Source organism: Mauremys reevesii, linkage group 2, assembly GCF_016161935.1.
Source record: "Mauremys reevesii isolate NIE-2019 linkage group 2, ASM1616193v1, whole genome shotgun sequence".
NCBI classification, from domain to species: domain Eukaryota; kingdom Metazoa; phylum Chordata; order Testudines; family Geoemydidae; genus Mauremys; species Mauremys reevesii.
The window spans coordinates 261,648,427-261,886,698 of NC_052624.1; the positions used below are offsets into that span (position 1 = coordinate 261,648,427).

Genomic DNA, 238,272 nt, shown 5'->3' on the forward strand with positions numbered 1-238,272 from the left:
AGACAAGCTGTTGTTAATTTACAGCCTTAATTTTCAGACACACTTCTTGAGTCAAAAGTACTTCCTGTTTTATAATTCCTGTAGGGACACAGGTGGCCCAGATCATAGTATACATATACTGTACATTAAAATCTATGTCGGACTTTGCTTAAACATTTCTGAAATCTCAAGTTTATGTCTAGACTATTTTAATCAGCTAAATGTCATAATAAGCCATATGCTGGTCTTGATCGGTTACATACACCAGCCCTGCTCATAAAGTATCAAAAGGTGTTTTTAAAAAGGAGTCTGTGTTTGCTTTACCAGAAAAAATGGTGCTTTTAGTCTGTCATATCAAACATGCTGGCAAAGTGAAAGGGACCTGACGTAACTACTGGGAAAATGACTGTTGTGAAGCTGGGAGATTGTTTGCTCTGAGCCCCTGTTAAATGTCAGGTGTGTGCAGCAAGTAGCTGGTTTCTGCCTGTGACTCCTCCTTCTCACTGATCTATGGAGGTAGAAGCTTTCCCCATTGCAGAATGATTTGCAGAGGAGGTTTCCTGCACTCTCAGTTACTTATTTTCACTACTGCAGAATGCCTGTCTTAAGCAGATGGTTCTTTTCCCCTGGAAGCCAGAATATAAGGCTCAAGAGTCTGATCTTTTGAAATAAGGCGCATGTGTCTTTGAATGCTCCTCAACTCTAAGGCTTCTTAAGTTACTGAGCGTTTGTCTACACAGTGAGTTGGTGCACGGCAAGCCAGGGTGTAAATCTACAGTGCGTAAATCTAGCTTACTGTGCACAAATATACCATGTAGAACCTGCTACGGCACAACAAAAGTTCTGGACTACTATATATTCTGTGGCCCCTCTGACCTCTGGCAGCAAAGCTTGTTCCCTTGCCATGCTGCCATTAGCTTCTCAATGACAGACCCTCATGTGCATCTCCCCCAATGGGGCTGTGTGTTCAGAGACCAAGTAGCTCTGATTGCCGTGGTAATGCAGAGGGATTAAACCTCAAGGGCCAGCATGTGCTCCCGGGTACCCCAGAGTACCCACCCTTGCTCCTAACAAATCTCCAGGTCAGAGGACAAAAGAAACCCTTGTTGTATCCTCATTCTGCGGAGAATCTACTAGAGCACACTGCAAAATGTGACATGCAGTGCAGAGACAAAACCTCTCTCTGCCTTCAGGGAAGAAAACAGGCTTTTTTAATATATAGCGTTGTCAATGTCTTCACTACAGAACACAAATCACTGGTGATACTTGTGAAATCGTTACCTGATCTCCTTCCAGGAGCCCCTTTTTGCCAGCAGTAAATACATCAGAGTTGTTTTTATTTCCACAGGCATCTACTGCAGAGCAAGTATAGTAATTGTCAAGCCATGCAAACACCCAGAGCCATCAAAAAAACCCAAACCCATCCCTTTAATATCCTTGCTGAGCAGAGAGAGGAAGTAAAAGTCACGACTCTCTTTGGATGCTCAGAATGAAACTCCAGATTTTAACTGTTTCCCTAGCTGTGCATAGTAATGTAATTGTGTCTGCATTCTGCCTAAACCCTCCAGCTCATCTGGACATAGAAATCTAGTTTGAAATGCCAGCTAGTTTTTTCACTTTTTCCCTGATCATCTGTGGTCAGATACTTTAGAGTAGAACCGTCATTTTCAATTACTGTGAGCCAGAAACAGCTGGTGTAAATCAATGTAGCTTCATTGAAGCTGCTGTGCTGATTTACACCACCTAAGGATATGATCCCTGGTATTTTCAGCTTTGGCCCCAAAATATCATTAATAATTCTCCTGGCTCACAGTCATGTTTCTTCAAATAGCCACAAATGGTCACTTGTCTGTTAAGAAACCTCTCTCCCCTCTAGTTTCCTTTTCACATCCCTTGAGCTTCAAATTCACACAGACCAATGGGCCATATATCACTGCAGCATCCGTTAATCCAGTATCTTCCATTCCAGTATTACGTGTTATTGTCTGAATCAGCCACCACGGCTCTCCCTGCTACCAACCAATTCTTGCCTTCACATTTGCTACTGAGAGAAAGCAGGAAGGATTGGTCTCTAGATAGATTCATGGAGGATAGGACCATCAATGGCTATTAGCCAGGATGGACAGGGATGGTCCCTGTTTGCCAGAAGCTGGGAATGGCCGACGGGATGGATCACTTGATGATAACCTGTTCTGTTCATTCCCTCTGGGGCACCTTCATTGGCCACTGTCAGAAGACAGGATACTGGGCTAGATGGACCTTTGGTCTGACCCAGTGTGGCCATTCTTATGTTCAGCAACTGGGTAGTAGTGTCAGCTGACTCCTACTGGGTGAGATGCAGACAGGATTAGTGGGTGGCAGATCTTGGGGTCCAACTAATTGGAGAAGTGAAAGTAAGTGGCAAAGGACTGTAACACCAATGCAAATGTAGAGTCATTATAGTTGGCAGAATTACTGGCTATTTATACTGCAATGAGGGAGGAAAAAACTTGATTCAGTAACTCCTGAGTTTTAATCCCAGCTCTAACACTGATGCCCCTTCTGGCCCTAGACCTCATCTTCCCCACTGGTGAAGCGGGGACTGTACTACTTGCATAGTGGGATTGTTGTGAAGATTAGTAAGTTCTCATGAGGAAAAGCCACTTTGAAAATGAAAGGGGTTTGATAACACTACCATCTTCCATGAGAGGAGAGACTAAAAAGATGAGGGTTGTTCGGCTTAGAAAAGAGACCACTAAGGGGGGATGTGAGAGGTATGACAGGATAGAGGTCTATCAAATCATGAAAAAGTGAATAGACTAATGTTATTTAACTTTTCCCACAATACAAAAACCAGAGGTCACCCAATGAAATTAACAGGCAAAAGGTTTAATACAAACAAAGGGAAGTATTTTTTTCCACAAAATGCACAATTAACCTGTGGAACTCATTGCCATGGGATGTTGTGATGGTGAAAAGTGTAACTGGGTTCAGAAAAGAACTAGATAAGTTCATAGTGATAGGTCCATCAATGGCTATTAGCCATTGTTCAGGGCAACATTAAACCTCTGACTGCCAGAAGCCAGGAAGGGAAAATGGGGGGTGGATCACTCCAACTGTCCTGTTCTGTACACTTCCCCTGAAGATGTGGTACTGGGCGAGATGGACGATTGCTCTGAGCCACTATGGCCATTCTTGTGTCCTCTATCATCTAGGATCATTACGTTGGTCTGATCTTAGGTCAGCAGGAGTTGAGCACACACGACATCTTTGAGGATCAAACCCAAAGTTTTGCCATTCACATCAATGGGAGAAGGATCAAGCCAAAGGCTATAACTTGGTAGGTGCTTAGCACCTCTCAGCACTCAATCTAAAGGTTATGAACAGTGCAGGTCACAATTTTCATCACCACTATTTTTAACCCCAAAAAAATAGTAAATATTGTCATTTTTTGGTTTTAAAAAATTGGTTATGCTTTTCAAAATCTGAATTATCACCACTTTTAAACATCTGGTTTTCCTTAATGAAAATGTTTTTGAATACTTTTTTTCCTGTTTTAGTTTTGAACTGAACAAAAATTCATAAGTTTTTTTTTTAATTTTCCAGAAAATAATTGGCATTTTTGACCAGCTATAGTTATAAAAATATGGTACATTCCAGCAAAGATGGACAGCAGGAGGTGTGCAGATAATAGTACCCCTATGATTCATAGATACCGCTATAGGGAGAAGATTTCTGATACTACCAGGCTCTGTAATCTAGCAGACAAGGCTCTGACAAGATCCAATGGCTGGAAGTTGGAGTCAGCAAAGTTCAAACTGGAATAAGGTGCACATTTTTTAGCAGTGAGGAAAATCAACCCATGGAACAGCCTGCCAATGGATGTGGTAGATTGTACATCACCTGGAGCCTGGATGTCTTTCTAAAAACCGTGCTCACGTTCAAACATCAGTTGTTGGGTTGGGTGCAATTTTCACTGGGTGAAACTTCAGTGAACACTCCCAAGGGCCTTGCTTGCTTTTGAAAATAGGACTCTGGTTCCTGAGTAATTTAACAGTTTTTGAAAATGTTACTGTAGATGATCAGAGTGGTCTTTCTTCTCTGGCCTTAACATCTATGAGTTTATGAATCATTATTTGCCCAATTCAGAAGTGAGTTGCTAATTATTAGCAAAATCTGAGTTTTGATGTCCATTACTCTGAGCTAAGTACTGGCAAAACTCTGATTGAAATAAAACATTGAGAGGGGGATGGAGCCCATTGGCATGAGGATGCTAGGAAGAGTAAACAAACATTAATATGTTGGTGAGAGGTACCAAATCCTTGCAAGTACAGCCACAATGTTTCCAGTTGCCAATACAGTATGGAGTTCTCTTAGTACTGAAGACTTAGAGATGAGATGTGAAATGAGGGACCAAAGCCAGAAAGTAGGAGAGACGTCATCCTGGAAGGTCTGAGGGCCATCAGCTTTGATGCTGGTGGAGGACAATTAGATCAATGTAAGAAACATTTGTAAAGTGTTCTGACCAACTAGAGCAGCTTGTTACGGTCTGGCACATTTCCAAGCATCTAACAACCAATGACCCAGAACAGAAACAATCAGGAATGCTTGCAGTACAGCCTCTACCCAATACAGTAATTTCATAGAAATATATAAAAAACCAACCTGGTCTTACCTGGATCAGCAGACTATGTTTATTCTGAACTCCCTGCACCAACAGCAAACATTTTAAATAACCAACTAATTTACAAAAAATATCATTTACAAAATCTGAAGACAACAGAGGGGGGAAATACATAGGGAGCATTTACAAACTGGGTGTAAGAGACAGACATTAGAGCTAGGTGAAAACTTTTGCACAGTTGATTCACCCAAAAATGCCATTTGGGCCAATCCTGAATTAATCATGAATTTGATGTAAATTCACCAAATAGTTTTTACCAAATAATGTTGATTTTTTTCCAGGATTTAGATGCTCTTCACAAAAGAAGAGGAGGATGTTGCAGGGGAGTGGTGGTGGTTCTTTGTATAGTTAATTTTAAAATGCGCCAAGGAGTAGCTAGAGCAGAGGTGGCCAAACTGTGGCTCGCGAGGCATACGCAGCTCTTTTGCCATTAAAGTGCGGCTTGCAAGCCACCCTGCCACTCTCCACCTACCAGACTGAGGAGTGCGGGGAGCTCAGGACCTCTGCCATGCAGTGGGATGGTGGGGTAGGCGCTTCTGTCCAACGGGGAGGGCGGTCTTGGGGCTTCAGCCCTGCAGGGCACACCTGCCAGGGCTTGGAGCTTTGGGGCTAAAACCCCAGCGGGTGTGCCCCAGCTCTTGAACTTCTGAAGATGGTCATATGCGGCTCAGATGGGCCAGTAAGTTTGGCCACCCCATATCTAGTGCAAAGGGAATGCATGTGTAAACTGAAAGTGACCCAACCCACCAACCATGAAACTCAAAAAGTGCAGATTAAAAAAGAGCAGTAAGGAATGCTACATATTCTCAAAAAATCACTGCAAGGTTTGTAACACACAAAACGCAACCAGTGATCACAGTACAATCATCTTGCCTCGTCTCTTTCCATATTTTGAAACAGCAGCAGCAATGTTTAAAATGCACTACACACCCTGAATGTTTTCACAGGTAGGATTGTGCTCAGGGGCAGAGTAGCCAGTTTATCGCTTTAGTCAAATACTAAGAAAACGAGACGTATTGACTCAAAAGAGCAGGTATTACAGACTATTGACCACGTTTGAAAAATTGCCTTGATTGAGCAGAATGAGCCTAAAAGCCCAATTCTGCATTCCTTGCACAGCCAGATTTACCTTTGAAGTCAATGGGAGTTTGCAGATCAGGCCTTAAATCAGTCAAGCTTATTTCTATACCTAACAAGAGGTGGTGGGTGGGTGTTTTAATTACTCCATCATGAGTTAATTTATTTATTATGTTATCAAACAGAAATGCACTGTAAATTCTTTGAGGCAGAGACTAGCTTTTACTCTATATTTGTACAAGGCCTAGCAGTTATATAATTAACAACAACAATGCTGCAAAGTCAAGAGGAGAATGGACAATGGAGACTGAGCTACCTTTATGGCTTTAACTAGGAATGCTCCCCTGTCAGGACTGCTGTGTATTGGAGGGACAGCATGCAGGAAACTTACTGGTGCTGTATCTCTCTGATAGCAAACTAGACAATTTCAGCGGCCAATGATGTCAGTCTGGTACCTTTCACTTGAAAACACACATTTTAAAAATAAAATAATATTGGAACAAATCTTTAGTGATTTAGCAACATCCTGAGTGTCACTATGCTGCACAATATGGCCACACAGAACTTCAAGGAGACAGCAGGGATAGAACTGAGACCAACTTGCTCCAGAAAAGCACAAACCTCTAGCGCTTGAATTAGAGGATCTCCGTTAATTCTTAGTAGCATGAGGACATAAAGAGTAGTTCTGATGCTATCCATTAGAGGGCAATAATACATACATACATTTGTCAGTCCATTGCAATATTTTATCATTCCACACTAAAAGCCTGCAGCTTATGTCCAAAGCTCAATAAATCACGGTTAAGGGTGTTACCTTGTCCTTTAACTCAAGATGCTGTGCAGTCTTATTTCTGCAATCTGATTAAGAAGGGAGTGTCACACTTGTAATTTCCTGCTTTCAGTTACTTTAAACCAGATTCATCATCATTTTAATATATTTTTAATTGAAATTAAAAACGTAGTTTAATGCTGAGTAACTATAAGTAACGGGTGCTGGAAAACTTCACATTTTTCACACAAAATGGTAAATGCACACAAATTAAAACCTTGGGTACAATGTCTGAGCTCATTTAGGGCACTACAAAGAAGTGTTTGCTAAATTTAAGCCTATATAGGGGTTTTAATTGATCATCCATATAGATAGATGTGTCTGGAGACTATTTACTAATAAACTCAGGTAACTGCAAAATATGTCATATAGGACTGTATAGAAAGAGAATTCCCACTTTGGTTGCATATCTGAATCAAAATGTTTGGGAGAGATTGTATGGTTTAAGGGACTAGTTATGGCACGTGGTTCCTTCAGCTTCTATAGTTCCAAAACAGTTCAGGTCTATAAGTAAGTAACAATCATCTAGTTTATGTGAAATGGGTCACTGGTGTCACTCCAGCTCCCACTGAAGTCAATGATAAGATCCCCAATGGTCTCAAAAGAGCTGGATCAATAGAAGAAGTATATCTACTTTATAAAAACCAGTAGCTGAATTTGGCACTCTTTAGCAGCAGACATGGGCAGAATTTGGATCCTAATTCAAATTTCTCCAAAAAGTTTGAAGAGGTTTGGATCTGATATTCTGCTTCGGGTCCCATCTATCAGCAATCTTAGCAAGTAAGCCAGGGACTAAACACTACTCTTCCAAGCACCTGCTAGGCATGGGTTGTGACACATTGGCAGGGTTGTCTGGGGAAGCTTGCACTGACAGATTCTATTCTGTGGGCAAAGAAAAGGTTCCACTTTCCAGTCCTGTCAATCCAATGCCTTTTCCAAGCACCAAACCATTCACACACAGAGAGAATGATCTCTGTGCTGGGGATGCTGCAGAGAAATGCTGGAGTATTTCCAGTAGAATAGAATGTTGTTTAATTATAGCTAGAAAACTGGAACCAGAGACAAGCAGCTAATCTAGTAATAAAATAAAAGGTGAAAGGACCGCATTATTTATATCTTCTACATCCTAACACTGCCAAAAAAAAGCATTACAAAAAACAATTTTTCACATGAACAGTTATTTTTGCAGAAACATCTAATTCACTACAAGCATTTTAAAATATTGCCATTCACTGCTGTAAATTATGAGGCATGCACATTTGGTTGATTGATATGCTTTATTTGTAAATCAGTCTTCTCTCTTTTAAAGAGAGTGCCAATCTGTGATTAGGAAGGTAACAATGTTGCTTTTCATAAAGGAAGAAGCCAGCATAGCATCATCATTCAGATGGAGAAACTTGGAATCCAGAGTTTTTAATACCCCTTTAAAGAAAAACTATGCTCGCTTTCAAGACATCAAACTACTAATGGGCTACCCGTTCCTCCTTATTTGGAGGTACCATCCAGAAGTGTCAGACAAGTTCTCAGAGCCAAGAAAGTCAGCTGGTAATCATGTGGGGTTATGGGGACAAAGGTATATAAACTTGCTTCAACATGGGACCTACAGTAGATCATATTGCACTGGGAGGAATGAAATAAAAATCCCAGCAGCCGAGTTTATTTGGAAATGTACCAAACTGTCTCACTATACCAACCAGGCACATTGTATGGAACAATATGACTATTTCCTACTGCAGTATATGGGGTGTTTTATAGATGTTAGAAAATGAGAGCGCTTTTAGTTTGACATTGTAAACACAATATACTGTAATATCATTGGAAGTCTACTTGTTAACTTGCTTCTCTTGAAATTAAGTGCAGAAATTAAAGTATACAGAACTACCCACGGTTTCCCCTGAACACAGACACTTAGGAAAATATCACTTACATACGATTTAGAAAGAAACAGAAAATGGTTCTGTAATGGCAGAAGCGTGTTTTGGCTAATTTATTGGTGTTTACATCTTTCCAGAAACCTTATAGTGCTGAAAAGAGACTTTTGAAAAATGGCACCTTCTTACTCTGCAGATCTGCTCCTTGCATGTAAATCTAGTGTGGTTTCTGCCTACTTCAGAGATTAAAGTATGTTTTTAACTGCATTTTACTCTTACTTACTTTAGTTCCGCAAGGCCAGAAGAACTAAAGCTGAATAACCTGGATGCTTGACCATCTTGCGTAGAATTGTTTACCAACATTAGATGAGTTAAACTTGAATAAATTCGTTGACAGCAATGGAGATGCACCAGGGGGTGGGTGTCTAGGATCAAACACAACCAGAAAATGTGTGTTAAAAGCTGCCTACTCTAGAGGCAATGCTGTAGCTGAAATCGTGTTAACACTGCCCACAATGTCAACCATGACCTTTGTCCTTGCAAAGACATGGCTACTAAGGGCAAGATTCCAGATAAGAGGATTGCACAGATGTAAGTAGTGACCTGAGAGTGTCATCAGGCCGATGCTTAAAATGTGTGGTCTTGAGTTACAGAGTCCACGGACACAACTACCACCACCAGATACTTGAATGGCACCTAAAAGAAGGTTGACCTGAGTGGCTGCCGGATTATGCCCTTACTTGGCCGCCACAAGCTTTATTACTGGTAATTATGCACAAAATGGAAATAATCGAGTTTGGCCAGGGTGAATACATAAGTTTGGCAAAATCGAGGTGGGGAGGGGGGAATCTTTTTCCTTGTAAACTGAATACATTTGCTATAGAATCACTGAAAACCAATGAGATTAGAGGCCCCAACTTGCAGTTCTTAGAGAATCAAAGGAGAACGGCACTTTAATATATTTCCCATGCTTAGATCACATGGGGATGTTGCCATGCCTATGCATTATGAATTGTATCCAGTGAATCATTCTTGCCATTGATATTTTATCCTGTAGCACATCTTACAGAGCACTGAGAGCCTGGCGGGAGGGAACATTTCAATCCCAGTGATAACAAAGGGCAATCATTAAAAGGTGTTGAAAACAAATTAATGAGATTTTACACAAACCACTTCCTGCTTATATTTGCTCTGGACTGTGAACCCCCTGGGTCACCATGGAGGAGGTTGAACCAAACCCAAAGGAAGGAAAACATTGCTAAAATGTTCAATACAATTTACAATGATTAAAAAATGGGCACACAGTAAAAGCGATGATATGTCCCTTTAAACCCACAATATTATTGTAATCTGAGAATCCCAGCTACTGGGTCCAGAGTGCTGGAGGAATGTAACAGAGCATCCCTTTAAGGCAGGGTTTCCTAAATGTTTGGAGCTGAAAAGCTAAGGAGAGACGGGGCTGTCAGAACTGGATAAGATTGCAATAGCACCACATACCTTATTGCCCAGAAAGGGTGGAGGGGGATGGGCTGGCATAGAGACAAAGAAGCATTTCAAAGGACAGTTCTAATGAAGCATGGATAAAGTGTGATCTTGGACAAATCACTTCACTGCTCTTTGCCTCAGTTTCTCCATCTGTAAGACAGAGGTGATAATAGTGACCATCTCCCAGGGTGCCACGATGTTCAATTGTTTGTGAAGCACTTTGAAGTTTTATTGCACTCATGCCTTCCTATTATCAATTGTGAGGCTAATATGAACAAGAACTGACCTCTCAATGGCTTCTCGGTCCATCGTGGTCTGAGTGCACAGATGCTTGCTTTCCTAAGTTATCACCAACTTCTATGGGCCACAGCACATTCTGCTTTGATCTCTGTCTTTTTTATTATAAACTCCTCAGATTGGAAAGCATGGGTAACGTTTTCACAATTCAGAGATTTTAGAGCCAGAATGGCCCTTTATGATCATCTAGTCTGACTCCTGCATAACACAGACCATAAAACCTCACCCAATGATCTCTGCATGAGCCCTTAATTTCTGTTTAAGCAATAGCATCTCTTTTAGAAAGACATCCAGTCCTGATTGAAAGGTTTCAAGACCCTAGCTCCGGGATCGGCAACCTTTGGCATGCAGCCCATCAGGGAAATCCACTGGTGGGCTGAGACAGTTTGTTTACCTGTAGCGTCCACAGGTTTGGCCAATCGTGGCTCCCACTGGCCATGGTTCGCTGTTCCAGGCCAATGGGGGCTGCAGGAAGCGGTGGCCAGCACATCCCCTGGCCCACACTGCTTCCCGCAGCCCCCATTGGCCTAGAACGGCGAACTGCGGCCAATGGGAGCTGCAATCAGCCGAACCTGTGGATGCTGTAAGTAAACAAACCGTCCCGGCCCGCCAGCGGATTTCCCTGACAGGCCGCATGCCAAAGGTTGCCCATCCCTGCCCTAGCTAAATTACCCCAATGGCTCATGGTTAAAATTGCCTAAGTGACTAGGCTAAGTCCCATTGTCCATAGTGTCTTAGGCACTTAGGATCAAGACTCATTGAAACAATTTAGGCTTTAATTGCTCAAGTCACTTCTGAAAATGGCACTTAGGTACTTATGAGACTTTTCCCTTCGGTCTTTCTTTTCTGGTACAGGTGAGCACACTGTTAGCATGTAACACATCATAAACAATCAGGACAAACACTCATTGGCTCAGTTCATTCAGTGAGGCACTGTTTTTAACAACTTCTGAAACCTGCCTTTTCCAGATTGATCCTTTCAGGTGTGCCACACAAACTGCAGCTATACACGTCAAAGCTTGTGTGACTGCTGGACTGCAGACACGAGCAGTGGCAGGTAATGTGTGTAGTGAAGGGTCACTCTCCCAAAGCTTACATTTGTACCTATTTATCCATCCCCAGAATGCACCACTCGTCAGCTGCTGTTTTACTTCAGATGAGTTGAAAGCTGATGCTGTTAGAGACAATGTCCGTAGCATAACTGTTACTACTTCCCTTTAATTTCATCATCTTCATTTGTGGAGTTTTTTCTGCTCCATGCTATGGTAGAGGGGCATAGTATCGATGAGAAGATTGGTGGTCTAAATCCAGGCATTAATTTTTCCAGTTACCAGATTATACAGGTTAGCCACTTCCCACTAGGTATTTAGAGGCACCCATGAGTAACACTGCATTTTTAAATTCCAGCTTCCCACTCTTCTACAGGCAGGTGTTTTGTGAAATTCCCGTGGTGCTTTAATGGGAGTCAGACTGCCAGCTTCAAAAACAAATTTCTGGAGTCGCCATCTGCACTGCAGCCTGTTTGTGAAGTGTTTCTGAGCAGAGCTGGGGTAAATAGAGATACATCAAATAGTAGTAAACTAGAGGAACTGACCCATGGGCACAGCTGGAAGAGGTATGTGGTCTCACTTAATAAAAACATTGGAGAAAATATTTGTAGTTATATTGGCCTTAAGAATATGGACAAGGTAGGTAGTGTGATATCATTTATGTGACCAACCAGCGTTTCTTTACTAGGATGGGTATATGCTATACTTAGGGTCTTATTTTCCAAAGGTCTGGCACACACATGCACGTGGACTGTCTAGCAGATGTAGGTGATAAGCATATTCATATGCAAAGCTGATCATCTGTCCACATCTGCAGGTGTAAATTGTATCACTGGCACATGTATGTGATGAGGTGATGAGACTCTCACCCACATGTGTAGGCAATGAGACAAAGAGCAGACAGGGTTGAGGGCCTCACTGAAAACAATGCTGTGCTGTCTTCTTTGAGAGACTGGGTGTTCTCATTGGGATAAACAACATTTTGTAAACGTGTGCTTGCATATATATGCGCATGAGCATGTGTATTGGAAATCTAGGAGTATGAGCATCAGTGCACTGTCTAGGGTTACAGGCAGGCAAGAAGGTATTTATGCAATATAAAATCATAGAATTGTGGGACTGGAAGGGACTTCAAGGGGTCTTCTAATCCAGTCATTGCACCAATGGCAAGACTAAATCTGATCTAGACCATCCCTGACAGGTTTGTCTAACCTGCCCTTTAAAATCTCCAGTGATGGCGATTCCACAACCTCCCTAGGCAATTTATTCCAGTGCGTAACCACCCTGACAATTAGGAAGTTTTTCCTAATGTCCAACCTAAACCTCCCTTGCTGCAATTTAACCCCATTGTTTCTTGTCCTATCATCAGAAGTTGAGAACAATTTTTCTCCCTCCTCCTTCAACCTTTTATGTACTTGAAAACTGTCATGGCCCCCCTCAGTTTTCTCTTCTCCAGACTAAACAAACCCAGTTTTTTCAATCTTCTCTCATAGGTCATGTTTTCTAGGCCTTTAATAACATTTTTTGCTCTTCTCTGGACTTTCTCCAATTTGTCCACATCTTTCCTGAAATGTGGCACCCAGAACTGGACACAATACTCCAGTTGAGGCCTAATCAGCGCAGAGTAGAGCAGAAGAATTTCTTCTCATGTCTTGCTTACAAAACACTCCTGGCTAATACATCCCAAAATGATATTTGCTTTTTTTGCAACAATGTTACACTGTTCACTCACATTTAGTTTGTGATCTACTCAGACCCCCAGATCCCTTTCTGCAGTACTCTATCATAGTGCATGGCAGTCATTTCCCATTTTGTACGTGCTTGTTCCTTCCTAAGTAGAGTACTTTGCATATGTCCTTATTGAATTTCATCCTATTTAGTTTAGACCATTTATCCAGTTTGTCCAGATCATTTTGAATTTAATCCTCCAAAGCACTTGCAACTCTCCCAGCTTGGTATCATCCGCAAACTTTATAAATGTAGTAGCACATCACACATCTATGTATCCAATAATTACTAGTTCTATAGGAAAACAAAAAAGACTACCCTATTTATTCCTTTGCTACGTCCAACATCACCACAGTATGATTCACTCAGGTGCCTGAAGTTTGACATCTAAAGTAAAAGTCACCTGATTTTCACTTCTACTGTCCACTGATTTTAAAGCAACACCCACTGGTTTGCAGAAGCAATGCTGGATCTAACAAATAGAGCAGTATGTAAGCACTGAACATGGTTATGAAATACATCTAAAGCCACATTTGTATATTGTCAATCATTTGTTTCCTTTAAGACAAAGACAGCAACCTCAACAGGTACCAACTGAGGTACTTGAGCTAACAGTCCTCTGGATACATTTTTAATGATTAATATGAAAGGGGTGGAGCCATCATTTCCATTGAGGGGTTCCCCTGCCTGTATAATATGATTTCTCACAGGTTTGCCAGGATTTTGACTGACAGATCATTCTGCAAGGCCTACCCCCTTGCTTTTCCTGAGGGCTATTGAAATGTAAATGGAAAAGGATGGTCTGCAGAGAGGGTAGGTTTGGGAATGAATTGGGAGCGTTTTATGCTTTGGATGCTGGCCGTCTGTTATTCTGTAGCTTGTACATGTGCCCAGAACATAAGATGGGCATGTGTCTATTAAGCTGAAATAAACAAAACATTTTGCATGGTGTTTGAAGGCTGCGAGTTTCCTTAAATTTAGTCTCTATTTAAGATGCAATGAATGCCTCATGTTAGTTGCCTATGGTACTGAGTGCCCTCAATTCCCATTAATTAAAACCAGCTGTAGAGGGTGCTCAGCACCTTAATGGTCAATTTTAATGCATAATGCACAAAAATAAGGGTGGTGATGGCTATGTAAATGACAAGGGCACAAGTTAAAGATGCCCTGGATAGGTCATTATTTCAATCCCAGCTCTTCGCTGCAACAGTGAGAGTTCCAGAACTGCTGTAGTCTCATTAGCAGCACTCTCTGAATGAAGTGCTTTCAATTTACTCCTTAATAGCAGTTCGTACACATTAGCTCAGATAATTACATATTAAAACTCAACCACACATGCTAACAAAATAGCAGAGTGATTTTTAAATATTTCTGCTGATCTAGTACAGTGTTCATTTGCAATGAGGCCTAAACACTGTCCTCATCCAAAGTGGGACTGTTATAAGGTGGTGTTAAGATAAAGCAAACCTTCAGACTCTCATACAGGACATGGTAAATGGGCTTATTTGTCTTTGTCAACAGTTTGACCAGAGAGGGCCTTCTGAAATCTCTATTTACAGCTCTCCAGCAGGGGAAAACACGGGTGATCATTAATGGGGCTCCTTTAACCCTGGATCAAGTCTTGTCTACCTTCAGCCTTATGTTCAGTAAACACTGCTCCTTCTCTACTCTGTTTCTGCACCCTCTCTTTCTGAGCACCACCACATCTCCCGCAACATTATCCAGCTACGCTTCACCATCAAACCGTTCCATGGCTTCCAATCCATTAATGTTCATGATGTTCCTGCCCACTCTCAGCTCACTCCATGCTGCTGTCTCCTCTGCTGAGTGATATAAAATCCACATCCGTTCTGGCCAAACCCAAGGGCCTTGACTCCATCTCCATCCTCTTTCAACACTCTTTGTTGACAGTGTTCATCACACCATCTGCCCTTCTTTGAATCTACTGTGCACATGGCTTTCACCACTCCATCCTCTTCTGCTACTTTTCTCACAACTTCTTCAGTCCCTCATTTGGTGGGCTCTGCTCCTCTCATTTTCCGTTCTGTCTCCTCTTCTCCCTTTCCACTCTCTCTCTAGGTAATCTCTGCACACAGTTTCAAATATCAGCTTCATGCTGAGGATTCAGATCTCCCCCCTTTCCACTTCTGACTGGTCTCCTTCCCTCGAATCCTTTATTTCAGTGCGTCTCCCTGACATCTCCTCAGCTTAAACATGGTCAAAATGCAACTGCCTCACTCTCCTCCAAAATGCTCCCTATGCCCTCCATTCCTGTCATTGTTGACAACATAATCTTCCTTGCTATGAAAACTCATACCTAGGAGTAGCCTTTGATGCCTCCCCTTTCTTGTCCCACACATAAAGCCCAAGATTTTCAGGTGACAATGTTTTGGGTGTCTTCATTTTGTGGAGGGTGCTCAGCATTTTTTGAAAACCAGGTATCTTTAAGTTGTCTTGAGATGGGCCCTGTGACGCTCACTGCATCTGTGCTGTGCAGCTTTGGTTCAGAGCCCTGACACCAGCAGTAGGCTCACAGCACAATGACCTCACCTCTGGCAGGCTGGTGACTCCTTGCAGCGGGACATCAACCCCTCATATTCATCAACCCCTGCTGCTTGAAAGACAGTACACAGCAATATTTAACCGGGGTGGACAAATTCTCCACTTCAATCAAAGCACTGAGTGGATTTATGGCAAAAGTAAAACAGGTTTATTAACAAAAGGACATAGGTTTAAGTGATACCAACTGCTAGGAATAAGGATAGAAATGGTTACAAACAAAAGTAAAAACACACTTCTGAGATTAAAATTCAACTTAAACTAGAGTCTTTTGTTCAAAGAAGGTTTTCCTCACCACAATCATTCTTCCAGCATGACTGGCCATTCTTCTGCCAGGATTCAACACAAGGAGCTCAAAGCCTTGCTATCTTGGACTCCTCAGGTAAAGGATAAATATGGGTTTCTCTCTCTTTTTTATAGTCTAATAAACCTTTGAAATGTAGTCTTTGAAAAGTAAGCCCAAAGTCTCTCTCTCCTGTTGGGATGTAGACAGCATGCTGTCTTCTTCCCAGCTTGTTAGGTAGATAGCTTTGTTTACCTTCTAAATAAATGTACCTTTCTTTGTCACTATCTGAGGACTAAGCTGGTCAGACAACCAAATATACATTCCTTTGTCTAGGACAGACATCGCATATGCCAGAGGTAGTCAATTATTTTTTGTCAAGGTCCAAATTTCTTGGTCAAGGTATAGTCAAGGTCCAGACTCAAGAGAAAATAATAATAAAAGTGATGATGATACTAAGTAAATAAAAAGATGTCAAAGTCCATTCAAAAGCATCTGGTGGTCCATATTTGGCCTGCGCTGCCCCCACCCATCCTTTTCACATTGGCCCCTCTTTTCCTCTTTTGATTTAGAGGTTGTCCCTCCTTTCCACTCGTCTGCCAGCCCTTCAGCCTAAGTCCATTTACAACTTACTTCCCTGAACACCCCACTTCTCCAGTCTTCTATATTCAGCAATGAAATGCTGACTACAACTGGATTTTCCAAAGCGATGGCTAACTGCACCGAAGAAAGGGGTGACCTAGCAGCAGTTTCAAGCATTTGTAATAGGAAACAAGAAAGCAGCTGGTGAGGCCAAAAATCTTCCTGCAATGCCCCTGAAAATTTCCTGATGACCTGATGCTAGCTAGCCAGTGGACACCTAGTGGAGCTCAGATTGGGAAAGGTGAGAGCGATCACCTTATAGACATGTGTAAGAGGTATATATTATCTGGAGACCCGCAGAATTCTTTCAAAGGGACAAATAAGGCCATGAATTATCATATCATAGCAGCAAAAGGACCATTACAAATGAAATAAGCAACTCTGTATGTAACGAGGTTGTAACCCTAGATTTGTCTCATCACCACACACAGGACTTCAAGGGTGTAGCTCCTATTAGCTATAATAGAATGTGCACAAGTAAAGCCCCACACACTGAGATGAGAATAGAGTCACTAGAATCAGTGATGGGCAAGCTTCAAAAAGGTTCAAATGTTCAGCTCAGCATCCCAAAATGGGGATGCTCATTTGAAGATAAGCTGAACCTACTCTATCCTGCAGCTTCATCCTCTCTCCCTCTTCTCCCAACTTGCTAATGAATTCTCTTGAGGATTGGTATGTGTGTGTCTGGCCTCACACCTAGTCTGTCTTTTCAGATGAGATGCCCCCTCGCCCCCAACCCTTCCTGTGTCAGGTCTATTCTTCAGAGGGTAGGCATGTCTCTAAAGATGGATTCAGAAAATCCCTTCATTTGACCCACTGCTTTCAAACTTAATAGTAGTCAGACTTCCCCACAACAACCCCAGAGTGCACTGCCAGAAAATGCAACAATATCCCATCTCTTTCTTCTGGCATGTTGCGTTGGGTGGAAAACAGAGACAGAGGACCAACCTCTGCTCTCAGCTACACCATCAAAAGTCCATAGACACAGTGTGTTACTCTGGGATGACACCAGTATGACAGAGTACAAAGAGACTGTTGTTCTTATCACCTGTAAAAAACTCCAGAGAGCTTATGAAAAAAGACAAAACAGCACTGAGTTACTCTGAATCAACAAGAGGACAAAATGTAGCTTGATGCATACAAAAAGCAAAGCAAGCAACCTCAGCCTTTTGAATTAGGGATGTGTCACTGGCAGACAAGAGCACAGCATGCTGGATGACTAAGGCCTGGTCTACACTATGATTTTAGGTCGAATTTAGCAGCGTTACCTCGATTTAAGCTTGGACCCGTCCACACGACAAAGCCCTTTTTTTCGACTTAAAGGGCTCTTTAAATCGATTTCTTTACTCCACCTCCGACGAGGGGATTTGCGCTGAAATCGGCCTTGCCGGGTCGAATTTGGGGTAGTGTGGACGCAATTCGACGGTATTGGCCTCTAGGAGCTATCCCAGAGTGCTCCATTGTGACCGCTCTGGACAGCGCTCTCAACTCAGATGCACTGGCCAGGTAGACAGGAAAAAGCCCACCAACTTTTGAATTTCATTGTCTGTTTGGCCAGCGTGGCGAGCTGATCAGCATAGGTGACCATGCAGAGCTCACGCAGAGCTCATCAGCATGATGTGCACATTGCCCAGCCCATACTTTGTGAGAAGTCTACGTCCATGTCTATGTCCTCGTCACTCTCGTCACTGCACTGCCGTTGCCTCCTCGCCTGGTTTTGCTTTTGCAGGTTCTGGTTCTGCGCTGAAAAAAGGCGCGAAACAATTGTCTGCCGTTGCTCTGACAGAGGGAGGGGTGACTGACGACATGGCTTACAGGGAATTAAAATCAACAAAAGGGGTGGCTTTGCATCAAGAAGAAACACAAACAACTGTCACACAGAATGGCCCCTCAAGGATTGAACTCAAAACCCTGGGTTTCGCAGGCCGTTTATTTCACAAAACAAATCAGGTCAATTTCTTGTTTTGATCCACTCCATCTATCTTTTACATCTTAGGTTGGCAGCAGATGGTGCAGTACGACTGCAAGCCATCATCATCTCCTGGGTGCTCAGTAGAAGATGGGAATGACCTGGCTGAGTCACTCCCATGTCTGCCCAGGTGCCCCTGACTGACCTCACTGAGGTCGGCTAAAAGTGCACCCAGGAGTACAACGATGATGGCTACCAATCATAATGCATCATCTGCTGCCAAAAGGCAATGAGCTACTGTGTAACAATGCAGTCCCACGTCTGCCAGCACCCAGGAGACATACGGTGATGGTGAGCTGAGCGGGCTCCATGCTTGCTGTGGTATAGCATCTGCTCAGGTAACCCAGGAAAAAAAGACGTGAAACGATTGTCTGCCATTGCTTTCATGGTGAGGGGGGGAAGCTGACAACAGGTACCCAGAACCACTCGTGGCACTGTTTTTGCCCCATCAGGCATTGGGATCTCAACCCAGAATTCCAGTGGGCAGCAGAGGCTGTGGGAACTGTGGGATAGCTACCCACACCTACCCATAGTGCAACACTCTGGAAATTGATGCTAGCCTCGGTACTGTGGATGCAGTCCGCCAACTTAATGCACTTGGAGCATTTTGTGCGGGGACACACACAATCGACTGTATAAAAACAATTTCTAAAAAACTGACTTCTATAAATTCGACCTAATTTTGTAATGTAGACATACCTAAGTGTACACTGGATGCTTCTTGTTTAGCTCCTATTCAAATAGCAGCACCCAGGTTATCATCAGTTTTTAAAGGGCAGCAGTTCTTACAATGTTGTCTTGTTTTTCGGCAAACGGCTCCAAGTCAATATTTTTTGAAGAGCTTTTCTGACAGTCAATGGCAGCAGCTACTCAGACTTCAATAATGCAACAGCAAATGTAGGGGATAAAGAAATAAATTGCAGAGTTTGCAAGTGGGAGTACAATCATAAAACATTAACTGTTAATAGAACTTAACATAATATCTAATGCTCTCCCAAGAATTATCATTTTTCAGATATATGTAGCATTCAGAAAAATGAAATTGAGCTCTCCATCACACAAAATTTCTTTCCACAGTATTAGAAATATAATTCTTATGAAACAGAAAGCCATGGGGGACTTGTGTATTCTTAATATATTTAAAGATTTTTAAAAAAGTTACAGTGAGATTAACCGGAACCAACAAATGTGTGGAGTTTCAGAGTTAAGACTAACACTCACTTTGCCTAGTCCTTTGGCATTGCCATGCTTGTGTTAACATAGATCAAATAGATTTCAGTTGTGCAAAGTCCAATAACATAGGTGTGAAATCATGTTCAGTTGGAAGTCGGAAGGAGTTTTGCCTATGACTTCAATGGCAGCAGTTTTAGATCCTAGAACCTGAATGTTCATAGAAATGAAAGATGAGGAAGACCTATTAGGAAATCTAATCCAGCCTCTGCCAGCACAGGAATATCTTCTACAAGATCAAGGTTATTAAAGGCAGTGCAGGTAGCACTACTTATTTTTATGGTTGCCTATTGCAAGATTCTTACAGTTGCTTGTCACTTCACCGATCTCTAACCATTCAGGCTGAAATTTCCCATGCCAGGTGCTCGCTTAAGGCTGATATTTATTTATTTATGGGAAGTTTCAACTCATATGATTCAGCCATTTCCAAGTGTGAGATTAAAGACAAACACATTGCTTTGCCTATGATACAAATTCTTTCAACGGTTTCACTGGGAAGCTTTAGAGCTTCCATGTTTTGGAGCAAAGGCTTGAAATTTGGCAGGGAGATCACCCAGGTCTCAGGAATGTTTCTTTTGCTGTTCCTGTGAAAAGCTGCCTGCCTTTGTCCAATTTATGAGCCTCTGAATAATCTCAGTTTGCGCATGTCAGCAGAGTATTGTTAGAGTTTGGCAGCTAAATTCTCTGAAGATTCTGGCTGTGCTAAGCATGCTCAGGAGTGCACAGGCACTATCTCAGGGCACAGCAGGACTTTTCCAGTAATTGTTCCTCCAAGCTTCTGGGAGCCATTGTTGCATAAGGGACTAGATATGAAAGCAAGGAAACTATTTTTAATGTGCTCTCAATGCTCCCCACTGCTGGTGCCCAGGCAGCACGGAGGAGACTGAAGATGCAGCCTGACTGGAAGGCAAAGGGGTGAGTGGTTGAGGGGGAAATAGATGCAGGGCAGGGGGAAAAGGGCAGAAGCAATTGGAAGTTAGAGTGAAAGGGATTGGGACAAGGAGCTTGGAGGGAGGCAGAAGACATGAGGGGTATCGGAACAAGACAGGAAGAGATCGTAGGAGTGGGAGGGAGGAGAGAGATGTGCAGGAGTCAGGGAAGAGAGAGAAGCAGAGGGCGACAGACATTCCCCCTATAGAACCAGGAATTAAACCCATTATTCCTGAGACGCGACATTCCTTTGCTGTCTGGCAAATAGCTGAGAAACCCACTGAGTAAAGTGATGCCAGCCACTTCTAGTGGCAGGTGCTTATACTGCTTCCAGTTCCTCCAACCCGATTGATGAGCAATGTGGGAGTCTACATGGCTGCGCTTGATGAACTTTTTGGTTTTTCATTTTAAGTTTTTTTAAAAAAACTTAGGAAATTACACCCCAAAATTGTGTTCAGAGAACATTAAGGTTTCAAAGTCAAACACTGAAAAAAATTAGGAAATGCCAGAATTAAAGTTGCTTGTGCAATTTTAATTTGTCCTTCCTGTGCATATGCATTACTAGACAAGTCTTTAATTATATAATCACATAGTATTTTTTCCCCTCACAGGATCTCTGCCTGATCATTTATGACAATAATGCCTAAAGCCTCCAAATGATATCGAGGCTGCATTGTGCTATGTACATTCACAGAGTAAGAGAGAGTCCCTACCCCAAAGATCTTAAATAGACAAAAGTATTATTCTGCTTGTACAACGGGAGGAATTGAGAGATTAAGTGACTTGCCCAGGTCCACACAATGAATGTGGCAGAGCAGGAAATTATACCCAGCTCTGAATCCCATCCCAATCCTTTACTGTGATGCCTACCCTCTGTCTATAAGACCTAGATGTATCACAAAGAGATTTAGATGGGATAAGCATCAACTTTTACTAGCTGTGAATTGCTGAATAATTCCCAGGCTTCTTGTGGATGAAATGTTCCCCCATGTCTACCTATGTTAGCTTGTTTGGTGCTTTTGGGAATATGAACAGGTGCCTTTTCAAACCTGATCCACATGCCACACCAAGTGCAAACTGAAGAGTTTTGGCTGAAGGGACAAAGTGTGAAAATGTAGCTCCAACAGAAAAGAGCAATTCTTTTGCCGACATTTTAGTCTCTCCATTCAGAAAACTCAGACATTCTCTGCTCTCTTTCTACAAGAAGAACATCAAAATATATCGAAATGCAGTATGTGCTTATTCTGCTAGACAAAAATGTTTCTATTCAGGATGGGGCTTAAAGAACCACTGAAGCCTCAGGAAAACCTGTTTGGACTGGTCAGGGAACAAGTGATGATTTTTCATTTCTAGGTCTCTGCTCTATTCCAGTCTGTTATTTACCCTGTAATGGGTGTTCAGCAGTTTCCAGTGGATAGTTGTCTATATTACAAAAAGTCTCCCACCAGAATATTCAGTTGTTGATATTCACTTGCCTGTGCTGAGGCTATTTGTGTTAATAACAATACAAGGTTCCCCCCCCCTCTACAAACTGCAAGGAAGTGTTTGTTTCTAGCTCAAGAATGCTTGTCTTTACTTTGAAAGCTAGCGCCTCTTCAGATATGACCTTGAGGACTCATGCTAATGACCAGGGCATTAAACATGACTTTACAGTCAGTGTAAACAGGGATAAATTGCTGACGTGATTGAAAATGGCAGTAGGGTGACCAGATAGCAAATGTGAAAAATCAGGACAGAGGGTGGGGGGTAATAGGAGCCTATATAAGAAAAAGACCCCAAAATTGGGACTGTCCCTATAAAATCGGGACATGTGGTCACCTTAGATGGCAGTCAGGGACTCGCTCCTATCCACACTGGTTGCAGTTATGTTTAACATCACATTAGTTAACCCAACCTCATTTTGTGAGGACAGGCCCAGGAAAGAACTTGGTATGCAAATTAGAAACTGGTCTCAAACAGGAATGGCTAGATGAAGTTCCAGGCCCTGTATTATGCAAGGGCTAAATGATCAGAATGGTCCTTCCAGCCTTAAAAATCTACAAATCTTTCAAAACCAGTGATAGTCCCACATGCACGCAGTGAAAGCTTCAATTTCAAGTATATTATCACAGTGTTTTGAGACAGGCAAGGCAACTGCCACTGCTATCTTCCCATTACTTAACATGTTTTCCAGTTTTAAATGCACATATGTAAAACTAAAATTTCTATATGCTGCTTTGTCAACATTTAAGTAGCTTTGTAACAAGCTATCAGGGTGGGATGGTGAGAGAAAGTCAACTGTGACAAACAAGAACTGCAGTCAGATCCTACAACAACTTGCTTTCGATTGTCTTAATATATGCAGATATGCAAACTTCTGTGATGTGGGCCTTGAGTCTTTCAAAAAGCCTTCAAAGTACTAACTCGATTTACAGCTTGCTGGAAATGAAACTCTCTCCATCACTTTTATTGAGGTATTGAAGATGAAATCACTCCCACAGAATGTTGAAAGTAATGTGCACTCTGGTAGAACACTAAATCACATTGCTCAAATATAGAAGAAATATTCGGTCAAAGGCCTAGTGTGTCACACTATATTTAAGGGATACCACCGTAGATGGGATTGGGATGGATTAGTAAATTGAAGAACTTGATGCAAGGGACATAATTTAAAACAGAGTGAAAATTCTTATTGCAGACATTCTTTTCAGGTTATGAATTATGGGGTTTTGTACTCTTCAACTGTATTTTTGTGGGATAAATACAATTCAGATCTTCAGTGTTTATTTTACTGATGCCCTGATGCTATTTAGGATCATTGTAAAAAATGATTTGATCATTTTCAGGTTTAAATATTTTCTTTAATAGCCTTTACTAGAAATAAGGCATTAACTTTTCTATCACTAAGGACCCCACTGCCAAATCTGTGTTTTTAGAAGACATCCTTTCAAGCTCTGTAGAATTTGCCACTGCTTAGTATACGATGAGTTGTGTCAACAGCAATCTGTGCAGTCAATTAAAAGATCAAAAAATAAAACAGAACCAGCTTTGTATAAACCTCTTTCCAATTGTAAAGTTGGTATGAAATGCTATCGAATCACATGCTTTGGACTGGTACCAACTCTCTACTGACTTCTAGGCGATGCCAGAACACTCAGTCTCCTAACTAGGGATGATGAGAGATGTGAATGAGCCAACCCTAGTAGCATATCTAACTCCTGGATTATGGAGACTTTCATCACATTAAATGCCCTATTTACAAAATGTAAGCCTACTGTCCAGATACAGACTTGGGGTATGTCTACACTTTGAGCTGGAGGGGTAATTTCCTTCTTGAGGAGACATAGCCACACTAGCTCTGAATAGGCTAGCATGCTAAAAACAGAAGAGTAGTTGTAGTATTGCAAGCAGCAGGAGGGTCTAGCCACCCTGAGTACATACCTAGGGTCTCAGACAAGATCATACCTGGGACAGCTAGTCCCTCACGTCACCATGGCTATACATCTATTTTTAGCGTGTTAGCTTGGGTATGTCTCTTCAAGCTGGAAAGGACACCTCCAAGCCCAGTGTAAACATACCCAGGCTGTCCAAAAGAATTCAGGGTAAAGTAAGGCACCTAGCTGTTACTGCATACAATCTTTAAGAGAAATAATATTGTTTTTAAGTAAAAGGAAATAAAAGACATCGGCAAAATCTGAAACCAAATTAAAAGTGAACATGAAAGTTTGGAGAAGAAGGTGAACAAGGCGTGAAAGACTGTGGGGGAGCATATATCTTCCTCCCCAGTGATAGTACACTTGAAAGAAGAACAGCTATACAGACTACTTCAATTTCTCTGACTGCATACATTCAGGCTGGAGATGTGATTTGCATCACCAACTTCTAATGACTTTTCGGCAAAGCTCCAAGAATTCAGTGGCAAATCATAACTATTAAATAGAAAGATAGTCATCTGTGATTTGTCACATCAGGGGTTCATCAAAATGCAAAATCCAACAGACACAGGCCAGTAAGATGATGAATGAATTTCTGTGCACTCAAACTCCCCAAGCACAAACAGGAATGCTTTGAATAGCACAAGTGCAAATTAAGAGATTCATAGATTCCAAGCCCAGAAGGGACCATTGTGATCATGTAGTTAGTTTGCCCTCCTGTACAACACAGGCCATAGAACTTCCCCCAAAATAATTCCTAGAGCAGATCTTTTAGAAAAAAATCCAAAGATATCAGTTGTTCTTTACCAATTGGTTTAGCTGCCTCTACCTGCATAATCATTAACTTGTCTTCAGAAACAAACCAGGACCATCTACAACTTAGATGGCCTGATTTTCCACTGCTATGCACTTTATGTGGTCATTTGGCAGCATTCTGCACCCACCCTGCATTCAACTTTGCTCAAGGGTGCAGAGGACTACACAAGTTGCAGGGCAGTGGAGATTCAAGCTCTGAGAGCGAGGAAGAGATGGGGGATGTACAATGATAGTTATGAAGCACCCCAACAAGCACCTAATCCCCTCCTGGATTTCTATCTGATCAGCGGGCTGCACAATGAACACTTGCAGAAGATTCCATCTGGAGAGTAGCTCTGAAAATGCCAAGAACTGCATCAAGTACCAGTTCATATCTTGGATGAGACATGGACATATCAAATGAGAACTTATTTGATTGCAGAAGAAATTCTTTCCCATTTGGTCTTGTTTCTTTTAACTGTTCCTTTTAATTAAAGATTGACGACAACCAAGGCAAGTTCAACCATGACTGGCAATTTGAAAGTCATTCTGTTGCCAAGCTCATGCAATTAATAGGCCCAAGACTCATCACGAGGCCATCTTCTACTGCTTCTTTCAAGGAGCTTTGCTGTGTCAACCCCAGGAAATAGAAAGGCAGTTCCATGCCAAGGACAGAGGTGAGGGGAACAGGTGAACACAACTGGTGTGTTTGTGTGGAGAGGGAGTTGGTGGAAGAGGAGATAGAAGTTTCCTCTTAAACAGAAGGCTATGGGGGAAGGAACTGGTGATGTGAGCAAGTCAAGGCTATAATTAAGGGGAGGGAAGACATTCTGATTCCTGAGGGGGGCTCAAATTAATCAGCACAAAGTAGCTTTTATACCACACTACCTTGCATTGATTGGAGCACGAGTAGTGAACATCACACTAGAATTCAAACTGTACTTCATGAGGTGGGGCACATCAGCGAGGGTGGTTGCAGCTCAGGTCCGAATCAACCAGTGGAAATTTAATTTCTGATCTACCAGAACCTATTTACAACAGTTCTTTCCTCAGCAACAGAACTATCACACCAATCCTTTGCTCCCCTCCCCCAAACCAAACCTTACAGTAATGGACCTTGCAAGATCTGCTCTGAATAACTTCACAAAAGGAGCTGAGCGCACAAAGCAGGGCTGAGTTCCAAAGAAGTATTTTCTTTGCTGCAGTGCTTCTAAATAAAGGTGTCTCCTGCAGTGAAACTACACACTAGCACCTTTTGTTTTTAAATACACACAAACATGCAGATGCGGAACACACTTGGTAAGTCTGAACATTTAGGTATGAGACCTTCTGTTAACATAGTTTTGAGTTTTGTGTAACGCATAGCAAAATATTCTTTCAACATTTCCCTGGACTGTTGCACACTTACAGCTCATTTCAGTTATGCTACAGTGTGCAGTCTGGAAGTCAAAATTGTCAGTTGCAATTCCTCTGTTTCTCATTAGGAGTCTGTTCTTCCTGCGAGGCGCACACACACAGAACTCATTAAAAATGATGGGAGCTGCACAATTCAAAGGGGGGAAAAAAACCAGATCTGTTAGTATCTCAAGCTCACTAATGATGCTAGTAGGATCTATCATCTTTGCCCTGCCAGACCGGAGAATTCTGAAACACTGAGAAGCAGGATTAGTTACTTCAACAAGTCGATGTAACCTTCAAAGTCTTAGCCCAAATCCTGGCCCCTGTTCACATGATAATTCATAAGTCAATTGAAACACATTCTGACTTCTTTCCAGGTACAATTTAAGGACTCCTTTAATGTCCCAAGCATGCTGGAAGGGCTTTGTCATTTGAGAAATGACAAAAAAAAAAGTAAATATTAAATCTTCTGATTAAAGAGTGACTGAGAACATCTTATGGAGAATGAGCTGCCAGCTCACTGACCTTACTAGCCTGACTTATGGCAACAAGGAACAGAACACCAAGCAAAGGCAGCCCTGGGAACATGGAGCACAAGTGGAGGCTGGCTGCAAGCTCTAAGTGGGCATGGTGTGCAGACACTGCTTGATTTCTCCGGGTGTGTAAATAAACTACCATGTTGCTACTCATTTGTAGATCAATGGCCTTAGTGACTCCTCCCTGACCATTCACTCTCTCGGGCTTCAGTTAACTTCCTGTCTCAGAAAACCAAAGAGCTTTTCTTCTGACTGAGACAGAGAACTCATCCTTTATCTTGTCTCTCAACTCAGGACTCATTTATCTCCATTGTCTAACCTTGGCCCTCAACTGTCTTCTCTTCTGACATTTCCCAAGCATGCCTTCTCCACGGCTAGTGTTACGCCACCTTTGTTGAAATCTGCCATCTGTCTTCATATTATTACCTTGCTGCAAATCCCTTTTATCCATATAAAATCCACTAAACTCAAACTTTAAGTCCAACATAGGAGAATGTTACTGCTCATCTTTCACATTTACATCCCCCCATCCACAAGAACTCCACTGGTTCCTCATTCATTTTAGATGTGTGTTCGAAATGGACGTCTTGTTCTTAAAACCCTCTAATGTAGCTTTTGCTAACAGCTACCTTGTAGGCCTTCTTTATTCATTCCCTTCTATGCTACATCTGCTTGCTCAGCATTAGCATGCCAGTCAGTCACACAGTTGAGTCACTATAGGTATAAGCTTTCTTCTCTATTTCCAGACACCTAGAAGATACTACTCTCCTCCTCAAGTCTTCAGCTTATTCCAGTTCTTTATTCCCTTCACTCTTGCACCTTAGTTTTTCCTCCCATGCTGGAATTATTTAACTCGAGGTCTTTGTATAGTAAACAGTACTCAGAATAATGTGGTACTGAAACAGGATACTTCATCAGATCTTTGATTTTAGATTAGTTTATACAACAAACAGTTAATGCAAGGTGCCCAAACTTTGCATCAAGAAAGGCTGCATAGGCAGTTTGCCAGGTGCCTGAGTACATAATTTGCATATAAATGTTTATATTATAACTACTATAGTTAAGGCTAAAAAAAGGTTTCCATTCTAACAATGAATTTTCATATGCTCTTAACTTTCCAAAACATTCTCCTTTTGGGCTGACATTTTTCATGTTTGATCTCTATTTGAAGGTGAATTGTTCTGAAAAGTTTCAGCTAAATCTGTTTACCCTTTTAAGTTTTCTGCGTATAAACCCCACCTACTATTCCTGTTGTATAAAAAAAATACTGAGCACACATTGTGCTCCTATAAGGAAAACAACAGCTGAACTCAAACTTCAGACTTGCTTGTTAAAGCACACCGAGATCCCAAATACATGCTTAGCTAAATTGGAGGGACGGGGGTGGAAGGTTTAAGAGTAACCATGTTTGAAAAATATAGGATTGATTAAATAGAAGCTTCTGCTAAGCTGTTGGCTGTGAACACTCATGTGTGCACAGGTAGCTATTTGGTTACAGGATTTTAAAAGATCAGCTGCTGAAGCAGGATAATGTCAGCTTGATTAACTGAAAGGATTTGGACCACAGGATGGAGGAGCTTTTAAGAGCAGCCAGTTTGCTTAGGTCTGGAATAAGTTGCTTATTTACAGCACCTTTGTAGCGCCAAAAGCAGATTAGATCCAGTAGCAGAATCAGACAAGGAGCCATTGTAGGTTATCATCTGGACTGCAGAGGGAGTTGAACGTAGTGTAGTGAGTCAGGATAGGGTATAAAACATGCCAGATGATTAGCTCTGCTCTAAAGTTGTGTATTTGTTCAATTTATACACTATCAAAAACTTCCCCATGGCACATGTCACTGTTACAAGACTAGCTGCATCTGTCTCTTTTGTGGTCCTGTTTGAGTGCACCCCCTCAGGTGTCAGGACTCGTGCTTTTATCTATCCTGGGGTGGAATTCCACAGTTCTCGCACTCTTAGACTGAGCCCTGAGCTACAGCACCCTGTCGTTCTCCTACACACAGGGCTGAATGAATTCTGGCACCTGTGGTTTTCCCCTTCAGGAGCTTGTGACCAGTATTATACACTGACACAACAGCCCTCTTCAAACCAAAGTACTGGTTGTTTTGCAATGGGAACAAAGCATTTTGAGAAAATGGATTTTAAAACAGTCTATACAAGTCTATCTTAAGAAAAGACTGATGGTAAACTAAGCAAGTCTAACTTCTTCAGACACCTTCAGAGGAGTGTTTTGTATCTCAGCCTAGTTCTTCCAAACAACTCCTGTCTTTGTTGAGAAAGGCCTGGTCTACACTACGCGTTTATACCGAATTTAGCAGTGTTAAACCGATTTTACGCTGCACCCGTCCACACAACGAAGCCCTTTATATCGATATAAAGGGCTCTTAAAACCGATATCTGTACTCTTCCCCGACGAGGGGAATAGCGTTCAAATTGGGATTGCCATGTCGGATTAGGGTTAGTGTGGCCGCAATTCGACGGTATTGGCCTCCGGGAGCTATCCCACAGTGCACCATTGTGACCACTCTGGAAAGCCATCTGAACTCGGATGCACTAGCCAGGTAGATAGGAAAAGCCCCGCGAACTTTTGAATTTCATATCCTATTTGGCCAGCGTGGAGAGCTCACCAGCACAGGTGACCACGCACAGCTCATCAGCACAGGTAACAATGCAGTCTCCTGAGAATCGAAAAAGAGCTCCAGCATGGACCGCATGGGAGGTACTGGATCTGATCGCTGTATGGGGAGAGGATTCCGTGCTAACAGAACTCCGTTCCAAAAGACTAAATGAAAAAACACTTGAAAAAATTTCCAAGGCCATGATGCAGAGAGGCTACACCAAGGACTCAGTACAGTGCCGTATGAAAGTTAAGGAGCTCAGACAAGCCTACCAGAAAACCAAAGAAGCAAACGGAAAGTCCGGGACAGGGCCAAAAACATGCTGCTTCTACGTTGAGCTGCATGCAATTCTAGGAAGGTCTGCCACCACTACCCCACCCCTGTCCGTGGATTCCGAGGTGGGGGTGGTAATCGCAGCCATGGCTGAGGATTCTGTGGACGGGGAAGATGAAGAGGAGGACGAGCTAGCAGAGAGCACACAGCACTCCGTTCTCCCCAACAGCCAGGAGCTTTTTCTCACCCTGATGGAATCACCCTCCCAAGCAACTATCCCACACAATGAAGCCATGGAAGGGACCTCTTGTGAGTGTACCTTGTAAATATAAGACATGGTTTAAAAGCAAGCGTTTTTTAATTATTAATTTGCCCTGAGGACTTAGGATGCATTCGCGGCCAGTACAGTTACTGGAAAAGTCTGTTAACATGTCTGGGGATGGAGCGGAAATCCTCCAGGGACATCTCCATGAAGCTCTCCTGGAGGTACTCCAAACGCCTTTGCAGAAGGTTTCTGGGCAGCACTGCTTTATTCCGTCCTCCATGGTAGGACACTTGACCACGCCATGCATGTAGCAAGTAATCTGGTATCATTGCATGACAAAGCCTAGCTGCGTATGGTCCCGGTGAATGCTGGCATTCAAGAAACATCCGTTCTTTATCTCGCTGTGTTATCGTCAGGAGAGTGATATCATTCATGGTAACTTGGTTGAAATTCAGGAATTTAAGTAAGGAGACAGAGATGGCCATTCCTACTGGGCTGTTTGCCTGTTGCTTAAAAGAAATCCTTCCCTGCAGGTAGCCAAGCAGGGGGAAGGAGGGGGCGCGAGTGGCGCTGAGCTTTTCCGCGTTTGGCTAGCAGGGATCTTTCCTGCCACCAACCACGCGGTTGGGGGGGGGAAGAAATGGGGGTGTTTAGCAGTGATCTTCCATCATGCCAGCCACGGGGTGGTTTCTGCTGCTGCACGTTAACAGGAAAGAATCAGCACTCAACGGTAACACCAAAGCTGTAGGCACTCAATATTAAGATGCAAAATGCGACCTTGTAGTGAAGACACATGTACTATGTAAGGTGAATAGTGTTGTTCACCGTGAAAGTGTATGACCATTGTTCTCTAAAATGTATCTTTTTAAATACTTCTCTCCCTTTTTCCCTCCCTCATGCAGCTGCAAATTTTTCAAGCCTCCCTACTCCGTCCCGAAGGCTATCTCAGATAAGGCAGCGGAAAAAAAAGACGCGAGAAGAAATGTTTTCGGAAATCATGGAAGTGACCCGCAATGAAAGAACTCATCTGAATGAGTGGAAGGACGTGGTAGCAAAGTACAGGAAAGATGCCAGTGACCGTGAGGACAGGAGGGACCAACGTGAGGACAGGAGAAACGCTCGAGATGAGAGGAGAGATGCTCGAGATGAGAGGTGGCAGCAGGAAGATCAGCGGTGGCGGGATGCAACTCTGGGGCTGCTGCGTGATCAAACTGACATGCTCCGGCGTATGGTGGAGCTTCAGGAACGGCAGCAGGATCACAGAGTGCCGCTGCAGCCCCTATATAACCACCCTCCCCCCTCACCATGTTCCTTAGCCTCCTCACCTGCCAGACGAGTAAGAACTCATGGGGGTAGGCTCTGTACACCCGTCCACTCCACCCCAGTGGACAGCCCAACCAAAAGGCTCTCATTATTATGAAAATTTTTAGTGGCCTTTTCCTTCCCTACTATTCTCCTCCCAAACCCCACCCGGGCTACCTTGTCAGTTCTCTCCCTCTTTTTATAATTAAGTAATAAAGAATACATGATTTTTAAACGAGAGTGACTTTATTTCCTTAGAAAGCAAGCTGTAATCGAAGGGAGGGGGGTGGGTGGCTTACAGGGAATGAGTCAATCAAGGGGGGGGGGTTTCATCAAGGAGAAACAAACACAACAGTCAGACTGTACCCTGGCCAGTGATGAAACTGGTTTTCAAAGCTTCTTTAATGCGCACCGCTTCCTGGTGTGCTCTTCTAATCGCCCTGGTGTCTGGCTGTGCGTAATCAGCGGCCAGGTGATTTGCCTCAGCCTCCCACCCCGCCATAAAGGTCTCCCCTTTACTCTCACAGAGATTGTGGAGCACACAGCAAGCAGCAATAACAATGGGGACATTGGTTTGGCTGAGGTCTGAGCGAGTCAGTAATGTGCGCCAGCGCGCCTTTAAAAACGGCCAAATGCACATTCTACCACCATTCTGCACTTGCTCAGCCTGTAGTTGAACAGCTCCTGACCACTGTCCAGGCTGCCTGTGTATGGCTTCATGAGCCATGGCATCAAGGGGTAGGCTGGGTCCCCCAGGATAACTACAGGCATTTCAACATCCCCAACTGTTATTTTCTGGTCTGGGAAGTAATTCCCTTGCTGCAGCCGTTTAAACAGAGTAGTGTTCCTGAAGACGCGAGCGTCATGAACCCTTCTCGGCCATCCCACGTGGATGTTGGTGAAATGTCCCTTGTGATCCACCAGTGCTTGCAGCACCATGGAAAAGTACTCCTTGCGGTTTATGTAGTGGGTGCCCTGGTGCTCCGCTACCAAGATAGGGATATGGGTTCCATCTATCGCCCCACCACAGTTAGGGAATCCCATTGCAGCAAAGCCATCCACTATGACCTGCACATTTCCCAGAGTCACAACCTTTCGTAGCAGCAGCTTAGTGATTGCTTTGGCTACTTGCATCACAGCAGCCCCCACAGTAGATTTGCCCACTCCAAAATTGATTCCCGACTGACCGGTAGCTGTCTGGCGTTGCAAGCTTCCACAGGGCTATCGCCACTCACTTCTCAACTGTGAGGGCTGCTCCCATCTTTGTATTCTGGCACTTCAAGGCAGGGGAATGCAAGTCACAAAGTTCCATGAAAGTGCCCTTACGCATGCGAAAGTTTTGCAGCCACTGGGAATCGTCCCACACCTGCAGCACTATGCAGTCCCACTAGTTTGTGCTTGTTTCCCGGGCCCAAACTTGGTGTTCAATGGCTAGAACCTGCCCCATTACCAGCAGGATCTCCAAAGCGCAGGGGCCCGCAGTTTGACAGAATTCTGTGTCCATGTCCTCATCACTCTTGTCGCCGCGCTGCCGTAGCCGCCGCCTCCTCGCCTGGATTTGCAGGTCCCGGTTCAGCATTGACTGCACGAGAATGCGCGAGGTGTTTAAAACGTCCATGATTGCTGTCTTGAGCTCAGCAGCGTCCATGCTTGCCGTGGAATGGCGTCTGCACAGTTCACCCAGGAAAAAAGGCGTGAAACGGTTGGCTGCTGCTGCTTTCATGGAGGGAGGGGTGAGGCTGTACCCAGAAGCACCCGCGACAATGTTTTTTGCCCCATCAGGCACTGGGATCTCAACCCAGCATTCCAATGGATGGGGGAGACTGCAGGAACTATGGGATAGCTACCCACAGTGCAACGCTCAGGAAATCGACGCTAGCCTCGGTACATGGACGCACACCGCCGAATTAATGTGCTTAGTGTGGCCGCGTGCACTCGACTTTATACAATCTGTTTTAAAAAACTGGTTTCTGTAAAATCGGAATAATCTCGTAGTATAGACGTACCCAAAGAGAGCATGCCTTTTTTAAACTCCCATAGCTTTTTTTAGTCTTCTACATTCCGGGCCTTTAGCTGTTCTAGACAAAATTAGTTTTGCAGAGAAGATAAAAGTTTTCAAAGGTAACAGTTTGGGCATTATCCCTTAACAAGTGTGAAGTGTTTGCTCTGGGATGATTTTTCTTGAGCCATTCTTCATTTCCTGATTGTTTTTCTAAACAGCTCTATGTTAAACTAAAACAATATATTCATACAGTAAACATCCCAGTAACTAGGTCAACATGCAGCATTTGTTATTACCAACCAGCTCCAAATCCATCAACATGTATGACAAACTCCACAGAACTGAAATCCTCTATGGTTCTTTTTCTGCACAGCTTAAATCTAGCCAAACTGCAGGAAGCGCTTCACACCTCTGTGTAACAATTTGGATTAATCAGTGTTCAGATAATTGAGGTTTAACTACGATGCATTACAAGAAATTTATATATTCTGCTGCTGAAGCCTATGACATTTTTTGTGCCATGTAAGCTAAAGGTGGTACTAGAAAGTCCAGAGAAGTTAAATGCAAAAAACTACTAATAATGCAACATTATGATTGTAAATTCAAGCACTCAAGTCAGGAAATTCAAAAGGCTAAGAGTTTTTCTGCAAAGTTAACTCACTCAGCCATGTTGCACATATGAGGTATTTTTTATTCCTAGTTTCCAAGTTAAATACATGTATTATTGTTTGGTACAAATGAACATAGTAGGGCACACAACATGAGTTAATTAATTTTGAGTGTTAAAACCTTGAGGGAACAGCATGGAAAATTCCAGTCTAATCTGGCCAACAAATAAGGAAATGCCAAACAAAAGTGTTAAAATTTGCTTTTATTTTTCTTTAGAAGAGAATTCTAGGCAAACCTGTGTGCCTTGGTTTCACAAGATATTTTTCCAATACACAGTGTTTTTAAAAGTGTTGTCAGAAGTATAAACTGAGAGTCAGGGCATCTCCTTTTGTTGGAGATTATATCAAATACCACATTTTTTCTCTTTAGTTATTGTGCTCTTGAAGAGCCTCCGCCATGAAGAGTTTGCCCAGGTTCTGTGCAGTAAACTCCTTGATATTCTGGCAATAGGTATTAATCTGACCTGTCAACAGGATAAAAACAAAAAACTCTGATTATAATTTAAAAATTCAAAGAGCATTTATTATTAAAACATATAATTTATATAAGGTAGAGCAGCCTCCTGCACAATTTGACTGCTCCTTTGCTTAGGGATTTGAAAGAGTTTTTAAATACACAAATAGAGTTAGGAAGAAGAGTAAATCAAATAAGCAGAATGGATAAGTTAGTGTGCATTAAAATGAATTATCACTACTGTAAGCAGAATCCAATTTTAATTCCAAAAAAGTTGCATCACATGCAACTTCTGAAAAGACAGCTGAACGATATAAACGATAAACAATTCATGGTGCTGTGCCGGATGCTTAACCACATCAATTAACTGAATTTAGAAGCCCTAAAAACACCGCAAGGCTAAATTTCAGTTTTATTCTTACCCATTTGCTGTCCCAGTTAAAAAGGAATCATCATATATGTTACACTATTAGTTTGAAAACTCTCCCATCTGACATTTAGTTGGCCGTGTTTTCACCAAATATTTCACTTTATTAGCAATTTCAAAAATCCTCAGGCTATGAAGACTTGTCAGTGCTATACAGATCAAACATCTCCATAAAACCATTTTTATACAAGTGCTCCTACAAGTTATTTATCCTGTTAGTCGGGAATAGCAAAACAAAGCCAGTTTAATCAAAATTAAGACTGTCTAGCAGACCAATAAACTTTCAATTTAATGCTCTATTTAAAAGTTTTTAAATGCCTCAGAGACAAAACAGTTAAGTTTTATTCTTTATCTCCAAACTTAACTCTATATGAATTAAAGAAGTGGATGCTTTCAGTTCTTTCCCAACTATGCTAACGAGAACAAATGGAGAAAGTGTTTTGGCTGAAGGCTGTTTTTGCTTTGGAGTATAATTGTTTGCACTTTCCCTTCTTGTAGAAGACTGAGCCATAACCCACCATAATAAAAGCATGCACACAATTTCTCTGTTACATTTCGTAAAACTATGTTAGCATGTATTTTTCAAGTAGCACTGTGCTGCTAAGATTCATTATCCAAGACAAATTGTACCAGGACAACACTCAGAATTCTGAGACCTCAGAAGGATTAATAAACCAGGGCACTTATTGTTTTAGAACTATACTAAAAAAGTGACTCACTGAAGTTTGTTTTTTCCCCTCATTTGAATTGTTTCAAGCAACAAGGCTAAGGGCCAATTCTTTTAATTTTGTATTTGTGTGATCGGTTCGTTGCTCATTCCTTCCACTGCACCAGACTACACAGGGCTTTATTTTATTTTATTCTCTCTCTTGCTCTCTGTATATGGTGTGCGTAAAAACCTTCCAAATTACTTTCAAATGGCGTGAGAATGCAAAATATTAGGGAGCTAATATATCTGAGTGTCTTTCAAGTGAATGCCATCCAATTTGTGGCAACAGTCAACTGGCTCAACAAACAGAAGAAACTCAAATATAAACCTCATCCTAAAATTAAGCAATTCTCTTTCTCATCATGTCTCCCACCCTAGGGCTCTTTTGGGGGAGGCGGGGAAGGGTGGAGAAGGCAGCTTGGGTTCTATGTTTCTGCTCCTGTGCTGCATCTCTGGTATCTGTCTTGCACGTCCTACCAAGCACAGGAAATGGGAGATGAGCCGGAGTCAGATGTGGCAATCAGTGGCTGCACAAGAGGGGAGGCTGAATGTGTAGGGGGAGCCCATACTCTGTTTCCACTCACTTCTTCAGTACCTTGGGGCTGGGAGAGAAAATGAAACTATTCTTCACCTAGAGCTCCACCTGGCCAGATTTAATTCTCCCAGCTGTGAGAGAACTAGATATGAAGAGGAGATAAAAGTGCATGATCCCCACAGCCACACAAATTTAAAGTTCTCCCGTACAAACTAGCTTTATGTCTCTATTTCAGTTTAATATTGTGGTTACCTTTAAACTTAGGCTACACAATTTTTCATCAGCATTTCTTAGGTATTTCCCTAGAGAGACTAAGCAAAGGGAAACAGTGAAAACGCTGAGATATCACATGACATCATAGGTAAAGTGAAAGCAGGATATTAAGGGTAACAACTATATTTTTCCTGTGGCTATGAAATGAGAAAGATCGCCAGAGCCATTACCTGCAATAAGCAGTGAATCCATTCTGGCAGGGGGCTGTGGCGGTTTGAACAGTTTGCTCATGTCCTCTTCAGGAAGTGGAGGCTCTCCTCGACTCTGTCGCTGTAAGTTTTCTTGCTGACGTCTCTGCTGGTACTGGAAACAATGCAACAAACACAGATTGTGGTAGGATTCTTAACACAAGTATAGCTGACTAAAGAGAAGCTTCTCAAGTGCAGCCAACAAAGAAATTAAAGGCGTTACTTCACCCATGTGTGGATTTTATTTAATAAAACCTGTCCAATCCCCCAAAAGTACAAACTGAAATTAACTACACTCAACATGCCTATATATCAATAGGGGTTTCATAAAAAAATGTTTAACTTTACTTTTGAGTTGGGACTTTTGTAAGCAGAAAGATGCACTGTAACATTCTGTATTGGAAGGGGGTTAAAATCCATTGTTACTGAAGCTAAGTCAGCAGTATATTTGATAGAAAGATCAGCAGGGTGCAAAAGACTCAATTTTCTCAAACATAGTCAACTGAGTGGCCAGAATTTAAGAGTATACAAGAAGTCAATTCCTTAAGTAATTTTGCAGCAGAAAAAATAAATAAATACAAATTTAAAAATTCCTAAATCCTATGTCAACACAATGTTGTTGCTATATGGCAGGGGGAAAAGACCCCTTGATAATGTTCTCTTCAGCTGAAGAGTGAAAACCACAAATTAACGATACAGAGTTGGTTAAAACAAGTTATTGTCCATCAGTACATCTCAAGCTTTATTAGTTCTTTTATCCATTACAAGTGCTTGGGTCTGATGTTGCCACTTAGAAGTCAGTACTGTATGGGCCACTAGAAGGAAGAATTTAAGTAATTTGACTAGTTTATAAAAGGTGTTTACAGCCTGCTCTTATAGTTCTTTCCTTTTCAATTCTATTTTTACAATATTTTTAAATTAAGTGATGACCATTTTTTCATCCTTTAGCTGAATATTTATGTTTTTACAAAAATGGTGCTTAAACTAAACCATTAAGAAATGTTACATTTATGTTTAAAAAGATGTAAAAATTTTAGAAGCCATTTAATGTATTTTGTATGGTACCATACATATAAAAATGTATGTTGGGATTTGCTAGATATATGCAGATAGTAAAAGGCATAAACTTTAATCTGTATCTTGCTCACTTAAACTCATAGCAAATATATTTAAATCTGAAGGCAAAAAGACACACAGGATATTTTAATTATCAGTTTGCTACATCAGCGCAGAGGTACCTGAATGCATTTCAGTATGCTATCAGGTACGAAATGTTGTCAATCAACAATTTTTCAGCAGCAATGACAAATGTGGTCTTCAGGCCACATTAATGAAGAAAAGGTTAAACATTCATATATCTGTATGTGAGAGAGTTACATTACATTGTACCATCCACTTCTCAGCAGCTGGTTTCTTGTTTCTTATCAAAATTGCTTGCTCTTAATCACAATTGCTCCGTTTTTTAAATGAATCCACTACTAAAGCAATTAAAGTTAGTTAAGAAGTGAGGCACAACACCCTGGAAGCTACTTCACTCGGATTTTCCAAATAAATGCCTCTTTGCATTATTCACATAACCTTGGCAATACAAAGTGAATACAGAGTGTCATCTGATGTTACCATCTCTCTGTTTTAAGTAGGCAGATGTTTGTGGCAAAGAGTTTCAAATAATGCACAGAGAGTTAGCTTTCTGAACAAACCTCTATATGTAGCAGCTGATATGCAGGGAGCTTCTAAAGTGTAGTTTGAATGGTATTAAATGTAGCCTTATATGATGCTTCACCCTCATTTTGTGGGGAAAAAAGCTCTGATTCAGCTTCTCTCAGCTACCAACCTGGTGTTTCTGCTGCTGCTGCTTGCTTGTGTTCCTCAGATAAGTGTTGTATTTAACTATATCCTGGCTCATTTCATCCACTCTGTCCATCAGCAATTGCAGGGTCTTCCCCAAGTGATTACTGAAATACAAACGTAATTTCTTACTGGTAAAGTTAACCATGACAATATTTTAAAATTCAAATGCATTACAAAAAAGTCACTTGACCACTGTTCTTGCCCAGTAGTACAGCTAGTTAGTTTCCTTCTATAAATTCATAGTAACATGGTATGCATTTATTGAAAACCATGTATTGTTTAAGGACAGTTCTACTAAAATATCTGCCACTTACCACCCAATGTGTTTCAACATTTTTCTTAAAAAAAAAAAAAAAATTGGAGAGAGAAAGTTACTGCTAGTGAAAGTCCAGGCCCGGTATAACCATATATCTATCTAGGTAGTTGGCTTCCATCACCATAATATCTAAGTGTCCATGGTCTTAGCTTTCTGAACATCTACACTTAGCACCTAATAGGGAGCTTCAGAGGGAGTAGTGGTTTCAGTTAGGTACAGTGTGCAAGCAGAAAGAAGGTGTGGGAAGACTCCCTTACTTAGCTCCATAAAGCCACTTCCTAACCTCAATCACCTGCAATTTCCAGATCCAGGCCAAATGTATCCAAAACAGTGCGACGGATTTGTGATGTGCACCCCTAAACAGTTCAAATACAATGGCTATGTTCCATATCCTTGGTTTAAAGTCACTGTTAGCCCTATGCAATCTTCCTGGGTCTCTTGATGGATCAGTTAAATAAATATTCTTCAAGGCTTCATAAAATTAACTAGGCTACCAAGCCATACTTGGAAGATATCACTTGCCCTTTAGTCATTGGCAGACGGAGTTGCTTCCAGCCAGGCCAATTCAACATTCCATACTGCAGGCCATATGGAAACAGCAAGGCTGCATGAGTCCAATTTACGTTAGATGATCAGCAAGCTTGTCCAGACAAATGCAGTCTGTTTAACAATTTTTATTACCACTTTTTTTTTCCTGGCAAAGTATGTTCAATATTTTACAGGAAAGTTGAATTTTCAAGATATCACAGTAGGGCAAGATGGTTTTCACCCAAGAGTTCAGGAACTCAAATATGAAATTGTAGGACTACTAACTGTAATTTGAAACCTACTGCTGAAACAAACCTCTATACCTGATAACTGGAAGGAAATTAATGTAACAACAGTTTTTAAACAGGACTCCAGAGGTCATCCTAGCAATTACAGTACAGTATGCCTAACTTCATTGCTGGGCAAACTGGTAGAAACTATAGTAAAGAACAGAATGATTAGACGCATAGATGAATGTAACACATTGGGGGAAGAGTCAACATGACATGTAAAAGGAAATCATGCCTCACCAATGCATCAGAATTCTTTGAGGGTGTCAACGAGAAGGTGGATAAGCATGACCCAGCTGACAGAGTACTTGGATTTCCAGAAAGCCTTGACAAAGGTCCCTCACCAACTCTTAAGGGAACTAAGTAGTCATAGGATAACAGGGAAGATTCTCTCATGGATCAGTAACTAGCTAAAAAGACAGAAAAACCAACGGTAGGAATAAGTGGTCAGTTTTTCACAATGGAGAGAGGTAAACAGTGGGATCCCCCAAGGATACGTACTTTGACCTGTGCTGTTCAACATACTCAAATGATCTGGATAGTTTCAAGATTGTAGTCTGCTTTGGACTTAAGTAAGATTTACAGGCAGATCTCACAAAACTGGGTCACTGGGCAACAGTGACAGATGAAATTCAACCTTGACAGGTCAAAGTAATGCACACTGGAAAAAATAAGCTCAATTACACACATTGTGTGTAGTTCTCAATTAGTTGTTACTTGTCCGAGACAAAAGCAGGTTCGAGTAAGTATTTAATTGAGAGAGGAAAATCAAAAAGTGACAGACTGAAATTTCAAACCACGTGGCCGTTTATTAACAAGGGATAAATTACAACTTGGGCCGGGGGGAGGTAATTTATGAACTAGAAATACTATCAAGATAAACCACACACAACTTGAAAACAGTCTATTTGCATCTAACAACAAGAACTAAACGACCTATGATCAACTGCTTACTAAAATCCAAAATAGACACGCAAACTGAGTAAACTGTGCACGCATTAACCGAATGTTGTGAAATACACCAACTAACCACAACAGTAATCAATACAATTTGATTCTCCTATACTGTATACACAACTTTGCACCAAATAAGGGAGAAAGAAGAAAGAAAATAAAGGAAGAGGCTAAGCAAACAAAGTGTTCACAGAAATTAAAATGCACATACCACACTCCAGGCGCAGCTGACCAGCAGTACAGACACAGAGTGCATGACGAATTGAGAGGAAGTAATCCTAACATGACACTACACAAGCCGGCAAAATCCGGAGGAGACCCTGGCTGAAAGGGTGATCAGGCCTCCCAGCTAACACGCGGGCACTCCTGCTGTTTTTGGCACGAGATACAGTTTTATTCGAAGACTCTTACTCGTGCCAGCGTCTAATTGGTCCCTAGCTCCTTCGCCCTCCAGGTTCCGAGCTGGAGCCCTCTACGTCAACAGGAGCTGCACCCGGCACACTACTCTTTTGCAAACAACACGCTGGTATTGTAGCACACGGCACCAACTTGACCCACAATTGACCAGATAGAAGGTTTGGGAATAGGCACACGGCACTATAATGTTGCACACCGCACTACGGTGTTGCACACGGTACCAATGTGACCTTTTGACCGACAACTGGCCATACAGATGCCATGTTTGAGCATGAGTTTAGGGCTGTGACATTACTATTCAAGAAAGATCGAGGAGTCATTGTGGACAGTTCTCTAAAAACTTCAGTCAATGCACAGCAATGGTCAACAAAGCTAATAGAATGTTATTAGGAAAGGGATAAAAAAATGTAGAAAACATAATATGACTATGTAAATACATGGCGCAGCCACACAATGTATTTAATATTGTGTCCATTTCTGTTCACCCCATCTCAAAAAACAGAATTGGAAAGGTTCAGAGAAGGGCAATGAAGGTGATCAAGGGTATGGTATGGCTTCCAAATGAGGATACTAAAAATATTAGGGTTGTTCAGATGAGAAAAGAGACAATTAAGGAGGGATATGACAGGTCTATAAAATCATGAATGTTGTGGAAAAAGTGAATACAGAAGTGTTATTTAACTTTTCCCACAATACAAAAAATAGTGGTCACCAGATTAAATTAATAGGCAGCAGGTTTAATATCAGTAAGAGGAGGCACTTTTTCACACAACACATAATTAACTTGTAGAACTCATTACCATGGAATATTGTGATGGCTGATAGTATAGTTGGATTCAAAGAAGAATTAGATAAGTTCATGGAGGCCTATTAGCCAAGATGGTCAGGGATGCAACTCCATGCTCTGGGTGTCCCTGAACCTCTGACTGCCAGAAGCCAGGAGGGGAAGACTGGGGTAGATCTCTCCAAAACTGCTATGTTCTGTATACTCCCCCTGAAGCTCTGGTACTGGCCACTGTTGGAGACAAGATATGAGGCTAGATGGACCAGTATGGCCATTCTTATGTTCTTAAGCAAATTAACTTTTTTCACAAAACTTTTAGTATGGTATTTATGGTGACAACATTCGTACCAAACAGGAGTGTGGGGGAAGGGATATCGTTGCACTGTATTTTACCTCTTTGACTGATTGGAAGCAGGGCTTGCTGGCTTCAGAGTGAGCAGTGCTCAGCCATACTTGGCTCCAGGCCAGTTAGTCACACAGACATCATTTTTCTTTTCTCTACTGAAATACATTACTACTAGTTTTTAGTTAGCTACTCTGTTTTGTGTACTTCTACATCAGAATCATATAGCCACTACTCATCTGGACTGTCCATATGATTATTTCCCTCGATCTTTTACAATGCATTCTCTCTACACTCTTCACTTTTCTAAAGGTTCTTGATGTGCTGTATGTACTCCAACTGGAAACAACCAGCAGATAGGACAGTGGCATAAATATAAGGGAATAGTATAGAGTTTACCCCCGCATCCCTCTCAACACACAAACGTAGCCTTTAAAAGTGTAAATTGCTCCTACAAAAGCCAGGAAATACAGATTTCAGAGTAGCAGCCGTGTTAGTCTGTATCCGCAAAAAAAACAGCAGTACTTGTGGCACCTTAAAGACTAACAAATTTATTTAAGCATGAGCTTTCGTGAGCTACAGCTCACTTCTTCTATGCATCCGAAGAAGTGAGCTGTAGCTCACGAAAGCTCATGCTTAAATAAATTTGTTAGTCTTTAAGGTGCCACAAGTACTCCTGTTTTTTTTGCGGAAATACAGAGTTACAGCTTAAAGCAGCTTGTGCACCAAGCACAGCATGGTATATGCTTAGAAAGTAGCTAAGGGAGCTCATCATTGTCTCTAAGTATTGGACCTGCTATTTGACAATTCACTCTAAGCAGAGTCTCCTGTTCACCCCACTGTTTATTTTCTACTCAAGTTGTAAAATCTCTTGGGGGAGAGGGGCGGGAAGAGGGGATAAAAGCTTCAACTACACAGCAGCAAGAAAAGTGTTTCTATAATTATTTTTGAACTTCCTGCTTTGTTTTGGGGTTTGTTTTTTGAGCATTTTAACTGTATGATATTAGAACTGTGGAATACTGCCATGACCATGGGTGTGTGTATTTTCCACTTTTTATTGAGTTTATATTACCCAGAGTGTTCGCCCTGGATATTATCAGAAGCAAGTGCCTATGTGTACACGCACACTAATGGCCTTGCAGGGCATGTGGGTATCACAAATACATAATTATTATACAGATAGCGTCCACATGAAATATAGCTAGTTACAGAGAATGATTTTATGTGAATCTCTCTGGGGCCAGTTCAGTTTAGCAGAATACTGAAACAGGGAGTTATTGTTAGAAGTTGTAGTAATATGGTGTTTGCTTTCATTGCCAGGGAAACTAAAAGCTGAAAACCGATAACTTAAACAGATGTGAACTGAGACATGAAGTGATAAGTATGCTCCAACTACAGGACCAATTTTTCCATAGTTATCTCACACGTCTTACGCCAATTCTTGCTCCTACCTCCTTTAAAAAAAAAAAGGACCAACAAGAACTGATTTTTGAGAGAGTAAATGTACATACACACACATCTATGAAGCATGTCTATGAAGCAAATTAAATAAAAGCTTGTTGTACAAAGCCTGACAGGAATCCATATTTAATAAAATACCAATATAACACTTGGTTAAACAAAATTAGTGACATTGTTTTAGTCACCCTCTACAACCAAAGAATGTATAGCTCCATGTCACTCAGCTGGTATGGTGCAGTAAATCCATGCAGGTAAACACCTAAGTTTATTAAACACCTAAAACTTATTTGTCAGGTCCAAATGCCAGGCAAAGGAGACATATCTAAGGAAAGACATCTGTGGAAGAGGCTCACTTTTGCATAAAAATTTAGCCTTCTGCACAGTCTCAATCTCTGCAGAGAAAATGTAGTAATAAAGACACTTATTTAGAAGATGTTATTCCCTTCCATAGGACAAAAAGCTATAACAATCCATTGCATTCAGCTCTACATAAAAGATGATATCTCACTGAATGGCTTGCCCAATTAATTTTTTCCCCTTCAAATAAAGATCAGGGACAGAGTGGCAAGAGTGTGTATAAGAAAAATTATGTGGCAGTTGCACTGTTTGGGAAGAGTCAACCAGTCTCTCTGCAGCCTCACTAAGGAACTACGTCCCCTTCAACAACATTCCCCTCTTCCTGTGGTGGATAACTCTGTGTGATCAAGATGGTGATGGAAAACCCTGTTACTGTACTTTGATTTGGGGGTTGGAGGTGCCGAGAGAGCACTTTTACAGATTGATGTGGTAACAGCCTTTAAAAAGGGCATAGGACTAGGAGTCAGGAGATTTGAGTTCTATATTCTCAGTTCTGTGCCTTTGGACAACAAACTTACGTACTCTCTGCCTTGGTTTCCCCAGTCCTATATTTCTATGATTCTATAAGGAAGATCTGATCCACCACTTACCCAACAGAGACTATTTGTGAATATCAGTCACAGACTGATTGCGTGTCCAACTGTATTTTGACCCTACTAAGTACAGGGCAACCAGAAGCATATTGTGGGACAGACCCTCCCACCCCCAACTCCTACAGCTGCAAGGCATCCTGACATTGGAGGTAATGCTTAGCACATCCCTGTGTGTTTATACAAAATATGGTGGCCTGATTGTCTTTACAAGTTGGGTCGCCTTTTGGGACTCTTAATATTTTCAGAAGAGCCTTAATATTTTCAGAACCACACTCCTCCAGAACATGAATATGCGAGGGAAGGTTTTACGAGGAAAGACCAAGTTCCTTGGGTGTGAAATCCCTTGGCAGAGGCTCTTGACTCCAAGCTAGACATAACTGCCATCATTACAGTTTGGATGGAACGTGGTTGGAAAGCCATGACTACTGCCAAGCATTTCACAAAGAGACACAGTAGATGCCAAATCAAAAAACAACACATGAAATTGGAAATGCTATTTCCCCATGACAAACACAAGAGATTTCTTATAGGCACTGGAAATATCCCTATGTGCATGTTAATGTCCAAAAGGATCAGAGCACAGAGTCAGTTGCCTTCCTCTAAAAACATGTCTCCCACAGTAAATCTTTCCTTTATCTAACATACAAGAAATCAGATTAGATGGTCACAGTGGGCCATTCTGGCCTTATATACAAATCTATGAGTAATACTGATATAGGTCACTGATATCTAGGATGAGTCAGAGCTCTCTTGTCTTTCTGAATACCAAGTAGTTCTCTTCATAGTGTTAGAGGTTTGAAAGGTCTCTTTGCCAGGAGGACCTAGATTCCCTGAAGTATCTTTTCCTGATAAGGAACCCAACACCATTCTTTGCTGGGATGGGGTTTGCATGTGTACAGTCTGAGGGTTTTCTGAAACCTGTGCTTGTAGTCCCTCTAAACAAGGCTCAGGACTCGTGTCAGAGATGACCAAGGGCTACCTGGGTAAGAGTAGGAACACTTGGGGCCAAGAGAAGGTTCTGACAGCCTGAATACAAAGTAAACGCTGGCTTATGATGTGGTGATTTTTCCTTTTGGCTCTTGTGAAAGGGGTATTATGGGCAGGCACCTGGCAAAGAGAATTCAGGTATACCTTGACTTTCTGAATGCAATGAGGCCTCTACCAGCTCCCCAAAGAAATTCTCTCTGGTGTAAAGGCAAATCCTCAAGCTTTTCCTGCCCCACGACAGAAACCACAACATCGCCATTACAGAAGACTGGATAAGTCTGACCCTCAAGGAGTACATATTTCTTTTATGCAGATTAAGGCACGGGCAGCTGTGTAAAGCATATATTGTAACCTCCACCAGCTGGTTGAAAATAGTTGCAAAGGAATGGCAACCTTATTGGATGAGGCTTAGGTATCCATCATGCCACCTCTAGATTCCTGGACATGTTTCAACACAAGACCTGCTGCTTGGACAGTTTCTGGAGAAATGTTAGATCTTCCCATGAGAAGTCATAATCTCATTCCACTGTAGTGAACGTATCTTATCTGAAAAGTAGTTTTCCAGCTCCTCCAACTCCAAACAATCCTTCATCCCCTTTACCTTCAGCTTGACCCTCCCCCAAATTATCTAGGCAAGGGCATCAATTCTGGGCTGCAAGTATCTCAAAAAATCCCTCCACTCCAAATGTGCTGAATGCGCCAATTACTCCCAGCATCAGGACAACCTTCAATGAAAATGGAAGAATGAGTGCCACGACAGGCAAAAGCATAGCTCCTACAGGCTTTTGCTGATCATGGTCAAGAGGGAACTCACTGGCAGGTTCAGGAGGCAGTGCTTCAGCTCAGATGGCAGCTAAACAACCAATATGGGTCTGGCTCACACACTGCCCTTATGGGCCAAAGAAACCTTTAAGAACTTGGAGCCAGTTTGGTATTGGGAAGCCCAGACCAGGAAGTGAGAATCCTGGCAGTTCATTGTGATGGAATGCAATTCTGTCACACTGGTCTCTACAGAAAAAGAAGGATTACATATTGAAACCATCACACAATAGTCAATACATCCCATCTTCTACACCACAAAATAATTCTTCATTTTCTTCATCAGCCCAGTAATCTAAACCTGTGATAAAATTATAATCAGCATTTCTTATACTATGGTCCAGGGATATTTTGCCAAAAAATAATATTTACGCAGATAAATGCTAGAAATCGTTAACTCATTTCTAACCTACCACAAAAATTACTAAATCAAAAAAATTATTTTTTAGACTCTATCGTATACTCTGTTAAAAAACCCTAGAGACTTTATTATAGGAACTTACGGATTCATTTTTAAATTTTAAACCAAATAAAATCAGAATTTTAAGACTTTTTAAACAATTGTACTGGAATCGGAAGGCTACTATATAATGGGAAATGAAACCCTAAGAGATCAAGAGAGAGGTGAAGCAAGGTTGTATAAGGTCACTGACGTTATTCAACATTTATAGTGACTGATGAAATTAATACCAACTTGTGTTTCTTTGATTACGAGAAATGGAAAATGAACAACTAACACTCACGATGAAGATGACAAAGCTATTGGATGATTCAGAAGAAGGTCTGAGGAAGTTAGTGGAGATTATATATGAATACAGCAAAGAAGATGGTCTAGAGTGGAATGTGGACAAGACAAAAACTACAGTGGTTTGCAGGGATCACAGGAAAACAGGCAAGATTTCAGTAAATGACACAGCCATTTTTCATTACAGAAAATAGAAAATTGGACATTGAAGTCAGCACCTGAATAGCAGAACAAACGATATTCTGGAAGATTAAACATCTGATGAGAAAGGACATGAATCTGAAGACTAAATTCCAACTCTGAAAAACAGACTTACAGGTGTGAAACATGGACATTCAAACAAATCGATAATAAAGAAACTGCAATCCTTCGAATTATGGTGTTATAAAAGAATTTAGAAAAAATATGGACAGATTGTGTAATCAACAAAAAAAGTATTGAAGATTATGGGAACTCGGTAAACACTAATTAGAGATCTTCTGAAAGAAAGATTCAATTTGCAGGGCACATTAGAGGTTCAGCAGGCAATGCATGTTTACAGACGCTGGAATGGAAAGTTGATGTCAGAAGACGACAAGGCAGAAAAAGATCATGGATCGATAATATGGTATCCTGGGTGGACGAAAAGGACTATTCATCCACAAAGAGATTAGCAGAGGATCATATGGAATGGGCTGCCATGGTTGCAAACTTTCAGTAATAGAGATGCCACAGAAGAGAGGAGACAACCTGACACCGGGCTCTCAAACTCTCAGCAAACCTAATGCTACTTTTTAGCAAAATGGATACCGTCAACACCAGGCTTAGTAAAGTCAATTGTAATTGAAATCTCTTTTCAAGCACTATATTCTTGTTTAGGAGTGTTTATCGTTTTTAACTGCATACTATTGGCTCAGCAGAACAGATGTGCTTTATTTTTTAATAAACTCATTCATATATTATATTTGACAAAAACAATGAAGCCAAAGATATTGTTCTATTTTGAGATCTGTTTGGCAAATTTTGTAGGCGCTGAGCATTAGGTGGATCTACAAAGTGAAGAAACACACACTAACTACAAAGTTTACTAGGTACACGTTGAGTATGTAAATTATTTATTCTCTGAATTTAAATACTGTGTTTTTAGCATGTAGTTTTTGCTTCACTCAAAGCAGGACAGGAGGGATAAAATCTTGGCTCCATTAGAGTCAATGGCAAATCTCCCATTGATTGTAACAAGGCTGGATTTCACGATGGTGTTAAAGTGCAGTTTGGGAACATGAATAAAGATACATCCATTATTTTAACAAGTACTTACCTGCCAGCCAGACTGAGCAATTCATGTTTATCTGCTACTGCCGATTTCTTTTCCAGCTCCCAAAGCATAACATTGATCAGGTACGAATTCTTAATTATAATGGGCACTTCTTCAAACATGTGCTCAAATGCAACATTTGCTTTTTTCAATCTGTGAAGCAAGTTTAGAAAGTTTATATACAACCGGGAACTTTGCTCCTTGAGGTTGCTATTCTTGTTCTAGCAACAGTCAGCTGGTGATTCCGTAGAGCCCTAGATTTCCAGAGCTCCATTGCCAAGCAACACTCAAGCCTCTTTGGTAAGAGAGGCATTTGCATGGAAAAACTTTACATTTATAAAGCCTTGTACAAACTAACCAAGTGAAAAAGCCCTCAAAAATAAAGCAGATGCTTTAATCCAGGCCTGCACAACTCGTAAAGCGACGAGGGCCATATTACTCCAAAGAAAACAGCTGAGGGCTGAACCCCACCCCGGCCCTGCCAACCCCCCCCCCCCCCAGTGCTGCCAAGCCCCCCGAAACACAACACCCCTCCAGCCCCCCTGAAATACTCCCTCCCCCAGCACCGCCCGCCCCGCGGAAACAAACCCTCCTTCCCTAGCACTGCCCCACCAAAACAGCAGTATTGAACCTTGGTAATATGTTATAGCGGGCCCCTAAGGTAGTAAAATTAAGGTAAAAGAAAAATGTCTTTTTGCTAGAAGTAGAATAAGATCTTCCCCCAATGTTGTAATCAATTGCCCTGTTGAATGAATGAGGTATGAATGAGGAAGGCATGGAAGGCAGGCATCTCCAGACAGCTGCAACCCTTGGAGAGGGGATGGGAGCCAGACCAGATCAGTAGAACAGGTCAGCCACTGATTCCTCGCTCGCCTCCTCAGTCCCCCACCCCACGGCTCGCCTACTCACCCCCCCCCGCCACTGCCCGCCCACTCACCTCAGCCCCCTACCCCCCCTGGCTCGCCTCCTCACCCCCCCCCACTGCCTACCCACCTCTTCAGCCCCCCTCCCTCACCCACTGCTTGCCTACTCACCCCCCACAGGCCACACAGTGAGCCCACCTACTCACCCCCCGCGGGCTGCATTTGGCCCCTGGGCCGCATGTTGTGCAGGCCTGCTTTAATCACTAAGATATTATTTACAAGAATAAACCTCCAGCAAAAGGCTACAATGGCAAGGTTAACTCTGCCCCACCAGAATATTTTACTGTTTTCCTTACCACCAGTTTCTCTTAACTAGAAGTGACTAGTCACCACACAGCTCTGCAATAAGTTCTAAGTTCACAACTACTGCGTTACAATGAAACACACTAATGCTTCTATGGAAAGCTGCATTCTCCAGTAACTGAACATATAACTTTAAATCACTGACATAATTAAAAAGAGGATGATGTCAGAACAGAATAGAATTTTCTTATTTTTATAACATTTTACCTTACCTTTATTACCCCTTACTTTTAATTTTTAAACAGACAAAATAGACACGGATACCTTTCATCAGACCAACAAATAAAGGTACAATACACAAGTTTGGAGGCACGTGCAGTATGCGTGGCTCCATTAAGGCTGGAAACTAAAACATTCACTTCCATTTTTTAGACTAAGCAGCAAACTAGTGGAAATGTTATCTTTAGACACTGAGCAGTGAAATGGTTCAGTTTTTCTAAATGAAAGCTTCGCGTGGGTTTGTTTTTTGATGCTGAGCACTGAGATGATTAGGGGAAAATGTCATGCTAGCAGCTGCTTCAATTATAAGTGGTTACTCAATGGCAGTGTCAAACAAGCAGCATTGTTGTAACCAATCAAACAACACAATTCACAAAACATATTCTTGCCACAAAAATAGTAAAACTTGTTATTTGATTAGCAAGTCTCAAGAACAGCTGTATTTTTAGAGGTCTCTTTATTTTTGGCCAAGAGATTGTTTATTATTATTGATAATGTGATAGTGCTAATAGGCCTCGTGCTAGGCAGCCTAGACTGAGAGGTCTGCTTTGGAAGCAAACTAATATCCTGGAATAAAAGTAATTTTATTCCAGAAGACAGTGCCCAAGGAATAGCTATAGCAAATAGTTATTCCAGAATACCCATGCTGATCAATTTCACCTATGTAGCCAAGGCCTTAAGAGATTGTTCCCTTTTTCTATCTCTTTGTGTATTTCTGCCCTTTTGGATCACCTCAGTGTATCTCTGCCTCTGTTCCCAGTTGCAGCTGTCTTCACAACACTCATCCCATGGCTGGAGTGATAGAATGCAGCACATTCTTTCAAAACATATGTTAGTGTTGCTCCCCCAAGCCAATAGTAGGAGTGCTTGGAGCAACATCTTCATCATTTCTTAGTCACTGCATTTGAGTACACAGCCATCACTGGAATTACATACCTGGTTTCCACAGAAATTGACATCACACCAGAATTTTTTGTTAAAAATCTCCTTTTAACCCTCCACCTCCTCCCCTCTCCCCTCCCTGTCTCCCATCCCCCCCATAAAAAGAAGGATCATGAAGAGAGATCCTTTTAAAATACTTACGCTTCTGGAGAGAAATCTTTCTCTTTACAAACTTCCATCAGTTTGGGAGTTAGTCTGTAAGCCTTTAGCGACAGAGATCCTTGGGCAGTCTTAATGGGATCTAAGACAAAGCATGGAGGAAGGACACAATTACAAAGTTGATTTAAAAAGAGTCTTCCTCTACTTGAATATTTTTTTGGACGGTTTACATTTTAAGAAAAATATTATATTCCATATTTATATTTAAAAACCAAAAAAAACAGCACAACAGGGACTGCGGTCCCCTGACTAGAAGTACAGTAATGAGATATAAAATAGAACGGAACTACATGTAATGCATCCATTTACCCATCTAATGTAACTGTGGGACTTAAAGTTATTTATATTTAAGAAAAGTGAAAAGTTCTAATTCCTGATTTCTTTTCCTTAGCACAAACTACCCAAACAATTCACATATGATGGCTGCCTCACTGAAATACAAAGTTTTCCCCCCTCACAAAAAGGCAGCTCTACCTACTATGTAGTAAAATAAAAATATTTACTAAACCATAATCACTTAATACCAAAGTGAGATTTAGGATTAGTGATAGGCTAATTCATATTAGGCAAACTGTCTAATTGCTTGGGACAAAAATATAATCGATGCATAAAAAGATTAGCTTCCTCTTGACATACTGTCTTGAGTTCAGTGGAATGTTTTCTAAACAAACTGTTAAATTCCTAGGACAGGGAAGCTTAACACTTGCAGCATGATAGCGGCTAAGGTATGCCAATATTAGAATAAAAACTGTTAACATTCATGTTGTCTGAAATTTAACACAGTCAAACTTCTAGCAATCGGTGATAAAATGAAAACCAAAATAGACTTGAACAAGTGGAAAATTCATCAAGGTCTGATGATGCAATGTTTCCAGCCAATATAAGTATACTTTAACAACTTGTTCTTTACTGTAATCCAATTGTTAACATACTGAAACAATTTTGAGGCAGCTCATAAGATTGATCGTATTCATTAGTATTTTTTCTGACAGATACTCAGGACGTTACATTTACTTCTCAGCTGGAAACTATATGCAAGTCTGCCAGATATGGCAAACTGTGAGTGTTTGGGGAGGGGGAGGCCATAAAGCTGTTAAATTGCCTACGGTTCTGATACAGCACAGAACATCTGGTCTGGAGAGCTTGAGGAAACACCATTAAATAGGCAGAAAATAAAAAAATCTTTGTGCTGAGAAACAGGCCAGGTTTTGTATGCTTCTGTCAGAGGTATAAAAAAATTTGGCAATTTGTGTTATGATTGGTCAGTCACGTACAGAGCCAGACACTCTAGCAATCGGGGGGTTTTAGACATCTGGTCTAGTTCCACCAGTCCCTTCAACGAGGGAGGGGAGATGGAGGAATAAAAATGAAGCAGCTACTCCAGCATTCCAAAACGTACACATCAGGGCTCTGATAGCAAGAAAAATAAACAGAAAGAAGGAAACCCTGTCTAGACTTAGCTGCTGCTGAGGCTGCTGTAGACACAGGGTTGGTATTTACTTGAAAAGGCCTGCCAGGCTACTCTTACAGGCAAAAGACAGAATACAAAAATAGTAGTAATAATATTAAGAGGGGAAAAGAATAATAAAGGAAACCTCATACTAACCGTAAATGAGAACTACAGACTCCTCAATTGCATGTTGGTAACTGAATTGGGAATCCAGGAGGGCACGAGTGACAAAAGAGCCATAGTAAGTAGATTGGTACCAGCCAACATGAAGATGATCAATGTTTACGTGGCGAAGGCTTCGCATCATTTCCATCTGGTATTGAACTAGATGAAATAAAAAATGTTAAAGCGTAAACTTCTAAAAACTATTTCTTGAGAACACCTACAATTAAACCTGAGCAAGTTACATTTTTCACAACTATAAAATCAGACTGGTTTATTTCAGTCACTACTCAGCACAGATAATATTAAAAATTGGAACTTGTCGTATAAAGTCAGAATAAAACTATTTTGGTTAATCAGAATACTTGTCTCATTTGGAGTTCACTGCTAAACTTATCAGTGAACTATTACATGGTTTATTGCATTCACTATCTTGTTCATTTGTGTAAAAAAAAATTCTGATATTGTGTGTCTCATAGCAAAAATAAATTTCTGTTCGACACGAACGTTCTGTTCAAGAGCAAAATTAGTGTAACTGAGTTCTTTAATAGTATCAAATATTGTAAGTCTTATTAGATAATTTTGAAAACTATTACATCAGAAAGCAGATTTATGGGAACCAAAAGAAAAAAAAAAGTTTATTTTAAATGTAAATATGAGATAATACTGAAACAATTGTACATTTGTAGGAATACACACAGTAATTGTGTCCCCCCCTTTTGGAGCCACCTACTGCAACTGTCAGGCAGTTCTTCACATTAATCTTTAATTTTTTACACTTCTTTTTTAATATGTTGCACATTACTTTAGAAGGTAGAGAAAACAGCCATTTTGTCAGGATTATTATATTAAGAAAAAAAACAGTTACCTTTTCCGTAACTGCTGATCTTCAAGATGTGTTGCTTATGTCTATTTCACAGTAGGTGTGTGTGCTCGCCACGTGAACCGGTGCCAGAAGTTTTTCCCCTAGCAGGACCCATAGGGGGAGTGCTCCCAGGACTCCTGGAGTGGCACCTGCCTGGCGCACTATAAGGGGAGATGCACACACCCCCCCACCCTCAGTTCCTTCTTGCCATACAACTTCGACAGAGGGGAAGGAGGGTGGGATGTGGAATAGATATGAGCAACACATCTCGAAGAACACCAGTTATGGAAAAGGTAACTGAGTGATTGCTCATGTGTATTCCACAATAGGTGATTCCAAGCTATATCTGTTGGAGGTGCATAGGAGTTCACAAGTTCCCAGAATGGAGGACAGCCTTGCCGAACCCGGTATCATCCCTGGTTTGGGGGACGATCGCATAGTGCAAGGTGAACGTGTGAACTGACCATGTGGCGGCCCTACAAATGTCCTGGATGGGGATGTGGGCCATGAAGGCAGCCGACGAGGCCTGTGCCCGGGTCGAGTGTGCCCTCGCAATGGGTGGCGGGGGGACACCCGCCAGCTTATAACAGGAATGGATGCACAAAGTGATCCAATTGGAAAGCCGCTGAGTGGAAATCGGCTGGCCTCTGGTGCGCTCATCCAAGGTGACAAACAGTTGTGAGGACTTTCTGAATGGCTTAGACCACTTGAGGTAGAAAGCCAGAGCCAGCCGCACGTCGAGCGTGTGGAGGCAGCGTTCCTCACTGGATGTGTGAGGCTTGGGGCAGAGGACCAGTAGAAAGGTGTCCTGACCCACGTGGTAGGCGGAGACCACCTTCGGGAAGAACACGGGGTGTGGGCGGAGCTGGATCTTGTCCTTATGAAAGACCGTGTATAGCGGTTCGGAGGTCAGGGCCCTGAGCTCCGAGACTCGCCTGGCTGACGTGATAGCAACCAGGAAGACCACCTTCCACAAAAGGTGAGACCAGGAGCACATGGCCAGTGGTTCAAACGGGGGCCCGGAGGGACGAGCCAACACCAGGTTTAGGTCCCACTGTAGAACCGGGGGACTAGAATATGGGAAAAGACAGTCCAGACCCTTAAGGAGCTGGCCAGTCATAGCATGGGAAAATACTGTGTGTCCTTGCACTGGCGGATGGAAGGCTGATATGGCCACCAGGTGCACCTTGATGGACGAGGGCACCAGGCCCTGGGCTCTCAGGTAGAGAAAGTAACCAAGGATAAGCTGGATTGGGGCAGTCACCAGGGAGACCCCCTGGTCTGCTGCCCACCTAGAAAACCGGGACCACTTCACCAAATAAGCACAGCGAGTGGAGGGTGGATGCACTTCCGAGGAGGATGTGCTGAACTTGCTCTGAGCACATCCTTTCCTCTCTACCTAACCACTGAGCAGTCATGCATTAAGGTGAAGAGCTGCTAGGTTGGGATGGAGGAGGCAGCCCTGGTCTTGTGAGAGCAGGTCCGAGCGGAGTGGCAACGGCCACGGCAGAGCTACTGCCAGGCCCGTGAGGGTCCCGTACCAATACTGCCTGGGCCACGCTGGGAAAATCAGGAGGACTCGGGCCTTGTCCGACTTTATCTTCTCCAGGACCCTGCTAATTAGAAGGAACAGGGGGAAGGTGTTGAGAAGCTGGCCTGACCAGGACTGGACAAAGGCATTGGAGATAGCGCCCCTTCCCAGGCCCCCCCTGGAGCAGAATTGGTTCTGCCGAGTCACGAATAGGTCCACTTGGGGAGTTCCCCACCTTTGGAAGAGCCAGTGGGCCACTTCCAGGTGGAGGAACCACTCGTGTTGCGAGGAAAGGTCCCTGTTCAAGCAATCTGCCCTCTCGTTGCAGGCACTGGGTAAGTGGAAGGCCTTCAGGTGGATGTCGTGGGCTATAAAGAAGTCCCACAGCCTGAGGGCTTCAAAGCAGAGGGCAGAGGATTGGGCCCCGCCTTGCCTGCTGATATAGAACATCAAGCCCCTGTTGTCCATTAGAACACCTTGCCCTCCAGGTGCGAGCGGAAGGTCATACACGCCAGCCACACTGCTCTGAGCTCTTTGATGTTTATGTGTAGGGTCAGGTCCTGAGCCGACCACAGACCTTGGGTCTGAAAGCTCCCCACATGGGCCCCCTAACCCAGGCCCAATGCATCGGACACCAGCTCCAGCGACAGGGCCCTGTCCCTGAATGGGACACCTTGGAACATGTTGTTTGGGGTGGACCACCATCGCAGGGAGGTAACCACAGCATCTGGCACGGTGAGGACCTTGTCCATCCTGTCTGTGGCCTGAGAGAAATTTGAGGCCAACCAGAGCTGGAGGGGCCTCATCCTGAGTCTGGCGTGATGGACCACGTACGTGCACGCCGACATATGACCCAAGAGCTGCAGGAAAACCCTGGCTGTTGTCACTGGGAACCTTGTGACCGAGTCGATGAGACCTTTCAGGGTCTTGAACCTGTCAGGTGGGAGAGAGGCCCTGGCTGACACTGAGTTCAGGAGCGCCCCGATAAACTCTATGCGCTGGACCAGGACTAACGTGGACTTGGTGTTGTTTACCAGTAGGCCCAAGGCGGTGCATGTGGACAGGAGGAGTGCCACGTGATCCCTCACCTGCGACCAGGAGGTGCCTTTGATGAGACAATAATCCAGATTGGTTACCCCCTGCCGTCTGAGGTAGGTCGCCACTCCTGACATGCATTTTGTAAACACTCTGGGGGCAGTGGACAGCCCAAATGGGAGGACCGTAAATTGGTAATGATTTTGTCCCACCACAAAACGGAGGAAGCGCCTGTGCGCCTCGAATATGTGGATATGGAAGTACGTGTCCTGTAGATTGAGATCAGTGTACCAGTCCCCAGGATCCAGGGAGGGGATGGAAGAGGCCAGGGAGACCAAGCGGAACTTGAGCTTCACCATGTGCTGGTTCAGACCCTGTAGGTCCAGTAACGGCCTGAAACCCCCTTTGGCCTTTGGGATAAGGAACTAACAGGAGTAGTACCCCTTGCCCATGAACTCCTCGGGCACCACCTCTATCGCTCCTAGTCCTAGGAGCCGCCCCACCTCCAGCTCAAGCAGCGCTTTGTGCGAGGGGTCCCCCAAGAGGGATGGGAGCGGGGGGTGGTTGGGCAGGGAGGAGGTAAACTGGAGGATGTAACCCCGGGAGATGGTGTTGAGGACCCATCGGTCTGAAGTGAGCTGAGACCATTCCGGGAGGAAAGCACACAAGAAAGGAAGCTTTATTGGGGTTGGATCCCTGACGAGGACTGGCGGGTTGCCCCCGAGCGTCCTGTCAAAATCGCCTTTTCCCCACCTGCTTGCCCTTGGAGGGTCCAGGCTGGGGGGCAGGACGAGATTGCCTGTGAGGGCGTATCTTATAGTCCCATTACTTCCTATGGGTGGCCTCGTACTTCGGGAGGGCGGCTGGGATTGTAGTCTGCTGCGGTCTGAACTTAGGTTTTGCTGGAGCCGGGACATAGAGACCCAGGGTCTGGAGGGTTGTGCAGGAATCCTTCATGCCATGCAAATTTGTATCTGTTTCCTCTGCGAACAGAGCTTTCCCATCAAATGGAAGATCCTGCATGGAGGATTGCGCCTCGCTGGAGAGCCCGCAGAACAGGAGTCATGATGCCCGCCTCATGGACACCACGGAGGCCACTGAACGTGCGGCCATGCCCACAGCATCCGAGGCAGCCTGCAGGGAAGCCCGAGCTGCCGTTGCCCCTTCCTCCACCAGAGACCTGAACTCCTTCTTTTCGTGCTCCTGGAGGGAGACCTCAAATTTAGGCAAGGAGCCCCGCAGATTAAATTAGTACCGACCCAAGAGGGCCTGATGGTTTGCCACTTGTAACTGGAAGCTCAAAGATGAATAAATTTTTCTTCCGAAAGAATCCAGTTTCTGAGAGTCTTCGTTCTTTGGGGTCAGGGCTGGCTGACCCTGTCGTTCCCTGTGGTTGACTGACTTGACCAACAGGGAGTTGGGCGCCGAGGGGTATATAGGTACTCATGCTCTTTAGTGGGTACAAAGTGCTTGCATTCTGCCTTTTTTGATATAGGGGCCAACGAGGCCGGTGTTTGCCATAGGGCATTTGAAATTTTAGCCACCCCTTCATGGAGCAGCAAGGCCACCCTACCCATTGCCGATGGGGACAACACGTTGAACAGGGAGTCCGAGGGTTCCTCCGTCTCATCTGCCTGGAGGTGGAGGCTTGCTGCCAACCTCTTTAAGAGCTCTTGGTGGGCCCTGAAGTCCTCCTGCGGGACGGAGGGAGGTGGGGCAAAGAGGCTGGTGCAGTGCTTTGGGTGTTGGCTGGCACCGGAGGATCCATCACCTGGTTGGATTCCGGGCGCGGTACCGAGGATGAGCATCCCACCGACTCTTGTCGGGGGTCTGGAGAGGGAGGCCGACAGTGCTTCCTAAGCTCCAGCCACCACGTGAGCTCCCACTGGGGGCTACGCCGGAGACCACGGTGCCCACGACACTCAGTACCACTGCACCTGCAGTGGGGCCGGCTGCCTGGGTTGACCGGTCTGGCCTGTCGAAGGACAGCTACGAATGGAGACTGGGATGGCGTAGGAGCCGCTGCTGTCTCTTGACTGGGAGAACGGCGGTGCCGGGATCTGCGACGGCCACCAGACTGCGATCTTGATGTGGAGGCAAATTCTTTAAAATTATGTTTGCGGGCTGTACAACTTGCAAAATTCAGTTTACTCCTGTTTCATTTTTTTTTTTAAACCAACAAACTCCTGTGCACATGCAGAAATATAACTGCCATAGCATAAGGTAGCTACATAATAAGCAAGAGTAGAGGATCACTTTCAAAATGTACCCCTAAGTCTTCAGACATAAGTTTCTGTCTGAAGGCAGGGAGGGAAATAAACCCATCCATGTTGGCTAAAGATATTAGCGCACATTTCTCAGGAGTGAACAAATATTCTTCCAACTTGCCAGACAGCACACAAACTGTAAATGCCAAAGCCTGCTTATAGTTGCCCTGTGGCCAAAAGATCATCTGCCACACCTTCCCACTCTTTGTAATTACCATATATACTTTAGAACCAAACTTCAAAGAGAAACTGCTGAGCTCCAGTTCATCTGCAAATTTGACACCATCAGCTCAGGATTAAACAAAGACTGTGAATGGCTTGCCAATTACAGAACCAGTTTCTCCTCCCTTGGTTTTCACACTTCAACTGCTAGAACAGGGCCTCATCCTCCCTGATTGATCTAACCTCGTTATCTCTAGCTTGCTTCTTGCCCCTGGAAATTTCCACTACTTGCATCCGAAGAAGTGGGTATTCACCCACGAAAGCTCATGCTCCAAAACGTCTGTTAGTCTATAAGGTGCCACAGGATTCTTTGCTGCTTTTACAGAACCAGACTAACACGGCTACCCCTCTGATACTTGACACCATGCAAGGCACTGCATTTAGCCGTATGGAGTGGAAATCCATCAACCTCATGAAGAAACTTGCACAAATACAGACGGATATCATCTTCCTTTCCAAATGTAAACGGATGGACATCATACCTAATGGACTAAAGGTAAAAAATCCACTGCTATCTACATACTACACAGACCACAGTGAGAGATTATGCCATACTCTATCAAAAAACTCAGGAACCACCTGATCAGCATCCTATACAGCAAACAGGAAAACATCAAAAAAGAGCTCTCCAACCTGGAGACTCTCATCAATAACCAAACTTCCATACAAACGGACTTCACTAAAATAAGACAGAAGATCTACATTACTCACTTCACCTCTCTACAAAGGAAAAAGGACTGTAAGCTGTCTAAAACTCCTACCTGCCACATGGGGCCACAACCGTGGTACCCCTAACCCACCCGGCAATATCGTCAATCTATCCAACCACACACTCAGCCCAGAAGAACAGTCTGTCCTATCTCGGGGATTCTCTTTCTGCCCTGCCACCCCCACCAACATGATACAGTTCTGCGGCGATCTGGAAGCCTACTTTCGCCGTCTCCGACTCAAAGAATACTTCCAGGACAACACTGAACAGCGCACTGATACACAGTTACCCTCCCACCAACAGCACAAGAAGAAGAACTCCACATGGACTCCTCCTGAGGGTCGAAATGACAGTCTGGACCTATACATTGAATGCTTCCGCCGACGTGCACAGGCAGAAATTGTGGAAAAACAACATTGCTTGCCTCACAATGTAAGTTGTGCAGAACACAATGCCATCCACAGCCTCAGAAACCATCCTGACATTATAATCAAAGAGGCTGATAAAGGAGGTGCTGTTGTCATCATGAACAGGTCTGACTACCAAAAGGAGGCCGCCAGACAACTCTCCAATACCAAATTCTACAGGCCACTTCCCTCAGATCCCACTGAGGAATACACTAAGAAACTGCACCATCTACTCAGGACACTCCCTACACTAACACCGGAACAAATCAACATCCCCCTAGAGCCCCGACCAGGGTTATTCTATCTACTACCCAAGATCCACAAACCCGGAAATCCTGGACGCCCCATCATCTTGGGCATTGGCACTCTCACTGAAGGACTGTCTGGATATGTAGACTCTCTACTCAGACCCTATGTTACCAGCACTCCCAACTATCTCCGTGACACCACTGATTTCCTGAGGAAACTACAATGCATTGGTGACCTTCCAGAAAACACCATCCTAGCCACCATGGATGTAGAGGCTCTCTACACAAACATCCCACACACAGATGGAATACAAGCTGTCAGGAACAGTATCCCTGATGATGCCACAGCACAACTGGTTGCTGAGCTCTGTGCCTTTATCCTCACACACAACTATTTCAAATTTAATGACAATATATATCTCCAGATCAGTGGCACCGCTATGGGCACCCACATGGCCCCACAATATGCCAATATTTTTATGGCCGACCTGGAACAACGCTTCCTCAGCTCCCGTCCACTCATGCCCCTTCTCTACCTACGCTACATTGATGACATCTTCATCATCTGGACCCATGGGAAGGAGACTCTGGAAAAATTCCACCACGATTTCAACAGCTTCCACCCCTCCATCAACCTCAGCCTGGACCAATCTACACGGGAGGTCCACTTCCTAGACACCACGGTGCAAATAAGTGATGGTCACATTAACATCACCCTATACCAAAAACCTACCGACCGCTATGCCTACCTTCATGCCTCCATCCCGGACACACCACAAGATCCATTGTCTACAGCCAAGCACTGAGGTACAACTGTATCTGGTCTAACCCCGCAGACAGAGACCAACACCTAGAAAATCTCCACCAAGCATTCTCAAGACTACAGTACCCAGACGAGGAAATAAGGAAACAGATCAGCAGAGCCAGACGTGTACCCAGAAGCCTCCTACTGCAAGACAAACCCAAGAAAGAAACCAACAGGACTCCACTGGCCATCACATACAGTCCCAAGCTAAAACCCCTCCAACGCATCATCAGGGATCTACAACCCATCCTGGACAATGATCCTTCACTTTCACAGGCCTTGGGTGGCAGGCCAGTCCTCGCCCACAACCTGCCAATCTGAAGCATATTCTCACCAGCAACTGCACACCACACCATAGTAACTCTAGCTCAGGAACCAATCCATGCAACAAACCTCGATGCCAACTCTGCCCACATATCTACACCAGCAACACCATCACAGGACCTAACCAGATCAGCCACACCATCACCGGTTCATTCACCTGCACGTCCACCAATGTAATATATGCCATCATATGCCAGCAATGCCCCTCTGCTATGTAAATCGGCCAAACTGGACAGTCTCTAAGGAAAAGGATAAATGGACACAAATCAGACATTAGGAATGGCAATATACAAAAAGCTGTAGGAGAACACTTCAACCTCCCTGGCCACACAATAGCAGATCTTAAGGTGGCCATCCTGCAGCAAAAAAACTTTAGAACCAGACTTCAAAGAGAAACTGCTGAGCTCCAGTTCATCTGCAAATTTGACACCATCAGCTCAGGATTAAACAAAGACTGTGAATGGCTTGCCAATTACAGAACCAGTTTCTCCTCCCTTGGTTTTCACACCTCAACTGCTAGAACAGGGCCTCATCCTCCCTGATTGATCTAACCTCGTTATCTCTAGCTTGCTTCTTGCTTGCTTATATATACCTGCCCCTGGAAATTTCCACTACTTGCATCCGAAGAAGTGGGTATTCACCCACGAAAGCTCATGCTGCAAAACGTCTGTTAGTCTATAAGGTGCCACAGGATTCTTTGCTGCATATATACTTGTTCATGAGCCAAATTTTTTTTAGTAAAAAAGGGAAGCATCAGAGAAGGGGGTCGGCTTATGAGTGGGTATAGAGAGGGAGAGGTGGGACACAGCTCCCCCTGCCCCCCAACAGAGGGAGCAAGGAGAGGCAGTACAAGGAGAGGCAGCAGAGCCAGAAGGGAAGAGGCGTGGCCAGAATCTCTCCGCTTCTGGCCCTTCACAAGCATGAGTAAAGATATCCCATACTCTTCAGTGCAAATCTGGAAGGTAATTGGTGATTCTGTGGAGAGACCAATGCTTCCAAGAGAAGTTCTCAAACTCTGCCTTTTTAGAAACAGCGGTCAGCAATGTGTACTTTGAAAAGAGGGATGTAAATAATGGCTTTTAGCAGACAGTAGGTGTGACAGATATGGCAATTTCCAGCAATAAACTTGTGAGACCTTACTGAATGAAGTTTAGGTATCTTTGGGGTCCATTGTACTGAATACAAAGTATGTTAATTATTGTGTGCCGGTATTGTGTGTAACCTCTCTAGGGGAGCGATGTGATGTGAGCTAGGGAGTTCAAAAGACTATAATGAAAATGTGCCAGACAAGAATGGACTTTTGGGACAATAAAAGTGTGTAATGGTTTTCCTGGGGAGTACCTAAGAAGAGATCATGCAAATTCCCCATCCCCTGTTATGCAAAAACCCTTTTTTGAAGCTATGCCCTGAGGAATAGGTCATTGTCTTCTGATTACCTAGTCTCAAAGACTGAAGATCAAACGCCTGAGCTATATAAAGAAACAGCTGAACTGCCCAATCAGGGTTCTGGTTCTGAGACAGTTATGAATTTGTAAACACAGGGAAAATCCAGTTCTGGGTTTTGAAAGACTGACACCTACCACAGAACCCAAATTAGGAGTTGGGGGGTGACCTCTTGTAGGCTTTTTAACATGCATGCAGCTTCTTTTATTGTGTTTAATATGTTTTCTCTAATGTTTTCACCATAAGAATAAATGTGCTTTCTCAGAAAGAGTTGTGTGGTAATTTATAACTGCAGGTAATACACTGGTCATAGCCTTGGGTGAGAAAGCAAAGTGCCGACGCTGGCCTTTTAATCTATCACAAAGCAGGCAGCTTTAGAGAACCCCCAATCAGTGAGAGTGAGTCTTCGCCCAAGAGTGGTGATAGCTAGGAGCTGGGAGCCTGTGGTGGGTGCCCTTGGTGGATCAGGGAGGAGGAAAACAGATACAGTTATCCTAAAACTGTGACAGTAGGAAAAGTAAAAGCATCCACTGACAGCTGTCCACATCTGCAAATCACCACTTCCCGATTTCACTATTTTTAGCAGATAAATAATAATGGAGGAAACATGTATGCTGCGTAGAAAAGTCTCAAAGGATCGATAAAGTATCCATAGCTAGCAACTCTGTCTCTGAAAAATAACTACATAAGTAAAAATCAATTACGGGGAAAGGTCCCTATCAGAAAGAAAAAGTAACTTTTTACCAAGCACAGACAAAGCATGTTTGAACATTTAGCAGCAGCTAGGGTTTCAACAACGTCAGGTTGCACAACTACATAATAAATAACCCCCAAATTGTCTGTGCTGGAATAATCAGCACTATTTCTTCACATTGTTTCCATCATTCTGTAAAGCATCACTTCCTTAACTGAGTTAACCATGGACCAACAAGCCCTCAGATCTGTTAAGAATCTGGGCAAGTCACTCAGCTGCACTGGTCAGGTGTTCATACTTTAGAACCAAATTATTTGGGTGTATGGACGGGGGGGAAGGAGGGTGTTCCACTGCTTCTCAAACCAGACTGCAAATATGCCCTTTATTTATAACCATATTATTAGCTTTAGAGTGAAAAGAGTTATCTGACTACTGAAATGTGACTTTTTGGGGTACAGACACAGACAACTGGATTAAGTTACCTGTTTCACTGAAACATAACGTACATATTGTTAAAGAAACTTAAATCAGTTAAGAAGCTTTGTCAACATGAAGTACACAAAAACTGACTGTTCGGTATGATTCTGTTTGTGCTGTACTGAAGTACTATGTGCTGGATTAAGAGTGTATGATCACTGTCTCCTGGGACCCTCACAAAAATGTGTATCTCATGAGGCGCTCTCAGTGAGCAAGATTTCAAACAGAAAGTCTGCTCTTGCTGAGTGATCAGGAACTAAAAACATTATTTATCAGCTTCTCTCCATCCTTTCACACACCCATCTTTTTCTAAAGTTCGTAAAAAGAAATTTCTTTAAGGAAGCAAGAAAAGGCAACTTACGTTGACCTAACTATATAAGTGTCTACACTAAAATTTCGCTCCTGCCCATGTAATTGCCGCGGGACGTCGACTTAACTCCACCTCCATGAGAGGCAGATTATTAATGCTGATGTAGTTAGGTCAACACAGTGTCAGTATAGACACTGCATTGCTTACATCGATTGCTACTGGCTTTCAGAAGCAATCCCACAATTCCTCACACTGACAGTACAGTTGATACTACCATTCTGGTTTGGACGCACATTGCTGACACAAACAGCAAAGTGTGGACGTGCAAAAGTGATTTAATTACTCTGGCAGCTGTATGCCAACATAACTTAGGTCAACAATTTTTTTTTGTACACATGCCCTAAATTGCATCATATCCCAATAAATAATTGAGATATGTACTATATCCTTATCTAAATCTGCTTGCCAGTGTTCAGGGTACTCTACGTGATGTGTGGTGTTTCAAAGTTTGAGGCAAGACTACTTTATCATGGACTTTTCATTCACTGATAAAGTTCGCTCTGGCAAATGCCCATCCAAAGCCAAATTTATCTAGTAGCATGGAGATGGACTGAAAAGGGAAGTTAGTTACCCTTTGTTCTTCGAGATATGTGATCCCTATCTGTGTTTCATTGTGGATATCCATGCAACTAAGACCAGAGAATTCTTGCAAGTAGTGTCTATGCCTGCACCCTCGCTCTTCTTGTACTCCACACAGAGGGGATAAGGGGTGGTTAGACCAACTGCCTCTCCAATTCCTTCTCTTCCTGTGAATCAGAAAGATCCAAAGCACAAGAAAAGAAGGCTGGGTAGTGGAATAGAGATAAGGACCACACATCTCAAAGAACTCCAGTTACAAAAGGTAACTAACTTCCCTTTCTTCATCGAGTGCTGGTCTCTATATGTATTCCACTGTCAGTGACAGACAAGCAGTACTCAGAAAGAAGGAAGGTAGGTGTGAGGACAGAAGTGGTATGGCGGCTTGTGGAACTGCTGTCCACAAAGGAGGCATCATCAATGGAGAAGGCTTGGACAAAGGCGTAATTTCTTGTGAATTGTGTGGATGGAACTCCACATTGCTGCCTTGCAAATATCAAGCAGTGGTACCTGTTGAAATAATGCTACTGATGCTGCTAGCTCTCACATAAGAGTGAGCCCTTATCCCTTGTGGGGAAGGAAAGTGTGTCAACTAAAAGCAGGGTACAGAGAGCCACTTACAGAGTCTCTGGGAAGAAACAGTTTGTCCTCTAACTTGTTCAGCTATGGCAACAAACAGTCCAGGTGACTTTCTAATCTGTTTTGTTCTCTGCAGTTAAAATACCAATGCTTGCATTGAGGGAATAAAGTCTGTTCTCTTTGCTGAAAGCATCATGCCTCAGGAAGAATACAGGTGAAACCTAGTTGATGAAATCTAAGTATACAACTCACAACCAATTTGGAGTTTTCACCCTGTTTCTTAACAGTCTGTCCTGAGGTTGGTACTCTCACTCTTGAGCCACTCCAGATAGCATGACACAGCAGATCCCGGTCCTTTGACTGGTGCGCAGTCCAAATATTGGGGAGCTTTGCTCCTATGAGCCTTTTTACCACAAAGCTTAGGACAGTCGAAGTCCTCGTAACATTGGCATGAAGTCTCACCCAACTTGGACAGAACTGGGGAGGGATCTGAGCTCGTCAGAGTGGATTTCAAAGGGGTTCTACTCTTGTGCTTATGAGAGTGACCCTTGTTTTCATGGTGGAAACCCAACAAAGAACCCGGAGTTACTGCTTCTGCCTCATACTGTATGCTAGAAGATGTGTATGATGGGTTGGGTCACAGAAGCCCCTTTGGGAACTGCCACCTGATGTGCCTAGACTACCTCTGAGGCCGTTTTCCCTGCCAGCTTGGGACTTCTGTACCTTGCCTTGTTTGAGCCAGACACGCTTGCCTGCTGCAAACACAGATCCAAATCTGAACCACGTCCCCCACAAGCTGCAGGCTTAACTGAAAACAGCTTAAGAAGTGCTCCTGTCTCCAGCACGCAGATACCCAGCTCCCAATGGGGACCAAACCCCAAATCCGTTTTACTCCATATAAAGCTTATACAGGGTAAAATCATAAATTATTGACCCTCTATAACACTGATAGAGAGATATGCACAGCTGTTTGCTCCTCCTCCGCCAGGTATCAATACATATTCTGGGTTAATTAAGTAAAAAGTGATTTTATTAAATACAAGAAGTAGGATTTAAGTGGTTCTAAGTAATAACAGACAGAACAAAGTAAATTACCAAACAAAATAAAACAAAACATGCAAGTCTAAGCCTAATACAGTAGGAAACAATGCAGGTAAGTCTCACTCTCAGAGGTGTTCCAAGAAGTTTCTTTGACAGACTAGCCTCCTTCTAGTCTGGGCCCAATCCTTTCCCCTGGTACAGTCCTTGTTCCAGCTCAGGTGGTAGCTAGGGGATTTCTCATGACCACTGCCCTCTTTGTTCTGTTCCACCCCTTTATATCTCTTTGGCACAAGGCGGGAATCCTTTGTCCCTCTCTGGGTTCCCACCCCTCCTTCTAAATGGAAAAGCACCAGGTTAAACATGGATTCCAGTTCAGGTGCCATGATCACGTCACTGTAAGACTTCATTATCCACTTGCGTCAGCACACACATATACAGGAAGACTTGCAAGTAAATAGAGCCATTTACAACCAACTGTCCTGGTTAATGGGAGCCATCAAGATTCCAAAACACCATTAATGGTCCACACTTTGCGTAACTACAATAGGACCTCAGAATTATATTTTATACTCCTAGTTTCAGATACAAGAATGACACATTAATACAAATATGATGAACACACTCAGTAGATCATAACCTTTGCAAAGATATGTTAACGGGAATGTTTTATGCTAGATGTGCCATGTATATCATATTTACACTCATAAGCATATTTCTATAAAGCATTATGCGGTGCATCGTCACAATGTGCTCTGTGATGACTCTGGCCAATATACAGGTCGTGGTGGGGGGTGTTTGTCCCAGGCCTGGGTCTGATTGGGGCCTCATTACTTTCTCCATTAGGTACTTCTTAAGTCAGAGTTCTCACACCTGACATATCTAGCTGGGAAAGGAACGACAGATATTACACTCAGCAGAGATATGAAATTCTCCAAGGCAGTACAGATAGCACTGGTGGTCATCATTGACTGAGAAGAAGCAGGGACAAGGGACAGTTTTTAAAGCCCCATAAATCTGCATAATCTAAGTCCCGTACTGGAGACGCTAGGGGGTGTGCCTATTACTAAGTATACTATTATAATTTTCCTTAACCAAAAGAAGGATAAGAGGAGATATGATTGCACTCTTTAAATATATCAGAGGGATAAATACCAGGGAAGGAGAGGAATTATTTCAGCTCAGTGCTAATGTGGACACGAGGACAAACGGATATAAATTGTCAGTCAGGAAATTTAGGCTTGAAATTAGACGAAGGTTTCTAACCATCAGAGGAGTGCAATTCTGGAACAGCCTTCTGAAGGAAACAGTGGGGGCGAAGGACCTCCATGACTTTAAGATTAAGCTGGATAAGTTTATGGAGGAGATAGTATGATAGGATAACTGGCTTAGTCAATAGGTCAATTAAGTGCCACACTGGTAATTAGTACAATGGGTTAATGATAGGATATTGTTAGCCTTTTTCCAGAGGGTATGGCTGGAGAGTCTTGCCCGCATGCTTGGGGTTCAGCTGACCGCCATATTTGGGGTCGGGAAGGAATTTTCCTCCAGGGTAGATTGGCAGTGGCCCTGGAGGTTTTTCGCCTTCCTCCGAAGCATGGGGCAGGGGTCGCTTGCTTAAGGAGTGGGTGGATCGGCTTATGTGGCCTGCATCTTGCAGGAGGTCAGACTAGATGATCATAATGGTCCCTTCTGATCTTGAATTCTATGATTCTATGATTCTATTAAAATTGCTAACACTGACTACATTGAAGAAAGAATAGCTGTATTAAACTTAGAAATATTTACAGAGTTGAAGACAAAGAGGGCAGAAGGAAAGGTTCTGGACACTGGAGATTCCAACTCAGGCCATGCAGCGGTAAGAATGAACTGGAGAGGCAGTACTGGTAGTTCTACACTGAAGCACGAAGAGGGGTTGGGCACAGCTGAAGGCAAACAGACACTACTTGCAAGAATTCTCCAGTCAGCTGCAAGGAGCGCATGCACCCACAGTGGAGTACATATACAGACCAGCACTCAAACAACAACTAAAGGTTCATGTTAACAAAAACAACTTGAACTTTAGTATTCTTTACAAGAAGGACAGACGTTTATTATATCAGGAGATGCAGGTGATGACAATTTTTGTGATGTCTCACTCATTTTATCAAATTCTCACAACTTGAATATGTTCTATTTTGGTCATCCTAGTGAAGCTATACTGAAAAATAGCTACAATATTTTATTTCCAACAGCAGTGTGAAAAGGAGTAGTATTTTAAGGTAATAGTTTAACCTCTTCTGAATTACTACCATGTGACAAGTGTATTAAAAAAATTCTATGAACTATAGAGGATTTGCCCCATCATTTAGCAGCACAAAACTCAGGTTTCTCCTATTTATCTATTAAATATTTACCAAACTATATTACATGTTTCAGACAATCTTCACTTAAAATTTAACAGATGCTTGTTCAAGGAAACTTCAAATGCATATGCTAAGAATTAAAAATGGATTTTTATTTAATAATGTGCAGACAATTACAAAGGCTACAGATTACCTGAAAACTGTCCTCCACACATAGTCTCCCATGTACTTAATATAAATCTGGACTACATCAATTCTCTTCTCCTATCTCACCTCATGCAAATTAAGTCTGAAAGAAGCAATCCCCATTATTCCAATTCTACTGATAAAAGTTCACCGCTTCTCACTGATACCCCCAATACAAGCGTAGAAACTTAGTAACTTGACAACTAGTCCATTCAAAGGACAGTAAATATTGCCCTATTCAATATTATTAACATACTACTCAGCACTTTCAAAACATGTTTACGAATGGGTACTACATTTTGTCCAAATAGGACTGAATTCTCTTTTGAAGTGTACAAAATTATTACTAACCTTTCATAACTGTTGATCTTTAAGATGTATTGCACATGTCCATTCCACTCTTTGCATGTATTTGCCAGATGCACAGTCGTTGGAAATTTTTCCCTCAGTGGTACCCATCAGAGCCCTCCGTTACCATGCACAACATAAAGGGCCCTCCATCCCATGAAGATCCTCAGTTCCTTCTTGCAGGACAACTCCAATGCAGAGGGCCAGGGAACAGACATGTGTAACACATCTTAAAGAACAACATGGCTACAAAAAGTTAGTTAACCACTTTTTCTTCTTCGAGTGATTGTGTTACCCGGGGTTCTTTCAAACCAAAGCTCTTGGTAACTTACTCTATGTGAGGTGGTGTCAGGAAATAAATTAGGGGAGACACGGAAGTCTGACTGACAGATGGCTGGCGCAAACGGGACAACACAAGAGTGCTTTCATTTAAAGCTAAACTTGAGTCTCAAGCACTTACACACGTCCACAACAGGTTAGTAAAACACCCCCAACCCTCAATAATTACCAAAACTGAGTGTGGCTCTCGAGTGGCACAGCGACAGACCATCTGCTAGTGGAGAACACAAGATGCATCCAGAGGGAGAGTCCAGTCCTAAAGAGTCCCACTACCTCAAACTTTTCCCCCTTATTTATAATACAATGACAGTTGTACAATACAATACAATTTCCCTTAAAGAAAACTTGTTAAGCAAGCAGTTCCAATGGTCAAGCAAGAGACTTCCTTCTGATTATAGATTAACCAGGTGTGAGTTTTTCCCAGAGTTTGCAGCCTTGAGGCCCCAATAGACATTCCTGGGGCATATCCTGCTCTTCTAAAATGCATGTATCAGCAACTTCAACACAATTCTTATCAGGAAGGACGTGGGGGTCAAGCTGCCCTTTCTGTGGCACCCAAAACCCCCTCCTCTCCTTCCTTGGTTAAGCTAAGCCTGCTGACTTGGCTGCTTTTAGCAACAAGCCATAGTGGTTTCAGGCACTTTACTGGTTTGCTGACATCTCCCCATACAATTGCACATCTGCATTCCACTCTTGGTGTTTCTAGCTGTAAAGGAGGAGAGATAGGAGTTCATGTAGACGCAGACCAGAGTACAGTTTGTCCAAATTTAGCATTGTCTCTGGAGTACTGACTAATGGACATGAATGTGTGAACTTAAGAACCAGGCTGCTGCTCTACAAATCTCCTAGATAGGAACTTGCACAAAGAATCTCACAAGGCTGCTTGCAATCTTGTGGAACATGCCATCGCTTTGCTAGGCAGGGAAATGCCTACCAGATCATAAACACAAATGCAGGAAGTTCCCGAGACCAAATTCTTTGAGAAGAGACCAGGAGACCCTTCATTTGTCAACTATGGCCATAAATAGTTAGAGTAACAAATGAAACTGTTTAGCCCTGTCTATGTAGAAAAGAAATGCCCTTCTAACATCAAAGGTGTGCAGATGTTACCCCTCTCTATTAGCATGTGGCCCCGCCCCCAGCCCAGATCCTGACAGCAGCTCCTAGGGTTGAGGTGGGTGCAACTTAAATAGTTTGGGGACCACTGGACTAGATGATCACAATGGTGCCTTCTGGCCTTGAAGTCTCAGTCTATAAATACAAACCTACAGATGTGTTACTGCAGCATTTTGGACCCCTTTTTACTGTTTTAAGACACTGAAAATCCAGACATCCATTTTAAAGTTACATTTGGAAGTTTGAATTATCAGCAGGTGCATTCAAATATCACTATTTCTTCACCGTCAACCATCTTCAAGTAACTATGAATAGATGTTAGCAACAATTTTCAATGTTTTCTGCTTTGATTTTCTGGCAAGTGTTTTAAAAAATAATTTTACTTGCCATTTACATAGATCTTTACATCTTCTGAGCACCTTACAAACATTAACCAAACATTAACTCTTATGGAGCAAGTAAGTACTATCCATATCTAGTGTTAGTATTTAATACTTGTTTGGCTTGCTACATTTTTTTTAAGTTTGGTTATAGATGGTTTGACACAATGTTAAGATCTTCACCAATAAAAATAGCTTCAGGCACCATAACCTGTTCATGGTATCAGTAAATGACTATACTAAAAATTGCCAGGTGACAATTCAGCATCTCCTTGTAAAATAAGTAGAAAATGATATCCCATTTCCCAATAAAACAGAGTGCCCAATGAAGAATCAAGGAAATGTCAGCTATGTTTTCTATTAAGCATGCATTCTTGCCAACTCCAAAACAGAGTGGATTGATGTAAATCAACGCTATATACATCATGTGGAAAGCCTCAATGTAAAAATTACCCACTTTAATCAACTTTTCCATTTGCACTTAAATTATTTTCTAAAGCAAGGTGCATTCTCATTGGTTGATATAACCATTAAAATACGTTGATTTACAACTCAAGAGAGAGACAGGGTAGGTGAGGTAATATCTTTTTATTGAACCAACTTCTACTGGTGAAAGAGACAAGGTTTCGAGCTTACACAGACAGAGCTCTTCTTCCCATCTGGGAAAGGTTATCAGAATCACAACTAAATACATGGTGGAACTGACTGTTAAGCATAAGGAGTTAACACATGTTGCAAGACACTGTTCAAAATGAAGTAGTAATAGCCTAACTCTCCTTCATCCTATGACTACAGAGGTGTCAATGTCTATACTACAGTTTATGTTGGCAGAATTTATGTCAGTTGGGGTGTAAATAAACCACTCCCGAGTGACATAAATTACACTGACATAAGTACTGGTGTGGACAGCGCTATGTTGGTGGGGGAGCTTCTCCGGCCAACATAGCTATTGCTGCTTGGAGAGGTGGTTTTATAATGCCTGTCGCCAGAGTGCATCTTCACCAGATATACTGCATGTGCATACTGGTCCTTAGATGCATGCACCGCTGTATGTGTAGACATAGTCTTAGTGGGTTACAGATTGTTGTAATCAGACATAAAATCAGTATCTCTATTGAGTCCATGATTTTTTGTGTCTAGCCGAGTTATGAATTTATGCTCCCAGGCGCGTCTTTTGAAGGTATAGTGCAGATTTCCTTTAAGGACAAGGACTGAGAGACCAGATATGGAGTGATCTTTTGTGAAAAGTGTTTGTCCATGGGTGATACAGTGTTTGTCTTATTTTTCTGAGAGTTTCTTCATTCAGGAATGTAGTGATTGTCTAATTTCACCCTTGTAGTAGTTGTTGGGGCAGCTGATGCACTGGATGAGGTACACTGCATGCTGTGATAGGCAAGTATAGGACCCATGGATTTTGAAAGGTGTATGTGGGGTGGGAGGAAACTATCATTGTAGCAGTGGCAATAAGGCCACAGGTTTTGTTACGGCAGGGTCTGGTACTGCTTTAACAGTTTCAGATTCTTATTAATTGTACATTTTTAGTATTTTAGAAAATGGTAAATTATATATTATGTCACTTTTTGGTCATGATTTGTGCAAGTTGCTGCATTAGGATGGTAACTGGAATTAAACAAAACAGCATATAAGGTTTTCATTAATAAAAATAATTTTAAAGTGTTTTAGAGACAAACTTCTCTTATCAAAACATGTTTCACATTTACATCTAAATAATTTATTAAAACAGAGGGATTAACTGTAGTAAGGAAATTAAACGAAAACTTTCCAGGCTCACCTGAAACAATTTACGTATGCCTAAGACTATGTCTACACTACAGTTTATGTCGACAAAACTTATGTCACTCGGGAGGTGTGAACAGTACACTCCTCCCCCCCCCCCCCCCCCCCCGAGCAACATAAATTACATTGACATAAGCACTCGTGCACAGCGCTATGTTGGCAGGTGAGCTTCTCCCACAGACACAGCTTCTCCGACTCATGGAGGCAAATTTTGACATTTCAGCATGACTACTGAGCATTTATTTTATTTTTGCTGGTTCAAATTTGGCAATATTTTTTATAAAAACAGGATGCTATATTTGTTACTTAAGTTCCATGTTAATAAAGCCAATAATTTGTCTACTCTCCACAAAACGTGTTTTCCTATATGTTGTAAATTATAAAAATTTCAATTAAATGTACAATAAAACGAGAATGTGTGGTAAAAGCCTTAATTCTTTCCCCCCATGAATATCAATCAGTCTAAGAATGGATATAATTAAATGTATTTTATATAAGTTTATAATATACAAATGTGCAATGTGCTTATTAAATTATCTGGAAAATATTTTTCTGGAAATATTTAAAAAGATGCACATACTAAAGTGTCATTTTCTCATAGTTCAGAGGGTTTAATTTTTATTTAATAATACAGATTATCATATTTTTACAATTTGGAAGCACAACAGTCAGAGCACAGACATACTGAAACAGAAAAGACCTAGCAATCTGCATGTTAAAAGCTCTGTGCCGCACATCACAGTCAATATCACAAATGAATCAGCCTCAGATTATTAATCACTTTTGTAGAAAGTAGAGAAAACTAACAATTCTTTCACGACAGATTATATTTTGCCAATTTTGATGTTTAATAAAGCCACCAACTGCAGAGTTCTTTTTCTTAAAAGGAAAAATCTTGTGTCATTCTCATTTATACTTTGAAAATCTTTGTGTCAGGACATTTCTAATGGTTTAAAAAAAGAAAAGAAAAAAACAGCCAAAGCATACATCTTATCTTACCATAACGTACCTGTTTTTCTGATGGTTTGATGGTCCACATATATGTCTGTTCTGAAAACTCTCTCACATTGGCCTTATGTTTCAAGTTTGCAAATGTGGTCCAAAAGCATTGAAACACATAGAAACAGTAGACTTTTCAGGGATTTTCTTTATTATAAATGAAGATGCATTAAATGAGAGTCATCTTTATAAATTCTTCCTTGCGCTAAAAATCAGGAGGCAGCCTGTTCTCTGCTTTTCAGCATGATAGCAAATGAATTTGGTGGCATACCTTAACCCCACACTCACCTCTGAACCAAAATTGCTCCAGCATCTCACTCTCAAGTGTGTTAATTGCACTAGGAGGAGCATAGGCACGCCTTCAGCGTTACACCTAGAACCTCCTTCCATAACAGAAGGGGCACTATTCCCACACAGCAAGATACATATTCCTGCCTATTGGTTTCCAAGGAAAATAGGATCACTGGTGTGCAAAGCTAGCTGTCCTTTGTTTTTAAAAAAGGAATGTATTTAGTCTACAAAACCTACCAGTGTTGTTTTATACAAGTGCTGTTTCACACCAATTAAACAACTCTGAGCCCTGGTCTACACTGGGGGGGGGAGGGAAGGGGGAGAAATCAATCTATGTTACACAACTTCAGCTACGTGAATAACGTAGCTGAAGTCGACGTACTTAAATCGACTTACTGTGGTGTCTTCACTGCGATGAGTCGACTGCTGCCGCTCCCCCGTCAACTCCGCCTGCGCCTCTCACCGAGCTGGAGTATAGTAGTTGACGGGAGAGCACTCGGGGGGTCGATTTATCGGGTCTAGACTAGACTCGATAAATCAATCCCCGCTGGATTGATCGCTGCCCGCTGATCTGGCGGGTAGTGAAGACATACCCTAAGGTTCCATACTAACCCACTTCTTCCACCAAATCCAGAGCAATGCATAATAAAAGCAGTAATTGAGAGAATTATAAAACACCTAGATTAACACAATATCACAAGGACACATGAATTTTTATAAAGCAGATCCGGTCAATGTCGCTCATTTCGCAAGTCGGTCGTACACTCCTACATAGCTGGCAAAACGCTATGCATTGTGGGGGACAGAGACAGAAAGCCCCAGAACCATAGAAATTTAGGGCTGGAAGGGACGTCAAGGGGTCAACAAATCCAGCCACGTGAGCTGAGGCATGGCCAACTAAACCTAGAATATCAGTTGTTTGCAAAAACATATTTAGAGGTGAAATTGGATATTGTGATAGTATTTTATTTTTGTATTTTTAGCATTTGTATTTTGGTAACAGGGAACTCTTCTTTACTGGTGGAGTACATGAGAGGGTTTGACAAAGCAGTATATGGGATACAATGCTTGGGGATGCAAGGAGTTGAAGACCTGACTGATAAGCTCCAACGAGGTCAAAATCTAATTTATTTAACAAACGTATCTTTCTCAAACACAAGCTTGAAGGCATAACATTACCACTTACAAAGGGACAGGACTTTGCTATTGAGCTTTTGCTTGTAGGTCACCAGTTTGAATCCAGTCTATTTCAGTAGGAACTAAAAGCTGTTCCCATCCAATGGATGTTTTATGGGTCTCAATTCCAACTCCCATATCACCAACTCACCACCATGATTTGCAGAATCAGCAGAGATGCCAAGAACTTGATGGACAGGAGACTGAACTACCCAGTACCTCTAGACCAAGTCGTTTTTCCCCTCCCTTCCCACCAGATAAGGGTTGAAGCAATCTTCATATGGCAACATTTGTGGGAAACTAGCCCTGATGCTGCTCTGTAGATAAACACAGGGTTTCATTCAACAGGGCCGCACCAGCACTAAAGCTAGGCAAACTTTTTAAAAGCTGAAGTTTATGGTTACAGGCAAATTAGTTGCAAATATACAAATACTGTCACTAAATAATCTGCATAAAATAGTACAGGTAGCTGCACAAAACTGAATTGTTCAGCTTTCACGTATGTCAATGAAATAACAGATAGAAGAGAAACAGTTTGACCTTGCAAAAAAGTCTTTGACAACCCCCTGAACAAGAGATTATTATGGAAACTAAGTAGTCATGAGATGACAAGTAAAGTAGCCAAAAGAAAAAAAAACACCAGTAGGAATAAGTAGTCAAATGTCAGAATTGCAAAAGGTTAGTAAGTAGGATGCCCCAAGGTTCTGCAATAGAACTGATGTCCAATAAACTTTTATTACTGTAGCCACAATGTACTAGATACTTTCCAAACATAAGAGAATCCCTACCCAAAACAGTTTCCTTTGTAAAGCATGCGCTCTACAGATGAAAAGTGCTATAAGAGCTAAAAATATAAAGGAGTTAGGAAAAAAAGGAGGTGAACACACAGGTGCTGGAAGTAGGAGTACTGGGGGTGCTGCCGTACCTTCTGGCTTGAAGTGTTTTCCATCATATATGGCGTTTACAGTTTGGGTCAATGGCTCTCAGCACCCCAGTATACAAATTGTTCCAGCAGCCCTGGGTGAACAGTGAAATGGCAAAATTTGCAGACAACACAAAATATAAGTAAGAACTTGAAATGACTAATGAAATTCAGAGGGACAAATTTGTTGACAAATTTAAAGTTACAAGAGTAATTTGGATTACTTTCACACATTGCTAGGCTCTAAATTGATAGTGACCACTCAGGAGATAGATTTGGCCATCACTGAGGATGTCAACAGAAACACTGGCTCAATCTGCAGTGGCAGTCATAAAAAGCAAACATGTTAGGATGTATTAAAGGCCCTAAATTGAGACTATTATGCCTATATAAGGAAGTAAGTGTGTGTGTGTGTGTGTGTGTGTGTGTGTGTGTCTGTCTGTCTGTCTGTCACTTTCTCACACTGGGATCAAATTCCAGTCCCGCTATCTATAAAGATATGACGAAGAAGTCCAGAGCTAGAAGACAAACACATGAAAAAATTCCCACTTGAAAAGGCAGTTTAAAAGATTGCATTTCTTTAGTTTAGAATGAAAACAAATCAGAAGGGGCATGACAAACAAATAAAACTGTGAAAGAAGATAAATCAGGAACTTCTATTTACCCTCTCTCAATACAAGGGAAAATTAAATTACAAAATAACTACTGAAAAAAGGGATTTTTTAAAAATATAGTTAACCTGTGGAACTCATAGCACAAGACATTATTGAAACCAAACTGCTTAGTGGGAACCATAATCCATTTACATGGATAAGAAGAATTAATGACTGTTGCGGTATACAAGATAAAAAAATCATGAAATATATATGCTCATGCTTCAAGAGCATAAGCCAACAAACAACTAACTGGGTTAGAAAGAAACTTTCCCTGTGGGCAGCTTATTGCTTAACTGTCTGCATTTTGCCTCTTCCTCTGAAACATCTGGCACTGGCCACTGTCAGAGCTAAGGGTCCTGGACTAAGTGGTCTATTCACCTAATCTGGTGCAGCAATTATGAATCTATGTTTCTGTATCTGTATTGTTGGTTCATGGAGGCAGGGATCCCTACTCCCACTATGTTTTGTACAACAGTGATCACATTATGAATGCTCAATAAAAGCAAAAGGCATATTTCTTAGCTAATTATGACTGCTTTCTTAAAAGGTCTGTTTAGTAATACTCCTGAACAGAGAGAGACATCAACAAAATGATCAGAGAGAAGAACAAAGAGAATTGAGAAAAGCAGGAGGTACAAAAGGTTCATGTTCTCTCTTCTGCCGCATTTTCTCTGAGGTCTGTTTGGTAATAAATTCTCTAAGCATCCTCACACCAAAAGCAAACATCTAATGTAAATGCACTTAAAATCACTAACTGCTGCTTAAATTTGTGTAGCTTCATTCACATAACCTGTGATTGAATCAGTTTAGCTTAATATGGTTTAAGTGCATCTACATTAGGAATCTGCATGAATTTAAACAGGTTGATTTGATGTCATTTTAAACCACTGCCGCTTTTCTAACATAGGCAGTATTATAGGGTTAGTAACATTAGGGTATGCAATAATCAAAAGTATTTCAATATACAAAAAAGCCACATCAGTTAAAAAAAAAAAAGACTTCAGCCTTGTAAAAATATGATATACAGAAAAACAGCCAAGTCTGGGAAAGGTAGGCCATTTGAGAAATCAAGCTATGTCAGATAGGATCAGGGTTAATTTCTCACTCTTCTAGGGATTGTAAACACCCATACGGCAGCTCTCAGTAAACCAAGACTAATAGTTTAGCAACATAACAGTTACTGATATTATAGCTAGATATGGCTCTCCCTTTTAAAGTACCCAAGAACTAAAATTCATACCTTGTTTAGCTAGGCAGAGAGTGCCCTGTGCCAGGGTGGAGAATGTATATTTGATTAGGTTCAGTACATGGGAATCTAAAACCTGCATAGCAACAGGCAGACATGTTAAATTGCAGCATATTGAAGCAAAAACCTCTATAACCCAATTCTCTGCAAACAGAGAAGCAGCATGGATTAATGCAGGGGTCGGCAACCTTTCAGAAGTGGTGTGTCGAGTCTTCATTTATTCACTCTAATTTAAGGTTTTGCGTGCCAGTAATACATTTTAACGCTTTAGAAGGTCTCTTTCTATAAGTCTATAATATATAACTAAACTACTGTTGTATGTAAAGTAAATAAGGTTTTTAAAATGTTTAAGAAGCTTCATTTAAAATTAAATTAAAATGCAGAGCCCCCTGGCCAGGTGGCCAGGACCCAGGTACTGTGAGTGCCACTGAAAATCAGCTCGTGTGCCGCCTTCGGCACACGTACCATAGGTTGCCTACCCCTGGTTTAATGGATAGGACACTAGACTATGAATCAGGATACCTGGGTTCTATTTCCAACTCAACCAATAACCTGTCTTCTGACCCTGGGCAAGTCACTTCCCCTTTCTACCTGTTTCTAGTTTCATCCTTTCATCTAGTTTCATATCTTAAAAGTATAAGCTCTTTGGGGCAGAGTACAACTCTTACTACCATTTGTACAGTACCTCGCACAACAGGGCCCTCGATCTTAGCTGAGACTTCAATTCATGCAGCTGCTACTGTAATACAGATATTAAGTCAGCCTCTCCTTGGGGTATTTCCAGATAAGCCTTTCCCTGAACTCTCTCCATGTTGTAAGGAATTCACTTTCTACTGATACGAGAGGGCGCTAAAACCAGAAAACATGTTGAAGTAGGCCAAGTTAAGCATATCATGACTCGTAACTTGACGTTTATAGCATGGATATTTTTACAGAGATCATTATATGTCTGAAATTAGTCTGTACATTTCTGAAATGTTATCATACATTTAATTTTTCCTTTAGGAAAGTGGTGTAAACAAGATAATATCAATGGAAAAAAGTTGGTAACAACTGTAATGAGAATTACCAAAGGTATGGGAAACTGCAGGGCTAACATCAGCTATCAGAAAATGGTCATTCACATTCATGACTGCAATAGATGCAGCCTTGTTTTTTCTAAAATGCCTTTGGGGACAGCTGGAATCTTTGGATAATCAGGGAGTTGATTTTTTTTTTTTTTTTGGAGGAGGAGGAGGAGAAGAACAATCTCAGAAGGCTAAGTCTGCACTCAAAGCCAGCTTCCCCAGTTACAAAGAGCTGGCCACACTCCATACATAAGTCTTTATCATCTGCTGAGAAGGTTTCGGGGGGAGGGCGGGGGGAAAGAGACTTAAAAGGCCCTAAAGTCCCACGATCAGGCATGCTTGAAGAAGATGGCTAAATAGCTGGAAAATTATCTAAAACCCTGATCTGAAATCCCCAGATATTTGAGATTCCAAGTGTGTTACAGACAACGTTCAACTGTATGCCAACAAGGAAAAATCAAAATTGCCTATAATTCAAGTTTGGGTTTTACGCATTGTAAGGGTGTGGACTCACCCAGTGGCACCTCCTGCTGGTCATCTGTGGGAATTAGCTCACAAGCCCTCTGGAGCACCCTCTGTCAGCCGGTGATCCGCTACCACTGGGCTCCCGTGTCTCTCCCAGGACCCCGGTGCCCCTTTAACTGGGTGCTGCCCCCCTGGCAGTTCCCCCACAGTTCAGCAGATGAGCAAAGCAGGAAGGAAACAGATGAGTACACAGCTATGAAAGAAGCAGCAAAGAATCCTGTGGCACCTTATAGACTAACAGATGTTTTGCAGCATGAGCTTTCGTGGGTGAATACCCACTTCTTCGGACTGCTTGCATCCGAAGAAGTGGGTATTCACCCACGAAAGCTCATGCTGCAAAACGTCTGTTAGTCTATTAGGTGCCACAGGATTCTTTGCTGCTTCTACAGAACCAGACTAACACGGCTACCCCTCTGATACTTGACAGCTATGAAAGTGACTGAGTAGAATGACATGATCTATTGTGCTAGAGACTGTACTGAGATTGAGAAGAATGACTAAAAAAGTTTTAGCCATCAGTAGCAATGAAAGCAAATACACTCTCTTGAGTAGCTATACTATGGGCTTGTCTACACTGGCACTTTACAGTGCAGCAGCTTTCTTGCTCAGGGGTGTGAAAAAACACCCCCCTGAGCGCTTCAAGTTTCAGCGTTTTAAAATGCTAGTGTAGACAGTGCATCGGCGCTGGGAGCTATGCTGGTAGCTATTCCAGATGTGGAGCTCTCCCTGCGCTGGTGCTGCAACTACACTGCCACGTTAAAGCACTGCCGCAGCAGCACTTTAACGTTGCTAGTGAAGACATGCCCTAGGGTCAGAAGGAAGCCAGATGGAAATTGGTCAAGGCTACTGCTGTGTACACAGTTATTAGAAAGAGAGATACTTTCTTAAGTAATCTGTTGAGAAAGGAAAATTTAGATACAGTGTAAATACATGCACACATCAAAGATAGTCAAAATGAAAAGATTTTTAAGAGGTGACTAGCGCTAAATTTGAGGGAGCTAGGCAGGCATAGTCAGTTATTTTTTGTCAAGGTCCAAATTTTGTGGTCAAGGTATAGTCAAGGCTCCTGCCCCCCTCTCCCAAGTTATGTGTCAGCCCCGGGCAGACGCAGCTTCCACTGTCAACACCATGGGGCTGGCGGGGCTCCATTTAGGGAAGGTGGTGGGGAAATACACCCCCCCCCAAGTTACGTGTCAGCCTCAGGTGGCCAGGGCTCCCGCTGTCAGCCCCACGCTCCTGCTGGGGTTTGCAGCCTCCCAACCCCTACCCCTCCCTCCCTAAATGGCGCCTCTGCTGTGACCCAGGGTCACACAAAGCACAGTTGCCACAGTTGGGCTAAACTGCGAGTGGGACTGAGCTTTAGTGGTGCCTTCTGAGTGCACTTGAGTGCACTATGCTATGGGAAGCAGGAAGTCCGTCACCTTTGCTCCTGTTGCTCCTCAGTCGCAGGCTGGTGGTGGCCGGAGGAGGTGGCAGCAGCGGAGTGAGTGTTGGTGCCAAGCTCCAGGTCCACAAGCCCAAGCACGTGGCCACTCACTCCTCTAACCACACGTGCCATGCCCCTGCACTAACTGCCCCCAGCCCCCCAGATTTTTGCAGTCTAGTTAAAAGCTCTTGGCCTTCCAGATTTGGCTCGCGGTCTACCCCGGGAGCTAGGGAAGGTGGTAGCATAATAAGACAGTAATAATATGCGTATTTTTTGCTTAACTTGAGTCATTACTGTAAGACAGAGCTCCTAACTCAAGGTGAAGAGACTATTTGTGTGGATTATGATCATTGAAACAAAACTAAACAGAGAATCCTGCAAACTTTTAAAAATGCTTTGTCCCGCCTCACAGCTAGCCGTTTATATGGTTCTCATCAACATAACCTCGTGCACTTACTTAAAAACTGCATTTTGTTTCTAACACTTCTCATATTTTAGTTAGTAGAGGAATAAGTTTACCTTTAAGGAAATACAAAATAAGTCCTTAGCCCAAGAGGGAGGAGGAAAAAATTAAACCCCAACTCTATTTAAGGGCAAAAATACACACACCAAAAAAAAAAAAAAAAAGAAAAGTTCAATACCACAGATCACTGACTATGCTGCAGTATTTAGTATGAAAATGAATGAAGATAAAACTTAAGAGGTTTTTCCTTCCACATTGTAACTAAAATGATTTGCTGTTTGGTAAAGGCACCTCAAAGACTCAATATTCTACAGGAAAGTTTCACAAACTTTTAATTCACAAGTCAAAAGAAATTGGAAGTGCCTTAAAGCCTATGTGTTCAAGATACATGGAGAGATTGGGGAGAAGGCTCCACTAGAGGTGGCATTAGCAGAATCCTCTGAGTGGCAGAACGGGCTAACTCAGTGGTTCTCAAACTTGGGCCGCCGGTTGTTCAGGGAAAGCCCCTGGTGGGACGGGCCAGTTTGTTTACCTGCCGCGTCCGCAGGTTCAACTGATCACGGCTACCACTGGTCACGGTTTGCCGCTCCAGGCCAATGGGGACTGCAGGAAGGGCGGCCAGCACGTCCCTCGGCCTGTGCCGCTTCCTGCAGCCCCCACTGGCCTGTAGTGGCGAACCACGGCCACTGGGAGCCGCAATTGGCTGAACCAGCGGGCGCAGCAGGTAAACAAACCGGCCTGGCCCGCAAGGGGCTTTCCCTGAACACCAGCAGCCCAAGTTTGAGAACCACTGGGATAACTGACAAACATGAAAATACAGCATACAGGGAAACAGGCCTTCCGAAACTCCATATCTGACAGCAAAGAAAGGAACCATAGGAAGTATAGGAGAAATGAAAGGCTACAATTCATATCTTCTTACTCTCAAACTGAACTTTAGTAGTTTCAGCTACAGCTGTTCAGTTCTGCATATGACAAACAAATACATTAAAACTAATTTTTTAGCAGACTCTCCTGACTTATCTTCATAATGCTGTTTGCCTACTACTGATTGGTACTGGGGAGGAGAATGAGAACCAAAAATCAGGACTATTATAGAACATCTCCTGAAGCTCAGAATTATAGTAGTGGCTAAAAATGCAAAGACTGATGCAAACAGATTAAAAAAAAAATCTGTAACTGTAATTTAGCATGAAAACACAACACAGCATTTTAGTACTTGCTTATAATCCAGTATCCTCTATCTGCTATAACTATCAACATTTTGTTTAATTTGAAAGCTTTTAAAATAGTCACATTACTACAAATGCAAAACAGTAATAAAGAATCTGTTCAGTTGTTTTAATTTACACATTGCTTTATTTCTTAACTTAATTTTCTTTACAAGTAATTTATTTTTAGTATGCATCAGATATTGTTGGAGTACAACTGGTTTTCCTTATATAATTCTACAGTGTTCTGTGAGATTTTAAGTTCAGTATCAGTTATAAAATAGAATTAAAATGTCTCATCACAAACAGTTTAAAACAAAAAATATTAGACACACAAAGTGGGTGAGGTAGTATCTTGTATTGGATCAACTTCTGCTGGTGAAGTTTGGATCCAATGAAAGATATTATCTCACTCACCTTGTCTCTCTAATATCCTGGGACCAACACAGCTATAACACACACAAAAAAAAGGAGGCCACAAAATTTATTAAGGTTATGAAAGGGTTTGTTTTTTTCCTTTATCTGTAAGCATTCATAACATGTTTAAAATATAGTCTGAATTCTGATTTCTCAGTGTTTGATATAAGAAACAAACCAGAAGGTTGCCCTAAAGATAAATGAAACATCTGGTGAAACATGTAATAAGCTTCAGGCTCACATCTGCTACTGAAGTTAGTATTCCTGGACCATAGCTGAAATCTTGCAAACCTCTAGAAGGATAACTGAGAGCAAGGAGGATTACGAGGAACACATTCCACAAGCTAAACTGATGTTTCCTTTTCCATCAGAATTGACATTGTGCATTCGTGCGAGATGTAAATTTACTAATATCCACTATTAATATAAATTTATATTTAGAACTTCTCATGTAAAGTCTATCATGTAATCTGACAAGAATTTAGATAGGGGCTGGTGTGCACAAAGCTATCTAGATACTTAAATGGCCATCACTGCAGTTTAAGCCTTTTAGATAGTAAGTATTCAAATTTTGAGCATTAGGTCCATCCACACAGTTACAAATTTAACAGACAAAACAAAATTGTAAACTGCAAGATTAGACAGTACAAGGCATACTTGTTATGATTATTTAAAAATGAAGCCATAAACACTTTTGAACATTGCAAACTAATACTGTAATCAAGATATGGACTGAAAAAAAATGCAAACTTGACAGTGCTGTTTTTATAAAAGAAGCGTGTTCAATAGTCTCTCACCTTTCACTCCTAAACTTTTAATTTTCTGCCATAAACTATAGAACAATGCTTAATACTTACACACATTACTTTGCATATGTGACATTTTTAAAAGGCCCTATTGTGCCATCAAGAGTTTAGAAACAGGCAGATATCTGCAAAGAGGGGAAAAAAACCCAGTTGCATTTTGCAACAGCTGTGAAAGATCAGTTTCCTCTGGAGTAACTGAAATCAACGGCAAACAAAAGTGTTTAGGAAATAAAATGTTTCCATCACCTCATACTCTCATCCACTTCCATTAGCACTGATGAAAGAGACACTGGATTTTACACAGTGTTATAAATGGTAGGAACATTACTAACAGTAGAAACAGAGCACAATCACTAAACAATTGTAACATCAAACCCAGGACAAAATCAAAAGTAGGGAATAAATACAATGCTGAGCAATTGGTGAGTCAGACTTAAGCTCAAGACATTATACTTACACACAAGTCTGTTATTCAGAGTACCAGTTATTCAGAGTACAAGTTATTTAGTACTATTAGATGAAATGAAAATGTTTAACATTTAATACAGGAATTCTTGAAATTTTCCATAGTGTAGACCACATATTAATAAAGAGACTGTGTTATGGACCACCACCCCTCCCACGCTTAAAATTGCAGATCACCTCTTCTGGAAAGTAGTATGGTTTTACCCGTATTTAATAATAGGTGGAAAGAAGCAGAAAGAGCCAGAGCCACGTGACCAGCAACGACAAACCAGTTTGGGACTCTATGATTCAATACATGTTTTAATCATCTCCAGTAGAAGATAAAAATCTGATTTAAAAAAAAAGCATCATTTTCTTATTTAAATCAGACTTTTGTCATTTAAATTATGAGTTTTTATTTTTTTAAATAAAACTGTTTAAAATGAAATCTGAATGTAATACAAAATATGTTAAGTCCTAAACTACTTATGTCTTAAAATGTTTAAATAAAAAAATAAATGTCCTGAATCCATGATTGAGCCTCTATCAGAAACTGTGAGCTCAAGGTTGCCATTGTCTAAAGAAAGAACTAGGGAAAAATCTAATGTTTGAGGTAAAGCGTTATAAATATGGCACAAAAGGTCATGTACTATATTAAGGGCTTGTTTCTGTGATGGACACAGGGGCTGTGCTACTGGGTGCAAGAGACTGGCAAAGTCATCACAAACGTTAGGACCCAGCCTCTGACTCCAGGAGACACCATCGTGTATCTCAGCAAGATCATCCACTGAGCACACCTGAGTGGCATCATACTCTTATTTTATAGCATCTCTCTACCTGAGCTCTGTTCGGCTCAGTTCTCAAATTATGACTATTTAAGCTCCATCCACCATGAAAACTTAACTCTGCAGCTCATGGGAAAACACTTCTTGCCCTTGCTTCTGGATGGTTCTGAGCACTTCAGGTAAATAGCCTTGCTCTGTCTCCCTGCATGTGCACACAGCCAGAGATACAAACAAACAGAAACCCATTTCTCAACAGCCTCCCTCTCTCTAAACAAATAAAATACAGCCGTGCAAAAGTCATGGTGGGTTACTTGAGCAGAAGTCTTGGAATATTTTTAGTTCTTTTGTTTTTCTGGGGGAGTGAGTGGGGTAGGAGAGTTATGTAACAAGGAGAAGGAGTGTGCACCCAGAAAGGAACAACACTGATGTTAAAGCAGGACACTGTGGGAAGAAGGGACAATCTTCTTCAGAGTGCAGCCTCTATTGTTGATTTCAACACTTGGAAAGTGGAGAAAAAACTGTCATGGCTACAGGTCGTAAACAAGACCCTATTTTGGAATATTTTAAGAAATTCCTGTACCTCTGAGTAAAAAGGAACCAAATGTAAACAGTGGAATGAACAGATGCAAGGCCTGGTTGTCAGCATGAAACAACAGTATGAAAATTGCTCCTCAAAAGGCAGTGACTTTGAAGATGATGATGGGGATATGCCTGAACAATCTGGATCAACTGATTAGTAAACTTATTTTTGCACCATTCTTATGGACTGCCTACCAGGCCTTACTATGCTGTTAAATGATAACTTGGATTACTGTCATACATTTGTGTTTTGCAGAGATTACTTATGAATTTCAGAATGTGTGCGTTCAAAATAGAATTGGTATGTTAGTTTGTTGTGGGAGTATATCAATTATATTTTAACTGTTACTGCTGGACTTCTCTTTTTTTATTATTCAGTATAATCAAATATTCTAAGTGAACATTTCCTGTTTAAAAGTAAAGTTTTATTAGGCATTTATGAATTTTAAAAAAAATTCAAGCAGTTTGGTATATTGCTAGAGATAAAGGTTTTAATTAATTTAGACAGTCCTTAAGATGTATTGTTTTCCCCTATAAAATTGGATTTAGAATTTATATAATTTAAACAGTGATTCAAACAGCTGCAGTAGGAGACATCTCATTAACAATCTTTTTTTAAAGCAGTGCACTCACGTTCAGTGAGTGAGTAACTTAATATTTTGTTTCAGGGTCCACCTTAGACATAAGAGGTTATGAAAGTCCATCATCTGAAATGTCTACAATTTCTGAGTCATCTTCTGGCACCAACAGCAGTGCTGCAACTAAACATGTATCAGACAGTAAATTACCTGTATTTAAGACTCTTCATCATCCAGTGTGGATGAGTTCATAATCAGGACCAGCCAATTCCAGCAAGACTCTATAGATGAAAAGATTGCTTTGCTCATGTATGCAACAAATTCTCCCTTTTTGTCTTGTTCAAAACAAACTTTTCATTGATGTGGTTCAATCATTACAACCAAGCTATAGTCTATGTGGCAGAGCAGACATTGCTGGAAGGTTGCTGAATACAGTATATGAGAAGGACATCGAACAATGTGCAAAAACATCGACGGGAAATTTGTTAACGAGAATCTTGATGCATGGAGCAATGTACACAATAATCCAGTAATACGTGCTTTTTTGACAACTGAAGATGAAGTTGTCTATCTTACAGAAACAACTGATACATCAGGAAATGCCCATACAGCAGAATTCTTAAAAGGAGCAGCAGTAAAAGCTATAACAAACTATGAACAAATTTGGGTGGGTAGTTTTGCCACAGACAATGCTGAAAATGTAGCAAAGATGAGAAGAAATCTAGAAGAAGACAATGAAGGGAACCTGAAACTTATGAGTGATGCACTTGATTTGATGCACCTTTCAGAGAAACAATTTACATAAAACTACAGGAATAAGAGAAAATGTTGTTGTAATTGCAAAATACTTCTGTAACAACCACTTTGTTCAGCTTCACTGAAGAAAGCACAGGGATCCAAAATTAATTCTCCCCCAAGATGTATAATGGAATTCAGTGGTTCATTGTTTTGAGCTATTTATTAAGAACTGGCCTAATCTGATAACCATTTGTGAAGAAATTCATGACAAAACAGATAGAGCTACCCCAACCAAAATCAACATCAGACTAACGAAAAATGTACATGATATGCTCTGTATACAGAAACCTATTTCCATAGCCTTGGACAAACTGTAGAAAGATCACTGCTGTACTGCTGATGCTGGAGAAATTTGGAAAGAACATCAAAAGCCACTGAAGAAAGAAATACGTAACATCAAAATTAAATTTCATGCAGTAAAGAAGTGGAGAGATCAAGCACTTACTCCACCTCATTTTCTTGCTAATATTGTCAACCCAAGGTATCAGGGTAGATACCTAACTGCTGAAGAAGATGCTGCTGTTATGACATGGGCATCTAATAATTACTCCTCAGTCATGCTAAACATAATACATTTCAGGACTGGAGAGGAATCATTCAGGCAGTACGAGTTTGCTGATATTTAAAAAAAATCAGACCACTGAACTGATGCAAGTCACTAGCTAAGCACCTGGAACCAGAGTTTCTGGAAATGCTAAAGCAGCTTTTGAAAGTGGTAACCTCTTCTACAGGCACAGAAAGAATATTTTCTTCATTTGGACTAATTCATTCAAAGTTCAGAAATCAACTGGGAGTTAAAAACTTGTCTCTCTCTTCCAGTCTGACTAAAAACGAGAAGGGAGGGAACGAGATCTATTAGTTTTAAAAGTCTGAAGGACAGTCTACATAACTTAGACTGTTGTCTCATTTTCAAGAAACGTAGGCAAGTAGGAACTTAAGCTCCCGTCACTATCACTTAGGCATATTTGAACATTTTCCCAGGTTAACCTGAAATAATCAGTTTAATTCATTGACTATACTTAATGCTTCTGTTCCTTGAATAAATCATTTAGTTGTAAATGGAAAAACAGGTTTTGACAAGAGAAGTTCATGTATCCATTTAAGGTTGCTTGTTTAATAAAAATAAATGTTATATGCTGTTTTGGGTGTTTAATTAAGTTCTAGTTATCCTAATGCAGCTTGACACAAATCATGAACAAAAAAAGTTATTATCTAGTAAATATGAAATATATCACTCACTATTTTCTAACATACTAAAATGTACAGTTAATAATATGAAAATATTAAGCTATGTAATTGCTTAAATAAATGTATATAGTTATAAATGTATGATCCCAGGTAGGACAAAGATGTACCAAATCTACTGTAAAGACTTTATTTAATGTTTTATTGGTTATATCAACCAGTGAGAATGCAATTTTCTTTAGAAAATAACTGAAGTACAAATGGAAAAGTTGATTAAAATGGGTGATTTAGATTGAGGCTTTCCGCTTGGTGATTAAAAACATGATTTAAATTACCTTGATTTAAATCAATTCACCCTGATTCAGGCTCTTAAAATAGACACAGTATGGATGTACAAAGCAGGTCTAGGGATACAATAACCTATATAGATTGTATTTTATAATGTCTCAAATCTAGGGTGACCAGATGTCCCGTTTTTAAAGCGATTGTCCCATTTTTGGGGATTTTTTCTTATATAGGAGCCTATTACCCCACACCTCTGTCCTGTTTTTTCACAGTTGCTATCTGGTAACCCTACTCAAATCTGAATGTCAGGCCTAATCCTGGATCCACTGAAATGGCATTTTGCCATTGAAGTCAATGGCAACAGTTTTATAATATCGTTCTCAGGATAACATTTACTTAACAGCTTTAAAGTGGAACCGCAACAGAATTTCCAAAGAGGGTAAGCCCTCACAGTATTAACAGACTCAACAGGAAAAGAAACCATCTATGTGTAGTCAATATTACTTATTCGAGAATAAGCTGAAACATCGATTAAAGTCATTTTGTGTGCAGCTCAAGTTTATTTGTTTTGGGGTAAGTCCGCTCTCTGAACTTGGCCCTAACATATGTTAACGAGAGGATGGGCACCCACATTATATTTAAGTTTATAAACTACAATTTGTTCTTGTTGAAAATACCCATTCTGATCAACACACAATTCTTTCCAACCCATGATATAAACCCTTCTATTGCCTACTTAATACTTGCCTTGAGTGACGTGTGAATGAGAGATCTTTGACAACAAATTTTACATCAACCAAGAGACTGCTGCAAGAGCATGTTAAATTTAAACACTACATACCACAGATGTCTCCATAACAGCCTTCACTTGCTTCAGAAACTGCTGTGGTATTAAGTCTAAACAGAAGATGGTCTGTCTGATCTTTTGGCAATCTGCACTCTAACAAGAGTTGTAACTCGCTCATTAGAAGGATCCTCATGACTACCAGGACTTTTATCAGTGATAATGCTTACAAGAAACTGACTTAAACCTGACAAATCTTTTTCAACCATCCCATCATTAACAAACATTTCATTTACCAAATAAAACCACATACTCAAAAACTGTATCTACTAGAAAGAGAAGCACTTAGTAATTAACTCTCAAACAAAGTTACAGTTAACTAGAAACTATATTCACTAAAGTTTATAAAATGGAATGGAAAATGGGGGAAAACCTTAATAAACCTAACTTTCATGCTTCGGGATTTATTTAATGAACTTATTGAAAAGGAGCTTCAGAATTTCCAAAGAGGATAAGTTTTAAAACATGGATGCCTTCAGATGTTTAAAAAGTTACCCTGAGTTAGCATTTATCAACTAAAACACTGGATTACTTGAATAAGTAGAGCTGAATAGTGTACTCCTACACAGAATGAGTCTCCACACCAGAATTTGAGAACTGCTGGATTCTCAGTAAACCCTAATCTAACTGCCCTTCTTTATACAATACATTATAATCACATATTGTATCTGATCTTATTTTCTCCCTTCCAAACTCCAACTAGGCCTCAAATATTTTCATAACTCTCCTCCTAACTTTCTCTATGTTGGACAAAATGATTGCAGTATTCAACATATGCACTATCAATTTCAATAACAGTATTATATAATGTAGCCATATTATTCTTTAGCCTACGAAGCATAACATTCAATTCACATTTTTCACCTGTTGTAGAATGTTGAGCAGCTGTCTAATCTCCTGCCACCCCCTTTCATAGGTTACAACCAATTCAGAACCCAGTATGGACAAGTAGTTTGTATTATTACTTCCTATGGGAATTAACCTTAAAATGAAATTTCATCTGCCATATGTTGCCCATTTTCCTCATTTTGTGAGGTCCCTCGGGATTTTCTTGCAATGTGACCTAGTCCTAAAGTATTTATATCAATAAGGTCACAACAGTTGCTTTTAGCTCATTTCTCTAGGCACTCAGGGCCAGATTTCCAAAGATGTCTAAGCACCCAAAGGTGCAGATAGGCATCTGGTAGTATTTTCAAAAGCTCCATAGCACCTAATTCCCACTGATTTTTATCTCAACCAGGGTGGATTGATTTAAATTAAGGCAATTTAAATCAGCCATTTGAATAGCGATTTAAATCACCAAATGGAAAGCCTTGATTTAAACTCAAATGACCACAAGGGCCACATGAGGACTAATACATTGGCCCAAGGGCCGCATTACTGACATCTTCCCCCCGCGCTGCCCTCGGACCCGCCCCAACTCTACTCCTTCCATGAGGCCCTGCCCCTGCCTCGCCTCTTCCCTACCCCCATTCCAACCCCTTCCCCAAAATCCCCACCCCAACTCCGCCCCCTCCCTGCCCCCAGGGGGTGTAGGAGGGGTGTGGGGTGTGGCAGGGGCTCAGGACAGGGAGTTGAGGTGTGGGGTGCAGGAGGGGTGCATCAGGGAGTCAGGGCAGGGGATCGGGGTGTGTCAGGGGGCTCAGGGCAGTGGGTTGGGGTGCAGGAGGGGTTCGGGGGGGCAGGCTCTGGCCCGGCGCACACCAGGGGCGGGGCAGATTCCCTGCCTGCCTGCCTGCTCCCTCACTGCTCCGGGAAGTGGTTGGAACATGGGGGAGCAGGGGCACAGGGGTGTGTGTGTGTGTTGCTGTTGCTTCAGGCACTGCCCCCAGCAGCTCCCATTGGCCGGGAACGGGGAATCGCGGCCAAGGGGAGCTGCTGGGGGCGGTGCCTGAAGCAACAGCGACACACACCCCTGCACCTCTCCTCCCCCAGGTTCTGTCCGCTTCCCGGAGCGGCGTGGGAGCAGGGCAGGCAGGCAGGGAGCCTGCCCTGCCCTGCCCCCGGTGTACGTTGGGCCAGAGCCGCTCTAGGTAAACGCTGGGGGGAGCGAGGGGCAGTGAGGAGCTCGCGGGCTGCAGAACATAACCTCGAGGGCCGCCTGCAGGCCATGTGTTTGAGACCCCTGATTTAAATGATCCATTTTAATCAACTTTTCCATTTGTACTTTATTTTCTAAAGAAAGGCACGTTCTCATTGGTTAAATAAACATTAAAGCATGTGGCTTTACAATGAAATAGAGCCTTTAACTAGATTTGGTACATCTGTTTATTACCTAGGATGGTACACTATAACTATATATATTTAAGCAATTATAGAGTTTAATATTTTCAGATACTTAATTGTACATTTTAGTATATTAGAAAACAGCAAATGATATATTTATTAACTTTTTGCTTATGATTTGTGCAAGCTGTTGCATTAGGATAGTAACTGGAATTTAATTAAACACACAAAACAGCATATAAACATTTTTATTAAACAAAGTAAGCCCTTAGTATATTTATGAAGCTTGACCTAAAAGAGATGGTTTTCCCCTGATTCTTTCTTTATATAGAAACACAGTCTTTGATTCTAAGTTTTTAACAGAGGATTATGGATTCAGCATATTTATTTTTTATTTAAATGCTATAAGAGAAAATGAGTTTAGGCCTTAACATATTTTGTATTAAACTAAATTTCATTTTAAACATGGTTTATTTTTAAAAAGAAAAACATCTTATAATTTAAATAAAATCAAAACAATCTGATTTTTTATTTTTTTAAAATCATTTATGTTTATCCACATTGATTACAACCAGTTTTTAAAATTCTTGAAGGTGTGCTACAGGGAACCAGGGGACTACTAATTTTCATATATAGGTCTTTTGTGACTTTTAATACAGTCTTTGAAAATCTAAAATTATACCCACATTTAGGCACCTTTTTTGTAATTTTTTCCCAGAGATTTTAACAGGTTGGAGACATAACCTTCCCTTAAAAGTGCAGTTATGGTGTAACCCCATTCAACATCTTCCGACTGATGTGTTGTCATAGTCTCTAATTATTTTCTCTCTGATCTTTCCTTGTGCTGAAGGAAGGATCATTGGTTTATTTTTCCTGGAATCACCCTTAACACATTTTCTTAAGAAGGTTACAATACTGGCAACCATTTTCCAGTGCTCTGGCATAGTAGCCGTTTTCAGTAATAAATACAAATTTTGTTAGCAGCTTAGCTACTTTTTCTTGTGTTCCTTTTTAACTTTCAATTAATGCCATCTGGTCCTAGTATTGCAATTTAATTGGTCTTCACCTGTAAACTGTTTTGTCCTACTATATCAAACTATCTGAACAGCTGGGCTTTTGCTTACATTCCTACCAAATCGACAGACTGACCGATCAAAAGTTAGATTAGATGCTTCCATGGACTCAGCTGCTCAAGCCTCATTCCCCAGTTATTTTTGCCTTTACAAGACAATGATGATACAAGAAAATTAAACATCCCCATCAAAACGTAAAAGAGTTATGTACTTGCAAATTATTCAAATGGTCTGAAGTATCTGTGTCACTCATCTGACTGTCATTAAAGGGATGTCTGTTGAAGAGTGACAATATTTTGTGGAAACAATTGCTTTTTATTTAAGATACTATACTCTTGTTGAGCAGAAACAAAGATGTCTTCCACTGTATATGACATGTCAGAGATGATCCATCTAGCTATAATGGATCCAATTCTTGTACCAATTTTAAGATCTACAAACAATACAAAACCAGGTGTCACTATTCCTGAAATACTTTATCCCGCCTAGGTAAAATTTAAAAGAACAGTAGGGAAAACTGGGAAGGATCAAAACAAAAATAAGAAGACAACTGATTTTTTAAACATACCTCAGTACCGCTTGGTAATAACTACTTTGTTAATGACGAATGTTAAGAAAAAAATCTTGCATGACAGTAACAATTTCCTGTATCTTTCTCAAAGTGGTAGATTAATGGGTAGATTAGTGGTAGATTAACCATAGCCAATGGGTTAAAGTGTGGGGACAGGACTGGAATGGATGAATAGAGGAAGGCATAATCATAGAAAACCTTTTACATGGAACACTTATCCTGAACATCTAAAGGGTATCCTACTTGAGCCTATAAGATGTTCTATAACAGACATCTGAATACTGAGGTTGTTTAAATGAATGAAAAATTGAGAGTTATGTAGGACATGACAGGACAATAAAATATGCCCATTTCCAATGATTTACACACAAATGTCCAACCTAAGGGTAAATGAATTTATTTTTGTGAGGTGCTCAGCTACTACCATATAAACTCGATCATAAGCCAGTTCATTTATAAGCCAACCCCCCCCAAGATGGATAAGTAAAAATGGATTTTTTTTTTTTATAACCCATTCATAAGCCAACCCTATAATTCAAGGGTCAGCAAACTATGGCGCCCGAGCCATCAGGATAAGCTGCTGGTGGGCCAAGATGGTTTGTTGACCTCGAGTGTCTGCAAGCACGGAGGTAAACCTAAGTAAACAAAGTGTCCCGGCACGCCAGCTGCTTTCCCTGATGGGCCGGGACAGCAACTGGTGGGGAATTTTTTGGGGGGGGGGGGGAGAGAAGCTGGGATTCAGGGGAGTAACTCCTGTAACCAGCCCCCATATGACCCCACCCCTAGCCCGGGACACACACTCCCCATCCCATCCCTTCCCACCTTATCTAGGGAGGGCCAGGGGAGGATGTCTCTAACCTGGCTGAAGCTGCTCCGCCAGGCTGGGCAGCGGGCCGCAGCCTGCTCTGGCGGGTCAGACTGTGCAGTGCGGCCGCAGCATGTTCCAGCGGGCTGGGCTGCATGGCATGGCTGCAGTGTGTGCCGGTGGCGTGGCCGCAGCCTGCTCTGGGGGGCGGGGCAGAGCGGCAGGGCTGCAGCCTGCCAGCCCTGGAGCTGCAGCTGCTTCAGAGGCTGGGGGGAGAGCAGTGTGGCCAGAAGCAGAGAGACTCTGGCCCCACCTCTTCCCTTCTGGCTGTGCTGCCTCTCCTTGCTCCCTCTGTTGGGGGGGGGGGGGGGGCTGTGTCCCAGCTCTCCCTCTCTATACCCGTTCATAAGCCGACCCCTTTCTCTGGTGCTTCCCTTTTTTACTAAAAAAAATTTGGCTTATGAACAAGTATATATGGTACATAAAAATGCAACACATGCAATTCTAGATTTTATTTATACAAAAGTCTTACTACAATGTCCCTCCTAAACACACTGTCTAGTTAAGAAAGTTGCTAACTAAAGCTGTTTATTCTAAAGAATTGCACTCATTTTTCATTGCACTCGTGGCCTATCAATTCACTCTAAATACCATTATTTTTGTTCAACTGGCCAAATGTTTCCATTTTCAAGAGTTAAAGGGTTTCAGATTTTTTCAATACTGAAAAAAAAAATCAGAAGGTTAAAGGAAAATCAGGAAAAAAGTTATGAAATTAGAAAGGACCCTCAAGCAATAAGACTAATAGTTTGCTTTTCCCACCTCCATTTCCATTATTAGCTTCCTTCTAATGACCCGAATAAAAACTCTCACCCAAGTAAAGGCAGTTTCTCAGCACATAAATGAAGTACTGAGGACCTTCCTCTTGTTCCCACCTGTGACTACTCTGACCTCTCAACCTGGACTGAATCTCTAGTCTAGGTTCCCCATATTCTCCGCAGTACAAGCTTTGCCTCTTCACCTTGTAGGAACACCATAATGTTGCTCCCTCACACTTTATATAGATCATCTCTCCCTGTGCTCCTGAAAGCACCACTCTCCACTTTATGCCCACCTCTTACTTTGTCTACTTACAAACCGCTACAAACATATGGAATACACTGTAAATTAATACTTACAAAGCTTTCTCCAAAAATACACGTTAAAAACAACCTTCTACAGGACACAGTTCAGATAAACAAAATCCACCAGTACATTTTCATATTTAAATTTCAACCTATAGTTGGCCCTATAGTGTAAGCCCCAGGGGGCAATAAAGCTGTTTGGCAAAATTCTGCCATACATCAGCTTGTACACGTGTGCTCTTTCTGTTGTCAAGTAACTGCTTAACATCATTGCTATTTACTTCAAGCCCTCCCATTGTTCCAAACCCTTAATTTTTATTCATTTTTATATTCCAATACAAAAATTGGTCTTATTAGTAAAATTATGAACGGTTGACTTCCACTGTGTACTAGTGAATATTCCTAATAAACCCCAAAGATTTTATTATTAAAAATTTAGATTAACAAATTTGATCTTCACATAAATATTAGAGTCACTGTGTGTCTGTTGCCTTACTCTGCTTGGGAATAAAATTTAATTAATTAGCATCAGAACTGACTAATTCGGTAAAGAAAATTCCTCCAGGGCTGAATCATTAAATACTCAAAGTTCATTTCCAGCCCAATGTGAAGTGAAATAACAAAAATGCCTTTCACATCCAGTCAAATGGGTATTAAAATTTTCTGTGAAGACAGTATAACTACATACCAGAGATTCGTTTTTCTGGGTTTGGTCATCTTCTGAAAACTGGAGCACAGCGAATAAATTTGACCTTCAAATCATCCCATAAAACAGGAATGCTATTATGAAAATTGTATTTTTTTTAATCAGTCTTTAGCTATTATACACATTTTTAAAATGTGCAGAAACGCACTTGGGCGCTATAAATCTAACCCCTGCTATCTAGCTATGATACTGTGGCTATACAATGATGTGTATTTGCCAGGTTCCTAAAAAAGCTTGACATTCAGGCCAGGGACAAAGAACAACCACTACCTTGCTGTCAGATAACAATTTAATAACTATATGGTATCCAAAGCAGCAGCATAGTATTCACACACATCAAATTTAATAAAATGACCCCAATAAAAGTTAATCAGAAGTGTCTGAATGTGTTGGCAGTAAAGCATATTTTATGGCCAGTAGAGTCAATCATCTTCTATGAATGTGACAAATTAACTGAGCACTGAAAATAGGAGATGAATCAGTAGCATTTCAACAATGAAAAATGAATTGAGTCAATCAGCAGAGCGAACCCAAGTGTTACTTCGCAAGTGGAATAAGCATATAAGCGAAAAGAAAAATCCTAGAGTCCTTCTGCACTAATTCAGGGTCAAAACGTTTAATTTTTTTTTTCTTGTGACAGTGATGTTAGTGTGCCGTGATCAGCCATGAAACAGCATTACAACATCGCTTGAAGATGCAAGCAATAGATACTCCACACTTTGAGACCCCTAACAATCAACTACATCCTGAACACAGGCAGTCTGACACTGCAGAGTATGTCCTGGTAAGCACTGAGCAAAACAAAGATGCCAGAGTTAACAGGTTGTAAGAATGAATAGGAGATAGGGGCCAAAATTCTGCAGTTACACTGATATAGACTGATATTTTCACCAGTGAAACCAACTGTGCTACTCTAGTGTAACAGAGCAGAATTTGGCCCCATTATAATTCAGAAATTTAGTTGGTCAACTAAAACAATCCCTGTACCATCTATAAAGCGTCTCATATTTTGGCCCCATTAACAATGGCAAGCTTTATACCTCTTTTAAAAGCTTTCCCTTTAAGAATCAGTTGGGTTAGGTTATTTACATTAAGATAAACAAGCTCTAGTTACTCTTATTTTAGAGAACAATTGTATAATAGATGCTAAATGAGATGCAGAATAGAAAAGCAGAACAATTAAACAGTAGGTCTGCATTGAAGGTATGTGTAAATTACAACTTTCTCTATCTTGAATACCTGACCTGATGATTTTGCTTTGCAGCATGATCTGCATCACTGCCTATTAAGAAGCACAAGGAGAACTCTCTCCTGCAAGGCAGAGGCAGCTGAAATGAAAGATTAAAACCAATTATCAGTCCTGTCAAGTCTGCAGGATCTTAAGGGAAGTCCTGTTTACTTTTTTCTTTTACTTAGCAGATGCCACAGGTCAAAAAATGTTTCACTTATTGTTTAGGTATATGGCTAATATCAACTTTCTTTCGCCACCTCTTTCTCTCAGTTCTTAAAAATAGAAGAAAGCCACCACTGACAAGGGATGGTATGTATAATAAGAAAACCACATTTCGAGAGTTTGGGGGTTCACAGAGTTCATTTATATTCAGGTTGCATAGTTCAAACTAAATATAAACTGTGGTGTTTTCAAACTTTTTTGAGACATTTCTATCTTATGAATGACTACTCTCAAATAGCCACCTTTCTACATACTTTAAATGGTACAGTATGTCACAAAGAGCACTCTTCCTGAAAGATAAGTTTAATTTTCATATTCCAGAATATATTTAGTCTGAATGCCTAGTTTTGTACTTTTTGAATATATTAAATACTGCTTTACACCCAGTATACACAGCAGATTTTAGATAAAGATGGTGACGGTAATGAACAGGGTAATTCTTCAGATCAATTTATTCTTATAGCTTTTCTCAAATTAATTTTTTGTTCAGTGAGCAAAATTACAGCTCACGAGTATGAATTGACTGATTCTGAGTAGCCCATCTACCTCCAACAGCAAAAAATTTTCTTTAAAGCTATGTCTTGATTGCTTAGTAGTATATATTTACATTGAGACAGTAACTGTGTAAAATCCTAATGGAGACACGCTAAAGGTGTTTTTACCTCAATGCATCTACACTATACCCTCCCACAAATCTGGTTGTCCAGTATGATATGCCTGGCACATCAAGGAAACCAGAAGGTATAACAGGGCCTTGTATGGAAACAATAAGAGTCACCTAAAGAGAAGCCTTTGACAAGCTGACTGGCCAAGAGAATCAATGGAGAGAAAGTAGAGAGCACTAGAATGTACAATCCTTGCACTATTCCAGAAAGGTGAAGCCAACACATAAGAGGTAGCAATGAAAGGGCACCAGGACCCTACCATGCTCTGGATTCTCATTCAAAATTACACTGAAGTGGGATTATCCAGACCGTCCCATAAAATGTCTCTCTTCTAGGGCTATACTCCAATGGACCAAAGAGAAAACTCTTAAATGACTATAGACAAAGAACAGATAATGTAGGCAGGAGTGGAGTTGTGGAATGGTCAGAAATGTATGTTGCGGCCAATGGAGGAATAAAAATTGGGGAAGGATTAGGAAGGGACGTGGTCAGAGTGGTATATGATTATCTTGATATCAGCATTTTGGATAAATTAGGTAACAGTGATGCTAGAAAGGAAGTGCTGGTGGAGGACATGAGAAATTACCAAAGTGTGTAGTAGTGTGGTAAGGGGAAAAACAGAAAAGGCCAAATTTTGGAAACGTTATTGAGGAAAAGACACTATTCAGTGAGGGTCCAGATATAACGGAAGAAAAAAAACAAGTAGTCTGTAAGCATGGGTGAACCATAATGACAAACTCAACACAGATGTGCTGGTGGGACATTCAAGAAAGAGATACAAGACAACACAGCATGATGCTCTAAGGTTAAACTAAAGAGCCTAATGTTCAGAGATTAGAGGACAGTGGTTAAATATATCCAAGTCCTGTGTCCACCACAGCTACAAAGTTAGTTAGTAAAAACAAATCCCTTTCTACTCTACCATTTCAATAGTGCTTTGTTTCATGCAGCTCTCTATGCTTGGAAGTCACACAAGAGGAACATAAGGCCCATTCCCACTCTTCTTCTGAGACTCACTTCTTCCACTAAGTCAACCAACTATAACATTGAAGAGAGGTTAAATATACAGTAACTCCTCGCTTAACGTTGTAGTTATGTTCCTGAAAAACGCGACTTTAAGCAAAATGATGTTAAGCAGAGTTAAATTACAAGCATTAAAAAAAAAACGAATGGGGCAAGCACTATCCCCAGCTCAATATTTCTTGCAAATATTCTCAATACTTGGTACCAGGGTCAAACCTTAACTGCTGAAGAAGAGGAGCTGGCTATGATATGGACATCCAGCAATCATCCCTCCATAATGCCAACTATAATAAACTTCAGAACTAACGGTGAACTATTCAAGAAATATATGTTTGCTGATGATGTTTTAAAGAAATTCACACCAGTGAACTACTGGAAGTCACTTAAGCACTTGGATTCAGAGACTATTGAAGTGATCTCACTTTTAACAGCAGTAGCTTCTTCTGCTGGTGTAGAAAGAATATTTTCTTCCTTTGGACTAATTCATTCTAAGTTGAGAAATCATTTGGGACCTGAAAAAGCAGGAAAGCTTGTTTTGTTTTTTCCAGATTATGAACCAACACGAAAATGAAGGTGAAGACGACTGAGTTAGCTGCAGACGCCAATATTTTAAGTTTCTCATGTTGACACAGTCTATTTAATTTGTTTTTGGTTTTTTTAAATTTCATTTAACTATTTTAGTTAAACAATTTTAACAAAAACAAACCTGATTTTAAAAAACTTGAATGTTAAATTAAATTAAAAAATTCATATGCTTGTTTTGTTAAAAATATTATATGTTTGCTGTTGGAAAAAAAATCCAGAAAACATAATGTTGTTTTAGTTAAATAGAACAATTTAAATGTCTGTCTGGTGATGTTCTCCTCCTAATACAGCAGGGCAAGAAAATCCTCCAAATATTAATGATTAACCTGTGGAACTGGAGATAGTTCACCTCCCAATGCCTTCATAAATAAATGAAATAACCAAACAATCATTCATTTTCTGATATAGCTGTAAAACTAATCTGAAAAGTTTTCAAAATAAATCACTTAAAAATGTATAGTGTGTACCTTCTAAAAATGAAACCTAAATCTATCTCCGAGTTGTGAAGAATATGTATTAAGGTTATAACAACCAACAAGATTCAGGGATTTCTACATAAAAGTGGATTAAATTGAGTCTCTCTCACTAGTGATTTAAACCATTTAAATCAAATCCACTCTGCTTGTCATAACAGTGAAAGTTGTTTTTGTGCATGCGCACAATGCACCACTCCCCCAGTAGTTTCTGGTAATTCTGCAAGTACACAGAAAACCCTCATCCAAATCAAAGGGCTAAAAGATGTATATGAAAATGAAAAACTGATGGATATAATTAGATTCTTGGGCTGACGGCCCCAAAAATTCAGCAGACTGGCATTTCACTAGTGGTGGGATGTTTGAAGTATTCCTAAGAGTAGTAAATGATACTATTTGCATACAGTTCACCACCAACTACAAGTCACTTTGTTAATTAATATACCTGGCATCTAAACACATACATGCTCACTCAACTAGGTTAAAGTACTATAAGACTAGGTGTATAAAACTTCCACAATATTAAAATTCCTGAAAGATATAGAGTACAGGAACTGCACATAAAAGTGTATTAGTGTTCCCCTTTTGGTGACTGAAAATGGAACAAATAGATCACTACTATTGCTTTATTTGTTTAGGAATATTTAAAAAGGAAAGACATAATGCTTTGATGTTGAGCTGCTTAGTTAAGTTTCTCTATGAATCTTTTTTCAATCTATATAAGATTCTTTGCAGCATGAGCTTTCGTGGGTGAATACCCACTTCTTCGGATGAAAGTGGGTATTCACCCACGAAAGCTCATGCTGCAAAACGTCTGTTAGTCTATAAGGTGCCACAGGATTCTTTGTTGCTTTTACAGATCCAGACTAACACGGCTACCCCTCTGATATAAGATTCTTGTAAATCCCTCTTACACACACAGGCTCTGTCTACATTAAGGATTACAACAGGTTTTCAAAGATAGCTACAGTTAGTAAAAGATCTACTACATTTACAGTCATACTGAACAGTTCATAACTAAGAAAGAATGGTACACCCTTGCTAGTATTCCCCAGTGATGTTTCTGCTAGGTTGGTTAGCTTAAGAATTCATGAAAATAGTACATTGAGACAGTGCTAGCTACAAGCATGTTGGGAAAAGTTATTAATCATGGTTTTACTAGAAGTGCAGTTGACAAAAGTTTAAAGATGCAGTTGCACATATGCAACTTCCACATCTCCTTTGGACAATGCTTTAAAGAGGATTAACTTGAACCTTGAAGCCTAGTTGACATGAAGCAACAGCATGAGGAAGATTTTCAGGGTGTGGTGAATTTTCAGTTATAAGATTTCCAAAAACAGAATGCAAGGGCAACACAATCTATTTTACATAATACACACACACTTCATAAAGTGTACATATAACAACAATAATTTCTATAACTACAATATTTCATATCAAGTTAAATTTGTCTAACTTGTACTCAACTGAAAAAATGAAAGCCAAACATTTATTAAGGGCACGTCTACATGGGGACATTTAGGAAAATTAATCTGAATTACTGAAAGGTGTGAATTTAAAGTGGATTCATTGAACTGAGTTACACTCTGGTGTAGACACACCCATTGAGAATTAACATGGCCTTAATTAAACTAAGCCAAATTAAGACCACTTTCACGCTTAATGAGTTTGTTCATACAGGGGTTTAACGCAGTTTAACTAATCCACTTTAAATTCACACCTTTCAATAATCAGATTATTTTTCCTAAGTGTCCCCACATAGACAAACCCTTAGTCTTTGGTTTATGGGTTAAACTAATTTGTCCTGGAAGGAAAAAGTGCACTAATTCAACATGTATTTCTATACACTTTTATCATACATATACCCATTAAATACATTTTCCTTCTTGATTTTGCTTTTAGTAATTTAAAGTACGTTTTAAAAGAAAAATGATAAATGCATAACTGGGCTATTCTTTTTTATATATAACAAATGGAAAGAATGAAAGTGGGTAAGTGGAGTAGAGAGCCATCAGTTTCATTCGTCAGTGGAATTATGAAACTTCAAGATCGGCTTTTTTTTAAAAAGCTCGTTTTCTTCCAGTTAGGAAGCTTCTACTTTTCTTAAATGACATTATCAAGTTGTGGCACTCTTTTTCACTCATAACTTTAGGCTTACCCTCTCTATTAATCAGTTTCATTAATGGAGCTTCCTGTACGTAATAAATACAGTGCCCAAAACAGATGATGTTCATTACGTATTACAAAATTAAGCAAAATGCCAAATAAAAAATTAGCAATGAAATGTTTAATCTGTGTATTATTCCAGTACTCTGGAACTATATTGTATATTGTTTGAGACAATTTCATGCAAACTTTTTTTAAGTGCCATAGGAGACAATATTTTCATAGACACACAGATTTTAAGGTCAGACGGAACTATCATGATCATTTAGTTTGACCTCCTGCATATTGCAGGCCACAGAACCTCACCCACCCCCTCCTGTAATAGGCCCCTTACCTTTGGCTGAGTTACTGAAGTCCTCAAATCATGATTTAAAGACTTCAAGTTAGAGAGAATCCACCATTTCCATTAGTTCAAACCTGCAAGTGACCCATATCCCATGCTGTAGAAGGCCACAAAACTTCCCCAGGGTCTCTGCCAATCTGACGTAGGAGGAAATTCTTTCCCGACCTCAAAGATGGCGCTCAGTTAGACCCTGAGCACGTACACAAGACCCACCAGCCAGACTGAAAGAATTCTCTGTAGAAACTTAGAGCCCTCCCTCATCTAGTGTCCCATTATCAGTCACTGGAAATATCTCTCCTAGCAGTTGCAGATCAGCTACATGCCATTGTAGGCAGTCTCATCGTATCATCCTCTCCATAAAGTTATCAAGCTCAGTCTTGAATCCAATTATGTTTTCCACTTCTCAGCTAGGAAGGCTGTTCCAGAACTTCACTCATCTGATGGTTAGAAACCTTCATCTAATTTCAAGCCTAAACTTGTTGAGGGACAGTTTATATCCATTTGTCCTTGTGTCCAGTTAAGTTAGCGCTTAACTTAAATAACTCATCTCCCTGCCTTGTATTTATCCCTCTCATGTCTTTAGACAGAGCAATCATATCTCCCCTCAGCCGTCCTTTAGTTAGGCTAAACGAGCCAAGCTCTTTGAGTCTCCTCTCATAAGGCAGATTTTCCATTCTTCAGATTATCTTAGTAGCCCCTCTCTGCACCTGTTCCAGTTTGAATTCATCTTTCTTAAACATGGGAAGCCAGAATTGCACACAGTATTCCAGATGAGGTCTCACCAGTGCCTGGTATAATGGTACTAACACTTCCCTGTCTTTACTAGAAATACCTCGCCTGATGCATCCTAGGAGTGCGTTAGCCTTTTTCACAGCCACACCACATTGGTGGCTCAGTCATCCTGCGATCAACCAATATACCCAGATCTTTCTTCTCGTTTGTGGCTTCCAACTGATACATCCCCACCAGCTTAGAGCAAAAATTCTTTTTAGTCCCTAAATGCATCACCTAGCACTTTGCACTATTAAATTTCATCCCACTTCTATTACTCCAGTTTACAAGGTCGTCCAGATCATCCTGTAGGATATTCTGGTCCTGCTCCAGATTGGCAATACCTACTAACTTTGAGTCATCCGCAAATTTTATTACCACACTCCCACTCTTTTTTGTCAAGGTCACTAATAAAAATGTTAAATAAGACTAGTCCCAAGACCGATCCCTGAGGAATTCCACTAGTAACCTCCCTCCAGCTTGACAGTTCATCTTTCAGTATGACCCGTTGTAGTCTCCCCTTTAACCAACTCCTTGTCCACCTTTCAATTCTCATATTAATCCCAGTCTTCTCCAATTTAACTAATAATTTCCCATGAACTGTATCCAATGCCTTGCTGAAATCCAGGTACATTAGATCTACTGCATTTCCTTGGTCTAAAAAAATCCATTATCTTCTCAAATAAAGAGACCAGGCTGGTCTGGCACAATCTACCTTTTGTAAAACCATGTTGTATTTTGTCCCAATTACCGTTCACCTCTATGTCCTTAACTACTTTGTCTTTCAAAATTTGTTCCAAGACCTTGCATGCATACACTTGAGTTAAAATTTACAAGCCTTTAGTTTCCTAGATCAGTTCCTATTTTTAAGAAAGGGAAAAAATGTGTATTAGAAATTCTCCAGTCATATGGTATGACATCCAAGTTTACAAATTCATTAGAAATCCCACTATTGGGCTTGCAATTTCACATGGCAGTTCCTTTAATATTCTTAGATGGAGATTATCTGGGGCCCCTTATTTTGTCCCATTAAGCTGTTTGAAATCTGACTTCCATCTTGGATGTGGTAATTTCTATCTCTATATCCTCATTCCCATTAGCTACCCTGCCACTACCTCTAAGCTCTTCCTTAACCTTATTCAAAACTGAGGCAAAGTATTTGTCTAGCTGTTGGGCCATGCCTAAATTATCTTTAATCTCCACCCCATCTTCAGTGTTTAGCGGTCCCACTTCGTTCCTTGTTTTCTTTTTATTTATATGGCCATAGAACCTTTTACTATTGGTTTTAATTCCCTTTGCAAGGTCCAACTGTGCTTGGCTTTTGGCTGTTCTCACATTTTTCCTCCAAGAGGTAGCTTTCCTTGCTGATCCATCCCAACTTCCATTCCTTATAGGCTTTCTGCTTTCTCTTAATCACCTGCTTGAGATACTTGTTCATTCAGGTTGGTCTGCAATCCTTCCCTACAAATGTTTCCCCTTGCTTGGGATGAAGCTTTGACAAAGTAATTCCAAACCTCCTCCACATTCAGATCCTTGAGTTGAGTTCTTCAGGCCTGTCCACTTACCTAATTAATTCCCTTAATTTTTTCAAGTTAACCCTTTGGAAATCAAGGACCCTAGTTGCAGATGTATTTTTGTTTATCCTTCCATTTAGTTTGAACTGAACTAGCTCATGATCACTCGAACGAAGGTTGTCCCCTACAACCAGTTCTTCTATGAGGTCCTCACTACTCACCAATACCAAATCTAAAATGGCATCAACAAAAGGTGATTCAACAGATGTCACGCTGCCCTCACAATAATTGCTGTACACGAAAAACTATAGACTTGACATTTAAGCGAAGAATATTTATGAAGATATTCTTATAAATGTGTAGAATTTTCTACAGAATATATTTTTATATACAAGTAATCAATGTAGGGATGAAATAAAATAGGGAACATTATAGAGGCCTAACAGTATAAAATGTTAATGACTACAGCAAAAAGACAAATTGAAATATAAAAATATCAGAAATGATGCTAGCCTGGTTAACAAAAAGTAGCTAATATTTTGATATCTAAGCAAATTGTTTTCTAAAGTGTAGTGCTGATTAACAGACCAACTCCATTTAAGAAAGCTAGTACTGCTAAAAAGCTACGCATCTAGCTTAAATGCTACCAGCAGCGTAAACGCAAAGCCACTATCAGGTAAGACAGTTCCCTCAGTCATACCAACCAACCGAAGGTACAGAACTTTGTAAATGATTATCTAGCCATTATGGACAGGGTGGCAAAACTTTCCTTTGTATAGACGGCCGTGTCAAAACAATTTTCTTGAAGGCAAGAGATAAACTGTATTCAAAAGTAACCCTGAACTTCACTGATCTGTTAGCAGGCACAGGTTCTCATTCATAGAAGGATCTCAGTGTTCTGACTTTTGTATTAGTGCTTCCTAAATATTTAACTAGAAACCAAATAGGAGCCAAAACACAGAAGGCTGAAAAGAAACACCAAGTCAGTTGAACTTGTCCATTAACTGCTGTAGTCACAAGCTAAAAGCTGTGTTTAACAGGTTTTCTTGTTTCAAGGTTAGCCTAGCCATTGAACTTGCACCTCTTCAGAATTTACTTTTGGCTAGAACAGGGTCTTCCTTTTTGTAATCCCTCTTTGAATTATATCGAAGTCTAAATCACAGAGATGACAAGGAACCTTAGCAATTTAAACAGACATGTCTTGAAATAATATTGTGATCAAAGCATCAAGCAGCCTAATAAAACCCAGGTGGCTCTGGCTTATCATATATGGTACTCATTACTTCAACTGCTCCATTTAATAGATTTCCTGGTGTCAACAAAAGAAGGTTTTGTTATTAAATCCTCCAGTTATGGCTCTACTTATGTTTCTGGAGCTTTCTGGTAAGACAACTTTGCCCAAAGAAAGTCTGAAGGAAAAAAACTATTTTAGAAGTCAAGTCTTTTGCCACTGTTAGCAAAACCATAGAAACCACTGTGGCTTTGTATTATTCATTATCTACATAAGGCTGCACTAATTACTAGGGAGGTACCAGATGACTCATGCTTGCCATAGTTTTGTGTGGGCTAATGTGTTTGTCCCAACAAGCTACAGAAGTCAAAACACAAAAACATGTAATGGCAACTTCGTTAGGAGACCTATGTCTGCAAGTTTTAGACATTTTAAGTAAAAGGTACCTTTGTCAATATTTTCTACCGCTTTCCTTATTCTAGGTTGAGTTTTGAATGAAGTTCAAGGTATGAAAGCAGGCATATAAAACAAGCATGATGACTTGACTTGGCATTTTTTATTATAATGATTTTTATACAGAACACATCTCTTTCAAATCCATTATTGTTCCACTTGAAACATCATAAAGAGGAAAGTGATTTGGAGGCTTCACTATGAGAAACATTTTGGATAAGTGACCTGTTCTCTGAAATGCCATTTTAAGAGAAAATGCAAATATTAGGATTGCTACATTTGTTTCTTACCTCTCTGTTCATACAAAAGTAGCATTTTGTCAAACATTCTTCTGCCCTCACTCTAGCCATGTTACCCTGCAGCCTGAGCACCTTCAATTAGCATCCCGTCCCCCACCCCCTTAAAAAGTTAATGTCCTGGCCCCCAACTTCAAGGCTCTGCGAGGAAGGGACTGTGGGTAAAGTTTTCAAAAGTGATAATAAGGCTTAAGTCTAAGAGCCTAGGTTCCATTTTTAAGAGATTAAGGCATTTAGACTCTTAAGTCTCATTGACTTTCAATGAAACAAAGGCAAAATGTCAAATGTCCTACATCCCATTTTCAAAATGACTTAGGCTCTTAAGTTCCTAAGTAATTTTGAAAATAGGATGCAGGACACTTGAAATTGTGTCCTTATGTCTCATTGAAAGTCAACTGCATTTAAGTCCCTAAATTCCTAAGTCACTTTTATAAATTTTACCGTGTTTATATCTATCTATATATGTATGTATGTTTGTACAGTGCCTACCTCAATGGGGCCCTGATTGGTGCCTCTAGGCACTACCATAGTAATATATATTGGTCTCTTGCCTCTTTGTTTAAAAACTATGTAGCTTTTAGGACAAATACATTAGCCTACAGAAAACAACTTTTTCCTACTTACATCTCAGCTCATCACTCCTACTCCCCATTTTTGTTAGCTACCCCTTTCTCCATTCTTCTCCCTTTGATGTTCTTTTTTCTTCTCATAGTCAGAACTTGGTGCCTCTTTTCATCATACCCCCCTTCCATCTGGAGCTCCCTATCCTGTGAGTTAACTGACCTCAGACTGTTCAATTTTAACTTCCTTCTTTTAGTTAATTTTCTACCAATGCTTTCTATTTCTGTCCTGGCACACAATACATATTATTTATAATTGGAACAAAAAACCATAGAGCACAGACCATTTATACACCTTGTATGACACTCTCCCAAAAGCAACATTTTCTTCTTGTTATTCACTTCCACTTTCCATTCCCCAAGAACATCATCTTTTATTGAGCTCTATAAAACCCTTAGGACAGTCATCTTTTCTTATCTGTGTGTACAGCACTATGCACAAGAATGAGAGCTAGTAACAGAACAATTGTTTAGAGACTTAGCCTTAAATTAGAAGTGAAGAAAGGGCTTGTCTTCATGTACAGTGCAACAGTGTCACAGCTGCACTGTTGTAGCGCTTTAGCGAGGACGCTACTACGCCAACAGGAGAGCTTCTCCCGTCAGCGCAGCTAATCCACTTCTCCAAGAGATGGTAGCTCTATTGACAGCACAAGCTCTCCCGCTGACAAAGCGATGTCTATACAGAGGGTTGGGTTAGTAGAAGTATGTCGCTCCAGGGTATGGATTTTTCACACCCCTGAGCAACCTAGTTATACCGATATAGGTCCATAGCGGAGACCTGGCTGAAACCAGAAAACACTAAAAAATGCCAGCCCTGATGACTTATTCACTCCTTCTGAGGTTTAGTGGTCTATGTTTTAACCATATGAACCATTACACCCAAAGGGCGCACGCTTCCAAAATTTTACAAGTAACAAAGACCTCCATTTTTAAGAGAGCTTGTTGTTTTGGATGTAAAAGAAATGCTCTTTAGCGACTCAAAATGTTCCAGGAGTGGCACCCAGCGTCTAAACAGATTCCTTACAACTTATTCATTTCCCCTCTCCGGCTGTCTTCTTTCATTCTGTACTGCCAGATCGCAGTCACAGCTGACTAGAAACATTATACAATACACTGTTTAACCATACCATGTACTCTACGGAGGACACTTAGTGGTAAGCTTCACATGCTGTGCTTTATCAACAGAGTACAGTTAAGTCATATTTTCAACTATTTAGCATGAAGAACTACCACTGATTCTGGTAAACCTTTGCATTTAAATCACGCAGCTATAGAATTTTTAATTCTGAATTAAACCAGTATCTGTGTAAACTACATTTTTGCAACTGTGTTCAATAACTTTGACAAAGCAACTACAATTTGATTAATTTCTGATCTACTATGTCAATGCTGTACTAGTCCAACCCAGTTTTATTTAATCCACTTTATCAAACAAAACATCTATAGAATTAGTAAGAAATATTTTGACATTGCAGCTGAGGTTTTTAAATCATCTAATATGGTTGACCAGGCCAGATGGTTAACACTCTCAGTGACAAGTCTAGTATATAAACAGTCTTTTTCTCTGAAACTTACTGGAGGGCTAGAATTTGTTTTTAAGTAGAATTCAGCAGCTGGAATGAGCTAAGGAAAAGCTTTATTTTTAACAAGTTCTCATTTCTACAGTTCTGTTTTTTACCACCTCAGCTATCTTTGATAGGCACAAATTGGATTAAGATAAAAAAATCAATAATTATGGGAACTTTCTACAGCTTCAGTGTTAAACAGCAATTACTCTATTAGTAAATAAGATTGTGGTATGGGGCAGTAGGAAGTTATTGCTTTTAGTAAGTCATCAGTGGTAATGGAGGAGCATTCTGAAAACTCTATTCCCTTTCATAGATGGAGATAATCCACAATTAAAGTGTAAGTATCTCTTGCGATAATTATAAAATATTTAGATAAACCTGTTTTCCTGTTTACTGAGGCATAACAAAACAAAAGTAGTTTCAATTATACTGCCACTTCTGAACAAGTTTTTATAAAAACAGATTTAAAAGCAAAAAGTTAATAATGCAACAGTAAATTTGAACTATCAAGCAATAAGAAGTCAGGAAGTTCCAAATGTCAGGGCTATGTCTGCAACCTTCACTCATCCATGTTATTAGTGTACACTATAAAAGTTGCAAGATGTACAATGTGGCTGAGTTTATATACAATAAACAGCGTGTTAACAGGCAGAAGCAACCAGAACCTGAATTCTCACTATTGCATTTATCTTTTTTCCCATTTAATGTATCTTTTTTTAAAAGGAAAAAAAAATGAAATCCAGACTTACTGAATTTGCAGAATTTACAACACATTTCATAGCAAACTCACATGGCTGATATGGCCACAAAAAAAGTTGTGTATTTTATGCCTATTTAGGCATTGTTTTACAAGACAGAAAAGTAGAACTGAAAAACTAGCAATCAAGAGTGACTGAATTCACATCGGGAAATTACCGTGAGCCATAGTGACGAAGTCAGAAACAACACGAGTGCTGAATAAACCATATTATGGTAATAACTACGCCAGCAATGGTTAAATTACACTTAGCAGATGTCCTCTGAGGTACATATTTAGGTTCTAAAGAGCATGTTCTGCCTTTTGTTTGTCTTTAAAACATCTCTCAGCTTCCATTACTACAAGAAAACAATGTAACATTATGGTCTACTTTTTCAAGTTTATGCTCCAAGAATTTAATCTTACTTTCAAAAATAAAACCTGATCTCCCTAAGAGTTAAAAGCATGTCTGTTTTAAGATTAGAAAAAATAAAAGCCTTACGCCAAAGAGTAAATAGCTGATCTCAATTTATGGATTTTCCAACTATATTAATTCAGCATGAATTCAAATAGTTTAATCTAGTAGAACAAAATAAGCCAGGCTGTTATGTGTATTCTGTGTTATTCCTCAGCAAGCAGTAAATTGACAGACGAGTATTCTGCATACTGTAGTGACATCCTCACACAACAAACTTCTCCACAATTTTAAAAGCCTTTGACAAATTTGTTCTCTTGGAAATTATTTCCCGCCCATCAAGTCTTGTCCATTATACAGCTTAAAATTAGTAAATAAATTTAGTACTTCATTCACTTCTATATATACATAGACCGGATTCCCTCTTTATATATTATCATGAGCACATTCCAATATAGCTTGAAAATAGTTCATACTTCTTTAAATTCTGCCAACTTTTTTGCTATGACATGTATCACCCTTAATAGACCACAGCAACGATCATGTCTGTAGTCTTTGACTGGAAAGCTATATCAGGACAATGTCTCAATATAGTCTTCACTACCCTTAGACTTAGCAATACCCATTTAGCTATTGCAGACAAAGTCATCCATCTTAGAATGAGGAGAGATTATGTGGAAAGTGGCAATTTTACAGATACACATTCTATATTCCTTCTGTCCTTATGGCTATGTTAGTGTGTTTTTTTGGTAACAACAAGGACTGGAGTCAGTACTCCTGAATTCCATTCCTAGCACCAAGACCAATTTTATTTGTAATCTTGGACCTGAAGCAATACATGCATCTCAAGTCTCTCCAGCTATAAAATGGGTATAAACACTACATAAATCACAGGTGTGGCTTGACACTAATTATACCGTGATTACTTTAGACAGAAGTTGCTATACAACTCAAAATGTTACTGTAGTTTTTTTTTTTTCTAGATTATGTATTTGTACAGAGGTCCAGTATAGCTTGTGGAATGCTTCAAATTCCATACATTTAAGGACAGTATGTCTAGTAGCATATCTTCCACTACTTAACTACTGAAATATCCAGCCAATCCTAATTTTAAAGGAGAAAAGCAAAGATATACTGATGAGTACATTTAATTATAGGGAAGACTTAGTAAACGTTTAATTCCTGAAAGTATTAACAATTCACTGAAATTTCCAAATATTCCCCAGTTTCTTTTTTATTCTCGTATGTAGACTTCTTAGTTATAGATTTCCGGATGAAGCATAGGTAACAATTTTGTTAGTAAACCATCTAATAATGCTTGTACTAGGCATGAGTTTTTCACTCAGATTTTATTCATGCATCTAAAACCTTTCCTTTTTAACCTTGCTATTTTTGAACTTTACAACACAATTTGTTATAACCACAAAAATGTAAACTCTCCCCTTTCTTTCCCCCCCCCCCCCCAATCAAATGAAGTAATGGAAATAATTTTGCATGAGTTCTTGTCTGGCATAATGTTAGGAGTTTCTCGAGCCACTTATTCTTGGGAACTTCATCAATATGAACAGTGACTAACTAACCAGCATCTCATGATCAACATGATACTGTTCTAGGCAATTTATGGCTTAATGAACATTGGTTTTCTTGATTTATAAATATGTGCCCATTATAACGCCTTCAGGGGACATAGACAACTTTTTTAAAGCTTTAAAAAGATTTTAGTTGATAGTTAACCAAAGGCCACCCCCAAAAGTCAAAGAAACACCAGCAATGCGCCAATGTCCACTAGCCCTAGACAAAGTCTGAGGAAAACTTTCAAACATCCAATCTAGATTTTTCCTCTTCATTTCATCCTATCAAAGTTATACTTCCTTATTGAAGCCTAAATAATGTCTCTTTATTTTACACCTAGCCCATTTATAGACCATAATAGTTGGTTAGCAAATCTGAATGCATTTACTGGACCATGTTCATTCTGTCATCCTTCTCTAAGCTTTTTTTAATTTAACATTCTTCGGGGAAGGATATGGCTAAATATTTAAACTAATGGGGAGGGGGGAGAAATAAAAAGCTCACTCTAAACCTCGTTACTCCAATCATATCTGGACAAAGTTTGCCAAAAGAACAAGTGAACCAAGAGCCCCAAGATAACAGACCAAAGCTACAAGGGACCATAGAGGCTGCAAGCAATCCGCCTTAGAAACAGGACACAGCAACCCACCACTGATATGAACAAAAAAATTTGCAGAGTGAATGATCCAAGGCAATTAACTCTAGAATGGAAGTAACTTCCATAGCTGTGAAGAATTTACCTAAGAAACCGAGGGAGTACAAAGCTAGGATGGTGAAAATTTACTACAACTGACAATATCATCAAGCTTTTATTAAGATAGCAAAGGAAGATAAGAGTATGTTAAGGAAGATTGTTCATAAAAATATTAGTTAGTATGAAAAACATTGAGCTAATAAAGCTGCCACCATTCTAAGAAAATAAAGAGTAAAAAGAAGAGTCGCAAGCAGATACAGACAGGAAATAACGGATAAAGCCAGGACCCTTTTCAGATGAGGAAACAAAGCTCATTGACTAATTTATTCCTTTGCGTGTTAAGGATTTTTAGTTGCAAATTGGTTCAACATTTAGCTTGATACTAGCCTAAAAATCAGTAAAATATATCTATTAGATATCAGATAAGATAAAGTTACTACTGTTCAAAAGCAAAAGCCTAACACTTGAACTATTAAAGACCTGTGATTTCAGGATTAGATCTTTAGATTTTGGAAAGTAAAAAAATTAAATGTGTGCCCATAATTGCCAAATCTCAGAGTATTCTATTAAAAGCAGAATAAGCTGTATCCAAGCTTTCTTCTGAACCGCAGCACTTCAGATTTCGTGGAGCAAAGAAAGAACTAGGAAAAACCCCTTTGGAAACAAAAAGCTCACAATAAATTTCACCTTTTCCACATATTCACAGTAATGTTGTAAATATCACAAAATATACATGGCATAACATACAAAATAAGAAAACACTCCTTTATGTCTCTACTTTTTAAATAGAAATAAGCATATCAGACTTACATTCTTTGCTATATTACCAGAGCTTACATACAACAGGATTTAAGAGTAAAGTCATTAAAATATCAGATTGATATTTCGTACTTCTGAGTTTTAACCTGACATATTTTAATTCTAAGTTCTTTAGTTAACCAAAACTAAACATGAAGTATGTTTGATTTTAAAGTTGCATTTAAAGTTTCAACCTCAGAGTATTCATAACTGATGAGAATAACGTAAGTGTGGAATAATCTACAAATTCATAACCCTGAATGTTCAGCAGTAAATCAGTAAGTGGTAAATGTTTAACATTTTCAAAATACAGCCATAGAATATATATGGAGATATACCTATTTCACAGAACTGGAAGGGATCCTAAAAGGTCACTGAGTCCAGCCCCTGCCTTCACTAGCAGGACCAGGTACTGATTTTGCCCCAGATCCCTAAGTGGCCCCCCTCAAGGATTGAACTCACAACCCTGGGTTTAGCAAGCCAATGCTCAAACCACTGAGCTATCCCTCCCCCCTGCATGAATAACAATGCAGATACAATACCCAGAGGATTAATGCCATAATTCAAGACACTCTCTAGTTGTATGCCTTCATGTTTCTAAAAATTGTTAAGCTCTCCAGTATATGCTTTAATTTCTCCAAACTGGGTTTCATGTATCAATTTTGGCAAAAAAAAAGATTTTTATAAATTAAGAAATGTATAATACCATATTTGGACAGTGACAGGTGATGTTGTTTTAGGTTAATATTATTGGCCACCTAGAATTGGAAGATTTTTTAACAAATATATTTGTCTTAATATAAGCAAGTTATAAAATGCGGAAAGTATCCACAGAGTAAACTAAATGATATGTCATACTTATGACTACTAGAAAAGAATTCATTTGAGCTGGAATAAGCAGACTAACAATGAGGACCTGCTGGCTTCAAATAAATAAATAAATAAATAAATAAATCAAAATTTGCATATATTGCAGTGGTTCAAACAACAGAAGCAAACTGAAGATGGAAAAGACGTACTAGTTCCTCTAGCACATCTCACCACCACCGAGGAATGCGTACGTACATTTCTTAGTTTTGATCATTTAAAATTTCTTAAGGAATGACACTTTCGTAACTTCTCTTTGAGGACTACTCTACAATTAGTTGGTTTTTTTAAAAAACACCAACAATGTATTCAACAACTGATAACTGGAGTGCTACTAGCAAGCATTTAGCTGAAGTGGCACACCTTCATAAAAATACTTTGAAGTAAAAACAAATGAAAGCCCAGACCGATATCTTAGTGTCTGTCATGGTGTGAGAGAGGGGAGAATGGAAGGGTTTCCATGTTTTTTAAGAAAGTTCCTTGGTGACACATTTTGGCCTTTTCTTTAAAAATGACCAAAAGACAGGAAAAATAGTGAAATTTTTTTTTAAAACATTTTACAAGTAGCTGCTACAACAAAATCATAACGCAACTCAGATCAGGTAACTTAATGCTCAGATCACGTAACAAATCTGCGTGGTGCTTCAAATAGCAAAACATGCTCCATTTTTGTACCAGTGAATTAAATGCTGAGCATCAAGATTGCTCCACCACTTTAAGTACTGTCCCTATAGCCAGTACTGTCCCTATGGCCTTGGAAGTCCAGCAATGCATTAACAAAGGAATGTGTGTATATATTTGATCTAACACTAGCTACCCGGAAAAATAATTGTTTGCATACAATTTTAAAAGCTACATAAGCAGCCTTTGCTAGGATAAAGCCCGTTTAAATGAGCTATTCCGAGAAGATCCATGTTAAGGATTATGTTTCTCTCTCTACCTCAGTCACTGATAGAGTCAAATCGGCTGAAAAGAAAAAGCTTGCTAAACAGAGAAGGAAGCTGCTGTTCTGCTTCTAAACACAAATCTTTGAAGCAAAAAATCCTGATCTATATAGTTCTTCAGCACCTGCAGTATTAAACTGATTTAGTCTGCTGAAAAAAGAGACAGTGAGTTATTGGATCTGTATTTAATTCAATGCACTTTATAAAACATATTTTAGGAATTCAGTTGTATAAAACGGTATCTGAACCTTATCAGATGAAAATAGTTTCCCCCCCCCCTTTTTTTTTTTTTTTGCAAGCCCTAGGTTTCATGGCTGAGAAAATAAATGTCTCTCTGATTCTTGTAAGCTGGGTAAGAGTGCCCCCTAATGGGGATTTTAATGTAAGACTGTTTCACCAGCTATTATTATTTTTATTATTAAATTGTATGCCACCCAATGTTCTAATAAACTGGGTGGATATTTTTTAAAGTAAAAGTTAAAATATAAAGCAAAAACTGAAGTATTTGAAAGAAAACCAACAGTCTAACAGTATTTCTGGTTACTAAGAAAACATTTGGGTGAGTCTTCAGGGACAAGTGAGCTCTGTATTTTTTTGGGGTGCAGTCCAAGGCTAACAGTAATTTATCTAACCCTTTTTAAAGGAATGTTACCATTGACTGATATGGAATAATAAAGGACACATTCCTTGGAAGCACTGGCCAGAAAAGCTACCATGCAGTACACATGCAACTTTGGTGAACAAATGTATCTGCAATTGTGTGACCATTATATAGTATCAATATTTGGTTTCTCTCAGGAACCAGATTCAGAATTCAGAGATTATTGTGCAAAGCACTGGGCAACAGGGGTAGGATCAGAAGCACTCAAAAGATCTTTACTCAAATGTGTTACACAACTCATTATGGACAGATGGAGCAAATTTTGATACCAACATTTCTATACATTCTAGGGCATAAAAACCATCTTAAAAACCATTTCTGATAGCCAACAAAGAAACGAACAAGTATGCAAAGGACTTAGAGGTCCAAATGTCAAAAGAAGCAGACCCCCTTTCTATTACAACCATTAGAACAGTTTGTGAAGGAGTCCTGAACAAGCCTATGAAAGATTTGATGATAAACTGTTTAATTCTCAGGGTTATTTTTTTTTTGTCAACTGCAGCTTATCTACAATTTAGAATTATTTAGGTGTGCAATGCAGAACGTATTAAAAGTAGCTTAAACATGGCTACATCACTACCTGATGCACTCTTGCCAACTACTTGTAACTGGCAAATTGATGTGTCAACATAGAAATATGCGTACATGATCCAACACAGCCTTGTTCACCAAAATATTGTGGACACATTTAAAAAGTGTGGATTTTCAGCAGGAGATAGAACTGTGGTTCAGATCAGAGGGAGTTCCGGTTAATTGGGGGCAAGTGGAGTGGAGATGGCAGATAAAATTATTTTACTGTAATTGGATTTTTGCTTCTCAATTGCAGATGTTCCTTCCTCTTTGAATGACAGGAAGCATTGAGCAATTAAAGGCAGCTATTTTGGTTAACTGTTGTACCTAAATGCAGAAATTCAGTCAGGGTAAAGTTATTTCTGCACCCTCAGAGCACCGATTCATGACTGATGAGATATAAACTAGCAATTCCCACACAGAACAAGTACGTTTCCAATGGGACGAAGTATGGTCTTGTGGGTAAAATACTGGACTGGGAGTCGGGAGATGTGAGTTTATTTCCTGGTTCAGCCACACACCTCCTGTGCAAGATACTTAAATCCACTCTGTAACTCAGTTGCAATGTTTAACATGGATAAATCCTTCTTTACCTCTCAGACATGCTGAGAAAATAAAATCCATTAATAACTGAGGCACTCAACGACTATAATAATAAGCAGACTAATGAAAAAGAAAGACGACTAGGTGGGGGCATGGAGAAAAGCTGGATGCGACTACTAAATTGCTCCAGCCTGATAATTTTGGAACATGTAAGTGGCTCTTAGGCATTGTGCTCTTTGTGGGGCAAGTTGGGGGAGGGACGACTGTTTAATCCGAGAGAAGAGGGAGTATAGTGAAACACACCGTCCCTCCCCCAATTCACCTCTCAAAAAGCCAGATCCCTAGGAGCCGTTTACATGCTTCCAAATTACCAGGCTGGACTGATTTAAATAAAGAAGAAAGTGGAAAGCCTTGATTTATATCATCAATTTTAATCAACTTTTTTCACTGGTACTTTAGTTATTTTCTAAATAAAGATGCATTCTCACTGGTTATAGAACATTAAAACATGTTGATTTACAGTTAAACAGAGCCTTTTGGCACATCTTTTTGCTGCCTAGGTTGGTACACTATAACTATATCTATGTAAGCAATTATATAGTTTAATATTTTCATATTCTTATTAATTGTACATTTTAGTATGTTAGAAAATGGTGAATGATATATTAGATAAATAGGTTTACTTTGAAAAAGAAAAAAATAAAATTAAAAACATCCAATTTAAATAAAAAATCCCCTTTTTCTTATTTTTTCCACACAAAAAAAAATAAATTTTTTGTTCACTTTTCAGATTACCAATTTCCTACAAGTGAACAGCCACAGGCCTACAAAGGTGTCCTAAGGCTTCCTGGACCAAAAACAAAGCAGAAGAGAATGTTACACCCTAGACCATCTTGTCATAGATGAAAAGATGAGAAACTGATTTAAGACCATTAGTTCAAATATAATCAAAGACCCTTTTTGGGGAGAGATCTGGTAGTTAAAAGGATGCTAAATTGAACTACCCTAACTGGTCCCGGGCAAGCAACCCCCTATTGCCAACCACCAATGGATTTATTAAGAAATTGAAGTCTCCAGTGCTCCTTAGAAAGGAAGCAAATTGTGGCAACACATTTGGGGAAGCAAGAAATATTGAAGAGAAGCGGGAAATCCAGAGCAACTTCGTTCCTCTGAAAATCTTTAAAATGGTTGTGCCTATTTAAGTTCACTTAAGGCCAAGAACAACAAATGGGCAGGTGGGGAAAATTTAAGTGAGACCTGAAAACTGCAAGCTCTAATTCCAAAAGACAAGACAAAAAAAGGTCAGGAATTTGTTTTAAAAAAAAAAATCCTCAGAATCCCACACCAACTTGATCATGGATAGGGAAAAAGACAAAATTGACTGATAGACTTAATCAGTCCACCATTACCAAGGTCCCAAATACCTAGCCCTGAACAGTGACAGTGCTTAGAACTCTGGCAGTATATGAAACTCTGTCTACAACAGGACCCTCCCGGCATTAACACCAGTGGAACAGAAATGGCCTCAACAGGAAGTCATTGCAAATTTTCCTTTTTGCAAACAAGTGCTGAGCATTAGCTCCTCCAAGAGAAGTGGAAGCTAGCTTGTCAGTTGTTGGAATGGGCACGCCTCTGCCCTATTAAAACCTTTCCCCCCGATTTAATACAGTACAGACAATCCAACACAGTTAAGCCACAAAGTGAAGGGTACACTTTGGGAATTCTTACACATCCCCAGAGCGCAGAGCACCAGATACTACATGGCTCCCAGCCCTGGAGTGGTGGGCAGCACACAGCCTCTCCCTCCCCCGAACCAGCCCTGGCGGGGCTCCCCCCGCCCAGTCCAGCAGCACTGGGCAGCCCCAGTTATCCCAAGTCCCAACCACCCTGGCCTCAGCAGGCTTCCCTTCCTGGAAGAGGAGCAGCCTACCTGGGCTGGGGCCAACTAGCAACAAGAGGGGAGGGCACCTCCAGACGGAGCATAGGTGGGGCCAAACGGGGCTGTTTGGGCAGTCTCAGCCTTCCCCTGCCTATTAGATGCGATGCCCATGTCCTTGCAGCTCACTGTTCATTGAGGCCTTTTGCGTCCATGAGGATCAGTTATCAGGGAGCACTGTACCAATAAGCTTCAAGACATGCAAGAATGGCCCTGAGGCATAAAGTACTGCCACCCTCTGGATGACTACCAGGTCAGAAAAAATAAGTACAGTCAGATCTTCGTGAAGTTTGCCGTGGAGCAAATGCTCTGTTTAAATCTTCATTCTGCTTTATCCATCCTCGAAAGAAAGGAAACTAGGAAAGCACAACTGAAAGCAACAGAAAGACTGGGGAAGGGTATTATAACAATAAGAAGCCTATAATGCCACACAAATGTTGCCTTAGACACTGTTGCCAGAGGCATACCCAGTTACACACTGGTGTACTGATTATACAAAATAAGTATTTTTAATGTTAATACCTAAAAGTTTTCTAGATCAGTGCTTCTCAAAGTGGCGGTCCACGAACTGGCACCGGTCCGCGAGATCGGCCGCCGGTCTGCGGCGAGTTTCCTCATAAGAACGTCGAATAGGATAATAATGTCACCGGTCCCTGGCACATTGGAAAAAAAATTGCTGGTCCCCCACATTAGATAGCTTGAGAAGCACTGCTCTAGAGCATCATACAGTATTCCAAGTACTTTTTTAATATAACTCATCTTCACAACCCGTGCGAGGAAGCCAAAGCATCATCAAAAATTTTACAGATGGAAAAACAAAAGGATCATATTTTACCTGTTAATGGAATTTTTTGGATAAACAAGGTCAATCTAGTGAAAACCCATGTAATTAAACAGGGAAAGGGACCCCAAATCCCAGCATTTTTGACCATTGTGTCATTCTGTCTCAAGCACGCAGCTTCCACAGGCATGATTACTATAGCACTAAACAACAGAGTGCATCTTCAAAGCCAGGAGAAGAAGCAAAGCACACCTGGTTGAAATAAATGTTTCAGAAAGGCCTTTCACGAAAACGTAAAGAGCATAACGTTCCCCAAAATTGTATACTCCACTAGTAGAAGTGGTAGTCCATAAAAGGAAAATATATTTTATTCAATATAGTGGTTTCCTGCTTGCTGATTTAAATCTATCCATCCTGGTGTCGTATAATACAAAAGAGCAGGGGTTCTCCACCTTTTTCTTTCTGAGCCCTCTCCCTCTGTCCCCATCCCCCAACAGGACATAAAAACTCCACAGCCCACTTGTGCCACAACAACTGGTTTTCTACATATAAGAGCCAGGGCCAGTGTTACGGGGTAGCAAGCAAGGCAGTTGCCTGGGGCCACAAGCCACAGGGCCCCGCAAAGCTAGGTTGCTCAGGCTTTGGCTTCAGCCCCAGGTGGCGGGCTCAGGGCCCTGCTCTTCAGTCCCATGCAGTGGGACTTTGACTTTCTGCCCTGGGCCCCAGTGAGTATAACGCTGGCCCTGCTTGGAAGACCCCCAGAAACCTGCTCACAGCCCCCCCGGGGGCCCCAGGCCTCTGGTTGAGAACCACTGCCAAAGAGCATATGAACTAAATTCACTGTAACTGTACTTGACGGCCAACAATATGGTTCCAGAACTTTCAAAAAGTCCTCTTCCAAGCAACTACAGTCTGGAGTTCTCAACATTACACCCCATTCAGTGGATTTTCCTTCATCTAATTCGCATGCCATCAACTAAACCTCACCTTTAACTTTCTAGAACACACAGCTTGTTAGATATTCCTCTCCAAAAAAGTTGTGTAATGGAGCAAATCCACAAGCTCCTGAGTGGGTGATTTCAGGAAAAGTCCCCACATTTTTTTAATCTTGTAGAGAATTTTTTCCCCAAACAAAAGCTATATTTTCTGTTCTAAACTTACAATCTCCTGCTTTTTCCAATACATAGCCATTAAAGAGCTCTACCCTCTTTGGATATGGTGAATACCTCACATCAGGGCTCTCAGACATTTGTTATCAGGGTGAGGATGTTTACTAGGGGGAGGGATAGCTCAGTGGTTTGAGCATTTCCAGTTCTAGGAGATTGGTATATCTCCAATTTTTTTTTTTTTTCTTCCTTGAACTTCACAAGTCTGAGCAAACTGAATCCGTAGAGAACCATTTCAGAATTACAGTAGCATCTACTGGAAAATAACACTAATTTTATTTTACATCTTTTAGGAAACAAAATATTCAAATACAGATTTCCTTGCACTCTTGAAAAAATTTCAAGTGCCTTTAGCAAGAATTTCACTGTTCAGTGATTCCCACTGAAGTTGAGAGTAAACTCTTACCTCCAGGTAAATTTTAACAGCTGAACTAACACAACAAAGAGAAAGTATATTTGCAAAATGACTATTAACTCAATTGAGATTCCAAATTAAGTTTTACAAAAAACAGGTTTAAAACACCCCATTTGAATAGAAATATTTTCAAGATTAAAAAAAAATTCCAGTTAAACTTTAATCTTGAATGTTTTCTGCAGCATTATTAACGTGAACAGCACCATTCTAGTACAACAGAACTAGAAAGGGAACTGATTATAAATTAAAGTAACACTAGCTGCTCCAGTTTTATTACTTTTTATATTTCTTTCTGCTTAAGTAAACAGAAAAATGCACAAGGCAATTACATGTTTTATTAATTTTTTATTAATACAAGATGTTATTGGCAACCAAGGAAGCTATATATATATATATATATATATATATAATGACCTCAACATCTTTCAACATTTCTGTATTTCAAACCTACCAATTCAGAAACTGACAAGAGTCTAACTAAGACTCCTGGCTCAAGACCACTCTCAATCAATTCCTTGCCTATAGGATTTTGCACACAGAGAAGTATTCTTTGCATTATTTTAGAATGGGATCCCTAGGACCTAGCTCTACCAGCCTCTTATTTCAGCCTCAAATCTGTGCAGTTTTAGATATCAGGGGAGTTCTGGCTCTTTAAAAGGTAGGCATTGCACCACTTTCACCTGTAGATCAAGCAACGCTCCCTCTACTTGTATTTCACCTTCCTCTATGTAAACTTCATCCTCCAGATGTGATGATCCCATGTACCCAACATCATAAGTTGCAATCAGTTTGGAAAAATGTTTGTTTTTTACATAGTACTCAATGAACAAAGGCGAATATCATCAACTTCTGGAGCTTTTCCTTCTTTCACTGATGGTCCTGGTAAACCGAAAACTACAGTTGAAGAACTCCACCAGCTCATGGTCATAATAAGAACACAAGAATGGACATACTGGTCCATCTAGCCCAGTACCCTGTCTTCTGACAGTGGCCAATGCCAGGTGTTTCAGAGGAAATAAACAGAACAGGTAATCATCATATGATTCATCCCCTGTTGCCCATTCCCAGCTTCTGGCAAACAGAGGCTAGGGACAACAACATCCCTGCCCATCCTGGCTAATAGCCATTGATGGACCAGTCCCCCATGAACATATCTAGTGCTTTTTTGAACCCTGTTATAGTCTTGGCCTTCACAACATCCTCTGGCAAAGAGTTCCACAGGTTGACAGAGTTGTGTGAAGAAATACTTCCTTTTGTTTTAAACCTGCTGCCTATTAATTTCATTTGGTGACCCCTAGTTCTTGTGTTATGAGGAGTAAATACTTCCTTATTTACTTTCTCCACGCAAGTCATGATTTTATAGCTCTCTATCAGATCCCACCTTTAGTCATCTCTTATCTAAGCTGAAAAGTCCAAGTCTTATTAATCTCTCATCATATGAAAGCTATTCCACAACCCTAATAATTTTTGTTGCCTTTTTCTGAAACTTTTCCAATTCCAATACATCTTTTTTGAGATGGGGCAATGAGATCTGCATCTAGTATTCAAAATGTTGGCATACCATGGATTTATATAGAGGCAATATGATATTTTCTGTCTTCTTATCTGCCCCTTTCCTAATGATTCCCAACACTGTTGGCTTTTTTGACTGCCACTGTACATTGAGTGGATGTTTTCAGAGAACTATCCACAATGACTCCAAGCTCTCTTTCTTCAGTGGTAATAGCTAATTTAGACCCCCATCATTTTATACGTATAGTGCGGATTATGTTTTCCAGTGTGTATTACTCTGCATTTATCAACACTGAATTTCATCTGCCATTTTGTTGTCCAGTCACCCAAGTTTGTGAAACCCTTTTCTAACTCTTCACAGTCTGCTTTCGATTTAACTATCTTGAGTAGTTTTGTGTCATCTGAAAATTTTGCCTTATTTTTACCTTTTTTTCCAGATCATTTATGAATATGCTGAATAGTACTGGTCCAAATACAGACCCCTGGGGAATACCACTATTTACCGCTCTCCATTCTGAAAACTGACCATTTATTCATGTCCTTTGTTTCCTATCTTTTAACCAGTTACTGATCCATCAGAGGACCTCCCCTCTTATCATATGACAGCTTACTTTGCTTAAGAGCCTTTGGTAAGGGACCTTGTCAAAGGCTTTCTGAAAATCTAAGTAAACTATAGCCACTGGACCATCCTTGTTGACCCCCCTCTAAGAATTCTAATAGTTGGTGAAGCATGATTTCCCTTTACAAAAAACATGTTGACTCTTCCCCAACAAATTGTGTTCATGTGTGTGGCTGATAATTCTGTTCTTTACTACAGTTTCAACCAATTTGCCTAGTAGTGAAGTTAAGCTTACCGGCCTGCAATTGTCATGATCCCTCTGAAGCCTTTTTTAAAAATTGGCATCACATTAGCTACGTGTATAATGCACAGAGTACTAGCAGAGGGCCCACGCCTGGTTATACTGTGAAGTGATAAAGGAGGAATCGTGTCCCTGTGAACAGCCAACTCAGACTTCTCTCCACAGACTACAGCTTTCATACCTTCCTATAGTTCTATGGGGAAATCGTCATCTGCCTAGTGCCTCAGCCTATCCATCAGGCAGAGATCTTATCCCTCCATGTAACCAAAGAGCAAGGTGCTGATAGAGTCCTCCAACCCTGTGTGCATCTGAGAGCCAACTCGGAAACTGCTCCATGCTAGCTCTGCAACTTTCACCCTTCCAGCACTGTCCCCATCCCAAAAGAAAGAAAGGGAAGGGTTGAAGATCCTCTGGATGAGATGAAGAGAAAGAATGATATCCTTTTGTTTGTGAGAGAAGGAAGGAGTATTAAATGTCTTGTTTGGGGAAGGAAAGAAATGAAATGCTGGGATTTGTTCTCCTTTCAGTTGGTCTCTTTTTTCCTGAATGTATGCAAATGTATGGAAGATATAGAAAATTAATGCAAGATTACATAAATTTTCAGTGTATTGTAGTTTACATTGAGGCTGTTGGCAGGTATGCAAGTGAGACTTCTCTTCTGGGATACTTATGCCTGTATAGGAAAGGAGAGGAATCCTTCTGAGTGGCTGGCAACATGGGGAAGGAGAGGAGGAGACAGTTTGGTGCTCTTGCTCCTGGTCACTCTCTTATTCAACATACCCCTATCAGAGGGGAAACAAATGGGCTGGACCTGTACCTTGGTTTTTTGGTGCCTTTTCATGTTGGCAAGAGAAGGGTGCTCTGTGGGCAGCTGAAAAGGCACTTGCACTGGGCTGGCTACTTCTATAGCAGTTTTTTCTTAATTCTTTTGCAATAATATACCTTTTTTTTTTGCTCATAGAGCTCTCATGTAATGGTGAATTATCTGAGTCCACAGCAGATGGAACAACTGACTTATCAAACTCCAAAAAAAAAATCCACATGGCCAGTTTCACTAGCATATTTTACGGGTATAAACTCCTTGGCAGGAGTGCATCACTGAATTGTAAGCAGAGTAAATAACTACAGTCATTTTAAGATTGTTACAATTGCTTTCACAAATTGAGTTGTCAAAATTAGGTAGAACAAGCACCATTTCCACCACACTCACGTTAAATGAATGACTACTTTGAAGATATTGCTTTGTTAAACCTAATTCATATGTTAGGATGGCACAATCAACTTGAAATTAATCACTGAAAGTGTTTCAATTAGTATAAGTAACAAGATACTATTATAAAGATTAAAAAACAAACTCGCTTTAGTTTTCTTTATCCATTTGATATTAATTTGTGTAGTCAATGTTACTGTCTCCTGTAAATAGTAAGAAATTACTGATCAGCAGGGGAACATAGGTGCAGGTATGAACACCTGAAGCTTTTTTTTTTTTTAAATTCATTTTAAATTGTCAAAACTTCGAATTGACAATGACCCTTAACGTACAAACCCTTGCACTTCAGACTTCCAAAAAGTATTTATTTAATAAGAGCTTCTCTACATTTACAGACATAACTCTCCATGTGGACACTTATCCCAGAATTTTCTAGAATTTAAGTGTCCATACAGGGGAGTTATTCCAGTGTAACTATAAAAGTCTAATTATACTTGGGATTGTTTTTTCTCCTGCTGACGATAGCTCATCTCAATTGATTGGACTCTTTCAGTTAGTATGCATACTTCCACTTTTTCATGTTCTCTGTATGTATAAATATCTCCTGTCTGTGTGTTCCATTCTATGCATCCGAAGAAGTGAGCTGAAAACTTATGCTGAAATAAATTTGTTAGTCTCCAACATGCCACAAGTACTCCTGTTCTTTTTGCGGATACAGACTAACACGGCTGCTACTCTGAAACCTATACTTGGGTAGTTATGCCTGTGTATTACCCATATAGATAGCCCGTAAGTCAGATATACAGGATGGGAGCTTTGCGTGTAAGTTCTGGAAATGCATTATAACTTCTTATTTCAGTCAAAAAAACCAACACCTTGTAACAAGTGTGGGTGACGTTTCCAGCCATAGTTGTCTGTCTGTCTGTGTGTGTGTGTCTTTTATTTTGATTAGGTAGGTGTTGTGTGTGGAGGGTTTTTTTGGAGGAGGGAGTTTGTTTTTTAAAGAAGTCTGTATACTTTGGCTTTTTTTGTGTGACAAAGAGACTGTAAATCCAACACCCTAGTTTAGACAAAATGCATGTCTTACCTTCATCAAAGTCTGCATCATCTTCTGTGTGCTGAGGGAATGGAAAGCAGTTGGTGATTTCAAGCCTGTCATCCACCACAAGTCCCAGCAGCACTCCCTGGACCACCTCATTCCCCTGTCCTTCTTCTTGGTAATGCTTAATAATCTTTAACACAACCTAAAAATCAAGAACAAAAAGCAGAATATGAAAGCATCTTCTGTATTGTCTTTAAATTCGTACAACAAATTGTTTAAGTAAGTTATCCAAAATGGTAGCTGAAGACCAAATGAACTGCAGGAAAATGCCAGCAGGAAGTCCTACACAAGAAGCTATACAAAAAAGTTGCACTGTATCTTTACCTAAGACATTTCACTGAATTTAATATAGGCCAGCAGACTGGATCTCTTGGTAAATTAAAGGGGAAGTACTGAAGACCACTAAAAGGACATAAGAAAACAATTTTTTTTTTAAACAAAGATCAATTTGCTGCTCTCTTGTTGCAGTAACTATTAAATACCCTCTTGCAGGGGCTATAATCACCCCCCCCCTCCATCCCCGCCGAAGCAGTGCAGGAGATGGGAAGTGCAACTGACTATCAAAAAGCAGTGAAAATGATTATGCACAAACCAGTCAGAAGCACAGTTTTAAAAAGGCAGAAAAAAAAGTTGTCAAATTTTCAGAGGTAGGGCTTTTAAGGATTACTTTTAACAATATCAGTTACAAAACTGAAATGGCAATAGGACACACTGAAGGTATTCCTTAAAAACATTTAGTCTTAAGACCAACAACAGAGAAGTTAAGTGGCATAAACAAGGGAGAAAATACACTTAAAAACAGATATGAAAGTATGTAAACGACTTAGTAAAAAAGGATTGTCATTACAATTCTCACATCCCTCCCAACTGTGAATACTACAATAAAGTATCCCCATGTTATGAAGACTTGATATTGTAGATTATAATATGTTTTCAACCGCTGATTTGAGACTAGCTCAGAGACATAAACTATGGGGTCAATTCATGCTGTTAATTACACTTAAACAAGACAAAGTAAGTGTAGAATAACAATAGCTACAGGCATAGATGCGTACACGTACAGGCAGTAAGGATGATGCTAAGTCAAGCTCAACTGGACTTTATTTCACCGAGGTCTAAGGTCTAATCCATCCAAGCAAAAGCAAGCCAGAAATGCTTGATGGCCCTGTTAACAAAGTACTATTGATCTTTGTGTCTGTAGGCAAACCAACTACCATAATGGATTTCTGCTCTACCATTGAGAAAGAACAGATTTTGCATAAATACTGCCCTTACAGATTCAATGAACATTCTACATGAACACAAGTCCACATTTACGTGGCAGAAACATATATTTCATTGCACACTAAATAATGAAGCAAAAGGTTATGTTCGTGACAACCATTTTAAAACATCTGTAATGATTTACACTACCTACAGCATGGTGGTAATGAAAAACATTCACAGCACAGGAAAACCGAATGCAAATACACAGTATATATTCCCTTCTTGAGGGGAAAAGGGGGAATCCTTAAAGTTTTATGGGAAGTTTTTTGTTTGGGGTAAGGGAGGAAATAAGGGCTGAAGTGAAAGAAAAGGGGGAAATGTTTCTTCAAACAAATGTGCTGTAAATATTAAATAGGGTGAACCAAGCCACACAATGCAGTGTGGGAGACTGCATAGCTTACGGGATTAGTAACAGGATACAAAGCTTTTCATCTCCGGTGCTCCATTTCCATGTCTAGATAGCCACTTTGGGCAAAGGTGCAGGTACATATTTAAATGCCAAAAAAGAGGGTATTTTGAAAGCTTAAAAGAAAAAAAAATTACCATATAATGAAGTAGAATTTAATAGCTTTGCTGAAAGGTAACATCAAATGCTTTTAGCTAACTTAAGCCATTTGTTCTCCAGTCACATCTATCAGGGTTTTAAACCAAATATGCTTTTTTGTTTTTCCATGAACTATCACTATTCCGTGAGAAATGCTCCACCTCCATTAATTGTAAGGATGCTGCAGTACTTCAGGATAGGCTTGTTGGGACAGATCAGATTTCCAGTGGAGAGCTATCTATCTTGTGATAGAACCTGTAAATAATAGGACTGAATTGGGCGCAAGTATAAGATGCTATTTACTGCATGATTAAACATATGCAGAGTATTTTAAGTGTCATATTTCCAACATTTCTCTATTTTTGCTCTTCAATTTTTTTTGTTCTCTTGCGCTCTGTTGGCCTTCCCACTAACCTTTGATAAGATTTTTCACTATAATATTTCACTGCAGCGTTTCTGATAAAGATGCCAACTGTTCACATTTTATCTTCTAGTAGCCTATATCAGTCTATAAAAACACCATTACAATAGACAAAGCACCTGCTATAACAATGCTATCCCTGGCATCTTCTGATTGAGCAGAAATACAGAAAGTTAGAGACTACCAGAACTCCAAATGGTAACCATGTATCCTAATGCATGCTGAACTCGCACATCAATGTGCTATTCTAGTAAGAGACCTGCATGAGGCAATGTTCTAAGCTCAACTCCATTAGCACACTCCAGACAGCAACATGTTTTTCTGCCTTAGCTACTGACTAAGACACAAGGTGCTTGAGGTAATATGTTTTATTGGAGAGAGAGACATGCTTTCGAAAGCTCTGTGTAAGCTCAAAAGCATCTCTCTCTCTCTCCCCCTCCCCAAATAGAAGTTGATCCAATAAAAGATATCACCTCACCAACCCTCTCTCTAATATCCTGGAACCAAAATTGCTACAACATTGCATATTAGCTACTGATTGTCCGTTTTGAAATAAAGAGCATAAAACGTAAGAAATAAAAAAATGTGCCCCATGAAAATGCAGACATCTCATTCTTGTTACACTTTTGTTTTTATAAGACTCCAACATTTTACGTAATACCTAATGTATAATACTTGGTGAATAGTTGATGTTTAAAGAGGCACTGCAAGACATGCTGCTACCCAAACACTGCTACAAAACTGATAAGGAGTATCGTGACATCCAGTATTTTCATGTCTCCCCCCTGCCCCCAAAAAAACACTTTAAATGTAAAGGTATACCCAAATTTATTTGATAATCATAGCAAGACTGAGGGTCAGCTTTGAACATTTAACTGGTCATCTCCTTTGTTTGCAAGCTATGTATTTGCAATTATGAGTGGCTTTCTTCAGTTCTCCTTAAACCCCTTGCCAAGTGACAAACTACAGTGAAAAAAAGCCACTTTTGTATTAAAATAAGGGGACAAAGGAGTTACACTAGTATAATTATCAGTTTAAATTCACCCCTCAAGAGTATACTGATATGACTTTCCCATACAGACAAGTTTTTAGGTAAAGTCTCAGATATTTCTCTCTTTACAACTTGTGCTACAAATCTTCTGTTCACACCACTGAAATCAGCTTACTGCTCTGTTCAAACAGTCACAGGCGAAAAGCCAACTGCTATTATTAGAAATAAGTATGTATACCATTAACACCTATTAGTTTCTGGGCCCCCATAAGTAAAGGAGGCAAATGCCAAACCCAGCGAGGAACAGGTGCAGGCTCACTACCTGAGGACATCAAGCAGCACCTGTGTCCAGCTCAGAGGAATTTGGCCACATTTTAATAACCTATTTTAATGTGTTGCTCTCAAATATCAAGCAGATAAACTAAACCTATCTAGGCTTGTGTGTTGAATTTTAGTAGTTAGAGCAGATCCTTCCTGTAGAGGAGGCATAGCTGAGTGGTGGTTGTCACCCCAGCTGGATACAAGAACCAGGACTTCCTTGGCCAATGCAGGACTCTCTCTCTCACTTCTGTTTAATTTATTTTTTTATTTGCTTTTTTTAAAAAAAAAAAAAGTCCTGGAGAACAATGAACAGAAAAAGAAAGTCATGCTTTTGGCCATGGGAGAAAAGTGCATGATTGTAGTGATGGCCTATTAATAAGGATAAGATTTTGTCACAAATATTTTTAGTAAAGTCATAGGCAAAAAAGAAAAATTCACGGAAGCCACGACTTGTCCATGACATTTACTAAAAATATCTGGGACAATACCATGGGGGCTGGGAGCCGTGGGGTACCCCCACCACCCACAGCTCCGGTGGCCTGTGATGGCTGGGAGCTCAGGGGGGTCCCCTGCTGTGGCCAGGAGCTTGGGGGTTCCCCCACCGGCCAGGAGCTCTGCGGGCACCCCCCTGGGAGCCCCATTGGTTCCCCCGCCACCAATGCCCCCTGGGAGCTTGAGGGTTCCCCTGCCACGTGCCAGGAGCACCTCCTCCACCACCCCCTGGGAGCTCGGGGGTTCCCCAACTGCCCCCCGCAAGCTGTGTTGTATCCTGGCGGCCGGGAGCTGTGAGGGCCACAAGATGCAGCAGGGGTACTCTGCAGGTCTCGGCCCTGCGGACAGTGAGGTACCCTGCAGCTCCCCACCACTGAAGTCACGCAGGTCACACAGATTCCATGACTTCCGCGAACTTTGTGACTAAATCGTAGCCTTACCTATTCATCATGCCAATATTGATCAGCATGATAGGCTCATTGTTTCCTTGTACTCCACATCTATATTCACCTATTGTCTCTTGTCTTTGATTGTAAGCAATAAGAGGTAGGGACCGTTTTTTTGTTCTTCACTGGTACAGAACCAAGTATCATGGGGTCTGGGTTTCTGTACTAGAGCTCCTAGGTGCTATGATTGTAATAATCTCTTCATCTGGTATAAGGTTCTGGTACCTCTGCTCGATCCTGGATACAAAAAGGTGCATTGACAGGCTGGTAACCTAAGGCCAGACTCGCCACTTGAAGAACTTAGGGTGGAAATTCCACTCTTGGGTCCATTCTTTTCCTGCTTAACCAGACGTCATGATGTTTATTTCCTCTTTATGGGTCGTGGTAGGGAGTGCAGACTATTTTCTCCTCCCTCTTTTGATCAGGAACAGTCAAGATTAGAAGTACATAGCATGGTTCTGATACCTGCTACCTCTTTTTGTGATAAAAACCACTGCCAACATGTTGTAATACATCACCAGCACATCAGGACTGGAGTTACAGTTATATGGAGATATACCTATCTCACAGAACTGGAAGGGACCCCGAAAGCTCATCGAGCCCAGCCTCCAGAGAAAAATGAACTCCAGAGAAAAAAGTTGTCATTTTAACTATTTTGATATATAAAAGGTGCCTGATTTATTTTATTTTTTTAAATGGTACTTGGGATTTGGCTTATAGCAAAACTATATTGTCGTCCATGTTTTTGTTAGAGGAACACTGACTTGGACTGGGAGCCCTGAGTTTTTGGTTGAAGGAGCCACGGATGCTAATCTTTCATAGAGTGAGCTTTTCCTCATCTCTGTCCAGAGTTTGAGTTAGTGCCTTCCAAGTATCATGAAACTTGTTTAAGTCATCTACTTATTTATTTTCACTTATTTTTTCTCTGTAAGTGAACTGCTCAGTGATGCAGAGGAAAGGAACTGAATGTGAATTGCCGTGCATTGGATAATGATAAGGTCATCAAATGATGGAGAGAAGTGAAGGGTATTGAAATCAAACATAAAATCCAAATTAAGTAAGACATATGCTAATCACCACCATGATTGCTTTGTTTGGATTTTGCATCTCTTCTAATCTTCATCTATCCTTTTAGATAGCGTGTCTATCTGAAGAGTGAGCTCTCTCTTCTGTGTAGAAAGAAGGTACTGTAGTACATTTTGGGTGCCGCCTCAGTACAAACAATAATACACCACCATTATGTTTGTATATTTTAAATTATCCGTTGTCCCACTCGCTATATATCAATATATTTCTTTGCAACAGAAAGTATAGTATAAATTTCACAGTACATGGCTTCATGTTCATTACCATGGAAACCATCAAGACCACAGGCACTGGAGAATGACTGCCTTGTAGGTATGTTTCTATAATACAGACCCAGGATTCCACTTGTTTGAGCAGCAGGGCATTAGATATCATTACCATACTGTCAGGAAGCAACGATGGGGTTGTAACAAGTGTAAGGCCCTACAGTCGTCCTAGTTACAATGGAGACAGAGCATTACTGACAGAGCGTTACCAAGTATTCATCCAGGAAAGCTTATGCTCCAATACTTCTGTTAGTCTATCAGGTGCCACAGGACTCTTTGTCACTAAGTATTTTTCCGTGAATTATTTTTGATACTTTCACAAATAGGTTAGAAAATCTGAATCTTTTGAAAACATTTAATATTTTAAAATAAGTATTTTTATGACATGTTTTTAGAACAAAAGTCAATACATTACCATTGTTTTGGGGGCGAGAGCTTATGAACATGCTCACCTACTGCACAACATATCTGCATTTTAGGGAGATTAGACACAAGCTATAGTTATAACTTAATATTTTCCAGTTGGTACAAAAGAGTCCTATGCTTTTAGCTGTCAGCTATATGCTGAAATGTGTTCTGCTATATTAGTGAAGTACCAGCGTTCAAATATTTGCAGTACTTACTGAGCTAGTAGTGCCATCTGTGAATAAAAGGATTACTTTTCAGGCTTCAGCTTCTAGCAGTTGCATATGAAAAGGTTTACAAGTGACAGCCAAAAGCAACAGCAGTAAACTTTATAATTCAACCACCCATTTCTCACATGGATTGTGCTAAATTTTTACCCTCATTCTGAAGTAGAGGAAAACCTGCAGAGACAGTTATCCACGCTTATTTGGCCTTAAGAAATTAACAGAACACGACGGAGCTAAATGAAACAAAATACACTTGTTTTGTCTATATACAGCACTATAAAATGCTCTCAGATTTAGAGGCACCTAATACTATTTCACGATCCTCGCCTCAACATTGGGATTGAAAAAAAAAATCATATGTGCTGAAGTAAAATATTGCATTTAAGCATATGAATTATGGGGTCCCTCCTTTTACATGCATTCAGTATATATTCCAAAACAGTCGTTAAAGTGACATACTGGCACGATGACTATGTCATTTTCGATCATTTATTATTTTATTTGTGAAACTGAAGGTTTCCACATGTGCAGGGCACTTGTCTTCAGTGAAAATTATGTGAACAAGTTTTGTTTTAACAGGTTTAGAGACACACACAAATCTCCTCTAAAAGGAGGCAGTGTGCACCAGTGGAAGGGACTCAGGAGACCTGGTTCTGTTCCCAGCTCTACCACTGACCTGCTGTGCAACCATGGAAAAAGAATGTTATTTCATTTCCCTTTTCCTCAGTTTCCCCATCTTTAAAATGGGACTAAAAATACTTGCCTCCTTTGTAAAGCACTTTGATATGTACAAAGTGAAGTACTATATAAGAGCTAGGCACTATTTATTATCTCTATAGCAGTACTGGATGATTAAGAGCATTCTAGTTTTATTACCATTGATAAGGGGAAATATGGACGGATAAGGTTGTATGAATTTCTGAGGACATCATTTTTGGGGCATACTTATGGTAGCCTGGGTACATTAAACCACAAATTGATAAATATTTGAGTCTTTTGAAAGTGTAATCTCAATTCTGAATTTCCTACCTTTTAATGGTTATTTTTTGGTAACTACAACATTTCCATAAGGATTTTTATCCTTAAATTACTAATATGCACTCAAAATCTTAATCTACCGTAACTAATTATTGCTGAGAATTTGCTTAGCTGTTTTTAAACACTCACAGTATGAGATGGAGGAGCAAGAGGGTTTGGGAGAAGGGGCATTCACTTTTCCTTCTGAGATCATGAGGGCCAGCTGGCTAATGCCTATTAAAGAAATGGAGGTGTACACCAGCACACACAAGAGAGGTTCCATACTGCTTAATACACCAACACCCCTGCAAAATTTAGGAGGCTCTAGGGGGCCTCCAAAGCAACACTAGCACATTTCATCCCAGGTGAGCAGTCCAGTAAACCATAATTTCCTTCAGCCTCACATCAACCCTACCAATTTTGATACCAATATTCCTTTGTGGGTTTTAGAAGGGGGGCAAAATCTGGTTTAGAATGGAAAATTAGTCACCACCTTAATTACTGAGTGGCTGAGATATGAAAGAATGTGAAATCCTTGGTAGTATCATGCTCAGACCACCATGCTAATACTCGTCAGGCTGTAGTCAGAGCATTTTAATATGCTTAATCAATATCTCTAATATTTCAATTTAAATAGCATTTGTATTTCACTACAGGTCAAGGCACAATGATGTGTATGATTAAACACAAAGGCAATTTAAAGGAGTATTTTTAACTATGGGCATATTGTTGCAGGCAATGGGCTTACCCAAACACAAAAAGGAACATCTGGCAGTTACTAAGCATATCTAAAAAAATAATTTCCCAAATATATCTTAAAACTTGCCCATATTATCAATTCTACAACAGTAAGCTGAGCTGCCCATTTTATTAATTCATAATTCAAGAAATTTATTGTTATTTGCAAAATACTGGAAGTACTCTTATAGAATTGCTAAGCATTAGTGAAAAATAAAAAGCATATACATCTATAATCTTAACACTACATGAAATAAAAGATGTGGCAGAGTTATGTTGACAATCATACCTTTGTCTAGAGGGCATTTTTTTTGGTGGGGGTCGGGGGTGAGTAGAGAAGAGAGAAACATTTAAACTGGACCCAAAATATTATTTGTGGCAGAGCAAGATTGGGAGTTAACAATGTTCTAGTGTGCAAGGGAATACGCAGTAGACGGCCAGATTTCCAATCTTTACTGATGCAAACTCCCTCTGCGGTTCTAGGCAAATTACTCAAGCTCTCATCTATAAAATGGAGATAATGCCCATAGTAGAGGTGAGAGGATTAATTTAAAATACTTTGAAGATTAAAAGTATTATATAACTGCAAAACAATGATTTAAAAAAAAATATGTGAAAATGCACATTCTTCATCTTGGTAGCAAAGTAAAACCAGCAAATAAGCACCAAGATCAGACCATAATCAGCCTGTTCAGCAGCTATGCACACATAATTACAATGCAGGAGACCAGTCTGCAGGGCTGGCTCTAGGCACCAGCGCTCCCAGCATGTGCTTGGGGCAGCACTTTCCAAGGGGTGGCACTCCGGCTCCTTTTTTTTTGGTTTGGAGGGAAAAAGCCGGGAGCCAGCCCTGAGTGGAGGTGAGCTGTGAGAGTGAGGGGCACGGGGAGGGCTGCAGAAAGTAACCCGGGGCAGAGGAACCGCTCCCTCCCCAGCTCACTTCCGCCTCCTCCCCCGAGCGCGCCGCCGCTCCGCTTCCCCACCATCCCTCCCAGGCTTGCCGCGCGAATCAACTGTTTGGTGGCAAGCCTGGGAGGGGGAAGAAGTGGAGCAGCGGCAGCGCACTCAGGGGAGCAGGCGGAGTGGAGATGAGCTACGGCGGTGGGGGACGCGAGGAGGGCCGCAGGAAGTAACCCGGGGCGGGGGGGGGGGCAGAGGAACCACTCCCCCCCAGCTCACCTCCGCCTCCTCCCCCAAGCACACCACCGCTCTGCTTCTCCCCGCTCCCTCCCAGGCAAGCCTGGGAGGGAGGGAGGGGTAGGAGGGGAAATGTGGCACGCCCGGGGGAGGAGGCAGAGCAAGGGATTTGGGCAAGGGGTTGGAATGGAGCGGGGAAGGGATGGAGTTGGGGTGGGGCCAGGGGGGCGCGTGGGAATTTTTTTTTGCTTGGACCAGCAAAAAACTTGGAGCCGGCCCTGCCAGTCTGACACACACATCACAAGTGCAGAAAGGAATGAAGCCCAACTGTTGACCACAGAAGGGGAGTGTGCAATTTTCTTTCCAAACCAGAAAATCTATTGTCAAATGATATTTCGCCTTTGAGCCTTGAAGTGTAACACTGTTCATTGCCCTTCGGCAGAACATTAATTCTTTTGTCAGGACATTAGTTTCATAGTGCCAAATGATACCAGATGTTTTTGTTTTATTGAACTCCTCAATGTTGTATACTTATCAATGATATAACCTTTCATTATATATTCCCTCACTGCACTCCTACAGCTTGTTTACAAGCTCCAACATTGTTCTGCTAATAGCAACTCTTAGCCCTGGTCCACAGGGGGGGGGGGGGGGGCGGCAGAATTGATCAAAGATACGCAACTTCAGCTACGAGAATAGTGTAGCCGAAGTCGACGTATCTTAGATTCATAGAATCTCAGGGTTGGAAGGGACCTCAGGAGGTCATCTAGTCCAACCCCCTGCTCAAAGCAGGACCAAACCCAACTAAATCATCCCAGCCTGGGCTTTGTCAAGCCTGACCTTAAAAACCTCTAAGGAAGGAGATTCCACCACCTCCCTAGGTAACCCATTCCAGTGCTTCACCACCCTACTAGTGAAAAACTTTTTCCTAATGTCCAACCTAAACCTCCCCCTCTGCAACTTGAGACCATTACTCCTTGTTCTGTCATCTTCTACCACTGAGAACAGTCTAGATTGACTTACCTCCGGTCCTCACAGCGCGGGGTCGACTGCTGCCACTCCCCTGTCGACTCCGTTTCCACGTCTCGGCAGTGATGGAGTTCCAGAGTCGACGGCAGAGCGATCGGGGATCGATTTATCGTGTCTAGATGCGATAAATCAATCCCCGATAGATCAATCGCTACCCACCAATCCCACAGGTAGTGAAGACCTGCCCGTGGCATTTATACCAGGGGTGGCCAAGCTGAGCCTGAGAAGGAGCCAGAATTTACAAATGTACATTGCCAAAGAGCCAAAGTAATATGTCAGCAGCCCCCCCATCAGCTCCCCCACCCCGCTCCCAGCACCTTTCACCCACCCACCGATCAGCACCTCCCCATCCCTCCCAATCAGCTGTTTCGTGGCATGCAGGAGGCTCTGAGGGGAGGGGGAAGGAGCGAGGGCACTGCAGCCTTAGGGGAGGGGGCAGGAAGGGGTGGTGCGGGGGTAGGGCTTGTGGAAGAGCCAGGAGTCGAGCAGTTAGCACCCCCAGCACACTGGAAAGTTGGCGCCTGTAGCTCCAGCTCCGGAGTCGGTGCCTATACAAGGAGCTGCATGTTAACTTCTGAAGAGCCGCATGTGGCTCCGGAGCCACAGGTTGGTCACCCCTGCTTTATATTGTTTTTCCAACTACAAGACTTTTTTTTAAGCTTTAATCCTCAGAACCAGGATGTAGATATTTCCCCCATTTTACAGATACAAAAATGGAAGCAGAGAGGCTGACTTTTATGCAGTCAGAGTCAACCAATATCAAAGCTCTTTTTAGTCCCTACATATATTCAGATATCCGGGGGGGGAGGGGGAGAGAGGGGGCACACAAGTGTGTCCATGCCCCAGTACTGTATTCCAACCATGCCTGATGTTAGAAAATTAAGATAATATATTATACAAGTTGAAAGGTAAAGCATATGAAATTCTGCAATTCCCAAGGACCAATTTCAGCAACAAGAGTAGGATTCCATAGCTGATTCTAATAGCGCACAAGAAACAATCTGCAGCCTCATATCTGCAGAATTCCAAGACTATGAAATCATGTCACTCACCAACTATGCAACTGAATCTTTTACAGCATACCTGAATATGTACAAATATGGAATAAATTTCACTAAAAACTGGGTCTCCTCCAAAGTGAATACCCTGTTTGTGTACACCTAAAATAGTGACAAATGACTTTGAGTGGAGAAGTAGGAGCTGATTTGGCCTTGGCAGCAATCTCTATCTCAGAAGCAGGAGACTGACTCAGAGGTACTGTTTATGTCCTCATGTCAAAGACTTGTCTACACAGGAGATATTTACCAGTTACCCAATACAGTTAAACTGATATAATTCCCTGTGCAGATACTCTTGAGAGTGTCTTTTTTTAAGTTTAGCTTAAACCTCCTTCAAAGCAACAAAAGTTAAACCGAAAAAAGCCACTTTTATACCAGAATAACTGTGTCCACTTCAGGAGTTATACTGGTGTTAACTATATCTATTTAGGGCTTGGCTACACTTGCAAGTTAGAGCGCATTAAAGCAGCCCTGGGTGCCCTAACTCCCGATGTGTCCACGCTAGCAAGGCACGTAGAACGCCTGGACTCTGTAGCTGGAGCGTTCCTGGTAATCCATCTCCACAAGAAGCATAAAGCTTGCTGCGCCCCAGCTGAAGCGCCAGGGCATCTGTGTGGACAAGATATTGCATTACTGCACTGTGATTAGCACTCCGGAAACGTCCCATAACCCCCTGATGTCAAGTGGCCACTCTTCTCATTGTTTTGAAATCAGCTGCAGGCATGTGGATATCCCCTTTCAAAGGTCCGTTTCTGACAACCGGCATGCTTATCTGCTCCGGGACAAAGCAAACCATTAGTGTGGAATGCTGCTGTTGGGGGTGGGGGTGGGGGGAAATCTGCTGCTGTCTGAACTTTCAAGACAGCATGCTGACACACTGTCAGACCCCCAAGATACACTCTCTCCCGCCACATACACACAACACACTACCTGTCACACTCCACCCCCTCCCCATTTGAAAAGCATGTTGCAGTCACTTGTACACTGGGATAGCTACCACAATGCACTGCTCTTTGTGGCATTGCAAGAGCTGCTAATATGACCACGCCAGTGCGCTTGCAGTTGACAGTGTAAACACACGGCAGCGTTTTCCCTGCTGTGGTCTCCGAAGGCTGGTTTAACTCCCAGAGCTCTACATCTGCAAGTGTAGCCAAGCCCTTAAATCCACATCTTCTAGACCAGATCTACGCTAAAAAGTTAAGTTGATCCAGCTGCGTCACTCAGAGGTGTGAAGTGTATATATACATACATACACACACACCCAGAGTAGAACAGTTAAGCCAACCTAACACTCAGTATGGACAGCACTAGCATTTGAAGTGTAGTCATAGCTTCAGCTTATACGGGTATAACTTTCCTGTTTAGACAAGCCCCTAGAATAGTAGAAACAGAATTTCTTGCCCCAACTACAGGCTTTTTGTGCTACTGAGGCTAGTTCATTAGAGGACCTGCTAATGGAGCGTGAACTGGAAGAATCCCAGATAAACAGCCATCTCATATTGTCTCATTCAAGAACAGCAAAAAAAAAAAATAATAATTAATAAATAAATAAAACATTGACCTCATTGGTGTGCCCAAAAGTGGGTTTGCACATGTAAGACTTCCTGCTCCTTTTCATTGGCTTTTGTTTTCTGAACTATTCTTACAATCAAGGAGCAGGACTGTGCCACCGTGACTGACTGTGCAAGACAAAAAGAGAAGCAGAGACACAGGAGAGCAGTACTATTGGTCCTGTGCACCACAGTCCTTAACGCACTCTGGTGCTACTACCTGTCATTTATACAACTCAAAGATACAATGCATGAGTACAGACAGGTGTATTATATATTGTAGAACACTATGAAATGCTAAAAAATACTCAGCTAGCATCACACTAAAATAGCACTGTGAATCAACATCGTCAGCTTCAAAAACATTTCTTTCTTCAAAGGAAACAGTTATAACATGTTAACCCCTAAGGCTAACCCCTTTCAGTGAAGAAAAATTTCTATTTTTTCGAGTATGTTTACTTTGTGCATTTGACAGAACTCTATAAAGCCTGTTTCACTGCTGTATTGATGGTACACATGCTTTGCTGGACAAGGGAAGATGATGCTTAATAGTAACAATGAAAGGTGAAGCGGCAGAAGTATGTATAAAGAGAAAGGGAAGAGAAAGAAGAGAGACAGGCCCAAGGATATTTGATGTCACTGTTCTTGAGGCTATCCTTCTAAACAACAAAGGACCCTATCATAGCACACACAGGTACTTGACCCATCACAAGTCAAGAGACTCCAGAACACAGCAGAAAAGAGAAGAGAGGTGGAATAACAATCCTGTTCCCCTCCAGCTTCAGATGTAGAAAACATTCCAACTCAGGAAAAAAACCAAAACATTTTAATGCACCCACATCTGAGAGGCAAAGAACAGTAACAACCTAGGACATCTAGTAGCTTACAGCCTTCCAGATGAAAACCCTGTCAACTCCTGGAGGGATTTACAGAGCTGCTGCCCATCATGGTACTAGAATCCTCTAGCTTCTTTGTACTCTGAGACATCAGCCTTCACACTGAAATGGTCTACGATACAGTCGTTCTTGATCTCATGGCCTACATGTAAACCTTAGGATGCTCCCAAGCACCCTCTGGACCTACACATGCAGCTGCTTCAGCCCAGGAATGGGTATTGGAGATCACATCAGCATACCACTCTCCTGGTCTGATCAGCATCTCATAAGTCCTGTCTTACACAAGCCCAGTACATCTACACTGGGGGTTTGCAAACAAAAAACACTTAGTATAGATAAGGCCTACAACAACATCTGAAGTTCTCACAAAAAAATATACCCATTGGCCAAAATTGAAATATTTTGGTGCCTAAAGCTTTTACTTAAATAAAAAATACAAAAAAGTTCTAGGTGTCTTAATTGAAATTACAATATGATGGCCACCTAGTAGCACTGAAAACTCATATACAGGTAATTTGTGAACTCAGCCAGCAGCCTAGTCATATATACATAATAGATTAACTCAGCCAGCAGATCAAAGCAACAGAAAAGCCCCTGCAGCTACTCACCTAAATTCAGAGGTAGACCCCAAATAAATGGAGCACCCACAGTGTCAACTGACTTTAATAGGAGTTTCAGATGCTTGGCAGATGTGAAAAACCAAGTCACATATATATTTAACTTTAGGCATATAAGTGTTAAAACTTTAGTCACTGTTTGCATGACAGTTAACTATTTCATTTCAGCTATTTATCTGGGACTACATGATGACAGTGTTCCAATATCATCCCTGGCGTTAGTCTCGATGTCTGATTTAAAAAGATCCCAGCATGTTTGTGCCTGTTCCTGATCCAGTGAGGATTTTAGAAGTACTGTCAATGACACAGGACCATAGAAAGTAAACCACAGTTGTGTTTACCATAGAGTAGAAATGAAATCTAAGCAAACATGTTATTTGCATTATGTGCCCATTTGTAGTCTTCTATCTCTGTATATGATCCACTGTTTCACCTGATCCACGCTACTGTATTTCGGGATATTTGTGCAACTTCTGTTTTGTACTACATTGGGTCAAAAGACCCTTTCCAAAGAATAATGAACATTTGCCACCATCATGCCTTTGCTCAATGCAAATAGTCTCACTGAAGTATTTAAAGGATCAATTCCATATCAAGTAATCTGGTACGCTAATACTTCATTTTCCTAATCACATTTCATTTCCTACCATTAAAAATATCAGGAAACAGAGTGGACTTAACAGAGCCTTCTTAATTTACTTCAGAGTATGGAGATATTTCTAGAATGTGTTTCTCTTCTTCAGGGATATGACCTCTTGCATCTACGTGCTTTATAGTGTTGTGTTTTAAATTGGTTATTGGAAATTAGTGTTGGCATTAGTGTTGAGCATCAAAGAATTGCAGAAGTATGCACAGGAGGCTCTTTATTGTTTAATAAAGATTTTTATTTTACTAATTGTATGAAAGCAAGTGAACATAGTAAAACTTTGGAGGTTGCGCGAAGTCTCTCAGCTGGGGCAACTAACATTTTCACAAACCAATAAAATTACTCAAGTGTGTAAGCGTTTACAGGATCAGGCCCCATACGAATTGCAAAATTATTACGCTAACAAAAGATAAGTGTGTCAAGTCAAACATTCAGAAAAATTATCAAATGCCAGAATTAAGGTTACACAATAAAACACATTCTATCAAATGCCAATGGCTATAGAACTGACTAAAAATAGGATGTGGGACATAAAGGTAAAAAAAAGTATCATCCGAATCTATGAGCGTAGGTGGTATGGGAGAGGGGAATACACCTCCATCTCCTGATTTTAAGAGGTGGAAATACCAAGACAGAGTGTTGAAAGTGATGCTTTGAAAAGAATTGCACAGTCACTTAAAAATTGGTCATATTGAAAGTAATCTTCATGAAATAACTAGTATAGATCAATACCCAGTAGTAGCAACTATTTTCCACTCTGAAGCTATCTATACTGATTTAAAAAGAAGTTAGTTACTCAGCTCTAAGGACCGGGATCTCCTTTAATTATATTCATGGATTTCAAGGGAACGGGGGTGTATGGAAATACTGCAGGCAAACAGGAAATTAAAAGAGTACTACTAAAGAAAACTATATTGCAGTATTCCAGAAGTAAATGCCCAGTTTTTGCTATTAGAGAGGCACGGTGGTGAGATAATATCTTGCATTGGACCAACTCCTGCTGGTGAGAGAGAGACACTTTTGAGCCACACGGAGCTATTCTTCAGGTCTGGGAAAGGTACCCCAAGCATCACAATTAAATGCAAGGTGAAACAGATTGTTTATCATAAGTAGTCTGCACATATTTTAAGGGACCAAAGTATCTTTTTTCTCAGGCTACGAAAAGGAACATGACTATGTAAAACTACTTAAAAATTTCACCTCTATTTTGGAAGAAAAGTGAGACAGCACTTTAAGAGTGTTTTTGATAACTCTAAGTGGACTGGTCATCTCCTGAGCACTCCTCGATGGCCTGAGGTCGATCTGCAGGCACACTGCCTCAGTTTCCCTCTTCTTCAACTTAGGGCCCCTTAAATCAAACAACTCTTCATTGATTCAGCCAAATCTCTGCTTGTGACTCGATAAAAATAACAAAATCATACCCAAGACATTATACAAAATGAAGGTACATTGTGTATCCAAAAGTCATCTGCATGATGTGAAGAACAGAACTAAAGCCCAAATGCCTTTCATCACTTGAAAAGCACAACTATTAAAACTGCTTTAGTCAAATAGATTAATTGTTTTTATAAAACAATTAAATCAAGTACTTGTACAAGTTACCAAGAGTACAAGTCAATGTAGTTATAATGCATCCCCAGCAGCTGGAACTTTGTCAGCTAGAGACTCTCTCAGAATGCCCAATTTACAAATCAATTCAACACAATGAGAAAGGAATACTGTTTGCATCAAAACTCTTGGATTACCAGATAAATAATGCCAAATATGTAAACTGAACTTGTATTTTTACATTTAAAGAGGGTGGTAGAGACACCTTTTTGCATATATACAATTATTTGTTCAAGATTTCCAACTTTTATATGCTGTTAATCAAAAGTGTGATCATATTAAGCCTTCAGAATTCAATCAGTGATAATAGCTCAGTCTAAAAACTTTAAAATGCCAGTTTATTTATAATTTTCAGTGTTTTTAATCTTACTATGACTCTCTAGTTTTCAAATTGAACTGCATATTGAGTTAAGGAATAATGAATGGTTTTTTTCCTACTCCCTCAGTAGGAGAAAGTGAAACTTGATGGTTCTACCCAGCAGTATTCTGGATGGAACACCTCTGAAGACAAAAAAGTTGAAGATAAAATTATAGTTATTTTGTTAAAATATAGGTAGTCAAATATAAGTGCTATTTCTAGATCATTTTTACATCTGTGAACGTCGGCAAAGCTGTCTTTGTACCTCAGGTCTCCCATTTCTAAAAGGGAAATTACTATTAATAATTATTTATATTACAGTAGTACACAGAGGTCAGCACTAGACACTACATAAACCAAAAAAAGAATAGTGCTTGTCCCAGTGAGCTTGCAACCTAAGCTAAAAATACCTACCTACCTTTCAGTGAAGTCCTGAGGATTTATTCATAAATGCCTATAAAGGACTTAAAGATCCTTGAATGGAAGCCACTATAAAATCCAAAGTACAACGCGATTTAAAATAAACCACTGAAATTCAAGTAAAATCAAAAAAATATTTGAAATAGTATTGAAATAGCAACTCTGGAGCTGCTCTACAGTAATTTATGAATATTGTATGTTGGCCTGGTTATTGGGACGTTTACTGTATGGATTAGTTTAATAGTGGGCTGTAAGAAACAAACCACCAAGAAGGAATTAAATACCTCAAGATCAATCACCCTGCAGCAGACACTTGACAGTTAAGGGACAAAGGCCAAACTATTAACTTTGAAGATTTTTCCTCCTCCCCAGCCAACCTGCACAACTAATTTTGTCCAGAAGGACCAAAGCCCGGGAACACAGAATGTCACAGGAACTCTGGCTGTTGAAAAAGAAAGTGTCCCTCATAGGAGAGGAAGGTAGTTGTTCAGAGGAGTTATTCCAATGACCAACGCTGAGACACAAACAGCTGTTCCAGTGTCTGAAGAAATTAGGTTCCCAAAAGGCTTACCATCCCTGAAGGCAAGATAGACATGCTGTTTTTAAATCCTCTCTAAAATCTTTGTTCCTACTGCAAAATAAACAATACTTTGTTTTTAAAATGCTGTTTGGTCATTATATAAACCACTGGTCACAGACTCCTGAAGGGAAGAACAACAGATGCCAAACCCAGTCAGACCTGCTAGGTAAGCACAGATCATACACATGGTACTGTAGCCTAGTGCCCAGTCTAAGAGTGGGTGAACTGCAGATTTCCGCCCCGTGATAAGCAAAGACATGAGGCCTGAAGGGGTGCACTCAGAGACCAGAAAATGGATAGAGGTGCAGGTAGTGATGTGACCATATCAAACAAATATTAACTAAAAGAGAGAAATTAATGTTTCCCTTCTTCATGTATGAATGTTTGTTACACAAACAGTATGCACACTTTCCAAAGGTTACTCTTATTTAATATTTATTAAATTGTAAACTCTTATGGCAGGAATATATCCTGAAGCAGCTATGTGGCTGCTCTGATTTACACTTAGACTAGGGAAGCTGCAGTTTGAGAAAGAGGAAGTTCTGACTCCCTGATGCCCTCTCCCCCAATATCAAATAAATCTCCGCACTATAGAGAATCAGTCCCCTGATCTCCAAGTTACTTTGCCCCAGTGAAAGATTCTAGCAAGCTTCATTCTGTTCAGAACATCAGAAATGTTATGAAAGGAGAAAGACAAAATACAACAAATACTTAGGAGAGAGTAACAAAGACTGTTTACTCAAACAGAATGAAAGAATATAATGGAAGACTTTTGTAACATTGCATGAAGTGATTCTAGAAGAGATATTTCATTTTTTTGGTAGTAACTTTCATTCTTGTGTCCTGCCTTCACTGAGACCAAGAATTCAGCAACACTCAAAACGGGGTTGGCTATTTCTCTGAATGTTTTTGATATCCGTATCTGTCATAATTATAACAAAACTTCCTGATGGGGTATTTCTGGAGGCATTTGACCTCTTGCTTCAGAGCTCAACCTTTCTGAGTTCAGGATGTTACCTAACATAAATAGGTCCTGGTCCAGGACTGGGACTCCTAAATGCTACAATAATACAAATAATCATCATCTTAAGGGGCAGATTATCCCATATTTTCCTACTGCAAGGTTCTCACACTTCCTCTTAAGCATCTGATCCAATAGGGAGAATTCTCATGTTACTACAGACATGGAGTTCTCCATCTGGGGGTTGAGACCCCTCAGGGGATCGCGAGGTTATTACATGAGGGGTCGCGAGTTGTCAGCCTCCACCCCAAACTCTGATTTGCCTCCAGCATTTATAATGGTGTTATAAATTAAAAACACTTTTTTATATATATTTAAGGTGGGGGGGAAGATTCACTCAGAGGCTTGCTATGTGAAAGGGGTCCCCAGTACAAAAGTTTGAGAACCACTGCTATAGACAAAGATGCCATGGATCTTTCCAAGATCTCAGGATCTAGTACAGTGGTTCTCAAACTTTTGTACTGGTGACCCCTTTCACACAGCAAGCCTCTGCGTACAACCTACTCCCCCTTATAAATTAAATTTAAAAAAAAAACAACATTTTCATACATTTAACACCATTATAAATGTTGGATGCAAAGCCGAGTTTGAGGTGGAGGCTGGCAGCTCACGACCCCCAGTTTGAGAACCCCTGATCTAGTGGGAATTCCAGGATTATTCTCTTCCAGAATTCAGAGTAGCAGCCGTGCTAGTCTGTATCAAAGACTAACAAATTTATTTTAGCATGAGCTTTCGTGAGCTAAAGCTCTGCCTCTGCTGTTCCTCTCAGCTTTCCCAAGCAGTGGCAGCATGATATTTGCCTGACTCTCCTCAGTTTTCACACAGTTTAAGAAAGCTATTACTAGCCCCACCAACACTGCAAGTTGTCTGCAGAGACAGGAAGAGAATACTGCAATGGTTTACACTCATTTCACATTTGGAAGAGTCTCTTCTCAAGCACGAGAACCAAAAACATTATTTTAATGAGGAGTACTTGTGGTACCTTAGAGACTAACAAATTTATTTGGGCATAGGCTTTTGTGGGCTAAAACCCATTTTGCCCAAATAGTCTCTAAGGTGCCACAAGTACTCCTCAGTTCTTTTTGCTGATACAGACTAAGACGACTACCACTCTGAAACCTGTCACTATTTTAATGGGCAGATTTACCTCCCTTCACCCAGTCACTCATTACACTTTGTTATTCTGGAACAGTAATGGGAAGTTATAATTAAGGCTCCGTGTTTGTGACTTTCCGTGACCTCCATGACTTCTGCAGCTCGGGCAGCCCCATGGCCAGGTGCACCGGCCCCTGCTGGGGCAGTCTCGGGCCGCCCCTCCCCACCCCCCATCCCTCAGCAGCAGGAGTTTTTGTGTGTGTGTCGGAGGGGGGGCGGGGGAGTGTTAGGGCTGAGCACTGCTTACCTGGGAAGAGGGGGGCCCTCCCCGGAAGGGCACCAGGAACTCAGCTCCTAGCTTTACATGCTTCCCCACCCGCAGGCACCCCCCTCCCCTAAAGCTCCCATTGGCCACAGTTCCCAGCCAATGGGAGCTGCAGAACCAGGGCTTGGGGCAGAGCGGAGGTAGCATGTGGAGCTAGGGTTGCCGCTTCCCAGGAGCCAGGAAGGGAACCTGCCCCAGCCCCGTGCTCCCTGGGCTGCAACCCCCCACAAGCATCTGTGGTGCCCCCCCCCCAGGCCACGGCCCCTCCTCCCCAGCATCTGTAGTGCCCACGGCACCCTCCAGGGCCTCCCACACACACACAAAGTTTTAGTCGGGGTATATAGTACAAGTCATGGACAGGTCATGGGCCATGAATTTTTGTTTACTGCCCTTGATCGGTCCATGACTTTTATTAAAAATACCTCTGACTAAAACATGCCAGGATGGGATTTCTGCGTTGTTGGGGTTTTTAAAATTTACTATAATCTTACCTGTCATTACTTGGCCAGAGCTGCCCCATCCCACTTGAACAGAGCATAGAGTACTTCAGTGATGAAAAGACCAGAGTAAAAGCATACAAGAAAGCAATTACAAATTAGCAGTTCTCTCCCCTGGCCTTGTCTTCTATTTGTGAACTGGGCTCTGCCAGATCCAGCAGCCGCTAGTGGTGGACAACAGCTCTGAGTCCATTTTTGTAGGGGGAAAAGGAAATTCTCCATGTACATTAATTTCTGCAAAATTCTGCATTGTGCAGTGGCGCAGAATTCCACCAGGAGTAACTAATTACCCACAGTTACATTTATATTGATTTAACATCAATATTATGGTAGATACAAACATCTATAACTAAAACGCCACAAAACATCATTGATGAAAGAGAAATTCAACCCATTCCATTTCTTACGTGTTAAAGATTAGTAGCGATTGGACATCTACCATAGTGAATGCCAGTGAAAATGAGGTAGGATCAGAGACTAAAATATAGGGAAAGAACAAGTTAAAAATGACTTAGACAAGTTAGATGCCTTCAAGTTACCAGGGCCTGTTGAAATACATCCTAGAATACTCAAGAAGCTGACTGAGGAGATATCTGAGCCACTAGCGATCATCTTCAAAAAGTCATGGAAGACTGGAGAGATTTCAGAGGACTGGAAAAGGGCAAATATAGTGCCAATCTATAAAAGGTGAAATAAAGACAAGCCGGGGAATTACAGATTAGTCAGCTTAACTACAGTACCCAGAAGAATGCTGGAGCAAATAATTAAGCAATCAATTTGTGAACACCTAGAAGATAATAAGGTGATAAATAAGTCAGCATGAATTTGACAAGAACAAATAATGCCAAAGCAACATAATAGCATTCTTTGACAGGATAACAAGCCTGGATAGGGAGGAAGGGGTAGATGTGGTATATTTTGACCTTAATAAGGCTTTCGATAGTATCTCCAATGACCTTCTCCTAAACAAACTAGGAAAATACAACCTAGATGGAACTACTATAAGGTGGACGCATAAAGGATTGGAAAACCATTCCCAGAGAGTAGTTATCAGTGTTCACATTCAACTTGGAAGGGCATATCAAGTGGAGCCCCACAGGTATCAGTTCTGGGTCTGATTCTCATCTATATCTTCATCGATGATTTAGATAATGGCACAGAGAGTACACTTGTAAAGTTTGCGAACAACAAGAAGCTAGGAGATGTTGCAAGTGCTTTGGAGGATAGGATTCAAAATGATTTGGACAAACTGGAGAAATGGTCTGAAGTAAAAAGGATGAAATTCAGTAAACACAAATGCAAAGTACTCCACTTGGGAAGGAACAATCAGTTGCACACATACAAAATGGGAAATGACTGCCTGGGAAGGAATACTGGAGAAAGAGAACTGGGCGGGGGGGAGGGGGGGGTCATAGTGGACCATAAGCTAAGTGTGAGTCAACAATGTAACACTGTTGCAAAAAAAAGTAAGCATCATTCTGAGATGTATAGCAAGAGTGTTGTAAGCAAGACACGAGAAGTAATTCTTCCGGCTCTACTCCACATTGATTAGGCCTCAACTGGAATATTGCATCCAGTTCTGGGCACCACATTTCACCAAAGATATGGACAAATGGGAGAAAGTGCACAGAAGAGCAACAAAAATTATTTAAGGTCCAAAAAACATGACCTATAAGTGAAGACTGAAAAAATTGGATTTGCTTAGTGTGGAGAAGAGAAGACTGAAAGGGGACATGATAACAGTTTTCAAATACATAAAGGACTGTTACAAGGAGGAGGGAGAAAAAATGTTCTCATTAATGTCTGAAGATAGGACAAGAAGCAATGGGCTTAAGTTGTAGCAAGGGTGGTTTAGGTAGGACATTGGGAAAAACTTCTTAGCTGTCAGGGTAGTGAAGCACTGGAAAAATTGCCTAGGGAGGTTATGGAATCTCTAGAGATTTTTAAAAGCATATTACACAATCCGCTGTCAGGGATAATCTAGATAATACTTAGTCCTTCCATGAGTGGAAGGGACTGGACTAGAAGACCTCTGGAGGTTCTTTCCAATCCTGTGATTCTATGTTTTATTTGTACCTTTAGTATGCTAGGGCACTAGAAGGTGGAGGCAATAAATGGGGGCAAGACCCTGGTAGTGGGTTGCAACAGATTCCATTCCCAAAACCTAGGGCCCTACCAAATTCATGACCACAAAAAATGCTTCATGGACTGTGAAATCTGGTCTCCCTCCATGAAATCTGGTCTTTTGTGTGCTTTTACCCTATCCTATATAGATTCATTGGGAAGACCAGTGTTTCTCAAATTGTGAGTTCTGATCCAAAAAGGAGTTGCGGGGTGTGTGTGTGAGACAAGGTTATTTTAGGGGGGTTGCGGTATTGCTACCCTTACTTCAGAGCTGAGCAGCTGAAGAACAGCAGATGTTGGCCAGGATCCCAGCTCTGAAGGCAGTGCCCCGCCAGCAGCAGTGCAGAAGTAAGGGTACCAATACCATACCATGCCATAACCTGCCACCCTTACTTCTGTGCTGCTGCCTTCAGAGTTGGGCAGCTGGAGAGTGGGGCTGCTGACTGAGGGTCCAGCTCTGCAGGCAGCAGCAGTGCAGAAATAAGGGTGGCAATTCCATACCATGCCACCCTTACTTCTGCAGTGCTGCTGACGGCGGATCTGCCTTCAGAGCTGCGAATCTGGCCAGCAACTACTGCTCTGCAACTGCCCAGCTCTGAAGGCAGCGCTGCTGGCAGCAGCACAGAAGTAAGGGTTGCAGTACCGCAACCTCCTCTCAAAAAAAACTCCTTTTTGGGTCAGGACCTCTGCGATTACAATACCGTGAAATGTCAGATTTAAATAACTGAAATCATAAAATGTATTATTTTTAAAATCCTAGGATGGTGACATTGACCAGGCGGCCGCATGTGTGTCCGCCTCCGCTGCGCCACTTCCGCCTCCCCCCAGGCGGACACATGAAAACGCCCATCCCCGCGGGTTGGGGGGTGCTGAAAACCGACTCTCCCTGCAGAGGCGATTCTACAAACCGCGCTGCCGCCGGCCCCCAGGCGGCCCTGGCCAGGCGGCCGCACAGACCCTCCGCTCCGCTCCGCTCACTCACCAGCCCGTCGATCTGCACCTGCTTGACGGCCGAGTCCCCCGGGGCCGCCTTGCCCCTGGCTTTGCCGGCGGCTGCGGTGGAGCCGGTGCTAGCGGCCACCGTGGTTTCCTTGCGAGACGCCATGTTGAGAGACGCTTCCCCCACGCCGGCCGGAAAGAGAAAAATGGAACACCGGAAGCGTGGCTAAGGACCCGGAGGTGGGTTGTGAATGACTTCCGGATGGAAACTAAGGGAAAGGTCAAAAAGGGCCGAGGTAGAGTTCCCGCTTGACGCATGCGTAGATAATACTCGGAGTCCCGGGACACACTGCGCGTGCGTAGAAGAAAATCGGGGGCAGGGGCCGAAGAAAGCCGCGCATGCGCATCAGTGATTACTCGTCACGTCTGTTTCCGCGCGCGACACACAAACACAGAAACGTGGTGCGCGCGGGGCAGCTCTGAACGCGTTCGTGTGAGGATGAGAGTGGCCGTTAGGCCGCGTCTACACGGGCGGTTGTACCACGTCAGAGGCGTGGGGCTAGCCGGGGTGGCTACACTTAGGGCAAGGCGCTGTGCTGGAGCAGCGTGAGCCCCTTCGTGCTGGGCTAGCTGCGTCCGCACTAGGGGCGGTGTCGGGCTAGGAGAACGTCACTCCCCCACTGACATAGGTCTGCCCCTACAAAACCAGCCACGTGTCCCCGCGCTAACCGCTGTTGGCTCGCATTGCTCTAGGACAGGTGATTGCATAAGACCAGGGCTGAATCAGAGGCTAAGGGGTTGCACTGGGATCCACCAATAGGCAGGACTGGAGGAAAATGAGGGTTTGGTGCTGAGAGTTTCCCAACAGGATATGTTGTGGGGGCGAGGGAGGTGGGACAAGCATAGGCAACTAGTAACTGCTGCTAGTGGGGGAGCACAATGGCAGACTCCCTCCTCGCCGCACAGTCAACTTCTTGGTGGCTGCCAGGGCACCCTCCAGCAACGCCCTCTTGACCACAGTGCCTCCTGACCATGGAACCCTGGGCGCTCACCCACCCTTAAAGTTGGCCTATTCAGGGTTGGCCTTAGGGAAAATGGCGCCCTAGGCAAATTTGTATTTGGGTTCTGGACGTTCTGGCTTCAGACCAAGCATCTACACAGCAATTTTTAGCCCCACATCCTGAGCCCTGCATGCCTGAGTTAGCTGAGCTTGCAGCCATGCCACGGGTCTTTTATTCCAGCATAGACAAACCCTAACAGGCTAGATTTATGTGAAGCAGTGACATTAACCCTGAACCTACATAAAGGAGTATAGTACATTGGGAGGTATGATATTGTAGGAAGTGATACGAATGTGAGGGGGATCAGTGTCCTCCACAGAACAGGTTGAAATATTAGGTTAATTTCCTGTGTTTTAGTAGACTTTGGAAAGAACTTTATGCAAAAACAAAAGACTAGCTTTCCTTCTACTTATTTAAAATTCTAGAATACCCTTTCAATGGCAATTTATGCTCTATAGTAATACCAATAATTGTGCTCCAAGAGACCCATGCTACCAGGATGTGGTTCTCATCAGATTCAAAAGTGGAAACCTTAATTTTTTTGTCAACTTTGTTTGTTTTAAATAAATAAAAAGAGAAGGTTACTCACCTTGTGCAGTAAGTGAGGTTCTTCAAGATGTATGTCCCTGTGGGTGCTCCACTTCAGGTGTTGGTGCATCCCTGCGCCTTCACTAGGAGAGTTTCAGCAGCAGTGCCCATGCGCGTCGTGCATGCACAATGCCTGTGTCATGGCCCCATTGGCACCTCATCTAGTGTGCATGCAAGCCATACCCCTCAGTTCCTTCTCTACCGTAGAGTACTTTTACGGACTCCAAAATAGATGGGAGGAGGGTGGATAGTGGAGCACCCATGGGGGCATATACCTCAAAGAACCTCAGTTACTTCACAAGGTGAGTAACCTTCTCTTCTTCTTCTAGTGATGTCCTGTAGGTGCTCAACTTCCAGAGAGCCACTATAGAGCAGTGCCCTCATGAGGATGGAAGGGGCTTCAGAGTTGGTTGGTTGATAGAGGATAGCACCGTTAGGCCTACCCGTGCATCTGATTCTGGGCCCTGTGTAATTGCATAGTATCTTGTAAACATGTGCTCAGAGGCCCAGGTGGCAGCTCTACATATATCTGTGAGTGGGACATTGTTAAGAAAGTGTATGGATGAAGCCATTGATCTACTAGATCTAGTGGGAGTTGTATGCCAGTTATATAGCCTAGATGAATACAACCCAAAATCCATTTTGATAGTCTCTGCACTGATATAGTGTCTCCTTTGGATTGTTCTGCAATTGAGATTAATAGTTTTGGGGATTTTCTAAAAGGTTTGGTTCTATCGAGGTAAAATGTCAGAGCCTGTCTAATGTCTAAGGGGTGTAGTGTAACTTCCTGTGCATTATCATGTGGTCTGGGGAAGAATGCGGGAAGGTGTATAGATTGATTAATGTGGAAAGATGATGAAATTTTGGGCACATATTTTGGATGTGTCCTCATAGTAATCTTGTCCTTAAAAAATATGGTATGTGCCATGAGTGCCCCTGTCTTATCCACACGTCTGGCCGATGTGATTGCTATTAAGAATGTGACTTTCTTGGATAGGTGTAATAAAGAGCAAGTCATCAGGGATTCAAATAATAGTCTAGAAAGGTATTTTAAAACCAAATTTAGGTCCCGTGGCAGCCTGGGTGTGTGCAGTTCAGGATAGATTGTCTGAATTCCTTTGAGAAAGGGATTGGATGGGCAAATAGTGTTGCCATCAATTTTTTGGTGGAAGGTGTTGATAGCGGCTACATATACTTTAGTCAAACTAAGAGATGGTCCTGATTTTTTTAGTATGAAAGGCAGAGGTGTGAAGACCGTACTGACTTGTTTGTCAGTGCCCCATGTAGTGAATCACTTCCACTTTTGCAGGTAAGTTTTACGAGTAGTAGACCTTCTACTGTTTAGTAGGCTATGCTTGACCTGTTCCAAGCAGGCTAGTTCATCATGAATGAACCATGGAGGAACCCTGCTTTCAGGCAGAGTATCTCCACGTTTGGGTGATGAGTCTGTCCTGCGTCTTGTGATAGAAGGTCCATCTGCAGTGATAGTGATTGGAGCACATACTGCCATCCATGTTAGGTAAGGATACAACATCTGCCTGGGCCAAGTTGAAGCTATCAGGATTATCCTGGCTTTGTCAGTTCTTACTTTGTGTATCACTCTCATTAATATTGGTATGGGTGGAAATGCATATAGGAGAGGGGCTTGCCATTTTAGTAGAAATGCATCGCCCATCAATTGGGGTCCCAGTCCTGCTCTGGAGCAGAATTGCAGGCATTTGTTGTTTCGATCTGTCACAAAGAGATCTATGTCCGGCTGGCCCCATTGTTAGAATGTTTTGTAATATCACGTCATTCATCTCCCATTCGTGATTGTGATGAAATTGTCTGCTGAGTGTGCACGCAGTGGTGTTCTTGGATCCCGGCAGATAGAAGGCCGAGATGTTGATACTGTGTCGGATGCACCAGGTCCAAAGTTTCATGGCTTCGGTGCATAATGAGTGTGATCAGGCTCCTCCCTGTCTGTTTATGTAGACTATGCAAGCAATATTGTTGGTCATTACTTGAACGTTCTGGTTCTTTAGCATAGACAGAAAGTGGAAGCAAGTGTTGCGAACTGCCCGGAGTTCTAACAGATTTATGTGCAGGCTTATTTCTTCAGGGGACCACTGTCCCTGAATCATGGGCCATTGCATGTGTGCTCCCCATCCTATGAGGGAGGTGTCTGTTGTGAGTATCAGTGATCCTGTGTGAATGGAATCCCTGAACATACATTGCTGGGTTGTGTCCATCACATTAGTGACTCCTTGACTATGGGTGGTATTGCGAGTCATCTGTTTAAGCCGTGTTTGTGCAGCCTGTAGACAGTTGTTAACCAGCCCTGCACATGGCGCATGTGCAGGCACAAATGTTTACCACAAATGTGCTTACGGCCATGTGGCCTAAAAGTTGAAGGCAAGTGCAGGCTGTACATGTGGACTGTTTCTTACCACAACTATAAGATTGTTCACTAAGTGGAACCTGCTTGGTGGTAGGGACACTTTGGTTTCCACTGAATCGAGGTAAGCCCCAATGAATTCCAGTTGTTGAATAGAGTGTAAGATTCATTTTTTTCTCTCATATATTTATAGACCCAGGTATGGAAAGGAAGAAATCATCTGTCGAGTGATCCGGATGGCCTCTCGAGAATGGGCTTTCAGTAGGCAGTCATCTAGGTAAAGGAATATTATGATTCCTTGTTTCCTTAGGTGTGCCACTACTACCGCAAGGATTTTGGAGAAGACTAAAGGTGCCGTGGATAGACTGAAAGGTAAGACTTTGTATTGGTAGCGGTCTGTTCCAATTGTGAATCTGAGAAACCTACTGTGGACAGGGTGTGTGGTAATATGAAAATAAATATCTTGTAGGTCGAGGGCTGAAAACCAGTCACCCTGTTCCAGTGCTGGTATTATTGTTACTAATGTGACCATCCTGGCAAACTTTTTTAGTTTTCTAGCAAACTTTTTGTCTTCTGGCAAACTTTTTTAGTTTTCTGAGATCCAAGGTGGGTCACCATCCCCTGCTTTTCTTCTGGGTTCAGAAGTAATGGGAGTAGAAACCCTTCCCTCTGTTCAGTGTGAACTTCTTCCACTGCATCTAGTTGTATCAGATGATTTACCTCTTGACGCAGTAGGTACTTGTGAGAAGGGTCCATGAAGAGGCACGGGGAGCGGTGTTGGGGAGGAAGTATAGAGACAAATGGGATGGAATAGCCAATACTGATGATTTCTAGGGCCCATCTGTCCATGGTGATAGAATACCACCTTGGGTAGAAGGGGAAGAGTCAGTCTCCAAAAAGATGTACGGATAGTGTCATCAGCACTGTAGTAAGTGGGAAGTCGTTCAGACCCTCAACCAATCTTTCAGATTTTCTGTTTTGAAGAAGATTGAGACACCGATGATAGTGGCAGTCTGCACCTTTGTGGTCTCTGTCTCTGCCGTTCATATGGGCGATGTTGTTGTGGGCAAGGTTGATATCTGTTTCGTTGGTATGATTGGTACCTGTTTTGTCTACGCTTTGTGGCAGGTGTATAAATGCCAACATGGGACCGGTCGCCCAGGAGTCCTTCATGGTGTGTAATACCTCATTAGTTTTTGCTGCAAAGAGCTTCTCACTATCAAATGGCAGGTCTTCCACTGTGGATTGGATTTCATGTGGGAACCCTGAGGAGTTCAACCATAAAGGCCGGATGACTACAGCAGTAGCAGTGGATCTTGCTGCTTTGTCCACTGTATCCAAGGATGCCTGTAATACTGTCCTTGCTATAAGCTGTTGTTTGGAAACCAATGATTTGAATGGTTCCCTTTTTTCCCTCTGGAATGTCATTAATTAAATCTATAAATTTACCATAATTCCTGGTTGGCAACTCTGATTAATGTGGAGGAGGAATAGACCTTGAAGCCAAACAGGTCTAGTCTTTTACTGCCTTTATCAGAGGGTGTGGACCTACACTGTTGTCTCCCTCTCTGGTTGGCCACCTCTATGACACTTTAATTCAGTGTGGGGTGGGTAAATGAGAACTCTGTGCCTTTTGAGGGGACATAATATTTGTTGTCAGCCAGTGACATTCCCCTGGTGTTATCTGGAATCACTGGTGTTATCTAGGTCACTCTAATCCTCAACTCTGGGAGCCAGCCTTACCCTGCTCTGCTGTGAGAACCCCCACTCCTGGGCTGTTCACACAACTTCTGTCATGTAAGCTACTCCCAGCTACATGAGTGAGCACTTTTGGCCAGCGGCTGCTTGGATTGTACAACCGTATGACACTAGCCAATATCTCCGGTCCCAGACACAACCCTAGGAACCTCCGTCTTGCAGTGTCCAGTTATGGCCGCTGGACGCTGCAAGCTTATATGAGTCCATCAATTTAACAAAGAAATTGATATTTACCAAGCTTGTTATCCCAAGGGGAGTCTCTGACACACTTCAAACCAAATGCACTGCTTCAGGTAGAATAAACAAACACATTTATTAACTACAAAAGATAGATTTTAAGTTATAATAAGTCAAAGCATAACAAGTCAGATTTGGTCAAATGAAATAAAGGCAAAACGCATTCTAAGCTGATCTTAACACTTTCAATGCCCTTACAAACTTAGATGCGTCTCACCACAGGCTGGCTGGTTGCCCTTCAGCCAGGCTCTCCCCTTTGATCAGCGCTTCAGTCACTTGGTGGTGGTGTCTGTAGATGGAGGTGGAAGAGAGAGCAAGCATGGCAAACATCTCTCTCTTTTATCATGTCCTTTCTTCCCTCTTGGCTTTGCACCCCCCCTTCAGAGTCAGGTGAGCATTACCTCATCGTAGTCCCAAACTGACTAAGGGAAGGGGGTGACTCACTGTCCAACAGATCCTTTGTTGCTGCTTATGTCAGTGTCCTTTGTTCCTGTGAGGCTGGGCTGGGTTTGTCCCATACATGCCCTGATGAGGTGTGAACTGCCTCTCTGCTCTTGGAGAGTTTTTCCTGGGCCTCTGCTCCTGGAGAGTTTTTGCCTAGCCTTGTTTTAAGCCATGAGGACACATTTTAAGCCTCTTAACTATATAGATATAGACACACACATTATATATATGTCACACAGTTGGGACTCACCACCGCAGCGCCTCCTCCTGGTTGTCTCCGGGAATTAGCTCAGTCCAGTGGAGCGCCCTCCCCTGGTGGTGTCCCACCTGCTGCCTCGCCCTTGGTTGGCATCTGAGCCTGCGTCACTCACTAGCTCGCAGCATCCTCTTCAGGACCACTGCCCTCCGGCAGTGCCCCTTGGTTCAGCCACACACCCTTCCGGGGGCAGGAGGTTAACAGCAGTCTCTCTGAGCCCCAGCCACCATGTCCAACCACAGACCCCAAAGTCTAATCTCTCCTGTCAGGGATCTGGCAGAGTCTGTAATGGCCGCTCCCCACGGCCGATGGCTGGGTGTACTGAAAGGGGGGGAAGAGGGAGACCCAGGCCCACCCTCTACTCTGGGTCCTGGCCCAGGAACCTTCTGGCGGCAGCCTCACTGTCCTCCTTCTCTCCCCTTGTCTGTCCACTTCCCTGGGCCGCTTCCCTTATGGCTCCTTTGCACCCGCTAGGCCCTTCCCTTCAGGGCCTGCAGCCTGGTAGGCTACGGGCTAGAGCTCCCTTCTGCTCCCTGAGCCTATCCAGCACTGCGCTGTCCACGGTGCTAGTCTCCCAGCTCTGGAGACTGACCTTCCCCTGTCAAAGGCCTGGGACAGACTGACTCTCCTCTCCCTGAGCAGCCTTTTTATAGGGCTGAGCCTGGCCTGATTGGCTGTCTCCAATCTGGGCCCCGATTGGCTCCCAGTTAGCCCTTCTCTAAGTGGCTGCCTGTCTGTACAGGTGCACTAGCCTGCTGCAGCCCTCACTCTCAGGGAGTGGGGCAGTCACCCCACTACTATATATATATGAAATTACAACCTATAACAATGCTCAGTGCATCATGAGCCTTCTGAAGACGCTCAACATGACAAACTTTGCATTGGATACCACACAATCATATTATAAGGATGAACATGGGGGTGCAGGGTGTTCCCCCGTGGTACATGTGGGTGGTATGGTGGCAGGAGTCTGCCAGACTGTCTTAGCGGATTCCATCAACACCCCATTAATTGGTAGTGTTATTTTAGATGTTGAGGATGTCTCTAAAATTTCAAGCAACTCATGTGCTTCCGGTACCTCCTCAAGAGATATTTTCAGGTCATCCACCATCCTTCTGAACCATTTAAAGTCATCAGCAGTCGTTGGTGGTGAAGGCATAATTGCCTCATGTGGAGAGGAGGAGGAGTTGTTGATATTGGGGGAGATGTCTTGTTCTGTACTCTCCACCTCTGTGGGCTCTTCTAAAGGTTCAGATATCCCAGTAGCCGAAGGTGGCAGCAGGAATCTGATGCTTTCCCAGTGTGGGCTAAGAGGTCTTCTATAAGGTTCCCAAGATCCCACTACTGCCTGTGTGTGGGGAATGGCAGGGGGAGACCTATCCAGGGGTGTTCGTACCATGTGGTATATCATGTCTATATGTTGGTCTTGAGCACAGAGGTCCAGATGTTATTGATGGTCTGGCAGGAGAGGAATGGTGTGGGAAGAACACCCCTTCTTCCTCTTCTTCATCTTCCTCACTCAAAAATGCAGGGACCGCCAGTGACAATTGGTTCTCCAGTACCATGCGCACCAGGGAACCGTACATGCCTAGTAATAGAGACTTTGGCATTGAGGCTATCCCCAAGTCCTTCTGAGGAAGGAAGTGGCATGGTGCTGACAGCTTTCTTGCCGATTATGTCAGTCTCTGTGCCTTCATTGGTGCCGTTGTTGTATGAGGCAGTATGCTCGTCAGAGCAGCTCTCGGTGGTGTCTCCTTCAGTACAGATGGTGCTGTAGTGGAGGAGGAAGGCTTGGTCTTGCCTCTCGACTCCGTACTGGAACACTGGGGATCGGCATGGGCCACAGCACGGGCAGTACCAGATGTTCATGGTGCCTCATACGTACTAAGGCACAGTGCAGTTGGCACTGATGATAGTGATTTGGCTGGAGAGCGTTTTCTCTTGGATTGCTCGTTCTGTGGCAATGAGGAAGCTCTTTTCTTTGCCTTTTTTTTTTTTTTTTTTTTTTAAGAAATGAGCTTTTGCCAAGGTCACTGGAAAGGTCTTCCTTGATCTGGCTCTGGTAGGAGTCTGGTGACCCGATTCAGAAGCAGGCTGCAGGGACTTTTCCATCAGGATCATTTTAAGCCTCAGGTCTCTGTAAGCCCAGGCTTTGAGGTTGCTACAGTAAGCACACTTTTGAGATAGGTGTGACTCACCTAAGCACTTCATACAGCGTGTCTGCCTGACACTAACGTGCTCATCTGCCCCATCTGCTCTCCGCCCCGAAGCTGCCACCTCCTCGGTGGTGTCACCGGGCACCTGAAGAGATGCCACAGCAAGCAGCTGTGCCCTCTGCAGCCTGCCCTTCAAGACACAGAAGCAATGCAAGACGCACCAAGTCGCCTGCAGGAAAACGCCTCAAGGGAACAACTCAGTCTCCTGCCCTGGCTCCCAGCCCTCCCAGTGCGCCGGCCCACTGCTCCTGAGCCTCAACAAAGAAAGCCAACCTTGCAAGCTGCTGTCAAAAAGCCTGCCCCCATCACCAGGCCAGCAGAACAAGATGCTGCGATCGAGAAGGTACCTGCTGCCTTGGGAAACATCACCCAGGACCTCGCCAGCAGGAGGCCTGTCTCACCCTCACATATCACCAAGCAGATCTCCATGCTAAGATAACTCAGTGCTTCCTCACCACCTGTCCAGCATTTCCCCATCCCCAGAAGGATCAGCGCCCCACCGCGCATAGCTGCTCAAGATCCTATCACCAGAAGAACCAGCACCGCTGTTCGGACCCAGCCAACTCCAACCACTTGAGGAGCCAGCGCCACACCTCAGACTGCCCTGCCAGCTCCAGCCACCAGAGGAGCCAGCGCCATGCCCCAGATCGCCCTACAAACTCCAGATGTCACTGGAGGAACCAGCCCTGCTGCCACACCAAAGCACCAGGCCTACATCGCCAGACGGACCAGTACACCCCCAAGTCCATTTTGCAGGACACTGCCTATGAGAGATCTCGTGCTCCAGCAGCAACCGCCCAGGCAGCAGCCACTCATAGAAGGACCGGCGGTGTCCCAGCAACCCCCGAGCTGGACCACATCTCTCAGACCACGAGCAATGCCAGCATTCCACCAGAGTTCCCGTCCCAGCACCCAACCAAAGGGAATCCAGACCCTTGAGAGAGAGGCCAGGCCGACCACGCAGCAGGCTCAAAGTCTGCATCGGACGAGGTCGAGGACCCTGAGGAACAGTGGCCGATGGTGAGGGCTGCCACACCGTGGCAGACCGCCTGGACCGAGGAGCTACAAGCGGCAGCTTCCTTTGACAACTTCGACCTCCTTGTAGACAGGCTCACACCTGCTCCGAACCACACCACCACCACCAGGGGAAGCAGAAGTAGAGGCGCCAGCCACCACTATGATCCAGCAGCGACTTCTAGGATCCAAAAGCTGTACCGGGCGAACCGCTCCACGGCCATGAGGGAGATCCTAGACAGGCCCTCCCCCTACTGCACGATCCCATCTGAGCATCTCTACAGCTACTTCAATGATGTATTCGACCGCACAGCCCGGAACGACACGCAGTGCCCAGAGTGCCTCCACCCCTTGCCCCATGTCGATGGAGCAGGTGTCCTAGAGATTGACTTTACGCCCAAGGAAGTGATGGCCAGACTCTCAAAAACAAAAAACACAGCTCCTGGGAAAGACGGCATCCCCTACAGCCTCCTGAAAAAGTGAGATCCCAGCTGCCTGGTCCTCGCCACATTCTTCAACCAGTGCAAGTGGTTCTGCCAGACTCCCAGCTCCTGGAAGAAGGCCATGATGGTGCTGGTGTACAAGAAGGGCGAGCAGGACAACCCCAGCAACTGGAGGCCCATCTCGCTCTGCTCCACGATGTACAAGCTGTATGCCAGCTGCCTGGCATCAAGGATCACGGAGTGGTCAGTGAGTGGGGGAGCCATCAGCTCCATCCAGAAAGGCTTCATGTCCTGCGAGGGCTGCTACGAACACAATTTTGTCCTCCAAACCACCATCGAAATGGCCAGAAGGGTGCGGAGACACCTTTGGGTTTATGCCCCACCACCACATTTTTGCCACACTCCAGGAGTTTGGGATGCCAGAGAACTTCCTTCGCATGACCCAAGAGCTGTATGAGAGATGCAGCACCACCATTCGCTCGGTCGAAGGGGAGACTGCCGAGATCCCGATCCGGAGCGGAGTTAAGCAGGGCTGTCCCCTCAGCCCCATCATCTTTAACCTCACCTTGGAACCGTTGCTGCGAGCTATCTCCAATGGCACAGATGGCTTACACCTCCACAGTGAGAGGGTGAGTGTCCTGGCTTACGCGGACGACCTGGTCCTGACTGCAGACGACCCAGAGAGCCTCCAAGCTATGCTACATGCCACCAGTCGAGCTGCCGACTATGGGGCTCCGCTTCAGTGCAAAGAAGTGCACAACTCTCCACATCAATGGCAGCAAAAGGGACTCAGTGCAGGTGATGGGGTTCCAGATCCAGGGTGAGCCCATCATCCCCCGGGGAGAGGGGCAGGCATACCAGCACCTCAGCAGGCCGGCGGGTTTCCATGTCCGGCAGACACCCGAGGACACCATCCAGGAGATCTTGCAGGATGCCGCCAAGATCGATGTCTCCCTGCTGGCAACTGTGGCAGAAGATAAATGCCCTGAATACCTTCCTGATCCACTGCATTTCGTTCGTCTTGAGGGGATCCGCCATGGCGAAGGTACCCCTCAACAAGGCAGACAAGATCATCCGGCAGCTGGTGAAGAAGTGGCTGTTCCTTCCCCAGAGAGCCAGCAACGAGCTAGTCTACATCGCCCACAGGCATGGCAGTGCCAGCGTCCCCCGCATGGGTGACCTGTGCTACGTCGCGGTGATCACCCACGCCTTCCGCCTGCTGACGTGTCCCGACACCACGGTAAGAAACATCACGGTGAACGCCCTCCATGACACAACAAAGAAGCGGATCGGCAGAGCCTCCTCCCAACCAAGACATCGCCACCTTCCTGATCAGCTCCGTGGATGGCGAATTCGGACAAGATGGGCGTGACATCGCTTCATTGTGGTCCCGCACTCATAACGCCACACGTCGCCTGGGGAAACGCATTGGCTGCCACTGGGAGTGGTGCAAGGAGCGCCAGAAATTGGGAGTCTTGGTGCCACAGATCAGGTCCGACAACATGGCATGCTGGAGAGGACTCTGAAGGCAGCCATCCACTCACTGTATGTGGAAACTCTGAAGCGTAAACCGGACCAGGGTAAAGCCTTCGAGCTGACCAGCAAGTGGGATACCAGCAACCACTTCCTCGCCGGGGGCAGCTTCACCCATTTCGCCGACTGGTGGTTCATCCACCGTGCCTGGCTGAACTGTGTCCTGCTCAACGGAGCCGTCCGCCACGGGAACCGAGACAAGCGTTGCAGGAAGTGCGGCTACTCCGATGAGACCCTGCCCCACGTCCTGTGCAGCTGCAAGCCCCACTCCAGAGCCTGGCAGCTGTGCCACAATGCCAACCAGAATCACACCTGGGGGAGGTTGCCGTGAACTGTGCCATGCCCGGTACTGACAGCCAGCTATGACCTGAAGTGGTCATCACCGAGGCCCAGAAAAAGATCATCCTCATTGACATCACGGTCTCCTTTGAGAACAGGACCCTGGCCTTTCATGAAGCCTGAGCTCGTAAGCTGGAAAAGTACACTCCGCTGGCCGATACCCTGAGAGCAAAGGGCTACGAGGTGCAGATGGACGCTCTGATCGTCGGAGCCCTGCAACGAGTGTGTGCTGCGGACCTGAGGTATTGGTCAACACTACACACGACTCATACGACCCCTCATGGTCTCAGACACCATCCGATGGTCCAGGAACATCTACATCAAACATGTCACCGGCCACCGACGGTACTAGGACGTGAGAGCCAGAAAGACATCGTGCATCAACTACGAGAAAGGGATTGAGAGACTTTTTCCATTGGACCATATGAACTGGAACCATAAACTCACTGAACATTAAATTTCACCAAATGAGGGTAAATCCATCCTCATCATCGTATCCACTCATTATACTCCACACCTGAACATAGCCATTATATGAACAACATATCCTCATATCTCAATGTCTGTACTTTGACCCATCAACCTTTTACCCCCAATCGGGGATATTGCAAATTATGTATTCCTTACAACACCCGATCTTAAACTGAACTTCACACCCCCGATAATCTGTATGTTATTCCCTGATAATCAGAAACTTCTATGCTTAAATTCTGTACCGTTCACTTTTATTTTTTTTTAAACATCTTAATAAATTTTTTTAAACCTGTTCTTATCAAAACTTCCTAACTGTACGGGTAGTTAAGCACTAGAACAAATTACCTTGGGAGGTTGTGGAATCTCCGTCATTGGAGGTTTTTAAGAAGGTTTTTCAGACAAAGACCTGTCAGGGATGATCTAGCTAATACTTAGTCTTGCCTCAGTGCAGGGGATTGAACTAGATGACCTACTGAGGTCTCTTCCAATCCTATATTTCTATGATTGAGTGAAAAAAACTACAAGATCAATTTCAATAACTTATAAAATTCCACTAACTTTAGGCTTTGGTGACCAAAGCAGTACCAAGTATTGGAGACAGTACATAAAATTTGGATTTTAGGAGCCATTGGTACCTATGTTGAAAAGTAAACCTGGAGTCAGCACCTCCCATAGCTCCTTCCACTTTACTTGAAGAGAATTAAAAATAAAGATTTTTATTGGATTTTTTTTCTCTGAAATGAGAAGGGAAAAGTAATAAGGTGCAGTGATAAAACAGTAGCCAAGGTGGGAGCTGCAACAACATAAAAAAGCCCTGGAGACAAACATCAAATGCAATAAAGAAAATACAGGCCAGAATATAAGCTTTCAGAAAGCTGTCTGCTTCCAGTTGTGCTCAGTTAGACAGCCTTTTAGTATTTGTTTGACTAAATGTGAAAGCAGCACTGTGAAAAATAATAGAGTACTTAATGGACAATATCATAATATGGTATTTCTAAAGATGAGGGAAATACCTTAATAGTATGGGCTGTTTTATCACTCGAGAAAACAAATTGTTTTCACTGCTCAGTTCTATTGTCTCTCTCTCTCTCTTTCAGTAACAGATTTCAATCTTTGTCTACCCTCTTTAAATTCAACGTGTTTAATTTTTTCATGTTAATGGATTATTTTCTATGGCAACTTAAACTGCCCAGCATAAAAATTCATAAAAAAAAGATGAAACTAAGGTGACATATTAGCAGTTAAAAAAATCACTTAATCCAGAATGTAGCTGATGGAAAAGAGGAACTTTTTAAAGTTAATTTTGGCCTGTAAAACAAACAAGATAACTGTACAAATTCACTGGGGATTCTTGAACAGTTCCTGAATCCTTCTGCATTGTCTGACTAATTCTGGAATTATTCCAGGAGCTGCACAGTGATAGAGAATGGACTGAAGACAAAATTCACCACTCCGCTATGTACAGCGGAATAGACTCCATTATTCTGCTCCCACTAAATATGCAGACTTCTCACTGGAAGCATGAAAGGAGAGCAGAATATCAGAGTTGAGGTCTTCTGCATGACTCAGAAGTATTTTGCCCATAAAATTCAGTTCTGATCTTAGATACAATCACCAGCCAAATTCACCACTAGTGTAAATATGTTCATCTTCAATCAGGTACTACATCTTCTGATTTTTCAAGGCACATATACTATCATGTGTCTGAGATCACAGCTGAGATTGAAGAGGAGAGTGAAGGGAAACAGAAAGAAAACAGGTTTCAGAGTAGCAGCCATGTTAGTCTGTATCTGCAAAAAGAACAGGAGTACTTGTGGCACCTTAAAGACTAACAAATTTATTTTAGCATGAGGTTTCTTCGGATGCATAGAATGGAACACACAGACAGGAGATATTTATACATACAGAGAACATGAAAAGGTGGAGGTATGCATACTTCCACCTTTTCATGTTCTCTGTATGTATAAATATCTCCTGTCTGTGTGTTCCATGTGAGCTGCAGCAAAAGCTCATGCTAAAATAAATTTGTTAGTCTTTAAGGTGCCACAAGAAAACACATATTCCAGAAAATATTGTTTCATGCTTTCTTAAATTTATTATCTAAATATATATAGAGAAAAATTATTCATGTTACCAGAAAACATATGAAGTTGGATTTATCACTGAACACCTTTGTAGTGCTGTGACAGTTCTCAGGGTACCCAGGATTGAAAGTGTTGTGTGTGTCTATTCATAGATAGAGCAAACCCCTATCTTGTTGGAATGTTCCTTTTTCATCTCCAAGTGGGTTAGATTGTTTGCAGTTCTCTCTGATGATTTTCCATTAATTGCTTTAGGATGAACAACTGAACCTTGCAATACATCACCACCTAACCAGACAGGGGTGACAACTGCCTCCTGCTTGAATGCGTCACTGAGGCCTGGTCAGTAGCTCCAGGAGCTATCACACTGCACCACTCTGTTTGCGCTCTGGGACAGCAGTCGAGCTTGGATTCTCTGAGCAGCCACACAGGAAATGACCGGGAAAATTTGAATTCCTTTTCCTATCTGGACAGTTAGAATCTCATTTCTTGCTTTGACATTGGGATGCAGAGCTCTCCAGCAGAGGAGTCAGCCCAATGGAAGAATAGAAAGAGATCCCCAGCATAGACAGACCGGGAAGTCCAGGATCTGATCGCTGTGAGAAGGTCTCCCAAGCCATGACACAGAAAGGATACAGCCGGGATGCAATGCAGTGGGACCTGAGGCAAGGCTATCAAAAGACATGCCACTTCTACGAGCACTGCATGCCCATTCTCGGTGGTCTGCCACCACTGTCCCACCCGTGATCGTGGACTCAGTGGATGGCATAGAACACAATGCCGCTTCCCTGACAGCCAGGATCTCTTCCTCACCCTCACAGAGATCAACTACCAACATAAACAAGAAAACATTTATTCATGTATACAAAAATAGAAATTCTGTATCTAAATACTATATCTAAAAGTTTTGAACAGTAGGTCCACACAGATTGGGATGGAACAATAGTCCTCCAGGGACAATTCCAAATCGTCAAAAAGTTCCTCAAAAAGAGGTGCCTTATTTGGTCCTCAACCATCGCCTCAACCAGCATGGCTTAACATCCTGTCTTTCTGTACTTGAGAGACCCCTCAGGGTAATCTCGTTCATGAAGTGCTGCATCTAATTAGGCAAATTAGCGAATAGTTACTGTTCTTAATGGTTTACTTATACTTTGCATAGCAGCCACGTGCTGTAGCAGAGGAAAGCATACATTGATCTTTCCCCTGCAGTGTCGGGAGTGGCTGGAAAAGGGTCATAGTATCTGATTTCCAGATTGCCTTTAGCAGGAGGGCACAGCTATCCGTTAACTGATAAGCATAATCTACTGTAAGGCTTACCAGGACTGTCTGCTTCAGCTATCTCTCCCGACTTGTCCGCTCTACTGTGCAATGCGCAGCCAATCAAGCGTAGCCCAAAATGTCGTGCTTGTCTTGAGACCACGTGAGACTTTCTTGTTCATAGAAATTGACTAGGCGGTGTTCACTGTTTGCAAAAATGTATCTGTTCAAGGAATCACTAACTTTCCCCATCACAAGATGTTCGCTGAACTGATGGCCAGCAGAGGCTGCAGAGCAGAAACACTGGAGGGACCTATGTGAGCAGCATCGCACAGTCATGGACCGTGAGGATAGGTGGCGGCAGGAAGACCAGCAGACCACCGATGTCCTGCAGGACCGCAGGCTGGAGGACAGAGCCCCTGCAGTGTATCTGCGTCCTGCCCCCTCACCCAAAGTACACAAAGCGGAGGCGGTAGGGGCCGTGAGAACTGTCACTGAACCAGAACAGCGTTAGAAATTTGAAAGTGCTTCCCTTATAGGCTCAGCCAGTCCCAAATCCAAGTTTCATCCCCACTGTTTATTACAGTAATAAAAGATGTTTGCTGTTAATCACTGTTTCGGTCATGTCTTTCCTGTCAGAGGATTTTTGTGGGGGGTGGGGGACAGGGGTTTATACTTGCGGTATAGCCCTACAGTACCAGGGTACAGACTTGGGGAAAGGATCAACTGCAGGGCACACACACACACTGCTCAGTAGTAGGCAGGGGTCATCTGTGTTGTGTATGCTGCCCCTGGTCATTCCGTAGCCATTAATGTAAAGGCAGGCTGCCCTTTCCATGCACGAGCCCTCATCCACGGACAGATACTCACCTTCATGCAGAACCACTTTTCAGCCCCCCCACCCCAGAGACCTATGTAGGAGCAGGAGGATGTCAGTCCTCTATGGAGCCATGTTTCAACACCAGAACAGAAATGCAAAGTAAAACAAAGATTTATTAATAATGAGTGTAACAATTACTTTGCTACAAACAGACACAGGCCCAGGTCAGTTTCTCTGAAAGCAAGTGGAGAGTCATAGATTACCCTGATCTCCACTGTAGGGCATCTGCATCCCCAACCGTTATTTTTTGGTCCGGGAAAGTAAGTACCTGCTGAGGAGTTTAAAGAGACCAGAGCTCCTGAACGGTCCACCAGTCCTTGCAGCACCCTGGAAAAGTAGCCGCTGGCCTGGTGGGCTGGTGCGGATAGGGATGTGAGTCCGCACACTCAGGGCTGCTGCATCCCGTGTCCCTGGGGCGCTCAGGCAGGGGGCAGCAGCACAGAGACAGAGTTCAAAAGTGCCCTACGCATCCCTGAAGTTTCGAGCCCACTGTGATTCGTCCCAGACTGCAGCACTATGCGGTCCCACCAGTCCATGAAATAGTCTGGTAGTGTAGACAAGGCCTGAGACATCATATGCCCTGGGACTAACTTTTACTCAAGAAACATCAAGCATACTTTCAACATAACTATATTATTCTTTAAATATCCATACATATAGCCACAATGATTATGAGTCTTGATAAATTGCAAACTTTCTGTAGATACCTTACATCAGGGGTTGGCAACCTTCAGCACACAGCCCATCAGGATAATCCGCTGGCAGGCCGTGAGACATTTTGTTTACGTTGACCATCTGTAGGCACAGCCCCCCACAGCTCCCATCTTAATTTTTTTAAATCTTTGCAATGTGAAAGACCTACACAAATAATAGGAGGAATTGACTAACTGATGTTAGCAGGAAAACTGTGAATCTGTCTAGACACAAAGTACTGTCCAACACAACAAATAACCAAACTGCAAAAAAGAGGAAAATATTTATTTTCTCCCATCTGTTACAGTATTAAAAGTTACTCTTCTCTGAAGTGAAGATGACAGGCTCTGGTAATCCATGCTTTTGTAACTTCCAGACCAGACCTCTGCACATGCTCAACATACTGACCAGAAGCTGCAAATGGTCTGTAATGATGCAGTTCCCACCTACAATGGAGAGAGAAACTGAAGAGAGCATATCATAACAGTATACCGCACTCTGCAATGGCTCCAATCCAACTGCAGATGATGTTTCTGATCTTCAGAGTCCCTAACTGTCTGGATCTCATTTATCTGTACCACTTGACTACAATTGCAATCACTATGGGCTCTGCTGAGTAGCTGATGGTTCCCAGGATCAAATGTGCAGTGGCAAAGGGCTGTCTATTTCTACCAAAGAGATCATCATCACACTCACACCATTATTAAAATGACCTAAGAGCAACTTGTTTGCAGTGTTGTAGCTGTGTTGGCCCCAGGGTATTAGAGAAAGGTGGGTGCAGTAATATCTTTCACGGGATCAACCTCTCTTGGTGAAAGAGCAAACAGTACTATGCACTAACTAGCAGTCATCTCCCATTTCCTGCCTGCATTACAGTTGTCCCTGGCACAGAGACATCCCCCACTGTTTTTGCTCTAGGAAGCAGGTGTCCTTAGTTATCATTTATCTATTGGGAAGACATCACTTTCACCTGTTTGCCTAACAGACATTCAGTTCAGTTTTCCTAATTGCCAAATGGCTAATGTTCACAACAACTCTGGCAAACAAGCAGGAATTCCTTAAATGTAATCTTCCATCCTAACCTTTCTTAATGAGTTATCTCCCAATATTAAATAGAAAACTCCTCTGTTTCAATGTGTCATTGCAAAAGGAGGCAAAGCTTACATAAGAACTTTGAATATAAAACATTTTTTCTTGTAAACTTGGGTTAATTTTGTGCAATTGAAGGAATGTTGTATTGACCACAACCAAGCAAGTGGACAGGCAACACACAAAGTTCTCTAAAGAAGCTCTGCAACTGTACAGCACCCATGCTAATGCTAGGATTCTCTGGAACTGTAACTATCAGGGATGCTAAATTGGGCAAAGTTGTCATGTTTTTCTGATGTGGACAAAGGCTGACCAAGGGCTAAACTGAGATCACAGAACTCATGACACTTGTGTCCAATCAGGATTTGAAACCAGGTTTTGTAAAGGCAAAAGGGTAGCTAGACCAATGAATGAAACCATTAAAACTAGAGGGTGAGGGGAAAACTCACTGCTTGCCAAGCACAGAAAACATTAGCATGGCATGTGGTAGGGCAGTCCCTCATCAGATATCTGTGGTCTTGCTGAGCTCCTGAGGGCATGCGGTGTGTGCTCAGCCTTTGCTAGGGTTAAGATGTGACAAGTGCTTGGTCCCTGCATGGATGTGAGAGAAATTTTCAGTTTTCCATCAGGAAAACTGAAACGATGGTCCCCAGGCCACCTGCCCGCAGGACTCTTACCAATGTCACCTTCTCCTTGCAGGCAGAAAAGTTCCATTTCAGCTCTTCCCAAAGGCGTCTATTTGGAATTTCTCTCCAGTCACAAATTTTGAGGTTTTTATTTTTTGGCCCGATTTGGGATGAAATTTTTTCTCAAGCTTTGAAACATTCAGCAGATCGAACTCTGCGTTTCCCTCCCAGCAAGGCTGGCGCAGCGCGGCCTCAGGCTGGCCGCTCCCCGGGGACCAGGCCGGGGCTGGGGAGGGTCGGCCCCTCACTGGCCCGGGGCGGGGGAGGGGGTGACGCGCACCCGAACCTCACTGGCGGGCAGCGCAGGCGCAGCGGCCAGCACGAGCCCACACCTGGCCCAGCACGGGCCCGCGTGCTGGTGACGAGATGAGCGGGTCGCGCGCGCACTAAGGGGCGTGGCTTGGCTTCGCAGTCTCGTTCCGGTTCTCGAAGCATCGCGTCATTACCCGCGCCCCTCGCTAGACGCTCCGCCCTCTGCCCCGCCTCCTGCTGCCGCTTGCCGGGCACAGGCCTGTGGGTTTCCGGATCCGGGGCAGCCGGCAAGCACCGTTCAGTGCCGGGTGCGTAGTCGCGGTGTCCGTTGCCCGGGCCGCTCCGCTCGCGCCATGAAGATCACGCGGCAGAAACACGCCAAGAAACATATGAGCTTCTACAAGTACAACTTCGGCGTCCGGGAGCCCTTCCAGGTGCTGCTGGACGGGACTTTCTGCCAGGCCGCGCTGCGCAACAAGATCCAGATCCGCGACCAGCTGCCCGGCTACCTGGCTGGGGCCACGCAGCTCTGCACCACCCGGTCAGTGGCTGCGCGGGGCGATGCTGTCACGTGACCAGTCCTCAACGGGGATCCTGGCAGTTACAGGCCTCTTAATCTAACTTCAGTACCAGGCAAAGTGGCTGAAACTAGACTGAAGATCAGAATTACCAAACACATAGAGGGACATGGTTTGTTGGGGACGCGTCCACATGGCTTTTGTAACAGGAAATCATATCCCACCAATCTATTAGAATTCGTGGGGGGGAGGGTCAGCAAAAGTGGACAAGGGTTATCCATTTGCTATAGTGAGTGTGGACTATCGAAAAGTCTTTGACAAGTGCCCTCACCCAAAGGATCTTAAGCCAAGGTCGTCTCGTGGATCAGTAACTGGTTAAAAGATTATTTAGATTATAAGTGTACTCTCTATACCATTAAGTTTGCGGAGGATACCAAGCTGGGAGGGGTTGCAAGTGCTTTGGAGGATAGGATTAAAATTTTAAATGATCTGGACAAACTGAAGAAATGGGCTGAAGTAAATAAGGTGGAATTCAATAAGGACAAATGCTAAGTACTCCTATTAGGAAGGACCAATCAATTATACACATACAAAATGGGAAATGACTGCCTAGGAAGGAGTACTGCAGAAAGGGATCTGGGGGTCATAGTCAATCACAAGCTAAATGAGTCAGCAGTGTAACACAGTTGCAAAAAAAGCAAACATAATTCTGGGATGTATTAGCAGGACTATTGTAAGCAAGTCACGAGAAGTAATTCTTCCGCTCTACTCTACGCTGATTAGCCCTCAACTGAAGTATTGTGTCCAGTTCTGAGCACCACATTTCAGGAAAGATGTGGACAAATGGGAGAAAGTCCAGAGAAGAGCAACAAAAATGATTAAAGGTCTAGAAAACATGACCTATGAGGGAAGATTGAAAAAACTGGGTTTGGTTAGTCTGGAGAAGAGAAGACTGAGGGGGACCATAAAAGTTTTCAAGTACATAAAAGGTTGTTACAAGGAGGAGGGAGAAAAATTGTTCTTAACCTCTGAGGATAGGACAAGAAGCAATGGGCTTAAATTGCAGCAAGGGCAGTTTAGGTTGGACATTAGGAAAAAGTTCCTAACTGTCAGAGTGGTTAAGCATGGGAATAAATTGCATAGGGAAGTGGTGAATCTCCATTACTGGGGGGTTTTAAGAGCAGGTTGGACAAACACCTGTCAGGGGTGGTCTAGATAATACTTAGTCATGCCTTGAGTGCAGGGGACTGGACTAGATGACATCTCGAGGTTCCTTCCAGGTCTATGATTCTAAGATAGGAAACAAAGGGTAGGAGTAAATGATCAATTTTCACAGTGGGGAGAAATAAGTAGTGATGTACCTCAGGGGTCTGTACTGGAACCAGTGCCATTGAACATATTCATAAATTATCTTGAAAAGGAGGTTAACAGTGAGGTGGCAACGTTTGTAGATAGTACAAAACTACTCAAGATAGTTAAGTCCAAAGCAGATTGTGAAGGGTTACAAATGGATCTCATAAAACTGGGTGATTGGGCAATAAACTGGCAGGTGAAATTCAATGTAGATAAATGCAAAGTAATTCACATTGACAAACAATCCTAATTATATATACAAAATGATGGGGTCTAAATTAGCTGTTACCACTCAAGAAATAAATCTTGGAGTCATGGATAAGTTCTCTGAAAACATCTGCTCAATGTGCAGCTGAAGTAAAAAACTGACGAAGTTAGGAACCATTAAGAAAGAGGTAGATAATAAGACAGAAAAGATCATAATGCCACTATATAAATCCATTTTCTGTCCACACCTAGAATATTGCTTGCAGTTCTCATTGCCCCATCTCAAAAGAGAGAGATTAGAATTGGAAAAAGTACAGAGAAATGCAAAAAAAAATATTCAGGCTATGGAACAGCTTCCATATGAGGAGAGATTAAAAAGACTGGGACTGTTCAACTTCGAAAAGAGACAAGTAAAGGGGAATAATATAGAAAGGTATAAAATCATGAATGGTGTGAAGAAATGGGAAGTGTTGTTTATCTAACACACAGACCACGGGGTCACCCAATTAAATGAATAGGCAGCAAATTTAAAACAAACATAAGGAAGTACTTCAGACAGTGCCCAGTTAGCTGCGGAACTCGTTGCCAGGGAATGTTTCGAAGGCCACAAATATAACTGGGTTCAAAAGAGAATTAGTAAATTCATGGATGGGTTTAGGGTTTTTGGAACCCAAAGCAGTGGTAATTTAATTAGTGGGTTTTTTTTTTCTTTTTCTCTTTTTTTTTTTTAAGGCAGTGGTAGGAATAAATTGTGAAGATAGATTTATTTTAAAAAACAAAACCAAAAAGCCACCATGGCTAAATAAGAAATTAAAGAAGCTGTAAAAGGAAAAAAGGCATCCTTTAAAAAGTGGAAACTAAATCCTAGTGAGGAAAATAGAAAGGAGCATAAACTCTGGCAAATAAAGTGTAAAAATATAATTAGGAAGGTCAAAAAGGAATTTGAAAAACAGCTATCCAAAGACTCAACAATTTTTTTGCTATTACTTTTTCAGTACATCAGAAGCAGGAAGCCTGCTAAACAACCAGTGAGGCCACTGGATGATCGAGATGCTAAAGGAGCACTCAAGGACAATAAGGCCATTGCGGAGAAACTAAATGAAGTCTTTGCATTGGTCTTCACGGTTGAGGCTGTGAAGGAGATTCCCAAACCTGAGCCATTCTTTACAGGTCACAAATCTGAGGGATTGTCCCAGATTGAGATGTCATTAGAGGAGGTTTTGGAACAAATTGATTAACTAAACAGTAGTAAGTCACCAGTACCAGATGGTATTCACCCAAGAGTTCTGAAGGAACTCAGATGTGAAATTGCAGGACTACTAATTGTCGTCTGTAGCCCATCATTTAAATCAGCTTCTGTACCAAATGACTGGAGGATAGCTAATGTGACACCAATTTTTAAAAAGGGCTCCGGAGGTGGCCCTGGCAATTACAGGCCGGTAAGCCTGACTTCAGTACTGGGCAAACTGGTTGAAACTATAGTAAAGAACAAAATTGTCAGACACATAGATAAACGTAATTTGTTGGTGAATAGTCAACATGTTTTTTTGTAAAGGGAAGTCATGCCTCATCAATCTACTAGAATTCTTTGAGGGGGTCACCAAGCATGTGGACAAGGGGATCCAGTGAATATAGTGTACTTAGATTTTCAGAAAGCCTTTGACAAAGTCCCTCACCAAAGGCTCTTAAGCAAAGTAAGCAGTCATGGGATAAGAGGGAAGGTTCTCTCATGGATCGTAAGAGATTAAAAGATAGGAAACAAAGGGTGGGAATAAATAGTCAGTTTTCAGAATGGACACAGGTAAATAGCAGTGTCCTCCAAGGGTCTGTACTGGGTCCAGTCCTATTCAACATATTCATAAATGATTGGGAAAAAGGGGTAAATAGTGAGGTGGCAAAATTTGATGATACAAAACTACTCAAGATACTTAAGTCCCAGACAGACTGCGCAGAGCTACAAAAGGATCTCTCAAAACTGGATGACTGGGCAACAAAATGGCAGATGAAATTCAGTGTTGATCAGTGCAAAGTAATGCACATTGGAAAACATAATCCCCACTATGCATATAAAATGATGGGGTCTAAATTAGGTGTTACCACTCAACAAAGAGATCTTGGAGTCATTGTGCATAGTTCTCTGATAACATCCACTCAATGTGAAGCGGCAGTCAAAAATGTTGGGAATCATTAAGAAAGACAGAAAATATCATATTGCCTCTATATGAATCCTTAATTACTGTGTGCAGATGTGGTCACCACATCTCAAAAAAGATATATTGGACTTTCAAAAGGTTCAGAAAAGGGCAACAAAAATTATTAGGGGTATGGAACAGCTGCCGTAGGAGGAGAGATTAATAAGACCGGGACTTTTCAGTTTGGAAAAGAGATGACAAATGGGAGATTATGATAGATGTCTATAAAATCCTGACTGGTGTGGATAAAGTAAATAAGGAAGTGCTATTTACTCCTTATAACACAAGCACTAGGGACCGCCAAATGAAATTAATAGGCAGCAGGTTTAAAACAAAAGGAAGTATTTCTTCACACAACTCTGTCAGTCTGTGGAACTCCTTGCCAGAGGATGTTGTGAAGGCCAAGACTATAGCAGGGTTCAAAATAGAGCTAGATAAATTCATGGAGGATAGGTCGATCAATGGCTATTAGCCAGGATGGGCAGGGCTGGTGTCCCTAGCCTCTGTTTGCCAGAAGCTGGGAATGGGCAACACGGGGTGGATCGCTTGATGTTTACCTGTTCTATTCATTCCCTCTGGGGCACCTGGCATTGGCCACTGTTGGAAGACAGAATACTGGGCTAGATGGACCTTTGGTCTGACCCAGTATTGCCATTCTTATGTTTGATATATGATGGGCATAAATAACAGTGCTTTTCACTAAAAGTACCTTTTTATTAGGTTTTAAACAAGTGCACGCACACACTGTAGCAGTAGGGTTAGAGCATTTTAAACATTTATATTTAGTCAAAGTCTGAAATGGTTTCAGGGAATCAGCAACCACCCTTCTGGGGGCCATCCTTCTGTCCAGTTGCTGGGGAGTTTAAAGGTGCCAGATTTTTGCCCAAAGAAAATCTTTCATGGAGTGCTTTATTTATTTATTTAATTAATTTTTATTTTTTTGGGGCCTAATTTTGTATAACTAACTTAAAACACGTGACTTATAGTGACTCCTGGTGGGTCATCATGGTAACCCCTGGTGGGTTACCAATTTTTTTAGTTTTAGCAACCTACTTATTTTTTATTATTAAAGCATTTTTAGTTATAACAATAAAACTTGTATATCAGAGACATTTAACCAACGTCAACTGTTCAAACATTCCTTCCATTCTTATGGTGCATTAACTCTGTCCCATTCTGATTAGAAAAACTGCAAACATGCAGCTGAATGGCCTTGCCTTTCAGGGCATAAGATTATTCCTAACTCTGTGGTATTTGGTTTTCAGCTAGCAGTGGCTGACTGAAGATGGCTGACTGAAGTACTGTCAAGTTCTGGGGTTACACGCAGGAATGTCAAATTCTGGGAGTTCCAGGTTCATCAATGGCTATTAGCCAAAATGGTCAGGGATGCAACACCATGTTCTGGATCTCTGTAAACCTGTGGCTGCTAGAAGCTGGGTCTGGGCAACTTAGGCTGGATTACTTGATAAATTGCCCTGTTCTGTTCACTCTCTCTGAAGCATCTGGCACTGGCCACTGTCAAAAGACAGGATACTGTGCTAGAACGACCATTGGTCTGACACAGTATGGCCATTCTTGTGTTCTTATGACCTGACTCCAACCAGCTTCCCCGCAGTGAAACTTCCAAGAAGCAGGTCAACTCCCCTTGGGATGGATCTGTGTGCTTGGAGAAGGGGTTTTGCTCAGAGAGATGACTCCTCCTTTTTCCCCAGCTGCCACATGATGCAGCAATGGTAAATTAGTGGCAACCTCTGTTATTTCACATGGTATCTGTGGGCAGCGGCAAGAGGAGGTAAGGAGAGAAAGCCGATTCCCTTCCAGCAGCACCAGAATTGGGTGTTGGTGCCCCCAAGCTGGCCTCAGGGAGAGCACCCTGCGTCCTCTGCTTCCCCAGTATCTGGGAAAGATGGTGGGCTTCTCACCAGGCATTGTCCTAAGTCAGTGGAGCCTCCCTACCTTTCCCTATTGTCCTTTGACCAGCAGGTTCAGACCTCTGGATATTGGGCATCTGATGAAAGTCTCATTGAGTGAGAGGGTTGGGCAGGTTGATGGGATAAATTAGTAAAAAGAAAGAAGGAGATATATATATATATGAGAATAGGAAGTGTGTCAGAAAGAGAAAAAGATAAAAGGAGATGCAGTTAAGTAGGACTAGTAGAATCGTGTTTGTACGTTTATTTTTATTTACCAGCAGTGAATTCGCCCACCTGTGGTGCTGGTTAAATACTGTTCAGTGAATATATTAGGCATCAAATACTGATTAAATTCATTGAATAAGATATTTTAAATGTTTTTCCCTCTTTAATCAGCCCTAATAATAAGTTACATATTTTGAAATAGTCCTATAGAAGGTTGATTGCAATTATGTTACAATTAAATCCAGTACTCACCTAGTGCACAGCTTGTTTTATTTCTTTAGGCTGGGATTTTCAAAGAACTTAACTTGAAATTCAGTGGTATCTGGGAAACTAACTCGGCACCCTTTGAAAATCCTATCCTTAGACTTCAGAGGGCATAGCTTTGTAGATGCACCCTCAAGGGCATGGTAACACATGTTTTTCATTCTGCTTACTTTCAAAGATGGAATCATGTTTTAGCCATGTTGAGGAATGACTGTTGTAACCAGGTCCCCTGACATGGTTGGTCTCGTAGCATATGTGTAACCTTAGTCATTTTCATATTCCAATAGTTATTTCAACAGCAGAACTTCCCGAGCTTCATCAGACAGAAGAGCCCCTGACTTATTGTGATATTGCCAGGGTTCAATGCAAGATATGATGTACAGTGGTAGTTGCGTGGGTGACTTTAAAAAAAACAAAAAAAAACAAAAAAAATCATAGTTGCTTTGAAAAGGAAGTAAGTATAATGAACAAAAAGGGGTTGTGTTTTGATCCCTGGGTAGTGGATTTTTTTGGTTTGTCCCAACCCATCTTTGCTTTCAACCTAGAACACCTGTTCCAAAAAGAATCCTTTACTTTGCAAGCTGGTGGAAGTGCAGACAAACAACTGCCTCTTACATTGATACATGTCTGTCCTAACCGCCTTTCCTTCCACTTTGTCACTGCTGATTTATTTGCAATAGTCATGTAGCACAGAGCAGGCCAACCTAGATTTTAGCATTGTGCTGAGTAGAAGTAGTTTGGCATATTCCATCTCTTCACCTCCAGAATAGTTTCTGCCATCCCTAGAAAAAACACTTCAAGTTGAAAGCAGTGATTCAGTTTACATTCGTTTGATAGATCCTTTCATGTTCCCCATGTCCACAAAGTTGAAATCTACCACCTCTTCACCATCATTATCTGCTTTCTTCAGTGTCCCTTCATTTTTTAACCATGTGCAGTGGGAAAATGTTGATCTTTTAAAATAGAGAGAGAGAGAGAGAGTATATCATTAGTACATATGACAGTGACAGCACAGAAACTAAAGACCAGGCTAACCAGCAGCATTATTAATTGGTTTTGTTCCATCGTGCTGCTTTGCTTCAGGATTGCTTTGTTAGATGAAATAGATGCACTCTTAAAATTTTCTGGAAGAGTATGCAGTGAACTTTTGGGGTATGAGAGAAAACAAAAAGGAGTTCCGTTTTCTTAATGGTATAACTGAGTGGATCAGAGCATTGCCCTAGCAATGGTGTAATTATGGTTGAAATGGCATTATCGTTCTAAGATGTGAATATGACTATCCACATATACTCATCTCAATACACATGTCTCTGAAGAAACCTCAGATAGCGTTGCAGGGCTGTAGACCTTTCCCAAGCCCTGTCAAGCCGTCTGTACTTTACAGAGACCCTGATTTTCATCGCCCCACATGCCCCTTTGATAGTGGAAACATTCTCTGGGATTTACCTAAGTACCTGTAGTTGCGAACTTGCAAAATAGTAATCAAACGGATTGCACATCAAACATCCCAGTGCCTGTTTTTCTGTGTCATGCCATTCAGAGTTGAGGTCTCATAGCAACTCAATGGTCATACACATTAAGGCATAAATTAACACCACATACACTAAATAAAGCAGTTGGCACCATTGCATATTATTTTTAGTTGTATTATGTAGTGCTCTGTGTGCTACGTGATGTCTAAACATCTAGGAAGAGGCAGTCCTTTACCCAAAGGGCTCACAGTCTTTAGAAATTTGAATTTCTTTGTAGAGGCCATAATTATATTGACATACATTTTTGAATGTGGTAATATATTTGTATAGCAATTGAAGCAGTTGTATAAAGATAAATAAGAGTGTGAGGTGTTGACACTGCCATTGAATTGTCCCTATTTAATATTTCAAACATTACTGGTCAGTCTTGTTTAGAACTATTGAACATTTGCTAAAGTGAGATAAACTGTAATTTCATTCAGATTATTGGGCACTGTGTGACAAGCATAGAGCCTAATCAGATAATGTTCAGCTAGAATCAGACATGTTTGAGAATTTAAAATATCTTTGCAGTTGTATACAACAATTGTGCAAGTAGTTATTTTCCTCCAGTAAATCACTCTTATTTTTGCTCTTTAGATGTGTTCTAAAAGAATTGGAGTCATTGGGGAAGGAACTTTATGGAGCAAAGCTAATTGCCCAAAGATTTCAAGTTCGAAACTGTTCCCACTTCAAAGATCCAGTGAGTGGCTCAGCATGTCTATTGTCCATGACTGAAGAGGGTAATCCTCATCACTATTTCATTGCTACGCAGGTAATACATTTTGAAATAAAGTTAAGCCATACTTCCTAAATCTATTCTCTGATTCCTAAGTATTAGGAATCCTGTCAAGTATGAACATGAGATTTATATGGTTTATTGGGACTAAATTTATAAGACTTGCATGCCCAAGACAAGTAACTTTACATGCAAATTACAAAATGGGAAAATTGTAGGTTGCGTACAAAGTTACCAGTTTTGTCAGCACAAGTGAATGATTAGCTGTTACTGTAGTCAGTTCTCTAAAACAGAATGATGGTTTAAGGAAACAAGCAGCGGATGTGATTTTTGCATGATGAATGGGAACAAAAAGATTGTCTGTCCCCTGATTGCATGTCCACCAGTGTGTGTTAGCATTGGCTTAACATACTGTAATTTTTATTAAAATGTTAAACTGGAAATTTGGAATAGCTTTTGGTTCATCTTTTTTAAATAGAAAATGATATTTAAACTGGCAAGTGCTGTTGAAACCTGGGTGCAGATAAGACATTGTAATTAAGTCTATTATTGTAACTTTATGTGCATTCACTAGCACTTCTATGTATTTGAATCTGAATCTGTTTTATATTCTGCATTACGTGAAAATAAGATGGTTTGCTAGAATCTTATATAGCATCTTCTATTAGAACATTTACCTCTTTTGCAGATTACTAGGGCAATTACCTGTTTACCTGTTCTAAACACATTTTTTTCTGTCCACAAAGGTAGGAGGTAAATTTCCATCATCTATATCCCTGATAGTGACTTTTTTTATAGAATGTATCTGTCTGTTTTAAAAGCAGTTGCATTTGAATTGAAGGTTTGATCCATTCCAAAATATTGACTGATGTGTTTGATTGACAGGACCAGGATTTGGCAACAAAAGTGAAGAAAAAGGCTGGAGTTCCTCTTCTCTTTATTATTCAGAACACTATGGTGCTGGACAAACCTTCTCCAAAATCACTGGCATTCGTTCAAGCCATGCAGGCAAATCAGCTTGTTCCAGAGCACCAGAAACAAAGTATTGAGCATCTTAAAGAAGAACAAGGACTAGTAAAGGAGTCTGAAAACAGAAGAAAACGTAAGAGGGCAAGTGGCCCCAATCCTCTCAGCTGCCTGAAGAAAAAGAAAAAAGTGCAGGAGACCCAACAGCCTTCTGCTGCTAAGAAGAAACGAAAAAGAAAACGAAACCGAGCTAAATCAGAAGCAAAGGCAGTGTCTGTGCAGCTGAGTGTGAAAGCATAAAGCTGCCCATATAAACTGTACTGGACTTGAATACAGCTTGAACTTTGTCCAAAGAAAAAAAATTCTTACAATTCTAATATGAAAATAAAAGTGTTTATTTTTATGAAATATTATATTCTTCATTGTAACTTTCACCACCTTTGAATATTTATATCATCCCAATAATATACTTTGCTCTTTATTAATCAGATAATTACAAAACATTTCCCCCCCACTATAACCACAAGTCTGCCCTCACTGAGAAATTGGAGAGCTGTTATGTTGCAAAATCTGGTATCTGGAGTGCCCCAAGTAGTGGGACTTTTTTTATTATTTATTATTTCTCTGTGCACACAACTGCCCTCACATGTACAAATGGTGTGTATATTATTCCTGGCCCTGCCTTAGTTGGGATCCTAAGGAGGAAGTGTAAATGAGTTTTATAAATTTTCCTGTAAGGTGTTGTAACAGGATCTCCTCAAACTGCATCAAACCGTGCCTGCATTTCCCACTCTCATGTAAGCCAATGTTCAATTTCCAGGCCTGTGCGTCAGTAAAGCTTCTTCTAATGTCAGTATTCATTGCTTTTTCTGTGGGATACATTTATTGTTGAAACTCAAACGCAGTTCAAGTTAAATCAAGATGGACAAACCACCTGGATCCTCCTGAGGCCTCTGCCTCGGAGGGCTGCTACCTGTGCAGGATGTATACCCCCTGCTAGTCTTCCACCTGGCTAGTGTGGCTAGTTTCCTTCCAGATCTTTTCCCTGACCCAGCACCTCCTGCAGGAGACTTTCCTACTCCTTGCACCTCTCCCCACAGTTGAACTGCTCGTTGATCTCTTTGTCTCACCACTTGGGAGGCAGCTAGTTAGTAACAGGTTATGCCCAACTCCCTTCAAGGGGTCAACCCACCTTTTGACTGTTTTCCTAGACAGCACCAGTGCCTGAATAGGTCACTCAGGCACAGGAGAAATGGTAGGAGCAAGTGTGCAACTTGGTCATGCTGAAACATAGTGCCACACAACAAGAGAAGTGAAGTTGTTCATAGTATGGCACATCCAAGCTGGAGCTGTGAAACACTTGGCTAGTTGGCAGTGGTGAGGGCTGTATCTTCTCTTGCAGTCTGCCTCAGCCATTTTGTAAGATTATAAACAAAATAAAATCAGGCTGCTGAGGGAGCTTGAAAAAAAAATCATTGGGCACTTCTGCATCTTGTTCTGTTTCCTGCACGAGCTTGCCAGTGCAAGGAGAGGTGGAGACAGTAAAGTGAAACTGACAAGTCTATTCTGTAGATCCTGTCATACGGTGAAGAAGGGATGCACTATAATATGTAGATGGAAATTGTGATTTTTTTAAAAATCTGTTCAGACTGCCTCTGCCCAACCACAGTGTAATTCCTATAAAGAGGGAAAACTTAAAACCAGTTAAGGGTGCTAAGGGGAGCACCTCCTTCCTCCACACCACAGTCTCGTAAAAGCAGCTAAGCTATCCATTTTAAATGTATTCACTATTTTACTGGCAGAGTTTCATCTGTAGATAAAATGTACCGTCCTCTACAATAACACCATTTCTCAAAGTTGCAAAACTACTGCAATATTAACATGGCTGTTAGAAAGCTGTACAGGTGTAGTATATAAATGTGGTGTTTTCCCACAGGGAAGTACGAGGGCAGAATTAAGTTTTTGTGTTATAAGTGCACTTGTCTATTACTTGATAAAGTGCCTCAAAAGTGGTAATAGCTCTCATGGCCTTATGGGACTTTGACCCCTTCCTTCTGTAGTTCCCTAAGGATCTCAGAAGGTTTATAGAAATTTCCTACAACCCACTGCTCATGAGAGGAATGCCAGGAAATGTGGGATAAATACTTACCATACGATACAACTACAATGGTGGACTATGGTAGATGTGACCCAAAGCTGCCTATAACAGCATAGCTTCACCACATTCAATTCTACATTCATACAGGACATAACCACCCTGTGCCGTGACTGCTGGAGAATGGAGCAGCAAAGGTAGCTTTGATACTAATGGGGAAAAAGCCCTGCCTGCAGAAAGTAGTGTAGTTACAAATGGGGATGTAACAGTTAAGTCACACCAAGCATGCTGCCCCTCTGCTGAGCAGCAGTTAGTGTCCTATCAATGATGAGGAGTCTGGGCCTCTTCTCAATGTGACTTGTGTGTTCATGCGCTTCACACCAGTCCTTTTACAGAGGCGGTCACAGGCAGCACCAAGGCAATCACCTCTAAATGATTAATCCAGAGCCAATGTCTGATCGCTAGGAAGTAACTGCCCGGAGAATTGACTCTAGTTAGATTAAAGCAGAGAGCAAGCTTGGTGTGTGCAACAGCTTCCACTCAAAGAGTCTGCATCACTAACCTAACAGCACTGCACCATTTCTTCAAGACTAAAGCTCTGAGACTAAGAAAAAAATGGTAAGACTGTAACAGTGCCACCTCTTGACTCCGACCATAACAATATTAAAGGTAATTATTTTCATTGTCTCCTTAGTATCTGTTTCATACAACTGAGCACTGTTGCTGCCATAGGGAAGTTACAGGTTGGGGTTGAAAATGGATGTGCAGCATTAGAGAGCCTGGGTTCGCTCCACAAACGCACTTTGCCACCCCGTGAAATCCACAACCACAATCTGAGTTAGGTGCCCAGGCTCCCTATAGAATGCATGGGGGGAGTTAGGTGTCTTAAGAATGGGCTTCACAAATGCCAGTAGGCTGAGCAGGGAGCTGTGTAAGCTAGCCAATAGGAAAAGCTGAGGAGAGAGTTATGGCCTAAGCCCCACCCCTGAAAGGGAGCTACTCACCTACTGCCACATCTGTGACCCCTCTCCTGGAGCTGGAGGAAGTGCCGTGTTTATAACTTTTAGCCCAGTGGTTAAAACACTCCTACAGGATGTGGGGAGACCAGGGCTTGATTCCACACTCTGCCTGATGCAAAGAAGTGATTTGAAGTTCACCTGCCTCCTAGGAAAGTGCACTAATGGCTGGGCTATGGGGTTTTCTGGAGCAGGTCACTCTCAGATCACTCTAGTTGATCTAATTTATGTCGCTCAGGAGTGTGACAAAACTTTCCCTCTCCCCCAGCAACACAAGCTGCACTGTCCACACCAGTGCTATGTCAGCGGGAGATGCTCTCCCACCAACATAGCTTATGCTTCTCACTGAGGTTGAATAATTATGCCTGTGGATGGGCACTCTCCTGTCGGCATAGCATGTAGTGTAGACTTGCCCTCAATCTCTCCTGTTTAAGCTGTTCCACTGTGTATAACTATTTAAATATGTTTGGGTCAGATAAAGTGATAATTCTTCTATAGACCACTCATGTGGAACACCCAGATTACAGTCTCCTTACTCCAGTGAATGCTTAGGCTTACCCTCTCTTCAGCATTTCCTACTGGCTCCTGCTCAGCGTGCTGGTTTTTGTGGGTTCCATTCTTGGGTACCTAACTCTCCTTATGCATTGTATAGGGAACCTGGGTGTCTGACTCAGGGCTGTGGATTTCACTGGGCAGCGTGGCACCTAAAAGTTAGGCACTGCACGCACCGAGCATTGAAACACTTAAATCCTTATGTGGATCTAGCCCTAGCCTATAGAAGGTATCCACAATAGAAAAAGAAAAATTGCAGCTGTGAAGCAGCTGGCATACCCTGTTTCAGAATGGAACTCCTGGCTTGAGTGGTCCTGCTCACCCAGGAAGTGCTACAGCTGGTCAGATCATGTGGTGTTATCATTTTCATGCAAACTCAGACAGAAATTTAAAAGAAGTAGGTCTTGGAGATTTACACTCCATCTACAAGTAATCCAGTTACATTATGGTTAAAATTCACAGTGCCTCAGTGTACAGCTATAACAGGGCTAAAGCCTTTGACTGTCCAAGGCAATGATCTAAGTATATCCCACCAGCACTGAGTGTGATCAGTCTTATGTGCCTTAGTGGACTTGCTTATGCCTGTAATGTCGATAGGGTCCCAACTGTATCTTATAATAAAGATTTGGAGTTAGGATTGTTCTGTCACAGCATGTCTCAGGCAGCGTGTCATTGTTCTCAAAGCTATAGACACCACAAAGAAGAGTGAAGGATTTCTTGTTGTCTCAAAAGTAAGGTTTAAATCCCTTTCTTGAGCAGGTACTGTAATTAAATCTGAAGGAGTGGAAACGAGGAACCGAAGTTTTAGGACACCATGTATTACATCTTGAACAGATTAATAGGAGAATAAAACAACAGTATTTCAGCTGCAGTCAGCAGGTCATTAATACTGAATTTTGGACAAAGCATTCTCATCTCCAGGCAGCAGAACATATTTACCAGGACAGCCTGCCAATTCAATTGGCTGGATTTATACGTTGGTGTGATCCGGTATTGTACGATAAATCATTCCCTAGCATCAGCTGACAACACTGAATAGATGAGTTAATCAGGAGCTACTGGAACCTGAAATGTTTATGAATCATTAAAATAAATCTGAATGTGCTATGACTAGAAGAATAAATACATTCTGGTTGGGTGCGATAATTTGTTCCCCAGCTATGTATTTCTTTGGGTCCATGAAAATAAAAAGAAAGTCCAGAGCTCCTGTTCATTTGTTTTCTCTTGTCCTGGTGTTCTGCAAATGATTTCTTGATCAACTGTAGCGTCTTTGGGTAGATTCCTGAACATGTCTTGTTGGATGCTAAAAATGAAGTGCATAAAAACAATGCAATTTGTATTCGACTAGCATCTTTCCTATCACAGTTTCACAAGCTACTGTACTGTATACCTCTGTGCAAGCATATCTCACAGGAAGCAGCCATACATATGGGGGAAATGAGCATATAAGAGCCAAGAGCAGGGCTGTACTTTACAGGGAGGAAGACTGCATTGTACATAGTGAAACTGACAGAAAGTAAGGCTTCAGTATCAAGTGTGTTAGAAGTGATAGAGAGAAGATATACCTCTAGAACTGGGGCTAAAACCACCAATTTCTGTGGGGGAAGGATGTGTGATGTATTTTGGTAACTATTATGTCTTTATTTAATGTGTACGATATATTTATATCCCTACGAACTCTGCTAACTGCAGAGACAGTTAGTCTTTTTGAAAGGCAGAGTTGCTGCATTATGCTACACAGGAGACAAACTGTGTTCTCGCCTAGTGATTTTCCTTTTACTTGCTTGTTTTGATATTTGCCTTAATCTAAAATTTACAAAAAGCATACAATTGAACTGTGTGAATGGAAAAAAACATAGAAATAATGCTGGCAAAAAGGCTTAGATCTAAAACAACAAAGAGCTCAGAGAAAGACAAACAACAGAAAAGAGGGGATATGGGTTAAAAACAAAAGAAGGGCGTAAGAAAAGGGTGTAACAAAGAGTGTAACAAAAGAAGGGACCAAATGAACTGGAACCATAAACTCACTGAACGTTAAATCTCACCAAATCTCAAGGGTCAATCCATCCTCATCATCGTATCCACTCATTATACTCCACACCTGAACATAGCCATTATATGAACAACATACCCTCATATCTCAATGTCTGTACTTTGACCCATCAACCTTTTACCGGGGATAGTGCAGATTACGTATTCCTTACGCCATCCGATCTTAAACCAAACTTCGCACCCCTTGATAATCTGTACGTTATTCCCTGATAACCAGAAACTTTTACGCTTAAACTCTGTACCATTCCCTTTTTTTTATTAACATCATCTATAACATGTTTAAACCTGTTCCTATTCTGTACCTCAAAGTATCACCCTGGAATCCCCATATTCATCATGGTGATATGATTATGATATGTTTAGTACAGAGTAAGCCTTGAGAGGCAGCATTTTAAAAGTCTTCATCTGTTGAACATTAATATCCTATTGGATTGTATGTACTATCATTGTATGTGAAGTTATGAAGCATTGCTATATGTGTTACTGAAATACGTTGCGAGGTTGGGAGATGCCCACAGCCAGTCTTTCAATTGCAGCTAGGGTGATCAGATAGCAAATGTGAAAAATCAGGACGGGATGTATTAGGCACCTATATAAGAAAAAGCTCTGAATATCAGGACTGTCCCTATAAAATCGGGAAATCTGGTCACCCTAATTGCAACAAAGCACCAGCCAGACATGTGCTAATGGCCCATTGAAGGGAATCCACCCTCCCAAAGGCCATCCCAGAGAATTCTCAGTGAGAGCACATAGCCAATGGAGACTGCCTGACCAATGGGGGCTGCCTAACTCCCATGTCACAGCAAGGATCTTTCTAGCAAGCTGGAAGAAAATATAAAAGCAAGACAGTGACATTATCATCTGGCCTCTTTTCCCCCTCTCCCACCTCAACACCTCAAAGAAGGTCTGGATGACAAAGATTTTGAACAAGAGGGGTGGTCCCAGACTGGAAGGGAGTTCCAGCCTGTGTATGGAGGAACTGTAACCTGCTTGTGCCATCTCTTAGGCTGAGACATTGTTTGATTCAACTCTTGCTTAGACTAAAAGTTTAGGATTTGGAATGCATGTTTTGCTTTTCATTTTCTTAAGGCAACTATCTCTGACCTTTATGCCTACCATGTATAGTTAAGGCTACATTTTAGTCATGGGTATTTTTAGTAAAAGTCATGGACAGGTTATGGGCAGTAAACAAATATTTATGGCCCGTGACTTTTATTAAAAATAAACTAAAACTTCGGGGGGGGAGGGGTGTCCAGGGGCCCCATGGTTCCCAGCCAATGGGAGCTGTGAAGCTAGTGCTCCTGGCGGAGGCAGAGCACAGGGCTGCCTGGCTACGCCTCTGCCTAGGAGCTCAGGAAGGGGGATGTCACTGCTTCCAGGGAGCCCCCCAGCTAAGTGCCGTCCAGAGCCCACCTCACCCCATACCATGCCCCAGCCCCCTGCCCCCTCCCGCACCCAAGCTCTGCTGCTGGTGAGGGGTTGGGGGGAAAGGCGCGGTGACCCGAGACTGCCCCAGCAGTGGCCAGTGTGAATGGCACAGGGGATGCCTGAGCTGCCCCTGAGCCTGGTGCACTGGCTGCTGAAGAAGTCATGGAAGTCACAGAAAGTCGTGGAATCTGAGATTTCCATGATCTCCATGACAAACTCACAGCCTTACTTATAATCACTTAAAATCTACCTTTCTGTAGTTAATAAATCTGTTTTATATTTTATCTAAAACTGTGGTTTTTGGTTGAAGTGCTTGGGAAATAGCCCAGGTTAACAAGGGAAGTTGCACACCCACTACCCTTTTGTCAGAGTGGCAAATTAGGTAAGCAGCTTACACTGGCCAAGCTTCTGACCAGTGCAAGACAGTACAGTTCTGGGGTGCAAGGCTGGGGGGAATTGGCTGGAGCCTCTTTATTGATGACTAGAGGATAGCTAATGTGACACCAATTTTTAAAAAGAGCTCCAGAGGTGATCCCAGCAATTACAGGCCAGTAAGCTTGACTTCAGTACCAGGCAAACTAGTTAAAACTACAGTAAAGAACAGACTTGTCAGAAACATAGGTGAACATAATTTGTTAGGGAAGAGTCAACATGGTTTTTCTAAAGGGAAATCATACCTCACTAATCTACTACATACCCACTAATTCTTTGAGGGGTTCATCAAACATGTGGACAAAGGGGATCCAGTGGATTCAGTGTACTTAGATTTTCAGAAAGCCTTTGACAAGGTCCCTCATCAAAGGCTCTTAAGCAAAGTAAGCTGTGATGGGATAAGAGGGAAGGTTTTCTCATGGATCGGTGACTGGTTAAAAGATAGGAAACAAAGGGCAGGAATAAATAGTTTTCAGAATGGAGAGAAGTAAATAGTGGTGTCCCCCAGGGGTCTGTACTGGGACCAGTCCTATTAAACATATTCATAAATGATATGGAAAAAGGGATAGAAAGTGAGGTGGCAAAATTTGCAGCTGATACAAAACTACTCAAGATAGTTAAGTCCAAAGCAGACTGCAAAGAGCTACAAAGGGATCTCACAAAACTGGGTGACGGGACAACAAAATGGCAGATGAAATTCAAAGTTGATAAATGCAAAGTAATGCACATTAACATAAGAACATAAGAACATAAGAAAGGCCGTACCGGGTCAGACCAAAGGTCCATCTAGCCCAGTATCTGTCTACCAACAGTGGCCAATGCCAGGTGCCCCTGAGGGAGTGAATCTAACAGGCAATGATCAAGTGATCTCTCTCCTGCCATCCATCTCCATCCTCTGATGAACAGAGGCTAGGGACACCATTCTTACCCATCCTGGCTAATAGCCATTTATGGACTTAGCCACCATGAATTTATCCAGTCCCCTTTTAAACATTGTTATAGTCCTAGCCTTCACAACCTCCTCAGGTAAGGAGTTCCACAAGTTGACTGTGCGCTGCGTGAAGAAGAACTTCCTTTTATTTGTTTTAAACCTGCTGCCTATTAATTTCATTTGGTGACCCCTAGTTCTTGTATTATGGGAATAAGTAAATAACTTTTCCTTATCCACTTTCTCAACATCACTCATGATTTTATATACCTCTATCATGTCCCCCCTTAGTCTTCTCTTTTCCAAACTGAAGAGTCCTAGCCTCTTTAATCTTTCCTCATATGGGACCCTCTCTAAACCCATTGGAAAACATAATCCCTATACATAGGAAATGATGTGGTCTAAATTAGCTGTTACTGCTCAAGAGAGAGATTGTGGAGTCATTGTTCATAGTTCTCTGAAAACATCCACTCACTGTGCAGCAGCAGTCAAAAATTAACAGAATGTTGGGAATCATTAAGAAAGGGATAGATAATAAGACAGAAAATATCATATTGCCTCTATATAAATCCATGGTACACCCATATCTTGAATACTGTGTGCGGATGTGGTAGCCCCATCTCAAAAAAGATGTATTGGAATAGGAAAAGGTTCAGAAAAGGGCAACACAATTATTACAGGTAAGAACAGCTTCCATATGAAGAGAGATTAATAAGTCTGGGACTTTTCTACTTAGAAAAGAGATGACTAAAGGGGGGATATGATAGAGGTCTATAAAGTCATGACTGGTGTGGAGAAAGTAAATAAGGAAGAGTTATTTACTCCTCATAACACAAGAACTAGGGGTCATCAAATGAAACACTTAAAACAAACGAAAGGAAATATTTCTTCACACAACACACAGTCAACCTGTGGAACCCCTTGCCAGAGGATGTTGTAAAGGCTAAGACTATAACAGGGTTAAAAAAAGAACTAGATAAATTCATGGAGGATAGGTCCATCAATGGCTTTTAGCCAGGATGGACAGGGATGGTGTCCCTAGCCTCTGTTTGCCATTATCTGGGAATGGGTGATGAGATGGAACATTCAATGATTACCTGTTCTGTTTGTTCCCTCTGGGGCACTTGGCATTGGCCACTGTTGGAAGACAGGATACTGGGCTAGATGGACCTTTGCTCTGACCCAGTATTCTTATGTTCTTTTGTTCTTATGGTTCATATGTGACTGGGAGATCATTCATATAACTCAGTTGGGTGTGTCCCTGCCTGTGGATGGTTGTGTAAGTGCAGTGCCTATCGGAGGTTTTTAGGTTGCCATCAGCATCACAGAGTGAGAGGCAGCCAGGTTGGAGGGCTCAGTGGTCCCAGTGTCTATGTTGCACTCTGGAGTCCCTGTCACAAAGGGAAAAGGTAAAATCTGTGTAGTAGCATAGGAAAGTGACTGGACGAGAGGTGAGAAATGGCTGAGCTTACAGGGAGTGTGAGGAATGGAGTGCACATTTCTCATACTGTCTTCTTCAGCGGACTTGAGAAAGTCACATTAACCTCTCAGTTTCCACATCAGAGCAAGTGCATAGTAGAACCCCATAAAAGGCACGTCTCTGGTGACCCACCAGCTCCCATAGAATGTAAGTTTTGTTAATACAAAAACATTTCTAGTCCTTGTGGCTTTCCAATACAACATAACTTGCCACATTAGCAGATTCTCAGCCAAATCCCTCCTCTGCAGAACTAGTGTGACCCAGCATGTGGTTCAGTGCCCTGCATGCACTACCTCCAGGAGCAATCTTATTCATGTTACCTTAATGTAAATCAAATCTACGTGGTGAATTGCTCCAGCAGGTGCTCATGGCAGAAACATAGAACAGCATGAACATAATGGTCCCTTTTGACCTTAAAAATTCTGACTCTGTGATTATTTATGCCTAATCCTCTTCCAAGAATTCATGAGGGAACTTCAAATGTTTTTCTTTCACTCTTAATTTCTAATTGTTCCTGGATCATCCATCTTTTTGCCCCTTTCATTCCTCTGAGGTCAGAAAATCTCTTACCTTTTACTCCTCAATGTGGTTTCTCTTCCAAACAATGGAGTTCTGTTTCACAGGAGCCTGTCTTGGAGCAAGACTGGGCCAAGTGCCACTTCAAACAGATATGGGTCTCCAAAGAATCCAGGAGAGTTGCTCTTCACAGAATTCACAGCTTCCACCTCTAACCTCCCTGTCACTGGGTCACAAGAAGCAACAGACAACAGTATGGGAAATCTCATTTTAAGGGTTAGTTCCAGAAGATGAGAGAATCTCTGGTTTCTGTTGACAGTTTTCCATGGTAGACAAAATCACAGGAAGGATGGTACTGGGCTCAGAGGCATAGGCCTCAGGAGATCTAGGTACAATTTCTGGCTTTGCCACAGACATCTCGTGTGACCTTGGATCGAGTCTCTTGATTTCTCTGTGCCTCAGTTCCCCATCTGTGAAATAGTGATGATACTTCCCTAACTCATAGACTATAAGGCCAAAAGGGACCATCGTGATCACCTACTCTGACCTCCTGCACATTGCAGGCCACAGAACCTCACCCACCCACTCCTATAATAGACCCCTAACCTCTGGCCGAGTTACTAAAGTCCTCAAATCATGATTTAAAGACTCCAGGTTACAGAGAATCCACCATTTACACTAATTTAAACCTGCAAGTAACCCGTGCCCAATATTGCAGAGGAAGGCAAAAGGATATTCTGAGGATAAGGCCATTAATAAAGGGGAAACCTTCAGACAGTGCACTGATATGCCATAGAAAAGGCTATGCCCGGTACAGGACTTGTCCTAACTGAACCTGGCAGTATGCATGGAGGCTCTGACACAAGAGGTCTCAAAGGACCAATTATGTTTCATTGATGTCAAGGTTGAACTGATAATTAAAAATCTCACCACAGAGTTTGTAATTACATTTTTAATCCCACTTTTAGACCTTTCCCAGATGTATTTTTTGCCACTGTGGGTTTCGTTGGTTGCTTTTTAAAGTCACTTCAAAATTAGCTAGTGTGTAAATAGGGAAGACAGTTTAAAAAATAATGACAGTACATGATAATAATGTTTGTGCAGTCCCACTATATCAGTAGAGTGTTTAGTGTCATAGCGCTGAGTTATATAGACAAGGAGCCATACTCACTGCTGTCCTAAATTTGCACAATTCCATTGACATCAGTGCTTCTGACAGTGATATATTTGGCACAAGGACTACAAATCATAACCGAACAGGTTAATTCAAAGCCCAGACCTTACCAAACAACTGATCTAGACATGAACATTAAAATGGGGATTATGAGCAGTAAGCCACAACACTGCTTTCTGCTGAATGGTGGGATCATTTACATCTGATTCTTGCCAGCAATTGAGAGATTTAATTTTAATATATTTATTTATTAAGTGCCACAACAAGATAGAACAATGCTTTACACTTGATTGGCCATATCAAAATGTCAATAATTAGCCATAGTAATAAATAGTACCTGAAGGAGGTCTGATATATTAGGTATTTTTACTGGTTTCTTGGCATATTACTTTTTATGGAATGAAATTAGACTAGAGATTTAATTTTACAATTTGTCTGAAAAAATCTCTCTCCTGCCTCTTCCTTTGCAGCTGATTATATTTTTTTTCTGCTGTTTATAACTTATTTCGTTATCTGCTATGGAATAATTTTAATGGCTACCTTCCAGTTTACTAATATCCACTGCCCACTGCCTGATGGTGTCAAAATCACAGCATCTGTTCATTTTGGTCTTCAAAAAGCTTCTAAAGTACCTAGGAGGTTCTAACTGCAGCTGGTGGGTTTGGCCAATATATAGCTATGTATATTTAATCTCAAACATTTTTAGATGCTTAAACTTTTTTTAATGTTTTTTAAATTATGTGTATCATTTGATCACATCTTTCTCAACTGCCCATCGTGTTACACATAAATTTACCTCAGTCATAAAGACACCTGGTATTATCTTAATGAATATAATAATGGTACTGTACTTGTACTGTTCAGTGTTTTTTAGTGAAGATTCTGTTAGTTGGATCATCAGTTTCTCCACACAGCAGACAAGCTGTATCTGGGTACTTCCTGGGTATTTACAGGGGACGTGTTATGGCCATCTTACAAAGACAGCAATTAAGGTGAAAACGCACAATAACCTGCTCAGAAAACTGGCCGGAAAAATATGGAACGCCAATGCCCAAATGTTACGCACTTCAGCCATAGCACTTTGTTATTCAGTGGTGGAGTATTGCACTCCAGTTTGGTCTAACTTGTCTCACACAAAGATGACTGGCGTACAACTAAATTCCACCATGCGTTTTATTTCAGGTACACTTAAATCTTCTCCTCTACCATGGTTGCCAATTCTCTGCAATATTGCTCTGCCAGTGTTCGCAGAAAGGAAAGCGTAGCAAAGCTCATGACAAAAGTGCATGATATGCCACATCTATTGTTAATTAAAGACTTGTTTAATCCACCACATGATCGTCTGCCCTCTCATCACCTGTTGTGCATAATTTTACTTCAGAAGGGACTTATGGTAGAGGATGCATGACATGGTCCACAGAAAATGGTCCACAGAAAAAGTGACAAATAATTATCTTGTCTCAGACCCCACTCAACGACAACCCGGGTTTGATTTACTGCAAAGGCAGTGGAGGCTCTGAACCAGTTTTGTACTTGACATGGAATTTGTGCTGCAGCAGAATTTCAGTGGAATTTTAGAGACAGTCCATTATGTCAATGTGGGCAGCCACAAACCATGACACATATTGTTGAAGACTGCAAAATGACTCGGCTTCTTGGAGGTCTTCACGCCTTGAATACTGGTGATAAGAAAGCTGTGGCTTGACTTGACTGGATTGCATACACCAAATATAAATATAAGTGGAGATTCTCACAGCATTTCACAGTCATTGGACTAAATTAATCTCCAATGGAACACCACTGAAGTTTCTCCCAACTGCACCCTTAGAGGAGATGCATTATCCCCATTTTAAAGATGAGTAAAGGGAGGAGTTAAATGATTTGCTCATGTCACTTATAGATCAATGATAGATCTGGGACTAGACCACTGGATTTTTTGTGGAAAAATTTTATATAATTTAATGGAAAATGATAACCTCTCTCTGGCTCCTTTTGAATTATTCTGTAGAATTTAATAGAAAATGATAGCCCTGCAACAGAATTCTATAGCCTTCAGAAAGGGTATTATTCTCTATTAAATTCTAGAGGTTTTCTAGAATAATTTCTTAAAAACCCCTATTACATGCCAATTGCCTATGGCACCTGTTGGTTCCCCCTCATTACATTTTGTATAACGGCTGACTCCCTGTTCTAACCACTATATTCTTCTTCCACATTATGAATAATATACTGAAAGGAACTAATGGCTTTCCCATAATGGGTTGTTGGTGCGTAAGCACCCAGACTCTCATGAAAGAGTCTGGGAACGCCTACACTAGAAGCGTTACAGTAGCACAGTTGCAGTACAGCAGATATACCGCTGCAGCGTAGACATTTGCTATAGTTCCATGATTGTGAATCCACCACCTCAAGAGATGGTCACTATGTTAACTAGCCTGTCATTGTCTGTAGCTGCTGCATTTAACTTCACAAGCTAAAGAGGCACATGCATCAGCCAGACAAGACTGCATAATTTGCCTTAGGCATTCCAGCCCTTGCTTCACCACCCAAACACTGGACTCCAGGATGAGTAGTTACTGAAAACCAATTTCATCACATATAGGATCCTCTAATCCCAGGAGATCAGCCATATAGCCAGGTCAATAAATAACTCAGATCTTACCCCATGAGCATGCTGTTGCCAGTCCTTTAGTATCTAATATCTACAGGTTTATTTATGAGAGAAAAAAAAGAGGAGAGTTAAAATGGTCAGAGAAATCATATACATACAGTCATTGCAAAGTTCTTGGATCAAGTTTGTAGCAGTGATGTTACAGGCTGCTGGCTTGTAAAGTCTCTGATCATTTCCAAAAGATTGGAAGGTCCTCGGGCCATAGTCAATATGCTCCTTTTAATATAAGCCCATAGGGGGAAGGATAGCTCAGTGGTTTGAGCATTGGCCTGCTAAACCCAGGGTTGTGAGTTCAATCCTTGAGGGGGCCACTTAGGGATCTGGGGCAAAAATTGGTCCTGCTAGTGAAGGCAGGGGGCTGGACTTGATGACCTTTCAAGGTTCCTTCCAGTTCTAGGAGATTGGTATATCTCCAATTATTACCTATTACCTTAGTCCATAGATCAGAGAAGGAAAGAGGCAAAATGGACATGCTTCCAGGGTCCTTTATACCTTGTCCCATGTGGAGAGGATGATCTCAGTCTTAGGCTACGTCTACACCATGGACCTTATAGCGGCACAAGGTCTCTTGTGTAGCTGCTCTATGCCGGTGGGAGAAAGCTCTCCCGCCAGCATAATTAAACTACCCGCAACAAGCGGCGATAGCTACGTTGGCGGCGAAGTTCTCCCACCAACATAGCGCTGTCCACACTGGTGCTTTTGTTGGACTGGGTTGTGGGTGTTTTTGAGAGTTAAATGTTCTTTAATGGGTCATCAACTTGAATGGTTCATTCACAATGTGCTGGCTAGACTGGATGTAAATTACCTTGTGAGTGTCACCCCAGGACAGACACATTTGAAATACTGGCACATAGTCAACATTCATAACTTCAGATACATGCAAACAGTATACCCATACTCAGCAAATCATAACTTTTTCACATGACACTCTTTGTACAAGATTTGTTGCAATTGTCTAACAAGGGCAATATCAGTGATGTAATTGGTCATGTTTCAATCATACAGAACCACAGGCCCTCACCAAAGAATTGCATACCTTTTCCCAGAGAGAAACAGGGGCACAGGCAGCTGCTTCGTGAGACAGGGCAATGGTGCCTGACCTGAGGTTCTGCAAAAGGGATTTGCTTGGGGGCTGTCAGTTGCCCACTGTGTTTGAGGAAAACGGGGCTGGTGTACATTTTGTAAATAAACAAAGTACAGTAAGAAAATACCTGACTTCATGCCACTGATTTCCACTCCAAGTAGGAAATTGACCTACAAGCCATGAACGTCTGTTGTAGGCAAACAGACCACAACCATTTATCAGTGAGAGGCTGAATTAATAAATTCGAGGTTACAAGAAACAATACATGATTTCTTTGGTATTTTCCTCCTTTGCTAGTTATTTGGATGATATTTAAAGTGCTGTGGGGACCAAAGAATGAAAACCAAAATCCATTAGAGAAAGTTGCAGCAGCTCTGTGCTTTACGCAGTACACTAAAATGACCCTTCCCTACTGCTATTGACTACTGTCCATCTATAGAGTACATAAATATTTAGATCTCTTTTAAAGGCTTGATCCTGTGCCATGTAAGTCAATGGGATATTTGCCATTTACTTCAATGGGAACAGGTTCAGGGCCTACAAGTATACAGCCCCCTCCTAAACTCCTTTACTCATGTGTTTGGTCCCTACTTATGTGAATAATTGTATTGCCTCAATGGGACTATCTGTGTAAGGACTACTCATGCGAGTCAAGGTTTGCAGGAACAGACCTATATTCAGTATCTTTTCACAGAATCACAGAAATGATAGATAGGAAAAGACCTAATAAGTTCCTAGTCAGTGACTCTGCCAATGCATGATTATTTCTTATAGTCTGTTTTCTTCCAGAGCTTTTGTCTGGCCTAAAAATTGAGGGGGTAGCTCAGTGCAGTCCATGTTATGAAAATAGTGGGATTTCAGCCTCAAGAGCTGTCAGGCCAGCATACTAAATTAACGCAAAAAGGTTAAAAAAAAGTGTTGTTGATAACTGGCACTTCCATAGCACCTCTCCTTTAAAGATATCATATGCATTAAAGTTCAGCTTCAGAAGACTCTGTGAGATAAGCCCATTTCACAGATTGGTAGACTGAGGGAATGTCTACACTCAGTACTTAATTTGTGTAAAAAAAAAGGTGCTGGGGCTATGCGTGCTAGGAAATACCTTGTATACCACTAAGCCCCGGCAAGCACCAGCACAAATTAAGTTCTGTCTATACCACAGCAGCACAGCTGTGGCGCTGCAGCTGTGCTACTGTAGCGCCATAGTGTAGACACTTCCTACCTCAATGGAAGGGGTTTCTCCATCAACATAAGTAAGAAATTATTCCATTGGCCTAGGTGCATCTGCGGGGTGGGGGTAGGGTAGGTTGACATAACTATGTCACACAGGGCACAACATTTTGCATAGCGCTGAGCAATGTAGTTGGGTTAATCTAAGTTTTAGGTGTAGACCAGGCCTCAGACCTTAAAGCCCAATCCTGTGAAGTGCTCAGCACCACAGTTGGCTAATGAAATGAAGGTCATGTGGCCAGTCAGAGTTGGCACAGAACCCAGCAGTCCTGACTCCCTGTCAGCTGTTCAGAAAACCAGGTCTTCATAGGCTAAATGGCAGCTACTGTATGCCATCGTTCAGTTACTAGTGAATCCATCACTATGGCAAGGTTTTCCAGTAAGAAATCTCAGTTCCTGACCAAACTGCATTAAAAAAGGAATATTTTAAATTCTGTTAAAAGACGGAAGAAATAAGGTTTGCGGTTTTTTTGGGGGTATGTGTGTGTGGGTTTTTTTGGTAATGGATACTTGGATTTTGCATTTAAAAAATGAATAACATGAAGCAGCCAGTTATTTCTGCCACTGAAGATTAATTTCTATGGCATTATCGAATGTAATCCTTGAGGAATTAATTGCATTTATATTCCATATCTTAAAACCAATTTATATAATCATGCAATCTGGAACAGATAAGCCCATTCGTGGGAAACCGCTATCTCTCACCATTATCTGACTCAAACTCAGACAGGTTACAGCCCCCTGGGAATAGAGGAGCTCACTGAAATGCCATTTGTAATGCAGAATGACAAATCCTGGAGCCAGAATGATAATCTCAGAAAATTCTATACGAATATTTTGTCTGGCTCAGCAGAAATGATGAATGGCCCAGTAGAATCAGGACACGGTCCATTGTATTAATTACTGCACAGAATTGTTAAATACAAACATCAAAAGCACTGCAAAGGCCCTGGGTAGAGGCTGTGGGACTGAAAGACAGGGCAGGGTTTGGAATGCTGTGTTCTGAGTACACAAGCAAAAGGGACGCTCAAGAGAGGGTGCTGGAAACACCACTATGGCCTCAGGGGAGTTGTGGGCAAGGCTGGATTTCTAATTAGGCACAGCAGGCACATGCCTAGGGGTGCTGGCATGGGCGATGGGTGGATCCCCCCCTTTGGGGAGGCTAGCCCCTGGCTCCACCCCTTCTGCCCACGCCCTCCCCACAGCCAAAGCCCTGAGACCCCAGGCCCTCTGAGACTGGAATCACAAGCCCTCCGGCCTAGAGTTCCCCCTCCACCACAGGAGCCCTTGCTGGAAAAGCCCCAGGCTGGCCAGAGTCCAGAGCGCCCCCACCTTGGCTGGCAGAAGCCCTGAGCCCACCATCCCCCAGGAGCCCTGGGCTGGCCTAAGCCACGCTGTGCCTCCCCAGAGCCAACCCGCCCAAGGGAAAAGCTTCTATTACTTAGACACTTTTGATATGCCCCATGCATGTGGCATAATAAAACAAAAACTTCACCGCCAAACCCCGCAACTGTGGATCTGGCGGCGGCCACAGCCGTGGCCACATCAGGGAAGCAGAGCCTCCCCAGGCCTATTATACCCAATGCCCGTGGGCACCTAAAAGTTAAAAGTGGGTTAAAAGTTAATACATAAAGCTCCCCAGAGGGTGGCTGGACTCCTGGCATGGGTTAGTGGCCTCCCAGCATGTGGGGCTGGGGCATGGTGAGTGTCTGAGTCAGCCCACCTGGGGGCACTGTGAGCCATGGCCAGGTGGGTCGGCTACTGAAATTACTGGGAGCTTCCCAGCCCCTTCCCAATATTAGCTGCCCCACTGCCTCCATCCCATGCCAGGAAGGGAGACGGAGGGGAGTGGCCGGCGCCCCATTCATTTGCATGGGCAGAGCCGGAGCCTGGCTGCCGCGCCAGGCTGTAGGAGGGACAGAAGACATCCGGGGACCGCTTGCTGTGGGGAGAGGTGCAGTCTCCCCCCCCTTGCGCCTCACCTGGGGGGGGTGGGTTGTGCCCTGGCTCGGGCTGGGAGCACCGTGCATGGTGGACGGTCTCATGCCTTCCCGGAGACTTGACTGTGTTTATATTTCTTTTCATTTAACTTTTGACAGAAAACACAAAGATCAGCTGTAGGCGGGTGGGGAGGGGGCGCTGAAGATGCTGTGCCTAGGAGCCCGTAAAGTGTAAATCCGGCCCTGGCTGTGGGTGGGACAGTGGCACCAGAACCAGGGTGTTGGGGGGGAGGCAGGAGGCCAATGCCCTCCCAATTTTTCAAAACCAATGTCCATCCACTTTTCACCAGGGTGGACCCCACCCCTTTCCCTCCCCCGCCCGGCCCTCCCCCGGCCAGGCCAGTGTGGAGCCCAGCTGGGGAGCCCTGGCAGCTGTGGGGAGCTGCAGTGGATCCTCCACCTGCCCAGGGTGCTGGGGACTGTGGGGTGGGGACACAGGCCGGGGGCTGCTCTGGCCTCCACACTGTGGGCAGGTGGAGGGTCTGCCGTGGCACCCCACAGCTGCCCACCTGGCTCTTATCATGGCCGGGCTGCAGCTCCAAGGAGCCGGGTTGGGGAGAGCTGCATGGGCAGCTGTGGGGAGTAGGACCCTCCACCTGCACTGGGGAAGGGTCTGGGGGGCGGGCTGGGGGCTGCTTTTGGGGCCCCCCATCCTAGAGGGGGGCAGGCTGCCAGGCCCCACTCTGACTTTCAGTTTGGCCGGGGGTGGGGCCCCGGGGGGGCAGGACCTCAGGGGTGGGGGTGGGGGCTGACTCTGGCACCCTTGAGGTGGAACACAAGAGACAAGTGTGACAAGAAAGCCACAGCATAGGCTGAGTATGGGTCCCTGTGGCATAGGTTTCAAGAAGGCCTTTATATTTGTTTTCACCAGCTCTGTAGGAAATTAGCTGCCTATCAGTGATCACCCTTATAGTAAACTCATGCAGAATTTAATAGGAATCCAGCGCCAGAATTTTAAATGTATTTAGGCACCTAAAGATTCAGATAGGTGCCTGGGGTTGACTTCCCAAGCAGGACTTAGGTGCCTAACTGCACATTTAGACACTTACTTCCAAAATTTAGAGGCTCAAAAAGCCTGCTCAGCTGTTTCCTAACCCTATAGAGATCTAAATTCATTAGGCACTGAAGTTTCTACTCATAACGTGGCACCTATGTTTGTGCTTCTGGGCATATGCACAGCACCTCCGTCCTGATACCACTCACCAGCTAAGCCCCAGAGGGACTCATGAACTAGGCATTCCCCTGCCTCTCTTGCCTGCAGGTGTGATTCAGTAGACGTGCTCAGAGGCCACCCTTTAGCACTTCTATCACATTGGGCCCCACAGCTGGAGGATGTGGTTCCCCCTTTTATTGCCTAGCCCAGTGGTTAGAGCAAAATTATGCAGAGAGGAAAAGATGTATTATTAAATGCTTTGCAAAGAGGGATACAGGGCCAAATTTTCAAAGGTTTTGAGGTGCCTAAAGATGCAGATAGGTGGCTAATGGGATTTTCTAAAGCCCCCAGGTGCCTTCAGCAATTTTAAAAACCTCACTAGCACAGGTGCCGACTTTGTCCTTTCCTGGGGGTGGGGGGTGCTCAACCCCCACTCCACCCCATCCCCCAAGCTCCCACCCCTGACCCGCCTCTTCCCACCCCATCCCTCCTCTTCCTGTCCCTGCCTCTGCCCCTTCTCCACCCCATCTCTTCCCACCCCATTCCACCCCCTCCCCTAAGCGCATCCTGCCCTCGCTCCTCCCCTTCCTCCCCAAGCACTTCCTGCATGCTGCTAAACAGCTGATCCATGGTGGGCGGAAGGAGCTGGGGAGAGGGGAAGGAGTTGATAGGAGGGCTGTCAGTGGGTGTTGAGCACCCACCATTTTTTTCCTGTGGGTGCAGGCTGGACCATCCATAGAGTCCGCACCTATGGTCACTAGATACCTGTTTACACCTAAATACCTTTAAACATCTGGCCCTTAGCCCTTCATTGCTAAAGTCTGAACTTGTTCCACACACAGAAACAAAACCTCTTGATTTTCCTTCCACTGTCTCACCTCAATAAGAGCACACATTAAACTGACTGCAATTGCCATGTCATTTCTTATTACATGTTATGTTCCACCGACACTGCTCACGTGAAGTCAGTGCAACAACAGAGCTGTATTCCCCAGTCCCCATCTAGCCCAGCTCTGAAAAGGGCAAACCTCAAAGCCCCCAGTCTCTGCTTCAGGGAGTGGAGGGAAACAACATTGTAAAAAGGGGGAGTGTGGGAGAAGACATTTAAAATTATTCTTAAGTCTGGAAGCTTTTTCTTGAATGAGTTGATTTATTTATTTATGGCCAGCATTGGGTTTAGTCTGTACAACATCCCAAAATGAAAACAGTCTCTGTGCCCAAGACCTTAGAATCTGCAAGACAATTAGGTGGAAGGGATGCACTGTGAAATCCAGAGGTGGGGATAATTTATTACAGAACAGCTATTCTGGTATAAACTATTCCAGAATAACTACCTGTGTGTGAACACTATTCTGGAATAGAAGTGACTTTATTTCAGAATACTCTGCTTCCAAAGTGGAAGAATAGTTATTCCAGTCAATTTTCCATATGGATGAGCCCTTAGTGATGGTGATAAATAATAAATAAATAAAATAAATAAAATAATAATAATAATTAATTAATAACAAAATAAGAAAGGCCATGCTGGGTCAGACGAAAGGTCCATCTAATCCAGTATCCTGTCTACTGACAGCGGCCACTGCCAGGTGCCCCAGAGGGAATGAACAGAACAGGCAACCACTAAGTGATCCATCCCCTGCTGCCCACTCCCAGGCTGTGGCAAACGAAGGCTAGGAACACCATCCCTGCCAATCTTGGCTAATAGCCACTGATGGACCTATCCTCTATGAATTTATCTTGTTCTTTTTTGAACCCTGATATAGTCTTGGCCTTCACAACATTCTCTGGCAAAGAGTTCCACAGGTTGACTGTGGGCTGTGTGAAGAAATACTTTCTTTTGTTTGTTTTAAACCTTCTGCCTATTAATTTCATTTGGTGACCCTTGTTTCTTGTATTATGAGAAAGAGTAAATAGCACTTCCTTATTTATTTTCACCAAACCAGTCATGATTTTATAGACTTCAATTGTGTCCCCCCCTTAGTTGCCTCTTTTCCAAGCTGAAAAGTCCCAGTCTTATTAATCTCTCCTCATATGGAAGCTGTTCCATAGCCCTAATCATTTTTGTTGCTCTTTTCTGTACCTTTTCCAATTCCAATATATCTTTTTTAAGATGAGGTGACCACATCTGCACACAATATTCAAGGTGTGGGCGTACCATGGATTTATATTGAAGCAATATGATATTTTCTGTCTTAGTATCTATCCTTCTCTTAATGATTCTCAACATTCTGTTCACTTTTTTTGGCTGCCGCTGCAGATTGAGTGGATGCTTTCAGAGAACTATGCACAATGACTCCAGGCTCTTTCTTGAGTGGTAATAGGTAATATAGACCCCATCATTTTATATGTATAGTTGGGATTATGTTTTCCAATATGCATCACTTATGCATTTATCAACATGGAATTTCATCTGCCATTTTGTTGCCCAATCACCCAGTTTTGTGAGATTCCTTTGTAACTCTTCAGTCTGCTTTGGCCTTAACTAGCTTGAGTAACTAAGATAGCTTGTTGTGAGCCTCATGGAAAGAGTGGTTTTCTTTCCCGGTGGTTGCTGGGTTAGTGACCTGGATTGGGGAAGATCATCTCCTCTTGGGATGAGGGCAGCCTGGAAGAAAAGGCATGAAGACCAGAGCCAAATGGAGCAAAAAGGACCTTTTTGTCTCACAGTATGAAGTTTCTGCCAACTTCCTGTAGCATCCTGTCAAATCTGCTTCATGAATTAAGGCGGTTCAGAAATATTACTTAGGCATAGGTGCAATAGTCATACTGAACAATAGATATATCCACATCTGCATTGGACTCATCTTTAGGATGGGTTTAAATAATGTGAATATTTTATATTTATACAGTAACTAAAGAAGGACAAAGCCCTCCACAAACTATATTATGTAGCACCACCAAAATGCAGCTGCTTCTAGTCTGGGCAAAAGCAGCAACCAGGTGATAGCATGCTATACTGTAGCTGGAGAGACACCAAAGAAAACCCTGCTTAATGTGATATGCAATGGGATCTTTCATGTCTGTGGTAGGCAAAACCTTGATTTTTAAGGTCTCATCTGAAAGAGCTCTCTCCCCCTCACCCAGTAAATTGGATGGAATTTAATTTCCTGTATCTCCAGCAGAAGAATAAAAGCCTGAGGCAGCCTAGACAGCAGTCAGAATGTGGTTCCAGGGAGTCTATATATTTTAAATCCAATGCTTAGATCAATAAACCATTCCCCTGGTTTAAAATAAAGGCTCGTAAATATGTGTTCTCCACCCAACTTGGGGGAAAATATGATTTTCTTTTTAATGTGACCAGGGGAAGTTTGTACATCTCAACAAGTGATAATTGGAAAACAACCACCTGTGAGAAATCTCTTCCCTTCTAAGATGAGACAGCCGAAAATGGAAATAAACAGATCACAGCTTACGGGCCTCAAGGGTCTTTCCACTTGAGTGAAGGAGAGTAGAAATGAAATGGCAAAATCAGAGCTGACAACTGCTGAGATATATGCTAGAGGTGACCTGCAAATGGATTTTAACACATTCCCAACAACCACAGCAATTGTGCTGCATGCCCCAGATAACCAAGTAAGAAAGGCAGTCAGCACAGGTGGATTATATGCTACTTTTCCTATCTGTAGATATCTTGATACTCTCTATATGCTCGTTGACTTTTGGAGCCCTAGGTCCTGTGTATGTGGTAGCTGGCTATATATCTAAGTGGTACATTCCATGCTAGGCAGTACTGTCTTGAGTCCAGCATGAACTCTCGGTAGAAACAACTAAGTAGATGTGATTCCAGTGCTACATGAACACAATATGTGTGCCCTTGTTGCCAAGAAGGCTAACGGCATATTGGGCTGCATTGCTAGCAGATCGAGGGGAGTGATTATTCCCCTCTATTTGGCACTGGTGAGGCTACATCTGGAGTATTGCATCCAGTTTGGGCCCCCCACTACAGAAGGGATTGGAGAAAGCCCAGCGGAGGGCAATGAAAATGATTAGGGGGCTAGGGCACATGACTTATGAGGAGAAGCTTAGGGAACTGGGCTTATTTAGTCTGCAGAAAATAGCAGTGAGGGAGGATCTGATAGCAGCCTTCAGCTACCTGAAGAGGAGTTCCAAAGAAGGTGGACCTCGGCTGTTCTCAGTGGTGGCAGATGACAGAACAAGGAGTAATGGTCTCAAGTTGCAGTGGGGGAGGTCTAGGTTGGATATTAGGAAAAACTATTCCACTAGGAGGGTGGTGAAGCACTGGAATGGGTTACCAAGAGAGGTGGTGGAATCTCCATCCTTAGAGCTTTTTAAGGCCCTGCTTGACAAAGCCCTGGCTGGGATGATTTAGTTGGTGTTGGTCCTGCTTTGAGCAGGGGGCTGGACAAGATGACCTCCTGAGGTCTCTTCCAACTTTAATCTTCTATGATACTCTGGCTGATATTAGAATCATAGAATTACATGAGAAAGTGATGCTGCATTGTTTTGCGACATTGTTGCTTGAATTGGGGATGTAGGTGGGAATGCTATCTATCCATCTAGCTTCATAGGTTTTAAGCACATCTGGAACCATTATGATAATCAGGGATCCTAGAAATCTGTTTGCCATAGCAAAACCCGGAAAAACAGGGAATTTGCATTTTTACAGAGAATCTGTATTAGCAGGAGTGTTGTAAGCAAGACATGAAAGTAATTCTTCCACTCTACTCCGTGCTGATTAGGCCTCAACTGGAGTATTGTGTGCAGTTCTGGGTGCCACATCTCAGGAAAGAGGTGGACAAATTGGAGAAAGTCCAGAGAAGAGCAACAAAAATTATTAAAGGTCTAGAAAACATGACCTATGGGGGAAGATTGAAAAAATTGGGTTTGTTTAGTCTGCAAAAGAGAAGACAGAGGGGTATGATAACAGTTTCCAAGTACATAAAAGGTTGTTACAAGAAGGAGAGAGAAAAAATGTTCTTCTTAACCTTTGAGGATACGACACGAAGCAATGGGCTTAAATTGAAGCAAGGGAGGTTTAGGTTGGACATTAGGAAAAACTTCCTATCTGTCAGGGTGGTTAAGCACTAGAATAAATTGCCTAGGGAGGTTCTGGAATCTCTGTCATTAGAGATTTTAAAGAGCAGGTTAAACAAACACCTGTCAGGGATGGTCTAGATAATACTTAGTCCTGCCTTGAGTGCAGGGGACTGGACTAGATGGCCTCTTGAGGTCCCTTTCGATTCTATGATCTTTAGTTTTTACATTTTGTGAAAAAATAAAAACATATATTAACTAAATTGTACTGAAAGTGTCATTTATTCCAGAGGTTCTCAAACTGGGGGGCTGCAGAATGTATTCAGGAGGGAGGGGTATGAGACACTGCGGGCAGTGGTGCTGCCTTCACAGAGGGGCACCACTCTCCATCTGTCCAGCTCTGAAGGCAGAGTGGAGAGCAGTGGCTGCTGGCCGGGTGCCCAGCTCTGAAGGCAGCGCCGCTGCCAGCAGCAGCACAGAAGTAAGGGTGGCATATTTGCACCCTTATTTCTCCGCTGCTGATGGTGGTGCTGCTGCCTTCAGAGGTGGATAGCTGGAGTGCAATGTTATTAATTTTACTTTATTATCATGGCACTGGTAGGTTTCAAACTTGCTTAAAAATTGTAAATATATCAAAATGTTGTGTTTAACTAACACCTATATATATTGTGTCTAGGGAAACTATAGTTCAGCATTTCATTTTAATCAGAGAACATTTTTGGTTTTTTTATCACGGAAAGCTAGGATCTCTGATGATCATATAGCCTGACCTCCTGCCTAGCAATGGCCATGTGTTCTTATACAAGGTATCTTATCTCACCCTTGGAGCTCTTCACTGTTGTCAGTGGGGGCATGTAGGGGAGGGAAGGATTGGATGACATTGTGCTGAGGTCCCTTTATGACCCAAGAAGCTGGTTAAAGCTTGGGACCCTGTGGGTTTTCCAGTTGGGAATAGAAATCAGGAGTAATCAGGTGTTATTTTGATGCAATTTTGTTTGTTTACAAAGAACATACAAAGTCCTATGTCTCTGAACACAGATTTCAGAGTAGCAGCCATGTTAGTCTGTATCCGCAAAAAAAAAAAAAAAACAAAAAAAAACCAGGAGTACTTGTGGCACCTTAAAGACTAACAAATTTATTTAAGCATGAGCTTTCGTGAGCTACAGCTCACTTCTTCGGATGAAGGTGCCACAAGTACTCCTGTTTTTTTTTTGTTTTTTTTTTCTGAACACAGAGGGAATTAAATAGCAGGAAACAGCACCAAAGGCACTCTCTTAGCCTGCACCCCTGATCCAAAAACCTCTGCCCAAGTTTCTTCCAGGGTCAGACACTGTGCTTTCAACTTCTCCTTCAGTATGTTTCTCTCGGTCTTTTTTGTCTCGCTTCAGATTCTAGTGATCTCTCTTCCCCCCTTCCCCACGCAAACAGTATTCAGCCAAAAGCTCCTGGGCACATTCACACACACCTTTTGTCTTAGCCCTGGTCTACACTACGAGTTTAGGTCGAATTTAGCGCGTTACATCAATTTAACCCTGCACCTGTCCACACGACAAAGCCATTTTTGTTGACTTAAAGGGCTCTTAAAATCGATTTCTGTACTCCTCTCCAACGAGGGGATTAGCGCTGAAATCAACATCGCTGGGTCAAATTTGAGGTAGTGTGGACACAATTTGACGGTATTGGCCTCTGGGAGCTATCCCGGAGTGCTCCATTGTGACCACTCTGGAAAGCCATCTGAACTCGGATGCACTGGCCAGGTAGACAGGAAAAGCCCCGGGAATTTTTGAATTTCATTTCCTGTTTGGCCAGCGTGGCGAGCTCATCAGCACAGGTGACCATGCAGTCCCAGAATCGCAAAAGAGCTCCAGCATGGACTGAACCAGGAGGTACTGGATCTAATCGCTGTTTGGGGAGACGAATCCGTGCTATCAGAACTCCGTTCCAAAAGACGAAATGCTGGAATATTTGAAAAAAATCTCCAAGGGCATGATGGACAAAGGCTACAACAGGGACCTGCAGCAGTGACGCATGTAAATTAAGGAGCTCAGGCAAGCCTATCAAAAAAACAAAGAGGCAAACAGCCACTCCAGGTCAGAGCCCCAGACATGCTGCTTCTATGGTGAGCTGCATGCAATTCTAGGGGGGGTGGCCCTTCCACTACCCTACCCCGTCCATGGACACCTGCGATGGGGGAGTCTCATGCAACAGGGATGAGGATTTGGGGGACGAGGAAGATGAGGAGGCGGAGGAGGATGAGGATAGCGCACAGCACGCAAGTGGAGAAACCATTCTCCCTGATAGCCAGGAATTGTTTATCACCGTGGAGCGCACTTTTAAATGTCCAAATGCATATTCTACCACCATTCTGCACTTGAACAATTCCTTACTACTGTCCAGGGTGCCTGTGTATGGCTTCATGAGCCATGGCATTAAGGAGTAGGCTGGGTCCCCAAGGATAACTATAGGCATTTCAATGTCCCCAACAGTTATTTTCTGGTCTGGGAAGTAAGTCCCTTCCTGCAGCTGTTAAAACAGACCAGAGTTCCTGAAGATGTGAGTGTCATGTACCTTTCCTGGCCATCCCATGTTGATGTTTGTGAAACATCCCTTGTGATCCACCAGTGCTTTCAGCACCATTGAAAATACCCCTTGCGGTTTATGTACCGTCTGCCCTGGTGCTCCGGTGCCAAGATAGGGATATGCATTCTGTCTATCGCCACACCACAGTTAGGGAATCCCATTGCAGCAAAGCCATCCACTATGATCTGCACATTTCCCAGAGTCACTACCTTTGATAGCAGCAGCTCAGTGATTGCATTGGCTAGTTGGATGACAGCAGCCCCCGCAGTAGATTCACCCACTCCAAATTGATTCCCAACTGACCAGTAGCTGTCTGGCATTGCAAGCTTCCAGAGGGCTATTGCCACTTGCTTCTCAACTGTGAGAGCTGCTCTCATTTTGGTATTCCTGCACTTCAGGGCAGGGAAAAGCAAGTCGCAAAGTTCCATGAAAGTGCCCTTATGCATGCGAAAGTTTTGCAGCCACTGGGAATCGTCCCAGACATGCAACACTATGCGGTCCCACCAGTCTGTGCTTGTTTCCCAGGCCCAGAATCAGTGTTCCACTGCATGAACCTGCCCCATTACCACCATGATGTCCAAATTGCCAGGACCCATGCTTTGAGAGAAGTGTGTGTCCATGTCCTCATCATTATTGTGATCTCACTATCATCGCCTCCTCACCTGCTTTTGCAGGTTCTGGTTCTGCACATACTGCAGGATAATGCTCAAGGTGTTTACAATGCTCACAACAGCAGCGGTGAGCTGAATGGGATCCATGCTTGCCATGGTATGGCATCTGCAGGAGAGCAGAGTTGCAGCAGAAGCGGTGGATGACAACGGATACCAAGAAAATAGATATCTATACTGAATGACAAGAGGACTTGCGAGGTGGATTCATGGCACTAGGAGACCAGCGTTGGAGCAGAAGTGGTGGAGGATGATGGTTAGCACCACACACATTTCCCAAGGAAGAACACACATTCCCGGGAGCCCATGACAGACAATATGGAGAAATTTGCTATTGAGACATGAGCAGGAGAGTAGAGTTGCAGCAGAAGCAGTGGATGACAATGGATAAAGAACGATGAGAGGACCTGCGAGGTCGATTCATGGCACCAGGAGAGCAGGAGAGCAGAGTTGCAGCGGAAGCAGTGGTTGGATGACGGTTAGCAGTCCTACTGCACTGTCTGCTGAAAGCAATATGATGTCTGCATGGAAAAGAGGCGCAAAACAATTGCCTGCCTTTGCTTTCATGGAGGGAGGGGCAACTGATGACATATACCCAAAACCACCCACGACAATGTTTTTGCCCCATCAGGCATTGGGAGCTCAACCCAGAATTCCAATGGGCAGCAGAGACTGCAGGTACTGTGGGATAGCTACCCACAGTGCAACGCTCCGAAAGTCGACACTAGCCACGGTACTGTGGATGCACTCCACCAACTTAATGCGCTTAGTGGTGGACCATATAAAATCGACCATAAAAATCGCTTCCTAACCATCGACTTCTATAAATTCGACCTAATTTCATAATGTAGACATACCCTTAGGTAGGGGCTTATGCTTACAGTTATGTTCATTGAAGAGTAAGTTCACATCTACCAATTTCAATGGGGTTTTAACTGAACCCATATGTGATGGGGTTTACAGACCCCACATTAAACCAACATTTCTCAAATGCGGCCTCCGTGGCCATATGTGGCCACCAGGGGCTTTTTGTGTGGCCACAACAGCCTACTGGGCGGTGATGGGGGTGGAGGGGCGAACAAAGCATCGCCCCCTCCCCCTCACTTCTTGTTGCTCCTGGATGCGCCACCCTGCACTGCCTCTGGAGAGAGGTGGGGCACAACGCTGCAGTCACAAGGTGAGTTCTTCACTCACTAGGATTGCCAACCCTCCAGGATTGGCCGGGAGTCTCCCAAAATCAGCATCAATCTCCTGGTGACTGTTGAAACCAATCCTGGAGATTTTAATAGGGTCTTTTAAGAAAATGACATTATGTCACGTTGAAAAAAAAAATCTCCTGGAATAGCTTCAGTCAGAGTTGGCAAACCTATCATCCATGCTGAGGGGACCGGGTTTGGGTGGCAGGCTCCAGCGGCAGGACTTCAGGAACCTGGCTGTGCGGCCCCAGGTTCCAACCGCAGCGGGTACTGAGCTCCCCGGCTCTGGCCATGCAGCCCTGGCCTCCAGCTGCTGGGCTCCAGCCTCCGGCCCCTGCTTCCAGCTGCGTGGTGGCAGGCGCGGGCTCCCAGCTCCAGTCCTGGGCTCCGGCTATGCATTGGCAGGTGCTGGCCACAGGCCCCGACCCCCAGCCCCATCCATACAGCAACGGGCTCTAAGCACAGAGCTTTGGGCTCCAAGCACAAGGCTTTGGGCACCAACCTCTGGCTCTGGCCACAGGGCAGCAGGTGCTGACCCCCAGCTCTGGCTGTGGAACTTCAGTTGGCCTCTGGCCCCCAGTTCTGGCCACGTGCTGGCCCTGAGCTCCAGCCGTGTGGCCCTAGCCCCTGGTGCTGATCCCCTGCCCCAGCTGCATGGCAGCAGGTGCCAACACACAGCTCTGTTCCTGGGCTCTGGCCACGTGGTGACAGGAGCTAGCCCTGGGTGCCAACCCCTGTCCCTAGCCACGCAGCAGCGAGCGCTGGCTCCAGCCATGCAGCAGTGGGTGCTGACTCCTGGCTCCAGCCACGCATTTCTGGGCTCTGGCACCCAGCTCCTGGCTCTGGCGGTGCAGCGTGTTGTATCAAGCAGGCAAGGTACTAACAAGCTTCAACAGGACTTTATTTACAATGGAAACCCCTTTACCAAGCTGCAGCTGCACCCTCTGTAACTCTCACTCTGCCTCCTCAACTCCTCCCCCCTCCTTCCTATTTCCTGTCCTTTCAGACTCCCAACAGCCAGTGCTCCCAGTTCTAATAATTATAAGCAACATCTAAACACCACACAGCGGCAGGCACTAGCCCTGGGCACTGACGCACAGCTCCAGCTGCATGGCAGCGGGCTCTGATCCCTGGCTCCAGCCATGCACTTCCTGTCCCCAGCTCCGGGTTCTGGCTGCAGGCGCTGACCACATGGCAGCAGACACCAGGACCTGGTTCTGGCCATGCAACAGTGGGGTTCCTCACCTGTTAATTTTAGTTTACATGTTTGCCAAATTATTATGTATAAAAGTTAAAATAAGTTCTGTAAATCAAAAGGTCATTTTGTTTTGGTAAAAGGACAAGGCGACCTTCATTTTGGGTCAGGTTCTTGTTCCTCAGTACCTAGAAAAGGCGGGAAAATGGAAGGAGCAGGAATCTGACCTTGCCCAGCAACAGCTCCCTATAAAGAACAATGAGGGGAGGGGCCAGGGGCACTGGCTCTTGAGCTTTTGAGCTGTCAGAAGTTCAGGTGTCTAGCTCTCTCTCGTAGTGAGGTACAATCTTAGCACTGGCTATTGGCCTGCAATAGTTACTTACTAATTAAGTTGGGGTTGTTTGTTTGTTTTTTGTTTTGGAAAAGCAAACTTGCATACATGGACCTGGTCTGATTAGTTAGATCAATCGTGCACTCAGGACGATGCAAAGTGGGTTAGGGTGGGAGTTAAGATACATACCTGTCTATTTCATCTGTCATCCACAGTCGGTGTTCATCGCTGGCTTCTGTTATCCAGATCCTGCAGCCTCATCATCGCTGACGTCTGTAAAGGTAGAAGAACATCTTGTATTATAAGTGCATGTGTGTGCCTGTGTGTTATTCCGAATCTCCAGAATCATTAATCCGTTCCCCTTTCCCTTCCTTCCTTTCGCCTTAGCAAATAAAGTGTTGTTGTTTATTTTATATTTGTGTGTGTGTGTGTGGAGTTCATTAAAGTCATCTCTGATAGATGGGCTTAAAAGGGGGACTCAGCGGGAGACAAACTGTAGGGCTACCCCCGTCTCACCTGGCCCCTGCTACCTCCCACAGCCCTGTATTCATCCCGCCTTCCCCCGCCCAGGCCCCCGCTGCCTCCCCTGGCCCTACATCCATCTCACCATCACCTCTGGCCCCTGCTGCCTCCCTCTTTGGTCCCCCCATCCAGGGCTTAATGGGTCCTGGGACTTGCTGAGAAAAGTGATATTAACAAACACGCAAGTATCACTTTTCACAGCAGACTTACTAGCTATCTGTGAAAAGTGATACTTGTATGTTTGTTAATATCAGTTATCACTTAATAGCCTCCCAGGTAGCTACTAAGTGTGCTTTGGATGCGAGGGGAGGGCTGAAGGGGGAAGAAGCATTATTTTTGTTATTGAGTCTACCAAAACACCCTACAAACATACATTACAATGATTTGGATGTGAATCTGTGCATATTTAATGTTTTTCCTAAAGTTAATTAAGTGTTTTAGGGAAAAAGTGTCCATGTGGCCACCAGTGACAGTTGGTGGCCGCACTCTGAGGCCACCAAAAAATTTATTGCAAAACCCCCAGCACTAAACCAGGGCAAGGCGTAAAGCAATATCAAGTAGCAATTTATTGGGGAATTAGCTACACAACAAAGTAGCAACAGCAACAGCTGCTGCAGCAGGTGGTGACACAGCTGCAATGCCAAATGTGCCATCTAACCTGCCAATGGGACTGGCTAACCCGGTCCAGCTCCAACCCCCTCCCTGAAATTGACTAAAATGGAACGACACTAGAACCTCTGAGTTACGAACACCTTGGGAATGGAGGTTGTTCGTAACTCTGAAATGTTCATAATGCTGAACAAAACGTTATGGTTGTTCTTTCAAAAGTTTACAAATGAACATTGACTTAATACAGTTTTGGAACCTTATTATGCAGAAGAAAAATGCTGCTTTTCACCATCTTAATTTAAATGAAACAAGCACAGAAAGAGTTCCCTCATCTCATATCTTTTTTTTTTAAACTTAACCTTTATTTTTTTAGTAGTTTACATAGGTACCGACTTCCTCTCTACCCAGAGGGGGGGTGTGCTCAACCCCCTCCCCCCATCCCAGACCTGCCCCCACTCCACCCCTTCCTCCAAGCTCTCACTGCCCCGTTCCACCCCAAGCCCCATCCCACTCTACCTCTACCTCCAAGCCCCCACCCTGTCTCTTCCTGCCCCTGGCCCCACCCCCAATATCCCATCCCCGCCTCACCTCTTCCCCATGGGAACAACACTGAATGTGGGGGCACAAACAGCTGAAGCCCCTCCATTATCAGACAACTGCTTTGCACATGGACAACCGGGTAACTTCTGATAGGATTGCCCATACATAGACTATAATTATGAGCAGTCTGGGCAGAAGAATCCAGAGCTCACAGGAAAGGACCAGAACAGTTGTTGGCTCTGTAACACTGACAGACCCATGTCGTCGGTGGGTGGGATGGAACCTGGGACCTCTGGAGCTAAATGCATGAGCTAAAAACCACATGACCCTTAGCTAAGGCTGTAGAGCAGACTCATTAATCTCTAAGTGGTCTCATCCAGGAGGTGGGTGGGTTACATACTTCCCCTTGCTAAGGAAGCGCATCTCAAGCTTCAGAGACTTCCCAGTTGAAATCCCTGATGAGCCACCACTTGTAACACTGACAGACCCTGGTTGCCAGTGGGTGGGTTTGAACCTGGGACTTCTGGAGCTAAATGCATGAGCCTCTACTGTATGAGCTAAAAGCCACATGACTGTTAGCTAAGGCTGTAGAGCAGACTCATTAATCTTTCTCTAAGTGGTCACTAGATGGGGTAGAACACCACACCCAGGAGGTGTGAGGAGTACAGATGCAGTACAGGTTAGTGAGGTCAGAGTCCAAGGCTTAATAGATTTGGGGTGTAGTCAGACAATGGCTGAAGAATACCTGGCAAAGGTTGAGAGAGAGCCTTTATGTGCCATATTTCTTCAATGCCTCCACAGGGATGTGCACCTGTACCACGCAAGATGAGTCTAGTTAGCAATATGGAACCAGACAGATACAGCCCAGGTGGGAGTGGCCCCAAACGTAGAATATCCAATGATAATTGGGCAGGACTGGAAGTTCTTCCGGGAATTGATAGAAGCAGGGCAAGGGAAGTCCCCAGAGGAAGAAGAGGGGGAGGATGAGGACACAACATTAGGAAACCTCCAGGGGATAGTCAGGCTGGGAGAGGGGTGTGTGTGTGTGAGGATGATGACCTAGGAGAAGGAATGCCTGCATCCCCAGTTAATGGTCCCAACCCTAAAGACAATGACCTGGGAGAAGGGACTTACACATCCCCAGTTAATGGTCATACTGTTGACTGATGCCTCCGGGAGCTCACACTAAGGTCCTGCGTACCATGCCTCCTAATGTAGACCTACTCTCAAGCCAAGCTGACTTAATTAAGGAACAACTAAATGGTTTGATGTAGAGCTGAGTCCACAAACAGCTTGCCCAGATGAGCAATGCAGCAAAAACTGTGGTAACTAAAACAATGGTCATGCTTTGAATTACAAGAGGAAAAAGATATACTGAGTGGTGAAGGGCCCTCAGACTGGGGAAGTTAGAATGCAGTTCCTCATCTTCAAGCAGTTATGAAGCTGGCCCATGCAATACCCTGCAGAGGACACCTTGGGCAGGAAAAAACACTTGAGAGGGTGACCCTGAGGTTTTATTGGCCTGTCTCCACTAGGAAATGTGGCACTATTATGCTTTAGGCCCTGAATGTCAGAGGACATCCCTGAGGAAGCTCCATAAGGCCCTTCCAGTGTCCCTCCCTGTGGTGAGGGCCCCATTTTAAAGGATAGGAATGGATTTAATAGGATCACTCGAAAAGATCATGACCGGACACCAACATATCTTTGTGATCCTGGACCATGTCACACGCAATCCCAAGGTAATACCCCCTCCACTCCACAAAGGCAGCAGTTGTGGCCACGGAGCTTATGAAAATATTCACCTGGGTAGGGATCGCTTCAGAAACAATCACCAACCAAGGAACCAATTTTATGTCACAGTTAATGAAGGAGATGCACAGCTTACTAAAGAACATCCATGCACCACATACCAACAGGTTGGTGGAAAGTTTTAGTCAAACTTTGAAAGGGGTTAAGAAGTTTGTGGCCTACAATCCTCTTTATTGGGACCAGCTCCTACCTTCCTTCTTGTTCACTGTCCAGGAAGTTCCCCAAGGGTCTATGGGACTTTCCCTGTTTGATTACTGGATGGGAGACAGGGATATTAGACCAGGTCTGTGAAATGTAGGAGGAACAGGACTTGAGAACCACCAACTCAGTACAGTTTGTGTTACCACTCAGAGAAAAGCTAATGACTTGGGCAAGCTCACAAAGAAGAACTTGTTGAAGGTACAACATGACCAAGAGAGGAACTATGACAAAGGGGACCATATCCAAGAATTCCAGCTGAGGGGACTGAATGTTAGTTCTGCTACCTACCTCTGAATCCAAGAGCACTTTGAAATAGTGAGATGGGTTGGACTCATACGTTATCAGGTTCACCAGTCTGGGAAAAGAAAGGGTACCTAAATATCTCATATCAACCTGCTGAAAGCATGAAAAGAACAGGAGGCACTTCTCGTCACTGTGTTCCCTCCTGAGCCCAAGGCTGGCTCACAGGCTATGACAGTTCCCTATCTGAAAACGATATCAGTCAGAGAAGGATGATGACCCAAACAGGAGCAGCAAACACACAAGCTCGTCTGCATCTTCTGCTCCGTGTTTTCAGCAAACCCAGGCCAGACTCACCTGATGATCCACCAGACAGAAACCAAACCCAGACAAAAAGTATGGGAAAGCATGTGACCATTACCCAGGAGAATGTGGAAGATGGAGCAGCAAAAACTGTGGAACATATTGATTCTGGAGGTTATCACAGAATCACACGGTGAGTAGCTAAGTCCAGTCATACTCATGCCCAAGTCAGATGGCTCAACATGATTCTGCCCTGACTTTTGAATAGTGAATGCAGTATCCAAGTTTGATGGTTATCTCATTCCTCTCGTCAATGAATTTCTGGAGGGACTGGGGGACTACCTGGTATGTCCACCTTTAACCTGATCTCTGAATCTCAGGAAAAACCTTCTACACACCGACAGGCTTATTCCAATTTAGAACCATTCCCTTTGGTCTGCATAGAGCCACCGCTACATTTCAGAGATTGACAGACAAGATGTTACATCCACATGGACAATATGTGGCCACCTATATCAATGATATTGTCATCTATAGCAAGACCTGGGATGTCCACATGAAACTTCTCACTACAGTCCTACAGGCACTCCAGGAAGCAGGCTGACAGCCAATCCTGCTAAATGTTGGTTAGCCAATCCTGAAGTGACTAATGGGATATACCATGGGTGGAGGACAGTTACACTTATTGGTGGGAAAGGTGAAGGCCCTTTCAGAATGCCCAATCCCCTGTACAAAGAAACAGGTGCTTCACTTCCTGGGGGTAGCAGGATATTATAGGTGGTTCATCATCGACTTTGCCATGATTGCTGCCCCCTTAGCAGACCTAGGGAAAGATGCCTACCAAGAAAGAGCTGATGGCCTGAAGGTTGTGACACAGCCTGTGATAAAGCCTTCCAGACGAAAAAAGACTGGTCAAGAACCCTGTTCTGTTCCACCCCAAGTTCTCAGAGCCTTTCATTTTGCAAATGGATGCATTGGACATTGAATTTGGAGCTGTTCTGTCACAAGAGGTGGTGGGAGAAGAACCCCCTGTCCTCTATCTTAGCAGAAACCTGTTTCCCTCAGAAGCTGCCTATTTAGTGATCGAGAAGAATGCCATAGCTGAAAAATGGGCTGTGGACACCTTACATTGCTACCTATGGGGCCACCCATTCTGACTGGTGATTGGTCACACACTCTACAATGGCTATAATCCATGAAGGACCACCAATTCTTGAGTGCTGCAGTGGTATTTGTCTCTGCAACTGTACAGCTTCAAAGTGCTATATCCGACTGTTAAGGATCATAAAAATGCAGACTTCTTTTCATGAGATGTAGAGGGGACTGTCAGCACTAGTCCACTTGGTGACTCTGGAATGGAGCGGGAGGTTGTGTGGTGGAGTTTACAGACCCCACCCTACACCAGGGCACGGCACAGCGCAGTACTGAGCTAAGGGGGCTCTGGCCCTCAGCAGGTGCCAGGCATGCTCTGGTAGCTCAATGGAGCTATCCTGCAGGACCTAGGTTCCCCAGGGTTGGGTTCCTCCAGCTCCAGAATCAGATGAACACACACACACACACTCTAACTAAGCAAGTCTGAGTGGACCGGTCAATCAGCACTCTCAAGCTGACCCCCTTATATGCCCCTGGGATCAATATGCTGGGCCAGCACTTCCAAGCTGCAACCCTCATATGTCCTTCATGTGTCCCAGCATATCCCTATCCCCACTTTCACATTACAATTGTACTGATAGTAACCCACTTGATGAGCAAACCCCATAGTATTTTTGTGCGCTACAGGGATCTTTAGCTTAGGTAAGAGGAGTGTTGCTGCAGAGTAAATGGGGGAAGCCAAAACCACAAAAGAGTAAAGTTCAGAGAGAGAGGGAGGGAAGCAGCCAGCTTAACCATAAAAGTTATTTATTGAATAATAGTGATAACCACACAAGGAGAGCCTAAACATAACCGTTACATTATTAAAGGTTACTAAAGTCATATATAGAAAACTGTACCTGATCAAACAAGTCAGGGTTAGAAAGTTATACCTGAGGTAGAAAAGAAAACAGAGAGAGAGAGAGAGAGAAAGAGAGAGCGAGCTGGGAATCTCACCACTCCATGAAGCTTAAACTGGTCAGGGTTCCCAGGTGATGGTGGTAGCTCACGGTCCTGAGTTCTGGAGACAGGCAGAGCCCCCAGCACGATCAGTTAGGAGAAGATGAAATCCCAGTGGAACTGATGCAGAATTTGGATCCATGCATCAGAACAGTTACTTGAGCATGGGTAGGTATTTTTGTAGGAAACAACAATGGTTCAAGGGAGAACACTAGATTTGTTTATGGGTAAACTGATGACTCAAGGGTTTCCTTTAGGCTAGATAATAGGAGCCAATCACTCCTAGCTATGGGTAGTGTTCCTTCCGGGGAGCTCACAATGCAATTAGGCTGCTTCAGTATTTTGGATATCAATTGAGGATTCATTACTAGAATTGGTCTGATAACTGCTGAGCTGGGGTGTGTGCGGGCAGGTTCATTAACAGCTGGAGCAGAGATCCCCCATCATGCAATGCTTCCCTGCTTTTCTGGTCCCAGATTTCAGTGCGGTTCTTGCCTTGGAATCTCTGTTCTTCATTCTGTAGCTAATGGAGATGCCTCCATGTCCCATCTTTGATGCAGATGAGGCTAGGGGAGTTGCCTTAATCCTATCACCCTTGTTAGGAGGGGTCATGTGTCTCCCACCACCCTTCACTGCTCTCTGCAAGTCTTTTCTGTGATCAGTTTTGGTTCAAACAGAGGCTGGTGGGGGGTGTCCTTCATGAGTCAGAGTGCCTGACCACTAGACCAGCTGGCTATCAGACTGACCCGCTACACCATAACAAGGTTTCACTCAGCGCATAACAGTAGTAAAAGCACGAGCCATCAGTGGAGAGCTCCCACCACTGCTAGCTGCATTGCTACTTTAGGGTGGGAGATTTTCAGAAAAAGATCAAGGTAGACTGAAGTTTGTGTATGAATGAGGGATGTTTTATAGGCATGCTCAGGGGGTCCACACAGGGGTTAACATCCCAAAAGTCTCACCTTTAGACAAGGCCAAAGTAGGGTTGCCAGCCCTTCAGGATTGTCCTGGAGTCACCAGGAATTAAAGATTAATCTGTAATGAAAGATTTTGTCACGTGACGAAACCTTCAGGAATATGTCCAACCAAAATTCCCAACCCTAGGCCAAAGTGGCAGGGCCCATTTCCTCCAGGTGTTTTTTGAAGACACCAGTTCTAGGAATGAAAATAATTCTTTGGCTGTAAATCAAAGCAAGCAGAGGCAGAATCACAGACAAGCTTCTTTTGCCTTCCTCTGTTCCTTGATCAGCCAAATCAAACACCTTAGTAGCAGATTGCCTTGAAGATTATATCTGAAAATGGAAACAATTAGGAGAGAATAGCTGAAATAGACAGGAAAAAAACTAACAAGCCCAAAAGAACAGATACCTGATTGCTAGAGAACTGAAATATTAACCCAACCACTACTTCAGTATCTAATTCCCTTTCCTCATGCAAGGACTGAGTTGGTATCTGAGATTTACAGCCAATTCAACAATTAATCTTTTAAACACTGCTGGATACAATCATTCTATTCCAACTCATTCAACTAACAAAGCTTAGCAAGAGACCCCCTCCCACCCTTCCTTACATTACATTCTTCAACCACACCAGCTGTTTGTAGGGGCTTGGTAGCCCAGTATTTTAAAGGCAAGCAGGCACTTAGTACTGTTGTTTCTGGTATTGAAAATGGTGTTAAAATCATAATCCATCACTTAAAGATATAACGGTTTCCTGCTCCTACCTGCAGGCTAAGGGGTTCTGTAGGGAAGTGTGTGATCTGGGCCTTAAGCAGTCAGTCTGCATGCAAAAGAGCCAATCTGGAGCTGTGCGTCTCTGCTTTAGGGGGCAGTCTGCTTTGCCTCTCTCTGGTTTGTATTGTGTGTTAGATTTCTGAATTCTAAGTAGTATCACATTGCAACCTTTCCGGAAGAGTATTTATGTTGCAAGTTCAGTGTAATGTTGGAATGTCAGTTAAATTCTGCTTTCATCACAGCTAAAAGGAAGAATAAGAAACAAAGTGGTTCATCAGAGGACTGCAAAGAGGGAGCTGTATTATGCCACTGAAGCTGGTTCTGTGTTGCTTATCTGAGTTGAGAATCACTGCTGGAAGCAGGACAGTGTCAGAGATCCCCTGTGGTGGACATCCGAATCATAAGACCAAATCGTGAAAAAGAGTTTGCTATCCAGGATAAGAAAACATTCCTCCAAGAACTTTCCTGAAAAGAACATTCCTTGCAGGACCATTTCCTGGCAGGACAATCTTTCCTAGGATTTTTCTATTCCCTGCACAAGATACATACTCCTAAACATTGTTTTGCTTAGCTCAGAAGTTTGGTTTTGCTCTTGGCTGGCTATAAGCATCTCCTGGGCAGCTGGCCTAGATGCTGTCCTCTCCTGGGCTGGGAGGCCTGTGTCCTACTCTCTTCTTTCTCCCAGCTGCTTGGTTCCTTCCAAAAGCCTTGAAAGCTCCCATTGGGTTTTGTTCCATCTTGCCCATAGCCCCTTTCTGCTAATTTACATCCCTTCCAATCTGCTGCTCCAGCAGTTTCTGCCAGCCTTCCTCACTCCACTGACTCCACTCAGAGGTTTGACTGTTTCATGACAGCTTGGACGCTTCTAGTAAAGTAGCTGCCACTACTTTAAAAAAAAGTACAGATGATCTTGGACAGTGGGAGACTAGATAATAAGGGCATGTACCCTGGCTCAAAATCAGGCAGGAGGTAACCTTACCTATGGAATGGTTGCCTTCACTTTCCCCTGATGACCACATTGGAATTGCATGTCTAAACATTGCATTGGAATTGAATGTCTAAATGCTAACTTCTTCCATTGTATTTAATGGGAGTATAAAAGCCACTGAGACTAGGCTGTGTTTTAAGCCTACACAGACTTCATATTAAGTACACAGTCTTACAGAACAGTGTCAGTAAAAACAGAAGATGACCCTAGGATTGGCCTGTTTCATTGAGTAGCTTTACATTAGCAAAAGGATGGCTTGGAACACTCAACAGGTCTTTTCTGCCTCTGATTCTCTAGGCACACATCTTCAGCTGGCATGTGGGAATAGAATGACAGAATTCAGATGTCTATCTTCTATCAGCAACTAAACTTGTATATGCCAGTGAAAGCAGACTGTATAAATGCAGCAGCTCATTAGTGCAGACCTTTGGGCAACCCTCCAATTAAGCAAAACAGGTGGATATTTGATAAAAAAAATTGCTAATGCTGGGGAAAAGTAAGAGCAGAAAGACAAGATAGTGCAATGGCAGGGAAACTCATGAAAAATACATTCAGAGATGTAATTCCCTGAAAACAGTACTTCAGAGAGAGGTGTCTGGCTCAGTGATATCAGTCCAAGCATGAAGTTACCATGTGTCAGCTGGATGTATCTGCAGTGGGGATTTTAATAGACAGGCAGAGCACCAGCAGGTAGCTGAGGATATTTCTTTGAACTGTGTCCAGCTCACATGACTTAAAATATTTCAAGGACTTTTAAGATCCTTTCCTGTATCACTAAAATCCACAGTTCTGTCATTCATTCTGGTATTCTCAAAAATTAAAACATCTACACAAAAGCATCAGAAAGATAGGGCATTTCTCCCCTCCCAACAAAGGAAAAATAAATAAACGTGACCTAGCAAATTTCCTTCAGCAGCTAGAAACTACACTCCTTTAAATCTTTGTTTCTTGGCATTTTGTCCATTATAAGATGGTCTTCATCAGGGATTCCTGTCTAGCCAACTTATTGTGCATCTGAAGCTTAGAAGTGTGAGCAACAAGGGTGATGTCATGGTGGGAGTCTGCTATAGACCACCAGACCAGGGGGATGAGGTGTGTAAATGTGCAGGACTCACTGCTGCGGCACCTCCTGCTGGTTGCCTCAGGGAATTAGCTCATCCAGCCTCCAGAGCGCCCTCTGCAGGCTGATGTCCCACCGCCACTTGGCCCCCATGTCCCTCCTGGACCCCAGTGCCCCTTTAACTGGGTGCTGCCCCCTGACAGTACCCCCACAGTCTGGGTCTCCCCCTCCCAGGGGAACCCCCACCCACTATCCCCACTTCGCCTCAGTCTTGGCTACTGCCCAGTCTCCATCTAGCCCCTGTTGACTGGGGCAGACTGCAGTATAAGCCACTCATCACAGGCAAAGGGGTTTGGACCTGCTGCCTCTGGCTACCCGTGGGCTGCCCCTGTAACCCAGTACCTAATAGGCCTTACCAGGCCTGCAGCCTGGGGCTTTCCTAGGCTGGAGCTCCCCGGCTCCCTTGGCCTTTCCCCAGCCCTGCTCCACTCCAGATACCTGGTTAAGCTCCCTGCAGCCAGACCCTTCTCTCTCTGAACGCAGAGAGAGACTGCCTGGGCTTCTGGCTCACAGCCTCTTATGGGGCCAGCTGGGCCTGACTGGGGCATGGCCACAGCTGAGCCTACTTTCCCCAATCAACCCAGGCTTCTTGCCCCAGTCACAGCCCTCTCCTGGGATGTTTTAAGCCCTTCAGGGCAGGAATGGGGTAACCACCCCGCTATAAGGTGGATGAGGCTTTCTTCCGGCAACTAACAGAAATTACTAGATCACAGGCCATGGTTCTCATGGGGGACTTCAATCAACCCCAATATCTGCTGGGAGAGTAATACAGCAGTACGCAGACAGTACAGAAATTTTTTGGAAAGTGTAGGGGACAATTTCCTGGTGCAGGTGCTGGAGGAACCAACTAGGGGCAGAGCTCTTCTTGATCTGCTGCTCACAAACAGGGAAGAATTAGTAGGGGAGGGAATGAATGAGGGAGGCAACCTAGTGACAGAGGATGTGGAAAAAGCTAATGTACTCAATGCTTTTTTTGCCTCTGTCTTCATGAACAAGGTCAACTCCCAGACTACTGCACTGGGCAGCAAAGTATCGGGAGGACATGACCAGCCTTCTGTAGAGAAAGAAGTGGTTCAGGATTATTTAGAAAAGCTGGATGACCACAAGTCCATGGGGCCGGATGCACTGCATCCAAGGGTGCTAAAGGAGTTGGCAAATGTGATGCAGAGCCATTTGCCATTATCTTTGAAAACTCATGACGATAGGGGAGGTCCTGGATTACTGGAAAAAGGCTAATGTAGTGCCCATGTTTAAAAAAGGGAAGAAGGAGGATCCGGGAAACTACAGGCCAGTCAGTCCCACCTCAGTCCCTGGAAAAACCATGGAGCAGGTCCTCAAGGAATCAATTCTGAAGCACTTAGAAGAGAGGAAAGTGCATGGATTCACAGTCAGCAGTCAGCATGGATTCACCAAGGGAAAGTCATGCCTGACTAAACTAATTGCCTTCTATGAGGAGATAACTGGGTCTGTGGATGAGGGGAAAGCAGTGGACCTGTTATTCCTTGACTTTAGCAAAGCTTTTGTTATGGTCTCCCACAATATTCTTGCCAGCAAGTCAAAGAAGTTTGGGCTGGATGAATGGACTATAAGGTGGATAGAAAGCTGGCTAGATCGTCTGGCTCAACATGTAGTGATCAACGGCTCCATGTCTAGTTGGCAGCTGGTTTCAAGTGGAGTGCCCCAAGGGTTGGTCCTGGGGCCGATTTTGTTCAATATCTTCATTAATGCTCTGGAGGATGGTATGGACTGTACCCTCAGCAAGTTTGCAGGAGACAGTAAACTGGGAGAAGTGGTAGATATGCTGGAGGGTAGGGATAGGATACAGAAGGACCTAGACTAATTAGAGGATTGGGCCAAAAGAAACCTGATGAGGTTCAACAAGGACAAGTGCAGAGTCCTGCACTTAGGACGGAAGAATCCCATGCACTGCTACAGAGTAGGGACCGAGTGGCTAGGCAGCAGTTCTGCAGAAAAGGACCTAGGATGTGGATGAGAAGCTGGATATGAGTCAACAGTGTGCCCTTGTTGCCAAGAAGGCTAACAGCATTTTGAGCTGTATAAGTAGGGGCATTGCCAGAAGATCAAGGGACATGATCATTCTCCTCTATTCAACATTGGTGAGGCTTCATCTGGAGTACTGTGTCCAGTTTGGGGCACCACACTACAAGAAGGATGTGGAAAAATTGGAAAGAGTCCAGCAGAGGGCAACAATGACTAGGGGGCTGGAGCACATGGTTTATGAGGAGAAGCTGAGGGAACTGCGATTATTTAGTCTGCAGAAGAGACGAATGAGGGGAGATTTGATAGCTGCTTTCAACTACCTGAAAGGGGGTTCCAAAGAGGATGGATCTAGACTGTTCTCAGTGGTACCAGGTGACAGAACAAGGAGTAATGGTCTCAAGTTGCAGTGTGGGAGGTTTAGGTTGGATATTAGGAAAAACTTTTTCACTAGGAGGGTGGTGAATGGATTGCCTAGGGAGGTGGTGGAATCCTTAGAGGTTTTTAAGGTCAGGCTTGATAAAGCCCTGGCTGGGATGATTTAGTTGGGGATTGGTCCTGCTTTGAGCAGGAGGTTGGACTAGATGACCTCCTGAGGTCCCTTCCAACCCTGATATTCTATGATTCTATGAAGTTACAAGCTGAAACAGAAAATCCAATATAGCTGATTGGAAAGGGAAAATGTGGAATTTATCATTCATAGAATATCAGGTTTGGAAGGGACCTCAGAAGATTCTCTATTCCAACCCACTGCTCAAAGTAGGACAAATCCCCAGACAGTTCTTTTTTTTTTAAAACCCAGTTCCCTAAATGGCCCCCTCAAAGATGGAGCTCACAGCCCTGGATTTAACAGGCCAATGCTCAAACCACTGAGCTATCCCTCCCCCCGTTCATAAGAGATTATTTTAAGCACTAGCTTCTCTAGTTAAACACAATGGCAGTCTAGAAGCCACTGAGATGAAGGTCTGTTTTAAGCATGTGCAGACTACATAAATGGTGATTTACCAAATGTAGTGGTGTGGCCACTTATTGCTCCTTGATCACCTTTTATGGACAGAGATCACTCTACAGCACCCGAACTCTGTGGCCATCCTTCCACTTCAGGGACCTTTTAAAAAGTCACCATTCACAGAGTACTTAAAAAAAAAATCACCAGAAGGGACGGTGATATTGAGTCCTTTGGATCTCCAGGCCCCAAGCTCAGTGTGCTTCTCCCAGTAGTCCAACATAAAGGCTTTCAAAACAAAACAAAGACTAATGCATTCTTCTCCTCCATTTTAGCTGGGCACAGCACCCTCCTCCCTGAGGGTCTACTGTCAGTCTCTCCCCTGCTTCTTGGGCAAGGCCCATTGCAGGCCTCCCTACCTGGACAGCTCTCACCTGCTTCTTGAAGTCTCAATTACTTTCTCACCCCCCAGCCACTTAAGAACATAAGAAAGAACAGCCATATTGAGTCAGACCAAAGGTTCATCTAGACCAGTATCCTGTCTTCTGACAGTGGCCAATGCCAGTTGCCCCAGAGGGAATGAACAGAACAGGTGATCATCAAGTGATCCATCCCCTGTCACCCACTCCCAGCTTCTGGCAAACAGAGGCTAGGGACACCATCCCTGCCCATCCTGGCTAACAGCCACTGATGGACCTATCCACCATTAATTTCTCTAGTTCTTTTTTTAACCCTGTTATAGTCTTGACCTTCACAAAATCCAGTCAAAGAGTTCCACAGATTGACTGTGCATTGTGTAAGAAATACTTCCTTTTGTTTGTTTTAAACCTGCTGCCCATTAATTTCATTTGGTGACCCCTATTTCTGGTGTTATGAGAAGGAGTAAATAACACTTCCTTATTTACTTTCTCCACACCAGTCGTGATTTTTATAGACCTTTATCATATCCCCCCTAGTCATCTCTTTTCTAAGCTAAAAAGTCCCAGTCTTATTAATCTCTCCTCATATGGAAGCTGTTACATACACCTAATAATTTTTGTTGCCCTTTTCTGAACCTTTTCCAATTCCAATATATCTTTTTTGAGATGGGGCGACCACATCTGCATGCAGTATTCAAGATGTGGGCATACCATGGATTTATATAGAGGCAATATGATATTTTCTGTCTTTATATCTATCCCTTTCTTAATGATTCCCAACATTCTGTTAGCTTTTTTGACTGCCACTGCACATTGAGTGGACATTTTCAGAGAACTATCCACAATGACTTCAGGCTCTTTCTTGAGTGGTAACAGCTAATTTAGACCCCCATCATTTTATATGGATAGTTGGGATTATGTTTTCTAGTGTGCATTACTTTGCATTTATCAACATTGAATTTAATCTGTCATTTTGTTGCCCAGTCACCCTGCTTCCTGCTGCCTTTAATCTAGGAGCACTTGCTTACCCTCAGGTGATTTCACCACATAAGGTGGGTTGGCCTAGCCCCAGGCTCTCCAGAACAAGATAAAACCACCATTACTCCAAATCAAAAACCAATTATTTGTGTGTAAGTCAAACTTAGTAAATACCTTTCAGTTAGGTGTTTCTAACTAATTAGGGTACTTTGTGTTCTTAATGGATTGATCTTGAATGGCATTAATTAGAACCCTGGGATTTCACTTAATATTCCATTTTTGTTGCAGGCTGTTACAATGATTTAAAATGCCATCATTCTCCCTTTGCCTACGTGTTGCTCTTGATTTTCACTACACATTTCATTTTTCTGGCTTAAAATCTGCTGCTAATTTATCACCTGTTCTCTGCTGGAACACGGAGCCAGAGAAGCAGACATCATTCTTGTTAATGTGTTTGTATAACTGACAAGCAGATGAAGCTGGGTTTATTTTTATTTCCTAAGTTCACCATTTTGATATCCCCATTAGAAACAAAACACGTTTTGTTTCTCCCAGGGGACCCAATCCTAGAGTCCAGGGGGAGATTAGTCTGAGTAAGTAACAAGTGTATCATCTCATCCACCTCTGTGGGTGGAAGGGACAATATTCCAGCACATCTCTGGGTCCAGAATGAGTGCTTCCCCCACTTCATTGTTCCTCTCTGCCTCATAAAATACCCTCTGTGGTTGTTCCACAGGGCTTTGGCTTTGCACTGAGGGGAGGGGGAATGCTGTGGTGGGAGAGGGCAGGGGAGTGGCCACATTGTGCAGCTTCTCCTTCCCCCTCCGCAGTCCCATAGGACCTTTATCATTAAATAAGAATCCTTGGCATTTCAGGAGTAAGTTTATGCTGGCCCCTGTTGGACTCATCTTACCTGCTGTCCCTCTCAAAGCTTCAAAACCTCCCTTGATGGCTAGTAAAGTGGGATGCAAAGGCAGCAAGGCTCCTGCAGGGAATGGGAGGAGCCAGAAAAGAGCTAGATGAAGTGGGTGGTAGGGAGGGGGGCACCAGGCCCCTGTGAAGATGGCCCTGCACCAATGGATCCTCCAAAATCTGCATGGATCTTGATGGATCTACAGGTTTGGGGGACCAAGCCCCTTGGTCATTCTGCTGGAAGACAAACCACATGCTTCCCACAGAATGATCTGGCTGAAATTCTGCAAGGAGACCCTCCCAGAGTTTCACATCCCCTATATGGTAGTAGTGTGTATAGAGGGTGACAGGGCCCTTTGACAGAAGTTCAGGATTGGGCCCAGCTAGATTTGTTCATTTAGTGGTGCATTGGACAGGAGTAGAAGCTCATTGACATGAGATGCACAGCAATGCCTACATATTACAATACAAATTAGTTCTGTAGTACCTCAATGAGCTGGTAAATTATCCATTCCAGATACCTGCTGAGTAACATACACACTCTGGACCAAATTTTGCCCCTATTCTGTGCAGCTGTACTGAAGTTAATGGCAGCCTTTGTGGTGGATTTTAATCATAGAGGGGATGCTGGGTTATTGAGATAGTTCAGGCTCAGCCCACCGAAGGCTTTAAAGATAAAGACTCAGACCTTACATTTAATCTGATATTTAATGAGGATCCAGTGTCTCTCATCATTGACTGGAATCTGAGAGGAGATAGAAGGCTGAAGAAGCTATGAGCCATTATATGGTTCATTCAGTTATTTATGTATGAAATCCCTGGGGGAAGCTTGTGGATTTGGCTCAGTCATTTAAAAAGTTCTTGCTTTATTAAACTACAGGTAAAGCAGCTTTTTAATCTGTTCCGTTATAGTAATTTCCTTTTTTTCCTTGTTTTCCTTTTTAAATCAGCAGGTCCAGATAACTTGTATCCAAGAGTTTTAAAGGAGCTGGATGAGCAGCTCACTGGACTGTTATTGTTGAACTGACTGTTCAATAAGTCTTGGAACATTGCAAACATTCTAGAAGATTGGAAAAAAGTTAATGTGCCAATATATATAAAGGGGTAAATGGGATGACCTGGGAAATTATAGGCCTGTCAGTCTGACGTCAATCCTGCGCCCGGGGGTGGGCAAGATAATGGAGTGGTTGATATAGGACTCAATTAATAAAGAATTAAAGAAGGGTAATAAAATCAATGCCAGTCAACATGGGTTTACAGAAATAGATCCTGCAAACTAACTTGACAGTGTGTGTGTGTGTGTGTGTGTGTGTGTGAGAGAGAGAGAGAGAGAGAGAGAGAGAGAGATTACAAGTTTTTTGATAAAATAATAGTGTTTATATAATATACTTAGAGTTCTGTGAAGGAGTTGATTTGGTATCACATGACATTTTAATTAAAAGACTAGAATGATACAAAATATGGCACACATTAAATGGATTAAAAACTGGCCTTCTGATAGGTCTTAAAATGTGATTGTAAATAGGGAATCATCACTGAATGACTGTGTTTCTAGTGGAGTCTCACAGGGCCCTACACTATTTAACATTTTTATCAATTACCTGGAAGAAAACATAAAATCCACAATGATAAACTTTGCAGATGACACAAAAACTGGGGGAGTAGTAAATAGTGAAGAGGACACAGTGATCTGGATTGCTTAGTAAGTGGGTACAGGCAAACAATATGTGTTTTAATATGGCTAACAAAGATTGTAGGCTATACTTATACAGTAAGGGACTTTATCCTGGGAGGCAGTGACTCTGAAAAAGCTTTGGGCGTCATGGTGAATTAATCAGCTGAACATGAGCTCCTAGTGCAACATTGTTGTCAAAAGGGCTAATGCAATCCTTGGACACATAACCAAGGGTGTGACGGGGTGTACCAACCCAACAGGGATGGACCAATTACTGTGGTCCAAGGAGGCCATGCCTCCTTTCCCCTGCTGCGCATGTTCCAGGTGGAAGAGCCAGAAAAAAGGAAGCAGCCCTGCTCAGTCGGGGCTGGCTGTGGAGGAGGAAGGATGTGTACTGCAGGCTTCTCCAGAGGTGCCGGTGATGCTCCAAGTTGCAGAGCCCGTGGACCCAGTCTATTCTGCGGATGTCTTGCCATCAGCAGAGACTGACGGGGACACCAGGCCACTGCCAGCTGAGGAGAGGCCTGGGACGCAGTTTGTGGTAGACAGTGACCCAGGGGATGTAGCAGAAGCTGATGCCTAAACCCGTACTGGGGAAGTCCTTCATAGGGCCCTGGTTCGGAACCCAGTGGAGTGGGAGGAGCCGGGTTCCTCTACCACGCCCCACGAGCCACTAGGAATGGCTGCTGTTTGCCCTCAGTCCCAGCCCAGAGGCTCAGGGACCATAGATTATTTGTTCTGCCCCGCCCAGGGGCGACAGACTGATTGTTGTTCTGCCTTACCCAGAGGGCTAGAACCCCAATTGCTCCTGTCTGCCCCAGCCAGGAGGCTTAGGGGCTATAGACTGTTTGCCTAGTCACACTCAGGGGCTACAAACAGATCATTGTTCTGCCTTACCCAGAGGGCCAGAACTCCAATTGTTGTTGTCGGTCCCAGCCCAGAGGCTCAGAGGCTATGGACTGTTTGAGGTTAAGGCATGACTTGATTATAGTCTGTAAGTGCCTACCTGGGGAATAAATATTTAATAATGGGCTCCTCAATCTAGCAGAGAAAGGAATATTGTGATCCAAATGGGTGGAATTTGAAGCTAGACAAATTCAGACTGGAAATAAGATGTACATTTTTAACACTGAGGGCAATTAACCATTCTCCATCACTGGCAGTTTTTTAAATCAAGATTGAATGTTGCCCTAAAAGATCTGCTCTTGGAATTATTTTGGGGAAGTTCTGCAGCCTGTGTTATACAGGGCATCAGACAAGATGATCACAGTGGTGCCTTCTGGCCTTTTATTCTGTTTGTACAATACCAACCACATTGGGGTCCTGGGGGCCCCATGACAGGGGATCCTAGGCCCTATCCCAATACACATACATTATCATTATCAGTCTCTCACAATCCTTTCTATAGCAAAACTTTTGGTCTTCATCCTTCCTCAATGGGGTTACTTTCCTAAGACACTTGCCAACCAAAAGCTCAAGGAAAATTGTCATGTGCTATTTTGCCTCCTAAAATGGCACCGATGTGATTGTTAAGTGTCATTTTGTACAGGGAGCTGAGGAGGGAAGCTTGTGTGATTGGATGGCTGGAAAGAAAATTACACTATGGCTGAAGGATTTACCCATGTATATGATAAACAGTGACTCTGGAGTGAAAATAAAATCTGAGTCAAAAATAAAATGTAAACCTAACATCATTCTATTCTGTCTCTTATAATGTGTCCTCACTGTAGTATCCAAGCACCTTGTACAAATGGTAAGTGCCACTTCTATTTTGTTTTGTTGATAGAACGAACCAAATTCCAGCCAGAGGCTGGGCCGGCTGCTCACATGCAGGAAAACCCGCAGCTCAAAGGAAGGTAGAATTGTTCTGTCCCAATGCTGGCAGCTCTTCAGAGAGGGAGGGGACACTTGGTCCCCAGGGACCACAGACATGGGGGCAGGGAGGCATATTCCACCATAAGACATAGGGAACAGAGTACATTAGTCTGCATATTTGAGTATGTGAGCCCTATAAGCAGGCAATGGAAACTCTGGTCTCTGTCCCAATCCCTGCAGATAACTCCTTCTCTGAGAAGGATGGTGTCACAGTTATGGGACAGGCTGTACTTCTCACCCCTTCTATTTATTCTTTCTGAGTGCACCGCCCTCTGGTCTCTCCTTGTGCCTTTATCTTGCCTAGGATAGAATCCCATGATTCTCCCACTCTTAGACCTCATCCTGTGTATCCATCATGCTTACCCAAGAGATCCAGCTTGATTTGGTACATGGCCTTCCCTTTGGGAGCTTTTGGCCAGTGGATTACAGTGACACTAAGCAGCCTTCTTGAAACAAAAGTACTGTTGATGTAAAGGTCTAAATGCACTGAATGAATTCTCCCCTGACAGCTAGCTGGGGGTGCTTGTTATCAACTTTGTCTGGTGTTGGATTAAAAATTACTTAAGTACTGAATGCAGGGGTACTGAAATGTTGTTACCAGTGTTGGCATTATTGTATGAATACAGGGAAGCAGGACTGTGCTTAACCTGTCCCAAAGAAGGGGGTCACCCTCAGCTGAAAGAACCTTGTTAAGCCAGGGGCTCAAATGCCAGAATCCTGTGAAAGTAAGAGGGGTGGGGACAGTTGTCCCAGCATCCTCCCTGGACTGGTTTAACCTGTTCTTCCCACTTCTGTTCAAAGAAAGAGCTAAACTGGCTTCATTAGGAGCCTCCTTGTTATTTTAAATGCTCAATCAGAGCTGAAGTCACTTCAGATGGGGCTGTGTTAATGCCCAGCCTGCAAAGAGCTAAAAATTACTAAGAGACTGATGACTGACAGTTGGCTGGTGAACAAGTGGCTGGTGAGGTGGAGAGGCCCGGCGCTTGGGCAGCAGGTCAGCTGGCGGAGCAGTGGCGGCCAGCAGGAGCAGCGAGCAGTTGGCCAACAGGAACAGCCAGTGACCAGCAGGACAGCTGGCAGAGAGGAGCACTGAGTGAGTGCCCAAGCAGTGGAGTGAGTAAGATGCCTCTTTACCCTCTCCCCCCAACCCAGGGTGGGAGGTGAACTCTGCAGATACACCTCTGAATTCTGGGTCTGCACTGACCAAGGAGAGTAACTGTGAGTGGGGTGCAGAGAAGGGTTGGGCATGTGAAAGGGGGACTTTTGGGTTGCTGGACTTAAAAACCTGAGAGGAAAAGGACACTGCCTAACTTACTTGGAGTTGAGTCTTTTGCTCATGGTTTATGTTTATGAACCCTGTTTGCGGTGTTCCGCCAAATTAATGCCGAGTTACTTCTCTTCTTTTATTAAAAGTTTTCTTTTCTATACTCAGACTCTGTGCTTGTGAGTGGGGAAGTATTGCCTCTCAGGGACACCCAGGGGTGGTGTGTAATTTTCTCAGATTACTGGGTGGGGGCTAGAGCCATGTTGTATCAATGGAAAGATATTGAACCCAGCCCTGGTTGCTGCGGGCTTCACCTGGCAGAAGGGTTACATTTATTTAACCATAGGAACATTGCACAATATAAAGAATTTTAAAACAACAAAAAGTCTACACATATGTCTGTCTTACGTAGGGTCTCACCATCCTCCTGATGGGGACCCCACAGGTCTATCTTCCCCCAAACACACACACTGCAGGATCTGGGGTCTTAGCTCAAAACCCTGTGCTCCCCCCTGTGATGGAGGGACTGTGTCTCTTTAAACCCTCCTGCGATTCACAGGGTCTGAGTCATTCCTGAGGAAACCTGTCTGACAGGCCCAGCAGAGACCTTGCATTGTCTCTCAAGTGTTTGCTGAGGTGTAGATCATCTCCTACCTTCCCGAGTGCATTTTCTGACAATCCTGCTATTGAATTCACGCAATATATGTATACCAAAAACATCACAATAACTTGGCCAAGATACCGTATTCATAAATCACACAGGTAGCTCCAAATAGCTCACAGAAGGTTATTGCCAGCCAAAATACAGGAGCATGTTAACCTGGATTTTCCAGTGGAAACAAATGGTTACTAACTCTTTGTAACTGTTGTTCTTCAAGATGTGTTGCACATGTCTGTTCCATTCTTGATGTGTGTCCCCTGCACACAGTTCTCAGAAATTCTTCCCTCAGTGGTACCCGTCAGAACAGCTTGAGTGCTCTCTGCTACCACACACCACTATGTGTGGTATAAAGGGCCCATTTGCCCCTCAGTTTCTTCTTGCTGGACAATTCCAATGTAAGTAAGAGGACGGATTGTGGAACGGACATGTGAAATACCTCTCAAAGACCAACATGGTTACAAAAGGTTAAGAACAGTTTATTCTTCTTTGAGTGATTGCACCTGTGAATTCCACTCTTGGTGAGTCACAAACGGTAAAGTAGAAGAAGTGACCCACGTTTATGTACATATAGACTGAAGCACAACTTATCCAAATGTAGCATTGTCTCTGGAGTACAGGCATAATGGGATGCGAAGGTGTGAACTGAAGACCAGTCTGCTGCTCTACAAATGTCCTGGAGATGGACTCAATGAGGCCACTTGTGATCTTGTGGAACATGCCTTACTACTTGTCTGGGAACTGTCTTTCAGATCATAACAAACATGAATCCAGGAAGTTATCTAAGATCAAATTCTTTACAAAGAAACCAGGAAACCCTTCATTCCATCTGCTATGTTTACAAATAGTTGGGCTGACAAACAAAACTATTAAACCTGTCTATGTAGAATGCCTATGCCCTTCTAACATCTAAAGTGTGCAGATGTTGCTCCTGTCTATTGGCCTGCAGTGTTGGGTAAAATGTAGTTAAGTTAATTGACTTGTTAATATGAAAAGTACATACCACGTTAGAGAGGAATCTTGGATGAGAATGGAAGTACACTTTATCCTTAAAAAAGATTGTATATAGAGGTTTGGGGTCAAAGAATGCAGCTTGGCCACCATCCCAGCCAAAGTGATAGGTATCAGGAGAGCCACCTTCAGAGATAGGTGCACTAGGGAGCATGTTGTTAGAGGCTCAAATAGTGGCCCCATGAGCTTTGACAAAACTAGGTTCAAGCCCCAGGGCTAGATAGGTTTCCTTATTTGAGGGTACAACCATTCCAGGCCTTTCACAAATCTGATTGTCATATCACTAGAGAATATAGAACAGTAACCCATATGAGGATAGGAAATGTGATATTGCTGCCAGGTGGACCTTGACAGAAGAAATTGTTAAACCTTGCCATTTTAGGTGCAATAGATAGTCCAGGATATGCTGGATAAGAAGACTGCATTGGTGAGACACTGGATTGACAAGACCAAATGGACATGTATGCAGCTCTGGTAGAGGGCTTTCTACTATTTTACAAGACTTGGCAAACTTGCTCCAAGCAAGACTCCTCCCTAGGATTTAGCCATGGAACCTCCAGGCCATTAAATGAAAGGCCCATAGCTTTGGTTGAAGCACTTATGACCTTGGGAGATCAATTTCACTCCCATTGCACCTTGACTTGGAGCCTCCACTGACAGATCCAGTAGAGTGGAGAACCATTGCTGTTGCGGTCACACTGGTGCTATTAATATAACTGAGTCCTGGTCCTGCTTGATCTTTAGCAGCATTCTGTGTAGGAATGGGATTAAGGGAAAAACATAGTATAGCTTGTTTGTCAGGATAGCAGGAAAGTGTCTGTGATTGAACTGGGACTGTGGCCTTGTAGACAAAATTATAGGTATTTCCTGTCTGGCCTTGGTTGCCAAAAGTTCTATCTGGGGAGTCCCCCACTGCTGGAAAATGTATCTGACTACATTCAGGAGGAGAGACCACTGGTATATGACCTGCTTAAGCAGCCTGACAGTTTATTCCGCACTCCTGGAAGGTAAGAGGCTTTGAGATTGATTGAACTGGCAATGCAAAAATTCCATAGGTGAATTGCTTCCTGACAAAAGCAGAGAAGAGTGAGTTCCTCCCTGCCTGCTGAGGCAAAACATCTCCACACTGTGGTCTGTGAGAACAAACAAGCTTTTCCCCTTGACATGAGGTAGCAAGGCCTGACAGGTGAGGTGGACAGCCCTTAGTTCTCTGATGTTGATATGAAAAGAGAAATCCCTTGAGGAGCACAAACCTTGAGTTCAGAGGGGGGCCAGTTGAACTCCCCTCCTGCACCAATCCCTTGGCAGACTTGTCCATCACCAATGTCAGCAAAGGCTGAGGATGCACAAAGGGAACACTCCTCAAAAACTGAGTGGCTCTGTCCACCAATCTCATGAAGTCAGAGCCCATGAGGGCACCATGTTCAGACAGTGATGTCTTGGCAAATAAATGGAGGCCAGTCAACTTTGAAGAGACCTGAGGCGCAGCCTGGCATGCTGGACTATATACATGCACAAGACAATATGCCTGAGGAGCCTTGTACAATTTTGAGCTTCTGTGATTGGGTGAACCTTAAGATCTGGCACAAAAGATGGAATTGTTTAGAATCTTGTGTCTGGAAGGAAAGCTTTGGTCTGAGTAGAGTCCAGCACTGATCCTATAAACTCTATCTGCTGAAATGGACAAAGAGCATACTTATCTGAGATGATCAGTAGACCTAGAACTTTGAAGGTTCACTGGTTGAGTTGAACACTGGAGAGAACCTGAGCCAGGGACCTGCCCTTGACTAGCCAGTCATCCAGGTAAGGGTAGACCTGTACTCCTAGCCTCCTCAGGAAAGCTGCTACCATAGACATACATTCTGTGAAAACCCAAGGAGCTGCCTACAGGCTGAAGGGCAGCTTGGTGAACTGGTAATGAGTGTGCTTTACTATGAACCTGAGAAACTTTCTGTGACTGTGATAAATTGTCACATGAAAGTAGATAGCTCTTAAATTAAGGGTAGCATACCAGTCTCCAGGGAGGGAACAATGTAAGACAGGGTGACCATGCAAAACTTTATCTTTTTGAGATATTTGTTGAGCTGATGCAGGTCTAAAGTTGGTCTGAAACCTCCCTTTGCTTTCGGGATTAGGAAATAACAAGAATAGAACCCCTTCTCTCTGTGACACTGCAGAATTTCCTCTATGGCTCCTACCTGAGGAGAGACTGAATCTCCTGGATTAGGAGCTCCTTGTGAGAGTGGCTCCAGAAAAGGGATGGGGAGGGAGGTGTAGAATCAAATTGAAGGGTATATCCCACTTCCACAGTGTCCTGTCAAAATGCCCATTTAGCACCCCGGCTGTGTAGATGGAGCAGGCATTGATGCAGAGACAAGAGGAGGAGGAGGAAGTGCTCTATGTCTATAACCCCTACTCTTATTTCTCTGCAGGTTCTGCTGCAGGGGCAGAGTAAAGGTGGGTCTGCTGTGGGCAGAAGTGCTTTCTGGATGGGGATGAAATGTACAACCCCAAAGACTTTAAAGTTGCCCAAGAATTCTTCAAGCTATGGAGCTTAGACAGTTTGCTCTGAGAACAGTGAAGACCCTTTGAAGGGCAGATTGTGTAAAGTTTGTTAGACCTCTTATGGAAGCCCTGAGCATTGCAGTCAAACGCTCCTGTGCGTGGCCATTGCATAAGCCATGAACCTAACCATCAAGTCTACCGCATCCAGTGCACCCTGCAGCTAAGGTCTTCCTACAGATTTTCCCTTCATCAGCTAATGACGGGAACTTCTGCCTACCCTTCTGTGACAGCATGTCTCTAAACTTTAAAATGGAGTCCCACGCATTAAAATTATACTGACCCAAAATCACTTACTGGTTGGCAATCCTGCATTGCCACCCCCTACTGGAATAAACTTTCCTACCAAACAGCTCTAGGTTATTTTGCATCTTTCAATTTAGGGGACTTCCCTTGTTGCCCTTGTCATTCCTTTTCATTGGCTACTGACACCACCAGAGAGCCCAGAGACAGGGGTGATGAGAATATAAGTATTCAAACCCTTGGGACAGAACACAATATTTACATTTGGCCCTTCTTGAGAAAGGGGGAAGGGACAAAGGGGTCTACCAGAGAGCCTTAATGAGGTCCATAATTGCTGCATTAATAGGTAAGGCCATTCTTGAAGGACCTACTGTGGCCAAAATGTCAACAAGGCGGTGTGAGGATTCTTTAACTTGCTCCACCTGAATCCCCCGGCTAAAGGCCACCAAGAGCTGCTAGGGAGGATGGCCTTATAGTCATCTGGGGGAGGCTAAATGCTGGAGGAGACTCCCTCATCAGGAGAGGAAGAAGAAGAGGTCAGCACAGGCTGAGGCTACTTCTTCCTCCCCCACTAGCAGTCCAGAAGGGTTCTCCTGAACTGCTTCTTGCTGCTCGGTACCAGTGCAGGTACCGGGCTCAGGAACAGATGGTGTGTTGTGAGTAGGCGTTCCATATCTCTCCAAGGACACAGAACCAGAACATGTGTATGACCTAGAAACTGGAGGGAAATCCCACAGGTTCCAAGAAGACCACTGGAAGAGGTGGTGAGCCCCACTGACCCCCTGGTCACCCACCCGATGGTGCTCTTGCTGAAGGTTCCCTAGCAGGGTAGTAGAGCTTTGGTGGAGAATAGCAAGAGTGGCTATGAGGCTGGGAAACAGAAACCAATCTCCTATTCAGGAGAGGATGACTCTGCCTCTGCTGACAAAGGAGGGGCTGCTCTCGACCGTGCCAGAGCTCAATGTCAAGTCGGAGAAGGACGCAGCACAGCCAGCCCTGGAGGTTTCCCCTTTGACAATACTGACAGACACTACTGCAGTTTGAGGCCATGGAGGGTACTCTGCTGGTACCGAGAGTGCGGTCTCCTGGCCTACTGGAGATAGATGCTCAGTAGATCACTCACTGACGCAAACACCTCCAGCATGGTGCTGCAGATGTAGAAGGTGCTCCTTTGATGGTACCTGCCTCAGTGCCAGAGAAGGAGGAGAGCTAATGTTTCGGCTGCACTCTACTTTCATCTCCAGGCCTAGAAGACTTCAGTGCCAGTGCCCTTCCTCTCTCGGTGGTCTGCTTAGAGGTCTTATGCCTCTTCTTAGGTACCGGGGACAATGAGCTGTGTTGGGAATCAAGCAACATAAGAGGTGCACTCCTAAGCGATGCTGACCGACTGAACTCTGACAGAGATCTCAGGGCCACCTCCATGAGTAAACACTTTAGTCTGGCTTCTCTGTCTTTCTTTGTCCGAGGCTTAAAGTCTTCGCAGGTCTGACAAACAATCCTGAATTTGAACTTCCCTAAACATTTCAAGCAGCTTGAGTGTGAGTCCCTCATGCGCATTGGCCTAGCACAAGAGAGAGAGGTCTTGAAGCCTGGTGATCAAGGCATCCCTCAGTACTGAGTAACGGAAAACACCCCAAACTGGGGACCAAAAAGGAAAACATACTTAGTTCATACTGTAAATAGTGTATTAACATTACATATCTAGAAAACTATCTACAGTTAATTTACAATGAACACATAGAGAGCACTTGCTATGGCAAGTCAAGCAATTCCAATGACCATCATAGGCAGTAAAAAGGAATTGAGGGGGTTCGGGTTCCTTTATACTGGCCTGCAGGGCACACAGCAGCAGAGAACACTTGAGCCGCTCCTATGGTACCTATGAGGGAAAAATTTCCGACGACTGTGTGCGGGGTACACCCCCCCCAAGAGTGGAGTGGCCATGTGCAGTCACGCAAAGAACTTGAATTGCCTGTCTAGAGTAGGAGGGACAAAAATAAACATATTTTTAGGCTCATTTGTGCATTTGCATATAAATCTGAAAATAAGTATCAGCCTCCATACCTACAAACAGAGCTGCAATGGGGAGATCCAGCGAGTAAATCAGAACATCGTCATTATGTGCACCATGCAGGTCAGTGAAGTTCAGGCTCCAGAGTATGACGTGTGTTAAAATATGCTTCGTCACTGTGGAGTAAGGCAGAGTGCACCATTTGCTAAATTTTGTCTTTATGAAAGAACCTCATTGGTAATCAGTAAACACTGGGTAAAACCCACTCTGCTCTGATAATTATCATCACTTTCAATGAACAATTAATAAAAATGAGCTAACGTCAGCACCGATTGGCCATTTTTAATGACTAAGTTGAGAATTCTTTGTGTAGCCAATTTGCCTGCTGGCCCATTTTTGTTGGATTATTATTTTTATTTTTTTCATACACTCCCTTCAAAGGCTTTAAGATTGTCAGTGCAATTGCACAGATATCAGTGGTCAAAGAGTGACAGAAGGCTCCCAATACCTGTGCCCTGCTCCAATTCACACCACAGAGAGCAGACTGTCACACTTAAACTGGGACTGTTTCTGACAGCTGTGGAGATATAATTTAGCACTGAGAGCACTTGAGACCTTCTGCACTTATTTCAGGCTTGATAAACCATCAAGAAAACCTGCAATTATCTCATTAAATAGCTTCTACCAGAAGAAAGTCTTATCAGACTTTTCTAGCTGAAACCACTTTGAGAAACCTCATTGCTGCCTCCCTCAGCTTCCTCATAATCCAGCTGTAAGTTTACATTTCAAGTCACTTATAAAAAATTTAAACCTTGTATTTTTTTATTTGCAAGGTGACACTCAGCCAGTTAACCAGCCATGATGGCATTCTGTGTGCAAGTGTTGATACATTTGATTGTCTGAACATTGCATATTTATCATAACCCACACACATTCTTTGCATATCTTTCTCTGGACTGTTATGCTTTCACAAGATGTGCTTGTGTCTTGGAGATTAGAATCTTAGAAGGCACAGAGTTGAGAAACAGTTTGAGATTGTGGAGTAAATTGGCTGGACCCTTTTGCTAAAATGGCCAGCAGTGAAATAGAAGAGAGTGCAGAAAAAACCCACAAAAATGACTTAAGGATTAGAGATGCTGAAAGAGCTCAATTTATTTATCAAAAAGTAGGTTGATTTGATTACAGTATATCAGTACCTTCACACAGAAAATACAGGGTATTAAAGGGCTTTTTAATTTAGTTGAGAAATGAACCAGTGACTGGAAGCTGAAGCTAGACAAATTCAAACTAGAAAATAAGGCACAATCTAACAGTGAGTGGTTAACCATTGGAACAAGTTTCCAAGCAAAGTGGATTCTCCATTTCTTGCTATCTTCAAATAAAGAATGTATGATATTCTGGAAGAATGCTTTAGTCCAGCGGTTCTCAAACTGTGGGGTGGGACCCCAAAGTGGGTCACGACCCTGTTTTAATGGGGTTGCCAGGGCTGGTGTTAACTTGCTGGGGCTTG

General features: G+C 42.6%; 2 protein-coding genes across 6 annotated transcripts; one reads left to right on the forward strand and one right to left on the reverse strand.

Annotated features, from left to right (window-relative positions):
- Positions 1-34,044: 34,044 nt before the first annotated feature.
- On the reverse strand, positions 34,045-149,936 carry EIF3H (eukaryotic translation initiation factor 3 subunit H). Its single transcript, XM_039524501.1, has 8 exons — positions 149,756-149,936; positions 125,578-125,734; positions 52,338-52,505; positions 50,714-50,813; positions 48,189-48,338; positions 38,281-38,401; positions 36,429-36,561; positions 34,045-34,324 (listed from the first exon to the last, which is right to left on the reverse strand). The coding sequence occupies exons 1-8, from the start codon at positions 149,876-149,878 to the stop codon at positions 34,227-34,229; spliced, it is 1,050 nt and encodes a 349-aa protein (XP_039380435.1). The 5' UTR covers positions 149,879-149,936; the 3' UTR covers positions 34,045-34,226.
- Positions 149,937-150,211: 275 nt separating this feature from the next.
- Positions 150,212-180,134, forward strand: UTP23 (UTP23 small subunit processome component). Of its 5 annotated transcripts, XM_039524504.1 has the most exons (5): positions 150,212-150,470; positions 152,593-152,670; positions 153,932-154,015; positions 178,174-178,348; positions 179,198-180,134. In XM_039524504.1, the coding sequence occupies exons 2-5, from the start codon at positions 152,594-152,596 to the stop codon at positions 179,576-179,578; spliced, it is 717 nt and encodes a 238-aa protein (XP_039380438.1). In that variant the 5' UTR covers positions 150,212-150,470; position 152,593; the 3' UTR covers positions 179,579-180,134. The 5 variants fall into 5 exon arrangements, with proteins under 5 accessions (XP_039380438.1, XP_039380439.1, XP_039380440.1 ...); XM_039524505.1 differs by lacking the exon at positions 152,593-152,670; XM_039524506.1 differs by lacking the exon at positions 152,593-152,670 and having other exon boundaries at positions 150,212-150,401.
- The last annotated feature ends 58,138 nt before the right edge of the window (positions 180,135-238,272 follow it).

Bases quoted from the DNA above. Each gene is read 5' to 3' on its own strand.
- EIF3H (XM_039524501.1), bottom strand. From the start codon at position 149,878: ATGGCGTCTCGCAAGGAAACCACGGTGGCCGCTAGCACCGGCTCCACC. The intron at 125,735-149,755 runs GTGAGTGAGCGG...CTTGATTTTTAG, and splicing joins AGGTGCAGATCGACGGGCTG to GTTGTGTTAAAGATTATTAA. The intron at 50,814-52,337 runs GTTAGTATGAGG...GCTTTGTCTTAG, and splicing joins GTCTGTAGTTCTCATTTACG to ATCCCATTAAGACTGCCCAA.
- UTP23 (XM_039524502.1), top strand. From the start codon at position 152,750: ATGAACCATGGAGGAACCCTGCTTTCAGGCAGAGTATCTCCACGTTTG. The intron at 154,016-178,173 runs GTAAAGGAATAT...TTTGCTCTTTAG, and splicing joins TTCAGTAGGCAGTCATCTAG to ATGTGTTCTAAAAGAATTGG. The intron at 178,349-179,197 runs GTAATACATTTT...TTTGATTGACAG, and splicing joins ACTATTTCATTGCTACGCAG to GACCAGGATTTGGCAACAAA.